Genomic DNA, 288,358 nt, shown 5'->3' on the forward strand with positions numbered 1-288,358 from the left:
AATGAGTATTTAAATTTTAACATGGGTATTACTTGTTTGCAAGCCTGTAACTAGTTTTGGGTTGGCGCAGGTAGATGATGGAGATGGTCAGAAGGGAAGAATGTATTTCTAGTGTTGTATAAACTTTTAATTTTTAACTTTTAACTGATATTTAAAACATTTTTATCTGCAGGTAATAAACTACTAAAAATGGGGTTGTTAACAGTATCGGCAGAATCATTGCGATCTATGCCGAACAGCCAGACTTGCTTGCTAAAACAAAGAACACCAGTTAACAAATTATTTTACAGAGCAAAAATTAATATTTCAGTCTTAGCAGGCACATTATAGAAGTCATGTTGAGAATACTCCTGCCCTATTTCCTGGTTTTATATTTGTAAGGTACAGTACCGTAGCAGTTAAGAGTAATGTTATTTACAGCATGTGCAGTCTGGGTTCAATCCCGCCACTGTCTGTAAGAAATTTGTACAGTCTCCCTGTGACCACGTGGTTTTGACCAGCTGCTCGCTTCTTGTATTCCAAAGACATCCAGGTTAGTGGTTAATTGGTCACATGGGTGTAAATGTGCTTTGGGCCAAAAGGACCTGCTACTGTGCTGTATCTAAATAAAAAAAAAACAAAGACATGAACTTTAGAGAGTTGAGTGTGGGGGCAGCGACAAAGTAGGGGCAAGACCTCATTAGAAATCAGCATAAGCCTTATTGGGCAAGAAACTACAGACTGCTGATTGATTATCTGTTTTATCTTAGCTTTCTACTGTTACTTCATATTGCTTTTAATTTAGGGGATATGGGTGTAACCTAGGCTAGCATTTATTGCCCATTTTTAACAGTAATTTCAGTTTTGCTTGGACCACTGCTTCCATGTTTTGCACACCATAGCACAGGGAAGATGGGGACAGTGCAAAATGCTGTTATAGGTGAGCGCAGCTGCAATTGCAAATGTTCCTTCATGCAATATTGTATTGGTCCAGTGTCATCCAGAAAGGCTGGGACTGTTTTCTCCGAAGCAAAGGAGGCTGAAGGGTTACCTTAGGGAGGTGTAAGAAATCATAGGGGATCGAGATAAGGTAGAAGATCACAGCCGGAGGGCAGAGGTTTCAGGTGGGATCCTGAGGGTCAACATTTTCACACAGGTTGGAGGGGTTTATATGGAACAAGCTGGCAGAGGTGGATACAATTACAGTGTATAAAAGATATTTGGACATGTACATGAATAGGAAATGGTTAGAGTAATCTAAGCAAATTCAGACAAATGGGACTTGGGTATCTTGGTTGGCATGGATGTGCTAAGCCAAAGGGCCTGTTTCCGTGCTTGATAACTGTATGGGAATAGTTTCATGAGGTCTGATGTCTGGTTGTTCTGCAATACCCACATTTGTACCATGGAGCCAGTTCTAAAAATAACTTCAGGGTCAATTTAGAAGCAAGCTCTGGGTTTTATAGATACTTAAGTTACTAAGTACCACTCAATAGCTCTGAAAGCATTTTACATACTACAGATGAGAATAATCTTGTTAAATGCTAATTAGCTGGATTTGATAACAAGCTCTTTATTACACCAATTAACCTTGTGTATCAAGGCAAGGAGGTTTCCTTAGTCCTGACCAAACTTAAATGCAAAGTTTTAAAGCAGATATATTTTATCCAATATTTGATGAGACTGAGTCATGTGAACTTAAGATTCTAACAGAAAGAAGAATCATATGGCTGAGAACAGCAGAATGCATAACAAACTTTTAAGTTGACCATGGCCAAGTTAAGGCTGATTTATACTTGTGCATATGGGCTACGCCATAGCCCTGATTTTTCACTTCTTCGTAGGCTCTCGCATGCGTTGGTGTGTGCCAAAACACTAGTTGGCGGTGGGGTTTCTATGCTACTGTGCTGAGTTTCTTCGTGAGAGACATGGACGAGGAAATGCATTTCAAACATTTTCGCATATCGGCTGGTAGATTTGACGATTTGGTACAGACATGGCAGAGAAGAAGCAACGGGAAATGCATAGGAGGAAATGCAATGCTATAAAGCGGACCAATCACAGTTGTTGCATTCTGCGTCGCCGCAACGCGCGAGTTACTTTTTTGGGCAGGTGCATGTCACCCTATGGCGTAGGGTACACGATACCTACAGCGTAGATGCGATGCACAAGTATAAATCAGCCGTTAGAAGGTGATAGATGAAGGGGGGAATGAAGTAAGCTGGGAAGTGATAAGTGGGATAGGTAAAGGATTGGAGAAGAAAGAATCTGATAGAAGAGGAGTGTGTATCATGGGAGAAAGTGAAGGAGGAGGGCACTGGTGGGGGCAGGGATAGGCATGAGGAGAAGAAGTAAGAGGCCAGAGTGGGGAAATGTAGAAGAGGGAAGGGGACAAAAAATTAACAAGTTGGAGAAATCTATGTTCATGCCATCAGGTTGAAGGCTACCTAGACAGAATGAGTTGTTGCTTCTCCAACCTGAGAGTGGCCTCATTGTAACATGTCGAAATGGGTTTAGGAATTGAAATGGTTGGCTGCAGGGAAATTCTATTTCTTGTGGATAGAATTGAGACACTCAGCAAAGCAGTCCCCCAGTCTCAAGAGCACGAGATATTGTAGACAACCCCAGCAGATCCTCACCTGGAAGGACTGTTTGGGGAGCTGAATGGAAGTGAGCCAGTGAAGCACTTCTCCCTCTTGCAGGGATAAATGCTAGGAGTGAGATTAGTGGGCTTCCTCTCTGTAATTCCCTTATCCATTCGTTCTTCAAGAGAGTTAAATAACAGCATATTTATGGAGCAGAGCAGGATTAATCACTATTGAGGTATAATGTATGGCAGGTTTACCCTGCTTCAGTCCTCATCTTGGGTAAAACAAAATCAAGATAATGTCTGCTTGGTGTGAATGTAGAATGTGCAGTTGGAATTCACACTGATCGGTTAAACATGGACCCTGTTATACACAATCAGCACAACACACCTATCTACTTGCTATTTCTGTTAGTCCAACAGATCAAGAATCATGATGGATAAACACTGACAATTGTAAAACCATCTTAATGAATGAATTAAATAAAAGGAGAGTAGTTTCAAAAAGTCACATTTGGGTAGCTGGAGATTTTTGCTTTGTTGACAGTTTACAGCTGGGATTTGCCTGTTTGTTCTCATTAATCAGTAATTCAGTACTAACCAGGACCAGACTTGGTAATCTTTTCAATGTATAGATTGAAAAGGTAAAGTCAGTACAAATTTGTTCATGGTAAGTCATATTTAACAAATTTGAAGGTGCTTTCTGATGATGTACCAATGTCAATAAAGGAAATGTGATTGATATGATGAATGAATTTTCAAAATAACTTGTTCCCTAATAAACTTGTCATTGAGCCTAACCCCCAGGATAAAAGTGACAGTAGTAGCATGGATACAAAAATTGGTGAAGTTCTAGGAATCAGTAGTAATGAATGATTGTTTTTCATACTGGAAAAACGTAGTGTTACTCAGGAACTGGTTTTCTTGAATGTAATGACTTGAACCTTGGTAATACAGTTTGGTTTTCAAATTTGTGGACAACAAAATTTTGGAACTATGAAATGTAGAGGGAAATGCTAATGGATTCTGAGGATAGGGACAGTCAGCTGGAATGAACACATGGCAAATTAAATTTAATGTAACATTTAACAAATCTACATTTTAGTTGGAGGCATAAGAAGCAATATAATTGGAGAGCTTACATCGTAAAGATCCACAGAAATTGTTCAAGGTGGCGAAGACAATTTGATAAAGCTATTTTTGGAAAAGGATACTGTGGCCTGGGTTTTATAAATAGACACAAGTAGTACAAGAGCAGTGAAATTGTGATGAACTTTTCCTCAAATTGTAGTTGAAACTAACGTTTTTTTAAATGCTCATTTCTGGGAATTACCTTTAGGGAAAATGTGAAGGTGGCAGTGGGCAAAGATTTAAGTAAATGATTCCAGGCATGAACACTTGATTACATTGGCATGCTGGTGAAGCCCGGTGGATTTTCCTTGGGACAGTGATGAGAAATGGAACAGGTGGGGCTCATGAGAACCTTTGTTTCCTAGATCTTCAAGCACATATTTGGTTGATGTGTTAAAAGCTAGCCTAGTTTGTTTGTTTTTGGGGTGGGGGGGAGGGAAGAAAGAGTGAGAGATATAACTTGCACAGGGAACTGGAGAGACGTTTGAATATGTTTTAGTGTATGGTGAAGAGTTAACAAAGATATTTAAAGATATAATTAAAAATGGAAAAGCAGTACAAGACAAATTCTCACTGCCAAAGCATATTTATTAGTTAATCAAAACAATTATAAATCATCTTCATATCATTGTGAATTACTTTGTTATATTACAAGTGTTGCATAGATACCAAACAAGTGTTACACAATTTAATGGCTAATCAGAGAGTTGCAAAGCTGGAAAGAATGAACAGGTTAGTTAAAGCATTCCATTGGCATAATAGAAGTATTGGGGTTAATCCTTGTGAAATTAGTCAAAGGTTTTAAATGCAAAATTCTTGAGACAAAGAACGTTTACTTGTGCTAAAGTTCTAGAAAACAAACTAAACATTAGTCATAGAAAATATATGGCTGAATATAAGACATTTCAGACTTGGCAAGCTTTCATGATGGTGTGCTGCTAAGATTTTAACAGGTACCATAGATGTTTGAAAAGAAACAATGAAAAATGTTGCACTTTCAAACAATTAAACCTCTAGTCAAGGACACTATTGCATCTTCCATTTCTGTAGCAATTTGTAATGCACTAAATTAAACAAGCTTCAGTTGAACACAGTAGGTCATTCTTATGTTTCTTCTTTTGAAACAATTGAACTTTCTGTAAAGAGTTATTGTCTGGTGCCAATGAATATCTGAACAGTTCAAAGCTTCAGAAATTTTAATATTTATCCACATCTATTTCTTACATAATGCCCCAATAAACAACCAGCACCACTATGTCGGGAGTGTTTACTTCCAATGCAGTTTGAATTTCTTCAGAGGCAGATTGTTTATGATTTTAGGTATTTATTACCCGAGCAGATTTTAAAACATTTACTAGTCTGAAATTAACTGACATGGTTATTACAACCTTCTTGATCAGATGAAAAGAGCAAGTTATATAATCTGATTTCAATATCAGATTTCAATCAACAGCCATCCCCAAAATCAAATCTGAATACTACCTAACAGCACAAGGAAATGCACGTTCCAAAATGCTTATCACAAATTTCAAAATGTGTACCACAGATTCCACTGAAGTTCAAATTTGTAACGTTATAGGTAGATGTTAAACTATCTGTTTCATTATACTACTTTTTATTGCACCATAGCTTCTCTCATTGCATAACTGCTAACCAATTAGAAATTGATAGTTTACATATAAATCTTAAACAATATTAAAGTTGTTATATATCTGTCAATAACCTACATATTTATAGAAACTGGCATGGTTTATATTTACCCTGGTGTCACTTACTATCTGTCATTGCAGAAGGCACCTGATGACTTTGCTATATGCTGATAGAGCAAAGAGTGTTTTATGGAACAATGCATTATAACTAAAAGTTGAAGAACTATTCAAGTTATGCAGACTCCCCCAGCTCTCTCTGGGCCAAGAGAATGGAGAAGTCAGGGTCCATTGCCACACTAAAGAATTATATAATTATGGTGACTAGAGACACTTCTCTAGATCATTAGAAAATGTGCATCAGTGTACATTACTTAAACATGGGGAACTTTGCTGGATTATGGGCACATTTGGACCAGTAGAAGTTGCTTTTTCTTTAATTCCTGTGTATTAATAAATTTTAATGATCTGATCATCTCAATATCTATTATTCATAAAATTAATTTTAGTTTAAAAAAAACCAAACCTACCAAAATAATCACTTTGCATTGTCAGATGATAATCAAAACAACTATACTTTCAGTCTCTGGTAGATACTCAGTTTGATTTTGCATGACTTTAAACTTTTCATTGTATGCATTGAATGAGATGAAATAAAACCTGTCAAATATGTGGCAAAGCAATACCAAAAAAAAATGATACAACAGTTTCTACAGATGCTGGAAGTCTGGAGTAAAGTACACACAAAATGTTGGAGAAATTCATCAGGTCAGGCAGCATCTATGAAAAGGAATAAGGAGTCAACCTTTCAGAAAAGACCCTTCAGCTCTGTGTGTTACTGTAGAAATTAATACTGGAATTATGGTTTACTCATTCAAGTGTTTAGATTTTACGATCATTTCTAAGGCAAAGCAGAAGGCATAAAACTTGATTACTGAATTTGTGTATTTCAAAATATCTTTAAAGTGGCAAGCCATTTCTGATTAAATGTTACTGTAATGTTTAGTTTGCATAATGCTCATGGGTTATAGTTTCCCTTTCATTTCATTCAGTTCATTCATTTACTTTGGCAGAAATTAATAATTTCAGATATTTGCAACTTTCTAAATAAGAAACTTTACGTAGATCATTCTGAAATGGCCAGTCATTTACTGTGGGACAGTGACTTCTAGTTCTAGACCACTTAGCCTGTTCCTTATAAAATTCCATATACTGTATCACTAAAGACTTCTCTCCTGAACAAGGCTGTTTCTACTGTGAGTGCATTATTAAGGCTGCCCTAAGCTTCTGGTGAAGTATCATTCCTTCTTCCCATTTCTAGGGCATATAATACAAGAGTACTCAAGAGCTCAATAACTGTCGCAAGACTTGCTTACCCTTATAATCCAAACTCCTTAAAGTAATGGGCGACATACCATTTGCCTTCTTTGTTGTACCTGCATATATTTGCTGCATATCATGAACCAGCACAGTAAGATCCTACTATATGCCAGCAATTACTAGCTCCTTAACATTTAAAAAATATTGTTCTCTATTCTTACCACTAAAGTAAACACCATCAGAAACTAAAAATCACATGTATTACAAAAGATTTGAATACACAAAAGCACTGACATTTGTATGCAATCCTCAATCAAATCCAAAAATTATTCCTTTCAGAAGATTGCTTTATGATGTTCAGTGACAACTTGTTGCTTTGAATTTGATCTTACACTCTATGCAATCAGTTGGTTTTCCCGAAGATTTATTTTCCTTAACAAAAATGCAGTTATGTTAATTGGTGAGAGAATGCAGAGCTCTGAGGTGCACATCTATGTTCCAGTGCAAATATGGTTCAGAAAAGGATAGCAAGTAATTACAAAGGCTGATCAGATGTTCCTGTTTGGGGGGGGGGGGTGGATTTAATAGAAAAGATAGTGGGGGTGTGCTTCAGTTACTGGTACGATCACTTGGAGTACTGTGTACAGTATAGATCACCATATTTTAGGAAGGATATTGATGTGTTCTAAGTAGTTCAGAGAAGGTTAAATAGACTGATATGTGAAATGAGCAGGTTGTCATGAGGCAAGATTGGCCAGGTTAGGCTTGGATCTGCTAGGGTTAAGTAAAGAGAGAAGTGATCTGAGTAAATCAGACAAGAGCCTGAGGAGTCTTGACAGGATGATATGAAAAGGATATTTCCTTGCAGGGAAGAATCTTGAAGTTTGTGGGGGGGGGGGGGGGGTCACTATAAATAACGGGTTGCTTATGAGCTACACTTATCTCAGGAGGTACGGGAGTTATTGCACTATGAGGGAGAGTTCCGGAGTTTTTAAGATGTTTAAGGCAGAGGCTGCTAGATTCTTGATCATCAAAAGAGTGAAAAGTTATCAGGAGAATACGAATAGGTAGAAAAACAGTTGATTACAATTCAGAATAGGCTAGGTGATCCACTAAATTATATTTGCTCTGAAGCAAATTACATACATTTCTTATCATTATATATTCACCATTTATTATGTGTAGGCACTGTGGATGGCAGATGATATCAATGACATTAGTGACTTGCTGGTGTATAGATCTGTAGAGAGTAAAGTGCGTAATGTAAATAAGTACATGGAAGCAAAAGCAGTGTGAGAGGTCCACTGATGGAATAATTTTGTGATTAGCTACACCTTCAAGCTTAAGATTACAAAATGAAAAATTAACAAAGCTAAATGTTTTGCTTTGCTTTCGCAAAAAGGGCACTTTCTAAAAATCGTTAGTTTATCTTTATGGTAGTTCTAGAATTCTGAATGCAATATGAGATATTGGGATATCATACTTTATAAGTATTTGGTAATGGATTTAATGAATCTGTATTCCACATAAGGACTGAACAGTCCTTTCTGATTAGCCTATAGGAACTATAAAGTTGAGCTTCGTATCCTATCTACAAAGATCAGTGTTTCTCAGCCAATACCTCAGGTTTTGCGAAACACTGTTCATTCTGATGAGTTTTAGAAACTAGGCTTAATAATTAAACTTCTGAAAGTAATGAAATTCATTACAGTAAAAAGTGGTTGGCATGCGCTGTGGGGCTAAATACCATGTGAAATACTGAATAGCATGCCAGTTTACCAAGTCGATGTCACACAGTTCACAACAATATCTTGTGTCTACACTGATGGCACATTTATTTAAGTGCAGAAAAACTTTTGAGTGTGAAAAATATAAAACCTTACAACATTAAAATAAAGTCTCTCCATTATTAACTTTTCAATCATAGGCAGATATCACATGAATACAGGACAACTGAATAATTTTTTTTTGGTGAACCTGGAAGTATTTTTAATTTGGTACACAACATATTTGCTTCTTTTATATGTATTGCATAAGCATACAACATTGTTACTTAAAAACACAAAATGCTGGCAGAACGCAGCAGGCCAGACAGCATCTATGGGAGGAGGCAGTGACGATGTTTCGGGCCGAAGCCCTTCATCAGGAGTCAAACGTTGTCACTACCTCCTCCCATCGATGCTGTCTGGCCTGCTAAGTTCCACCAGCATTTTGTGTTTTTATTTATTTCCAGCATCTGCAGATTCACTCGTGTTAACATTTAAACTTATTAGGTTTTTAAATTTTCAACATCACCTCAGAATTATTATCAGATGACAATTTCAAATTGGAAGAAATCTGAGGTAGGTGGCAGTCAAGTTCAAACTGTCAACAGTGTGCCTTCCAGATGGGACTATAGTACATCCAGCCATCTCCCTGTTAGAATTGAAAAATCAGTTAATTCATTACTACAGCTAATGTTAAAAGATATAAATTAGAGTTATTAAAAAAAACAAAATTAGAAGATATTCATAAGTATTTCTAATGCATGGAAGTATAGACCATCGCAGTGCAGCAAGGCTTCAAATTATTGATATGTTTATCAGTTTATCAGGCTCTAAAAATAATCTGGGAAATTATAGGCTGGTAAGTTTGACGTCAGTAGTAGGCAAATTATTGGAAGGAGTACTAAGAGATAGGATCTACAAGTAGTTAGATAGACAGGGACTTATCAGGGAGAGTCAACACGGCTTTGTGCGTGATAGGTCATGTTTAACAAATCTATTAGAGTTTTTTGAGGAGGTTACAAGAGAGTGGATGTTGTCTACATGGACTTAAGTAAGGCCTTTGACAAGGTCCCGCATGGGAGGTTAGTTAGGAAGATTCAGTTGCTAGGTATACATGGTGAGGTAGTAAATTGGATTAGACATTGGCTCAATGGGAGAAGTCAGAGTGGTAGTAGAGGATTGCTTCTCTGAGTGGAGGCCTGTGACTAGTGGTGTGCCATAGGGATTAGTGCTGGGTCCATTGTTATTTGTCATCTATAATCAAAGATCTGGATGATAATGTGGTAAATTGGATCAGCAAATTTGCTGATGATACCAAGATTGGAGGTGTAGTGGACAGTGAGGAAGGTTTTCAAAGCTCGCAGAGGGATCCGGACCAGCTGGAAAAATGGCAGATGGAGTTTAATACAGACAAGTGTGAGGTATTGCACTTTGGAAGGAAAAACCAAGGTATAACATATAAGGTAAATGGTAGGGCACTGAGGAGTGCAGTAAAATTCCCTAAAAGTGGTGTCACAGGTAGATAGGGTAGTAAAGAGAGATTTTGGTACATTGGCCTTTATAAATCAAAGTATTGAGTATATGAGTTGGAATGTTATGGTGAGGCCAAATTTGGAGTATTGTGTGCAGTTTTGGTCAGCGAATTACAGGAGGGACATTAATAAGGTTGAAAGAGTGCAGAGAAGGTTTACCCATGTTGCCGAGACTTGAGAAACTGCGTTACAGAGAAAGGCTGAATAGGTTAGGACTTTATTCTCTGGAGCGTAGAGGAATGGGGGAGACGATAGAGGTACATAAAATTATGATGGGTATAGATAGAGTGAATGCAAGCAGGCATTTTTTCACTGAGGCTAGGGGAGAAAAAAAACCAGAGGACATAGGTTAAGGGTGAAGGGGGAAAAGTTTAAAGGGAACATTGGGGGGGGCTTCTTCACACAGGGAGTGTGGAATGAGCTGCTGGATGACATTGTAAATGTGGGCTCACTTTTAACATTTAAGAAAAACTTGGACAGGTACATGGATGAGAGGTGTATGGAGGGATATAGGCCAGATGCAGGTCAGTGGGACTAGGCAGAAAAATGGTTCAGCAAAGCCAAGAAGGGCCAAAAGGCCTGTTTCTGTGCTGTGATGTTCTAAGGTTCTATGGAAGCTTGTGTAATGTTTTGCTGATGGCCATTGTAAACCACCATCAAGGAGGAAACAATTCTCAATTTAACTGTTCCCAGAATGGAAATGAGGCTGTCCTCAATGAAATTGTAAATTACGTGTAAGCTGTGTTATATACATCCGGGTACAAGGAGGAACCAATGGTGGCATTATTTGATGAGAAATGCATTCTGAATGAGAGGTTGCAACATCAAGAGAAAGGGCGGGGTGAAGGAATTGATGGTCTTACAGACAGATATGTGCTTTAGATAAGAAAGTTCCTGTCTGTTTAACAAAGCGAAAGTTGTCAAGGTTTAGTTGACAGTGAGTCAAGCACAACCTAACAGCATCTCTGGTGCCCTTTAATATTTTAATTTAGTTCATATCTGAGAACAAATTTGAAAAACACCATACAGCTGCATTAAGTAAACAGCAATATTCCAAATTTTATTCTGGTAACCGAATTCTAATGTGGTCCTTTTAGAGTTTAACATGTATCAAAATGGCTTTTGAAACTCAAAAATCAAAAGAAGAGAAAGATCACGTAGACGTGCTAAAATCTCTTAATGGCTTCATCCTTTAATCTCTTAAAAATAATTGCTCTACTCCAGTTCATTCTATCTGCAGTAAAACTTGAATTTTCTGATCTGAAGGCAACAATTCTATCAACTTCTTGCAACCTACATTCATAGAAGAACTATGCATTACTCTACCCATGTCCTTTTCTATATCCTCTCCTGTATTTACTCCTTTAATAGTGGCTGTGCCTCGAATGATCCAGGCAGTAAGACTAAAATTCTTTCTCAGATCCCCCTAAAATGTGCCTTTTGAAAGCTATTAATATAAAGATCTCAGCAAAATTCTGTAAATAACTAGAAGTACAAAGTTCTAATGCATACTGTTAGAGCTCCCACATTTTCAAGCATTATTTCATCAAAATCAAATATAGAATTTGGAAGATTTTACAAATTACTTCGAATATGACAGGCATGATTTTGATTTTTACTCATAACATTAATTGCAGGGATGGTAATTACCTCTTTAATGAAATACTTTGGTTTCCAGGTAGTGTTTGTTGATGCTCTCAGTTTCTCCTCAGTTCTCTGCCGCTCTTCCAGAAGGTGCTTGTTCTCTGTTGCTGCATCTATATCACCCACTTTCAGTGCATTGGTCACTAGTTCCCAGAGATGCCTTAAAAGTCAAGAAATATCCAAAACATTTTAAAACTAAATCTGTTTTAACTGACATGAAAAATAGAAATATGTTTTAAATAAAGTATTATTAATGTAAGACAGTCTCATTGATCATAATGAGGCACTTTTTCTAATGGACAGAGGTGATTAGAAATATTTATAATAAACCTCCATAAGACATAGGAGCAGAATTAGGCCATTCAGCCTGTTGAGTTTCTCCATCATTCCATCATGATAATTTATTATTCCTTACAACCCCATTCTCCTGCCTCCCCCCCCCCCCCCCCCAACCGAATCTTTTGGCCACACTTGCTAATCAAGAACCCATCAACCTCTTCTTTAAATATACCCAATGACTTGGCCTCCATAGCTGTATGTGGCAATGGATTCCACAGATTTACCACTCTGCTAAAGAAATTCTTCACTTCTATTCTAAAGAGACATTCTTGTATTCTGTGGTATCCCACTATAAGGAGCATCTTCTTTCTCTGTACTATATCTGGCCCTTTCAGTATTTGATAGGTTTCATTATTCTAAACTCCAGAGTACATTAACCCCTTCATTTCTGGGATCATTCTTGTGAATGTCCTCTGGATTCTCCCCAATGCTTGCATATTCTTTCTTAGAAAAAAGGGGACAAAACTGCTCACAGTACTCCATGTGTGGTCTGACACATATGAAGCCTCAGCATTACATCCTTGCTTTTCTAGTATATTCTATGTTCTCTCAAAATGAATGCTTACATTGCTTTTGCTTTCCTTACCACCAACTCAACCTGCAAATTAACCTTTAGGGAATCCTGCATGAGGACTCCCAAGTCCCTTTGCACCTCTAATTTCTGAATTTGTTCCCCATTTAGAAAATACAGCAGTCTGCATTCCTTCTACCAAAGCACACAACCATTCACTTCTTTACACAGTATTCCATCTGCCACTTCTTTATCCATTCCCCTAATCTGTCCAAGTCTTTCTGCCAACTCACTGCTTTCTCAACACTACCTGTCCCTCCACTTATCTTTGTGTCATCCACAAAGCCATCAATTCCGTCCAAATCATTCCCAAAGAAGTGGTCCAACACTGACACCTGTGAAACACCACTAGTCATCAGTTGCCAACCAGAGAAGACCCCCTTTATTCCCACTCTCTGCCTCCTACCAGTCAGCCAATCTTGTATCCATGCTTGTATGTTTCCTGTAAATATCATGGGCTCTTAACTTCTTTAGGAGCCTCATGTGGAGCACCTTGTCAAAGGCCTTCTGAAAATCCAAATAAACAACATCAACGGACTCTTCTTTGTCTATCCTATGTATTATTTCTTCAAATAATTCCAACAGATATCCCCTCAGGGAAACCATGCTGACTTTAGCCTATTTCATCATGTGCCTCCAGGTACCCTGAAACCCATCCTTAATAATGAACTCCAACATCTTCCCAACCAGTGAAGTCACGCTAACTCGCCAATAAGAACATAAGACAAAGGAGCAGAATTAGGCCATTCAGTCCATCAAGTCTGCTCCACCATTCCATCATGGCTGATCCCAGATCCTACTCAACCCATACACCTGCCCTCTCATCATATCTTTTGATGCCCTGACTGATCCGGATATTTCCTGTCTTTTGCCTCCCTCCCTTCTTAAACAGTGCAGTGATATTTGCAACTTTCCAGTCCTCAGGAACCGTTCCAGAATCTCATGTTCCTTGAAAGATCACTACTAATGACTCCACAGTTGCTCAGCTACCTTTTTCAGAACCCTGGATTGTAGGTCATCTGGTCCAGGTAACTTATATACGTTTAAACCTTTCAGCTTTCCAAGCACCACTTCCTTAATAGTGACTACACACACTGCTAGTCCTGACACACTCAAATTTCTGGCATACTACTGGTCTCTTCCACTGTGAAGACTGACACAAAATGCTTAGAGTTTATTTACCATTTCTTCATCTCCCTTTACTACCTCTCCAGCATCATTTTCTAATATCCACTCTTGCCTCTCTTTTTATATATCTGCAAAAACTTCTGGTATTCTTTTATATTATTGGCTAGCTTGCCTTCATATTTCATCTTTTCTCTCCATTTTTTTTAGTTGCCTTCTGTTGGTTTTCTGAAATCTTCCCAATCCTCTACTTACATATTTAAGACCATCCTCCCTACTTGGGCATAGGCTGCCAACAACAGCTTGACAGTACACTCTGTCCTGAGCCAGATTTTCAAGATGTTCCCTGGTGTAACCCATTTTGATCCTTCCTCTCCCAGGGATGAGGCCTTTGCAGCTTCTGTTGGCATTTCTGTAGCTCTGGGTTTTTACATGATGAGGTCCAAGTCCAACCCTCTTCCTTTTGCAGTCTTGAGACTGTTATTGGGAGTTCCCAATCCTCTAGCTTCTCTCTTACTTTTGCTATGTTTTTTGCCCTCTCTTTCGATTTTATGCTGTCTTTGACTTCCCTTATTAGCCACGGTTGCCTCATCCTTCCTTTAGATTACAACTACTTCTTTAGAATGTATCTATCCTAAAGACTGATGAACTGGCCAAACTCGATGGGAAGGAGACACCAGCAAGGATGAAGGCAGTACATTAATTGGCAGAAGTTTCTGAATTGCCTACAGAAACTCCAGCCATTTGCTGTTCTGTCATCCGTGCTAATGTCCCCTTCCAGTCAGCTTTGGCCAGCTCATCTCAAGCATCTGTAATTCCCTTTACTCCACTGCAATACCAAGATATCTGATTTTAGCTCCTCTCTCTCAAACTAAAGGGGGAATTCTATCATATTATGTTCTTTTTCCTTAAGCTCCCCTAATCAAATCTGATTTAATCACAACATTGAATCCAGAATTTCCTTTCCCCCGCGCACCCCACCCCAGGCTCAACCACATTCTACTCTAAAAAGCCATCTTATAGGCATTCTACAAATTCTATCCACTGGGATCCAGCACCCACCTGATTTTCCCAATTTACCTGCATATTGAAATCCCTCATAACATTGCCCTTTGGTCTAGTGCCTTTTCTATCTCCCATTGTAATTTGGCCTCTGTTCAGAGGCTTGAATATAATTCCCATAAGGGTTTTTATACCCTTGCAGTTTTTTTTTAAACTCTACTCATGACGATGCTACATCTTTTCATCTGATATCACCTCTTTTTTACCATCAGAGCTACCCCATCCCCTCTGCCTGTCTTTTCGATCCAATGTGTATCCTTGCATGTTAAGCTCCCGTCTGTGATTTTCCTTCAGTCACGACTCAATGATGCCCACAATGTCGTACCTGCCAATTTCTAACCGCTATACAATCATCTACTGTGTGCATTCAAATGTAACACCTTTAGTCCTGTATTCAGCAGCCTTTTCAATTTTGCTCCTGTGTTTCAGGAATTTAAATTCTTATCTATTTCTAAACCTACTGTCATTTTATTTATTCTGGAGACGCTTGTAAGCTCTCCTGCACTCTTTTTCCCTTTTTCTTTATCCTCACTTTTAAATCTACCCCCTACTATTTAGTTTAAAGATGTACTTTAACCCATCCCACTGACTGCAATTTTGCCCTATTAACAACCTATCCTTCCTCATAAACCACAAGCTGCATGTAATTTATACAACTGCCTCATCCTCTGCCCTATCACTCCAGTTAGTTTAAACTCTCCCTAACAGCTCCAGCAAACCTGCCTGCAGGATATTGGTCCCCCTCAAGTTTAAGTGTAACCCCTTCATTTTGTGCAGGTCATACCTTCACCAGAATGGATCCCTAAGATCCAGAAATCTGGAACACTGCCCATTGCACCAATTCCTCAACCACACAATCATCTACCAAATTATCTTATTCTTACCTTCACTGGTGAGTGGCAAGGCGGATTACTATACTGGAGGTCCTGCTTTTCAGCTTTCTAACTAGTTCTCTATATTTTCTCTTCAGGATGTCATCTGTTTTACCACCTATGTCATTGGTACCAATATGTACCAATACGTACGACAACCTCTGGCTGCTTACCCTCCCTCTTTAGAATGCTGTGGATCTGATCCAAGATGTCTCTGGTGCTGGCATTTGGAAGACAGCATTATCATCCAGGTTCACATCCACATTCACATCACTATTCCTTTAAATACTAAACCCCCTATCACTACTGCACAACCTGTCTTCCCATGTCCCCCCACTCCCACCTCCGTTCTGAGCCACAGAGCCAGAGATATAGTCACACTGTGGCTTTCCCCAAGAGGTCATCTCCACCCCCACTCCTCAACAGTATCCAAAGCAGTATATATTATCAAGGGGAACGGTCATAAAGATGTACTGCAAGCTCTGCACTGCAAGCCAACTCCCCTCTCTAGACAGTCACCCAGCTACCTGCCTGTTTGAAATTCATTCAGAGGTACTGAAATGTAAACAATATGTTGAAGTATCAGTTTTATCATGTATATATTTGAGTGTCATAATGCCCATCGGCAATTTATCTATTTATTCGTAGGATTTTCAAACTTCTCTGCATTTTGTTCTGGAAATAAATTCCCTCCAAAAGACACTAACAGTGGTACAATTCATAGAATTTGTTGGAAGTGAGGTTTTAAATCATTGAGATCCACGAAATAAGTTCTTATTTACTCACAGAACATCCATGTTCCTTTAACCATGTTGCCCAATCACTGCTGTTCAGTAGGCCAACATTCACACTGCATTTTCTATCGTCATTCAGAAGTTATCTCCTGCAAACAACCTCAACTACACCCTCACATATGACTTGCAGCTCAAGATCATTATCAGTTTTCTCATCATATAACAGTACAGCACAGGAGCAAGCACAGGAGCCCATGACATTGCATTGATCTAATTAACCAAGTAATTAAAAGCCTGCTAAATTAAAACCTTCTGCATATACAACTCCATATACTTCCATGCCTCAGTATGTATCAAGCTGTCACATTCTTTATTATATCTGACAGGCCACTATTTACTCCTGCGTAACAGGTTTTAGGACAGATCTTTTGATCATCCAAACTACAGACCAGAAAGAAGATTTTATCTATTTTTCCTTCAGCCTATCAGATCAGGTAAATCAGCCTGCTTTGCAAGTTTTCCCAACAAAATGCAAAAATTCATGATTGCGCATATGTTCTTATGGGATGTCTCTGGCAGTCTCTTGCCTACTGGATATAGCATTATAGGACCTCTGAGCCACCTTACATTATAAGCACACCTTCTGTAGTCACTGTTCTTCACCAGCCTTCCAGGCCCTCCTGCCCTTTAGGAGAAAACTCACAGTCTTCTCACATCAATGCAGTAACCCTCCTGTTTCAAGTCTTTCGCAGCTTCAGGATGCATTGTGGCATTAGACTGTAGCTGCAAAGATCATATCTGCTGTATCAAATATTAATATCTGCAGCATGAACCTGAACTGAAATTTATTAAGTGAATTTCCAAAGTTTTAAGATGATCTACAAAACTCCTGAGATTTTAAAAAAAACTTAAGATTTTATTTTAATATCTGAAAAATTAGATATAATTCAATAACATTTAAAAGTTCTAATTCTACAGACCTTGATTCCAACAATCCTTGCTTTTGGATGGGTCGAATTCTTTTTCTTATTACTGGCAGTTTGGTTGTATCAATCACTTTTGTTTCACCATTACTGTATGTGAATTCAAGGGTTCCATTCCATTCCCCTTGTGCCTTGCATACAATTGTGTTGGTAGGATTATGCTTTACTTCAGCTGTAACTCTACAAGAAGAAAATGGAAATAAAAGGATAAAGTAAAAAAAAGGGAAGTAAACTGTTAATCTACAACTCCAACAAAAATAGTTTCAAATTTAAAACTTTATTCATGTGTTTAAATCCCTCCGTGGTCTTGCTCCCTCTTTTCTATAAACCAAATTGCAATAGATTGCACAACCAGACATAAATGTTCACTGCAGACATGTAGCAGTGCCTATTGCAACATGTTGCCGTTGTTTACTTAAACAAGCAAATGTTTTCACAGTATAGAAATGATGTTAGGTACAAGAGTGCCTGTGCACAAGGTGACTTTGACAGAAGATAAAAACAGTGCTGGAGGGGTGGATTAGTGAGTTGAGGTGTTGATCAGCCTTACTGCTTGGGGAAAAGTAACTGTTTTGAGTCTAGTGAATCTGGCATGGATGCTAGACAACCTCCCTTCTAAAGGAAGTGTGACAAGCAGTCCATGAGCAGGGTGGGTGGAATCCTTCATGATAATACCAGTCTTTTACTGGCACCTTTCCATATAAGGTTTCGATGGCAGATAGGCTGGTGCCGGTGATGTGTTGGGCAGGACCACCTTGTCTGCTGCATGCAGAATGTTAGCATGCTCTCTACTGTGCATTTGTAGAAGCTCATGTGTCTTGATGTGCATAGTGCTACTCTCTTCAGCCTTCTCATAAAGTGAGCTTTCTTGATTGTGTAGGATGTGTTCTGGGATTTTGTGTGAGATGTGCACTCTCAGGAGTGCTCATAGTTACCACTGCTGAGCCATAAGACCATAAGATACAGGAGCAGAAATAGGCCATTCGGCCCATCGAGGCTGCTTCGCCATTCAATCATGGGCTGATCCAATTCTTCCAGTCACCCCCACTCCCCAGCCTTCTTCCCATACCCTTTGATGCCCTGGCTAATCAAGAACCTATCTATCTCTGCCTTAACTGCACCCAATGACTTGGCCACAGCCACTCATGGCAACAAATTCCATGGATTTACCACCCTGACTAAAGTAATTTCTCCATATCTCTGTTCTAAGAGGACGTCTTTCAATCCTGAAGTCGTGCCTTCTTGTTCTAGAATCCCCTACCATGGGAAATAACTTTGTCATGTCTCATATGTTCAGGGCTTTTAACATTCAGAATGTTTTTATGAGACCTCCCCTCATTCTCCTGAACTCCAGGAAATACAGTCTTGGAGCTTCTAGATATTCGTCATACGGCAACCCTTTCATTCCTGGAATCATTCTTGTGAATCTTGTCTGAACCCTCTCCAATGTCACTATATCCTTTCTAAAATAAGGAGTGCAAAACTGCACACAATACTCCAAGTCTCATGAGTGCCTTATCAAGCCTCAACATCACATCCCTGCTCTTATATTCTATACCTCTAGAAATGAATGTCAACATTGCATTTGCCTTCTTCACCACCGACTCAACCTGGAGGTTAACCTTTAGGGTATGCTGCACAAGGACTCCCAAGTCCCTTTGTATCTCTGCATTGAATTCTCTCCCCATCTAAATAATAGTCTGCCTGTTTATTTCTTCCACCGAAGTACATGACCATACACTTTACAACATTGTATTTCATTTGCCACTTCTTTGCCCATTCCCCTAAACTATCTAAGTCTCTCTGTTTCCTCAACACTACCCGCTCCTCCACCTATCTTTGTAACATCAGCAAATTTAGCTACAAATCCATTAATCCTCATAGTCCAAATCATTGACATACATTGTAACAAGCAGCGGTCCCAAAACTGATCCCCTGTGGAACTCCACTGGTAACTGGAAGCCAGCCAGAATAGGATCCCTTTATTCCCACTCTCTGTTTACTGTTGAGCAGCCAATGCTCCACCCATGCTGGTAACACCCCTGTAATTCCACAGGCTCTTATCTTATTTGGCCTCATGTGTGGCACCTTGTCAAAGACCTTCTGAAAATCCAAGTACACCACATCTTCTGCATCTCCTTTGTCTACCCTGCTTGCAATTTCCTCAAAAAATTGCAGTAGGTTAGTCAGGCAGGATTTTCCTTTCAGGAAACCATGAAGAGGGGTATATGACTGATATGAGTTCTTGATAAGTCAATAACCATCTTCTTTGTTTAGTTGACTTTGTGGAAGAGGTTATTTACTGACACCCTCCTCTCGGTAGATTGTTAGTGAAGAAACCCACTCCTGTCATGTTAGAATTAGAACCAGGTTTAATCTCACTGGCATATGTTATAAAATTTGTTGTTATGCAGCAGCAGTATATTGCAATACATAATATTGCAATATAAATTTAATATAAATTATAATATTTCTGTAACTATAAACTACAGGAAGTATATAAAAAGTTAAACAAGTAGTGCAAAAAGAGAAAACAATAGTAAGGTATTGCTCATGGGTTCAATATCCATTCAGAAATCTGATGGCAGAGGGGAAGAAGCTATCAATGAATCATTGAGTGTTTGCATTCAGGTTCATGTATCTCCTTCCTGATGGTAGCAATGAGAAGAGGGCAAGTCCTGAGTAGTGGGGGTCCTTAATAATGGATACTGGCTTTTTGAGGCATCACTGCTTGAAGGTGTCCTGGATGCTGGGGAGGCTAATGTCCACGATGGAGCTGAATGAGTTTACAACTTTTAGTAAGCATCCTGTAGATTGCCTCACCCCAACCTCCCCCCCAACATACCAGATGGTGATGCAGCCAGTTAGAATGCTCTCCACAGTACATCTGTAGAAATTTAAAAGGGTCTTTGGTGACTTGCCAAATCTCCTCAGACTCCTAATGAAATATAGCCATTGTCCTGCTTTCTTTGTAACTGCATCAGTACGTTGGGGCCCAGGAACTTCAAATTGCTCACTCTTTCCACTACAGATCCCTCTATGATGACTGGTGTGTATTCCCTTGTCTTACCCTTTCTGAAGTCTACAATCAACTTTTTGGTCTTACTGATATTGAGTGCAAGGTTGGTGCTGTGACACCACTCAACTAGCTGATATATCTTGTCCCTGTATGCCTTCTTGTCACCATTTGAAATTCTGCCAGCAATAGTTCTGTCATCAACAAATGTATAGATGGCATTTAAGCTATGGCTAGCCGCACAGTCATGGGTGTAGAGAGAGTAGAGCAGTGGGCTAAGCACACATCCTTGAGCTGCACCAGTATTGATTAGCCTCAATATGGAGATATTATTTCCGATCTGCACAGACTGGTTTTCCAGTGAGGAAGTCAAGGATCCAGGTACAGATCCCAGGTTTTTGAGCTTTTTGATCAGACCTGTGGGAATAATTGTGTTAAATGGCAAGCTTGACAATGTGATTACTCAGGTGTTTGGCCATGCAGTCATGTGTGAGCAGAACATACAGCAGTGGTCTCAGAACAGCCTTCTGGGGCAACCTTGTTGAGGATGATGAAGAGAGAGGACTGCTTGTGCACCCTGACTATCTGAGGTCTGTTGGTTAGGAAGTCCAACACCCAGTTGCACAGTGGTGTATTTAGGCCAAGCAGAACAAGTTTGTTCACCAAAGTTTGTAAGACAATAGTGTTGAATGTCAAACTGAAATCCAATAACAGTATTCTGACATAAGTGTCCTTGGAGTGGTGTGATTAATTGCTTGCAGGAAAGAACTGAAAACATTCCATTAGATAGTTAAAATGGACCAAGATATGAATGAACTATTGGGTTTGCATTACAACTAAACCCTTAAAAAACTGGAATTCTTTGTATAGAATATTTGATCTTTCAATCCAAAATATAAATTTTGAATGAGACACAATAAATAAATTTGCCAAATAACTGAAATGGGACCTTGGCCCATGTGGTGTAATAGGATTATAGAAGTCCATTAGGATGAGGCATTACCCTTGCCCACAAAGAAACAGCAACAATATATAGTTGGTCGTTGGGGGGGGGGGGGGTCGTTTACTTTGCATTTTACAGTAATAATGAGAAAGACTTCCTGGCACAGAGCAAAAAGACAGATTTTACAATATGAGTGATTGACACTGGATAATCCATCAAATTTCCTTTGTTGGAGACATTCTCATCAGTGCAGCAAGATGCCTGAATAAAGTTTATAGAAGGTCTCCAAGCAAAAGCACGCATTTGACTTAACCATGAGATCACCAAAGGCTTTTTCACACACTAAAATCATGCAGGGTTGATGTCAGAAATGAATCCTCATAAGTTTATTTGTACTTGAGTGGTCCAATGCCAATAACTATATGTGTCTATATAGGATGATGATGTACCTATCTCTGATATGTTCTATACTCTACAATCAGCGAGAGCTAGTAAACTACATCTGTCGAAATAAGTTTGCTTTTGCTTGACCCGATAAATGGATAGTTTGAGTGGTCCTCTCCACAACAGAATCTGTCACAATGAAGATAAAGCTTTCAAATTTCTTCCCTATTCTTCAGATTCCAATAATATATCATCTAGCCAATGAATTCTGTAGCTTCTAATCATCTAGGACACTATGCACTAGTAATGATCAATAGTCATTTCAAATCTATAAGCAGATCCAAGTTATCTCTTTCTCACTACATACGAGGTGCCATGGTAGAGTAGTGAATAGTGCAAACCTATTACATCTTGAGGCATTCTGGAATTTGGAGTTCAATTCTGTTGCTGTCTGTAAGAAGTCTGTGTGTTCTCCCTGTCACTGTGTGGGTTTCCTCTGGTTCCCACCCACAGTCCAAAGACATACAACTAGTAGGTTAATTGGTCACTGTAAGTTGTCCTGTGATTACAATATTCCAAGCAGTGTTTCTAATTAAATATATCTTCCATGTGCTACTTGCAGTTATAGATTTGTATCATTTTGTTGCTTTGTCCTATGAATTATTTATGTAACTGTGATTCACATCTTTAATATGTTTAGCCAAATTAATACAGTTTCTTTCTTATTACCATTTAATCACCAAATTTTTCCCTCTTGAGATCTGTTCACTTAATATACAATTAATTTTCTGGATTTTTATTTTCTTTCTCAGATCCTTCAACAATACTTACTAATTTTCTAAACCTTTAAACGTACATTGTGAAACAGATGTAAATATGGGTGTTTGGCTACAGAAAAGAAAATATTACAGACTGAATATTATATCTAGTGTTATGGAAAAATGAGGTATGTACTCAAGTACCTCTTCAAACTTCTTTTTGGGAGAAAAAATAAAGAAAATAGTTGCAGCTGAAATCTTACACAATGACAGGAAATACGTATTTAGTCCATGCCAATCATTGCAGGCCTTTAATGAGCATTTTGGATGTAAATAAGTTATCCATTCTGCAAGATTTTCAAAATTATGGAGCCAAATTTGGCTACTAAGAATAATAAAGCTTAATAGTTACAATTGTGTTTATGGCATGCAAATCTGGATGTTGTTTTAATTGGTGTGTCATTCTTCCATCGGCTAGCTTGTTGAAGTCCTCACTGACAGGTTGTCACTGAAATCAATGCAACTGCACAAATGTTTTTATTTTATTTACTTCTGGGATATGGTTTTGCTGGGGATGTTGGCATAAATTACTGGCTCTGATTACTTAGTACGGAGTGGAGAGGCAAGGCTATGTATGGCAGTTAAGAGTGAACCATACTTTGGCAAGTCTGAAGTCAAATCAAGCATCACAAATTATTTTCCTGAAAAGAAACTGAAGATATTTATCCTCCAGATCAACAAAATAATCTATTAAAATAGTGGTGGTGCATTCACCTGTAAGCAAGCTTTAACTGTGTGATATAATGACCATGAAAATTAAATATTGTAAAAATCGGGGGCTTATTTGGAAACCACTTCCTCTTCATACACTGAACCATTGAATATAGTTGTGAAAGACTGTTACAACTTCATTCAAACAGTCTTCCCATTTAAAAAAAATATACTAAACCCTCTTAGCTTTACATTTCTTAAATTTCTTCCAAACTTCCCACTAAAAAAATTATCAACCTTACTTTAACCTGAGATGTTGTACCCTTTCCACCCCTCACCTCTTGCCTTTCCTTCACCTTTTCACCTTAGTCTGGTAGTACAGTTGAGACTGATGAGTCAAACAATGAATACTGTTGCCTAGCATCATAAAGCGCAGAGTTGCGGAGTCTTACAGAATGGAAACAGGTCCTTTAGGACACAAAGCCCATGTAATCCATTAAGTACCAAGTGCACTAGCCCTACATTTAATGACACCATAAACTATCTTTGGGAAAAAAAGGACAGGACTTTGTATGATGGCATTAAATATGAAAACAAATCAGCGTTGCATTTTACAGCACACCCAAATTTTATTTCCGTTGTTTTGAAGTGATTCATTCTCACCTGTCGTAATTTATTACACAGTTACAACCTGTTGCTTCAAGTCTCAAATACCACATTACTGCAAGTAGAAGGTACATTGAGGGAAATCTCAGAACTGCCCATAGGCATATGCTGACATTTACTGTACTTAAATTTTAGCAAGTTACGGAAAGTTAAAAATATATTACATCAATAACGAAGTGAGATTTTTCTGCAACCATCCACTCTATCAATGCATAAAAGTCATCTGTAAGTTACCTGTGGACCTTTCCTCCATAGAAAGGTTTGGTATGGAATGTGACAGTGGCAGAGTATCCAGACTTGGTACAGCTTATATTGACTTTACCCCCCAGTTCTACCCAGGGGACTGTCAGGATGGAACGTGCGTAGGCACAAGGCAGTGTAAAAACATATTCCTCGTCATGTTCTCCAAGGTGAAGGACACCTGTAAAAGATGGGAAAGCAGTGAAAATTGTAATATTATGGAATGCGGCAAAAGTAAACCTAACTGTTTAAATGTGAATGTCAGATACAGTCATTTTGTAGGATATAAAACGGTTGACCAGTATTACAGATTATGTGATCCATATGGCTATTTCTCTCCATATACACTTTTGTTCCTACACATTGAATGAAAAATACATATTGAAAAATGAAGATCTACTGTATTTCCAAAGTTCTGAGGATGCAGAGAGTTCATTAGGGAACATAAAGTGAATGGCAAGTTCATTATAATGCGGAAAAATTCAAGTTCATACACTTTGGTAGAAAACATCGTACAGGACGGAACAGACCATTTGACCCATGGTGTGTGCCAATCTTGATGCTAATTTATACTAACCTTTTGATCTTTAAATGTCCTGCATATGTATCATCCATATCCCTCCAGTTCCCTCATATCTTAAAACCTCTTCAATTGACTGCTTCTACTACTCCCCTTGAAAAGCATAGGATATTCCTTGAATAGTGAGAAAATGAAATAGTGTTTGGCGGGACCTGAGTGAGCCAGTACAACAAGCAATTAGGAAGGCAAACAGTATGTTAGCCTTTATTGCAAAAAGATGTAACAATTGAACTACTTAAAAGGCCTTAATGTGCCAAAATCCATAATGGTGTACTGGTCCCCTGCAAAGAGACCTGCAACACAGAAAACACAATAAACATTCACTAGATTGATTCCAAGAATTGGATGGAGGGAAAGAATAGAGGGGTTTATGTGAGAAAAGATAAAGCAGGGCCTATGTTTTTTGAATTTAGAAGCATGAGATTGTGTAACAGCAGAACTTGTATGATAGTTGACATGGAAGTTACAGGGATGAAACTTCTCCCAAATGGGGTGTGGGGAAGCAGGGGTTACCTTCTCAAAACATGTTGTCAGCCATTCAGGTTTCAGAAATTGGTATATTTTAAATATGAAATACTGAAAGTTCAGGGCAATGTTATTCCTAGAAGGATGAAGGATAAGAACAAATCTAGGCTATATTGAATGTCAAGGAATACTCCAAATTTGATTAAGAAAAAAAGTTAAAGGATAGACACAGAGCACTAAAAATGAGTGAGGCTCTTCAGGAATACAGAAAGTGTATGCATTAAAAAATGGAGATCCGAGACAAGTCACGAAATATCACCAGCTGATAAGATTAAGGAGAATCGCAAGGTATGTTTTAAGTACAGTAAAGGGAAACCGGAAAAAGAACAAGGCACATTGGGAATCAAAGGAAAAGGAAGATGCGATCAAGATCTTAAGTAAGTATCTGTATTCTCTCAGAAGGAGAGCATAGTACAACAAGCATTTTTGAGCAAAATAGAAATGTATGCTTTTTGGTCTGTAAGCATTAATTTGTATTTTGCGTTATGCAAGTGCATAAAACCTTTCAACCTTAAGTGTCACTGTGAGGCAAATCTTTGTATAGTGATCAAACAACAAAATTGTTTACAACAACACATAGCATTTCTCTGGAAAGTTGAGAGATTTCATTTGGGATTATGGAAGCCCATTAAGATTTAAAAAAGGAAAAGGTATTAGTGTTTATTGGGCATAAAGTAGAATAAATCCCCAGGGCCTGATCAGATCTATTCCAGGCTGCAACGGGAGGAAAGAGAGGAGCTGGCTGGAGCTATGACAAAGATATTTAGGGCTTTGCTGACTTAAGTGACTGAGGACTGAAAATCTGGGACTCTTATTCAGGTTGTACAACAGGGTTAAACCAGCTAGTTCTTCTAACATCTGTGGTGGAGAAATTATTGGTAAACAGTTTAAAAGACAGGATCAATCTACACTTGGAAGACAGGAATATATCACAACCAGTCAGCACAGACTTATTGGTGGGAGATCCTGTCCGACTAATTTGATTTTTCTTGAAGAGGTAGAATGTATTGATGTGACAGTGCATTCAATCTGATTTACATAAACTTCAATCATGTCTTTGCTGTGGTCAGCATGAAAATCTGGTCCAATAGGTACATGCCCATGGAATCAAGGACAAACTGGATCCAAAACTGGCTTGGTGATAGCAGCCCAAAGTGATGGTAGAGGGTTGCATTTGTAAATGTAAGCCTGTGACTAATGGTGTAGCAATAAGAATTGGTGCTGGGACAGTTGGTATTTTAATATTAAAAACTTAGATGTGCATGTAGAAGATATGACTAGTAAATTAGCAGATAACATGAAAATTGGCGTTATTGCTGATTGTGAGGAGTGTAGTCTTAGATGGCAGAATGATATTGATCCATTGTTATGTGAGAGCTTGTGCACTTTGGGAAATTAGATCTGGGTAGAGAACGGTAAGTCTCTAAGGAATACTAAAGAACAGAAAGACCTTGGTGTACATTTCCAAGGATTCCTAAACATGGCGGTGAAATGAGGTGGAATGACCGGCCAATCTGGGTAGACCTGGAACTGAGAGCTATGAAACAGTTTTATTTAACTTCGTTATTAGGAGTTGCTCTACCTATTCAATTAGCTAAAGTTGCTAATTTAAATTTTTATCCTGTGGTTAAGCACTCCTTACAAATTTGGCTCCAGTTCCGCAATTTTTTTAATCTTAAAAAATCTAAACTTTGTAGTATAATTTATCGTAATTACTTTTTCAAACCTTCCTGGAGTGATCCAATTTTTTTTACTTTGGAAAAATAAAGGTATTAAGACTTTTTTGGACTTAATTAAAGAAGGCAGATTGATGTCTTTTGAACAATTAGAAAGAGTATAGAAAGAGTAGAACAGTGGGCTAAGCACACACCCCTGAGGTGCACCAGTGTTGATCGTCAGGGAGGAGGAGATATTAGAACCATAGAACATCACAGCACAGAAACAGGCCTTTTGGCCCTTCTTGGCTGTGCCGAACCATTTTTCTGCCTAATCCCACTGCCCTGCACCTGGCCCATATCCCTCCATACACCTCTCAACCATGTACCTGTCCAAGTTTTTCTTAAATGTTAAAAGTGTGCCCGCATTTACCGCTTCAACTGGCAGCTCATTCCACACTCCCACCACTCTCTTTTTATGAAGAAGCCCCCCCAATGTTCCCTTTAAACTTTACCCCTTCACCCTTAACCTATGTCCTCTGGCTTTTTTCTCCCCTAGCCTCAGTGGAAAAAGCCTGCTTGCATTCACTCTAGCTATACCCATCATAATTTTATATAGATCTATTAAGTCTCCCCCCATTCTTCTACGCTCCAGGGATCTGTAACTCAGTTTCTCAAGTCCCAGCAACATCCTTGTAAACCTTCTCTGCACTCTTTCAACCTTATTAATATCCTTCCTGTAATTTGGTGACCAAAACTGCACACAATACTCCAAAATTCAGGCTCACCAATGCCTTATACAAACTCACCATAACATTCCAACTCTTATACTCAATACTTTCATTTATAAAGGCCAATGTACGAAAAGCTCTCTTTACTATCCTATTATCACCAATCCGCAGAGATTGTGGTCTTCCAGTTTGGAAGTTGAGGGTCCAATTGCAGAGGGAGGTACAGAGGCCCAGGTTCTGTAACTTTTCAAGCAGGATTGTGGGAATGATGGTATTAAATGCTGAGCTATGTTCGATGAACAGCACCCTGACATAGGTGTTTGTATTGTCCAGGTGGTATGAGGTCATGTGAAGAGCCATTTAGATTGCATCTGCCATCGACCTATTGTGATGATAGCCAAATTGTGATAGGTTCAGGTCCTTGCTGAGGCAGGAGTTGAGTCTAGTCATGACCAACCTCTCAAAGCATTTCATCACTGTAGATGTGAGTGCTACCGGGCGATAGTCATTAAGGCAGCTCTGCATCATCTCACCATTCCAGTATCTGCAGTATTGTAGTTCTTTAGACATCACCCTTCCAGTATCTTTGGCATTCTTTCCCTGTGTTTTGTCCCTCACAGTTCCTGCATCTGCAGTATTGTATATCATTGGCTTTGTAACTCACTGTTCCTGCATCTGTGGAATTGTGGTTTTCCTCTGGCTGTACCTCACCATTGCTGTATCTGCAGTATTGTATTACTCCTGTGCTTTGTACCTCAGCATTGCTGCATCTGCAGTATTTTCATTCTTCTGTTCCTCGTCCCTCACCATTACAGAATATTATTTATTTTATTTTATTGAGAGATACAGCCCACCAAGCTGTGACACCCAGGAACTCTCTGATTTAGCTCTAACCTATTTGCGGCATGGTTTAATATAACCAATTAACCTCCTAACCAGCACAACTGTGGACTGTGGGAGTAAACAGGGGCACCCAGAAGAAATCCATGTGCACATGGGAAGTACTTACATACATACCTACAGAGGACACCGGAATTGAACTCCTAATTCCAACACCTCGAGCCATAATAGGGATACCCCACTAATACGCTACCATGGTGCCAATAAACGAGTCCCAGATCCAAAACCCAGGATTGAACCAAGGACCTTTTGATGTTCAGTCTAACGATCTCCCAACTGAGCTATGAAACTTCAGCTGACGCATCTTCATTATTGTTATTCTCCACTGTTCTTTATCTCACCATTGCAGCATCTGCAGTATTGTATTTTCCTGTGCTTTGTACCTCACAGTTCCATCATCTGTGGTTTTGTATACTCACCTGTCTTGTACCTCATTATTGAACTACCTGCAGTGTTTTGTTCATCCTCTGCCTTGTACCTCACCATTGCTGTTATCTGCAGCATTGTACACTCCTCTGCCTTGTACCTCACTATTCCAGCATCTGTAGTATAGTTCTCCTCTGCATAAAACCTTATCCTTCCAGTATCTATGACATTGTATGTCCCTGTACCTTGTACCTCAGCATTCCTATATCTGCAGAACTGTGGTTCTCCTCAACATTATGTCTCATTGTTGCTGTATCTGCATTCCACAGATTCACTGATCTGAGGCAACCTGTAGATATACTTTCTGGGAGTTTTGCACGAAGACTCCTAAGTCCCTCTGCACCTCTGACGTTTGAACCTCCTCCCCCCTTACTGAATGGTCCGCACTATTGTCGCTGCTTTATATTATTGGCTAGTTTGCCCTCATTTACAATTGTGACATTACCCTTATTACATGCCTTTTTCAGCTCCCTGTGCAATCTCAACCCCACACCTTGGCTACTATTTGGAGGCCTATATATGACTCCCATAATGGCTTTTTAATTAGTCGATAAATATTCTCTTTCATATTCACATTTTTTACAATATCTTCGTTAGACATTTTTTACAAAAATATTTAAGTAATTTTCCTTATATATTGGAGGCTGACTTGTTAGATACTATTATGAATATGAACCCCTTGATGAAAGGTTCTATTGGAAGAATTTATAATTTATTATTACAATGGGATAAGCATCCTTTACTTAAGATTAAACAGGATTGGGAGCAAGAACTCAATTTGACTTCTATATGGAAGGATTGGACGCGGATTCTGAAGTTGGTTAACTCTTCCTTGGTCTGTGCTAGTCATTCACTGATTCAATTTAAAATTGTACATCGTTATCATTGGACAAAAGAAAGACTTTCTAAAATATTTCCCAATGTTGACAAGTATTGTGATAGATGTAAAACTGAGATAGCTACACTGACACATATGTTCTGGTCATGTTCTATATTAAAACCGTTCTGGAAGTCAGTCTTTTCGACAATTTCTAAAGCACTTAGGATCAATTTACAGCCTAATAAATTGACTGTGGTTTTTGGAATAATTCCTCAAAATAGTCATGGTATTTCTCTGTCTGACCAACATGTTATTGTGTTTGTTACATTGATAGCTAGGAGGGCCATTTTGTTGAAATGGAAGAATATATCTGCTCCTACTTTGTCACAATGGTTCTCTCAAGTGATGCTGTGTCTCAGTTTGGAGAAAATTAGAAGTCGAACCTTTGAACCTTTATTTGATTTTGAGAAAAGATGGGTCTCATTTGTTCGTTACTATCATTTCAGTTAACTGATAGATTTCCTCCACAATCTAAGTGTAAATTTTGTTTTGATATATTTTTTCTTCTTGTTGGCGGTTTGATGTTTATTTTTAGAAGCTTTCTATATGATGCATGGCTCCGGGGTTGTGCCCTCAATGGGGTTTTTTTTCTCACTTTTCTTGCTTAGTAGGGCTTTTTTTTAATTCACAAAAATTTTCAATCTTTAAGATTTTTTTTGAGGCACTGTAAGTGTAGTTACTTCGATGTACCTGTGTATTTTGAATAATAATAAGAAAAAGATTTGAAAGAAATGAGGTGATAAAAAAAGGCACAAGGAGTTTTTGCCTTCATTGGTTACAACATAGAACATAAAAGATGAAGGTCTTGGTAATGTAATAAAACATTATTTAGGCCACAGCTGAAATATTGTATGCAGTTCTGGTCACAACATTTCAGGAAGCATGCTATTACAATGAAGTAAGATACATCAGGATGTTTGAGATAGAATATTTCAGTTATGCAGAGACACGGGATAGACTGGGTTTGTTTTCTTTGGAATAGTGGAGATCAGCAACAACCCGAAAAAGGTGTACAAAATTATAAGAATCATAAATAGAGCATATAGTAAGTAACTGTTCCCCATTTCAGAGTCATCCAAGACCAGGCAGCATAGGTTTAGATGGAATCAGAGGAAGATACCTTCTTAACTGGAGGGATGCTGATAAAAGTGGTGGAGGCAGCTACTCTCAACATCTGTGCTGCATGGGGACAAGCACTTGAATCACCATGGAATAGTGGGCTGATAAACAGAATTAGTGTAGATATGTCCTTGATATTCAGCATTATTATTATAGGCCAAAGAGCCCATTTTTGTGCTGGATTCACTTGGAACATTACAAAATGAAAATTACATTTAGAAACTTGACTGTAAGATAGTAATGATTTACAATTATTGCTACCTGTTATCCACTGTGGCTCATTTAATTTGATGGAATTTGAAAGCTGTTCTTACCTTCTCCTACCATCGTGACTCCTATGGACATCCCCATGAATTTGCTCTTGGTCCACACGTGTGCATTTACACACATTTTCCTCTCCTTGCATTCACAGTAAAAACCTGAAACTGGTGGATGATGGGAAATTTGTTCTGCTGTAAACCTCATTTTGTAGAACTCTGTAAGATCCTTGCCAGAGTCAAAAGCATGTTTGATCTTGGGCTGCTCCTTGGCAATGGTTGAAATACTGTTGTCTTCATTCGATTTTACTGCATCTTTTGGCACATTCCAAGAACAGTGGAATGTTTCTCCTATTATTGGATTATAAGGTTTTTTTGCCACTGCTCCTTTTCGTCCCTCATGGAATGAAGTCAGGTAAAACTCCACAAAGCAGATAATCCGTTCTTCAGCTGTGGTACCTGCTGTGATCGACACAAACATGTCTGCATGGGCCATGAAATTTGCATACATTTCCAGCAATGACCTCTTCTCCAAAATAAATGTAGGAAGCACTACCTGTGTTAAGAAAAAACGAAGAAAATATTATAGGGCATCTTAAAACACTGGCATAGATTAAAAAAAACTATATTAAAGATATCTTGAATATAAGTGTGACAATACACATCTTAGTATTTAAAAAAAAGCTTAAATACAAGAGTTTCTACAGGAGCCGGAAAAAATGCTGGAAATCTTGAGCAATACACACAAAACACTGGAGGAACTAGGCAGGTCTGTGGAAAGAAATTAACAATCGGCATTTTCCAGAACCAGTCAATATGTTACTATGGATCCTTTGACTGGTAAATTCATGACAAACCAGTTCTCAGAACTAGTAACAAGAGGAAATTATGAAAGATGGCAATGGACAGGACAATAACCAAACCAGAGGACTCTAGTAATTTTGAAGTTTTATTAACTGTAGTAGATAATAAGATCATTATTTGTAGTCCTTTTATAGTTGGATCTGCATTCTGGAGACAGCACATATATTCAGGTTGTCATAGGAGATGACCTTGGGTTTCAGAACAATTCTGATCTGCTGGTAGGCAAGGAAAGCAATGGAAGATGGAATTTAATTTAATTTTGAGGTGATATGCTTCAGTGTTCTAATAAGAGTAATGAATAATAAGGCCATTGGGAATATTGATGTACAAATCCTTTGATCCCTGAAGATGACAGAAATAAAGACAGAAGGGATACTGGTCTTCAGTAACCACACTATAGAAGATATGAGCATAGGAAACATGGTATACAGCTTCAGACACATCAGAGCTGATGTCTTTTCTGGTCACAGCATTATAGGAATGATGGGAATGTACTGGAGAGGTTGAAGAGAAGACTAGGCATTACCTGGTATAGAATGTTCTACAGGAAGAATGGCTAGAGATGCAGATTAGCTTCCCTTGGGTCAGAGGAGACTGAAGGGGTTTGGATGGTTGTGTCAAAAATTATGAGGGGGACAGTTAAGGCTAGTGAATGTTTTCTCCCCATTTATGTTGACTTCTGAATCCAGAGGGCATATAACATGTGAAAGGTTTAGAGCAGGGGTTCCCAATCTTTTTTATGCCATGGATCCCTGCCATTAACCATGGGGTCTGTGGGAACCCCTTGTTTAGAAGGGTCTGGGGTTAAGGCTAGGGACCATGTGCTGGTAAATAGGATTAGTACAGATGGGTTCCTGATGATCAGTATGGACACTGTTGAAAGGCTCACTACTGTGATGTTTCATGAATATGCTTTTAATCATTGTCAGATCAAATTATTTTATAAGCACAAGTTTGCCTTTTAAATGATCATTTTGCTTTTCAGAATTAAAAACTGAAAGATTTTGTTTCAGATGGGATTATTTTAATTTAACATTAAACATATGTAAGATGATCAGACTTATCCTCCTCATTCTTACTGTTTTATCCACAGACTTTGAGACATTCCTCTCCAATCTAGCTGACTGGTATTGCATTTATTTTGTTACATTCACAAAATATCTATAATTAGTCTCTTCTTATTTGATTATCTGCTAATTACAGAATCTCCCATAGATCTGTGCTTGGATCTTTTCAAGAGAGTGGTCAGAAAGAACTAGGTTTACTTTGTGTATCAGTGGATACTTAAACTGTATTCGAGATGATGTTACCAAGCAGTGGCAGGTAGATGAGAACTATAAAAGGATCTTTAGAGAAAATTGAGAAAAGTGAGTCACTAAAGGTGATGCATTCATCATGTATCATAGAGTCACAGACAGCTACAGTACAGAAACAGGCCCTGTAGCCTATTTACTGTGTGCCGCACTATTACTTTATTTAGTCCCATCAATTTTCACCTGGAATATAGGCCTCCATACCTCTTCCATCCATGTGCATACCCAAACTTTTCTTCACTGTTGTAATTGAACCCAAATCCACTACTCATTCCACATTCACACCAACCTCAGTGATACTCCCCTCCAGGGTTTTCCTTAAATTTTTAAACTTTCACCTTTAAACTATGACCTCTAGTTGTAGTCTCACCTAACCTAAGTGGAAAAAACCTAATTAGATTGACCATATCTATACCCCTCATAATTTTGTGCTGACCACAATGCTAACTTAAACAAATCCATGTATCTAAACATTGCCCGTTCAAATGCATTTAAATCCTCAAATATTGTTATAGTATCTTCTTCCACTGCCTCTTCTAGTATCACATTACAAGCACATAGAACCCTGTGTAATTTCCCCTGTCTGTCTCCTTTAAACTTCCCCCTCACCTTAAAGCTGGTATTTGACATATTCACCCTTGGAAAAAATGTCTACCCTATTTCTGCTTTATACTGTAGTTACAAAAATTGTAGCCAATTTAAATTTGCAATTTCATTTACTAAATTTTGATACTTATTGTTTACTGGTGTAGAACTTTTCAAAGTACACGTTGCTGCAGGAAGGACATCTAAACTAGGATAGTTAATGGATTAAAAAAAATCTTTCAGGAAAAAATGGCAATTCCAAATAACAGTGTCACCACTGCAGTTACTGACCACAATGGCAGGAAGATTTACAGGCTTATCTTGGGCAGGAGGCCAAGTTGGTCGGGATGACTGTTAAGTACTACAGAGGTAAGGTTAGGAATTGGTAGGTGAAGATGAAAGATTCTGAAATGTATTAGTAATGTGATTTTTGGGGCAATTTTGAATCAAGCAAGAGATAAAAGAGAATTCAGGACAATATAGGATGTGGGTGGTGGAATGTTGTAAAAGTTGAGAACTTGTCAAGAAGAATGCAGGACACCAACGACAAAGGACTTATTTAGTGGGGAAGGAAGAAGGGGGCGAGATAAAAAATGTTATTGAAATAATATTTCATGAGGGAAAATGAAAAAACAGTAGGAAGTTAACGACACAAAGATTGCAAGACTGATTGGGTTTGTGGATGATACAAAGATATTTGGAAGAGTAAGTAGCATTGAGGAAGCAAGGAAACTGCAGGAAGACTTGAACAGATTAGGAGAATGGGCAAAGAAGTAGCAAATGGAATACAGTATAAAGAAGTGAATGGTCATGCAATTCGGTAGAAGTCATAAGGTGTAGGTATGTGGTAAAAAGGGAGAGAATTCAGAAATTAGAAATCCAAAAGGATTTGCGAGTCCTGGTGCAATATTCACTCAAGTTTAACTTGCATGTTGAATTATTAGTAAGTTAGACAAATGCAGTGTTAGCGCTCATTTTGATAGGTCCAGAATATAAAAAGGGTGTAATGCTGAGGCTTATATTAGACATTGGCAAGACCGCATTTGGAGTATTATGAGAATTTTGGGCCCATATTTAAAGAAGTTTTGACTAGCATTGGAGAGGGTCCAGAGGAGGCTTACAAGAATGATTTCAGGAATGGAAGGACTATTTGATACCTCTGGTCCTGTACTTGCTAGAGTTTAGAAGAATGAGGAAGGATCTCATTAAACCCCACCAAATATTAAAAGGCCTAGATAGAGTGGATGTGGAATGTTACCATCAAAGGGGGAAGTTTAGGAGAAGAGGCCACAGCCTGAGAATAGAAGGATGTCCCTTTAAAACAGGGATGAAGAGGAATTTCTTTAGCCAGAGGTTGGCAAGTCAGTGGAATTCATTGCCACAGATGGTTGTGAAGGCCATGTCAGTGGGAATATTTAAAGCAGAGGTTGATAGGTTCTTGAATAGTAAGAGCATCAAAGGTTTTGTGGAGAAGGCAGGAGAATGGGATTAAAATGAAAGCATGTATCAGCCATAATCAGGACAGGACAAACTCAATGGGTTGAATGGTTTAATTCTGCTCCTATATTTTCTGGTCTTATTCAGCTTCAGCAGATTCCAGATCGCTTTGCTCTTCTCAGTCTGGAGGCTGTTAAGTCAATTCATTCTAAGGTAGGTGAAGATATGCCGAGATCTAAACTGATATGCAGTGGTATTTGAATGCAAGAGGTAGATTTTGATCCACATTATTGTAGTGCACAACTCACAGACCACAAAGACTAGCTAATAAGTATTTCTAAGGGGAATTGTTCTGAAGAAAACAATTCAACACCTACAGTTATTTGGATGATTAATATGTGGAAAATAACACCAGAAAGGTTGGGTAGTTTTTGTTTCATAGCAACATTTGTTTACTGCCTTTGCTCTCCAAATGAAACCGATTACAAAGAAAAAGACTTCAGTACAGAGCAATTTCACATCCTCTTCACGATAAGCTAAAGAATGTTACTGCCAAAGAGTTTCTGAGGTGCTGTCTATGTTATACTGCACTGAAAGGTCATGGCAAGTTGTATACAGCTTGCTCCTACAATCAGCCATTCTATTGCTTGTATATGGATGTTGTCTGAGGGATAACTATTGGGCAGAATACTGCCTGAAGGAGCAGACAGAGCCTGTTATGTAAATACATAAACACATTATTTAAAAATCTAATCAGAGTAACTGTGACCATAAAGCTAAAGATTTTTTTAAAGAACCCATATCACTCACTACTGTACTTTAGGGAAGAAAATCTGCTAAGTCTTACACAGGTTCAGTCCAACAAGTATTTGACTTAACTGGCTCTGCATTTCAAAAGCAATTAGGAATGGAAAATGCATGCTGGCTTTGCCAGCAAAGTTTGTATTCCCTGATGAATTATGCTAAAAAAAAGATTTGAGCCACAACTAATACCATTCAAAACCTATCCCACATTGACTATATTCCCTCTCACCCACAAAATTGTTGTGAATTTTTAACATAAAAGATTGTCAATTTACTTCAGAATCATGATTCAACTGTCTACAAAAATAACTATCTTTGCAAAATGATTATTCTCCAAATAAGAGTATAAACAGCATGAAAGTATTTAGTGTTTGTCACCGACAATCAACAAAAAAAACCCATCTTACTGAGACCAAAGTTCATAGGAATCCTAGAGCTTCATTTTAATTATTGTTCTTTTCTAGATGATGCTACACAAACTACCAACCCACAGTAAGAAAGTAATCAAAACCTCAAAGGCTCCAAGGCTAAGTTACCAACTCCAGGTTATAAAGTTTAACAATGATTAAACCTAATATTTTGCTTATCTGCCATCTTAATTACTTCTTTCGTAAGACTAGTGCATTTAGAAAGATAAAAATTATAATAAGGCATATTTCACTTGAATCAAAATTAGGCTTATAAGAAAGTTTGCATTATCTTAGTAATTCAATTTTGTTCAACTATGTATTTAAATAATAACTTTTGTCAAAAGGAATTAAAATGTCTTGAACAGTTATTGAATTGATATAGTAAGATTTGAACAGTATTACTTTGAATGGTAATGTTGATAATTCTTTATAACACACATTTAATAACATTTTAACAGTGAATTGCTTACAGGCTTTATGAACTGAACAAATCTGAAACTTAGTTTAGAGCATTCTGTGGTCTGACAAAAAGACACATTTATCAGTTTTCTTCACCAACTACACCAGTAATATAGTTCTTCAATTTAGGTCTTTATGCAAAATCATATTAAATATGCACATAAATTTGTAGAACTCTTGAAATTACTAAATTTATTTTCATGGGAAGACTGTGTTCAGAAAGTAATAGTGAAACTTGGTGAGTAGATAATGTTTCAGCTGGTTCTCTTACATTCTGGTTTAAATGTGACCCCAGGCTCAAACTAATGTGACTGAATTTCAACTGTCCTCACAAAGACACAAAAAAATAGAATCAGGGATGGGCCATCTGGCCTTTCAAATCTGCCCCATCATTTAATATAATCTATTCTGGCCTCAACTCCACTTCTGTTCTACTTCCTTTTGTAATTCTATTCCTCAATTTATCAACTCTAACCCTGCTTTAAATACTGCTAATAATCACTTCCATCACTTGTAGGAACAGAATTACAGATTCAACAATATCTGCAATAAAATATGTTCATATACATTGGTTTTAAATGACTAACCATATCTTGTAGAGATTCAAGACTATCATCTCACGATCTGTTAAGCCCCCTTTGAATCTTTAATGTTTGAATAAGGTTACCCTCATTTTTCTCGCTCTAAGGATTACAAGCTAAACTATTTTTAAGGGGCAAAAATTTAGAGGTAACACGATGGGGAACTTCCTTACTCAGAGTGGTAGCTGTGTGGAACGAGCTTCCAGTAGAAGTGGTAGAGCCAGGTTCAATTTTGTCATTTAAAAAAAATTGAATAGGTTTATGGACAGGAAAGGAATGGAGGGTTATGGGCTGAGTGCAGGTCAGTGGGACTAGGTGAAAATAAGCGTTCCGCACGGACTAGAAGGGCCGAGAAGGCCTGTTTCCGTGCTGTAATTGCTACATGGTTATATTTGGCTAGGGCAACTCTCTTATCTCTGTAATTAACATGCTGAATCTTCTTTGGACCACCTCCAATGTTACAATGTATTTTCTTAGGTTAAAAGATTAAAACTGCATGCAATATTGCAGGTGAGGCCTCATTAACATTGTACAATTACAGCAACCCCTTCCTGACTTTAAACTCTAACCACTTTGAAATAAAGACCAAAACATCATTTCCTTTAACTAGTCAGTAACTTGCCAGCAAGGTTTTTGTCACTACCCCCCAGCGATCCTTCCTTATAAAATACAACCAAATCTAAAATAACCCATTCTTAATTCAAAGGTTAATTCAGAATGGGACATTTTCAATGAATGAAAATAAGATTACTGCACCAAAGATAATACCAGTAAAGCCTAAGATACAATATCAATGCAAGTTTTATTTTTTTTAAATGCAAAATTCTTGTTTCCAAGACTAGATCTTTTTCTTTAAAATCTATTAAGATAAAACAATATGTAAATGTCATATTCTTATTAATTGTAATAAATAGTTGATTTACATTGATTAGCAATGACAAAAAACCTTTGCACTTATGTAGCTCTGTTTTTCATAACCATGACAAATACATAGCAAGGTTCCATTAACATGTAATAAACAGGTAGACCTTAAAGAATGTTGGTTAGAAATAGGTTTTGGTAAAAAATCTCCTAGTCTCTTTCAAGAGTGCTGTTCATGACTACCTGCAGAGCAGATGAGGCCTCCTCATCCAAAGAACAGTATATCCAGTAGTGTACTTGTTTTTCAATTCTACTCTGGAATGTCAATCAAGGCAATGTGCTCAAGTTTTCGGAGTGGAACATAAAAGCACAGTATCTACTTTCTTAAACTAACACTTTGAGCTCATCACATTCCACCTCTACAACTGGGATTTTCTCTTTTTTTTTAATTCCCCTTTTCTTTCACCTGGTAATAGTCAACCTTAAGCTCAATAGGCATGTTCAATCCTTAACCATTCTACTATGCAACATACATTATAAAGTAAGTATCAGCAGCAGTTCAAGTACTATTTCAAGTATCAAATTTACTAATTAATTTTGCTAAATCATAATGGTCAAGAAGTAATACAAGAAATGCACTATATTTTTCCAAGCACAATTCCCCAAATTTCTAGGGGTATTGCTGTATTAAAAAAGGCTTTATTTTTGCATAATTTACTGCATATTACATACAAAATTGATAATCATTGCCATAGCACATTAATCAGCTGATTTTCAGCCACACTTAAAATAATTTCCACTTTTGAACAAGTCACTTAGAATATATGAAACCTTCAAATTCATACACGATTAAATTTTTCATACAAGAGTCATTACAGTTTTTGCAGCAGAAAGGACAAGAATTATTAAATTCATTTTATTTTGCAATGTTTAGTATAAATATGTGCATCCATATATTTCATTGCTTGGAGGATTCAGAGAGGTTTTTATTCAAAACAAGACACTGAGTGGATTGCTTGTTTGTTATTGATTTTGACAGGATATTTTTAATTCTGGATTTACACTAGTAGAAAATGTCAGCTTCACAGTGATTATAATAGTTTTTTTTATTATTTAACCACAGACAAAGATAGGGAAAAGGAAACAGATTGAGGTGCAAAAGTGACAAGAGACAGAACAACTGATAAATATATGGTAAAGAAAAGCACTTAAATATATAATGAATTGCAATCACTGCTGATTGCCTATAATTTCTGATAGTAATATTCCACAGCAATTCAAAGTGTGTTTACATTGCAGTACTGTTTCTTGATAAAGATGCTGCGCCAACCACCTCACGGTATTGCTTATCATTTTATTCATTAATAGCTACACATCAGAATTGGCACATCTAGTAACACAGAGAAACTGAACAAATTATGTTAATATTCCTGAATTCCTGGTAAAAGAACAGGTCTATGAATTTGTTGAACATCACATCTTGCAGTTTACTATGGACCAAATAAACAACAAGGGATCATTATAAAAATTTGCAAAGCTGGCAGGAAAACATGAACTGGCACCATAAAACGTTCATGATTTTTTAAAATCCAAACTATCAGTTTGCTTTAGTACTGGGTGACTGACACAACTTGATAGCACAATGAAAGCGGAAATTGGAACCAGCATGTACCAAACAGCAACATTTATACTTTCAATCTCCATAAACCTTCTGCCACTGGTCTGTTGAACAGCAGCAGTCTAGTCTACAAGCACTTTTTGGGACTATGATAGTGTCCAGGGCAAGGGTTCCCAACCTTTTGTATGCCATGGAGAAATACTATTAAGCAAGGGGTCCGTAGGCCTCAAATTGGGAACACTTGGTCCAAGACTGTGCTTAAGCAACTAGATACATATCATGCCAATGTCTATAATGGAAACCGTACAAGTAAACTTGTTTACAAGATTCCACTTGGTGTTGCTGCCATACCCAAAGAATGTCAAGTTGTTTTTTATATGTATTTTTTGTAAATACAGAACAGAGTGCTTGGAGCTTAAATTGTTGTCAGGGAATGCACCATGTTGTATAGGAGAAAATAATTACCATTTATAGATAAAATAATTTTATTAATTTTTTCAAATCTGCTTCAAAGTTCCTAAACTTAAGGCCGAGACTGAAGACTGAGTTTAATCGTAGAACAAAAATGTTCAACATGTATAACTTGTAACAAAAGGAATGGTTTAGATTCTAATCAAAGCCAAGGGTGATATAAACTCTCAAACTTCAGATATAATTAAAACTACAGAGGAACCATCATCCATAATTCTATCTAATATGATAAATGATCATGTATACATAACTTTACCAGTGGTAAGGTATCAGTTCTATATTTAGCAGGAGTTCTTTAGTCCAAGAGAAACTTCACTAGCCACAAGACTGGCTAACATTTTAATACCATACACTTATTTCAGTGGAGGATGCTTTAAATATACAGAAAATCCAGGTAAATATACCTCATATATACTTATTCACCAAAAATCTAGCCACTCGGTAACCAAGGAAGCACTCATATTGACCAAAAGGAAATAAGGTCTACAAAATTAATCACATGGCTTTATTTACTTTGGCCTTATGCAAGCAAAGATGGAAGAACATTAAAAAAATGTTCTACTAGTCAATTGAAGAATAATTTAATTACAGAATAGTCACTGAGCAATTTTAAGTTGCTTGAATATCTATTTTTGCTTTTAAGTTCAAGGAACAAGATTTGCTCTCTCTGCCTACTCTTTTGTGAAAGAAAACAATATTTTGCACCACTGCACTTGATAAACACAAATGTAATTTAGCACTGAAAGAATCATAGCAAATTACTTTTAAATGCAACAAGCAATTTAATTTCCCACTTACACTCTAGAAAACAAAAGAGATCAAGTATTATCTACAAAAGTTGCTGCATGACACTATTATTCTTTCACTGCTAAACAGTGGGACCATTAATGAAATTTATTTGTTGGTGCACTGTCCAAGTAAAATAAATATAACATTTATATAAGTTGACAGCAGTACATCATTTTAACTAGCAAACTTATACTGGAGATTTTCCCCATTAGCTATTATGATCAATCCTACTCCAACTATCTGATTGCTCCCTACATCTTTTCGTTCTGAAATAGATTATTTACAGTAAAACTGCAGTAATCCAGCATACTCAGATATTAGTGATATTGGACAAATTTTCAGACATTTATTGATACTTCTATTTAATACCTAAACACACTTTTAATTCACAGTTTTTAAGATTTGACACAGAATTATAATAAATTTTCCAGTGACCAGTTAAGCTCAAAGCAAGCACAGAAACCAGGAAGGACCCTGGGAGTGGGAAGGATGCATGAGATCTTGGGTCCTGGTGATTGGGAAAGGAGTGTGGCACATGTCACCTCAGACAGATGCCGACCAACCAGAAATTTTCAATAGCTAGATATCAGAATATTAGATATTTACTGCAGTTCCATTTCAAAATAATTTATAGAATTTGATTCAGCAATTTGTGACAGATATTTCCTAATATAAAGCATATCATCCCAACATTACTTTCAATGGTTAGAGATGATCACAAGTGCATTATCTCTTTAATCCTGCAGGCCTCCAAAAAAATTATTTATCCTCAGTTCAATTTTACAAAGGCATTGACATTTCTCTCATTAATTATTATCCTTATATGTGTAAACAGTATATATTTTGGGGCTGACTGACAGCATAGAAATAGCCCTAATGGCCCACTACATTCATACTGACTATTTGCACCCATCTATGCCTCCTTCACATCCTTCCTGGAAATGAAGATTTACAGAATCTTCACCCAAAGATAAACAGAATATTCCCAATATTTAGAGAATTCAGCTTGAACATTTTTTAAATGCCTGGAAAAGCTTGTAGGCTAGTGTATCTCCCCACTTGATCCCTATTCCCTAGATCTAATTAAAACTATTTCTTGAAAGATCCATTTCATTTCTTTATAATTGACAAAATAGATTACTTAACATTCTGAAGCTTAAAGCTTCCTGCTTTGCTGTGCAAATAATAATGTACCTTATCTAATATGATATCATCAACATATTTCAGTTATGTTCCCTCAGTTTGAGAATCCAACCTGCAACAAGTCAATACTAGACCCAAAAAAATTCATAGAATATCACTCACTTCATTTCCATTCTTTTAAAAGGTCCCTCATGCTTTCTTCCCTATCACCAAAGAATTCCATTTAGTGGTTTTCCACATAATTTAATAGACTCAAGTTCTTTCACCTCAGCTGCTATTTGTCTCTTGAGCACTTCATATTCTAAGGTAGTTCTTCAATTTCAGAATATTGGATTGACTGACATTTATTTGATGAATTTTATTGTACAGTATGGCATCATACTGTACAACTGTTTGCAAGTTTTTCACTTTCAACTATAGTTCAAGAACAAAGATTCTAATTGCAAGTATCAGCAAATTTTTCATTGTTCAAAAATTAAGAGCGTGTAATCAAATGCAGCACCATCTAGGGAACAATTGCTAAAACACTGTTCGTTTTTTGAATTTTTTTGGATTGAAGTAAGAGGGTAGTCAATGCATAATTATATAGCTTGAAAATCGAAAATAATGGAACAGTACATATTATTGGTTTTGATAGCAATGGAATATCATTTTTCCTGTTGGTTATAGTAACAATTTAAGAAAAGCTACAGCCAAACATGGTTAAAGCTTTTTCTAAAATAATTTTTTTTTATGGCTTTACAGGGAACGGGGGAGGTGTGGTTCAGTGGGTCCAGACCAGTAGTTCCAAATTCAGTGCCCAATCTGTCAAATAAGCTGATCTCAGTACTTTGAGTTGAAGAGAAATGTCAGAAGTCACAAATCAATTGTGAAATATCTGACTATTATCTGCCTATTACTCTTGGAAAGTAAACCTGTAAATGACAGTTTAGCAATGTCACTACAGTTCAGTAAAATAACAATATTGGGGACATAAAGTAAAAACAGTACTTGGAGTTAGATACCAGACAAGTAAGAGTGATCATAAAACCCATGTGCCAACAGCCAGGCAAGAGGAGAAAACTGACACAAAAACAGGTCATCAATTTACTGATAAGGTAATACATTAAAAATCATATAAAATAATTACCAAATATACATACGCAATGCCTCATGACAAAATGTATTTAATGCTCCATATTCACTGGGTTCCAGTGCCTGAAGGCATAATGCAATCACTGTCAAATGATGCAAACTTTTCCAATCTCTGAAATTTTTGGTTTCAACTTATGTTTCAATTATCTACTAAAGTGACATGTAGCCTTATTGTGATTACCTATCGATGACTACTCAGAAGTTCAGATTTAAAGTTAAAGATAGCTTTGGAGATCTTGGATATTCTTCATCCTGCATAATGAATAGCAGGCAGAGCCAATAAAATTCAATATGTAAACTTCACTGTTCATTAGCATTTTAAAGAGTTAACTATGTTTTCCAATCAATACAGTAATTCTACAGATTATCAAATTATATATGTAATCATACATATTGTTTCCCTCATTATTTGAGTATTTCAACCTGTATGCACAAATGTGCACAATTAATAAAAGAGATGAATAGACAGATTTCCCTTTAATAATATGTCTCACTTGCCATCATCTTGTTCACATGTTCTCTCTTTGCTCATTGCTTATGATGGGCTGTTCTCAGCCTTACAGAGCAGTTTTGATCAGAGTGGCTAGTAAGGGCAAGAAGATAGAATATAGCAACACATGAAAATGGATACGTGCTTCAAATTGTATAGGTAACCTGGCGCTCTCTCCTATCTGCCCCAATTCCATAGACACAAGTCACACAACAAGTGACATTGTCACCTGGATGATATAGCTAGTCTGAAACACAGCAACACAAAAATGTTTGAGATTTCAAGATGCTAAATAAAATTACTTATATAACTTTGTATATTACTTATATAATTTTCTCATTGTGGCTAAATTGCAGCGGGGTAAGCTGACAATATTCTTCTACCTATTGCTTATTTACATTTTCCAAGTAGCTTCTATGAACCTGAATACCAAGTGTTTTCCAGGGATGGAAAAAAAAGAATAACCGCAGAAACAGCAACTCTGAAGAAGTCAGAGTCAGGCTATCATTACATCTGGGAGACTGTTACACTCCCACTTGTACCAGTTGGGAGATCAGTTAATGCCAAATTCTTTCTTCTGAATGTAGATGGTGGAAATATTAGTATTAATGTATCAATGGTTTAACAATTTAAAATTGATATTTATTTCAACAACAATAAACACACCATAATTGTAGTTCTAATTTTTTTTTTGATAAATGAGTCTGATTCCAATTCTGAGAAGCAGGATTATTTCATCCCTGTAATTTCATTGAACTTGTTACATCACTGTTCAAATAGGCCAATTAATTATGTATTTGCTTCAGGTTTTTCTTTAATATTCAGTTAACAAATGATGAACTACTTTAGTTCAATTTCTTTTATACTTTCCAATGGTTACTTTATTCCCATCTGCAGAGCCTTTAATAAATAGAGATTCTTGGGAGTGTCTCTTCCATTGGAAGAAAAGAAACCTCATTTGATTAGTCTGATCCTTAAGAGCCAGTCCATCAACTAGAAGCTTTAAGGGACATTAAGGCATATTTGTCTTTTCATCCGCAGCCTTAAATCATGAGAGTTCAGTGACGCTCCTGTTAAGATGTCCAGTACCCAAGTTTTCCATGGCAAATATGGAGTCATTAAGATGCTTGTAGTTTTCTCCAAATATTTTGATCCTGGATATAAAAGGAAAACAGAAAAAGTATAAAGGAAATACCTATTGCACAAGACAGATAAGGCTATTGAGAGCTCCTACAATAAAATCTTGGTAATTATTTTAAATTGCCAAGAGTTCATTTCCATCTAACCCACCTGTCAAAGAGCATCTGAGTCATTCTGTAGTTGAGTCCATTTCAGTTACACCTCTGCATGTCATTAAAGTGATTGTGTGATTTTCCTGAAATTAATGATATGTCTCCAAGGCATTAATATTATAACAGTAATTTCTATTTCTTTCATAAATCTATAGTAGAAAATTACATCCACGAAGACCTACAATGGTCTGACTCTTTATGTTAGGAAGAGTATGATTAGGTACATGCTTGCACTCTCTTCCCTTCCACATTTCTATTTCTTTGCAATGGAGACCTGAAGGGAACAGTAAATCATTACTTTTTCTTTCGTTAATACCATTCTAATGATTCCATCATTGTTATATTGATATGTTAAAAAAAAGGATTTCAGGAATACCCATGTAAAAAACGTTCAACTGGCTCTTAAGACACTGAAAATGTCAGTGGGAAACATTATAAAACAAGTCCTTCCATCAACATTGGATTAAGAAGCAACACACGGTTTGAATCCAACTTTGTTATTATATGAGAATTTCATAGTCTGTAGTATGGCATATTCTGTTGATAAGATCCTGCCAAAATTTGTATAAAGACCTGGAAGGTTGCGCAACTATTTTTTTTCTTAAATTGCAACAAAATATCCCTTGAAAATTTTCTTAGTAACCTTTGTCACTTTCTTAATTATCTGTGTAAAATAGCTGCCATATTATAACAGTAACTAAACTTTTCAAGTATTTAATTCATTTTAATCTAATTAAAATGTCTAAAGATTATTAAAGTCATTAAATAAATTCAAATCCTTTCATATCAGCTGAAAGCCAACCCCTTAAGATGATTACCTCCAAATAAAAATCTTGAATAGGTTGATTTCTAATTGTGAAATATTTTCCATTTCACAGCAGTTTTCTTTCAACTAAATGACATCCCTACACAACTGGGCATTTTTATGCTGTCTATAGATACCCTATAGCACAAACAAAACTCATTCCACCTTTATACAGAAGTACTGAGAGGTAAGCGGAATGTTCCAACTCCTGGCAGAATAGTCAAATCAGTCAAGTTTCTGACGCCACACTAAAGCTAAAATTTATAATAAGCAGGATGATTATCTAGATTCCTGTAGTCTTAAGCAACCCATAACCTCTTCCAAGATGTCTGGATAGTTCAAGGAAAATGAAAAGTCCAGCTGTTAAATTTAGTACCAGTGAGAATTGCTTGATAACTGCCACATACCTGACAATGTTACTTTGCTACCTTGTTTCTATCCGCTGATTACAGGGGCTGTTTATATCAAAGTAAATTAGACTCATTTCTGAATGCTTTCTGGTGATCTTGTTCAAAAGCCTCTTTACTCATTGAAAAGGAACTGTATCCAACATATGTATGAAAAAGGCTGATTCAATGCCTAAATGAATCATAAAAACCAAACCAGAATCTGAATTGATTGGATGCAAATCTTTGAAGGTTATCTTGCTCTGTTGAGAAACCAGGTAGGACTGAAGAGACTACAGACAGAGGTGAAATAATTTTGTAAGTGTATCTGACATGTTTGAAAAGCAGAAACTTACTATGTATTACTTTCAACATTCTAAATGCAACCTTTATCCAGACTTGATTCAGATTTTGACCAGACAAAATATGTGAATTCAAGAGGGATTCTTATGAAGACTCAATGACTCAATGATGCACAATTTTTAGGAATATTACTAAAATGAAATTATGATATTCTTGCATGTCTTAATAGCAGGTAATAGTATCAACCAGAAAGCTACATATGTGTCTTGATCAACCTGTAAACTTACAACGTAAAGTCACTTGAACAACTTGATTAGATAAGAATTTCTTAATTTTACAGTATTTTAACAAAAATATTAAATTCAAATTAATGTATGGGAAAATAATTTGAGTGAGTAATTTAATACGATTGATTTCATCTTCTGTTTTAAAAATAGTAATCTTTGTTGATTTTCACTACTTTTCCTATTTAAGCTACATGCATATGGCTATGGATATCTGGTGAAATATTCATAGTAAAACACTAGTAACTATTGGATTTAAAGACATTAAAGGGAAAATCATTTATATACAATAAGCAGAGTCAGAATTCTGTAGCCATTGAAACACACAACATCCATGCCTTACATTTTGCCTATGTACACAAATCCCATCTCCCTGCATTAGATCCATACCCTATTCAAGCACCTGTCCAAATGTCTCATAAACTTGTACACGTTTGTAATTCTGAAACCACATCCTCTATATGATTAACTTGCCCTCAGAACCCTTTCACCTTAAATTTATGCCATCTTGTTTTTGATGCACCTATCACAAGAAAAAGATTCTAATCATCCAATCTGTCTATGCCTGTAATAATTTATACGTACGCCCACCAGATCACTCCTTAAGCTGCTGTGCTCAATGGAAAACAAGCTCAATCTGTTCAATCCCTTCCCATATCTGAAAACCTCTAATCCAAGGTAAACACCTGGTCAAAAACATAAAGCTGCTAGAGGAGTCAAGCAGGTTCTCATCCAGAAATGCTGACTATTCCTTTACTTTCACAGCTGCTGCCTGACCCAATGAGTTCCTCAAGCAGCTTGTTTTATTAGCTCCAGATTACAGCATATACAGCCTCCTGTCAACAGTCAATATCATGGTAAATCTCTTCTATACCTCTTCAGCACAACCACATCTTAATATAATGTGGCAGCCAGAATTGCATAAAATACTCCAAGTGAAGTCTAACCAGTGTTTGGCTAAGTTATAACATACTTCCCAATTTTTAATATATGTAATGCTCCGGTAAAGGTTTTACTGATAACATTGTAGGGTGTTTCATGTAATGGTCTTTATTTAGAAGCAATGGTTGTGTTTCTGTTAAGAGATAAGGGATGCTTAGGAACAGAGAGAAGGTTCTAGAGAAGGCTGGGGGAGCAGCTTTGTGACTGACACCAGTGTGGGTTTTTGTCTTTGTTCGGCAGGAGATGAAGAGAGAACCCGTCATAGGATTCAATCCAGTAGGAAAACATGATTTGATGGAGCGAAGGCGTGGAGGTCTACAAAGGATCAGTGAATATGGCTTTTGGAAGATCTGAGCTCCAGCCTGTGCACATTTGATTGTTTAATTATAATGGGCCCTTTTTTGTTTTTTTCTTTCCTTTCTTTACTGACTCTTTGATTAAGTTAACATTCACAAATATACTTCTTTATAATTGCATGCAGTGTGCAACCTGTTATTTAATGCCGACAGGTGATTGCCAGGGGCAGTAAATCACACAGCATTCACACAAAACTGGGTTTGGGTGGGCGAGATTTCCAACCCCACGGATTTGGCAGGTCCAAACTCATATACACCTTAGATGTACAAAGCCTGAGAAAGGTGGGTTCTCGCTGCGGAATCCAATGGCTGTTATAGAGAGCGGCTAACGAGCTGCATTTCCAGAGGAGCATAATAAAAGGGGCTTCATATACTTAATCCTATCTTTCAAGAAAATTATGCCATATATTTTCTTCACTAAGCTATCTAACCATATACCCACTTTCAAGAAACAATAGATTTGAACTCTGTCCATCAAAATTCCTTAGTATCTTGCCATTAACCATAAATGTCCTACCCCAATGGGACTTCTCAAAACAGATCACATCAAACATTGGATTTAAATTCTATCTGCCAGCACCATGTAATTTTCCATTGGATCTATATCATACAGTTGTCTTTGACAACCCCATTTGCTATTATAACACCAATTTTCATATCTTTTGCAAACTTACTAATATTCCCTACCTTCCCATCCTTCATTAATATTTATTACAAAGATCACAGCACTAGATCCTACAGTACACTAGTCAAAGATTTTCCATTAGAAAGACATCCTTTCATTCTGTCTGACGGAGGATCTCGTCCTGAAACACTGACAGTACATTTTCCTCCATAGATGATGCGTGACCCATTCAGTTCTTCGAACATTTTGTGAGCTGATCACCCTCTGCCTCCTCTCATCAAGCCAGTTTTGAACTAACAAAACAGGATGCTGAAGGAACTCACTGGATCAAACCATGGATGCAAAGGGGCAGCGATGTTTCCGATTAAGCCTCTGCCTCAGGACATTAATTTCAAGGCCCCAAACATGAGCCATTCCTTTGAATCTTGCACTTGTGAAATTGGCCTTCTCCCAGCTTAGGACCTTAAACCTTTCCAAAACTACATAGATTTTGCAAGTCAGACTTCCAGTAAGATGACGATTGCTTAGCTGCTCCGAACTTTTGTTCCGTTACCGTCAGTATCTTTGCACTAAATGTCTCCATTTTTTAAACCTTAGTCGGGAACTTTTTCGGTACCTCTTACTTGCCTGTGAACACATCTAACTTACAATGTCTAGCAAGAGCTCTAAATCCGGGAGAAAGGAAGCTCCGGCTCTCTCAGACGAGACCCTGGCTGCGCTCGGTCAGCTCCGAGACGAAATTTTAAAGGAATTCAAAACCGCTTTCAAACAGTTGGAGGTCAAGATTGATCAAATCAACGAGAAGGTGGGCAAATATGCCCAACACTTATCTCGCCTCGATTCGACTTCTGAAGATTTAGAAAGTCGTGTTCAATACTTGGAGACTCTCTGTTCCAGCTTGGAGGAAAAGTGTAACAAACTCCTTTTCAAAACGGTGGATCTCGAAAATCGCAGGAGACGCTGCAATCTTAGAATTCTTGGATTGCCAGAGGCCACCGAACAGGGATCAACAGTGAAGTTCTTCGCCGAGTTTCTCTGTGAGATATTCGGGAAAGATTTGCTCCCGAACCCGCCTGAGCTCGAACGGGCACACCGGGTCCATGTTCCCGCCGGAATTCTGGGCAACCGCCCGCGACCAGTGATCTTGTGCTTCCATCAATACCAGGTAAAACACCGTCTGATCGTAGAGGCACGTCGCAGAGGTTCTTTTATTTTCCAGGATACAACCATTCGCTTTGTGGAAGATTTTGCACCCCAGACCTTAAAGATGCGCGCTGAGTTTAAAGGCGCAATGAAAGTGCTTTTTGATCGTGGTTTTAAACCCTCTTTTCGTTCCCCTGCTGATCTACGAATCAAACTTAACACTGGGAAATACAAATGGTTTAAGTCAGCCAAGGAAGCTGAAGCATTTGTGGCAAGTCTTCCAGCTATCCAGTCATCTTCGGAACCCGATCAGACCTCCTAAAATTGTGGATAAGTACCTCTCGTAGTAAAATTACTTTTTCTGGGCTCAGACTTTACTTGAATCATTCAGACATTATTCATCGAAACTCTAAGGGCTGTTGACAATTTCTCCCTGGATTTGGTGTGTGTGTAATCTATCTTTTATTGTTGTACAACTTTATCTACAGAGTTCTACAACTGACTTTAACTTGTTTTGGAGGTTTGAAGTCTTCAGTGAAGGCCTTCCTGTTTGTTGGTTCACAGTTTCATTGCCGATCTATTTTTCCTTCTTTTTATATTTATTTATTTTATTATACTTTTTTCTTTTCTTCACCCCCTTTTTTTCTAATTTCTGAATTTTTTTCTCTTCTCTGTAAATGGTTGATAAATACTCGTCTTGAATTTATAATTTTCCCCTTCCTCTCCTTTTTTTTAATCCCTTTTTTTTCCCTTTCTCTTACTTTATTCTTCTATAATTTTTTTGCTGGCAGGTTAGTTTTGGTCCTCTTCCGATTTTCTCTGTATTAAGTTTTATATTCCTGCAGAAGGTGTTCTAATCTGTAGTTATGTTTTTTAGTGCATAAACTAGTTACTATTTATTATAGTATTTACACGGAACTGCTGTTAATGACACAGATCTGGAAGTTGTATTTGGGTTAATTTTTTTGGTAAAGCTAGCTACTTGTTTTGGTAGCCGTCTAGTTTTGGGTTGTGTGGGTGGGGTGGATTTTCTAGTTCCAACATCACTCACTGTATATATTATATATCTTTATTGCTCAGGACATGTATATGTTTTGATTTTACGAATCTATGTTTACATCTCTGCTCCCAGACTGCTATTGTACTGCTTGACTTTTTATATGCCTTCTGCCTTTTATGCATTAGTAATCGATAATGGCTAGTGCACTTAAATTCGTGAGCTGGAATGTAAAGGGATTGAATCACCCTGTTAAAAGGAGGAAGGCCTTCTCACATATTAAACAACTCAAAGCTGACATTGCTTTCCTTCAAGAAACTCATATTCGTTGTTCTGATAACTCCCGGCTTTTGTCAAAGTGGACGGGTCAGCATTTTCATTCATCCTTTACCGCTAAAGCTAGGGGAGTCTCCATTATTATTAACTCAAATATTCCTTTTGAACTCCATAATAAAATATCTGATATAAATGGCTGTTTTATTATTGTTTCTGGCAAACTATATAACACTAAAGTTGCACTAGCAAACCTGTATGCCCCCAACTTTGATGATGTTAATTTTATTGAACGGTTTTTTCCCTCACTACCAGACTTAAATTCATACTCTCTTATACTGGGTGGTGACTTTAATTGCTGGTTAGATCCCAATTTGGATCTATCGTCCTCTGTTACTAGACCACCCACTAAATCTGCCTTAGCTATCCAATCGTCTCTCTCTAATTATGGTATCTCTGATATATGGCGTTTCCTCCATCCTACGGAGAGAGATTATTCTTTTTTCTCATATGTTCACCATACCTTCACTAGAATTGATTATTTCTTACTCGATAACCAACTTATTCCATTTGCCCACTCTTGTGACTATCAGAGTATACTGATCTCTGACCATGCCCCAATTACTCTCTCTCTGAATTTGCCTGGTCTCCCTCAGAGGAATAAACACTGGCGGTTTGATTCAACTTTACTATCGGATGATGATTTTTAAAAATTTATTAAGGATCAGATAACCTTTTATTTTAACACTAATACATCACCTGAAGTGCCATCCCAGATTGTCTGGGATGCCATGAAAGCATATCTGAGGGGGCAAATAATCTCTTACACAGCAAATCTCAAAAGAAGATCCCGTGCAGATTGATTAGACCTCATTAACCAGATTAAAGAATTGGATCAAATATATGCCCAAACTAAGAACCCTGAATTATACAAGAAGCGTGTTGAACTCCAAACTAAACTTAACCTTCTGTCCACTCAACCTGTTGAACGCCAACTTCTCGAAAGCAAGAGTCATTTTTACATTCATGGGGATAAGTCTGGTAAATTCTTAGCCAATCAGCTGAGGCGTTCCAAAGCCAAACAACATATTACAAAGATCCGGAAGGAGAACAGAGACTTTACATCGGATCATTTAGAAATTAATGACGCATTTAAAAATTTTTATTCTCGGTTTTATTCCTCTGAATCTCTGAATGACAATATCTCTGTTGATCAATTTTTACAGAATCTGAATATCCCCTCACTTTCATCTGATTTCAAAGCCAAACTCAATGCGCCTATGTCATTAGAAGAAATATCTACTGCAATTTCTGAACTGTCCTCAGGGAAATCTCCTGGACCTGATGGGTTCCCTGTAGAATTTTATAAATCATTCTCTTCTCTTCTTTTTCCTCAGTTACTTTCAGTATTATCTGACTCGTTTAATTACGGCAAATTGCCACCCTCTTTCAGTGAGGCATCTATTATTCTTCTTTTAAAAAAGGGCAAAGACCCAACAGAGTGTTCCTCGTATAGGCCGATCTCTCTGCTCAATGTTGATGTAAAGATCTTAGCTAAAGTTTTGGCTCATAGATTAGAAACCATCATTCCCTCCATTATCTCTGATGACCAAACAGGCTTTATTAAAAACCGTTTCCTTTTTTTAACATTCGGCGTTTATTTAATATCTTATACTCACCTCCAACTGGGATTCCTGAATGTGTTATTTCCCTCGATGCGGAGAAAGCATTTGATCGTATAGAGTGGAACTACCTTTTTGCAGTTTTGGAAAAAATTGACCTTGGCCAAAGTTTCATCTCTTGGATCCAATTGCTGTACCTGTGTCCTACTGCCTCTGTTTTAACCAATTTTCAGAAATCCCAAGTATTTAATCTCAAACGTGGCACCCGCCAGGGATGCCCCTTAAGTCCCTTTCTCTTTGATTTGGCTATGGAACCTCTGGCGATAGCATTTTGGAACTGCCCTGAATTGACTGGGATTTGGAGAGGGGGTGTTGAGCATAAAGTTTCTCTCTATGCTGATGACTTATTACTCTTTCTCTCAAATCCATCTACATCCTTACCTCTAATGTTTTCACTTCTTGACCAGTTTAGCCAGATCTCTGGCTATAAACTTAATTTACATAAGAGTGAACTTCTCCCAATTAATAAAGAAGCACAAGAACTAACATTTCATGATCTCCCTTTTAAAGTAGTCCATAATCAATTTACATATCTTGGAATTACAGTCACAAGGAAGTTTAAAGATCTCTTTCGTGAAAACTTTGCCAATCTTTCATATGCTATAAAACAGAGTCTGGTACAATGGTCACCTCTATCTATGTCTTTGGTAGGTCGTATTAATGTTGTTAAAATGTATGTTCTCCCCAAATTTTTACACCTATTTCAATCTATCCCAATTTTTATTCCTAAATCTTTTTTTGATTCCTTAGACTCTATTATTTTGTCATATCTGTGGCAGAATAAGCGCTTTAGAATTAATAAAATCCATCTCCAAAAATCTAAAAAAGAGGGTGGCATGGCTTTACCTAACTTTCGTTTATATTACTGGGCAGCTAATATACGTTGTGCTAACTTCTGGTCTTTCTTCCATGGCCAACCCGAGTGCCCTAACTGGGTGGCGATGGAGCTGAGCTCCACTAAAGAATTATCTATCTCTGCACTTCTTGGCTCTGCACTCCCTAGTAGTCTGTCCAGATCAATAGCTAATCCTCTTGTTAGACACACTTTGCGTATATGGGCTCAGATCAGGAAATGCTATGGTTTCCAGGGGTTTTCCGTTTCCAGCCCTATTGCTCATAATCACCTTTTTTAACCTACTACATACGATTCAGCATTCCAGGTTTGGTATAGGAAGGGCATTAGACATTTTGAAGATCTTTTCATTGATAATCGCTTCGCTTCTTTTCAGCAGCTCTCTGTTAAGTTCAATCTGTCCAATGCTCATTTTTTCAGATATCTCCAAATCCGACACTTTATTGCTCCTTTAATTCCTAACTTTCCTGAAATGCCTGCGAAAAATGCTATGGACCTATTTCTTTCCATGAATCCACTAGGTAAAGGCTTAATATCAATCATCCGAGATAAACTAGCAGCCTTACGACGGGCCCCCATGGATAAAATCAAAATGGCCTGGGAGCAGGATTTAAATATCTCCTTATCTGAGGAGAGCTGGGATTCAGTTCTCAAATCGGTTAACTCAACCTCTCTTTGTGCTCGCCACTGCCTTTTACAGTTTAAGATTGTTCATAGAGCCCATTTGTCTAAATCTAAACTATCTCGATTCTACCCTAGCGTTAGTCCGCTCTGTGATAAATGCAAGAGGGGCGTGGCCTCTCTCATCCATATGTACTGGTTTTGTCCTAGCTTGGAGAAATTCTGGAAAGATGCCTTCACTACGTTAACGTGTATTCTGAATCAGCACCTAGAACCAAACCCCTTAATTGCTCTGTTCGGTTTTTGGGGCGAGACAGATTTATGTCTGGGTCCGATCAAATGCCGAATATTATCCTTTGCCTCTCTCCTGGCTAGACGTTTGATCCTCCTCAGATGGAGAGATGTTGCCCCGCCCACTCATGCTCAATGGCTTAACGACATCATGGCCTGTTTGGACCTCGAAAAAATTCATTATTCAGTTCTCAATTCGGATCTAAAGTTCCATAAGGTCTGGGGACCTTTTATCGAGTACTTTCATAACCTTCCTCTTGACTAGGGTTTGTTTTTTTTTCTTTTTGGTCCCTTGCTTTCAGCTCCTTTTTTTTTCTGGTAGAAGGCATTATTATCCTCTGTTGCTGAGTGTATTCACAGTCTGGGAGTTTGGCTGTCCTGACTTATACTCTCTATATTGTGTTGTGGTTGGTCTGGAGTTGCTGTTGTTTTTTCTTGTGTTGTGGGGTCTGGGGAGGACACTAAGCTTACTTGTCTTTAATTTAGGTGCTTTTTTTTTTGCTAAATTCTCTTCCTTTGTAGCATATTGTTATTGTATGCTTAATTTTGCACTGTTTTAATGTTCCTCATTGGGATTTGGGGTTTTTAATTTGTAAAATGTTTTGAAAAACTAATAAAAAAAAATAGATTTTGCAAGTTCCCTAAAACATTCTTTTAAGTTACTTTGGAACTACACAGACAAACTACTTGTACTTTTAAACACACGTGTATTGATCTTCCTAATGGATTCCCCATTTCATTTTTCCATACCTTCATTAAACTGTAGTCAATTTAAAAGAACTCAACCATTTATGAAAACTAAGCATCCAGATTGCGGACTTCTTACATTGTTTTTCACCATTTCAAAATCTAAATGAAAAACAAAAGCATTAAGCCAAGTCCTTTAAAGTATTTATTAAACTGTTGTCTCAGATTCTATAGATTTCATTAAAATAATAACTACAACTTAAAAGAAATAGGTCAAGTCACAATTATAGGTTCAACAATATTTTCCAACGGACCAATTGTAGATAAACTGGTAGCAAACAGAATTAAACAACTACATCAGACATAATAATTGCATTATAGCACATATTTTAATTACGTTATCAGTATGCTACTAAAATTAGTATCAGAATGCTAGTGAATCAAGAAATATTCTGCTGAAGTGGGTCTTCTTAATATTACAAACACAGGTCACCAGAAAGTGCTGTAAGTGCCAGTCATCAAATCAATTCAAGGCACTTCAATGTAAAAAAAAAATTGCTGCTAATGATTTTTCAGTTCATGGTCTTAAGTGAAGGAAATAGAAAGAATTAAAATAGAATAACAATAGTTAATGTTGTCAAAGAAAACATTGAATAAGGTATTTCTTGCATCCATTGATCAATAGTTATTTTCCCGCATAATTGTTGACTAATGAAGTAACACTTTACCAGACAGCAAACAAAACCCTTCATTTAGTATTAAACATATCTGATTTCACAAGTTGAACGGACAAATTCATTACATACCCTAGTGAGGTCCATGCCAAGTTTCAGTTGTGAAAGAAGGTGTAATATAACACTCCGTTGCTCATCCATAACTCCTAAATCTTCTTCCACATTGTCTTCATTATCTGTTATCTCATCTTCATGATTTATAACTTCAGGACATTGATGCTAATAAAAAGAATATTAATTACTTAGAAAATCAGGATAAAAAACATTTTCAAAGATTGTATAGTTGTGTGTCAAATACAGCTTTTCTTTTCCTGCCCCCTTTTTGTACTGTATTTCCCTTTCAACAGGAGAAATAAACATTACAGGAAGAAAGTGTTAAGAGAGATTTCACAGCACAGCATTGTTTTTCCTCCATCATCGACATCAACCATTGCCTTAGATCAGAAAAATAATGAACTCACTCTGTATGACTGCTAACTATCTGATGTCCAAATATGCCATTACACTCAATGCAAGTATTGTTACTGCAAGCCTATTGGCAGAAGGTAGATGGAGCAGGCAAGTTTCACAGAACTTACTGTTAGCTTTCTTCAACTCTCTCCAATTTACTGGATTAGATATTAACTAGATATGAAACCATCCTCTTGTGTCATGTGACATCAGTACTCACAGCATTAATTGAAGCAGCATGCTTTTCTTTGTGGGCACCATCATATTCAAGATGTAATTAGCTTCTTCTGAAAGGCTCTGCTTATATTCAATGATATAAGGTTTCCTAGTAATCTTTTATTCAGCATTTAAGTGAAACCAAATCACTATAATTTTTAATCTATTTGCTACCATAACTCTAAGCATTAATAAAGCTCTTGATAGAATGAGCAGTTGAAAAGGTGTTTTTCATCTGAGATCCTTTGCACATATGTTCTTGAAAAGCTTCAGCTACCACTTATTTAAGCCCTTTCCATGGAGAAAAGTGAAATAAATAAGATGAACTGCTCTCTCAAATCTATCATAGATTTAAGAACATAGACCAGGACAACACAAAAAAACAGGTCTTTCGGCCCACAATGTTGAGTCAAACCAATCAAATTAGTAATCAAATGACCACCACTTCTGCCTACACAAAATCCAGATCCTTCCATTTACCTCACAATCTACCTAAATATCTCTTAAAAATCGTAATGTAACTGCTTCTACTGCCACTCCAATCAGTGATTTCCAGGCACCCAGCACTCTGTAGAAAAACTTGCTCTCACAGCTCCTTTGAAATGACCCTTTCACCTGAAATGCATGCCCTTTGGTACAAGACATTTCTCTCCTGAGAAAAAGATACTGTCTACTCTATCTATGCCTCTCATAATCTTATAAATCTCCCCTCAGCCTTTGCCTCTCCAGAAAAAAACAACCCAAGTTTGTCCAACCTTTTTTTATAGCACATACTCTCTAAACCACGCAGAATCCTGGTAAACTTCTTCTGCACCCTCTCCAATGTCTCAACATCCTTCCTATAAGAGGGTGACCAGAACTAAATGCAATACTCCAGATGTGGCCTAACTAGAGTTAGAGTCTTGCCTTAACAGTATCTCTTTATATTTAGCCTACCAAGATGCAACACTTCACATAAGTTCTAAATGTTCTAAAATATCCCCACATTACTGAGAAAAGAGAACAGTTCCTGTGGAAATTTGCCAGTACAACTTTCTGAAGGCAACCTTTGGAACAAAGTTCAGAACACGTTGGATCAAATTCACAATTTGGTCTAAACAAACCACATGTAGGCCTCCATTGCAAGCATGCATTTTTACAAATGGTAATCAATTCCCCTTGATTAGCAAAGTTTAAGACAGTTCAGTTTTTCAGGGTGAAATCCCATGAAATGAGAACATATTGATATAAACTCTGATTAAGTTTTACCAAATTATAAGAGTTGCAAAGAAATTGTGGCCATTTCCCTCATGGGGAGTAATATATTTAGAAGACATTGCCCTTGTATGGCCTGTTTTGCAATTACTTGAAGCAAAATGAGATACTTAGCTGCTTTCTGCTATGAGAGTTGGAAAAGATTTGAAAATCAAGGGAATATATGTAATTGAGTATCAAGGAGTTACAGGACAAAAACAAAAGGCTGCAGGACCTCAATAATGCATTAAGTTCTCACCATGAGTACAAAACTAAATACAAATAGTTTAGGAGTAGAAGCAACTATTGACCAAAATAATTTCCTCATATCAAAAAGGTTTTGTTAAGAAGTTTTATTTCTTTAGGCTCTTTGAGGAGATTTGATATGTTACCAAAGACTCTTGCAAATTTCTATAATGTATAGTGGAGAACACTCTAACTGATTGCATCACAGCCTGGTAAGGAGGTTCCAATGCACAGCATCACAAAATGGTGCAGAGGGTTGTAGCCTCAATCAACTCCATCATGGGCACACCCTCACACCACTGAGGACATCTTCAAGAGGCATCCTCAAGAAAGCAGCACCATCAGTGAGGACCTTCACCATTCAGGATATGCCCTCTTTTCATAATTACCAATCAGGGACGAGGTACAGGAGCCTGAAAGCCCACACTTAATGAATCAGAAACAACTTCTTTCCCTCCATTTTCATATTTCTGAACAGTCAATAAATCCATGAACTCTACCTCGTTATTCCTTGAAATGTTGCACTATCATTTTGTAACTTAGTAATTTTTCTTTGCACTGTACTGTTGCTGCTAAATGACAAATTTCACATCATACAAATTAGAGATAATAAACCAGATTCTGAATTATTACACTGTGAAATTATTGTGCTGTTAACTGTATGGCTTATAAAAACATGGTAAATTGATGGTTGGCCTATTTGCCCTACTACCATTGATACTGTTCTGTTCCCCATTACCAAATGAAGTGTGCTCTGAAGTCCGGAGGTCAGTACACTGAATACTATTTAATTGACACTAACTGACATTTGGGCCTTAGCTCTTAAGAGGAACTAACCACTCGATCACATTCTTGCTGAAGTTTCCTGAATGAATACTTTTCATTAGCATACATATTGAAGCTGGAAAATTCAATGAAGGAGTGGTTGGAGCTCTAGTGCAGGTCTTCATAAGTAAAGAGGGTACACTTAAATGTCCTGGCAGGATTAAAGGTGAATAAACATCCAGGATTGGATGAAATTTATTCCGGGCTGCTGCAAGGGGCCAGGGACAAATGCTGACCTTCACTAGACACATCAAGATACCAGATGACCAGAGGTCAGCAAATGTGTTCCCCTTTTAAAGAAAGAAAGGAAAACAAAACTCCGCTAACTGTAGACCCACAAATTTAATATCAGTGGTAGGAACAATACTGGAAAAATATTCTGAAAGCGATAACTGAAGATCACTTGGAAAAGCAGGGATTAATGAGAGGGAACACATACTTTTTTCCATACATGCTGCCTGTTCTGCTGAGTTAGAAAACACAGAAAACATACAGCACAATACAGGCTTTTCAGCCCACAAAGCTATGTTGAACATGTCCCTACCTTTACCCATAGCCCTCTACTTTTCTAAGCTCCATGTAGCTATCCAGGAGTCTCTTAAAAGACCCTATCGCTTCCGCCTCCACCACCGCCACCCCATTTCACGCACTCACCACTCTCTGCATAAAGAACTTACCCCTGACATCTCTGTACCTACTTCCAAGCACCTTAAAACTATACCCTCTTGTGCTAGCCATTTTAGCCATGGGGAAAAGCTTCTGACTATCCACACGATTGATGTCTCTCATTATCTTATACACCTCAATCAGGTCACCTCTCATCCTCTGTCGTTCCAAGGAGAAAAGGCAGAGTTCACTCAATCTATTCTCATAAGGCATGCTCCCCAATCCAGGCAACATCCTTGTAAATCTCCTCTGCACCCGTTCTATGGTTTCCACATCCTTCCTGTAGTGAGGCAACCAGAATTGAGCACAGTACTCCAAGTGGGGTCTGACCAGGGTCCTATATAGCTGCAAAATTACTTCTCGGCTCTTAACCTCAATCCCACGATTGATGAAGGCCAATGCACCGTATGCCTTCTTAACCAGAGAATCAACCTGCATAGCAACTTTGAGTGTCCTATGGCCTCGGACTCCAAAATCCTTCTGATCCCCCACACTCCCAAAAGTCCTACCATTAATACTATATTCTGCCATCATATTTGACCTACTAAAATGAACCAACTCACACTTATCTGGGTTGAACGCCATCTGCCACTTTTGCCAGTTTTGCATCCTATCAATGTCCCGTTGTAACCTCTGACAGCCTTCCACACTATCCACAACACCTCCAACATTTGATTCATCAGCAAATTTACTAACCCATCCCTCCAGTTCCTCATCCAGGTCATTTATAAAAATCAGCAAGAGTAGGGGGTCCCAGAGCAGATTCGAGGCACACCACTGGTCACCGGCCTCCATGCAGAATATGACCCGTCTACAACCACTGTTTGCCTTCTGTAGGCAAGCCAGTTGTAGATCCACAAAGGAAGGTCCCCTTGGATCCCATGCCTCCTTTCTCAATAAGCCTTGCATGGGGTATCTTATCAAATACCTTGCTAATATCCATATATGCTATATCTATGGCTCTACCTTCATCAATGTGTTTAGTCACATCCTCAAAAAACTCAATCAGGCTCGTAAGGCACGACCTGCCTTAGACAAAGCCATGCTTATTATTCCTAATCATATTATGCCTCTCCAAATGTTCATAAATCCTGCCTCTCAGGATCTTCTCCATCAACTTACCAACCACTGAAGTAAGACGCACTGGCCTATAATTTCCTGGGCTATCTCTACTCCCTTACTTGAATAAGGGAACAACATCCACAACCCTCCAATCCTCTGGAACCTCTCCTGTCCTCATTGCTGATGCAAAGATCATTGCCAGAGGCTCAGCAATCAACTCTCTCGTTTCCTACAGTAGCCTGGGGTACATCCCATCCGGTCCCGGTGACTTATCCAACTTGATGCTTTCCAAAATCTCTAACACATCCTCTTCCTTAATATCTACATTCTCAAGCTTTTCAGTCTACTGCAAGTCATCCCTACAATCACCAAGATCATTTTCTGTGATGAATACTGAAGCAAAGTATTCATTAAGTACCTCTGCTATTTCCTCCGGTTCCATACACACTTTTCCACTGTCACACTTGATTGGTCCAATATCTCACGTCTTATCCTCTTGCTCTTCACATACTTGTTGAATGCCTTGGGGTTTTCCTTAATCCTGTCTACCAATGCCTTCTCATGGCTCCTTCCGGCTCTCCTAATTTGATTCTTAAATTCCTTCCTACTAGCCTTATAATCTTCTAGATTCCTAATTTTTATCTAGTTTTTTTAAACCTCTCATAAGCTCTTCTTTTCTTCTTGACTAGATTTACAACAGCCTTTGTACACCACGGATCTTGTACCCTACCATACTTTCCATGACTCATTGAAACTTATCTACTCGAATCCCATGCAAATATCCCCTAAACATTTGCCACATTTCTTCCGTACATTTCCTTGCGAACATCTGTTTCCAATTTATGCTTCCAAGTTCCCGTCTGATAGCCTCACATTTCCCTTTACTCGAATTAAGCATTTCCCTAACTTGTCTGTTCCTATCCCTCTCCAATGCTATGGTAAAGGAGATAAAATTGTGATCACTATCTCCAAAATGCTCTCCCACTAAGAGACCTGACACCTGACCAATACCAGATCAATTACAGCATCTCCTCTTAGGTGTATCTACATATTGTGTCAAGAAACCTTCCTGAACACACCGAACAAACTCTACCCTATCTAAACTCCTCACTCTAGGGAGATGCCAATCAATATTTGGGAAATTAAAATCTCCCACCACAACAACCCTGTTATTTTTACTCCTTTCCAGAATCTGTCTCCCTATTGGCTCCTCGATGTCCCTGTTACTGTTGGGTGGTCTATATAAACACCCAGTCGAGTTTTTGACCCCTTCCTATTCCTAAGTTCCACCCCTAGAGAGTCTGTAGACATACCCTCCATGACTTCCTCCTTTTCCGCAGCCGTGACACTATCTCTGATCAACAGTGCCACACCCCCACCTTGTAAGCTTCCCTCCCTATCCTTTCTGAAACATCTGAAGCCTGGCACTTGAAGTAGCCATTCCTGCCCCTGCACCATCAAAGTCTCTGTAATGGCCACAACATCATAGCTCCAAGTGCTGATCCATGCTCTCAGCTCATCCACTTTATTCATGATACTCCTCGCATTAAAATAGACAAATCTCAAACCACTGGATTGAGCACTTCCTTCTCTATCACCTGCCTATCCTCCCTTTCGCACTGTCTCCAAGCTTTCTCTATTTGTGAGCCAACCTCCCTTTCCTCTGTCACTTCAGTTCGGTTCCCACCCAGCAATTCTACACGTTTGTAGTTTAAACTCTCCCCAATAGCCTTAGCAAACCTTTCCGCTAGGATATTGGTCCCCCTCAGATTCAAGTGCAACCTGTCCTTTTTGTACAGGTCACACCTGCCCCATAAGAGGTCCCAATGATCCAGAAAACTCAATCCCTGACCCCTGCTCCAATCCCTCAGCCACGAATTTATCCTCCACCTCATTCTATTCCTATACTCACTGTCATGTGGCACAGGCAGTAATCCCAAGATTACCACCTTTGAGGCCCTGCTTCTTTCCTAACTCCCTGTAGTCTGTTTTCAGGCCCTCTTCCCTTTTCCTACCTACGTCGTTGGTACCAATATGTACCACAACCTCTGGCTGTTTTCCTTCCAACTTTAAGATATCGTGGACTCAATCAGAAACATCTCAGACCCTGGCACCTGGGAGGCAAACTACCATCCACACTTCTTTCCTGTGTCCACAGAATCGCCTGTCTGACCCCCTGAGTCCCCTATCACTGGTGCCATCCTCTTCCTTTCCCTACCCTTCTGAGCCACAGGGCCAGACTCTGTGCCAGAGGCACGACCACTGTTGCTTCCCCCGTGTAGGCAGTTCCCCCCCCCCCAACAGTACTCAAGCAGGAATACTTATTATTAAGGGGGACAGCCACAGGGGTACTCTCTAGTACCTGCTTCTTGCCCTTCCTTTTCCTGACTGTTACCCACTTCTCTGTCTCCTGTGGTCCTGGGGTGACTACCTGCCTTTTGCTCCTCTCTATCACCTCCTCATTCGCCCTAACCAGATGAAGGTCATCGAGCTGCAGCTCCAGTTCCCTAATTAAGACCCTAAGGAGCTGCAGCTCGACTCACCTGGTGTAGATGTGGTCGTCTGGGAGACTGGGAGTTTCCAGGACCTCCCACATCTGACACTGAGCACAGAAAACCGGCCTCACACACATACCCTCTGTGTTTATTTTAAACAGGTAACCTACCTGACCTCAACCTTTTATTGCCGAAGCCCCGTTGAACCAAAGCCTTCCAACTGTCTCCCACTACTCCGTTGCCCGCTCCTCCGATGCCCACTCTATAAATGTGCATTCCCTTTAAACTCTTCCCGCTATTCTCACTGGCCAACCTCCATGTTCTTGTGCAGTCATGCCCTCTACAAGTTCCAATTAAGCCTTCTCAGATTTCAGTTCTCTATACCCGCCCCATGTGCCCCTGCTTCCCTTCATCCATCTATTCATGATTCCTTGAGCTTCAGTTCAATACTTCCAGCTTTACAGGAACATGTCATTGCTGATCTCATGATTTCACTTCTATATGATTTCCACCTGTCAAATGTTCACCTACCCACAAGTTACTATTCCCAGTCTATCTTTGTAAGGTGTTCTCCTGTGTTACAATCAGTTAATCAGCACATAAACAGTCTCTTCGCCCCATCCCTTCCATGCTGACCATCAAGTACCCACCTACAGTATATTAATCCCAATTATCAGCAGCTGGTCCATAAACTTCAATGCCTTGATGATTCAGGTGCTTGTCTAGATACATCTTGAACAATGGTCTCCACAATTCTCTCAAACAGTGCAGTACAAATTGCAACCACCAAAAAATTCTTCCTTATGTCTCTTCTAAATCGCTGACTCCTCATCTTCTGGTTGTACACATGTGTGTATTGGGGAAAAGTTTACTACTGCCTACCCCATCCATACCCCTCATAATTTTGTAAATCTCAAAGAAAAATTGGAGCGTAGAAGGTTGAGGGGGGATTTGATCGAGGTATTTAAAATTTTGAGAGGGATAGATAGAGTTGACGTGAATAGGCTGTTTCCATTGAGAGTAGGGGAGATTCAAACGAGAGGACATGATTTGAGAGTTGGGGGCAGAAGTTTAAGGGAAACACGAGGGGGTATTTCTTAACTCAGAGAGTGATAGCTGTGTGGAATTAGCTTCCTGTAGAAGTAGTAGAGGCCAGTTCAGTTGTGTCATTTAAGGTAAAATTGGATAGGTATATGGACAGGAAAGGAGTGGAGGGTTATGCGCTGAGTGCAGGTAGGTGGGACTAAGTGAGATTAAGAGTTCGGTACGGACTAGGAGGGCCGAGATGGCCTGTTTCCATGCTGTGATTGTTATATGGTTATAAAGATCTTTCTCAGCCTTCTCCACAGCAAGAAAGAAAACCAGCCTAATCTCATAACCAAAAACTTCATCTCAGGCAGCATCCTGGTAAATTTCCTCTGCACCTTCTAGAGATGTCAAAATTCCCTAATTTTCAGACCATCTTTGCTGTTTTCATAGCTATCTCTGATCATGTTGAATTAAGCCTTCATTTCCAAAATGCTCCCTGAACAGTCAACCATGTGCCCAGCTACATTTGCCAAGTACATGTTCAGCACTGCCTCTTCTCTTGTAGTACTACATCTTGACGCATTACATCTTGAGAAACGCACAGAAATGTTGGAGGAACACAGAAAGTCAGGCAGCATCTATGGAAAAGAGTACAGTCAATGATTCGGGCCGAGACCCTTCAGCAGGACTAGAGGGAAAAAAAGATGAGGGGTCAGAGTAAGAAGGTTGGGGGAGGGGGGAGGGAAGGGAGAAACACAAGGTGATATGTGAAACCAGAAAGGGCAGGGGTGAAGAAAAGTGTTGGGAAGTTGATTGGTAAAAGAGATACAGGGCTGGAGAAGAGAGAATCTAATAGAAGAGGACAGGCGCCCATGGAAGACAGAAAAGTGGGGAGGAACACCAGAGGGAGGTGAAGGGCAGGCAATGAGATAAGGCAAGAGAGGGAAAAGGGGATGGGGAATGGTGAAGGGAAGGGGGGTGGAGGGGGGCAAAACTGGAAGTTCAAGAAATCGACGTCCATGCAACCAGGTTGGAGGCTCTCCAGACAGAATACAAGGTGCTGTTCTTCCAACCTCAGTAACAGTAGGGGAGACCATGGATGGACATATTGGAATGGGAATGGAAAGTGCAACTAAAATGGGTGCCCACTGGGAGACCCTGCTTTTTCTTGAAGACACAGCATAGGTGCTCAGCAAAGCCGCCTCCCAATCTACGTGGGGTCTCACCGATATACAGAGTCAGAGTGACATTAATTGCTAGGTCGAAGGGCCTGCTCCTCTCTTGCAAGCATAACTCTAAGCATTCCACAATGTAATTAATGTTAAATTGAAAAATAAAGAACCCAATTTAAACTCAAATTATAGAGTATCAAAACCCTTTCTTTAAATTCTTACATTAAAAAAGAATCCTCATTCTGCTTACCTCAGAGGACTGCTGGAGTGCTTGGTTGACCTGATTAGGTGTTCCAGACCACACAATGTTTACGTTCGTTGAAGGCAAAGAAGGTGAAGAACACACATTTCCATTCTTCAGTTGCTCAGCCGAACGTGACCTTGGTCCTTGCCATCCTGATGTACTATCTGGAGTAAACCAGCAGTAGAATATTACTAACTCCACATTCTGCATCATCTATAGTAAAAGGACCACCTCAATAATCAAAATTCCTGCATTCTAATTAATGGGTTACTTATGTAGGAATCTTTAAGGCACGACAACTAATAAGCCACATGTATTATTTTGAATGCTATTCTACAGCATTACCAGAAACATTTTCAGCTCTAGCTTTATCAGTCATTGTCTTACATAAATATTAACATGACTTTGTAATGCAAGAATTAAAATAAGGCTTTGAAACTCCTGTCAAGAGCACAGAAAAAGTAATTCATGTGACATGTCAAGTATCTTGATGGGGAAAACAAATACTTGCTGACAGCATCTACGTTTCAAATTTAGACAAGGTAGAATAGTATGTCATGTATAGTCATGATAACCATTTCCCACAAAATTACCTTAACACAATTGGTAAAGCTTTAATCTTGTATTGGACCTACAGCTGCTGATAAGGGACAATAAAATAGTCAGCATTTGTGTATGATCAGTAGGTACATTTAGGTAGTTTATATAAATCAATAAAGATTTATTTAGACAATAGTCATTCTAGATCACTGAACTCACTGAAAGGGCAACTGAGCTATATTCCATAGGAACTTTCATACTGGAACAAAATTTGTATTTAAAACATTTACAAGGTAAAGGGAACAATATAAATACCATAAGACATGCAGTAGGAGCAGAATTAATCCACTTGGCCCATCAAGTCCACTCTGCCATTCCATCCTGGCCTATTTATTACCCCTCTCAGCCCCATTCTCCTGCCTTCTCTCTATAACCTTTAACGCCCTGACTAATCAATAAGTATCAACCTCTACTTTAAATATACCCAATTACGGGCCTCCACAACGGTTCATTGCAATGAATTCCACAGATTCAGCCTCTGGCTAAAGAAAGTCCTCCTTATCTCTGTTCTAAATGGACGTCTTCCATTTTGTGTTCTATGATCCTAGACACACCCACTATAGGAAACATCCACCCCTCATCCCCTTCATCTAGGCCTTTCAATATTTGATAGGTTTCAATGAGATACCCCCCCCCCCCCCCCATTCTTCTAAACTCCAGCATGTACAGGCCCAGAGCCATCAAATGGTCCTCATACATTAACCTTTCATTCCCGGAACCATCCGCATGGACCTCCTCTGGACCCTTTCCAAGGCCAGCACTTACTTTCTTATATGAAGGGCCCAAAACTGCTCATGATACTCCAAGTGTGATCTGACCAATGCCATATCAAGCCTTAGCATTACATCCTTGCTCTTATATTCTCATCCTCTTGAAATAAATACTAGCATTGCAATTGCCTTCCTTACCAGCCATTCAACTTGTAAGTTAACCTGTACAGAATCCTGCACAAGGACTCCCAAGTCCCTTTGTACCTCAGATCACTGAAATTTCTCCCCGTTTAGAAAATAGTCCACTCCTTTTTTCCTTCTACCAAAGTGCATGACCATACATTTCTCTACACTATGTTCCATCTGCCACTTCTTGCCCATTCCCCCAATCTAAGTTCCTCTGCAGACTCCCTGCTCCTGCAGCACTACCTGCCCCTCCACCTATCTTCACATTGTCCACAAACCAACCCACAAAGCCTTCAATTCCATCATCCAAATCTGTAACAAACCAGATAGATTTTTTCCAAGAGTTGTCCAGACATAATAGATCGAATGACTCTAAGATTCTGTGAATTCCTACATTAAACAATTTTTTTAAAAATTTGAATTTACGTAACTTTGCTATATGGGTCACAATCAATTGGGAAATTATAAAAGATACTTAGGAACCACTTAAAACTGGCCCTTCATCTGAAGATAGACCTCGGAAAAGGCAAACTATTAATAATTTGATCCAGTTTTTAAGATTAAAATAGGTTTACTGAATTGATACTAGATCTCATTTGTGCTTTTTATCCCTCCAGATTACAAACTCTTCCCACATTCTGTGACCTTAATCATATTTCACAGATATGCTATATTGTTCACTCTATAAAAAGGTATCCTTCTTACATCTCTCCCAAATTAGTCCTTCACACCCCTAAACTCTTAAGCTTGTTTGCCCATGTGAAATCTTTACTTTCATTGTCCACATAAGCATATTGTACCACAAGGTCCACTATGTATCACTAAAATCTTAGTTGACCTTTTTATGCTTCTTAATAGTAAAAAAATAAACAATTAACAAAGAACTAACATAATTAAAATAATAAGATAGTTGAGGTGATCAGAGATAAAAACAAATTTCCACTGAGGCACAAGTCTAGAGAAGAATACTGAATGTGTAAGTGAGAGAAATGTGTAGTGCAGGGCTCTGGCACTGAGTGAGGAACTTGACCGGGATTGTCAACCTTCTCTTTGTATCCATAGATGCTGCCTGTCCCACTGAGTTCTTATTCTTACAGCAGTCTGTTTTCTGTTATTGACTGAATAATATGCAGGTACTTGTACAGAAAATAAAATTAATTTAGGAGTGGAATAAAAGCTACTAGAAAAATTCATAATAGATTGAAAGGAAGAGCTAGCATCAAGTTAATAATTTATCCAATCGACCAGGTTAGAATCAGATTGCTAAGGGAAGCTAAAGAGTAAATATGAAAGCAGCTCTGTGTCATCATCAAACAAAGTGGCAAAAAACTTGAAGGGAGCAAAGAAAAAAGGAATAAACTTTAAACCCATAAACCAGCCAGTGTAAACTCAATAAAACTAAAACTATCTAGAGACCACTGTCAAGGATAAAATTACATGGACAGAACAAGCAGCCAGCTAGTTTTAGGTAAATAATATTTTTCTTAACCAGTTTAGTTAAATTCACCGATATGGGCAATGGAGGACTTTGAAAAGACATTTGCTAAGAATCTCATAACAAATTTGGATACAGAATCAAATGGTATTCAGGAGAAATGACAAATATTGAGATCCAAAATTAACTGAATATAGTGACTGAATAATGATGAATGTTTTTCTGACAAGAGGGAAAATCTCTCAGTGTTTCAGGTCATGGCATTTCTTGTTTGATATACATGATACAGGTTTGGATAAGAGAATGAAAGCATAAAATTGTGTATGGTATAGAACTGTCGAAACTGTCAGTGGATAGAAGCTAAGTTCAAGAGGATACAAAACCTGAAGAAACAGGCAGACAGAACAAATACAATTTAATGTTCACAAAATGCTGGTGGTACCCAGCAGGCCAGGCAGCATCTATAGGGAGAAGTGCTGCCGACGTTTCAGGCTGAGACCCTTCGTCAGGACTAACTGAAAGGAGAGATACTGAGAGATTTGAAAGTAAGAGGGGGAGGGGGAAATGCGGAATGATAGGAGAAAACCGGAGGGGGTGGGATGAAGCTAAGAGCTGGAAAGGTGATTGGCAAAAGTGATACAGAGCTGGAGAAGGGAAAGGATCATGGGATGGGAGGCCTCGGGAGAAAGAAAGGGGAAGGGAAGCACCAGAGGGAGATGGAGAACAGGCAGAGTGATGGGCAGAGAGAGAGAAAAAAAACTAAATATATCAGGGATGGGGTAAGAAGGGGAGGAGGGGCATTAACGGAAGTTAGATATGTTAATGTTCATGCCATCAGGTTGGAGGCTACTCAGCTGGTATATAAGGTGTTGTTCCTCCAACCTGAGTGTGGCTTCATCTTAACAGTAGAGGAGATCATGGATAGACATATCAGAATGGGAGTGGGATGTGGAATTGAAATGTGTAGCCACTGGGAGATCCTGCTTTCTCTGGCGGACAGAGCGTAGGTGTTCAGCGAAACGGTCTCCCAGTCTGCGTCGGGTCTCACCAATATATAAAAGGCCACACCGGGAGCACCGGATACGGTATACCACACCAGCCGACTCACAGGTGAAGTGTCGCCTCACCTGGAAGGACTGTCTGAGGCCTTGAATGGTGGTAAGGGAGGAAGTGTAAGGGCAGGTGTAGCACTTGTTCCGTTTACAAGGATAAGTGCCAGGAGGGAGATCGGTTAGAAGGGATGGGGGGAACGAGTGGTCAAGGGAGTCGCGTAGGGAGTGATCCCTGCGGAAAGCAGAAGGGGGGGGATGGGAAAGATGTGCCTGGCAGTGGGATCCCATTGGAGGTGGCGGAAGTTACGGAGAATTATACGTTGGACCTGGAGGCTGGTGGGGTGGTAGGTGAGGACAAAGGGGAACTCTATCCTGAGTGGGGTGGCAGGAGGATGGGGTGAGGGCAGATGTGAGGGAAATGGGAGAGATGCGTTTGAGAGCAGAGTTGATGGTGGAAGAAGGGAAGCCCCTTTGTTTAAAAAAGGAAGACATCTCCTTCTTCCTGGAAGGAAAAGACTCATCCTGAGAGCAGATGCGGCAGAGACGGAGGAATTGTGAGAAGGGGATAGCATTTTTGCAAGAGACAGAGTGGGAAGAGGAATAGTTCAGGTAGCTGTGAGAGTCTGTAGGCTTATAGTAGATATCAGTAGATAAGCCGTCTCCAGAGATGGAGACAGAAAGATCAAGGAAGGGGAGGTGTCAGAAATGGACCAGGTAAATTTGAGGGCAGGGTGAAAGTTGGAGGCAAAGTTAATAGGTCAACGAGCTCAGCATGTGTGCAGGAGGCAGCGCCAATGCAGTCGTCGATTGTCATCGATGATTCCTCTTCCCACCCTGTCTCTTGCAAAAATGCTATCCCCTTCTCACAATTCCTCCGTCTCCGCCGCATCTGCTCTCAGGATGAGGCTTTTCCTTCCAGGACGAAGACGATGTCTTCCTTTCTTAAACAAAGGGGCTTGCCTTCTTCCACCATCAACCCTGCTCTCAAACGCATCTCTCCCAATTCCCTCACATCTGCCCTCACCCCATCCTCCCGCCACCTCACTCAGGATAAGGTTCCTCTTTGTCCTCACCTACCACCCCACCAGCCTCCAGGTCCAACGTATAATACTCCGTAACTTCCGCCACCTCCAACTGGATCCCACTGCCAGGCACATCTTTCCCTCCCCCCCCCCCCCCTCTGCTTTCCGCAGGGATCACTCCCTACACAACTCCCTTGTCCACTCGTCCCCCCCATCCCTTCCAACCGATCTCCCTCCTGGCACTTAACCTTGTAAACGGAACAAGTGCTACACCTTCCCTTACACTTCCTCCCTCACCACCATTCAAGGTCCCAGACAGTCTTTCCAGATGAGGCGACACTTCACCTGTGAGTCGGCTAGTGTAGTATTTCCTCGAGCAGATTTCCTCATGTTTACAATTTAATGTTGATTAGATAGTAATTTTGAAGTTAGTAACTGGGAGAAATCTCAGAGAAACAATCTTTAGTATAGATTTCTGAGTCAAAGGGATAAAAGAGACACCCAAGGTGTATGAATGCAAATCTTTTAAGGAAGCAGGCCATATTAATAAGGCAGTTAAGATCTTAGCTTTGGAAATAACAGGTACAAAAACATCCTGTTAAATCTTAAGTTACAGCTAAGATGAGGTGCTATGTCCAATTCCGGTGTCTGTACTTAGGAAAATGGCAGAGAGAGTATATTGAAGATTGACTAAAATTGGTCAGGATAAAAGAACTTGGTTGTGTTAAAACTGCAGAAGCAGAGATTATTCTTGGAGCAGAGAAAGTTAAAAGCTCAAAGCAGCATACAAATTATTTTCCTGCATTAACACAGTTGGTGCTTAGAGATTAAAGATTAACTATAAAGCAGCAAAAGAATGGAAGGAAAGGGGGATAAATTTTACACTTTTGAGTTAATTTCCAGAAACACTGTAAAAACTGGTGAATCGTATTTCATAGTACAAGTCCAAAGGTAACTGAGGAAGATGGCTGTGGTGGTTGGAGATCAATCATCTCATCTTCAGAACATTACTACGGAACTTCCGGTAAGATGGCGATTGTTTAGTTGCTCCGAACTTTTGCTCCGTCATTCTTCCTATCTTTGCACCATATGTCTCCCTTCTTAAACCTTAGTTAAGTATTTTATTAGTTCTCTTTTAGCTGCCTGCGAACAGATCTATCTTATAATGGCTACCAAAAGTACTAAAACCGGGAAAAAGGAAACTTCTACGGCTTTGCCGGCTTACATTCGCGCTGTTTTGGAACAACATCAACAAGATATTTTAATGGATTTTAGAAATGAATTTAGAACTTCTTTCAACCAGCTGGATTTCAAATTGGATCAGATCAATGCTAGAGTGGATGAACATGCTGAACATTTATCTCGCATTGACTCAACTTCTGAAGATTTAAAACGCCGTGTTCAATATTTTGAAACTCTCTGATCCAACCTAGAGGAAAAGAATAGTAAACTTTTTTCCAAAATGGTGGATCTTGAAAACCGGAGCAGACGTTGCAATCTACGAATTCTTGGTTTGCCAGAGGCCAGCAAACAGGGCTCTCTCCCGTGAAATTTTTTTCCGATTTTCTCTGTGAGATTTTTGGGAAAGAATTTCTTCCGACTCCACCTGAGCTTGAAAGGGCTCACAGGATGTATGTTCCCCGTGCAACTCTGGGTTCCCGTCCACGGCCGGTAATTTTGTGCTTTCATCAATACCAGGTGAAAAACCGTTTGATTATGGAGGCACGCCGCAGAGGTACTTTTGCTTTTCAAAATATGGTCATTCGTTTTGTGGAGGATTTTACCCCCCAGGTTCTGAAGATACGTGCTGAGCTTAAAGGTGTAATGAAAGTGCTTTTCGATCGCGGATTCAGACCCTCTCTCCGAAATCCAGCCGATCTTCGAATTACGCTTACTACTGGAGATTATAAGTGGTTTAAATCAGTGAAGGAGGCTGAGGCATTTGTTGGAAGTCTTCCGGTCTGACCTTCTAAAATGGTTGATAAGTACTTCTCGAAGTAAAACTATTTTTTCCGAACTCAGACTTTACTTGAATAATTCAGACATTATCTATTGAAACTCTAAGGGCTGTATTCAATCTCTCCCTGGACTTGGTGCGTTTTTTCTAAATAGATCATCTAAGTTTAATGTTTCCCTGCAGACTTTTAGATTGTACTTGTGTAATCTATTTTATTTTTGTATAACTTTATCTATAGAGATCTACAATTGACTTTAACTTGTTTTGGAGGTTTGGAGTTGTTATTGAAGGCCTCCCTGTTGGTTGATTCATAGTTTAAGTTTTACTTTTTTTTTTCTGTAAATGGTTGATAAGTACTTTCTTCGGATCTATAATTTCCCCCTTTTCTCCCTCCCTTGTTTTTTTCTTTTAATCTTTTATAATTTTTCGCGGGTAGGTTAGTTTTGGTTTTCTTCTGATTTTCTTTGTATTAAGTTTTATACTTCTGTTGAAGTTGTTCCTATTTGTAATTCTGTTTTCTAGTGCATTAATTATTATTTCCTATAGTATTTATACAGAACTTTTGTTAACGACACGGAACTGGAAGTCATACTTGGGTTAATTTTTTTGGTAGAGCTAGCTGCTTTTTTAGGTAGCTGTCTAGTTTTGGGTTGCGAGGGAGGGGTGGATTCTCCAGTTCCAACACTATTCACTGTTTCTTTTGCTTTCCTTTGTTATTCAGGACATGTCTCTGTTTTGATTCTACAGATTTATGTTTACATTTTTGCTCCCAGACTGTTATTGTACTGCTTGATTTTTTATATGGCTGCTGCCTTCTATGCACTAACACTAAACTTGTGAGCTGGAATGTAAAGGGATTGAATCACCCTGTTAAAAGAAGGAAGGTCTCACATGTTATTAAACAACTCAAAGCTGACATTGCTTTCCTTCAAGAAACTCATATTCGTAGTTTTGATAATACTCGGCTTTTGTCAAAGTTGGCGGGTCAGCATTTTCATTCATCCTTTGCCGCCAAAGCTAGGGGGGTCTCCATCCTTATTAACTCAAATATTCCTTCTGAACTCCATAATAAGATATCTGATACAAATGGCCGTTTTATTATTGTTTCTGGCAAACTATATAACACTAAAGTTGCACTAGCAAACCTGTATGCCCCCAACTTTGATGATGTAAATTTTTTTGAACGTTTTTTCTTCTCACTACCAGACTTAAACTCATACTCTCTTATACTGGGTGGCGATTTCAATTGTTGGTTAGATCCTAATTTGGATCGATCGTCCTCTGTTACTACACTACCTACTAAATCTGCCTTAGCTATTCAATCTTTTCTCTCTAATTATGGTATCTCTGATATATGGCGTTTCCTTCATCCTACTGAGAGAGATTATTCTTTTTTTTCACACGTTCACCATACCTTTACTAGAATTGACTACTTTTTACTCGATAATCAACTTATTCCATTTGTTTATTCTTGTGATTATCAGAGTATACTGACTTCTGACCATGCCCCAATTACTCTGTCTTTAAATTTTCCTGGTCTCCCTCGAGGAATAAACACTGGCGGTTTGATTCAACTTTACTATCGGATGATGATTTTTTAAAATTTATTAAGGATCAGATAACCTTTTATTTTAACACCAATACATCATCTGAAATGTCATCCCAGATTGTCTGGGATCCCATGAAAGCATATTTGAGGGGTCAAATAATCTCCTATACAGCAAATCTTAATAGAAAGTCCTGTGCAGATTAATTGGACCTCATTAATCAGATTAAAGAATTCGATCAACTGTATGCTCAAACTAAGAATCCTGAATTATACAAGAAGCATGTAGAACTTCAAACTAAATTTAATCTTCTGTCTACTCAACCTGTCGAACGCCAACTTCTCGAAAGCAAGAGTCGCTTTTATATTCATGGTGACAAATCTGGTAAATTTCTAGCCAATCAGCTGAGGCGTTCCAAAGCCAAACAACATATTACAAAGATCTGGAAGGAGAATGGAGACTTTACATCGGATCACTTAGAAATCAATGACGCATTTAAAAAATTTTATTCTCGACTTTATTCCTCTGAATCTCTGAATGAGAATATCTCTGTTGATCATTTTTTAAATAATCTGAATATTCCTTCGCTTTCATCTGATTTTAAAGCTAAACTTAATGCGCCTATATCATCAGAAGAAATATCTTTTGCAATTTCTGCATTGTCTTCAGCGAAATCTCCTGGACCTGATGGGTTCCACGTAGAATTTTATAAATCATTCTCTTCACTTCTTTCTCCTCAGTTATTCTCAGTATTATCTGATTCGTTTAATTACGGTAAATTGCCACCCTCTTTTAATGAGGCATCTATTATTAAAAAAGGGTAAAGACCCAACAGAATTTTCCTCGTATAGGCCAATTTCTTTGCTTAATGTTGATGTTAAAATCTTGGCCAAAGTTTTGGCTTATAGATTATTCCCTCTATTATTTCTGAGCATCAAACTGGTTTTATTAAAAACCGTCTTCCTTTTTTTAACATTCGGCGTTTATTTAACATTTTATATTCACCTCCAACTGGGATTGCTGAATGTGTTATTTCCTTCGATGCGGAGAAAGCATTTGATCGTATAGAGTGGAACTACCTTTTTCCAGTTTTAGAAAAATTTGACCTCAGTCAAAGTTTTATCTCTTGGATCAAATTGCTGTATCTGTGTCCTACTGCCTCTGTTTTGACTAATTTTCAGAAATCCCAGTTATTTAACCTCAAACGTGGCACCCATCAGGGATGCCCTTTAAGCCCCTTTCTCTTTGATTTGGCTATAGAACCTTTGGCGATCGCATTTCGAAATTGTCCTGAATTGACCGGGATTTGGAGAGGGGGTGTTGAGCATAAAGTTTCTCTTTATGCTGATGACTTATTACTTTTTCTTTCAAATCTGTCTACATCCTTACCTCCAATGTTTTCACATCTTGATCAGTTTAGCCAGATCTCTGGCTATAAACTTAATTTACATAAGAGTGAACTTTTCCCAATTAATAAAGAAGCACAAGAATTAACATTCCGTGATCTCCCTTTTAAAGTAGTTCATAATCAATTTACTTATCTTGGGATTACAGTCACAAGGAAGTTTAAAGATCTTTTTCGTGAAAACTTTGCCAATCTTTCATATACTATAAAATAGAGTCTGTTACAATGGTCACCTCTATGTCTTTGGTAGGTCATATTAATGTTGTTAAAATGTATGTTCTCCCTAAACTTTTATATTTATTTCAATCAATCCCAATTTTTATTCCTAAATCTTTTTTTGATTCCTTAGACTCTATTATTTTGTCATATCTGTGGAAGAATAAGCGCTCTAGAATTAATAAAGTTTATCTCCAAAAATCTAAAAAAGAGGGTGGCATGACTTTACCTAACTTTCGTTTATATTATTGGGCAGCCAATATACGTTGTGCTACCTTTTGGTCTTTTTTCCATGGCCAACCCGAGCGCCCTAATTGGGTGGCAATGGAGTTGAGTTCCACTAAAGATTTATCTGTCTCTGCACTTCTTGGCTCTGTCCAGATTAATAGTTAATCCTCTTGTTAGACACACTTTGCATATATGGGCTCAGTTTAGGAAATTTTATGGTTTCCATGGTTTTTCCTTTTCTAGCCCAATCTTACACAATCACCTTTTTTTACCTACTACGTATGATTCAGCATTCCATGATTGGTATAGGAAGGGCATTAGACATTTTGAAGATCTTTTTATTGATAATCGCTTCACATCCTTTCAACAGCTCTCTGCTAAGTTCAATCTGCCCAATGCTCATTTTTTTAGAAATCTCCAAATTAGACACTTTATTAATCCTTTATTTCCTAACTTCCCTGAAATGCCTGAGAAAAATGTTATGGATTTATTTCTTTCTATTGATCCACTAGGTAAAGGTTTAGTATCATTTATTCATGATAAATTAGCAGCCTTACGACGTGCCCCTGTGGATAAAATTAAAATGGCATGGGAGCATGATTTAAATACCTCCTTATCTGATGAGACTTGGGACTCGATTCTCAAATCGGTTAATTCAACCTCTCTTTGTGCTTGCCATTGCCTTTTACAGTTTAAGGTTGTTCATAGAGCCCATATGTCTAAATCCATTATCTCGATTTTACCCTAAAATGCAAAAGGGGTGAGGCCTCTCTCATTCATATGTACTGGTTTTGTCCTAGCTTGGAGAAATTTTGGAAAGATGCCTTCATAACGTTATCATATATTCTGAATCACCACCTAGAACCTAACCCTTTAATTGCTTTGTTCGGTTTTTTTGGGTGAGACAGATTTACATCTGAGTTCGACTAAGTGTCGAATATTATCTTTTTTTCGTTCTTTTTCAATCTTTTTATTGAATTTCATATATAAAAGAAACATAATATAATAATAAATAGGTTATAAATGCATAAGACTTGAAATTGAATTAGTAGTAGGATAACAATATCCTATTAAAATATCAACATAGAAACATAGTACATTATCAATCAAGTCTATAATAATTATGTGAAAAAAAATAAAAATAATCATCAAAAGAAAAAGAAAAAATTATAAAAATACAGGCAAAAAATATAAAAAAATACTAAACTAAACTAACATGGGCAATAATAACAGTTTATTTGTATATGATAGTGCCAAAAACTCCGGAACTCCATACCTGAACAAGGATAAGTAAAGAGAAGGTCTGGAAGAGGCCAAATTAATTCATATCAAAATGTCGAATGAACGGTCCCCAAGTTTCTTCAAATTTAATTGATGAGTCAAAAATAGTGCTTCTAATTTTTTCCAAGCTCAGAAAAGAAATAGTTTGAGAGAACCACTGGAACATGGTAGGAGGATTTACTTCTTTCCAATTTTGTAATATAGACCTTCTGGCCATTAATGTTACAAAAGCAATCATTCGTCTAAATTACCTTTTGCTCTCTCCTGGCTAGACGTTTAATCCTCCTTAGATGGAGAGATGTTGCCCCGCCCCCACATGCTCAATGGCTTAATGATATTATGTCCTGCCAAGACCTTGAAAAAATTCATTATTCAGTTCTTAATTCAGATATAAAGTTCCATAAGGTCTGGGGACCTTTTATTGAGTACTTTCATAACCTTCCTCTTAACTAAAGTTTTTTTTTCCGGTCCCTTGCTTTCAGCTCCTTTTTTTTTTGGTAGTAGGCATTAATATCTTCTGTTGCTAAGTGTATTTACAGTTTTGGGCTTTGATTGTCCTGATTTATATTCTCTATATTGTGTTGTGGTTGGTCTGGAGTTTTTTTTTTGTTGCGGGGCTTGGGGACGATACTAACTTTACATGTCTTCAATTTGGGTGCTTTCTCAATTTTCTTTTTTTGTACCATATTATTATTGTATGTTTATTTTTGCACTGTATTAATGTTCTTCATTTTGATCTGGGGTATTTTTATCTGTAGCGATGTAGAAAATGTATAAAAAAACTAATTAAAAAATTTTTTTTTAAATAAAAAAAAAGAACATTACTGCAAGAGTCTCAGGGAAATGTCCAAGGACCAACCATCTTTAGCTACTTCATCAATGATCTTCCTTTCGTCATAAAGTCAGAACTGGGGATGTTCACAGATGACTGCACATTGTTCTGCACCATTCATGACACCTCAGATAGTGAAGCAGTTCATACCCAAATGCAGCAGGACAATATCTAAGCTTGGGCTCACAAGTGGTAAGTAACACACAAGCCATGCAAGTGCCAGGCAATGACCAGCTCCAACAAGAGAGGCTGTAACCATCGAACCTTGACATTCAGTGGTATCACCATCACTGAATCCCCTACTACCAACATCCTGGGGGTTACTAGTGACAGGAAACTGACCTGGTCCAGCCATATAAACATTGTCACCACCAGAGCAGGTCAAAGGCTAGGAATCCTGCAGCGTATAACTAATCTCCTGGCTCCCCGAAGCCTGTTCACCATCTACAAGACTCACTTTAAGAACGTAATGGAATACTCAACACTCGCCTGGATGAGTACGGCTCCTGACTCCCCAAAGCCTGTTCACCATCAACAAGGCTCAGGTCAGGAGTGTAATGGAATACTCACCTGCAGCTCCATCCACACTCAAGAAGCTTGACACCATCCAGTAGAAGGCAGCCAACTTGATTGGTACCCCTTCCACAACAACTAATCCCTCCACCATCGATGAACTGTTGCAGCAGTGTGTACTATCTATAAGATACACTGCAACAACACACCCAAGTTCTTAAGGTTGCACCTTGCAGACCCACAACCACTACCATCTAGAAAGACAAGAACAGCAGATACCTGAGAACACCACCACTCGGAAATGCCCCTCCAAGTCACTCACCATCCTGACTTGGAAACATATCGCTGTTTCTTCATTGTCACTGGGTCAAGATCATGCAATTCTCTCCCTTACAGCACTATTGGTGTACCTGCAGCTCAGGGACTGCAGCGGTTCAAGCTCACCACCACCTTCTTAAGGGTGTTACGAATGTGCCACAACTCTGAGGGGCCGAAGGGTACAAAGTAGCCCCCTCCTTTTTGAGAATCGCAAGTTTGCTATTAATTCGGGTCTGGGACCCAGGAAATGAGAGAGAGACATCCAGAATACACAGGGTTTGGAATGTGTCCTGGCCTCAGCAAGGCAGAACCATTGATAACGGCTATTGTCTCTTGGAGACGGAATTGTGTATTGAGTACTGCACTATTCATTGAAACCCCTCAGGGGACAACCAGAGTGGGCTGGTTGAGGGATTGCATCATCCCAACCTGACTGACATCTGAGACCTGTGAGTAAGGATAAAAGAGGGTCTGGGAAACAACCCCTTCAGACGCACCAGGAGAAACGTATGAGACCGGTGGGGACTTGTGTGTGTGTCCATCCTTGCCCAGATGACAAGTCTTCCATGGAACGGCCTCGCTAAAGGACGAATACGGATCAAGATCGGATAAAGGAAAGCCGGCAAGTTTCTAAAGTCTGTCTCTCTCCAACCAAAGGCTGCAGCCTGAATGAACTGAGTGACTTTTATATTTCCATTGGACAATACATTATCCCCTAGACAACGATAGAGCTTATTTCTTATTGATTATGATTATACCCGCACTTTTAGATTTAGTATTGACGACGTATATTGTCTGTATGTTTCCATTGATATTATTTTTGTGTATTTTTACTAATGAATACTGTTAAAAATTGTACCATCAGACTTCAACGGACCTCTCTATCTTTGCTGGTAAGTGACCCAGTTACGGGGTTCGTAAACAAGGGTAACTAGGGAAGGGCAGTAAATGCTGGCTTAGCTGGCGAAGCCCATATCCCTTAAATAAATAAATTTTTTAAAATATGTGAAAAATATTTAGAAAGTTTCTGCAGGTGAATGAGATGAAGGCACTAAATGAGTCAACTCTTTTAAAGACCTGACACAAAAACAAAGTGCCAAAATAGTCACATTTAACACTGAAGCTCAATAAATTATTTTCAGTCACTTTTACCAGGCCTACATATTTGCCTTTTGCACAGACTGAAGCTTCAGCAATTCAGTTATAGATTTTGTCTATCCAGGGACACAGTAAATAGTCTTCACTATACACCATTTCCAAGAAAAATGCAGGTATCATCATCAGCCACTATATAATGTCTTTCACAACCTCAATAATACCTTTGACTCCACTGGGAATTACCCACCTACAATTTAGCTGCCCAAAGCAAATTGTCTCCATTTTATATTTGTACTTTGACAAGCCATTTTATATCATAAAATAGGTCGATAATAAAGCCCATCTCTGTGAAGACCACTGCCTAAAAAGGGTACATTTCTGTGGTGCTTCATCATATTTCAAAGAAACTTCATCCAAGTTATACTTATCCTGCAGCAATGACAAAGTCACTCCAACATCAGTTGGTGAGCAGCACCATGCACATGACACATGCATTTGTACACAGAGGCCAAGCTGAATTCTTCAGGTGAGAGAATGGGCCCCATGCTCAACATCTGCAAGATCAAGCTGCACTGTTGCAGCATTCTGCTTTCCAACCAGAAAGACTTAATGTCTAGATCCTGGAAAGATGGTCCATTTCTCACATTTCTGTTGGTATCTCTTAACAGAAGCAAACACTGATGTGAAATTCATCATGACTTACATTATGCCACCCATGCCAACATCACCAACATTGAGACCTAGTTAAAGTTAACTGGCCACACTAAGCAGACCACAGTATTGACACAGTCAGCGCTGAACTTGTGAAATAATGCTCTTTTCTAGAGAAGAGATTGCCAGGGGAGAGGAAACAAACTGTTTTACTTACTTCAAGGAACTGCTATCCAAAAAGCACCATTCAGGATGCTATTGAAATAAAGATCATGAATCAAGAGCAGATAAACCTTTATTACTCAATCCAGAAGGACAAAGAAAAACATGATAATGCATAAGGTACACAGATCAGATCACACAGTGAAATTATTATCCTGTGTGAGACTTCTCTAAATTCTCAAAACTGAAGAAAAATCATTTTCCTAAATAAGACTTTATCAGTATGATAGGGCTACCAGCTATTTATTTATTTGAATTTACATTCTCCAGATTCCATCTTGAGAACAAAAACATCAAAATGTTGATTAGCTACTAATGAAGCCAAATGGAACCATCATTCAAAATCACAAGTTGTAGGATGAGACAGGGAGCTCTATATTCTACTTAGCTACCATCAATTCACAGCACCATAAAACTCACCTGTTGATAATCTTTTGTTGTGCTGGGCTGTTTGCTGTGCGCTATGCTGTAGAATGCTCAAGCAATCACCAAGGCAGCTCATGGTAGCAGCTGAGGTAGCTTTCAGAAGAAGCAAATCTTGATCCAATGCAGACAGAGGTCCAGAAGGTGGGAGAGATTCTATTGAATGCACAAGATTCTTCATTTGTCCTTCTGCCTGGCTCATCATCTATTAAAACAGTGAATTGTGAATTTATCGGTGAACTCAAGAGGAGAAAGACAAAAATAAATCTAGAACAAAATTACTCTGACAGATTTCCAAGAATGACTCTGCAGAAAATTAGTTTCATCAATAAGGGTCACACTGAAGAGTTTCAATGGAATTTAACACAAAAATGAAAATGTAATCCAAGAAAAATTATTATAAGTTAAGATTATGGCCTATGATATTTTTTTAACCATCTATATTTATTTTACCACATTCACAATAAAAAATAAATAAGGCTTCAAAGTCAAATAATATTTTAAGTACAAATAAATATTCAGTGTGTTGACGATACTATACCAAAAAAAAATGCAGTTTCAGCCATTATGTTGAAAGTAAAGCCATATCAAAAGTCTATATGATAGATACTACACAAATTCCGATAGTTCTGCACAATAAATACAATTATACTGGCAACAATTAACTGTTCTGTCACCACTCTGTAAGTTTCTCCAGTAACAATAACAGAGAAAATGATTCAAATTTCTACACATAAAAAAAGATTCTTCTTCCACTTGGAAATGCAAGTGTTTATGTTCAGAACTATGAGGAAGCTCAGAATATCCATGCAAGCAAGGCAAAACAAAGAAGTGACAAGCTTCCTAACAACTGATTGCCACTGTCAACCTAATTGCACTCCCAATACTGGACTCCTCATGAAGTCCAGTACTATAATACAAATGTCCTGGCAGTTTCCTGAGTGTTAAACTGAAGACTAGTTTAATTTCAAAGAGACAGATTTCAAATAATTAACATTCTGATGAGTTAACTGGGTTAATTTACTGAATTTAGTGTTTTGAATTTTTATACAAAGAACTTCAGGTTTTGAAATGTACTTTGCAAGACAAATAATATTTAATTTCTTATTACAGGTATCCCTTATCCAAAATGCTTGGGAAGTGCTTTGGATTTCAGATTTTGTAATATACAATGAGATAGCTTGGGATTACCATCATTCCAAACTCTGAATTTATATGCTTCTGTAAAGTAGCACTTGTCTTACATTTGTTCATCATGCATATATACTGATTTAGCCATTCATCAGTGTTAATTTTCATCAGTAATGATCTTGGTAAACTCAATACATTTCTCTGCTACTTCATCATCAGCAGTCACTTTATCACAAATCCTTAAAAATTTAATTTGTCACCTTTCTTAAATTTCCACAACCAGCCTACTGAATATTCACAAATATCTTCAATTTTCAGTTTGGTGTGACAAACCTTTGTTTGTTTCATGACTAGCATACCATTAAACATCATTCACTCCAACGTTGAACAATCCACACCTTCAATACACGATTGAGATCTTTATTTTGTTTTATGCAGTGATTTTTTTCTATCTTCATTATCTTCTGTTCATTACATATGTGAGGTCACTTCTCAGACCTGTCTTTGGTGCATATATATACCTGCGCATTTCCTGGGTATCCTCCCAGTGCCTTATAGAAATTTCTCTTTGTGATGCCATGTCACTGCTCAAAATAATTTCAGATTTTGATATTTTGGATAAGAGGTACTCAACCTGTACTTCTGAATGTCAGAAGCATTTGCAAAGATTCAAGGTTTTTGCTAGCCACAATGGGTTGATATTGTAATTTAACTGGTTATCAAAACACTTTTCTGAGACTTATGAGTGAAATACCCTATTCTGGGAATACCTCATCAATCAGATGAGAAATGGCTTCATTCAAAAAATTCCCATCAGGGTTCTACTCAAGGTGAAATCTTATTAAGTAGATAGATAATTATAGGTGGCTAACTACTCAAAGGAAACAGCAAGCCATTATTAAAATTCCTTAAAAGAATGACAAGGTAATAATAATTTAAAGAAAAATATATAGTGCTGTTTATGACGTTACTAAATGTTTTGAAGATAAATATTAATAAGCAACAGAAAAATTCAATCTTTTCTAACCCCTCCACCCAAATTGAATGCATTACCAGGGTAATCAGTTATACAAGCAAAAACATCCTTTTCACAACAAAGAGACACGCGTTTTTGAAAATACTAAAAATGTCACCTTCATTACTGTGCAGATACCTTCAAATTTCCTCATGGCTCTATTTTCCATAACATTTCTATATTCAAAGAGACTATCTCAAAGCCTGAAACATTTATTGAAACTATATCTTCACAATTACTACTATCTAGAAATATAACAGGTGCAAATCATTATCGCTGATTTGCTGATGGGGAACCTAAATTGCAACTGTTGGAATTTATAACTCCTACCAAATAGCACATGTATGAAAAAGGAAGATTGGCTTTTACATGGATTTTACCATATGATCACAGACATTTCCCACACTCTCCCCAAGTTCTGGAGTAAACTTTATGAAGAATTTACCTAACATATCTTTCATTGCTCTCAGTTTTATTTTAATTTTCATTAAGTAAAACTAAATGTTTCACTATTTCAGCTTAATTTCTTTATTTTCAGTACAAAGATTTATTTGTAGGTTTCTTCAAGTGTCTGTTAGTGGTGGAGACGTGCTCTCAAATAATTCTGTAGTTTATTAATTAAGACAGTCTACAATTTAAACTTTTAATCATCTGGGAATTCACCATTCTAAATTAAAGCTATTTGAACAATGATATTTCTTTGATTTTTTTCTTTCATGATGAAAAAGAAATAAACATAGCATCAAGCTGAATATTTCTGGATCCAGTGCATTAACTGGAACTGCCATCAATGATCCTGGCCCAATCACACTCAACCAAGCCAAATATGAAAAATTCATGTTTCCCCATCCTGCCTCAGATAGGCATTGATGACCAGAAGATCAGGGGACCATAGCTATCAAAATCCAGATACAGTATCACTGGAATACCCAAATAGGTGGAGAGGAACTTTGGATTTAGTCAAAGTTGAGGATCTTTCAGTTTACAAAGTGACAAGTGAGGTTTACAGTCATTTAACCAGATACATACATATAACATATATAATATATATTGAAGCAAGACAACTTTTCTTAAAGTCAGGATGTAAGATACATAACACACGGTAACTTAATGAATGATAACACATACAGATGAATCCTTACTGTCCTCTGTTCTCCATCTCATTATCAGTGTGATAAGGCCAACCATTGTTATGTCATCCGTAAACCTAATAACACAGTTTGAGCTGGATCCTGCAATACTGTCATGCGTTGGCAATGTGAACAGCAGCAGACTGAACACACAGCCTTGGGGAGCGCCAATGCTCAGTGTGCTGGGACTACAGACATTGCTGCCCACATGGACTGTCTGTGGCCTTACCTGTAAGAAGTCCAGTATCCAACCACAGAGGCAGGTGTTGAGACCCAGTGAGGACAGTTTTCTCACCAGTTTCCAGGGTATGATGGTGTTGAATGCTGAACTGAATCTTTAAACAGCAGTCTGGCATACAAGACCCCATTTTCCAGGTGAGACAGGACAGGAGGGCTGAGGCTATTGTATCATCAGTGGATCAATTTGAATGATAAGTGAGCTGGAAAGGGTCCAGTGTAGCCAGGAGAAAGGCCTTAATATGCTCCATGACCAGTTGATCAAAGCATTTCATAATGGTTGATGTTAACGCCACCAGATGATAGTCATTTAAGCAGGATACTGTCACCTTCTTTGGCAATGGAATGATGGTTGCGACCTTGAAACCAAGAGGACAATGGATTGTTCCTGATGATGATTTGTTACTATACATATCCGACCCTGAGAGATCTATTCCTACTATTTAGTTCTTGCTTGCTCAGTTTAGTAACTTTTCTGGTTATAAATTGAATTTTAATAAAAGTGAATTATTTCCATAAAATATGCAAGTTCCAATTTATAAACATTTACCATTTAAAGTCACAGATTATTTTACTTATTTGGGTATTAAAATTACCAAAAAAACATAAAGATTTATTTAAAGTTAATTTCTTACCTTTAATTGACCAAATTAAGCAACTTGTTACCAGGTGGTCTCCATTATCTTTGTCATTGGTTGGTCGAATTAATGCTATTAAGATGATGGTATTACCCAAATTCTTATATTTATTTCAAGCATTACCAATTTTTATTCCTAAATCTTTTTTTTGATATTATTGACTCCAAAATATCTTTCTATCTGTGGCAGAATAAAAATCCTAAACTAAGCAAAAAATATTTACAGAAGCCTAAGAAGGAGGGCGGTTTGGCTTTGCCAAATTTGAGATTTTACTATTAGGCAGTTAATATATGATATTTAATATTTTGGACACAAGAATCGACTATAGCATCTTGCCCACAATGGGTAAATTTGGAATGTAAATCTGCACAAGACTTTTCATTGTTTTCAATTTTAGGATTTTCACTTCCTTTTTCTTTATCTAAATTGAATAAACAAATAACTAATCCTATAGTTAAACATACATTGCGAATTTAGTTTCAATTTCGTAAATTTTTTGGCTTGAATAAGTTCATCTTATCAAGCCCTATAATATCTAACTTTCTTTTTCGGCCCTCTTTTATGGATCAAGCCTTTGTTTTATGGAAAACAAAAGGTATAAACATGTTTTCGTGATCTATTTTTGGATGATAGCTTTATGTCATTTGAACAGCTATGTAATAAATATAATTTACCTAAAACTCATTTTTTTAGATATTTGCAAGTTAGAAATTTTTTGAATAATGAGTTACAGTCTTTTCCGAAACTATGTCCATCAGACATTACGGAAAATTTTTTAGCTCTGAATCCTTGTCAGAAGGGTTTAGTAGCTGTCATTTATAATATGATCATGAAAATACAGCCAGAAGTATCAGAAAAAATCAAGAAGGAATGGGAAAAAGAACATTGTCTTACACCCACTGAGCAATGGGAGAAAATTTTCCAATTAGTCAATTCTTCTTCTATTTGTGCTAAACATGCCCTAATACAATTTTAGGTTGTACATAGAGCTCATATGTCTAAGGATAAACTTGCTCGATTTTATTCTTATGTTAATCCAACCTGTGACAGATGTCATTCTGATGTTGTTTCATTGACCCATATGTTTTGGTCTTGCCCTTGTTTGCAAAATTACTGGAAAGATATTTTCGGTATTATTTCAACAGTTCTGAACATCAACCACATCCTATTACTGCAATTTTTGGTTTACCAATGGCGGATAATAGTCGTTTATCCCCCTCATCTCGACGGATGATTGCATTTGTTACATTAATGGCTAAAAGATCTATTTTATTGAACTGGAAAGAAATTAATCCTCCAACTATATTTCAGTGGTTTTCTCAAACTTTCTCTTGTCTGAGCTTAGAAAAAATTAGAAATGTTGTCTTTGATCCTTCAGTTAAATTTGAAGAAACTTGGAGAACATTTATTCAACATTTTCATGAGTTAAATTGTCTTTTCCTAAACCTCACTTTTATTATCCTTAATTATTTGGATGGAGGTTCGGAGTTATTGGCACTACTGTATATATTTGACATTATGCAATAGCCCATGTTGGTTAGTGTTTTGTTTCTCCTTTTTTTGGGGTGGGTTTTTTTTTACTTCTTTTGTTCATAAATACCATGAGTTTGGGAGGTTATTACATATTGATTATCATCTATTTGAATGTCTATTTAAACTATTAACTATGTACTCTGAAACTCTCTGTATTCATGTTTCATTTATGTTTGCTTAAAAATTAATAAAAAGATTTAAAAAGAAAGAAAGGATTGTTCCACAGAGATTTTAAATATATCCGTCAGCACCTCTGTCAGCTGGGCTATACAGTCTTTCAGCACCCAGTACATTATCAGGTCCCACGGCTTTGCATGGATTGACTCCGGCAGGATCTTCCTCATCTCAGCTTCAGGCAGACTGCTTCAGTCTACTCCCCTTGGACAAGAAGAGGTGCCTTCCTCACTAGATGGAGGTGAGATAATTAGAAGGAATATGAGGCATTGCTCCTTCAACCTGAGAGTGGCTGTATCAGTTAGAGGAGGCGATGGAATGACATGTTGGATTCAAAATAGCTGGCCATGGGAAATAGTGCCTTTTGCAGATGGAGCAAAGATGCTCCACAAAGCAGTCTTCCAATTAATATCAGTTCTCACCAATGAAAAAGAGTCTGCGCTAGGAACACTGGATATAGTAAATGACCTCTCAATACAGTGCAGTCCTGCTTTAACCTGTACCAAATGGGTTTAAAAGATGTTAGACACACACCTTACTGGCCACCTGCTAAGAAAAGTGAACAAAAACAGGCTGCAAACTAGAATAGCCATAAGTACAAAATCAGTACGCTGCCAGCATTGGAACCAATAAGACCAGGTTAACCACATAAAACAAATACCAGCCAATTATGTTTGCAGAGCAAATCTCCCTTTATTCATGTTATTACCCAGAATATATGGGTTGCTGAGTTCAAAGCAGTTGTAATACTAAAATTCAAGTTTTATATCAGTCTATTGCAGTTAGGAGCAATTTAAAGAGTCATTTAAAGACACAGTGGCTTCAGCATAGAAAGTTCAAACAAAACAACTTTAAAAAGAAACACTAAATCAGTTTAATGATAGCCAATATCCCAAAAATACCCCTCAGCCATCTCAATAGGCTAAACGCCAAATTCTGCTCCTATATCTTATGGAAAAATCAAGATGATTGATAGGCTAAATTTTGCTTAAATCATAAGGAAATTCCTGATCAATTTTTATTGAATCCATTTAATATAAGACAAATGAAGTACGACCAAGCTTAAAAATATACCCAAAAAATGTAAAGTATCCACACCCTCAAAAAGGAAAACGGCCCACTGTGAAAGCACAATGTGTGGAATGATCAGTTTGCTAATCATTCTTGTGTTGGACTTAAGCAAGAACATAAAAATTTACCTTACAAAATTCTCAAAAGTTCTACCAAAATGAATTCTTCACAATATCAAATATCCTTATCCTATGTTAGTTTCAAAGCTTACCTCTTTAACATCTAGAAGGTGTCCTGGACATTGATTCTTGGCACGCCGTGCAATTGCGGGAGACTTATGGTGCGTAATGGTGACAATCCCTGGTCCACTATGCGTGAGGTGCTTCTGACTCCCAGGAGTTGCCGAGTTTGATGCTCCAGAGGGAAGTAAAGATAAACTTCTAGCCCTTACTGAAGGAGTAATCTACAACAAAGAAAAGTAGCTTAAGTATAACTTCTGAACTAAATTTCATTATAAAAACAAATTATTACTAGCAAAAAAGCTACTTTTATACATCCAAACGTTTTCAGTGCAGTATAAAGATTAGCTCAGCTCCCTTCATAAACTCCCCTTAAAAATATGCAGAGCAGGTTAGATACAGAATAAAGCTCCCTCTAAACTGTTCCATCAAACACCTTCATAGCAAGTACTGCATACGGCAGTACTCCCTCCAAAGTCAATTAAGCATTCCAAATCTGGGTTCTCCTGTAGATTTTTAGTTGTTGTATTTCACTGCTGTAAATCTCATTTGTTATTTTTTCTCCAGTATAAGTATTTAGTCGGCTATCTGCAGGCTTCAGATCAGTATCTTTGAAATGACATTCAAACTCATTTGTTTAGTGACTGAAACAGACGAGCCAGTGTCCAATTCCATTTTAGTTAATTCGCCATTCACTTCTGATGTGAACCATGATGCTCGTCTATTGCTAGATTTGTTACATACTCGTGACACATGACAGTGGTGCCTTTGTCATGTGACTAGGGTTGAAGCTGTACTGGACTTGAGGTGATGGTCTTGTGATGGTGGAATGATGTCATTTTCCCGCCAGTAGAGATCATGTGATGGGTTTTTTTTTTACAGGTTATAAAAGGTAGACCCCACCCTGTGAGGAGGGGCAGTTCGTGGCTGGATTTGCCAAGTTGACTTCATGCCACTGCGTGTTTTAAGAGATGACGCAGTTTAGTTGAAGGATGAAGTTTTTATTTAATGCCTAAAGTTTAAAAGGTTAATGCCAACAGGTTCTTTATGATTCTGTTAGTTTGGGAATTAGAGGAGAGTGAAGATTCAAGGTTGGAAGTAAAGATCGAGGAGAATCGCTTTCTACGGTGAAACGGGGCGACCTTTGTTTGATCCTTATTTGGAAGGATTTCGTTGACTATCTTCGTGTTAATCCCTGGGTTTACCAGAAAGGATTGAGGATAGTGGAGAAGGAAAGGTCAGTGCCTTTAAGCCGTTCTGGTTTCGTGAATTCTTCGTGGGAAGTTCGACGTCGGGGATCGAAGCAAGCGACGTGAAAGAGAATTTAAATCGTCCTGTAAAGTCTCTCCTTTTAAATGGACTGTGAGCATATCGAACTTTTGGCAATATCACTTTAAGAACTGTTTTGGAATATCACTTTAAGAACTGTTTTGGAATATCACTTTACGAACTGTTTGAACAGCCGCTCAGCAGCTGTTTCCGGTTACGGTAGTGTTTGTTTACTTTTGGGGGTTTGTTTTCTGTGTTTAATAAACGTGTTGTTTGTTATAAGAAACCCTTGCCGAACTCATATATTTATTGTTGCCTGAATACGTAACAGATTTCACATTGTAACTCTCAAGACTACTCAGTCCTGTGACATTCTCATCATTATCAAACTTTTTTTAAATCAATAGCAAGCAGATTAGTGTTCTCTTTGAAAGTTCAACTTGACATTTTATCTTTTTCTCTTCCCTGTGCAGTCCATTTATTTTTGTCCACCCGACATACTCTTCGTATGTGTCCTACTTCATAATATTTTCTGCAAGTTTCATCTTTAAACCTGCATCGGTCTGGTGTATGTGAACCCCTGCCACAACAGTAACACAATTTGTTCGGCCAAGCAGGCCTCTGTTCACACTCACTTTCATTCCTGACTACAACTCAATTGCCCCTGTGCTTTCCACTGATACAGCGATTTCAATTGCTGTTTAAAATGTGAGTTGTGCTTCAGCTACGAGTCACTTTTGAATGCTTTCTTGTAAGGTTCTACAAACTAAACAATACATCAAGTCCATCACTGAACTGACAATGCTCAATCTCTTTAATTCAGACACGTATGCTGAAATGGACCCCACTTACATTTGATCTCACTTCTGAAACCTAAAGCATTCTGCAATCAAAAATGGTTTCAGTTCTAAATGTTCCTGCATTACTTTCATGATAGCAGCAAAGCTCATTTCAGCTTTGGATGGAGCAGGAAGACATCTAAGCAAACTGTATGCTTGACACCAAACGTTTTCAACAAAATTGCTACTCACTTTTCATTAGCTGTTAACTTGCTTCAAAATACTGCTCAATTCAGTCAGTTTACATCAACTAGTTAACTTTTGTGCAATTGAAAGTGTATCTTTCCAATGTAACCAGCCATTTCTGCTTTTTTTAAAAAATATTGTCATATGGTACTCACTGTTTATGAACCCATCTGCTTTCTCCCTTCTTTTAAAAAAAAAGCTCAATCTTTCCATTTCCGAAGAAACCATGCTCTGTTCTTTTCTCTTAAACTCTAACATCTCACTGCATTTCAACAAGCAAGTAGTCAACTTGGGTTCATTTTAACATTTACTTGTCACCACTGTTACGTTTTGTAACTCCAAAACATAAAACTAATTGAAAGGAAAAAAAACAGAACCTGCAATAAAGTGTCTACTCTTAGTTTTGTTTTTTTTTACTTCAGTAAGGCAAGCACTTACGGCACAGTGGCATAATGACATACACCATTCATGTACTTTTACATATAACCCATGATGAATTATGTAAACAAAGAATGTGTAATCAAACTATGTTTACAATATTATTCAAAAATCGCTGAAACATTGAATACACAAGAACCTACAGTATATATACTTTACATCATTTACATCTGGAATTCAAAAAACAAAATTTCATCTGCTGAACTTCCATAGCTTTTCCCATGATGCATTTTTAATCATTTTATATAAATTAGAATTCAACTTCATACTGGAAATCAAAGACAGGACCCTAATGTTTTCAAACAGAAAGGTTCAAAATCATGCAAAAACATTAGTTTTTTAAAATCTGAACTGCCTGTTACAATTCCTTCATGGACACTATAAATTTCCTCAAATTTATTACATTGTCCTAACAATATCAACCCCATCTTGAAATCAATTCATGGGGAACTATTCACTGAACGAGTTCTGGACCTTAATGACTATTCCTCTCCAAACGTTGCTTGCCCCCCAACAGTTCCAAATATTGAACACCAGTTGAAGGATTGTTTACTCCTATGTTGTTACTTCACCAAGTTGAAATATATCTGTGCTCTGACCATTTGATGGTATTAGTATCAGGAGGGATATACCAAGGCATGTGCTTGCAGTGACTTACATCAGTTTTGATCTGCTAAATGTGTTCTGAATCTCTATTCAGCCTAATGACTTTCATGTCAATGAGAAAACAGATTTCTACAAATTGATCTAAATTTATTAAACACAGAATAATTGATTGTATAATTACTCACACCTTCAAGTCAGTATTTAGTAGATGTACCTTTGACAGCATTTACAACCTTGATTCTGTGTGAATAGCTCTCTATCAACATTGCACATATGGACACTGCAATTTTTCCCCATTCTTCTTTGCTGCAGTAATTTTACCCTCCACCTTCACAAGCCTTTCAGGGCCTGCTGCAGTGAAGCATCCACAAAGCATGATGCAGGCACCACCACGCTTCACAGTAGGGATAGTGTGTTTTCAATGATATGTGGTGTTTACCAAACACAGCGTTTAGCCTGATGGCCAAAAAGATCAATTTTGCTGTCATCAGACCATAGAACGTTCTTCCAGCTGACTTCAGTGTCTCCCACATGCCTTCTGGCAAACCCTAGTGGAGACTTCATGAGAATTTTTTCAACAGTGGCTTTCTCTTTGCACTCTCCCATAAAGCTGCGACTGGTGAAACAACCAGGCAATAGTTGTTGCTTGCGCAGTCTCTGCCATCTCAGCCACTGAAGCTTGTAGCTCCTCCAGAATTGTTATAGCTCTCCTGATGGCCTTCCTAATTAGTCCTCTTCTTGCAGTCACTCCATTTTCTGCCTGCTCCAGGCAGATTTACAGCTGTGCTTATTTTTTCCATTTCTTGATTATTAACAACTGTACTCCAAGGGACAGTCAGTGACTTGGAAATTTTCCTATATCCATCTCCTGACTTGTGCTTTTCAACAACCTTTCCATGGAGTTGCTTGGACACGAAAAGAGTTCTTTTGTCTTCATTGGTGTAGTTTTTGCCAGGATACTGACTCACCAGCAGTTGGACCTTTCAGATACAGGTGTACGCTTACTACAATCAATTGGCCGTACCAGTGATGTTTTGGTGTGTCATATTAAAGGGGTCAATACTTATGCAATCAATTACTATCCGCTTATTTTCGTAGTTAATTTATATCACTTTGTATTGATCAGTTTTCACTTTGACACAGAAGTTCGTTTTCCATTGATCAGTGTCAAAAGAAGCCAAATTAAATCCATTGTGATTCAATGTTGTAAAACAATAAAACATGAAAATTTCCAAAGTAGGGTGAATCCTTTTTATAGCACTGTAATCTACAGTGGCATTTTCTTGGGCCTAATATAAGCTGGGCACATTGAGTCTTTCCGACTAAATATCAAATTGTCCAACTTTAGGAAAATAATTTTCTTACTCTATCAACCTGGCTCAGTCTTCCTCTCTTCATTAGTACAGCTTGGCATTTTCCACAGCCTGCTATGAGCAATTTATAGCACAAAGCAGCATGATGTGCTTCTAATTGCTATGTTAATACATTTGGCCTCTCCTTATCAGACATATTCCTTTTGTTCTACCATTGCCTCCTCCAATTTCTCTGCAACTGAAAACTAATTTAGATTAGGTTCAGATTCCAGAACTGAAACATTAACTTTGTTTCTCTTTTCCGGGTGCTAAGTATTTTTATATCACCTTGCTAATACTGATAGTGGGTTTGACTATTTGCAAGAATCATGGAGGATTCTGGGACATTTGCTCAAGGGAAAATGTTCAGCTGGTATGTTGAACCAACTTTTCACAAATCATGATATTTTTTTTCCCCATTAACTACCCATGTCCAAATCTGGTTTCTGTAGTGCCAGTGTCGTATACCTCATTTCATACTTTATTTTGATATTTGTGTATGATAAATTTGAAGCTTTCTAGATCATTTCAGTGTCAGTCACTTATAACCCTTATTTGGTGAAAAAGACAATTTCCTTTCTTAAGGGATATTAAATAGAGTTTTTGTTTAAAATGGTAATCAAGTACTTTAAAAATCACCATTACTGATTCCACCTTATAGTTCCAAACAACTTTATTAGCAAAATTTATGTGACACAGCTGGTGTGATACAGTTTAAGATGTCTCCTGATCATTAGTTCATGTCTCTCGATTACTAGTTCAGTAACAAACAATATGCTATCAATCCACGACTACCAGCAAAATTTTCCAACATAGATGATCACCAGTCTTGTTTTTGTTACACTCTACTTGTATAATTATGGTCTAGGGCACATCACAGAATCATTCCTCATTGCCTTACAAATACCACGCACTACCAAGCAGTCTATAGCCATTACATTTCACAGTACTCAGAATAGCTCATACACTACTTTGTTTCCCTTCAGTTGCTGTGCTTGGGTTCTGCCATCTATCTGATTCATCACTGCCTCCTGTTCATTCTTTTGGCAGTAACATTATTCTGCCTATGAAGGTTTGCAGATTTGAAGTCCCCACCTCCCACTGCACCTTCTCAAGGGCTTAACATACTGAAGGCTATGCTAATCCAAGAACAGCAAATTAAACCAGCCTGATTGTGATAAATTGCATCAAGGCATCAGTTAAATCCTCACAGCTCTGGTTCTATTTCAAAGCTCACCACACAACAAAATGAATCCATTTGTCAATATGATCCAATGACTCTATAATCTATTCATTTAATTCTACACCAACATCTCAAAATTGATGGGGACAAAGCTTTCAAAAACTTAAACCAGCTTTGTCTTAAATGAAATACTGTTTAATTGGAAAAAGGCATATTGTGTGTTGGTACTAAATCACTAAATTGAAACATCAATACAATTAACTAGTTATGTACACAGTACCTGAAATTGTGTTAGAAGGTTATTAAACATGTAGGAAATAGGCATGACATTTTTCAAACTGCAAATACTTAAGACTATCAGATATAGGAGCAGAATTAGGGCCTTTGTTTTAGCAGCCTAGATTATTGCTGAATACAAAAAGTTCTTATATTTTCCTATTAGACCACAAGGCAAAGGAGTAGAATTAGGCCATTTGGCCCACCATTTTACCATGGCTGATCCATTTCCTTCTCAACCCCATTTTCCTGCCTTCTCCCCATAAATGTTTACACCCTGACTAATCAAGAGCCTATCAATCTCCATCTTAAATGTACCCACCGGGGCCTCCACAACCACTTGTGGTACAAATTCCACATATTCAACACCTTCTGGTTAAAGAAATTCCTCCTCTTCTCTGTTCTACATGGACATACCTCTATTTTGACACAGTGCCCTTTGGTTCTAAATTTTCCCACCAAAGGAAACATCCTCTTCACATCCACTCTATCTAAACCTTTCAACATTCAATAGGTTTCAATGAGATCCCCCCCCCCCCATCTTCTAAATACCAGTGAGCACATGCCTCAGCATTACACTCCTGCTTTTATATTCTAGTCCTCTCAAAATGAATGCTAACATTGCATTTGCTTTCCTCACCACCAATTCAACCTGCCAATTCACCTTTAAGGAATCCTGCACAAGGACTTCCATATCCCCTTGAACCTCAGATTTTTTAATTTTCTCCCCATTTAGAAAATAGTCTATGCTTTTATTTCTTCTACAAAAGTGCATGACCATATACTTCCTGACACTGTCATTTCTTTGTCCATTCTCCTAATCTATGTCCTTCTGACAGACACCATATAAAAAGCAGTCCCAACATCGACCCCTGTGGAACACCACTAGCACTGGTAGCCGATCCAAAAAGAATCCCTTTATTCCCACTCTTTGGCTCCTGCCAATCAGCAAATGTTCTATCCATGCTAGTATCTTTCCTGTAATAACCTGGGCTTTTATCTTGTTTAGCAGTCTCATGTGCAAGCACTTTGACAAAGGCCATCTTTAAATCCAATTACAAGCATCTACCAATACTCTTGCTTGCTATTTCTTCAAAGAATTCCAACAGATTTGTCAGACAAGATTTTCTCTTAAGGAAACCATGTTGACTTTGGCCAATTTTGTCATGTGCCTCCAAGTAACCTGAAACCACATTCTTAACAAGCAACTTCAACACCTCTGAGATCAAGCGAACTTGCCTATAATCTCCTTTCTTCTGCCTCCCTCCCTTCTTTAATGATGGAGTAACACTTGCAATTTTGCAATCGTTCGGAACCATGCCAGGATCTATTGATTCTTGAAAGATCATTACTAATGACTCCACAATTTCTTCAGTTTCCTATTTTAGAACCCTAGGGCGTATTCCCAAATGTCTCTAAAAGTTCTGGCATACTACTTGAGTCTTTCACAGTGAAGACTGATACAAAATAATTATTCAGTTCATCTCCCATGTTCTTGACCCCATTACTATCTCTCCAGTGTCATTTTCCAGCAGTCCAATATCTATGTCTATCTTGTACTACAGTTCACAATCACTGTGCACAGATCATCTTCTACAGCCGGACAAAGAAAGGTTTGTCCTGGAACGAGGAAAGCCAGCTCTTTACAGATTTGTAACTGGAACCAATGCATTTTCATACCAAAACAAAATAAGTGCATTCATTTGATGTGCTTGATTAATTATTCTCCTATACAGGTCAAATATTTCAATATGGCACTGAATGGATGATGGCCTCAATCAAGAACCACTGAAAATATAAACATAAACAGATGTATGAATTAAAATATTTCATTGCTCAGAATTCACACAATAATGAAAATCTACCTTTAAATAGAAAACCATGCACAATTTCAAAAGTATGTCAATCATAATTAAAGGAGGATCTTAACAGCAAATGCTTTAAACAAATTCGCAGTAATACATAACTTTGATCCTATCCAGTTGGGAGAAAAACATCGCAAAACTAGTATATTATGTAGCAGAGTCAAAGACCAAATATTAAGATTCTCACATTATGCAATCTGTTTCATTAACTCTCCACTGCACCCTTGCAATCACATCTTTACAAGAAAGTGGTGGGCAGAGTACTCAAACGCTGATTTACCTGATTTATATTATGTACAGAACATTTCTGGCATTACCTTCCTCGTGTTATTCTTTAAGTCTCAGCTAATAAAATAAAGAATTCTGTACACTGTTTTAATCATGTTATTAAGTAGTTTGACTACCTTAAAAAGCTGCAAGCATATCCTCCAAGGTTTGAACATCGACCATTCAATTCTTTTTTTAAACTCATTACGTTCCCTATGAACATTCCATTACATTTCTCTGATTTAATTATATTTGTCATTTTCCTGTCCAATAACATGATCTGGACTTTCTTACACTGTTAAATTTTCCTCTTTCCTGTAAAACATACTAAAAATTTTACAACAAGGAAACTTTATAATCCTGTCACCTATATTTATGTCTAAATCTTTATTAAATCTTGTAAAATAAAAAGGGACTAGATATTGAGTCAATTTGCCAACCTCCTTCAGATTTGCCAATTCTCCTTCAGAAGAAAAGCTTACAAAAGGTTCAGAGAAATGTTAGAGATCTATAAGGTTGAAAGGCTACTACGAAGGAGCTTAAGGAGGAAATTAGGAGAGCCAGAAAGGGCCATGAAAAGGCCTTGGCGGGCAGGATTAAGGAAAACCCCAAGGCATTCTAGAAGTATGTGCAGAGCAAGAGGATAAGACGTGAAAGAATAGGACCTATCAAGTGTGACAGTGGGAAAGTGGGTATGGAACCAGAGGAAATAGCAGAGGTACTTAATGAATACTTTACTTCAATATTCACTATGGAAAAGGATCTTGGTGATTGTAGTGATGACTCGCAGCAGACAGAAAAGCTTGAGCATGTAGATATTAAGAAACAGGATATGCTGCAGCTTTTGGAAAGCATCAAGTTGGATAAGTCACCGGGACCGGATGAGATGTACCCCAGGCTACTGTGGGAGGCGAGGGAGGAAATTGCTGAGCCTCTGGCAATGATCTTCACATTATCAATGGGGACGGGAGAGGTTCCAGAGGATTGGAGGGTTGCGGATGTTGTTCCTTTATTCAAGAAAGAGATTAGAGATAGCCCAGGAAATTATAGACCAGTGAGTCTTACTTCAGTGGTTGGTAAGTTGATGGAGAAGATCCTGACAGGCAGGATTTATTAACATTTGGAGAGGTATAATAAGATTAGTAGTAGTCAGCATGGCTTTGTCAAGGCTGGGTTGTGAATTACGAGCCTGATTGAATTTTTTGAGAACGTGACTAAACACATTGATGAAGGAAGCGCAGTAGATATAGTGTATATGGATTTCAGCAAGGCATTTGATAAGGTATCCCATGCAAGGTTCACCGAGAAAGTAAGGAGGCATGGGATCCAAGGGGACATTGCTTTGTGGATCCAGAACTGGCTTGCCCACAGAAGCCAAAGAGTAGTTGTAAACAGGTCATATTCAGCATGGAGGTCAGTCACAGTGGAGTGCCTTAGGGATCTATTCTGGAATCCCTACTCTTTGCGATTTTTATAAATGACCTGGATGAGGAAGTGGAGGGATGGGTTAGTAAGTTTGCTGATGACACACAGGTTGAAGGTGTTGTGGATAGTGTGGAGGGCTGCCAGTGGGACATTGATAAAATGCAAAACTGGGCTGAGAAGTGGCAGATGTTGTTCAACCCAGATAAGTGTGAGTTGGTTCATTTTGGTAGGTCAAATATGATGGCAGAATACAATATTAATGGTAAGACTCGTGGCAGTGTGGAGGATCAGAGAGATCTTGGGGTCCGAGTCTATAGGACACTCAAAAGCAACTGCACAGATTGAATTTATGGTTAAGAAGGCGTATGGTGTATTGGCCTTCATCAATCATGGAACTGAATTTAGGATCCGTGAGGTAATGTTGCACCTATATAGGACCCTGGTCAGACCCCACTTGGAGTACTGTGCTCAGTTCTGGTTGCCTCACTACAGGAAGGATGTGGAAGCCATAGGAAGGATTCAGAGGAGACTTACAAGGATGTTGCCTGAATTGGGGAGCATGCCTTATGAGCATAGGTTGAGTGAACTCAGCCGCTTCTCCTTGGAGTAAAGGAGGATGAGAGGCACTGATCATGTGGCTAGTCAGAGTCTTTCTCCCAGGCCTGAAATGGTTGCCACAAGAGGACACAGGTTTAAGGTGCAGGGGAGTAGGTACAGAGGAGATGTCGGGTAAGTTTTTTTTACTAGAGTGGAATGGGCCGCCAGCAACGGTGGTGGAGGTGGATATGATAGGGTCTTTTAAGAGGCTATTAGATAGGTACATGGAGCTTAGTAAAATAGAGGGCTATAGGCAAGCTCAGTAATTTCTGAGGTAGGGACACGTTCGGCACAACTTTGTGGGCCAAAGGGCCTGTATCGTGCTGTAGGTTTTCTATGTTTCTATTCCGTTTACTTATATTTTTTTTCCTGACCAGCCTGCCACGAGGAATTTGTTTTGTAAAGTCAACATAACTTACCTTATAGCCAGGTCAGCATGGAAGTAGGGTGACATGGTAACATAGCGGTTAGCACAACTCTGTACAGTGCCAACAATCTCAAATGGAGTTCAATTTTGCTGCTGTCCATGAGGAATATGTACATTCTTCCTGTGACAGCGTGTGTTTCCTCCAGGTGCTCCAGTTTCCTCCCACATTCCAAATAAGTATGGGTTGGGGTTCATAAGTTATGGGCATACTATGTTGGTGCTGAAAGCATGACAACACTTGAAGGTTGCCCTCCAACACACCACTGGACTATATTGGTCTTTGACACAAATGACACATTTCACTGTATTTCGATATACAGGTGTCTCCCGCTTTCTGAATGTTCACTTTACGCACTTCACTTTTATGAAAGACTTGCATCAGTACCTGTTTTTACTAACCGAAAGAGGATTTTCGCTTTTACGAAAAAAGACGCCCACTTTAAACTTGTGTTTACCCCGAGAAAGACTACCATGACCGTAAAGCCTTGCGTGGGCAAGTGTGTGCGCATGCATGTAATTGCCAATTTTTTTCTACAAATCGGTTTTGACTCAATCTTCCCGATTTTGGTAAGTGAAACTACACTGTACATACATTATTTCTACTTTATATAGTGGTGTATTTATCATATTGTTCCTGATTTTACTATATGCTAGTGTTATTTTAGGCTTTATGTGTTATTTGGTATGATTTGAAGGTTATTTTTTGGGTCTGGGAATGCTCAAAAATTTTTCCAATATAAATTAATGGTAATTGCTTCTTTGCTTTATGCCATTTCGGCTTATGAATGGTTTCATAGGAACGCTCTGCCTTCGGATAGCGGGGGAAACCTGTACATGCACCAAATAAAGCTAATCTTTTCTCTTTATTTCAATGCATTTTCCTCATCAATCCTCTGAGAATTCTATCCAATCAGATACCTCTTTCCTGTAACAAATACATGCATCATTCATTAATCTATGGCCTTCTAAATGAAGATTAGAAGAGCAGCATCTAATAGTTCTGTAGTAGCAAATGTTACCTACCACTTACTGAAAAATCAACTGTCTAATACTGTTTTTCTACTGAAAATCAATTATCTCCCGCCAAATAAATCATCTGGATTATTTTGCACCACCCTAGAAATTTAAACCAAGTATTTCAGGACACCAATCTACTTTGCATATCGGTATGATTTTGGAGTCAGTCACGTACTGAGTGATACAATTCCCTTTGAAATGCCCCTTATGTCATAATGGCACAGAAGGCTACCATGTACCTTAATGAGTACCGGTGAGCATTCTATAAGGCAATCAGTTCAGTTCCATTACTCTGTTCTATCTATATGCACTTCTGTTTACTTTCAAGTTCCTTTCCAATTCCCTTTTGAAATTACTTCCATCGCACTGATCGGCAACAATTTCCAGATCACTAGTGATTGCATTAAAAAAAATCTTTCTTTCAATATTGCCCCTGCACCTTTTTACCAAAACCAAAAATTAATTTCTATCTCTCTACTTTTGTCTTGCTCCCATCCCTTCATACCACTTAATAGAAACAGATTTTATATATCTAAAAATTTCAAAACAAATTTCTAATACACATTTATCAATTCTCATCACAACCTCTTTTGCTTCATAGGGAAATGACCCATATTCTCCAATTTAATCTTTTATCAGAAATCCTTTATCGTTGGAATCTTCACAGCACCCTCTAAAGATCCTTCACATCCTTTTAAATGTGTGTTGATCAGAACTACACATAACACACTTACCTTGGTCTAACTGATTCTCTGCTTTTGTATTCAACATTTCTATTTTTGAAGCCTATATGTTTTGCTAACTAGTCTTTAAAATTTTATACTTATACATACCGAGTCCCTCTCTTCCTTCACACACTTCAAATTTAATTTGCTTCTCCTCACTATTTCTACCAAAATGGATGCTGTTCCAATGTGGTTGAGATGGGATTCATTTGCTCAGTTTTCATCTATGCAGATAAAACTGCAAATTTCAATTATCAACCATCAAAAAACAAGCTAGCATGAATAAGGAATTAAATGTTAATCTCTTGGCCGAAATGTAGACAAATATGATTGCTTCTCTATTATTTCAAGGTAAAAAAAAGAGTGAGATCAAGTAAATTCCATTGATGCCGAGATAGCCCCAAGGATGCACTGGGACAAAGCATCAGAAATGTAACCTGGAGTCATTGAGTGATTCTGGCCTTCGAACATCAGGCACTCTTGCCCAGGTGACCCAGCCAAGGTTGATCAGGCTGGTGTCTCAGCAGCACTAGTCAATGAGTTACACCCCTTTGAATAAATAGCAAAAGCCTGCTGTTGGCCTTCAATGCTGGTGCAAATACAAATGAACACTGTATATATTTGAGACATTTTATTGTATTATATTATCTCAATGGATAATGAGGAAATCTAGGTGACTTATCCAATACAAAATCACTTCCTATAATCTCACACAATATTTTTGGGGAAAAAGTGAATCATCAATAACTTATGATTAGCAATAGTCTGTAGTTTAATTTAGAAAAATTGTTTTTACAAAGAATAACAGAAATAAATGGATGCCAAACCATAAGGAAATATCAGGAATCTATACTCAGTCTTGCTCTCTTGCTCTTTTTCCCATTTCTGTGCATGATTTCATCTGCAAATAATTCTTAACAAAAAGCTTTAGTAAATAGAACTTGAGATACTATTCATTGTATTGTGGGGGGGGGGGGGAGGTCGCAAATCCCTCAATATGGGACAAGTCTTTTAAGAACTGAAATAAGAAATTTCTTCAGTTACTGCTTTGGCCAGTAGTTAGTTCATAAATAAGAAATACACATTTTTACTCTTATAAATCAAACTAATGGAACAAGTGCACATACAAACCAGTCTCCTCTATAGATTTGCCTCTAAGGTTAATTAGCCAGGTCAAGGGCACAAGCCGAGCAAGTAAATTCCAAACTGGTACATAACAGTGTAAATGTTGACAAGTGGTCAGAATGATAGACAATATTCATAACAAAAATAGATAGGAGTCTCCCGTTGGCAGTCCATGGAGTAGGATGTGTCTGCACTGCTCCTAACTTTGATAACCTACTTCACACTGCTAGATATGTTTAAAGTTTGAAGATTTATTACTTTTACTGAAGGTTTTACGATTTAATGATGATGGCAGGGATTTTAAAAAGCTGGAAAAACCATTACTGAAACCAATCCAACAGGGCAACCCACGGAAGTCCTTACTTCAGAAAGGATGCTCTCTTTAATGCAAGATGTGAATACTAAGATTGATAGCTTGGTGAAGGTTAAGGAAAAGTTTGAAAAAATTATCTCCGTTGTCCAGGAATCTTGTGGCAATCTGGAAAACCAATTCGAGGTGCTCAAGAAAACTGCTAACTGAAGCCAAAGAGAACAGGAGGCAATGGATCAAATTATTAAAGAAGAAGAATTAAAGATATCAGCTATGGAAAAGAAAATTAATGAGGCCATGTCCGAAATATTGAGAATTGAGAAGAAAACAGTTGATCTGGAAAGCAGAAGCCATAGGATGAATTTATACATACTGGATTTGCCTGAAAATACAGAATCCGGTGAGCCATTAAAATATTTTACAGATATGTTACATTCACTTTTTAGTGAGATACTTGAAGCCCCCCGATGATAGATAGAGCCCTTCGCTCTCTCCACCCAAACCCTTCACCTGAGATGAAACCTCGCCATGTGATACTAACCTTGCATTATTTTACAACTAAAGAAGCGATTCTCCGGGATACAAGGAAGTGAGGGAAGCTAATCTTTAATGTGGCAGCCATTCACATAACTAAAGATTTTGTTCCAGATGTTTATGCTGAAAGAATACCGGGAAGTGATGGCTGAACTTTATAAGAATAATTATCATCCTTCTTTGTGCTTCCCGGTTCGTTTGAGAATCTCTCCACCTAATGATAGCTCCAAGTGGATTGACTTTCCAGAAGAAGGATGGAGGTTCATAAAGGAGTTCAAAGCCATCTCGCAAGCAATTTGAACAATTAATCCTTAGCTGGGGGTCACTGACAAGGGAAACCTTTAATACTTAATATAGTTTGGGATTTAATATACACATATTTACTTACTTTTTTATTGACTTGTAAGTGGCTAGCACTAGTCATAACACATTAATTGGTTGGATTTATTCCTTTTTGAATATATGTCTAACTTATTTTAAATGAAGTTAAGATGGCCGATATTAGTTTGGTTCTAACCTTTGTTAGAAATATCAAAATATCTGAAATTATTTACTTCTCCATTTTTCTTTTGTTTTGTCTTTAGCTAGTGGTGTCAATACATAACTGTCTGAGAAGAGCCTGCCAATCGGAGACAGGGGATAGGGGATAGTAGTTTAGCATGCTGTCCGCCTATTGGATGGTTTTCAGGCTTTGGGGGGAGGGGTGGGGTTATTAGATTAGGTTTTTTCCAACTGGTCAATCCTGAGAGGTTTTTCAGTCAATCATGTTGCATTTTTTTTTTAAATCTTTGATTGAGTTCATGCTTTGTTGCTCCTGGTAGATTTAATTTGTGCTTATGCAATAACTTACTTTACAAAATCTCATATTAATGTTTAAATATGGATGTCAATAAAATTAATATATCTTGGAATTTGAATGGTATAAACCAACCTATTAAGTGGAAAAAAATTTTTAAGAAATTAAAAACACTTCAGTCATATTATTTTTGCACAGGAGACCCATATTCATAGGGAAGATGAAAATCGTTTTTTTAAGTTTTGGAGAGGTTACCATTTCATTCTTTATCAGTAACTAAAATTAGAGGGGTGTCTATTTTTATTTAATCTAAAATCTCTTTCATACATTTTAATACTGTAACTGATTCAATTGGAAGATACTTAATTGTTACTGGTCTGTTACGTGGTCAAAAGGTGGCTTTAGTGTGTGTTTATGCACCTAATATAGATAGTCCTGAACTTTTTAAGAAACTATTTTCTGCGTTACCAAATTTAAATGAATACAAGTCGATTATGGGTGGTGACTTCAATTATCATTTAAATCCTTCGACTGATAGGTCAGCAACCAATCCATTGCTTCCTAATAAGGCAGCGACGTGTATTAACTCTTTTTTATTGGAATACGGTTTGGTTGATATCTGGAGATTTATACATCCTAAAGATAGGGATTTTTCATTCTTTTCACATGTATATCATAAATACTCAAGAACTGATTATTCTTTGCTGGACACACAATTACGCAATTGGTGCCTTTTGTTGCCAATTGCACACGATGTCATCACGTTGTCGGACCATGCACCCATGAAATTAACATTTAGGTTTCCTCATAACATTTTAAATTCTCAGTGGAGATTTATTACTACGTTACTACAGGACTTAGCTTTAGTAAGTTTTATTAAAGAACAAATTTCTGTATTTTTTAAATTAAATACAACTGAGGGAATGTCAAATTTGGTTATTTGGGATACGATTAAATCTTTTCTCAGGGGACAGATAATTTCATATTCAGTAGGTTTAAGAAGGAAAGCCAAAGCAGAACTTTTAGTAATTACTAAAAAAATTAAAGAAATAGATTAAGTTTATTCAGCAACACGTAAAGAAGATCTTTATAAGGGTGGAACTTCAAACGCAGCATGATTTGCTTTTGACCTATCCCATTGAGCAGCAACTTCTCAAATCTAAAAGTCAATTTTACATACATGGGGATAAGTCAGGCAAATGGTTGGCTGGTCAGATATGGCTAGAAGACAGATTTTGAAAATACGAAGAGCTGATAGAATTGAAATGTCAGATGTTCAGGGAATTACTAAGGTATTTCTGGATTTCTACTCTAACCTTTAGAAATCTGACTTTTCAGACAATACTACTTCTATGAATAGATTTTTTGCAAAAGCTGAATACACCTAAAATTTCTACTCAAGATAGGAATACATTAGATGCACCTACTAAAGAGGAAATAACAAGGGCTATGTCCTCTCTTCAATCAGGTAAGGCTCTGGGACCAAATGTATACACAGTGGAATTTTTTAAGACTTTTACTGAGATACTTACATCTCATTTATGTCAAGTTTTCAAAGATTCTATAGCCTCTGGGACTCTTCTGAAAACTTTTTATGAGGTATTAATTTCACTAATTCCTAAAAAAGGAAAAGATTCATCTGAATGTGCCTCTTACAGACCAATTTCTTTACTAAATGTGGATTCTAAAATTCTGTCTAAAATTTTGGCTAATAGGATCGAAAATTTTTAACCTGAAGTTATCTCTAACAATCACACTGGATTTATTAAGAATAGATATTCATACTTTAATATTTGGAGATTATTGAACATTATTTATTCCTCTCCATCCAAAGAACCTGAATGTGTTGTTTCCCTTGACATAGAGAAAGCCTTTGATAGGGTGGAGTGGCTTTATTTATTTGAAATTTTAGAAAGATTTAATTTTGGCCCAGGTTTCATTTCCTGGATCAAATTAATCTATCAAGCTCCTATGGCTGCGGTTATAACTAACAGTTAAAAATCTCCCTATTTTAGACTATACAGAGATACCCGACAGAGCTGTCCTCTTAGTCCTCTGTTATTTAACTTGGCTCTAGAACCTCTTGCTATTGCTCTTCAAAATGCCAATAGTATTTAGGGTATTAAGAGAGGGGATAAAATGCATAAGGTTTCGTTGTATGCAGACGATGTTAGTCTACATGTCGGATCCTAAGAAATCCATTCCTTCTATGTTTTCCAAATTCTTTGTATTTAGTAGTTTTTCTGGATATGTTAAATTTATACAAAAGTGGGTTATTTCCTATTAATAATCATTTGGATCAGTATGGCCAATTACATTTTAGTATTGCTAAAAATCAATTTACTTATCTTGGCATTAAAGTTACTAAGAATTTTAAAGATCTGTAGAAATATAATTTTCTCCCATTAATAGATTATACCAAACAAACACTTTCTAAATGGTCTCCTATGACACTATCATTAATTGGTCGAATTAATGCTATTAAAATGATAGTTCTATCGAACTTCTTATATATATATATATTTCAAGTAGTTCCTTCATTTGTTCCTAAACGGTTTTTTGACAGACTAGACTCTAAAATTATATCCTATCTTTGGAACAATTAAAATCCTAGATTGAGTAAACCTTTATTGCAGAAATTAAAAAAGGACTAAGCCAAATCTTACACTGTACTACAGGGCAATTAATATTTGATATGTTATCTGTTGGATTCATTATTGACATATATGACTGTCCTTTATGGGTAGAATTGGAGGTAAACCTCAGTGAAGGGGTATTCCTTGGCCTCTTTACTGGGAGCTCCTCTTCCTTTTCTGCAGTCTAAGTTTGGTAGACAAGACCTTAATCATATTATTAAACATACATTAAGAATTTGGTTTCAGTTTCGCAGATTCATTGAATTAAATAATTTTGTCCTTTCTAGTAAAATATATCATAACTATTATTTTAAACCATCAATTTTAGATCAGGCTTTTTTAAAATTTGGAAAACCAAGGATATATTAACTTCTTCGATTTGTTTATAGGGGATTGTTTAATGTCTTTTATTCAGCTAGATGATAAATTTGACTTACCCAATGTACATTTTTTTTTAGATATTTACAAATCAGGAATTTTTTTTCTTTTAAACATACTTTGCTTCCAAATTATCCCTCCGCCTATCCATCTAATATAATAGATATCCTCTTCCAGATTAAATCACTCCAAAAAGGATCAATAGCTACAATTTATAAATGGTTATTGAATTTACAAATGATATCCAACAATAAAATTAAAGCTGCCTGGGAATCGGAATTTCAAGAGTTACTTTCAGATAATCAATGGAGTAAAATTTTTCATCTGGTAAATACTTCATCTATTTGTGCCCATCATTCCTTGATACAGGTCAGGGTAGTACATCCGGCACACACATCAAAGGATAAATTAGCCCATATTTTTCCCAATATTAATCCTATTTGTGATACATTTAATACTCAGGTGGCCACTTTAACTCATGTTTTGGTCTTGCATAAAGATGGAGAATTTCTGGAAAAATGTTTTTAAAACCTTATCTATAGTGCTAGATTTGGATTTACAACCAAACTTATTTACAGCTATTTTTGGGATTATTCCATTGGATATATTCCTGCTTCTGCTCAGCGGATGATAGCTTTTTCAACCTTATTGGCTAGGAAAGCCATTTTACTTAAATGGAAGGACCCTACCCCTCCTACCGCCTTTTATTGGCTTTCCTCTATCGTGTCCTGTTTAAGTCTAGAGAAAATAAGAAGTCAGACATCGGATACATCCTCTAAATCTGGTGACCTTTTATTCAATATTTTCATATGATCTGATTTTTGTACTGATTCTCTTCCAGCTATTTTTTCAGAACCTTGGATTTGATCAGACTCTTTTCTCTTGGTTTTCCTCTCAGGATGGACTGCCCAGTCCTTTTTTTTTTCAGTTTAGAATAGTGGTTTTTTTCCTCTTTTCTTCTATATATAAAAATTTCTAATACTCCTTCCTTTCTTCATTAATTAGGAGAATTATACATTCTATATCAAATTTACACTTTGTACATTAGCACTATGTGTGATTCTGATATTGCTTATTTTGTTTTCTGTATGTATTGTAACTGACATATATACCAGCGATATTCTCCTCTTGTTTGCATACACACTTTTTTTTAAATCAATAAAAAGACTGAAACAAAATAGATATAGGAATATCACGCATTTACAAAAGAAAGTAATTTTTAAAATTATTACACACATGAATAAAGCTCCATTTCCACAAAAACAATACAAGTCAAACCTTCTAAAATAATATCTAAAATAACTTACTCCAGTACTAAAATAAAGCCAAGGTTAAGGCTCATGAAGTTTACAAATCAGAAGGCAGCAATTCAGTGCATGGTATCTGTGTTAGTTAAAAATACTAAGTAGAGGACAGTGAGAAACTGGAGTAGGATATAAGCAAACTGTGGGGGGGGGGGGGGACATGTAGCAGATGTTCAAATAAGGGCTACAGGAGCACAGCAATACGGCTACATGGATAAGTCACTGTAAATGGTAAGAAAGATGTTTGCAAAGCTTTATAAAATACTGGCTCAGCTTCAACTGCAGTATATTGTTCAATTCTGGATGAACACTACAAGAAGCATTAGAGAGTCCAGTAAAGGTTTATGAGAATGGTTCCTCTGATGAGAAACTAGCCACTTTTTCCTGCATTGATACGGCCAATTAGGCTGTGGCTGTATTTTCTGAAGAGACGATGGGAGAGATTTAATAAAATTATATAAAATGATAGTGGGAGGCAGTTATTTTTAGTGGAGGGGGTCAAGAATTACATACAAGTTACTGGTATAAAATAAAGGGAAAGAAAATTAAGAGTGATACTAGGGATTTTTTTGATATGCACCATGTGGATGGAAGTAGCAATGCACTGCCTGTAGATCTGGTGGAGCCAATTGTGGCCTTCATGAAAATATATACACAGAAAACCTACAGCACAATAGAGGCCCTTCGGCCCACAATGCTGTGCCTTAGATAGGCGGCGTGGCACACGGCAGCAGTGGCCTTTTGGATCCGGTACTATTTTAATTTAGCTTTTTTTTAAATTTAAGGCACAATTAGGGTTTAGGGCAATGGATAACAGAGCGACTATCTACTGTCGCCAGATACTGCTACAATACAGAGATCGCCCAAAAACCCTCATGAAAATCTGCTGGGTAGATTGCGCGACCTCGGCTTGCTGAGGGAATCGGGCCTGCAGTCCTCAGAGTCGCCTGATGCCACTGCGGAGGTGGGGACATCGTAAGCAATGTACGAGGAAGCGGAAGCAAGCCGAGCGGGCAGGAGTCCGTGCCAGGATAAAAGTAAGCCCTAGCCGGCCAGCTCTCCCATCCATTCTGCTCTCCAATGGACAATAAATTGGACTACATCTGTGGCAACAAAATACTCAGTGGGAGTACAGAAACGGACGGTATCCCCGACTGTTCAGCTGTTACCATTCAGCTGTTTACTTATGTAACAGATTTTCCCCCAAGCCATCGGACTACCAACCTACTGCCCTCTGCTGTGCCTATTGTCTTGTTTATTATTTATTGTAAGGCCTGCACTGTTCTGTGTACTCTATGCAGTCCTGGGTAGGTCTGTAGTTCAGTGTAGTTTTTGTGCTGCTCATGTAGCACCATGGTCCTGAAAAACATTGTCTCATTTTTACTGTGTACTGTACCAGCAGCTATGGTTAAAAGGACAATAGAAAGTGACTTCACTTGACAAATGTGTACTTACTTTAGAAATTACCTATAGGGTCACCCATAGCCCTCTATTTTACTAAGCTCCACGTACCTATCCAAGAGTCTCTTAAAAGACCTTATTGTATCCGCATCCACTTCCATCACCGGCAGCCCATTCCAAGCACTCACCACTCCCTGCATTAACAAAACTTATCCTTGATGTCTCCTTTGTACCTACTTCCAAGCACCTTAAAATTGTGCACTTTTGTGTTAGTCATTTCAAGCATTGGGAAAAAACCTAACTATTCACACAATTTATGCCTCTCGTCATATATGAAGTACCCACTGGTATTGACATGCCCCACATTTGAAAGTAATGGCTCAAGAAATTGCATGATTTTCCAAGATATGTCAAGCTAAGTGCTATAACACTTTGAACTGTGCCACATTTATATTGGCTTCAAACACAATATGGCTACATCATTTCTTGAATGTTACAAGACAGATGGACAGAGGATGAAGGTTTGCTTTCACCGGTCAGAATACTGAGTACAGGTTACAGCTGTACAATATATTGGTAAGGCCACATCTGAAGAATTATCTATAGTTGTGGTCATCCTGTTATAGGGAGAATGTCTTTAAACAGGAGATGGTGTAAACAGGATATTTCTTGGACTGGAGGGCTTGGGTTTATAAGAAGAGGCTGTTGTACGCAGGCTGCTTCCTGTGGAGTGTAGGGAAGCTGTGGAATGATTAAAAAGAGGTCCATAAAATCAAAACAGTGTTGGTAATGGCAAGGCTTCTCCGTTGGGATTGTCACCTCATTGTGGTGGAGAAGCTTGTGTGGTTCTGAGATCCCGAAATGCCATCTGGAGCTACGCTCCTGGTAGGGCCACCCATGGCAGTAAAGACGAGGATGAGGTCCTGACAAAGAACAATCCAACCAAGACCTCAACAGTGGAACAGGTGGACGAAGTTACTTCTAACTCTATAGCTGTGAAGGCGGACGAAGGCTGCAACAAATCCATCAGCTCCCATCGCCGTGGTTTTCATGCCATTGGAATCAGTTGGTTGATTTGTGAAGTATCGTGTACTTCTTGGAGTCCAACATCAAGTACACGTTAAACAAATACACGCACAGGCATCTTTGCTCTGTGATAGATCAACAGAACGAAGACCATCATCCTCGACCTTGAGGGATAGCCATGACGATTGGCAAGGTAAAATTTGCAAGGCCAGAGAAGGAGCCATACAGTGTTAACGAGTAAGTTTCTTCATTGGCAAGGAGCATGGATAAAAATGGCCAAATAACTTTCTTTTGAGTTGTACGCATTCTGTATGCATTCTATGAAAACTAACAAAATCCCACCTTCTAGCACTAGGCCCATAGCCCAACATTTCACAGACCTTTAAGTGCATATGGAAGTACATACATAATTAGATGTGCATTCCTGCTATTCTAGCTATACCTTCTTTGTACATTCTTTCTACATTTTCTGACTTTCCATTTTGTCTGGTGTATCTGCACTTACTGACTTGTTTAACTACTCTTTTACTTCATTTTTGAAATTCTTGTCCTCAAGAAAACCTTTAATCTCTCCAACTTTTCTAAATCAGCTCGATGCTTAAATAGATAAACCTTGGGTTTTTTCTCACTCTCAGTGCAACAAATGCAGACATGACTTTATCTTAAACCACTAATGAGAGCGTAAATAGGTCAAAGTACATTATCAAAGTACATTATCAAAGTATGTATACTTCATACAACCTTGAGATTTGTCTCCTTACAAAACAAAGAAAACCAACAGAACCCATTAAAACAATTGTATCCCCAATACAATTCCTCCTATTTTGACTTGTTGCCAACATTAACTCTGGCTAATCAGCTCTTTTATATACCCTTACAGAAGTCTCGAGCCTCTTTTTATATTGCTTGTTATATTATGCTGATATTCTAGTTTTCCTTTTTGCTCTTTCCCAAATTCAGAAATGTTCCCAATCATCAGGTTTGATGTTCTTTTTGTGAATATTATAAACCTTCTGATTTGATCTAATACTACTTTAGCTTCTCTTGTTCACCACTGCTAGACTGTTTTTTGGTTTGAGTTTTGGTGCCTTAAAGGGAAATACATTTTCTGTAACTAATATATTAACTATTTTAATGTTGCCTCCTGTTTTAGACAGACATATTTTATTGATCCTGAGGGAAATTGGGTTTTGTTATAGTCGCACCAACCAAGAATAGTGTAGAAATATAGCAATATAAAACCATAAATAATTAAATAATAAGAAGCAAACTATTCCAAGTGGAAATAAGTCCAGGATCAGCCTATTGGCTCAGGGTGTCTGATGCTCCAAGGGAGGAGTTGAAAAGTTTGATGACCACAGGCAGAAATGACTTCCTATGACGCTCAGTGTTACATCTCAGCGGAATGAGTCTCTGGCTGAACGTACTCCTGTGCCTAACCAGTCCATTATGGAGTGGATGGCAGACATTGTCCAAGATGGCATGCAACACTGGACAGTTTTATTTATTATCTTGTTTTTCCAGTGTTGTGCTCCAGTCTAACATATTCAACCGATACTTTTTGTATTTGTAGCTTGTTTAGATTTAAGAACTTATTTTTTTAGACTGAATAAAACATTTTCAGAGTAAGGCAGCACTCAATAAACTCAAATGTCACCAAATTTTTAGTTTAGGTAGGGTCTTAAGCATGTAATATTTTATATGAAATTAATGAGTTAAAGATAAAACATGTAATAAGACTGAGAAGGAAGTAACATTAAAATAATTTCAGCAAGGAAAATTGAAATAAAAACAAAAATATGGGTCAGAGCATGAAATTTCCAATACCTGTTGAGATTTTAAGAATTTACTCTCAAAGAAATGTGGCAATCAATGATCATGGCACTCTTTCAAATATTTCAGTTTTTTTTTCAATATCAAGGCAAACTTCTACAGATGCACAGTGGAAAGTATCCTGACTGGTTGCATCATGATCTGGTGTGGAAACACCAATGCCCAAGAATGAAAAAGCCGACAAAAAGTGGTGGATATAACCCAGCCCATTAGCTCTCCCACCACTAAGGACATCCACAAGAAATCAGTATCCATCAACAAGGATTCTCACCATCCAAGTAATTTTCTCTTCTTGCTGCTGCCGTCAGAAAGAAGGTACAGGAACCTTAGGTCCAACACAACAGGTTCAGGAATAGTTATTACCCTTCAACCGTCAGGCTTCTGAAACTGAGTGGATAACTTCACTTAACTCAATTCAGAATTGATCTACAACCTACAGATTAATTTTCAGGGACTCTATTACTTAGGTATTCAAATAGATCTTTTGCACATTGGTTGTTTGTCAGTTTTTGTGAGTTGATCCTATTGTATTTCTTTCTTCCACTGTGAACGCCTGCAAGAAACTAAGTCTCAAGGTAGCATATGGTGAGATATATATATACACTTAGATAATGAATTTACTTTGAACTTTAGAAATAGATAAAACCAAAACTGAGAAGGACAACTCTCCAATCACATGTTAACAAACCTGGGAGAAAGGATTATGACCTGGAGAAGATTTTCATGTTTTTCTCCACTTAGCACATTACACAAGAGTAATCTACTGGCACAATACATAGATTATAAAAAAGGTTCAATGGGTTCCCTTTAGAAATCCAGGATAAGTTCACTAAATCAATTTTAAACTCCTGGAATCTCTGAAGAATGGTAACTAGGTAAAGATACTGAAGGCATACAGTGCCTATAAAAGTATTCACTCCCTTGGAAGTTTTTATGCTTTGTTGTTTTACAACATTGAATCACAGTGGATTTAATTTGGCTTTTTTGACACCGATCAACAGAAAAAGACTTTTTCGTGTCAATATGAAAGCAGATCTCTACAAGCTAATCTAAATTAATTAGAAATATTTAACATAAAAGAATTGATTGTATAAGTATTCACCCCCTTTAATATGATGCACCAAATTATCATTGGTGCTACCAACTGGTTTAAGAAGTCATATAATTAGTTAAAGTGTCCCAGCTAAATGTAAACCTGTTTGCAATCAAAGATGTTTCAATTGATTGTAGTAAAAATACATCTGTATCTGGAAGGTCCAACTGCGGGCGAGTCAGTATCCTGGCAAAAACTACACTATGAAGACAAAAGAACTCTTTCGTGTCCAATTAACTTAGTGAAAAGATTATTGAAAAGCACAAGTCAGGAGATGGATACAAAAAACATTCCAAGTCACTGAATATCCCTTGGAGTATAGAAATGGGAGAGAAAATGGCACGGCTCTAAATATGCCTTCAGCAGATCGTCCTTAAAATATGAGTGACCGTGCAAGAAGGGGACTAGTTAGGGATACCATGTCAACTCTGGAGGAGTTACAAGCTTCAGTGGCTGAGAAGGGAGAGACTGTGCAAATGTTGCCAGGTGCTTCACCAGTCACAGCTTTATGGGAAAGTGGCAAAGATAAAAACTAAGTTGAAAAAACTCGCATGAAACCTCTGCTAGAGTTTACCAGAAGGCATGAGGGAGACTCTTGAAGTCAGCTGGAAAAACATTCTATGGTCTGACAAGACCAAACTTGAGTTTTTCTGCCATCAGACTATATGCTATGTTTGGCATAAGCCAAACATTGCACATCATCAAAAATACTCCCTACTGTGAAGCATGGTGGTGGCTGCATCATGTTGTGGGGATGCTTCACTGCAACAGAACAGGCTTGTAAGGCTGGAGGGTAAAATGAATGCAGCAAAATACAGGGAAATCTTCAAGGAAAACCTGATGCAGTCTGCAAGAGAACTATGACTTAGGAGAAGATTTGTTTTTCAGCAAGACAATGACTCCAAGCATAAAACCAAAGCTACACCAGAATGGCTTAAAAAAAACCAACAAAGTTGGAGTGGACAAGTCAGAGTCCAGACCTCAATCCAATTGAGAATTTGTGGCTACACCTGTAAAGGGCTGTTCAATCATGATCTTCATGCAATCTGAAGTGTAAAATTGCAGTGTACCGATGTATAAGACTGTTCAATCATGATCTTCATGCAATCTGAAGTGTAAAATTACAGTGTACCGATGTGTAAAACTGGTAGAAACCTATCCACACAGACTCAAGGCTGTAATTGCTGCCAAAGGTGCATCTACTAAATACTGACGAAAGGGGTGAGTAATTATGCAATCAATTATTTTGTGTTTAATAACTGTAATAAATGTAGACCAATTTGTAGAAATTTCACTTATACACAAGTCTTTTCTGTTGATCAGTGTCAAAAAAGCCAAAATAAATTCACTGTGATTCAATGCCATAAAGCAATAAAATACGAAAACTTCGAAGGGGCGGAGGGGGAAGGGTGAAAACTTGTCATAAACACTGCATCCAAAGTGCTTCTTTAAGATTGGAATAGGAAGTTCGGGAGGGAGGGTGAGGGGAGGTTTGTTTAGGGATAAGATATAAAAGCAAAATGGAGGAAAATTGTAATCCATTATGTATTCTGTATTGTGTCATTCCTTCAATAAAGATATATTTAAAAAAAAGATTGGAAGATGACATTCAATCTTTGATGTGTAAACAGATCAAGACGACACAATGGACTGTCATTAGTTATGATAAAATTGTCCCTTGAGCTTTCTCCGTTCTGTGATTCAAGTTAACTTTCCTGCCATATTTCTGTATCAATTTCCTTACTGTTCAGAATAATGTCACAGCCTTGAATATGCTCAATATTCAAGCAGCCACAGCTTCACAAGATATAGAATTCCAGAGATTTATAATCTCTCAATTCTAAAAGGACAACTCCTTATCCTGAAACTGCATTGCTGCATTCTAGATATTCCAATTTAAGACAATCCCAGTCAGCCCACCTCAGAATAACAATGAGATTTATTTTCATTCATCTCAGCTCAAGTCGGAGAACAATCTTACTCAGACTTCTTCTTAAAGGACAATGTAGGAGCCATGTATCTTTCTTTTATTAATTTTTTATGAGTTTCTACAATACAACAACAAAAAAACTATCAACAAAAATGGAGATTTATACAGTGCAAAACAAACGTGTCTAATACATAATTCATAACAATAAGGAAAAAGCACCCAAAATAAAATCATATAAAGTTAGGGTCCTCCCCACCCTCCCACTACAAAACTCCAGGCCAACCATATCAATGTGTAAAAAAAAATTAATTGGAGCCACTGTAAATATATATTAAAAAAAGAAAATATAACGCCTACTACCAAAACTATAATGCAATTCACATTAAAAAAAAACATAAAACTTACGGGAAAAAAAGCTGAAAGTAAGGCGTTATAGTACAAAAAAAGGATAAACTTAACCTAAAGAGGAGTTATGAAAGTATTCAAGAAAAGGTCCCCACACCTTATGAAACTCTATGTCCAAATTGAGAAGTGAATAATGAATCTTTTCAAGGCCTAAGCAGGACATAATGTCTCTAAGCCATTGAGTATGAGTGGGTGAGACAACATCTCTCCACCTAAGAACTAACCGTCTAGCTAAAAGAGAGGCAAAAAATAATGTTTGACGCTTAGTCGGACTCAAATGCATGTCTACTTCGCCCAAGGTACCAAAAAGGGCGATCAAAGGGTTAGATTCTAAGTGGCAATTAAGAATATGGGATAAAGTTTAAAAAAACTTCTCTCCAGAATTTCTCTAGACTAAGACAAGCCCAGTACATATGAATAAGAAAAGCCTCGCCCCCTTTACACTTGTCACAAACGGGACTAATGTCGGGATAAAACTGCGATAATTTAGTTTTAGACATATGAGCCCTATGTGCAACCTTGAACTACAAAAGGCAGTGGTGAGCACACAAAGAGGTTGAGTTAACTGACTTAAGAATTGAATCCCAAACCGCATCAGATAAAGCAATATTTAAATCATGCTCCAAGGCAGTTCTAATTTTATCAAAGGGAGCACGCCTCAAGATGAATAACTTACCATGAATAGTAAACCTTTACCCAATGGATTAATACAAAGAAACAGGTCCACAATATTTTTCTCGGGTATCTCAGGAAAGTTTGATATTAAAGGGTTAATGAAATGTCTAATTTGAAGATATCTAAAGAAATGAGTATTAGGTAGGTTAAACTTTACAGACAGTTGCTGAAAAGTTGCAAAGTGATTATCTATGAAAAGATCTTCAAAGCACCTAACGCTCTTTCTGTACCAATCATGAAATGCTGAGTCTTGCATAGCAGTAGTCTCTCAAAGTCCGAGGAAGATGAATGTGTTGCACAGTCAACGTCTGTGGGCACACATATGACTTCTGAGGCCGAAGTCCGAAGCACAGATACGCTTGCAGATGGGGCAAGGAGCACCGCCTGTTGGGGCAGGAGCGGATGCCTTCCTGTGACTTTCTTGACTCACCTTGAGGCACTACATGCGCCAGTTGGCTTGGAAGTTGTTTACTGCCTTGGAGCATAGATTTTGCCACTTGGACCGATCAGCAGCAGTGTGCTCGAGATTGCGGGGCTGGAGTTTGGCCCACTGAAGGCTTGACTTGAGGTTGTACCTCTTCCTTGGGCGACCTTGAGCATGGCTGCCCTGCTCCAGTTCTCCATAGAGCAACTGACGCGGCATTCTGGACTCATCCATGCGGATCACATAGCCGGTCCATCTCAGCTCAGCCTTCGAAACCTTGGATTCAATGCTTGTGGAATTGGCTCGGTCCAGGACTGTCAGGTTGGAGATACGGTCTTGCCAGCGGATTTGTATGATCGATTGCAGAGCGCGATTGTGGAATTGTTCAAACTGTTTGACATGTCTGCGATACAGTGTCCAGGTTTCATAGCCATATAGGAGTGATGAGATCACAACAGCATTGTAAAGTGGAGCAGTTTAGTGGAGAGACAAATGTCTTTGTGCTGCAGAACTTGCATAGTCTTGCATAGAAGGTAGAAAAAGGTAATTGTGTAAAATAGGACTAGAGAGAGAGAAACCATGAAGGCCATTATATTTTCTGAACTAAGCCCATATTCTCAAAGTATGTCTAATAAGAGGGTTAACAACTAGTCTAGGCAAGTGACAAGGAAGTGCCCAATAATATAAATGAAAATTAGGCAAGGCTATACCACCTTCCTTTTTAGATTTTTGAAGGTGAGCTTTATTAAGTCTGGAACATTTGCCCTTCCATAGATAGGACAAAATAAAAGAATCTAGCAAATCAAAAAAAAGCCTTAGAAATAAAAATTGGTAAAGATTGAAATAAGTATAAAAATTTAGGAAGGATATGCATTTTAATAACATTAATTCAACCTACCAGAGACATGGACAAGGGTGACCACCATGTCAAACTCTGTTTTGTAGAATTTAAGAGATTAGCAAAATTTTCTCGAAAAAGATTCTTGAAGTTCCTTGTTACTGTAATACCAAGGTAAGTGAATTGATTATTAACTACTTTAAAAGGGAGGTCATGGAATACTAATGCTTGTGCTTCTCTATTGATTGGGAAGAGTTCACAATTGTGTAAATTAAGTTTGTAACTGGAAAGCTGACTAAGTTTATTAAGTAGGAAAAACATTGGGGGTAAGGAAGTCGTCAAATTTGAAATAAAAAGTAAAAGATCATCAGCATAAAGAGAAATTTTATGTTTAACACCTCCCCTCCAAATCCCCATCAATTCAGCACAGCTATGAAACACAACTGCCAGTGGCTCTATGGCCAAATCAAAAAGGGACTTAAAGGGCATCCTTGTTGGGTGCCACGTTTAAGGCTAAAAGTATGGGATTGTTGGTCAAAAGAGAAGCGGTGGGACATGAATATAACAATTTAATCCATGTAATAAAACTTTGTCCAAAATCAAATTTTTCTAAAACTACAAAAAGATAATTCTACTCCACGCCATCGAACGCTTTCTCTGCATCAAGGGAAATGAGACATTCAGGAGTCCCAGTTGAGGGTGAATATAAGATATTAAATAAATGCCGTATATTAAAAATGGGAAGGCAATTTTTAATAAAATTAGTTTGATCATCAGAAATAATAGAAGGCACAATGTTCTCCAATCTACGAGCCAAAACTTCAGCCAAAATTTTAACATCGATATTTAACAGAGAAATTGGCCCATACGAAGAACACTCTGTTGGATCTTTACCTTTTTTGGCTAAAAGAATTATATAGGCAGTCCCCAGGTTACGAACGAGTTCCATTCCTGAGTCCGTCTTTAAGTCGGATATGTACGCAAGTCAGAACAAATACATCCGGTATTATTTAGCATCAGTCAAACTTTTTCTTAGTATATAATATATACTTTACCTTTCTATGCATATAAAACACTTAAGAAATGTATGTATTCCAATAAATAAACCACTGCGTTGCTTAGTAATAATTGCAGCTTTCATTGGGGCAGGGCCTTTCACATACTCCATTATCATCACTTTATCCTTTAAAATTGTTTCTATCATTGACCAACTGTAGCCTAACACTTTTCCAATGACTGATGACGTTTCACCTCTTTCCCAATGTTTTATTCTTTCCACTTTATTTTCAATTGCGATCACTTCCCGTCAATAGAACAGAAACACTGCAGGCAGCGGATCCCAGCTGCGCCAGCTCCCGAGGTCCGCTGGGTCCCAAGGACCACTGCACTGAATTCCCCGGGTCCAAAACTCCACCGCACTGACAGGTTAAATGGGACAAGTGGGGGCTGTGCTGGGTTTGGCTATTTGATCATCCACAATATTCCACGTGGAAATTTAAACTGGAGATGGCAGTGATTTTTTTTTATGAGGTCGAGTTGCTAGCTCGACATCAACCCGGCACAGATGGTACAGGAGTCACTGGATCGACATCAACCCGGCATGGGAGCAGTCTGTCACTGGATCGAACTCGAGAACCTCCGTTCTCCAGCCCAGTGCTGATTAAGCCAAATACAAAGTTACACACTCACAGTGTCAACAGCAACAACTTAAGATGGCTGATGGCGTCGCAATCCAATTTAAAAAGGCGGATGGTGTTCTCCTTCCTCAGATCGTAAGTACAAGTTGTCCGTAAGTCAAACATTCGTAATTCGGGGACTACCTGTACATGCCTCGTTAAACAATGCTGGCAATTTACCATGCTTAAACGAATCAGAAAGAACTAAGAATAATTGAGACGAAAGCAGTGAGGAAAATGATTTATAAAATTCTGCAGAAAACCCATCAGGTCCAGCAGTGCAGAAATGGCAGAGGATATTTCCTCCTCTGATAATGGCTTATTGAGTCTTGCTTTAAGATCAGAAGAAAGCGAAGGAATATTTAAACTTTTTAAAAAATGCTCAACAGAGATACTATCATTTAAAGATTCAGAGATATAAAGTCGAGCATAATAATTCTTAAATGTGTCATTAATTTCAGAATGATTCGAAGTAATGTTTCCATTTCCCATTCGAATTTTTGCAATCTGTTGTTTAGCTTTAGAGCTTTTTACTTGGTTGACTAAAAACTTGCCGGATTTATCACCATGAATATAAAATCAGCTCTTACTTTCAAGAAGTTGACTTTCAACTGGTTGAGTGGAAATAAGGTCAAATTTAGCTTGAAGTTCTACTCGCTTCTTGTACAGTTTGGGATTTTTCGTCTGGGTATATAGTTGGTTTGTTGCTTTAATTTGACTAATCAAATCTAATCCTCTGCACAGCACCATCCAGAGACAGAGAAGCAGCTTCAGCGACAGGTTGCAGTCAATGCAATGCTCCTCAGACAGGATGAAGAGATCATTACTCCCCAACGCCATTCGGCTCTACAATTCAACCACCAGGGGCAAGACATGTTAAAGTGCCGGGGTTAGGACTGAGCTTAAGTTACCACTCAATGCACTTTAGTAAACTATTAAAGAACTTTTTAAAAGCTATTTATTAATGCTTTTTGGGATGGTGATTTTAGATGCATATCATATTTATACTGTTAAATATTGTATGTAATTAGTTTTTGCTACAATAAGTGTATGGGACACTGGAAAAATGTTTAAGTGCCAATGTTTATTCAACTGAGGGAAACCAGGAAAATTTATAGGCAGGGTAACTGGGGCATGATCCGAAATCAATATACTCTGATAATCACAAGAGCAAACAGATGGAATCAACTGGTTATCTATTAAAAAATAATCAATTCTAGTAAAAGTATGATGGACATGTGAAAAAAAGAATAATCTCTTTCCGTAGGATAGAAAAAAACACACAGAGATACCATAATTAGAAAGAAAAGAGTGAATAGATTAAGCGGATTTACTAGGTAGTCTAGGAACAGACAACAATGGATCCAAAACTGGATCTAACCAACAATTAAAATCACCACCCAATATAATATAAACTCAAGTCAGGCAATAAAGAGAAAATATAATCAAACAAGTCCACATCATCCGAATTGGGAGCATACAGGTCAGCCAAGACTACCCTAGTATTACATAGTTTCCCAGAGACAATAATAAAACAACCGTTTCTATCAGATACTTTGTTGTAAAGCTCAAAGGGAACATTTTGATTAATAAGGATTGAGAAGGCAGAATGGAAGTGCTGTCCTACCCACCTTGACATAAGATGAGAGTTATCAAAACTACAAGAAACACATTGTTTCTTGCAAAAAAGCAAAGTTAACTTTGAGCTGCTTCAGATGTGACAACACCATCGTTCTTTTAACAGGTTGGTTCAATCTCTTAACATTCCAGCTTATAAGATTCAATGGGCTAACCATTATCATTTTAAAAAAACAAAGGGTAGAAGGCATAAACAAGATCAAACATTCAAATAACAGCAAAAGTATAAAACAAGACGATCAGGAAAAAAATGTCCTGAGTAACAAAGAATAACTAAAGGTTATATAAATGTTGTTGACACTAGAGAGCCCTCCCCCCCCCCCCCAAATCCCAAAACAAGAAAACTACCAAAAAAAAAGCAAGCTCTACAGAAAAATAACCACCACAAAAACCAACTTCCAGTTTCTTAACATCATCATAAACTCTGTTTAACAATTCAAAAACCAGAGAACTTATGCACTACTAATTAAAATTATAAACAGAAACAGCTCATCAAAAAGTATTAAACTTAACTCAAAGTATTAATCCAGAGTAGCCTACCTGTGAGAAACTACGAAAAAAAATTCAGTAATTTAAAAAGAAAATGGGAAAAAAAAAGAGAAAGAAAGTACTTATTGGACATTTTAAATAATCAGACCAAGTCTGAAGGAGTCGAAATGTCAGGGAGAGCTTCTGTAACCGAGTTAAGCCATTTTTTGCCCCCAGTACTATTCAGAGATGAGCTGGATAAGACAGAGAAGGCCTGAATCCATGATTGTAAAACTCCTTCATAACTTCTTTACACTCGGCACGCTGCCTCAGAACTTAAGGAACATAATCCTCAACAATATGGATAGAATGACCCTTGTAATCCAATTTATCTCTCTGACATGCTTCCGTGATCAAAAGGTTTTTCACCTGATATTGATGAAAACAGAGCATAACTGGACGTGGCCTAAAGCCCAACCTGGGCTTGGCCAGAAAAGTACAGTGAGCTCTGTCTAACTCGGGTGGGGTCAGAAGAATATCCTTCCTAAAAATCTCACAGAGTGAAGACGACAAAAATTCAACAGGACACTTTCGATAGCCTCTGGCAGACCGAGGATTGGTAGATAATGACATCTGCTCTGACCTTCGAGATCAGTTATTTTGGATATTAACTTGCTCTCTCAAATTGGAACAAACGGCTTCCAGCTGCTGAACATGACATGTTAAATCTTCGGTCACTGACTCAAGATGAGAGACACGTTCAGCGTGGTCCTCCACTTTGGAAATAATTTCATCCAATTTTGACTCCAATGAACTGAAAGAAGACTTATATTCAGACTTAAATTCAGATATAATCTCTTGTCAATGCTGTTCCAAAATGGAGACAATCTCGGCAGAGGAACCAGAGACAGTCGCAGAGACTTCTTTTTCCCTCAGATTTAGGGAGCTTTGAGACCATTGTAGGACAGGTGTTTTCGCAGGCAGGTAGGAGAACAAAAAAGTTAACAGTCTAGAGTAGAAAAAAAGGAGATGAGGAGTACGGAGAAACAGAGCAGCAGTTTTAAGCGACTAAACTATCACCATCTTACCGGAAGTCCGCCATGTATCTATATTGTGTATTGTATTTTGTGACGTGTGTATTGTGGTAATCTGTCACATGGGTTGGGCAAGGTAGAAGCAAATGAGTCTAGTTACGTATTCTTCCTTTGTCTTAGTTGTTTAGTTAGTCTAGTGGGTAGGTATTGAGACACACCTATTTTCCTGCTGACCTCTAATTGGAATGCTATTAGAACGTTATTTAATTGCTAAATGGGACACTATTGGAACATCAACTGGATTGCTAACTTTGCTTAAATATTTATAGAATGCCAATTCTATAGTGTTAATTAGAACATTGTGTTACACTGATTGGAACCCTAAAGTCGCTGCATCACTGATTTTGTTTTGATAGGCCATAAGGTCGCTTGTCTTTGCTGATTTTTGTAATAAAGGGTCAAATGCACCATTTTTGATTTTGAAACTTCTTTATTTGGAAACATGTCATACAGTGTCAATTTCCTAGCTTAAGACTCTCAGTGATTTTGGATTGTTTTAAAGTAACCACTACATTTTGTCAACAAAAAAAAACTTACATCAAACGAACACCAGTCTATCGCAAAGGAATGTCTTGGACCTGTTGGCAAAATTGGACTCACAACACTGAGAACACCACATTGGAAACTCGAGCAGTTTACAGTAAGATTATCTGCGACATCTTGTTGATTTATGCTGTGTGTTGTGGTTTGAATACAGATTTGATTGGTCAGTGCTGCCTGTTCATTGGGGACCATTGCAGGTCATGTGGTCTCTGCCTGAGGGATTGTCACTTTGTTTTAATAAAATGCTGAAACATTCCAGTTGTCGACATTTAAACTGAGGGCTGTTTGCTTGGTCTGGTTTAGGTTCTGTGGATGCAGAGAGTTTATTTGTTGACTATGTTTATTGAATCGAATATCGATAGTGCCGTAGGCGAACAAAGAGTCACACAACTAGAGAAAGTAACATGATTGTATTGAAGCATAGAGATGGCACCAACAACCCTGCAAATGGGGCTTACAAAAGAGAAATTAAAGCTGAAGCTAAGGCTATTCTAATCGCCAGTCTTCAAAAGGAATACAAAGCAAATGTGAACAAAATTTAAGGTTTAATACCATCAATTAAAGAAAATGCCTTACAAATGCAATCTCATTTTGAGGTTTGACTAACCTCTTTGAAGTAGTTGCTAAGCAACATCACACGCTAACCTCATTACTTTCCAAGCTCAAGCAGGAAAGACAAAATAAGATGTTTTTTCAAGCATTGATCATTATTATAGAGCATTTATAGGGGATGTGAAACAATAGCTGAACCAAATATGTTATATTGAAGGTCATGTTGCTGGAACAGTGAATATATGTCTCACCATCCACCAGACAATGTCTCTCAAATTCCAAGGCATGCTCTGATTAAGCATATAGCAGATGACCCACAAGATGACGCGAAACAGAGTGACAGTGTGCCTAATGTCAATGCTCAAAGTTCTGTTGCAGGAGGAAAATCTTCTGCACATACAACCTCCTCCGCATGCATTAAAAAAGACAGATTTCATTGCATGAGTTGCACATCAATAATTATTGAAGGACAAGCATGCACTGGAAGAGCAAGAGGAACAGCTAAGGAAAAGGAAGAAACAATGCAAGTTGGAGGAAGAAATTGACGCACATATGGCTAAAGTTAATATGCTATGGGATTCAAGTGTGGCGAGTGCTCCAAGTGCTCTAGCAGGACAGTCCTATGGTGTAAGTGTGAGGCACAAAGAGAAACAAAAATACTCAATGTCAATGCTGATTTATTTGTTCCTCAAGTGTCTGTGAAACATGAACAAGTGGTAGTTCGGGGTGTTTACTAACAGCCTGTACTAATGAGGCATGCTCACAGGGACATTAACTTGCAGCATGGAAACATGCTCATTTTAGATGATAAACGTCAAAATAGTACTATTGATATTATGAAGCAAAATGAAATAACCACCTTATTGGCATAACAATAACACAATCCATCTTTGACTAAAAGAGAGATTTAGATTTTTGATGGCAATCCAATGCTGTATCATGCAATTGTTAAGGGATTTTGAAAGCAAGACTGATAGCTATAGTGACTGCTTCCATTTCCTTAAACACCAGATATCACCCTAGAGAACCTGTCAAAGGTTGCCAGCATGTTGAGTCTAAGAAAGGATACCTAAGGGCTTTACTACAGATACATTTTGGTAATGAACAGAAAATTGCTTCCACCAACACGTAAAAGATTCTTTCGTAGGTACCTATGAAATCTGAAGATGTGAAGGCTCTTCAAGACTAGTCTTATATTTAGAGGCTATTGCAATGCCATGGAAGAAGAGCAGTACATGTGGTGTGTACCACCACATTGCCCTATATGCTTAGGAATAAATGGAGAACAGTGATTGTAAGGCATGACAATAAGATTTCTTTCCCTGACATTGTTTATTTTATAGAAGGGCAAGTAAAGATTGCTACACACTCAGTGTTTGGGAGTATACAAGATGCTCAGTCATCAGCAATAAGCAAAAATGTAAAACTAAGTCACAATTTCATCCCAATGCAAAAGGAAGCAGCTTTGACACTACTGTAGCCACTGTGAGAAGTAATGCTAAACCTGAACCTGGAACTGCAGAACTTTCATCATCCAAAAGGGTTTGTTTATCCTGCAAGGGTCAACACACTCTGGATCCATGCCCTCAGTTGGAGAAAAGGGCTTACTGTGAGAAGATTGCCTTTCTAAAAGAAAACTGTGTTGGCTTTGGCTGTTTGTGCACTGGACACATCAGCAAAGATTGCCGGAAGCATCTTTCATGCAAGGTATGCAATGGCAAGCATCCTAGCATACTTCATATTCACTCTAACAAAAAGGATCCAGAACCAAAAAACAAGCCATGAAAGAGCCGACCACAGCAGAACTTCAGCTGGATGATCTGAAAGGCAGGAGGAGTGTTACAATGAATGCCGTGCAAATTGACAAGGAGGTGGATGCAGTAACACATATTATCGATCACTTCTCATCTTGGACCAATTTGAGGAAGACAGTGGCCTGGATTTTTAGATTTTTAGCTCTCGTTTCTTAGTCAGAAGAGGCAACAAGTGAACACCGTTCTTGCTCAGTCTGACTTGCAAAAAGAACAAGGATATTCTATGGAGAGAGAGGCTGAGAAGGCCAAAGGTCAGACTGGCCAAGACTGTCTCTCAATGGAAGAGCACAAAAAGGCTGAAATGGAGATAACTGGGTTTTGCCAAATAAAAAGATTTCCAGATGAATTATCAAGTGGGTGACGAGAGGGCGTACAGGACTGAGATATGCCAACTGGTGGAGTGGTGGCACAGCAACAACCTGGCACTCAACAAGAGCTGATTGTGGACTTCGGGAAGAGTAAGACAAAGGAACACGTACCAATCCCCATAGAGGGATGAGAAGTGGCGAGAGTGAGCAGTTTCAAGATTCTGGGTGTCAAGATCGCCAAGGATCTAAACTGGTCCCAACATATTAATGCAGTTATAAATAAGACAAGACTTCATTAAGAGTTTAAAGACATTTGGCATATCAACAAATACGCTCAAAAAACTTCTATAGATGTAGCATGGAGAGCATTCTGACAGGCTGTAACACTGTCTGTTTTTTTTGGGGGTGGGGGGGGCTACAGCACAGGACCAAAAGAAGCTGCAGAGTGTTGCAAGTCTATTCAGCTCCATCTTGGGTACTACCCTACAAAGAACCCAAGACATTATCAGGGAGCAGTGTCTCAGAAGGGCAGCATCCATTATTAAGGACCTCTGGCACCCAGAGCATGCCCTTTTCTCATTGTTACCATCAGGTAGGAGGTACAGAAGCCTGAAGGCACACACTCAGCGATTCAGGAACAGCTTCTTTCCCTTTGCCATCCGATTCCTAAATGGCCACCTTGGAGACTACTTCACTTTTTTAATATGCAGTATTTGTTTTTTTTTGCATGTTTTTAATCTATTCAATATACGTATTCAGTAATTCATTTACTTATTTATTATTATTTTATCTCTTCTATATTATGTATTGCATTGAACTGCTGCCGCTGTTTACAAATTTCACATCACATGCCGGTGATAATAAACCTGATTCTGATATTCATTTATTTTTCTCACTGTTTTGTACATAACTAATCCTTTATCTGTGTTTACATTTACCTCAAATTCATAAGCTATATTGTATACTGTACTTTATATAATACCTTATCAAATATCTTTTAAAAATCCAAACATACTAAACCTTCTGACTTTCCATTTATGCCTATACTGGTAATATCCTCAGAAAGCTATTAACTTTGTTAAACATAGTTAAAGGAAACAGTGAGATTATAAACAACAAATTACAAAAAACTAGGGTAATAATCAAAACATGATCCTGAAAGAGAGTACTGGATAAGTTGAATTGTTAAGGCTGTAAGAGTAAGCAAACAGGGAAATGGTGTGGAGATGGAAAAGATTCGGCTAAGCCATAAATGAGTTAACTTAAGGAGAGCTGCTGCTGTTATAGTAAGCCATAAGGCATGTTATATGTCTTTGATCTATCTTACTGGACCTAAAGGAAACAAAGTTAGCTTCTCAATTCTAAAAAACCTTATTCGTCCATTATCCAATGCAACATGGCTATGTAGCCATGAATAAACCATCACACACATTGTCATGACGTATCAAATATTCATATTTGAAAACAAAATGCTAGATCCAAAGTCTCCATCTATTTGTCTATATCAAACAGAAAAACTCCAAAAATAAAAAGTAACAATCATTTTAGGCATTTAGCAAACATAGTCACGGACAAATAGTCCTTAAATTTAAATAACGGATAACTTAAAATATTACTTTTAAGAGTTATGAACCAGCCACATTGGTAAGTACATTGAAGCAAGTTTCACACAAGTTTCTGGCTATAATCATGGTTTATATTTAATTTTGTTTTACACAAAATACCTCCAAAGCATTCAAATTATTTATAATTGCTTTGGAATTTTAATAATTCTCAAATAATGGGCATTACTCGGCAGGCATTCATTACCCATTCTAAATTACATAAAAGGTGGAAGTGGGCTGCTATCTGCTTGGACCTGAGCAGTTTGTAACAACCAAGTTGTTTGGTAGGGCATTTCAGTGGGCAGCCACAACCTTTGCTGGTTGAAAAGAAAAAAAGGGAGAAGGATTCACAAAACACACAGATTAGTGAACTTGATGATTTTTAATCATGTTGTGATTTCATTATGAATACCAGCTTTTCCAGATTAATTTAATCCACTGAATTTAAATTTTTTTTTTTATCCACTGTGGTACTCCTTACTGCAAATCAGTAATTTAGGCCTTTGGATTACTAGTGCAGTAATGTTACCACTTTACCAATGGTCTTTCAATATTTGATCAAAACAGAAGTAGTGTAAGCTTTAAATGTTAATATTGTGCATTTTAGATCACAATGTCAGGGTGGGGTATAGCATTTTGGTTCTTCAATACAGTAACCCTTTACCTTGGCATTATTGTCTGTGTGGTGCTTGGCAGTAGCCTGAAGCTGGTTCACCCAGTAGAATCTCTCTTTGGCATCTCCCGCTGTAGTGCAGAAAGTAGACATACAAGAAAAAAAAATGCCAAGTTTTCTTTTAAAAAGAAACAGTTATAAAGAATGGCAGATGAAAACAAAGTAGTTCAATCTATACTAAACATTTTCATTAAGTATTTGTAAATAGCTTAAACGAGTAAACCAGCTGTGATTACACAAAATAGGCAAATGTAAAATCAGACCTGATGAATACAAAACAATACCAAGGCCTTTCTAAAATTAGGCAGATCCAGAGTTGAAACATCAAAATATGCAAAATATAATGGATGGACAATCACTAATTGGGTCTAAAACATTTGTAATTATAATACTTTATAAACCTGAAATATGTTAAGTTTCTAAATTAGTACTACTTCTGCATTAAATCTCACTCTCTTAATAATTTCACATATGGTCCATTTTAAATCTTTTTCTATGTTAATAAAATCTATGTATCAGGTATTATTATTCTTTATATACTTTTTTTTAATGTAAATATATCTTGTTAACCGATGGCCAAAGCCAACACCCTGCTTCTGTGATATAATCAGTTTTGTTGAAAAGCCTTAGCATACCTACTGAAGACTTGTAAAACTAGAAACAATATGAACCATAAAAATACTTAAGGCATTTATAGGTAACTATTTTCTATGATTGCAATAGGGGCATGGACTCAATTGCTTGAAATGGGTCAACACCGTCAAAACAATCAATTCTTAACTTAAAAATTTATGTAGGCACGTGTTCATTATTGGTATCAAGCATGATTTCTCTCATTTATATCCTATGCCTACCTATCTTTGCATCTGGTTATGTTTAGTAAGGGATCGGCCATTCTTACCAAGTCCATTTTTAGATCACTTTTTATACTAATAAATTATACCTTTATTTATGTTTAATGCTTTCTAATTTATTATGCATTAATTAGAAACAGATTTAACTTGTCATTGCAATATACTGCAATCCTTACCCACAGTACCCAGTTTTTAAATCTGCAGACCAATCTTGAGAAAATACTCAACAATCTACTATATTTGTACCATAACATACAAGATAAACAAATCTTAGCTCATGATACATCATGAGACACTGAGTTGCAGCTCTGCCTCAAGCTAACCATGTTAATGAGTGACTGAAGATGGATCACAGAATGCCAAATTTGGATAGAGCCTATAAATCAAAAGTCGAGCAAAATCTCTGAGATCATTTTGAGAAGATTAAATATGATTAACAATGTGGAACATTCTACACAATTATATCTTCAACTTTCACAGAATTATAGTAAAGCACACAAGAGAAAAAAAAGGCAACTTAGCTCATCTAGACCATGCTGGAAGAAAAAGAGCTAGACAGTCAAATGAGACATACATAGTAAATGGCAGAGCCCCAAAGATTGTGGATGAAACAGAGACCTAGGATGGTTCCCTGAAAGCAGCAAGATGACAGTGTGGAGTTATTGGGGTGAAGGGTCTATTTCCATGTTGTCTCTCTTTATGATCCTATAATTCCACTATGATGTTAAAGTCATACGTCATGCACGCCTTCATCAGAGGAGGCATCAAATACGAAAGTTTGGACATCATGTTACAACCATTCAGAACATTGCTTAGGCCATATATGGACTGTTGTGTGCAATTCTGGTCACTACACTAGAAAAAGAATGTGACTACACTGGAGAAGCTGTGGTAGAGATTCAGCAGGGGGCTGCTTAGATTGGAAGGTTTATTAATATTAAGGATAGGCTGAGTTTGTTTTCACTGGAGTAAAAGAGGCTGATAGATAACCTCAAACAATCCTCATGAAGGGTCTCAGCCCAAAGTGTCAAATGTTTTTTCTCATTTCCATAGATTCTTCCTGACTTGCTGAGTTCCTTGAACATTTTGTGTGTGTTGCTGAGGGGGAACACAATAAAAGTATATAAATTTTTGAGAGACCTAGGTAAGGTAAATAGAAAGAATGTCTTTATCATAATGAGGTGTATAAAACAAAAGGGAACTGCTTTGAGGCAAGAGAGAACTGGAGGGAATCAGAAGATAGGATTCTTCACTGAAAGAATGGTTATAACGGAATAACTGTGCCAGAGGAGGTGTTGGAAACAGATATAATCTAAGCATTGCTTAGGCACTTAAATAGCTATGGCAAAGAAGACTACAAACTTCATGTGGGTAAGTTGATGTAGTAGAATGAGATACAATAGTAAGCATGGATGTGATGGACCAAGGGGGCCTGTTGCTATGCTTTCCAACTCTTATGGCTTTCATCCATCATCTGGGTGAAATAAATAATTCTTCATCTTCCACCTATTCCTTCTAAATCTTTTCCTCAGGTTTTTGATGCCTCCATTAAGAGAAAACGGTTCTTCCTCATTTAATGGTTTTAGATTTCTCTTACAACTTTAAACCTCTCTGCAGCTTTCTCCATTCCAAATGAAAACCTTCCTGATGTTATCAATATTTCTTCAATGCTAAAATGTTTTTGTTCTCACAATATCTCTTAAATCTCTTACATACTCTCCGGTGCAATTACATCATACCAGTAATGCAGTGACTAGAGCTGAACACTCTACTCAAGCTGTGCTTTTACTAATTAACAGCTTGTCCTGACACAGAATACTCATCAACTATTACCTTTCATTTTCTGCCATTAGCCAGTTTGAGTCTTATTTGCCCCTTTTATCTCAGATTCTGTAGGTTTCTACTTATATCTAAAAACTAGTCAGTCATATAGAATCTTGACAACAGTCTTGCAGAAATTTATGTGGACTACAATACTCTTACTGTCCTCATCAATCCTACCACCACAGAAGATTCCATGAAGTTCATCTATATTGGCCCTTCCATTATAAATCCAGGTTGCCCATGATGTAACTTTTTTCTTTCCAAATGAGGGTTACTGCCAAGCTTCAGAATTGACTCTAATAATTTGGCTACTATTAAAGTTTAATTGTTCATTACCTTCTCTCCCTTTTAAAACAATGATACAATGTATTGGAAGAACATAACCAGAAAGGATTGGAAAATAAAAGTATAGCTTATAGTTTTTCGTCAATTATTTTAATTAACAGCCTAGAGATTTTTTTAATCTGTTTGGAATTTTTTGTTTTAAGATACTTCCTCATAATGTTTGTCCAACCTGAAGTTTTACACTCTTCCTTGACTACAATGTTGGCATCTTACTTTTTTTTTAAAAAAAAACACAATATAGCCACAACACAAAGATCCTTACTCACATCCACTGAGTCATTATTTAGATCATATTTTACTCCCCAGCAAGCCTAACTCTCTGCATATGTATCTTTATGCTCGTTATGCAATAATAAAACAGCTTTGAACCTACAGTATTTAAATCTGTAATAGTCACTCAGTGGATTTCCTAAAATTCTACCTGCAGTGAAGAAACTTCTTGCATCAGGAGTCAAATGGCACTATACAAAGTAAAATGACACACACATCATCTAAACTCATTCATTCTCCATGCATATAAGACCAAGGCAACATCTTTTAAATTATGATATTTATCTTATTAGGTATCCAGAAGTCAGCTACGAGGAAGCTGACATTGCTGTGGTGAACATTTTGCCAGTCAGCAATCCATAATCGTTTCAGTAATTAGATGTTATTTGGCAACATAAATAAAGCCATAAAACTAAAGAAGATCTTGATTGAAGCAACTTAATACTAGATGCCCTGTCCACAAGTTTTTATCACAACGTATCCATGTTTACATCAAATAATTACCTTGCTAACCTTCAATAACTGTCTCTGTATGAGGAAACATTCTATATTCCAATAATTCCCCAAATAAGCAAAAATCTCCTTCCTCTTTATTCTCTCTGATAACTTCATTTTCTTGATTTATCGTCCTCACCCAAACAGCTTAACCCTCACTCTTCAGAGGTTTACAACGTACAAGGCTCCCAATACAGTTATTCATTAGAGCAAAATAATTTCAGTCACTCCATACAACTTTTAATTCTAATTTCTGATGAACCTATCATGCACTTATGACTTCTATCAGTTTAAAAATCTAAGATTTGCTGTCCATAAATTTACCCAACTTTCAACAAACAGATTGGACAAATGTATCCTTGGCTCTTCCCTATTGTAGTGCATGCTTTCGTGGTTTTAATTATTTCCATCCAATCTTCAAGAATTGCATTTACTTGCAAATATCCCTCTATTTCTTCACACTTTAAGTTCATTACATTCTCCTATTTTAGTGGAAAAGAAAATCTTTTTCATTAGATTATATATGCCATCTGTGTAGTTATCTTCTGGGTTGCATTCATCATGGGTCACAATGTTTGCTGACCATCTACTTTGTATCAAAACTGCAATATCATTCTTGAGTCTGACCAAAGCATCCAGATAGGGAGAGCAAAATCTTCTTCTGTGTAGGTTTCTACTGTACATTTACAATTCATTTCTACCCAAGTTAAATCCATAAGCCTTAATCTGCTTTCCAGTCCATCAATTTTCTATCAATACAAGTGGATTACTTATCAATCATCTGATATTCCTTGTAAGAGGACACATAAAACATGTTATGAAATACATTCAAAAAGTCTAAGTACATAAACCTAAACCATACCCCTTTCTACTACTTGGCTAAAACACCTTGCCTTTATCACTGACTGTAAACATCAGCTCTAAATTCTATGTTTACAGATGTCAATCAGCTGTGTATCTACAACTGCTTGCTTTAGTGTTTTTAACATAATGATGTTCATGAGATAATAACACTTCTACATATCATAAATTTTAAATCACTATTTATTGATTTCAAGTGTTTGCCCAAAGGTAATATTCAATTAAAAGTCTTGATAGGATGGTTATGATTATGGCAATGTTTTCATTAAACCTTCAAACAATTTGCATCCATAAGACTGAAACTTGATGCTCATGGCTGTTCACTTTCTAGGCAAGAGGATGGTACATAATCATTAATAATCATACTGTTAAGGGTTTATGTTGTTAATTACCATTTAAATGCCCTTAATAGTCAACTAAAATGTAAATATTACAACATGATGTGCTGGAAGACAAGCACAAAATGCTAATTCAAAAAAGAGATCAGCTAGAAATGACACACTCTTGGTCACATTTACTTTTGATTTGTATTTTAACAACAGTGCCTACCATTAAGTCATCATTATTGTTGTTCCTAAATCTGTACATTATATACAGCTAATGACAGTTTATGAGAATTTTTATTTTGGAAAAAGGAGAAAATCTCCTTTAATTTAAAGAATGGCAAAAGAAAAATACATTTGAAATAAGTCTACAAAAGAAAACCTTCCAAGTTGACCAACTACAATAGAGGAGTTAGAACTGATTGTATGGGGGAGGAAGTGCTAGTATTCTTTTGATGCAGTACATCTTAAATCCATTTCATCTTTTGCTTAAGGATTGCTGTATGTAGGAATCTGAAAACTATTCTTCAATTATATGTGCATATACATACATTGTACATTTTCCCAAACTTACTCAGTGGTTTTATTTAGATACTATTTTAAATAATTTCCACATCAGTTCAAAAGCTTTTTCGCCGTCAAATATAACTAACTGGATACTGAAACACAAGAAGACTGCAAGCTTCTTAAAAGTTCAAAGTATGAGATCTTCTAATTTTAAAAATATTTGTATCTTTCTCCCTCAAACATTTCTTTGCGTCAGGATGGAAATGTTTCCAATTATAAAGTGTTTTTTCTCCTTTCTGAGAATCAACATTTCAAGTCTCTAGCTGATTAAGAGACTCCTCCAATTATGGATCGCTGTTTTTATTTCATTAATTTGAACTTTCTGAAAACAAAAATCAAATTATCAAATTTAAGTGCATGCTTCTTTACAATTTCATAAATTGAAATAAGATTAATAACCATAAAAGTGAAATTCATATAGAATCATATCTCATATATATACACTTCTATAACATGCTTATAATCACTGAAGTTCTTGGGATTTTCAGGAATAAAACTGATGCAGTATTTTCTTATTTAAAATATAATAGTGTTCAGTACCTCTGAGTTTATACAGTTCACCACTGGCAGCTTGAACTATAAACATGTGAGAAACTTCATCACTGAACGAGATCACTGCACCAGACAAATATAGAACTCCTCGCGGCTTCTGACCTTTGCACTGCTCATTTACAAAGTACTGCAGTACGCCCAACTCGCAGTTCAGAACAAAATACCTGCATCACAAAAATATTCTGCATTAATATTTACATCAGCAACTCATTTGTCAGATTATGCAATACATTGTACACCACAAAAATATATTTCTACTTTTCTTTTATATTCAAGTGTTGTGGGTTTTGCAGGCTGCACCAGCACTTAATTTCCCATCCCTCATTGTCCTTGAAAAGTTGGGGCTCAGCTGCCTTCTTGAACTACTGCAGTCCTTGTGTTGTGAATACACCCACAATGCTGGTAGAGTGTGTTCCAGGATTTTGACCCAATAACTTTGAAGGAACAACAATATATTTCCAAGTCAGGACTGCGTGTGCTTTGGAAGAAACCTTCCAGCTGATAATGCACCGATGTTTTTAATGTCCTTTTCCTTCTAAATAGAAGAGGATATGGGTTTAGAAGTGCTTTCTAAGGAGCCTTTTTTTAAGTTGCTGCAGTGCATCATGCAGTACACACTGCTGCTACTGTGCATCATGCAGTACACACTGCTGCTACTGTGCATCAGTGGTGAAATGAGTGAATGGTTGTGAATGAGGTGCCTATCAAGCAGCTACTATGTCCTGTATGGTGTTAGGCATCTTGAGTGGAGACGAAGCTGCTCTCATCCAGGTAAGTAGAGGGTATTCTATCATGGTCCTGACTTGAACCTTGTAGACAGTGGGCAGACTTTAGGGAATTGAATGGCAAGTTAGCCACCGCAGGATTCCTAGCCTCTGGCCTGCTCTTGTAGCCCCCACTGTGTACATGGCTACTCCAGTTCCATTTGAGGTGATTGGTAATACCTAGGATATTGATAGTGGGGTATTAGGTTGAGTATACATTCTGTAGAGGCATGGAAAATGCTTATTTTTTTGAAGTAATGAATGCACTTAAATTAGTAAAGAGGACAATTATTTAAACTTTTAGAGATAGCATAATCTCCCAAATCATGATGTTTATATGTGGGTTAGCAAGGCACTGAGGCTCTCCACCTCAGTGAGGTATAAGAGTTCATAAGCCCTTATATTGTACTTCTCTATTTAATGGTGCAAAAATATAAGATATGGTCCAAAAGAAAAAGTGACACTTCAAATTTAGTAATTGCTTCCCAAATTTTAGACCTTCAGTTTCTGGTAGCTCCAAATTGAATTTTGAACTGAAAGCAACATCTTCCTCACTACACTAACTACTTTTTCAAGATGCCATCTTCACTAAATGGGACATTTAGACTTCTGCAATGTTCAATTCCAATGCAAAATCTTACATTGTATAAAGTATATCAACAAGGCTGGTTTAGCAGATGCCTGTGAGAATTCAGCGCACATTTATTTTGGTTACTTGTTTTGAGTTAAGAACTCATTTGAACCATGCAATAAAGTCCATATAAATGTGTTAAAAATCTAACAAATAACTGTTTTTTTCCGCTTGTTCCCGTGTAGCTCTTGATTTGATTTTGTCCCCATTTACTAAAAATTTTTTGTCCCCTCCCATCTTAATAGGACAGCATCTTATGCTTATATTTTCATAACTGTATGCAAATCTCAATATGAGTAACAACAGAACAAACCTACTATAGTTTTAAAGAATTAATTCTTCCACAACAGAGCTGATGGTATGTAAAAGAGAAACTCAGAATACTAGAATGTTCCATTTATTTATTTCATTTTAGAATTGTTAGGAACTAAACTGGAGCCAGTAAACTTCGAAAACCTCTATTAAATATGAGGAGCATACGTAACAGCACAAACAGAATAAATATACAGTATGAATGTCTGAAAAGAAAATGTACAATTAGAGTGAAGAATGCAAAAGAACTATGCCACAGCACTGCAAGATCACTGCAGTATTGTGGAACACCAGATATTTTTCAAAGCAGCAAAATGTTTTGTCAATAGAAATACTAAAGAACAATGACACAAGGTAAATTTGTAGCACAACGTGGTATAACCAAAGACATGGGTCACCTCCTTTTCTTCACTATTACTCTTTCTAAATAGCACAGTGCAATTTCATTATCACTTAGCATATTGCTTTACATGGAATGTCTGCAGTTAAATTGAAAAAATAAATTTTTAAAACATCTTGGACAGCATTTAGCCACAAGAAAACATCTTCTCAGATTTATTTTGTTTTATCCAAAGACATTATACAAGCTATAGTGATATTTTGAGATCTACAAAATCTTGGGTTGAAATAATAAATCATAACATTATTTTACCTTGTAAATAGAGAAATGTGGTATATCTACAATGGTAAAAAAAAATTTAAAGTCACAAATCATACACAATTAAAAACTGGGAATAAACTGTTGGAAATAAATGAGTTTGAAAGGAAGATGTTTGAAGTTTAAAACAAATTCTTTAATATCAGAATAACTAGGATGACTTGTCAATTTTGCAAGTTAAACTCAGCTCTGATTCAAAGCTACCTTTCAAAAAGTTATCTTCCTTCCCGAACTTCATTTCAAAAGCCCCAATTCCTGCTACTTTAACAGTTGTAGAAGCCATGTTTCTGAAAATAAATGCAACGATGCAAAAGCAAACATGTTAGAGCACAGCAAATAAGTTTTTTTCTCAAACAAGAGAAAATCTGCAGATGCTAGAAATCCAAGCAACACACACAAAATGCTAGAGGAACCTGAGCATTCTGTGCGTGTTGCAAAGCTTTTTTCTTCTATTTTTCCCACTTTTAGCTCTCTAAGAAAGAGTATTTTAGCCCTTTGACAAGTAATGGCAAAGGAAAAAATGTAATTATAGTAAATAAATGCTATTTACATTAAAATTCTTTTGAGAAATGAAGTGAACAGGAGCACTTTACCTATTTGATATTCATTAATATTGGCTCCTAATATGAAAATTAAGTTTATAGGTGGGTCACTGGAACATCTGTTTGTAAAGTATGAACCGCTGGAAAAGTAGTTTCAGAAAGGATGTGGCTTATTTAAAAACATATATGGAATTATATGGAGGAGGGAAAGGAAAATGAATATATAAGGTCAGAGTACAAATATATTAATGGATATAGTTAAACTGAGTAGAACTGCAGCTTAAAGCTATCTAGACAGGGAGCTTCTCTGATGTCTGGATCAAAGTTCAATTGATAAATGTAACAAAATCTATTTACTGGTTGGGGGTGGAGGAGGAGGAGGGAATGTAGCCATTTGTATGAAGTCACGTAAGCATATAAAAGAGTGGTTCCCAAGGTGGGTGATATTGCCCCCCCCCCCAGGGGTGATGGGACTTTCCAAGGGGGAGGTGGGAGGCACTCAGTAGATAGGGAGGCAGCTGAGGGATTAAAGGCTTCATTTAGGGAATAGAATATTTACTATAAACATTTGATCTTCAGCCCCTCAATTTACAATGATCATTTAATCACCTCATCTCTTGCTACCCGAACATTTTCTTAGGCTTTGCTCAAAGTGTGTTTAGTTGTTGAAGAGCAATATGGTACTTCTGTATTTTGCATATCATGAGAAATCTGAACTGAAGAGACAGTGTTATTTCCTGGCCCAGCCCGCACATTATTGCCATTCAATACTGTAGCACAGTGTTAGCTAGTATGATACCCATAGATTAATCACACATTGATGCAATTCCTGTGAATTAAAGTATGACGATCAATGGGGTATAGAATCTGCCTTTTCAAATGGTCTTGACCACATTTCTTTAATCCATGGCCCAATGAAGATATCGCTGCCCCAATTTATGTACTTCAGGCAGACAGTTAGGTTTTGTCTAAGCTGTTATGATGGCATAACTTTCCCCTTTATTGACTGCAGTGCTTCAGGTTGGACTTAAACAATAGGTGTGGTTGTTAATCCATAATGAAATTGATACAAGCAGATCAAACGAGATGAAAAGCGTAGACACTATTGTATGAAGTATCTGAAATATGGATTTACACCAGCACCAAGCAACCAACAGCCGCCAGTGTGTTTGTTGTTTGGAAAAGGTATTTTTAAAATTAAATGAGGCAGTCTCCTGCCTTCTCCCCATATCCCTCCATGCCCTGACCAATCAAGAATCTATTAACCTCTGTATTAAATATACATAAAGACTCAGTCTCCGCAGATGCTTGTAGCAAAGAATACCATAGATTCACCACACTCTGGCTAAAGAAATTCCCCCACATTTCTGTTCTAAAGGGATGACTCTCTATTATGAGGCTGTGCTCTCTGATTTTAGACTCTCCCACCACAGGAAACATCCTCTTCACATCCACCCTATCAAGGCCTTTCACCATTCAATACATGTCAATGAAGTCACTCCTCATTCTTCTGAATTCCAGTAATACAGGCCCAGAGCCATCAGACGCTCTTAATGTGACAAGCTATTCAATCCTGGAATTGTTTTCGTGAACCTGCTTTGAATCCTCTCCCAATTCAGCACATCCTTTCTAAGATAAGGAACCCAAACCTGCTCACAATATTCCAAGTGAGGCCTCACCAGTACGTTATAAAGTTTTAACATTACATCCTTGCTTTTATATCCTAGTCCTCTTGAAATGAATGCTAACATTGCATTTGGCTCAACCTGCAAATTAACTTTTAGGGGATCCTACACAAGGATTCCCAAGTCCCTTTGCATCTCAGATTTTTGAAACTTAACCCCATTTAGAAAATAATCTACCCTTTCATTTCTTCTACCAAAGTGCATGACCATACACTTCCTGACACTATATTTCATCTGCCATTTCTTTGCCCATTCACCTAATCCAAGTCCTTCTGTAGCCTCTCCACTTCCTCAAAAGTACCTGCCCCTACACCTATCTTCATATTATCTGCAAATTTTTCAACAAAGCCATCGATACCATCTGCCAAATCATTGACATATAATGCAAAAAGAACCATTCCCAATACAAACCCCTGTGAAACACTACTAGTCATGGACAACCAGTCAGAAAAGGCTCCCTTCATTCCTACACTCTGCCTTCTGCCAATCTGCCATTGCTTTACCCACACTAGAGTCTTTCCAGTAATACCATGGGCTCATAGGACATTTCACTCACCAACATTCTTGATGGTTGAACAGATGGGATGCCATCAATGACAAGATGCCACCATGGGGTTACTAGTTACTTGAAAAAAAATTGTATCTAACATATTTATCATTCACTGTGTAATTCACAGACATCTTATTGCAAAATCCCTATGTGATTGGAAACACAAATCATTAAACAATCAAATAATAAAATCAAGTCCCATGCTCCCAATTCTCAACTATTTTGAGAATTGAGATTGAGAATAGTTTGAGCACTTGCTGTTGCATACAGAAGTCAGGTGGCTCTCAAAAGGAAACTGCCAAAATTTTTGAAGAAAGCCCCGAATGCTTCATTCAATAATCAACTCAAGAATATTAGGCATGACATTGCTTATTTGTAAGAATTATTCACAAAGCTTAATGAAATCAATCATTTGCAAGGGAATAATGTGAAAGCCAAATCGGTCATCTCCAGATTTCTGTCCAAGTTAACCCTATTTATGTGCAACCTTTTCCAATGTTTGAGCCTCTCTGTAGACTTCCAGATGATGACCTACAACTATACTACACCCACCTAGGTGAGTTGCATAACGACATGTCAGTGTTTTCAAGATTTTTTCTCAATCTAAATTCCAGATTGGGTAACAACCCATTCTTGAACACTTGTAATGAGGAACTTACAGGAATAATGGAGGAATAACTGATCTTGCTACAAAATGATTCTGAGTTGAAACAAGGGTTAAAAAATATATTAAGATTGGTCATTGGAGAAATAAATCCTGCACTGTCGAAAAAGGTCAAGATGTTCTTTAATCGCCTTTCCAACATAATTTAGTGAAACACAGTTTCAGTGTAGTAGCCCACTTCTTTCCAAGCAACAAATTAGACTACAAAGTATTTTGCAGTGAACTTGCAAATCTGACACTCCTTCTGAGTGACATTCAGCCTAACGTTGTGAAGCTGATATTACTGCACTAAGCCCATCCATCTCATGGAAAGGTGAAAAAGCAATGAAATAGCTGGACTAATGTACATTCTAAAATTGTTGATGAAAATTGTTTTTACTGCAATTAAATAAAGAAATAATTTTATAGCTTTAGATGGATTGAAATAATTTTGCAATTATTTGTCACTGGCTTGAATTTGCAGTTTTTAATTTCCTTTCACTGTGCATTGTTAACAAATTCTTTTATATTTTTACGTAATGGCTGGAAAGGAAGAGGAGAGTGCTGGGGATATAGTCTGAGGGTCAAGGGCGCATTAACCCAAAAATGTTTGGGAACCACTGATAAAGGAAGCACTTGATAAAATTGAATGAAAATTTTAAAACAAATCAAGCAGAGTTCTTTACTTGAACGTGAGATTGAGTATTTCACTTTCAGAGCTGGTAGTCGAAGAATAAACCGTATAAATTCAATATTCAAATCAACATATTGCATTAGTGGTTGAGGAGATATTGGGATGGACCAAATATAAGCTCAAAGCTGTTTTTTTTTGTATGAAAGATTAATTCTGATATGGTATATTCATTGTATGTAAATGAGTTTTGCAATAGAGAAAAGCAAAGAAGTGAGGTAAAACAAATAAAGCTGGGATCTTGCCAAAATGTTACAGCCAGTTAGAAATAAAGTAAGATGGCAGAAAATTGAATTTTTATTATGAAAATGTAGTCAGATAAGTGTTAAATTGTAGCTTTTACTCCACTTTCTCAATATGCAAATTAAATGTTCTTGGAATAGTCACAAGAGAGAGCCTAACCACCTGCCATCACCACCTTTTATTCAACATTAACCAGAAACTCAAATGACTTGCCACATAAACATGCTTGCTACAAGAACAGATCAGCAGCCAAGTACCCTAGAGTAGTGATTTAACTCCTAACATGCCAAAATGTTTCACCATCTATAAAGGCATGAATCAGAAATGTATTAAAATACTCTTCATTTGTTTGGCCACTATCAGCTTCAACACTCAAGTCAATACAGATTAAGCACCCCTTACTGAAATGCTTGGGGGCAGAAAAGTTTTAGATTTTGGAATATATGCATCTATATAATGAGATAACTTGGGGATGGGACCAGAGTCTAAACATGAAATCCACTTATATTACATATACAGCTTATACATATACAGTACCCTGAAGGTAATTTTACATATTTAATACCTTTACGCATGAACCAATAATGCATACATTGAATAAGTAGAAAGGTAAGCTATCACTACCTCAACCACCCAGGTGGACAGTCAATAGTAGTTTGGCATCATCAATATTCCTGACTCTGAACTTACGTGCTAGCTGCAAACAGACTTTGCCCTACACTTGCTCATCACACATACGTACTGATGCAACCAATCTGTGTGTTTGACTTTCAATCAGCAACAATCTTGACAAACACATCAATGAATTTCTCTGCTGCTTTGCGATCAAGCAGATGTTTTATCACACAAATCTTTAAAAATCTTAAATTTCTGTAACCAGCCTACTGAATATTCGCAATTACCTTCAACTTTCAGTTTGTTGTGATAGTTCTTTGCTTGTTTAATGATCAGCATACCATTAGGTGGCAAAGGTTCACTCCAACACTGACAAATCCACTCTTTCAATACAAAATTGAGATCTTCAAATGGCTTTATGCCATTTTCCTATTTTTCATTAACATTTGCTCATTACATACATGAGTTCACTTCTCAGAACTGTTGGTGCACAGAGACCTGCACTTTGCCTGTGATCCTTCCCAGTGCTCATATCAGCGCTCAAAAAAATTTCAGAGGTTTTCAGATTTTGGAATTTCAGATAAGAATAAGTACAAATAAATCAACCAATATATTTTAAAAAATCAAGATTAAGCTTAAGAGGGAAATCAGGCAAAAAATAGATATGAGGTGAATTTGGTAGGCAGGGTTAAGGGCTCTTCAGTTTATATTAACAATAAAAGAGTGAGTAGGGAAAGACTAGGTCCTCTTAAAGAGCATCAGGGATGCCTATGTGTGGAGCCACAAGAAATGGCTATTTCTCCTGTGTTTACTAATGAGATTGTCATGGATGCCAAAGAAATTAGTGTAATAAGTCGTCAGGTCCTGGATCATATGCATAATATGAGGAAGGAGGTATCTGCAGACTAAAAGTGGGGTGGGGGGGGAAGTGTGCACACGCGCCCTTAACTCTTGGTGGAGTTGTCAGGGCGCCGTCATGACAAGCTTTTTGCACAGATCTTTTTGCTGATTGCTCATCATCAATCATGTGATTGGGCACCTTGGGCATCTGAAACCTGGCAGAGCACATCCCTCTCCAGGTTTTTGGAGCCAGCTGGATTCAAACTCGGGAGCCTTCACTCTGAAGTCCGGCACTGATGCCATTACACCATCAGCTGGCTAAAGTGCATTATGAAGGGCAAATCCCCAAGTGCACCCCTAATTCTTATGGGAGACAATGGAAGAAATTATGGAGGCCCTTGTTAGCCACGGGCAAAGTTCAAGAATACTGGAGGGTGGCTTATGTTGTTCCATTGTTCAAGAAGGGGCAAAGGAACTACAGGCCAACAAACAACTTCAGTTGAAGAGAAATTACTGGAGGGGATTCTGAGGAACAATCTACTAAAATCTGCTTGGATAGCTGAGGCCTGATCAGAAAGAGTTATGTTTTGTAACTCCAAAACATAAAAACTAATTGAAAGGAAAGCCTGGGAACCAGGAATGTGAATCTAAACTTGTTTTACAAGGCATGCCCTTATGACGTAATGGCATGATGATAGATGCCACTGACGTACTTCTAAATGTAATCTGTAATGAAATCAGTTAAATGAACAAGAATGGTTAATCAAGTATTACTGAAATATTAATTAAACTATAGTCAGCATGGTTTTGTGCATGAGGTAACGTATGAACAAATGCAACAATCAAGTCTGAACAAAGTCTCATTTTAATATGCAGTACTGTGCAAAAGTCTTTGGCATCTAGCTACATACATGTGCCGAAGACATTTGCACAGTACTGTAAAACCGTATCCTAAAGGCAGAGTCTTTGCCATCTTGCTCTGTCCTTCTTAAATATGCATTGAAAAATGATCAATCTGAAATACTTTTTGAAAATAATATGGTGGCAATTTGTTTAATACGCGGCAACTTCAAACCAAAACTAAGATTATTTAACTTCAATTGCTATCGCAGATGATTCCATGTTTGTGTTTGAATAATTCCCAATTCTTGAACAATCCTCAGCTGCTACACCAAATTCAATATGGTTATCAACACCAATACATTGTTCAATCACGAAGTCCTGACATTTCTCCAAATATCTGTGTGGGAAATAAAATACTTGATAAAAAGGAAACAGGATCAAACAGTATCAGTTCAATAAACTCAACCGGGAAATGGGATGTACATTTTGGAAAAACCTTGGTCATTTTTTGCCAATATTCTGTACGGCTGGAGTTGCAAGCTACTCATCAAAAGTAACATGCTCAAACACTGAGCATTTTGTAGCTGTTCAACAAAAAGTAATTGACACATACTTGCTACCTTAAGGTTCTTGGGATAACTTTGGAACAGGCAAATTCTTGAATCAGCCAACCATCCACATGAATAATCTTTGCAGACATTGCTGTTGGTGCATTGCCACAAAAAAATGAACGTAATTCAATCTAAAGAGATTGTTCAATTAATCCCGCCCAACCTATGGACTTACAATACGTTCACTACACTTCTCAGCATCCTCCCATTTATTGTGGGGTTTTTTTGCCTTTTTCCACCTCCTTACATGTAGTGCATTGACTTTCCCTATATTAAGTTCTATTTATCATATTTCTGTCCACCTATAGTTTAAACTGAGAAATAAAACATTAAGGGGCATAGATTCAAAGCAAATTGGTAGGAACATTAGAAGAAGTGGAAATGAGGGAACATCTTCCCATCCAGAGAGTGATAGATTTTGAGAATAAACTGCTTTATGCTGTGGATGCAGTTGTAATGACCTATAACCAGTATGACCAGTATCAGAAGATTAGAACAGATTGAGCAGTTTTTTAAAAATTGACCAGCAGGGACAAAAGGTGAATGAATTTTCACATCCTAAAATTTTCTATGATTCTAAGTACGCTATTAGTTAAACACTGATCCCTTTGAGAATAGAATGGAGAAATAAGTAAAAGGGAAATAAGGAAATAGCAGAGAATTTGAAATATTTTGCATCCACTGCACCGTCACATTAAAAGGAAATAAAAGCATCCTAGTAATAGTAGAAACTCTCAGAGAATATGAGAATGAATTGAAAACAATCACTAGAGGAGAGAAGTACAAGGCCAACAAATACAACATTCAGCAAGTTGGATCTAACAGCCTTAAAACTAATGAATATGTTGGCTGTTGTTTTCTAAATTCCACAGATATCAAATGAAATGTCCAGAAAAAGAATATTCAAGGAAAAGAAGAAGATGTAATCTAAATGTCGAGAACATGTTATTGGGAGGAGGCTGATATCCATTACTGGGTAAGTAGTAACAAGACATGCACAAATTCATAAAACATAGTGTTGACTGCATAATTGTATGAAAGGGAAATACTGTCTGACAAATCCTTCAGAATGCAATAAGTGGAACAAGTAACGGGGATCAGATGTGTTGAATTTAGATTTCCAAAAGATACTTAATGAGCTGTCACAAAAGATTACTGTAGAAGACCTCTTGTATTAGAGATAATATACCAGCAAGGGCAGAATATTTTGCTCACCAACAGATAATAGAGCAGAGGAAAGTCAAGAATTTATGCGGGTCAGAGAGGCAACTGAATTGAACATAGTAAGATCCGCTTCTGCAGATTCTCTCTTGCTTGTGGTTAGATCCGCCATGCTCTTGTTGAATGATGGAGTAGGCTGAAGGAATATTGTAATATTCCCGATAATATTAAAATATATCATCAAGATGTTGTTATTGTTCCTTTTCGTACCATGTAGTGCATTGGACAGTATTTTTTTTTGCCGTTTCCGGAACATTTGTCTGCTTTTTTCACAAGGCCAAGTTGCTAGCTCGATGCTCAAACCAGCACGGCTAGAAAACTTGCAAGAGGCCGCCAATTCGAACCCGGGACCATTCGCCTTGAAGTCCAATGCTGACGCCACGACACCACCGGCCAGCATCATCAAGATGATGGATGTTCCTTTTATCCTTGCTGTACCATAAGACTCTCGGTTACAATGCATCTTAACACTACATTAAAAATGTAATTAAAGATATGTCAAGAGGGAACATTGTGTTGTCAATGAAAAATATGAAGAGAAAAAACTAAATTTTTCTTTTCCACCTCTTAACGTTCTGCTTTGCAGTCATTTAATTCTCTTCATTTTGTTTAAATTCAAATTGCAAAGAATTCAATGAATTCAAATATTCAGCTACAATAAAGGAGAAAAATCAAACTTTATAACAGAAGTTACACCAACACTAAAACTTGAACGACATATTACAGATAGTCATTATTTAAATACTATATCTGTGATGGCTCAGAATACAGCTTATATTTAGTAAAGGTGACATTTCTATTTAGCAAATATCCAAGATTTGTCTCCTTGACAAAACTACTTACTTATTTGAGTAATATTTGATATTAATATTTGAATATTAATATTTTAGTCAATATTTGAGTCAATTCCCTTTCTCCAAATACAGGCTGGTGCTATGTGATTCCCTGTGGTCCTTGAAATATTTGCTGCTTCTATCATACATTAAATACTTTTGTTCCAATCCTATTCAGGTCCATTTTCACCCAGGTATATCTGAAGGTACTGGGAAGAGAGAAATTAAAGGGCAGGTTATGAAAGAGGCATTGCCTCTCATATGTTGCACAGGGATCCACAGAAGACAAGTAGTTGTTGGGATGATTATGTCACCTTCAAAGAGGAAATTATCTTTTTGGAAGGTTTAGTGCTGCTTCCTGTTCTTGCTCCAATCTAGGAAATGATCATGGAATGGTTCCCTAATTTTTATTTTCAGCTTTTCTATTGAAACTTCTGGGACAGTTAAATATCACCCATTGTAAGCCAATTAATAGCCACAAATGCTTTGTCCACCCTGTTTCCATCTTTAGATTTGGAGATACAAGAGACAGCAAACACTGGAAATCTGAAGCAACCCATAAAAATTGGAGAAACTTAACAGATGAGGCATCATCTCTGGAGGGAAATGAACAGTAGGCACTTGGGGTCAAGACCCTTCATCACGTTTCCAGACAGCAGCATAGATCAAAAAGGGGAAAACTGAGAGGGAATCTCACAGAACTCCAGACCCTTCACCAGCAGCACAAGCAGCTGTTGGGTGTGATATGAATTTATATAATTTGCCATAATGATATCACAATATGGCACAATGGAGTTTGCTCTTGTCTGCTGAAGACACAGCTTTATTAAGGATTGTCCAACTTAACTGATACATCTAGAAAACGCTGACTGAGATATGATGCTCCTCCAATGTTGTTTCACACTTGATTGCAAAGTCCTTTACTGCTCAATCTGCACAGTTACTGGGCTAATCACGAAAAGCCCTGAATACATTCATCTAGAATATCTGTCATTCCTTTGCAACCCTTTGTATTTATACTAAATAGTTTTCAACATGGACATATGACAGCTGGGAAAGAGCAGAACATTTCCATGTTTGTGTTTAATCTGATGCAATGAAATCTCAGGAGTCCAGAATCAAAGATCAACTACCCTATATTCTGTTTCTCTGGTGCCATCCAAAGGGACCACTTTTTTCGAGTGTAATTTTACTGAAAAGGTAGAGCTTTCAGGACTACTGCAAGGTAGGCGTAGCTTGTCCTCAGGACATCTTTCTCATTTTCAGATAAATTTCTAGAATTTCCACGAGAATTAATATGCCTTTGCACTATTCAAATTCCACACCAAGCTGGCAGATGTTTTGGGAGCAATTAAAAGTCAAATCACAATGTTCCAAATGTTGAATCATATGTCTGACAGATTCCCTTCTCTTGTAGGTACAGTGGTATATATTGGTTTTGATGAAAACCAAACTTAATGATTGCCATTATTTCTATGCTGAGATTCAAACTAACCTTGAGATTACTAGTTTACTAGACTACAGTTCTGCAACTATTGCCTGAGGAGTGACCTGGATCCACTCTAATTTGCCTACCATAACAATAGGTCAACAGCAAAACTCATTTAATAGTCTCTTCACTTAGCTATGGAACACCTAGACAATGAGGGTGCATATGTTAAGATGCTCTTCATTGATAACAGCCCAACAATTAATACTATCATCAACTTAAAACACACCACCAAACTCCAAGACCTAGACCTCAGTAACCTCCCTATATAACTGGCTCCTCAATTTCCTCACTGGCAGACCCCAATCAGTACAGACTAGCAACAACATCTCCTCCGCACACCATCAGCACTAGTGCATCACAGAACTGTGTGGTGAGCCCTCTGCTCTGCTTACTTTATACTTATCTTTGTGTGGCTAAGATCAGCTCCAATGTCAAATTTAAGTTTGCTGACACCACCACCATGGTGACAAATCAGCATTTTCAAGGGGGACTGAAAATCTGATTAAATGGTGTCACAGCAACTTCTCACTCAACATCAGCAAAACCAAACAGCTGATTATACTGAACAACAACTTTTTTTGAAAGTATTGTTTCCTCACATTTTTTTGTTTATGAAGCTAAACACAATTTAATTACAGACTACTTGTATCACAGGAATCTGGAGAAACAAGAAATTAATATTCAATATGATGTGTTTAATTGCATAATGCTGCTGATGCTTTGCAATAGTTCAACTCAGCTAAAAATGATGATTTTTGTTTGTACTCAATGTCTGAGGCTTCTTGCTTAAGTGTCTAACAATAATCAGAAAGTATTGATGGATTCCAGTTGCCCTGATGCTGTTGCTCCGCGAATTCCATGTCCTGGTAAAATCTTTTACCACTGTCGTCACTGAGTGCACCAAGGTCTTTAGTGAGGTGTTGTACTTCATGGTTTTGTATGTTTGAAGCATGTTGTCAACAAGCTGCACATAGCTTGTAGCCCTGTAGTTGCCAAGAGAAGTTTCAACATCCTTGAATACTTCCGTGTGATTTTCTCTGGTCCCACTAGAAATTCTTTGAATTGCCTGTTTTATCTGTGGACCAACAAAAATGCTTTCCTTAATCTTGGTATCAGTTATTCGGACTTGAATTATTAATACAAATAGAGGCAATTTCAAAACCAGAGTGTGATAAGGAAATTTCACAGTGATTTTCATGATCAGCAGCCTAAAATCCATAAGATACACCCAGAAGTATTTAGGAAGCAAAATCTTTGTTGACCAATGCTATCAAGGAGGAAGATGCCAGAGGTCCATGAGTCAATTGTCATCAGGGGAATGGAGATGGAGAGGGTCAGTAGCTTTAAATTTCCTGCCGTTACGATATCAAAGGATCTGTTCTAAAACCAAAACATAAATGTCATCGCAAACAAGGCAAGACAGCACTTTAGCTTCTTAGGAGTTTGCATAGATTTGGTATGTCACCATAAACTTTGACAAAATTCTATCGATAGTGGAAAGTATCCTAAATGATTGGTGTTTCCCTATCAGGCTGTGATTCAATGACTAGAAACAGAAAGAAAAACTACAGAAATTGGTAGTTATAGTCCAGTTTATCACAGGAAAAGCTCTCCTCACCACTGAATACATTTGCATGGAGCGTTGACACAAGAAAACAGCAACCATCAAAGACCTCCAACATCAATACCATACTTCCTTCTAGCTTCTATCATCAAGCAGGTGGTATAGAAGCCTTAGGTTCCACTTCACTAAGTTCATGAGCAGTTATTACCCTGTAAAGATCAGGCTCCTTAACAGGCATAGAGAACTTCAATACAACTTGAAGTTGTAGGTTGTAGAATCAGTTCAGATGTATTTTCAAGAACTCTGCAAAACTTATGATCTCACCATTACTTTTATTTGCACATTGTCTTCTTTTACATTGTTTCTATTTCAGTCTTTCTTCATGTATAGTTTTTCATAAAATTCTAATCAATTTCCTTTTTCCTGTAAATGCCTGCAAGAAAATAAACCTCAAGGTAGTGAATGATAACATACAATATACCTACTTTGAAAATAAAATAGCTTGAACTTTGAACTCTAGTATTTTGTTTATACCATACCCATCTTCTTGTCTTGCATCAGAACTCCCATTATTTAAAGAAACTTATCTTGATCCTATCATAGTTACATTTGTTCCTCCCTGCCCTAGAGGATTTGCTCTAAAAGAAAATTATGTCAGTATCTTGCATTAAAAATAATCTAAAATTATACTTGTTTGATAACACAGTAATGAAGCTTGATCAATTGTTAACATGTAATAATTCTTTGGGATATCAGAGTAAAGTATCAAGCTATTCAATGGAAATAACAGGCTGTTGCAAAATGGTCCTGTCCTGTTCCCATGCTCCATTTCTTCCTCCATACACACTGCCGGCACTCAGGTTAGATACTACTTTTGATTTAATGATGAATTTGGCCATTGAAATTAACTCTAATGTTTACAGTCCGCTTATTTTCAAATTCTAAATAATAAGATGTTATCACTGGAATAGAACACCTGTTTTTGGAGATTCTAATCTTTCAATGGTATCTTTCCTTAAAATGCATAGATCATTGATTTCAATAAGTTGCTCGCTATACAGTTTAAAAAAGGAAATAAAACCTTTTGACAATGTCTTTTTCGAAATGACTATTATTATGAACATACAGACGCTATTTTTACCTTTCTCATTAGCAAGGACATCAAATTTCACTTTTTGTAAAATAGAAAGTGTTGTGGCGACCCATTTCCTGGCACATCCGAACCGGTTCACAATTAGCCAGCTTTCCGGCTAAGGGAGATAGCCTACGGGGGTTTGCGAGCACAGAGCTTTGGAGCCTCTGCGCCACGGGGGGCAGGTTGAGGGAGGCTTAAAAGTGAGGCTGAGGATTTTCGAATAAAGTTTTTCCTTCGACTGCAGTTACCGACTCCGTGTCGTAATTTTAGCGCTGCATGTAGCACACTGCTACAATTGGTGACCCCCGACGGTCCAAACGATTTTTGGACCAGAAATGACCGACGCCGCCTCTGTTCATGCGATTTTGTTGAAACTGCCGGGTTCCTGGACACAGCGACCGAACCTATGGTTCCAGCAAGCAGAAGCCCAATTCCACGTTCGCCAGATCACCTCAGAAGACACCCGCTACTACTACGTGGTGAGCTCCCTCGACCAGGACACAGCAGCCCAGGTCGCGGAGTTCGTACAGTCGCCCCCCGGCAGACGGCAAGTACACGGAATTCAAAGCCCTGCTCCTCAGGACTTTCGGACTCTCACGGCGCAAGCGGGCTGCCCGTTTACTGCACCTGGATGGCTTGGGTGACAGACCTCCTTCGGCTTTAATGAATGAGATCTTGTCTCTAGCCGACGGACACACACCCTACCTCATGTTTGAGCAGGCATTCCTGGAGCAGCTGCCCGAGGACATACGCCTGATGCTGTCCGACGCGGATTTCAGTGACCCCCGGAAGGTGGCAGCTCGGGCGGACTTGCTGTGGAATGCCAAAAAGGTGAGTGGGGCGTCCATCGCACAGATCTCCCAGCCACGCTCCCAGCAGCAAACCAGTCCAGGCACGGCCGCAGAGCCCGCCAACCTCCGGCCCAATGAACACTGGTGCTTCTACCACCAGCGGTGGGGCGCAGAAGCCCGCCGTTGTCGCCCGCCCTGCAAGCTCCCGGGAAACGCCAGGGCCAGCCGCCGCTGATGGCTATGGCGGCTGGCCATCAGGATAGCCTCCTGTATGTGTGGGACAGAAGGTCAGGACGCAGGTTTCTGGTCGACACTGGTGCCGAGATCAGCGCTTTACCTCCGACGAGTTACGACACCCGCAGCAGGGCACCGTGGCCCCCCCTGAGGGCCGTGAACGGCAGCACAGTAAGGACCTATGGCAGCTACAGTTCGGCTCCAGCCAGTTCACGTGGGACTTTACACTGGCCGCCGTAGCCCAACCACTTCTGGATGTGGATTTTTTGCGGGCTCACAGCCTACTGGTCGACCTGCCCAGGAAGAGACTGGTACACGCCGAGACCTTTCAGACGTTCTCCCTGGGTGCAGCCCAGTTGCCAGCCCCTCACCTCGGCTCCATCACGCTGTCCGACAATGACTTCACCAGGGTCCTGGCGGATTTCCCATCGGTTCTGGCACCGCAGTTCACAGCGGCCATGCCCCGACACGGCGTATAGCACCACATCCCGACCCAGGTGCCACCCCTTCAGGCCTGCGCTCGGCGGCTTCCCCCGGACAAGCTCCGACTGGCGAAGGAGGAGTTCCAGAGGATGGAGGAATTGGGGATCATCCGGCGGTCCGACAGCCCATGGGCCTCCCCCCTGCACATGGTGCCCAAAGCGACGGGAGGCTGGAGACCATGCGGCGACTACCGCAGGCTGAACGAGGCTACCACACCGGACCGCTACCCTGTGCTGCACATTCAGGACTTTGCAGCAAACCTGCACGGCGCACGGATCTTCTCCAAGGTAGACCTCGTCCGAGGGTACCATCAAATCCCGATGCATCCTGACGACGTCCCCAAAACGGCTCTCATCACCCCGTTTGGCCTTTTCGAGTTCCTCCGCATGCCATTCGGCCTGAAGAATGCCGCACAGACGTTCCAGCGGTTAATGGACACGGTGGGACGGGACCTGGACTTCGCGTTCATCTATTTGGACGACATCCTCATAGCCAGCAGCAGTCGTCAGGAGCATCTGTCCCACCTCCATCAACTCTGCACCCGACTGAGTGAGTACGGTCTTACAATCAACCCCGCCAAATGCCAGTTCGGACTCGATACCATTGACTTCCTGGGCCACAGGATTACTAAAGACGGGGCAACCCCTCTGCCCGCTAAGGTAGATGCGGTCCGCCACTTCCCCTGACCCACCACGATCAAAGCCTTCAGGAATTCGTAGGTATGGTCAATTTCTACCACCGCTTCCTCCCTTCAGCTGCCCAGATCATGCGCCCCCTGTTTGCCCTGATGTCGGGTCCGAGCAAGGACACTACCTGGGACAAGGAGTCTGCCGCCGCTTTCGTTCAAACGAAGGAAGCTTTGGCGAACGCCGCAATGCTAATACATCCCAGAATGGACGCCCCTACCGCCCTCACAGTGGACGCATCAAACACGGCAGTCGGTGGGGTGCTGGAGCAACTCATCGCAGGTCGCTGGCAACCCCTGGCGTTTTTCAGCAAACACCTGCGGCCACCCGAGCTCAAGTACAGTGCTTTCGACCGGAAACTGTTGGTGCTCTACCTGGCAATCCGGCATTTCAGGTACTTCCTAGAAGGTCGGCCCTTCACCGCGTTCACGGACCACAAACCGCTTACCTTTGCGTTTACGAAAGCATCCGACCCCTGGTCGTCCCGCCAGCAACGCCACCTGTCCTACATCTCTGAATACACGACGGATGTCCGGCACGTCTCGGGTAAGGACAATGTCGTGGCGGATGCGCTCTCTCGCTCTACCGTTCATGCCCTTTCCCAAGGGGTAGACTTTGAGGCACTGGCAGAGGCACAGCAGGCAGATGAGGAGATTCCGAGTTACAGAACCGCAGTCTCCGGTTTGCAGCTCCAGGACCTCCCCGTAGGCCCGGGTGAGAGGACCCTACTCTGTGACGTCGCCACCGGCCAGCCCCGTCCCGTCGTCCCGACAGCCTGGTGGCGCCGTGTTTTCGACTCCATTCATAACTTGGCGCATCCCTCCATCCGGACGACTGTCCGGATGGTTTCCAGCAGGTTCGTTTGGCACGGACTCCGTAAACAGGTCAGTGAATGGGCCAAAACGTGCATGCACTGCCAGACGGCCAAGGTGCAGCGGCACACCAAAGCCCCACCGCAGCAGTTCCATCCCGCCCACCATTCACAAGATGGCCAGAGGCGGTCCCGCTCACCGACACCACCTCTGAATCTTGCGCCCGAGCACTGATCGCCACCTGGATATCTCGCTTTGGTGTACCGGCCCACATTACCTCCGACAGAGGCGCCCAGTTCACCTCCAGCCTGTGGTCAGCTATGGCCAGCCTTTTGGGGACTCAGCTGCACCACACAACTGCCTACCACCCACAGTCGAACGGGCTAGTGGAGCGTTTCCACTGTCACCTGAAGTCGGCCCTCATGGCCCGCCTGCGAGGAGCCAACTGGGCTGACGAGCTACCCTGGGTCCTACTCGGCATCCGCACAGCACCCAAAGACGACCTGCACACCTCATCGGCCGAGTTGGTATACGGCCTACCAGCCCCACGGGGGCAAGAGGAAGATCCTGCAGCAGTCCTGGGCAGACTACGCGAGAAGCTCGGTAACCTGGCCCCCATACCCACTTCACAGTACGGGCGGAACCCGACCTGCGTACCCAAAGACCTGCAGAACTGTAAGTTTGTGTTTGTACGAAGGGGCGGGCATCGGCCACCGCTGCAGCGGCCATACGAGGGGCCGTTCATGGTGCTCCGGAACAACGGGTCCACGTTCGTGCTGGATGTTGGGGGGAAAGAGGAGGTTTTCACGGTGGACCGACTCAAACCGGCCCATGTGGACCTGGCGCAACCGGTCGAGTTTCCGGCACCTCGGCGCAGAGGCCGACCTCCCAAGCAGGTTCCGGCCCAGACTGTGGACATTGGGGGGTGTATCGCCGGTTCTGGGGGGGGGGTTATGTGGCGACCCATTTCCTGGCACATCCGAACCGGCTCACAATTAGCCAGCTTTCCGGCTAAGGGAGATAGCCTACAAGGGTTTGCGAGCACAGAGATTTGGAGCCTCTGCGCCACGGGGGGCAGATTAAGGGAGGCTTAAATGTGAGGCTGAGGATTTTCGAATAAAGTTTTTCTTTCGACTGCAGTTACCGACTCCATGTCGTAATTTTAGCGCTGCATGAAGCACACTGCTATAGTGTCATCAATTAAAGTAAAATAAAATCAGCCAGAATGAACTTTATATTCCCCATATACATTTTCTTTAGGACTCCAGAGATTCTCAAGCATAGATTATCTAGGTATCAAATTAGCATGAGTTATTTTTGCATACAAGTAATGATAATGCAAAACAATTGCACAAAGTTCACACTTTGGCTTCAAATTTATCATTCTAGTGGGGTGTGAACTATATCATGGAAGTATAAACAATTATCAACTTGACTACAAAAACTGCATAAAACATACTCAAGGCCAAGTAATAGTCAGTTGTTTTTAATCTTTACTCCAAAAGGCATCCATAGGAAACTATTCAAATGTTAAGCAACAGCTATACAAAGGAAGACAATCCTTAATCTACAACCAAATAAGCTTGTTATTTTTATTATTTGTTATTACTATTTTTATTTTAACTGATCAGAAAGCTCTCCACAACCAAATGATGTACCAAAACTCAGAACTATAGTCATTGCTGTTAGTGATAGAGGAATTGCATAAGCATACCGAAGAAAACATTTGTCACATTGGCTAAGAGGCCACTGTTGCCACAACAGGCAAATGTAAGAACACCATGGGATCCTTTAACTTAACTAAGAGCAGACATGTCATTCACAGTTCATCAGAAAGGTAGCAGTCTCTCGGTATTTATGAAGGGATCTTATACTCAGGTACTAAAAGAGGGCTTGAACACATCTCATACTAATCAAGACTAGTATGCTAGCACTAGTACCTAAATACATATTCCAAAACATGAAGAAATTTTGTGTACATTTTATCAAGTATATTGGAAGGTAGCTTAGAAACTAAGGCCTTTTCTCCAAGAAACAACCAATGAAAATCTTCTACACCGGTGGACATTAATTTTTTAGTTCTTCTATATCAATTTAAAGAATTAACAGGTATCAATGCCACTTAACTAATGATGACCACCTACAGCTAATCAGGAATTCATATGTCCAATTCCTAAATTTCTAAATCCATTAATCAATTATTGGAAATGTATTTGTATTTTAGTAATGTTAGCAACACCAAGTTGATTGACAAACCTGTAAAATGCATATCAAATGCCTAAAAATAGATTTTTCTAGCATCTATATTCTTGGTGACTGAATAATCACTGGTTTTTCTATGTTGCACAAGTGTAGCTTCCTTAATAAAATTGGTTCATGTCTAAACTGCCAATAGCAGGGAATTTCCAATGGACATCAACAAAATGCAATGAAGGAACATAAAAAATTCACTCAGAGGGGTTGCACAAACAACTCAACTCTTCAAAAATGTTATCTTTTTCATTTCAGCACAGATAATAAAAAATTAAAATGTTGGTTTCATTAAATATTTTATGCAAGTGATTTCAATATTCTCGAACAGCTGTCAAACCTTTGTCAATTTTATGTGTTGTTTCCAATTGAAACCATTTTGAAAATACTTGAAAATATGCTATGCTCAGTGGTGTGAAGAAAGACTTAAGAAAACAAAACAGCAAATCCCCCTTCACCAATCTGATTTAATCCCAACTGCCTGTATATGGCCTACATCCCTCCAGCCCCTGCTTTGTTCAAGTTACTATCTTTTCTGCTTCCATCATCTCCTCTGGCAATGAATAACAGCACCACCATTTCCTGTACAAAAATAATCTATAGCCTCTGGTGATTGACAATTGCACCATAGACAGAAAGACTCTGTATCCTATCTATACCACTCTGAATTTTACATGTTCCATCAAGTTATCCCTCAGCCTCTAATGCTCCAGAAAAAAACAGCCAAATTTGTTCAACCTCTTCTTACAGCTATTCAGGCATCTTCCCAGCAGACCTCTTCTGCATCATCTTCAAAGTTATGGATAGCATTAAAATTTAGTTGGATCAAAATATTAGGCAACAATCTTTTCCACAATTAAAACAAAATTTACAGGCATTCTCAGTCTGAAGGTGAAGTGAACTGAATTCTCAGCTTGTATTCTTACATCTTTTCTAAACTAAAACTAGAAAACAGGAACAATACAAGATCTGCAAATAGGACGGGTAATGTTTGACAGAGTAGATAACCGGGAAGTAATGGAGCTGATGCATCTCTGCTGCTCTTCTCAAGATTTCAAGGCTCTCAGTGCTATCCCAGATGCTACATCTTCATTTTGATCATTCATAAATTTTAGGTATAATTTTTATTAACTAGTACTGTATACTAATACATACTAGTACTTCAAAATGAAAGAAAGAGCCAATCTTGACTTGATGCATCTGTTAACTGTTATCAACATTCCCAAGCTCAAATAAAAATTTAAGATAAACTTCTTAAAGAGTGCCAAACCTTTAGCATTTGGTGCCTAATAAAAGAAATATGTGTAGGGTGACATGCTAGTGTAAAAGCTAGTATAACCTTTACAGCGACTGAGGTTCAATTTTTGCTAATGTCTGTAATGAGTCTGTATGTTCTCCCCATGACTGCAGGAGTTTCCTCTGGGTGCCCCACATCCCAAAGACATAAGGTTAATAAGTTGTGGATATGCTATGTTGGTGCTGGAAGCATGGTGACACATGTGGGCTGATCCCAGCAGATCCTCAGACTGTGTTGGTCATTGATACATACAATGCATTTCACTGTATGTTTCAATGTGCATATGACAAATATACAGCTTATCTTTAGAGATTACAGATGTCTGACGTTGAAGCATAAAGGAAAGCAGAAAAACACATTGTGAAAATTGAACTGGCAGAATAAATAGCAATACTTGTATCCAGTAGTATGCTTCAACTACATAGTGAATGCCACTATCATCTTCATTCAGCAAAATGGATCCTGGTTACTGCTGAAATTAATAAATAATGCAGCAGGCCTAATGTTACCAAGATAGAAGTGTGAAAATCAAAGTCAATTAAATAATAAAAACAATTAGATCAGTAAATATAACAACTTTCACCCCTCTCTTATTTAGTCTTGATTCTAGATTAAATAAACAAATTATTTACCCCTACCCTATCCCCATTACTACAAAAGATAAAAAAGGAATAATTTTCTTTAATAAAACATGCTAACCTGCGAGAACATAACTAATACCTTCAATAAGCAAAACCATGAAATCATCAGGTACTTTCTCTTCTGATGTTTTCATCCATGGCAAGCTTATTTCATTCAATTTCTAATTTTGGGAAAGCAAGCTAACAATTTCCTATTTCCTTAATCAGCCTTGGTTATTTACCTTGAATCTCCTTTCAGAAATTCAGCATTGACTTTGTTTACCACTCCCATAGTTCTATCTAATAGAAGTTGTTGAAAGCAGTTGCTATCAAATAAATGTTTTTCAAGGTCATCTTGTTCTAAAACTAATGTTTAAATATGAATAATTCTTAGTAATCCCAATGCACCAAGTTCTACATTTAAAAATAGTCCAAACAAATGCTGTTACAAATACATGCTCACTTGAGCTTAATAGGAATAGTTAGAACTGAAGCAGGCAAAGTCAAATTCAGACGAGAAAATGGAGAAATCAGTTACACATCAATATTTTAATAAAGTTTTGCTAAAGAATATTGAATAGTACAAAGCAATCACATTACGCATTCTTAGTGATAACACTACATAGAATATCACAGCAGCAGCCATTACTGTGATGCATATGAATCAGCAAATGCCTGCACGTTAATCGGTGCTCAGAAAGCTCACGCAGTTTTCCAGGACACAAAACCCAATTGCAGTATTACTTATTCTGATATTATTTGACTCTACTGGTGTCAAGGAAAACCAAGCTTAAAATCTATTTTTTTAAGTTGGATGAAAAGGATGTCAATATGACAACAGCTGACTGTTGTTGATGCTTAAATTTCAGTTACAAATACTAAATTCCCTTTATTCTTAACCAGTATTTCAAACTCTGAATACCATGTTAAATTAACTTCGTGTCATTGAATATGCACACAGAATATAAAAACCAGGTTTGTACACCAAAATTATAATATTAACCTCAAAATTTCTGAAGGTTCCTGTATAGTAAAAGAAATTAATAGTAAATATAAATAAATGGAAAGGTTAATGAACCTGAAAATTATATATAAAACTTCTGATGATCTACACACCAGAGTCTGAAAACTGTGACTATGCTTACCACCTTCCAAAATTCAGTTGACTCTGGAATTGAGATCCTGCAGGCTGGAAGCTAGCAAGTGTGACCATACCATTTCAAAAAAAAGAACAGAGGGAAAAAATGTAAACTGCCATCAAGCAAGTACATGATTAATTGTTGGAAAATGCTGGAGCCTATACTGAAGGATGTGATATCAAAAACACTTGGGGGGGGGGGAACTGACTGCAAAATAGAAAAAAGGGTAACAAATGGATTTATTGTATCTGGATTTTCAAAAGGCAATTGATGAGATCCCACATGATTTGGTGTACAAGGTGACATGGGAATAATATACAAGACAGCCCGGTGCATCTTTAGTTGTGAACTTCCCACTATTCAGGACATTCAAGAGATAAGTGCATTAAAAGGGCCCCAAAGGATCATTGGGGACCCAAGTCACCCAACCACAATCTATTCCAGCTACTACCATATGGAAAACAGTAACACAGCATAAAAGCCAGGACCAACAGGCTCCAGGACAGCTTCTTTCACCAGGCCATCAGACTGATTAACTCACGCTGATTTGAGTGTATTTCTATGTTACATTGACTGTTATATTCATTATAAATTACTGTGATTACACATTGCACACTTAGATGGAGGCGTAACATGAAGATTTTTACTCCTCGTGTGTGAAGAATGTAAGAAATAAAGTCAATTCAATTCGAGTGGATTGAGTGCTGATTAACAAATGGAACATAGGAGAGAAAAAGTGTACTTCTCAAACTGGCAAGCTATATTGAAAAGAGAAATGCAGGGATCAGCACTTGGGCCTAACTATTTAGATTTAGATGAAGATACTAAATGTGGTATTTGTCAATGACATGAAAGTAAGTAGAAATGTGAGTAATGACAAGTTTGCAAAGAGACTTCAAAGATTAGCTTCTAAGTGAAAAGCAACACTTGTAGAAAAAGGTAGAGAAATAGAAGTCATTCATTTTGGCAAAAAGACCAAAATATTGAGTGTTTTGCTAGAATGGGAAGCATAAACATTGAAAAGGACCTTCATGTCCTTCTAGTAAAAGCTAAAGGCAAGTGCGGTATGCAGCAAGATAAGGTAAATAATAAGCTGTCCCTTACTATCAGAGGACATGTACATGATTAATACCTATATACATACATAAGATCTAGACATGGACATGAACAAGCTCATAATAAGCCCATATATACAGTACTTGCTAGAGGATATAAAGCAAAGATTTGCCAGACTGGTTCATTGGATTATCAAACAAGGAAAGAACAAGTTAAACCTCTTGTTAACAGTTAAGAATGAGACTAACTATATTGAAACAAAAAAATCTTTTGAGGGCTCGACAGCGATTACACCCAGGTACAAAGTTTCTCCTTGCTGAGGAGTCTAAAACTATGTATCATGGTCTTTCTTCACTCAAGTCAAATTCTTTTACTTAAGGAAAAATTGTTTATTCAAAGGTTGATAATTCTTTAGAAAATCTTTACTCAAAAGGGTGGTAGAGTCTCAGACAGTAGCTGCACTTAAATCAATAGATTTTTCTGATACTAGTAGGGGAAAAAAATCACTAAATAGAGAAGCAGGCTTAAAGGACTGAATGGCTCACCCTTGCTCCTTTATCTTAAGTTACTGTGTTAAGTTTGAAGGTACACAAAGTACGAAAATAAAATACATGAACTTTGTGCTTTTGACTCATTAGTACATTTGCTGATGTCACAAAGATTGGCGGAGCTGTAGTGAGCATGGTTGCCTAAGGGGATAGACACAGTTCAGCTGGAAAGTTGGGTGGAGAAGTGGCAGATGGAATTTAATCCAGATAAGTGTGCGGTATTGCATTTTGAGTCATCTATTACTGGCAAGACATATTAGCAAGAACACTAGAAGCAGAGGGACCTTAGGATGCAAGTTCACAGCTCTCTGAAATTGGCAATATAAATGGATTCTGAAGGTGCTGTTTAAACCTGTTTATCTTCATAGGCAGGGTTACTGAGTATAAGAGTTGAGACACCAAGTTGCAACTAGCTGTATTGGTTTGGCCTCACATGGATTATTGTGTGCACTTCTAGTCACCACACTACCAAAAGAAAATGGTAGCACTAGAGAGTGTAGAAGAGATTCACCAGGACACTGACTAGAATGGAGGTCTTTACTAGGAGGGATTGAATTATTCTCACCCGAGTGCAGGGGACCTTACAGAGATTTATAGAATAATGAGGAATGTAGATAGTTTTTTCCAGGAGCAGGGGAGCCTAAAACTACAGGATTATTCCTTTAAGGAAAAGGGAGGATATTCAAAGGAGATCCTAGGGAAAGGTCTTTCCACACAGAGGCATCAAATGTATGGAAGAAGTTGCTATAACAGATAGAAAGATACAATCGCATCATTTAAAAAGCATTCGGACAAGTATGTAGATATGAAAGGAATAGTGGAATGGAGGCCACATGCAGAAACACTGGATTTGGGTAGATGGACAACTCATTTTGCATAAAAAGAGTCAGGTCGTAGAACCTGCTTTGTGCTGTACAACTGAAATTACAAATAAACTACTGAGTATAATCCATCGTAACCGAGGAACTCAGCAGGCCAGGCACCATCTAATAGAAACCCTTCAACAGGACTGGGAAAAAAAGATAAGGAATCAGAGTAAGAAAGTAAGGGGTGGGAAGAAAGGCCAAGGTCATAGGTGAAACGGTGGGGTGGGGGTGAAGTTTGCACTTCCAGCATCTGCAAATTTTCTCTTGCCGATAATGCATTATTTGGCTTTGCTCAGATTGTCACTTTAGTACAATAACAAATGTAATATTTTACTGTTACTTTCCCACACCACTTCTGTGTTTTTATGTCAACCGCGCAGTGCAAGCTATGAAAGATAAGCTCCCAACATCAAGACATTGTGTTGTGATAGTACACTCTGCTACTTAAGCAATCCTATATGAAGCACAAAATCAATTAATACGATCCTATGAATGTGGATTCATTTAGTTTCTGTTTCACCAAGACATGACTGTAATAGTAAATAAAAGTTTTTTTTTAATTATCGATACCGGGAAACCTGAAATATAAACAAAAAGGCCAGATCAAGACAACAAATGTGAAAAATGCATCCTTATAAACAGTAGCGTCAAACTACTGAAATACAGTACGATGCCGTGGCTATACCTAAGAAAGCCTGATAATGCTGAATTCACTCTGGCTGAAATCACACATAATGTCGGCAACATGCCTCCCAAACAAGGTAGACGCACAGCTACTCCCCAGTCTCCTACCTGTTCTGCCAGCCCTGAATCAAATTGGTATATTTGCTCAGCAAACCCTCCACAACCTTGCCAGCTTCTGGGTGAGGTTGCCGCTGCTCTTCGCGGACGATCCGCACCGATTCCGCGGGTGGCGTTGAGCTGGGGCTGCTGCAGTTGTTCTTCGCCGCCGCCGAGCCCCTTTCGCTCGGGGAGGCCGAGCTCCTTCTGGAACCACCACCGCCGCCGCCGCCGCCGCCAGCCCCCAGGGCCGCCTTCTCTGTACTAAACATCTACCGAGATAGGCGCCACGTCTCTCCGCTTCGGTAAAACACGACGTGGCGAGAATCTGACAATGTCACCGAAGGCGAGCGGGAGCCGCGGGGCAGCGCGCGCCCCCGCCCGCGCACGCGGTTGGCTGGCCGAACGCGGCCGGTAACGGACTCTCCGTGCCAGGTACTCGCGGGGGGGGGATCCGTTGAACTCTCCTGACTTCGTTACGGATGCCCCCTTTGCCTCGCCTCCGCCCTGCCACCTGGTCCCGGTCGCTGGCTCCGTTGTCTTGCCAGGACACCCGACACGCCTCTCGTTCCGTCACATAGGCCCAGGGGAGGGAGGGCCTCTTTGCTCGTGACAACCCCCTGTCGCAGGTTTGTGAATGACCGTGTTTCACGGCAGGCAGTCGCAGCTTGTCATTGCCCTTCTGCCCCCCCCCCCCCCGGTCCTCTCCACTCTGCCCTCCCTGTCTCTCCGCTGCCCCTCATGCGCCGATTGCGTAAGAGAGCGTGCGTGAGCAGGATCAGGCGGTTGCCACTGAAACTGGCGAGATGGGAGTCTGAGCTGCAAGTTCAGCCACCGCAGCGGGCTTGCAACCCCTCTCGGGCTGAGAATCGCTATCATTCTAAATACACGTTTTAAAATAGCCACGTGGGAGCGGGTCTTGGGAGAAGATTATTCTTCTAACCAACTGCTGGCGGAACTCAGCGGGATCTGTATTAGGTTATCACTATAACATGTAGCGAAATGCAGTGGAAAAAAACTTTGCGTGCCATCCACACAGATCATTCGACATGCAAGCACATCAAGGTAATACAAAGTAAAACAGGATGCAGAATAAAATATCACAGCGAGAAAGTTAATTGGATGTCGATTAATAAAGTATTGGGACACAATACAGTAAACACATGCCGCTGATGTTGGAAATCCAGAGCAACATGCACAAAATGCTGGAGGAACAGTAGGTCAGGATGCTTCCATATAGAAGTAAATAATCAACGTTCGGGCCGAGACCCTTCATCGCGACTGGGGTACAACAATGTACGTTGACGTATCGAGAGTTCATCTTTTAAGCATGTAAGGAGTTCGTTCAAGAGTCTGATGACAGCGGGATAGAATTTGTCAACGGAGCATCTGTTGGGGGGAGGAATTGTCAATGTATTGGGAGGTTACTCGACACCCTGAATTCCTCCAGCAGATTGTTTGCTGCTTCAAATTCCAGCATCCGAAGTTCCGTGGTATAGACTATTCATCCGTTCAAAGTATGCTTTCCTCCATTAAGTTCAGTTCACCTCACAAACTGGTCAATTTTCATTCAGTGCTGTAACAAGCACTTCGGGAATGCCAAGAACAGGCATTGTCTTTTTTGACAAGAACAGGCCATTCGGCCCAACAAAGCTTGCCAAATCCCTATTCACATAGTGTGTTGAAATAACTATCGGGCTTTAGATTCGAAAGTCTGTAAGGTACACACGCTCAACTACACAACTAAGTAGTTTGTTCCATGTATCCATGACTCACTGTGTAAAGAAAAGCTTTTTGATGTTAGTCTATGATGTTAACCTATGGCTGGTGTCCTCGTTGATGGATAACTTTGAAGTAGCAGCTGGCATCCACCTTACTTATACCCTTAATGATTTTGAACACTTCTATCATGTCTCCTCTCATTCTATGTCTATTTAGGCTAATAAGATTTAAGTCTTTCAATCTTTCTTCATAGCTCATATCGTGAAAACCTGGAATGAGTTTCGTCACCCTTCTCTGAACACTCCAGCGCCTTCGTATCCCTCACAAAATATGGAGACCAAAACTGTACACAGTACTCAAGGTGTAGCCTCACAAGCACATTATACAACTTAAAGAGAACGTCTCTGGATGTGAACTCCACAAATGCAGTGGTTTAAAGAGTAACCAAATTGTGTTTGAAAGTTACGTAAATGTCAAAGTGATGCCTCTCCAAGACTAGAATGATCTTTAAAAAATGAATTGATGGAGGAACTCAGCATTTCAGACAGTATCCATTATTCACAATGATAATGAGAAAATAAAGCAGGTAATCATATAAACGGTGAAAAGTCTGGAAAGTGTTAGTATGCATGAGTGTTTGGGGGCCCTTGCACATAAATTGCCTTTTGTTGGAGATGATCATAAGGAAGACAGCTTAGTAAGACAAAATATTGTAACTGCAAAGCATTTATTTCCAAGTACATCCCTCTTTGAGTAACAGAGGAGAGAAGGAAGGGTGTTGATGAAAATGTTGATAGAAAAAAAGGATTAATACAGTAATACCTGCTGTAAATGGTGTCAAAATGGTTGTTGTGATGAGTATAGTCTGGTAGTGTAGTGGGTAGTGTTCGTCACTCTCACTTTCAGCTTCCACTACTGGCTAGCAGTCTTGCAAAAAGGAGGGCTGAATGTGTAAGTCTCACCTTGTCAATACACAGCCTCTCCAACAGCAAGCTTCATGTAGTGCCTCCTCACTGGCGACACATGAAACTGAACTACTTTTGGACTCAGGCTGACCCGAAGAGGAGGTCTGGCCCCTGCACACGTAGCTTGCAGGCCCGCTGCTGTGTGGACACTCGCTGGTGCCCATGAACCAGATCCCCAGCTATGGGTAAATAGCCCCACTGCCCCAAGGCTACAGAAGTAAACCCAGACAGAAAATCCAGAGTGGAGCCCCTAAGGCAGCTGGACATTATTAAACATCCTTCCGGCAGCTCCTGCAACCAAGTTGGTGCCAAATGTATTGCTTCATAAGCTTTCCTTTGCACTACGCTGGTGAGACAGAGGGGAACCTTGATAACTGGGCATCTCAGGATCTTCATACCTTCTGCCCAGGCTTCTGATGATCATTATCATCACCCTTTGTCCTTTGAGAGAGACAGATGCCAACCAACCATTGTAAATGGATGGTTGATTTGTTGGCACAGTTTTGATGGGCAGAGTGGCCTGTTTTTATGCTGTGACACTGAGGAACAAGCCCTTTGGCTCTCTGTCCCTTTGCAGACCTTAAGTTACCCATCTGTACAAATCACATTTACATGTATTTGGTCCATTGTCTTTGATGCTTTGGCAGTTTGTCTAGATATTTAAATGTAGTGAGAGTACCTGCCTTCATCATGCCATCTCTATTGGAGATGCAGGTTCACTGGATTGGCTTGTGGGCATGGAAACCTCAGAGCAGAGAATGAGTCACATGGATCTATATTAAAGGCACGAGAGATGCTGCAATATGAAGCAAAATAGGGGCTGCTGAAAGAACTGAATCCTTGAAAGGACTACTACTGCATTACCTCAAGTTGTATGGGAAGATGTCATGAGAAAGGAATTAACTTTTAGTGAAAATGGAATAGTGAACCAGAATGAGGAGGAAATGATCTGTTCTGAATTCGGGAAGGAGAGAGGAGAGGGGCATAGATCTAGTTCTAGTGGCAAGGTGTCAAATTTAATGGAGGATTATTTTTTGAGTATGTAAGGTAGTGGGATAGAATGTGTGGTTGAGGGAGACTCTTATTCTGGGTGCAAGAAGTGCAGAAAATAAAGCTGGCATGGAAGAGAACCTAGTCATTTATGGTGGAAGGGAAACAATATAGTTGAGGGAAAATGAAGATATCTCAGAAGCACAGGTGTAAAAGAACAGATATAACAGGTTATTTACAGATTATTTGGTCATTTCTCTTTTTTATTCTTGAAATATGGGATGTAATCAGATCTTTTAACAACATATTTATTTTGCTTCTCAGATGCAAAATATACTAAATAAAAATATTTTTTCTTTAACATTACACGTTATCTTCCTTCCTTGGCAAGCATACTAGCTTTATTTACTTTCACTGAATTAAAAATGTATATATCCAATTTTTTAAAATTGAATATAACCAATAATCTCCATCCACATTCAGCTATGCTATGTTCAACTTGGGAATTCTAGCAAAACAAAAATTATTTGCCAAATATATTCCTCTCCTTAGCTCATTGTCCAAGTACTTTTATGAGCTTGAAAACAATTGACCTTTTTCTGTTAATGCTTATGGATTTCCTACTAAGAGGTAGCTACAACATCTTTTGCTGATCATAGTCTTTATGGAACAATTAAATATATTTAGGACATAGGTTATTGATGTTGTTTTATTTATTATTTAGTAGTATAAAGCAATATGTAGTCCTGTTCCTGTACTTATCAAGGTGATTATCCAATTTCAATTATAATAGGTCAGCCGTGTATCTACCTGTGCAGTTCAAATCATGGTGTAAATTTATTTTCTCCATCCTGCCTGATTCTGATTTCTCCATCACCTGATACTTTACATTATCACTCTATTATTCCTACTTATCCACCTTGACTTTCTTTTTTCCCTATATAGATTCATTGATCTCTTGGTCATTTTTTTTCTTGATTTTGAATATGTTGATTTCTGTTCAAGATGACCAATGTTTTCATGTTCTACTTAATGTTGTTTCATCAGTTCTAGTTTGGAGTAATTGAATTTCTAGGCAATGTTGCATAAGTAGTATAGAGTTATTATAACATAAGATAGAAATTATAATGGATCTCAATGTTCTTTATTCACTGGAACTGGAAACATTGTTACTGAAGAAGAATATTCATGTGTTGAAATCCCCAAGGATGTTCTTCTTAGATGCCTCAAGGATAAAATTTCTTGTGAATTGCAATCTTTTTTTAAAGTTAACAAACCTCATAGTTAGCATTACTAAAATCTACAACAGTACGCTATGTAATTTTTATTCATGTATTATTTGAAATTAAATTTTGGTCAGGTAATCTCTCACATTTTGCTTCAAATACTTATCCATATTTTTTCTTTGTCTATTTCATTCCCAATTTAATAGGCAGCACTTCCTTGAACACAGTATTGATCCAGTGACATTTTAACCTAAATCTTCTGACTTGATGACAATTCTTAATTTTGAATTAATGTAATATTTCAATAAGTTCAAATGTTCAAAAAGGTTAATCAGTAAACTTATTATCATGTACATGTCACCATATCAAGCCAGAAGGTTTAGGTAAAATGCCACTGGATCAATATTGTGTTAAATGAAGTGCTGTCTCTTAAATGAAATTGGGACTGGAATAGCAGCGATAGGGACAAGAGCTGTGAAGCAGTATTTAATAGTGTTGGTGACAAACCAAGGATCCATCATTTCAGTTCATAGTGTTAAGTCAAAATTTGTAAATTTTCAACCAAAAATTGGCAAAAATAAACAAACTCAGTGCGCATATAAGAATTAAGTTCATTCATGTTTTAGGTAATAGAAAAATAAGTGGACAAACTGAATTTCGTTCATACAAATCTCCAGCTTAATACTGAATTGAGGTAAGAATTCAGTGGCAATGAAAGAATTCCAAATTGACTTGCACTGTGCTGCATTTTTTATAAAACAAAAGTTTGATTAACGTTTATGTACAATGTCCTGTGTATGTTACTCAAAATGGGTTTTTTTGGTTTGTTAAGAGTAGGAATGCTTCTTTGATAAGTGTTTCTCTCGCAGTTGTTTTGCTTTATACTTGTTGATATGGTAATTGTATTCATTTGTTAACCAATGGGGAATGTTATTTTTTCTCGTGAGGCTGGGAACTTGGGGGAGGGGTTTTTCACGGGCTTTTGGGAGAGAGCGGGAGGAAGACGTCGAGGAAGATGGACGTGCGCTGCACTGCTCGGAAGACCACCGGGCGTGGTCCTAGGTGCGAAGACGTAGAGAGCGGGAGGAAGACGTCGAGGAAGGTGGACGTGCGCTGCACTGCTCGGAAGACCACCGGGCGTGGTCCTAGGTGCGAAGACATGGAGGTCGGAGGCAAGCGACGAGGGGTCGAATGGTTCGATGTTTGAGCTCCAACGATGTGCACTGAACTTTGATAAGTTGGCGCCTTTTTGGTTTTTCTCCCTTGCATATATATTGTATTGCCTAATACTCTTTTAATTTTAGTAAACTCTTTAAAGTGTATTTCATAACGGTATTTGTTGTGGGTTTGATACTGTGGGCGGGCGCGAGGCATAAACTCGGTTCTCACAGCCCCTGCGTGTACGGGCGGTGGGATTGGTGTGTGGCTGGATCTCCTTTTCCCCTAGACATATACCAGCCTGTTGGGTAAGTGTTACATTTGGTTCTCTATCAAGCACCTACGCTCATTTAAGAACATTTGTTTAGATTTATAACGAATAGTGCAAATCCTATTCTAATAGGAGAAATGGGAGAAACAGTGCAATAAAAAATTAAGAACAACTTGATCCATTGCCTTAAGGATCAATTATGGCAGTTATTCCTGTTGGTATCTAGGTGTAGTGGAAAAACACCTTGATTGAATTTTAAATTTGATTCCTAGTTTTCAGTCTTAATTCCTTGCACTTATTTAATGCTTCTGATTATTTTGGATAAGTGCTCTTTATTTGTTTTTTTAACTTCTTTTATTTCTCTGTATGTTTTCTGTTACTAATCTGTGGATGGAAAAAGACCTGTATTTTTAACATGGGTCACTCAAATGTGTCACACAACCAAATGAAATACTTCCAAAATACAGCTGCCACTTTTGAAAACAGCAACTAATTTCTATGAACAAGCTTTCACAAACATCAAAGAGGTAATGACTAAGTTTGTTTTAGTTGGTTGAAGAAAGAAATATTACTCATGATATGTTGAATTCAAACTGTTGTTCTTCAGAATAGTGCTGTGGGATCTTGTGTGCATCTGTGTGGGTGGATAGTTCCTTGTTGCAACATCTTTTCACCTCTTCAAGCACAAGAATGAAAAAAAAAACGGAAAGCTATGTGGAAAGCAAGGTTGAACTTGGAGTGGGTTAATGGGTTGGCACAACATTGTGGGCTCAAGGGCCTTTAGGGCATTGTACTGTTCTATGTCAGGCAGGAGAATGGGGTTGAGAGGGAAAGTAAATCAGCCCTGACTGAATAGTGGAACAGACTCGATGGGCAAAATGGCTTAATTCTGCTCCTATGTCTTGTGGTCTTATGGTCTCAAATACTGGATTCTTTATGTGCAAATTTGTCTTTTTTCTGATTATTTTAGGTGAATGTTCATATAAATGAGGACAATGAGACACTCATGGCTGGGAAGGGTAATCATATTATATGTTACACTGGGAGATTTTTAAAAACTATTCAGCATAGGCCAATTAAATACAAAATAAAGCTTGAAAAGACTACTGAATTTTACAAACATGATGTGGAAAAAAGTATGCAGAAGCTATAACATGATGAAAGAAGAACTATCCAGCAGATTATAACAGGGGATTTATCAACAAGATTCAAAAAAATACATAGTAATGGCTTTGAAAGTGGACTGATGTGCCTTTAATGATATTTTAGAAAGAAAATTGTCTTTTGGATATTTTCAAAAACAAACACAATGAGGTTGCTATAATTTGAACATAGTTTCAACCACGTTGCCACAGTGATTCTACTTAGTTAAGTTAAATCAGTCAGGAGTCGGGTTTATACAAGCTTATATAAATTTATATTGAAGAAGGAGCTTCCTGATGTGGAAAGTTTGAAATAAGTATTTAAAACTTGGATTTTCTGTTTTTATGGTGGTTACATAACAGCTTTCCTATGTGTGCTTTAATCTTAATGAATTAGTAATGTCTTGTGCAGTTGTCTATCTTTCCAATAATATTTCACTGGATTTTTGAAATTGAGCAGGAGAAGGAAATGTGACCAAGACCTGCATCTCATGTCATACTGTTACTTTGGTAAACTCCCTTCTAACTTTGTTTTACATTTAAAGCTGTCATTCACTTGGAAACTTGTCTTTTACCACTTGCTCTTAAATAGAATGGAAAAGCCTAAGGACGCCAATCTGATAAGATTACATCACAGAAGAATGATACTCACACACCAATTACAAATAGAGTCAATCCTGTCTATGATGAGCAGCAGTTCCTTTAAAAATTTAATTTTAAAAGAAGCTATTAAAGATCAGTGAGTTGCAGCCTAAAGTCTGATTACTTCCTTCAATGACCCACAACTTAACTTCTGTGCTTCTATTCATGCATTTTCATGTTTGCAACAATGTGGCATTTTTTGCTCCTACCCCCAATTCAAGAATCATGATTTAATGTCATGTGATGTTTTTACAGGAGTTATGTAAATTATCTTGAGACTAGAATGTTAAAGACTTAGTCCTTTAGGTGAGCAGAGAACACATCCGTCAATGATCACATTGACACCAAAGTCTTATGTACTATGTATTATTGATATTACTTACCATTGATGGCTGTGGGCTCTTACTGAATGATTAACGCATAATTTCAAACAAAGGAATTTTCTTAGCTGGCCTGATAATGCTGACAAATTTCAAAGTAAACTTTATTATGAAAGTAGATGTACGTCACTATATACAACCCTGAGGTTCATTTCCTTCTGGGCAACCTCAACAGCTGCTGCAAAACGATATTGATTCATTATGTCAATGGGAGTCTCAATGGCAAATGTCCTTCAACTCTTCTAAATATTATGCTATGCATGTTAGTCACAAAGTTAAAACAATCAACGTGACATATAACATGAAAGGAAAGTTCTTGAACCAGTCACCCACCACCCATATCTTGGTATTGAAATTATCAAGGATCTTAACTGGGCTTGCCATATCAATCAGATTACAGCCAACGCAAACAAAATGCTGGGTATCCTGCGAAGAAACCTCCACTCATGTAGTAAATCCATCAAGGTCATGCATACAAGATACTCGTCTGTCCAAAGCTGGAGTATTACGCAGTCATATGGGATCCCCATCAAGCTAACAATAAGAAGTCCATCGAAAAAATCCAACGCCGTGCTGATGGCTTTGTGCTAAATGATTACAGCAGGAAATCTAGTGTCACTAACATGCTCTCTAACCTTCAATGGGAACCACTTGAAAACCGATGTACTAAACTACGGTTAATCTCCATTTTCAAAGAAGTCCATCAAACATCCAAATTCTTCATAGGGTCAGTTCAACTCGACAGCAAATTGCACCTTACATACTGGAAACCCCTTCAGTCAACAAGATTTGCTACCAGCACTCCCTCTACCCAAGATCAACAAGAGAGTGGAATCTTATGCCGCCAGTCTTGCGTAATATTTCTGACATTAATATTTTTAAAGATACTCAATCAAGTCAATTTAGGGGATCTAGTCAAAAAAGTTCACTTTACAATTTAACTCTCACACCGACTGCACGTTGTAACAGCTGTTCGACAGTGCTTGCGCAGTACCCAGCAGAAGCAGAAGTAACAAATCTATAGAATAGTAACTACAACAGGATCAATGAAAGATCAACCAGACTGCAGAAGACAACAACCTATGCAAAAGCAAATATAAATGAATAGCAACACATAATGAGAACATGAGGTAAAGAGTCCTTAAAGTGAGGTTATTGGTTGCAGAAACATTTCAATGATGGGGCATGTGAAGCTGAGTGTAATTATCTTCTTTTATTCAAGAACCTGATGGTTGAGGGGTAGTAATTGTTCTTGAACTTGGTTGTGTAAGTCCTGAGGATCTTGTACCTTCAACCTGATGGCAACAACAAGAAGAGAGCATGACCAGTGTGGTGGGGATACCTGATGATGGATGCTGCTTTCCTACAACTGTGTTTCATGTAAATGTGCTGAATAGTTGGGATGGCTTTATCCATGATGTACTGAGCTGTATCCACTACATTTTGTTGGATTTTCCGTTCAAAGGCATTAGTGTTTCCATATTAGGCTGTGATGCAGCCAGTCAATAGACTCTCCACTACTCATCTATAGAAGTCTGTCAAAGTTTTAGGTGTGATGCCAAATCTTGGCAAACTCCAAAGGAAGTAGAAACACTGCCATGCTTTCTTTGCAATTGCACTTAAATGCTGTGCCCAGGACAAGTCCTCTGAAATAGTAACACTCAGGAATTCAAAGTTGCTATTCCCCTCTACCTCTGATCCTCCAATGAAGACTGGCTCAGAGACCTCTGGTTTCCATAAGACATAGGAGCAGAATTAGGCCATCTGGCCCATCGACTCTACTCCGTCATTCAGTCATGGCTGATCCTTTTTTTTTCTCCTCCTCAGCCGCAGTTCACAGCCTTCTCCCCATAACCTTTGAAGCCATGTCCCATCAAGAACCTATCAAAATCTGCCTTAAATAAACCCAACAACTTGGCCTCCGCAGCTGCATGAGGCAACAAATTCCACTAATTCACCATCCTTTGGCTAAAGAAATATTTCTGCATCTCCGCTTTAAAAGGGCACCCCTCTATCCTGAGGCTGCAACCTCTTGACCTAGAATCTCCCACCATGGGAAACATCCTTTCCACATCTACTGTGTCTAGGTCTTTCAACATTTGAAAGGATTCAATGAGATTTCCCCTCATCCTTCTGAATTCCAGCGAGTACAGACCAAGAGCCTTGAAACGTTCCTCATATGATAACCCCTTCATTCCTGGAATCAAACTTTTGAACTTCTTCTAGACCCTCTCCAATGCCAGCACATCTTTTTCAGATGAGGGACCCAAAACTGTTCACAATACTCAAGGTGAAGCCTTTTCCATGTATTTCCTAACATTGTATTTCACTTGCCACTTTCTTGCCCATTCTCCTAATCTGTCTAAGTCCTGCATCCTACCTGTTTCCTCAACACTACCTGCCCCTCCACCAATCTTTGTATCATCTGCAAATTTGGCAACAAAGCCATCTATTCCATCATCTAAATCATTTATATACAGCATAAAAAGAAGTGGTGTGCAAAACCGACCTCTGTGGAACACCACTAATCATTGCCAGCCAACCAGAAAAGGGTCCTTTCATTCCCACTCGCTGCCTCCTGCCAATCAGCCAATGCTCTAACCATGTTAATAACTTTCCTGTAATACCATGGGCTCTTAACTTGGTAAGCAACCTCGTGTGTGTCACCTTGTCAAAGGCCTTCTGCAAGTCCAAATACGCAACATCCACTGCATCTCCTTTACCTATCCTACTTGTAATCTCCTCAAAGAATTCCAACATGTTCATCAGGCAGGATTTTTCCTGATGGAAACCACGCTGACTTTGTACTATCTTGACCTGTTCCCCTCTCATGAAATCTATAATCAGTTCCTTGGTCTTGCTGACTTTGATTGAGATGTAGTTGTTAGGACACCACTCAGCCAGATTTTCATTCTCCCTCCTATATGCTGATTCACCTTTGATTCAGCCCATGACAGTGATGTCATCAGCAAAATTGAATATGGCATTGGAACTGTGCCTAGCCATACAGTCATAGGTAAAAAGCATAGAGCAGGGGATTAAACACAAGCCTTGTGGTGCAGCTGTGCTGATGGAGTCACGGAGATGTTGTTGCCAATCCAAACTGACTGGGGTCTGCCAGTAAGGAAATCTAGGATCCAATTGTAAGAGGAGGTATTGAGGCCATGGTCTTTTAGTTTATTGATTAGTTTTCAGGGAATGATGGTGTTAAACAGAGTTGTAGTGATAAAGAGCGTCCTGATGTATGCACCTTTACCGTCCAGATGTTCCAGGATTGAGTAAAGTACCAACGAGAAGGCATCAACTGTGGACTTACTGTTCCTGTAGGCAAACTGGAATGGATCCAAGCCACCTCTCAGACAGGAACTGATAAGTTTCATCACCAACATTTCAAAATACTTTACCTCGTTAAAAAAATTTCTGGTCATTTTCATATTTCGGGTCATGTGCTCTTGCTGTGTAGAGGTACAAGTTGAATGTCAGACTTGAGTCCTGCATCACAGTGGCACCTACAATTGAAAAGTACTTAATTACTGGTAAAATGTTTCAAATTGTGTGGAGGTTGCAAAATATACTGTGTAAAAGAAAGGTAATTTTGAAAATCTTCATAGTGAAATGTATATGATACCAAAGAATCCTGTTTCATAAGCTAATCAACACTTCTAATTAAGTTAGGACAAAATACAATTCCCTTTGAATTATCTGGAGAAGGACAGAAAGGTCATTGCTCATTGAAACTGGGTGAGATCATTAGCACTCAATTAGGCATATCAATTGCTACAAGAATTATTTTCATTTTGATGGGAGTGATTACAGGGTCCAAATTAGAACAGGTTAATAGCTTAACACTGGCTCCATCTGATAAAATAACTGCATAACCTGGTGCTTGAAAGAATATTTGTTCAATTTGATATAAGAATATTTGATCTTTATGTCCTCGTTGTCCACAGGAATGGTACCAAAGGATTTGAGGGAGGCAAATGTTGTCTCCTTGTTCAAAAAAGGTAGTAGTGATAGTCCAGGTAATTATAGACCAGAGAGCCTTACATCTGTGGTGGGAAAGCTGTTGGAAAAGATTCTTAGAGATAGGATCTATGGGCAATTAGAGAATCATGGTCTGATCAGGGACAGTCAGCATGGCTTTGTGAAGGGCAGATCATGCCTAACAAGCCTCATAGAGTTCTTTGAGGAGGTGACCAGGCATATAGATGAGGGTAGTGCAGTGGATGTGATCTACATGGATCTCAGTAAGGCATTTGACAAGGTTCCACATGGTAGGCTTATTCAGAAAGTCAGAAGGCATGGGATCCAGGGAAGTTTGGCTAGGTGGATTCAGAATTGGCTTGCCTGCAGAAGGCAGAGAGTTGTGGTGGAGGGAGTACATTCAGATTGGAGGGTTGTGACTAGCGGTGTCCCACAAGGATCTGTTCTGGGACCTCTACTTTTCGTGATTTTTATTAATGACCTGGATGTGGGGGTCGAAGGGTGGGTTGGCAAGTTTGCAGATGACACAAAGGTTGGTGGTGTTGTAGATTGTGTAGAGGATTGTCGAAGATAGCAGAGAAACATTGATTGGATGCAGAAGGAGCAGTGGCAGATGGAATTCAACCCAGGGAAGTGTGAGGTGGTACACTTTGGAAGGACAAATTCCAAGGCAGAGTACAAAATAAATGGCAGGATACTTAGTAGTGTGGAGGAGCAGAGGGATCTGGGGGTACATGTCTACAGATCCCTGAAAGTTGCCTCACAGGTAGATAGGGTAGTTAAGAAAGCTTATGGGGTGTTAGCTTTCATAAGTCGAGGGATAGAGTTTAAGAGACGCAATGTAATGATGCAGCTCTATAAAACTCTAGTTAGGCCACACTTGGAGTACTGCATCCAGTTCTGGTTGCCTCACTATAGGAAGGATGTGGAAGCACTGGAAAGGTTACAGAGGAGATTTACCAGAATGCTGCCTGGTTTAGAGAGTATGGATTATGATCAGAGATTAAGGGAGCTAGGGCTTTACTCTTTGGAGAGAAGGAGGATGAGAGGAGATATGATAGAGGTGTACAAGATATTAAGAGGAATAGACAGAGTGGACAGCCAGTACCTCTTCCCCAGGGCACCACTGCTCAGTACAAGAGGACGTGGCTTTTAAGTTAAGGGGAGGGAAGGTCAAGGGGGATATTAGAGGAAGGTTTTTCACTCAGAGAGTGGTTGGTGTGTGGAATGCACTGCCTGAGTCAGTGGTGGAGGCAGACACACTAGTGAAGTTTAAGAGACTACTAGACAGGTATGTGGAGGAATTTAAGGTGGGGTGGTTATATGTGAGGCGGGGTTTGAGGGTCAGCACAACATTGTGGGCTGAAGGGCCTGTAATGTACTGTACTATTCTATGTACTATTATCTTGTGTTAATCAGAATGATTATCATTGAATAATTTATTGAGCTTTTCCTTTACAATGGACATTTAGCTGAGCAAACCAACTTCAATGTTACAACTAATTTAGCAGATTAATAAGTTTAATATTAAAAGGACAGGAAGCAGGTTAGTGCAGTGGGTAGTGGTGCTCCCATACATCTTCAGCAATCCAGGTTTCATTAAGACCTTGGATGCAGTTGTTACATCTTCTTTCTGTAACTGACTGGGTGGGTTTCCCTTGGGTGTTCTGGTTTACTCCTGAAATCATAGTAGTTTCATCAGATGTTGTTAATGGCCCCCTATGACAGTAGTTGACAAAGTGAATTAGGGGATTGATAGGCCTGTGAGAAAACAGAGAGAAATAAGAGGGGAAATAGACAGATGAGCATCCTCAACAAGAGAAAATCTGCAGATGCTGGAAATCCAAGCAATACACACAAAATGCTGGAGTAACTCAGCAGGCCAGACAGCATGAGAGTAAACAGTCAACATTTCAGGCTGAGACCCTTCATCAGGACCAAGTCAGTGTTCTTCCATTTATTGTGTATGATATATCCTAGTTCTTCCTCTCAAGTTGCAACCAAATTGTTGATATAGATGACAAACAACAAAGCACTGATCCCTGCAGCATATCATTAGTCACAGGCCTCCAGTCAGAGAGATCTACTGCCACTCTCTGGCTTCTTACACAAAACCATGTCATATCCATTTTAATATCTCAACCCAAATGCCAAGCAACTGAACCTTTTGACCAGCCTCCCATGCTGGACTTTGTCAAAGGCTTTGTTAAAGTCCATGTAGACAACATCCTCTATCTGGTGTGAACCTCCTTCTTCTTAACTAGGTCTTCAATATCCCTCAAAAACCAAGATTCCCTATATCTGTTAGCCTTGTCTTTTATTTTAACAGGAAAATCCAAACTCTATACTTACAAAATATCACCTTTGAAATCCTACCCACTTACATCCTTTTGCCAGAAAACAAGCTATCCCAAACCACACTTGCCAGATCCTTTCTGATACCATCAATATTGTTCTTTCTCCAATTTAGAATCTCATCCCAAGGACCAGTCCTATCCTTCAACATAATTATCTTGAAACTAATGATAATATAATTGCTAAAACCAAAGTGTTCCCCTGCACACACTTCTGTCATCTGCTCTGTCTTGCTCCCTTATAGAAGATCCAGCCTCACTCTCGTTTTAGTAGGGACCTCTATATATTGATTAAAGAAACTTTCCTGAACGCATTTGAAAAACTCTACCCCATCAAGTCTTTTTACAGTATGGGAGTCCCAGTCAATTTGTGGAAAGTTCAAATCACTTCCTATCACAACCTTAATTTTTTTTCAACTGTCTGTCATCTCTCTGCAAATGTACTCTGATGTCGCTGACTATTTGCTGATCTATAATATAATTCCATTAATGTGCTCATCCCTTTCTTGTTCCTCAGTTTCACTCATATTGCTTCGGTAGACAATCCCTATGGTCTATCCTGTCTGAGCACTGCTGTGATATTTTCTCTGACTAGTAATGCCACCCTTTAATACCTCTATTTCTAAAATAACGGAGCTGTGGAACATTAAGCTGTCAGTTCCATCCTTCCCACAACCAAATCTCACTAATAGCCGCAATGTCATAATTCCATGTGTGAGATGTGCTCTGATCTCATATGTCTTACCTACAATATACTTGCATCAAAATAGAGGCAACTCAGAACATTACTCCCACCATACTCAGCCTTTCGATTCCTGTCCTTGGATGTAGGCTTAACACCATCTTTCCTCAGAACCACTGAACTATTCAGATTCCCATTTCCCTGCAGCTAAACCCCTGGTTAAGAGCAGTACTAGCAAACCTTCCTGCAAGGATATTGGTCTCCTAAGGCAGTTGCATTAGAAGCCATATAACCGCAAAAATAAAAACCAGTGTAGCCACTGGGCTAGCATGGGGAGCAAGTTCAACGGTAGGCCCAGACCACTGCAATAAAGAAGTTCTTCTTTGTCTTCCTTACTAAAGACTAAGTATCAAAGATCTGTGCTAATCAACTGGCTAGTGTGTTCACTGAGATCTTTAACCTCTCACTTACATCCACAGTGATGAAGTTTTTTCAAAGGTTGGTGATGAAAAATATCAACTCCTGCCCGAGAAGCAACTTAGATCTGCTCCAATTTGCCTACTGGAGCAACAGGTCCACAATTGATGTAATCTTATTGGCTCTTCACTCAACCCTGGACAGGACAGGAAAGATGCGTATATCAAGATGTTCTTTATCGACAACAGCTCTGCATTCAACACCATCATCCCTTCAAAACTAATTAATAATCTCCAAGATTTTGACCTTGGTACCTCCTCGTGCAATTGGATTCTGGATTTCCTCACTTGCAGACCCCAGTCAGTTTGGATTGCCAACAACATCCCCTCTGCTTCCTCCATCAACACAACTGTACCACAAGGTTGTGTGCTTAGTCCCCTGCTCAACTCGCTTTACACTTATGACTGTATGGCTAAGCATAGTTCCAGAGTCATATTCAAGTTTGCTGATGACACCTCTGTCATGGGCCGAATCAAAGGTGGAGATGAATCAGCATATAGGAGGGAGATTTAAGATCTGGCTGAGTGGTGCCACGTGACATCTCACTGAATGTTAGCAAGACCAAGGAACTTATTGTAGACTTTAGGAGAAGGAAACTAGAGGTCCATGAGCCAATCCTCATCGGAGGATCAGAGCTGGAGAGGCTTAGCAACTTTAAATTCCCAGTTGTTGTTATTTCACACCTGGGCTCAGCACATAAATGCAATTATGAAGAAAGCATGCCAGTGCCTGTACTTCCTTAGGAGTTTGTGGAGATTCAGCATGACATCTAAAACTTTGACAAACTTTTACAGATGTGTAGTGGAGAATATGTTGCTTGGCTGCGTCACAGCCTGGTGTGGAAACACCAATGTCCTTGAACAGAAAATCCTTCAAATCTTATTGGATATGACCCAGCCCATCATAAGTAAAGCCATCCTAACCATTGAGCACATCTACATGAAACACAGTTGTAGGAAATCAGCATCCATAATCAGGGAAGCCACTACCCAAGACATGCTCTCTCCTCGTTACTGTGATCAGGAAGAAGGTTCAAGAGCCTCAGAATGTGCACTACCAGGTTCAGGAATAGTTACTACCCCTCAACCATCAAGCTCCTGAATCAAAGGAGATAACTTCACTTGCCCTATCTTTGAAATTTTCCCACAACCAATGCACTCATTTTCAAGGACTCTTCATCTCAAGTTCTCAATATTTATTTATTATTATTATTTCTTCCCTTTGGATTTGCAGTTTGTCGTCTTGTACACTCTGATTGGACAGTTTTTCATAGATTCTATTATAGTTATTATGCTACAGATTTGTTGAGTATGCCCAGGAGAAAATGAATCTCAGGGCTGTGTATGGTGACATATATCTACTTAGATAATAAAATTTACTTTGAACTTTATTTCTCTTGCTCAATACCCAAGTATACATATTACAGTTCTAAAATTGTAAGCTAATGGGACCAGCTTGTCCTTCCCTGTCTAAGATAAACAAATACAGAATCTGCAAGCATTTCTGCTTCTTCAAGGTTCAGATCATCACAGGGAGTGCATTCATGTGGTGTTTCAGATGACCTTTCAGAACCTGGAGTTCTTAATGAGTTGCAAACATTTCTAAGCGCTCAGTGTTCAGATGATGACCAACCATGATAGAAACTTCTTAACACAAGATATCTTGTAATTCTGCTTGAGACTTAAGGAAACAATTCCCCACTGGAAATCCATCTTGTAGGGAAGTTAAGGAAAATGGCTATATGGGATTGTACGGGAGAAACGGGTTAAGGACAACATAAGATTGGAGGAAAAAGAATTAAAAGGGCATAAGTAAGGAACTATCACGAAACACGTGTGTATACTGCTTTTGATAGTTAGTGGAAGAAAACCACAGTGATCAGCTCTCTGGCACCAAGTCTGACTCTGGCTCAGAGGGAAGGTGGGGGGAGGAGTGCAGTAATGATAAGGGATTCCATAGTTAGAGGAGCAGACAGGAGATTCTGTGTATGTGAGACACCCAGCTGGTATGTTGTCTTCCAGGTGTTAGGGTCAGGGATGTTTTTGTTCAGGTTCACAGCATTCTAAAGGGGGAGAGTGGTACATATTGGACTAATAAAATGGGTAGAAAATAAGAGGAGAATATAGGGAGTTGGGTCAAAAGCTGAAAAGCAGGATCTCCAGAGTAGTAATCTCTGGATTGCTGTCTGACACACACCAGTGAGGGTAAGAGTAAGATGATTTGGGATATGAATGCATGGCTGAAGAATTAGTGCAGAAGGCAGGGTTTCAGATTTCTGGATCATTGGGATCTCTTCTGGGGAGCGTATGACATATACAAACAAGGACAGATTACAGCTGAACCCAAAGGGGAATAATATCCTTACAGGCAGGTTTGCTAGCGCTGTTGAGAGGGTTTAAACTAATTTGGCAGGGTGATGGGAACTAGAACAATTGAGCTGAGGATGGGGCAGTTGGTATACAAGTAGATGCAGTGCATAGTGAGACTGTGAGGAAGGACAGGCAGATGATAGGGCAAGATTGCAGTCAGTGGGATGAGTTAAAAGTGTAACATGGGAGCAAAATATAAAAAGGTGATGAATACAGGGCTGAAGGTGCTATATTTGAATGCATGTACTATACAGAATAAGATAGGTGATCTAGTAGTGCAAATAGATGTGGGCAGGTATGAAGTAAGTATCACTGAGTCATGGCTGAAAGAGATCATAGTTGGGAGCTTGAATCCAAGGATACACATTGTATCAAAAGACCAGGCAGGTAGGAAAAGGGGTTGGGGTGGCTCTGTTGGTAAAAAATGATAACAATTCCTTAGAAAGAGGTCATATAGGATCAGAAGCTGTAGAATTCTTGTGGGTAGTTAAGAAATTGCAAGGGTGAAAAGATGATGATGGGAGTTATATACAGGCCTCCAAACAGTAGCCAGGATGTAGGATACAAATTTAATAAGTATTTTGCATCAGTATTCACTGTGTAAGACACCAGCAATATGCCAGAAATTCAGGAGTGTTTGGGTGGGGGGGGGAGAGGGGCAGATGTAAGTGTAGTTGCCAGTAGTAAGGGAAGTTGCTAGGAAGCTGAAAGTACATAAGTCACCTGGGCCAAATGGACTACACCCCAGAGTGCTGAAAGAGGATAGCTGAAGCAATTGTGGAGACATGAACAGAAGATTCGCTAACTGGCAGGAGGCAAAGAGTGGGAATAAAGGGATCTCTTCTGGTTGGCTGCTGATAACTAGTGGCATTCAGAAGAGGTCAGTGTTAAGAACACTTCTTCTCACAGTATATGTCAACAATCTGGATGATGGAATTGATGGCTTTGTGGCCAAGTTTGCAGATAATATAAAGATAGGTGGAGGGGCAGGTAGTGTTGAGGAAGCAGGGTGTCTTCAGAAGGATACAGACAGATTGGGAGAATGGGAAGGTAAGTGGCAGATGGAATGTAGTGTAAGGGAAGTGCGCAGTACTGTTACATAGTTCGGTAGAAGGAATAAAGGTGTAGACTATTTACTGAACAGAAAAAAAATGAAAAATCCAAGGTGCAAAGTGATTTGGGAGCTCATGTGCAGGGCACTGTCTTTGCTTGATGTTTCATGACCGTAACAACAATAATAAGTACTCTATTGATCCAGAGTGGGAAATTATTTTGTTACAGCTGCAACATGTAAAAACCCACTTAACAATAATAATAGTAACAAATATATTAACTAAAGTACAGAATAACAATACGGTATACACAATGTGCAATAATGTATGAAATAATGAAAGAGACTACTGTACTATGATGTGTGTCCTCCTGTCACAAAGAGAACTGTTGATGTACATGCTTATTGCATTTTGTAGGAAAGATCTTCTGTAATAATCCTTGTGACAGCAGAGCTGAATGAGCCTGTTGAAAGGATGCTCCACTGCTTATTCAGTAGGTCATGGAGAGAAGGTGCCTGATTACCCATAACAGTTTGTTCAGTGACCTCCTCTCTATCACTAACTCAAAAGAGTCCGAGTTGTAGCCAAAGACAGATCCAGCATTTTTGATGTGTTGATTTAGTCTTACTGCATCACCAGCAACAATGCAGATCCCCCAAAATAAAAACCACAAAGAAGACTGCACTTGCTACAACAGACTGGTAAAAGATCTCCAATATCCTGCTGCACACATTGAAGGATCTCCTCAGCTTCCTTAGAAAATACAGTCTGCTCATCCCCTTCTTGTAAACAGGCTTGGTATTGGTTTTCCAGTCAAGCCTGTTGTCAAGGTGAACATCCAAGTATTTGTACTCCACCACCACCACCTTCTCCCCGAATGTATAGAGGACTTGTCACAGTCCTCTTCCTTCTAAAATCAATCACCACCTCCCTGGTTTTGGCAACATTCAGGAGCAGGTGATTCCTTCTGCACCACTTCTCAAACTTGTCCACAAGTCCTCTGTACACCGACTCTTGCCCATCTCTGATACAGCCAACCACCGCAGTCATCAGAGAACTTCTGCAAGTGGCAAGACTCAGAAAGTCTGAGGTGTATAGTGTGAACAGAAACAGAGACAGGACTGTCCCTTGTGGTGCTCCAATGCCACTCACCACCATCTCAGACTGAGAACTACCCAGCCATTCAAACTGGGGTCTATCTGTCAGGTAGTCAGTAATCCAGGAGATAGTGGATTTGTCTACACCCATCCTTTGCAGCTTCTCACTCAGTAGTGGCTGGATTGTACTGAATGCACTAGAGAAATCAAAATGATTCTCACAATGCCACCAGCATCATCCAGGTGGGAGTAAGCTTTCTGCAATAGGTAGACAATGGCATCATCCACTCCCACATGGGGTTGGTATGCAAACTGTAGAAGGTCCAATGAAGATCTCACCTGTGGTCCAAGGCAAGTCAGGACCAGCCTTTCCAGCACCTTCATCACGAGGTGTGAGGGCAATTGGTCTGCAGTCATTAAGTTCAGATGGAGTCACCTTCTTGGGTACAGGAACCAAGCAGGAAGACTTCCATAGCACTAGTATGCTATGATTCAGTTTCAGATTACAGAGGTGTTGCAAAATACAAGGCAGCTGGCTCGCACAGTCGTTCTGTACCCTGGGGCTGATACTGTCCAGTCCAGCAGGCCTGCCTTGATGTAGACTCTCCAGCTGTCTCTTAACCTGACCTGCAGTCACAGTCAGGCGAGGGAGGGTGGTCATCCCCATGAAGGCAGGATACTCCAAAGTTGGGTTTGGAGCACAAGCACTCACCACACACATTGCTGTTTTGCCAAATACCTTATAAATAAAGCAGGTTATGATGTGCTAGTTAGCTATTGCCTAAGATGTGGTGACATTCAAGTGCAGTTGCTGTCACCGATATGGATCAGTATCAAATCATTTGAGCTAGCTACTTAAATTATTTTCCCCATAAAAACCAACATTATCATTTTCCAAACAGAAAATATTGTTACAAGGTGTGTGTTACACAAATCCCTTTAAGGGCTAGAATCACAACCTCAAACTCATAGATAAAAGGTGGCAGCAGCAAGAAATTACTCAGGATGTTTCTCAGGCAACTATTTGCCAAATAAAAGGGGAGGAGAATGGGAATGCCTGCATGATTCTATTGCAGTAAGATCGTCATCCAATGGCGGCATTCAAAAACAGCATTGAGCTCCCCAACTTCTGAGCAAATTGACTTCTCAGTCAGTATTATTTAAAATAACAGAATGACTTGGATAAAAGATTGACTAGCACCCCTAGAAAATTTCAGAACTTTCTATCAATTACTCAGCCAACTGAATTTTGCAACAGTAACCTTTTTCCCAAGTAGATAAAGATCACTGACACATTTTTTTTAATAGGGTACTTGTAAATAGCAATCTGTGTGACGTGTCTTCACCATTATAAATACCTCCTGTACTCAGTCAAGTCAATCAGTGTGCTTAGTTCCTTCCTCTGACAGTTTGTTCCTTGAAAGCTGCTTGGAGTCCCATCCTGTATAGCAATCAACATCTGACTAGACTCTTTTCTTTCTTTTTCAATATTTTTATTGACTACTTGCATAAATGAATACAAATACATTATATTATGAAAACAGAAGTTGAAATGCCCCGTATCTATGTATAGTAAATTAAATGTAATATTGAAAAGCTACATTTTATTCTAATCTAAAACAAAATCAAAACCCCATAACAAAAAGGAGAAAAAAAACAGCTGTTTGTGGTTTTAAAAGGAAAAAATCCTGAACAAAATCATAAATTCAAACTTACAATAGCCATCATCATTGCTGAACAAGTCAAAGATTGTGAAGTAGTTCCAAAAAGGCCACCATAATGTGAAAAAAAATCGTTTTTTTCTTAAAATTATTTTTATTAAATTTTAGAAAATTACAAGAATAAATGTGATGATAAAATAGTAAGAAAAATAATATTAACCCTCCCCCCCTTAACCCTTATCTAAAAAAAAGAAAGGAGAGAAAGATTGCCTGGATATCGGAGGATCCCTCATGCTCCATGGAGTTCAAAATAATTTTAATATTTATTTTTTCTTTCCCCAATTACTTTATAATTTTATCTTCAAAGGACCTATGTATTTAATCCTATCTTTTGTAAGTATGGGAACCAAATTTTCAAAAATATATCATATTCATTTCTTAGATTGTATGTAATTTTTTCAAGTGGAATACAACTATGTATTTCATTATTCCAACGATCCATAGTTAAATATAAGTCAGATTTCCAAGTAACTGCAATAACTTTATTGGCTACTGCCAATGCAATTTTTATAAATTTTTTCTGATACTTATTCAATTTAAGTTTCGGTATTATCCCTTCAATGTCTCCTAATAAAAATAATACTGGACTATGTGGAAGTTGTACTCCAGTAATTTGTTCCAATAAAAGTCTTAGATTTATCCAAAATGGTTGAATTTTAAAACAAGACCAAGTAGAATGTAAAAAAGTACCAATTTCTTGATTACATCGAAAACATTGGTCAGACGTATTTGAATTTAATCTATTTATTTTCTGTGGTTATATATAGTTGATGTAAAAAATTATATTGTATTAATCCAAGTCGAACATTTATTGTATTTCTCATACTATCAGAACATAATCTTGACCAATTTTTTCCATCAATTTTAACATTCAAATCAGATTCCCATTTTTGTCTTGATTTATGAATTCCTAATTTAATTGTCTGTTTTTGAATCAAATTATACATACAAGATATAATTTTTTAAATTTTTCCTTTCTGAATTAATATTTCAATTTCACTAGATTTTGGCATCAACATTGTTTGACCCAGCTTTTCTTGTAAATAAGCTTTTAATTGAAAATAACAAAAAAGAGTATTACTTGATATTTCATATTTATTTTTTAATTGATCAAACGACATCAATATACCTCCTTCAAAACAATCACCTATATATTTAATCCCCTTTTGGAACCAGTTATGTAAATGTTTATTATCCATTGTAAAATGAATAAGCCTATTTTGAATTAAAGTTCTTTTTGCTAGTAGATTTCTTTATCTTATCATCCATATTTACCTTATTCCATAAATCAATCAAGTGTTTTAATATAGGAGATTCGTCTTTTTCCCATATCCATTTGGATTCCCATTTATATATAAAATCTTCTGGTATGTTTTCTCCTATCTTATCTAATTCTATTCTAATCCATGCCAGTTTTTCTTCATCAAAAAAAGACGCAATAAATCTAAGTTGATTTGCTTTTTAATAATTCTTAAAATTTGGAAGTTGTAACCCTCTTAAATCAAATTTACATGTCAATTTTTCCAATGATATTCTTGACATCTTTCCTTTCCAAAGAAATTTCCTTACATATTTATTCAATTCTTGAAAAAACTTCTGAGGTAATTGTATTGGTAAAGTTTGAAATAAATATTGCAATCTAGGAAATATATTCATTTTTACAGCATTAACTCTACCTATTAATGTTATTGGTAACATCATCCATTTATCAAGATCCTCTTTTATTTTTTTTAATAATGGCAAATAATTTAGTTTATATAAATTTTTTACATCATTATCAACTCTAATACCTAAATATTTTATCCCATTTATTGACCATCAAAATTGAGTTACTAATCGACATTGGTTATAATTTCCTTTAGTAAGGGGTAAAATTTCACTTTTATCCCAATTTACTTTATACCCTGATACATTCCCATATTCTTCCAATCTAAAAGATAATCTTTGCAAAGATTGCAATGGATTTGTTAAATAAATCAAAACATCATCAGCAAATAAATTAATCTTATATTCTTCTTGATTAACTCGAAAGCCCCCTATGTCTGAATCTGTTCTAATTAATTCAGCTAATGGTTCTATTGCCAATACAAATAAAGCAGGTGATAATGGGCAGCCTTGTCAAGTTGACTTCGTTAAGCAAAATGGTGTTGAAATCTGACCATTTGTAACTACTTTAGCTTGAGGATTAGTATTTAAAGTTTTAATCCATTGTATAAAAGATTTCCCTCATATTTTTCCAATACCTTAAATAAAAAATCCCATTCCAATCTATCAAATGCTTTTTCTGCATCCAAAGCAACTGCCACACTCATTTCCTCTCTTTTTTGTGCCAAATGAATTATATTAAGTAACCGGGTTATATTACCCATTGATTGTCTGTTTTTAATAAAACCTGTTTGATCCATATGTATTAATTTTGGTAAATATTTAGATATTCTATTAGATAACATTTTTGCTAGTATTTTATAATCTGTATTCAACAAAGAAATAGGCCTATATGATGGTTTTAAAGGATCTCTATCTTTTTTTGGCAATACAGTTATGATCACTGTTAAAAAAGATTGTGGAAGTTTATGCATTCTTTCCACTTGGTATATTAATTCCATAAAAGGAGGAATTAATAAATCTTTAACTTTTTTATAAAATTCAGGAGGAAAACCATCTTCTCCTGGGGATTTATTACTCTGAAGTGATCCTAAAGCTTCTTCAACCTCTTTTAATGTAGAGGGCATATCTAATCCTTTCTGTTCTTCCAAATTTAATTTTGGAAGGGTTATTTGTGATAGAAATTTATCTATCTCAGCAATCTTATTTTGTGATTCTGATTGATATAGTTCAGTATAAAAAATTTTTAAAGTTTCATTAATTTCTAAAGGTTTATAAGTAACCTTATTTACACTTGTTCTAATTGCATTTATTGTTTTAGAAGCCTGTTCTGTTTTCAACTAACAAGCAAGAATTTTATGTGATCTTTCACCTAATTCGTAATATTTCTGTTTAGTTCTCATAATTACTTTTTCTGTACGATATGTCTGGAGTGTATTATATTGTAGTTTTTTATTAACAATTTGTCTTCGTTTTTCTTCTGTCGTATATCTTTGAGATTCTTTTTCTAACTTTATGATATCTTTTTCCAATTGATCTATTTCTGCTGCGTATTCCTTCTTAATTTTAGATGTATAACTTATAATCTGACCCCTTAAATATGCTTTCATCGCTTCCCATGATACAATTTTATCCTCAACTGAATGTAAATTTGTATCCAAAAAAAATTGAATTTGTTTTTTCATAAAATCACAAAAATGTTGACGTTTTAATAAAATTGAATTAAATCTCCATCTATAGATCGATTCCTCCTTATCTGTCATTATCATTGTCATTATCAATATCAAGGGGGAATGATCTGACAATATTCTTGCTTTATATTCCACACCTTTCACTCTATCTTGAATATTTTTTGATAATAAAAAAAAATCAATCCTTGAGTAAGTTTTATGTCTATTTGAATAAAATGAATAATCTTTCTCTTGGATTAATTTTTCTCCATATATCAATCAAATTTAAATCTTTCATTAATGATGAAGTTAGTTTTATTACTTTCGCAAGATCACTTGTTGGGTTGGGAAGAGACGTGCAGGCTGGCTCGTTTCCCCGGCGGTGTAAAGCTACCGGACATGGCCATTGTCTCTTGGAGACCAATTTGTGGATTGAGCTACTATACTATGTGAACACCCTCAGGCAAAGTGGGCTGGTTGAGGGAGAGAGTGCGCACCCCCAACCTGATTGACATCTGAGACCCTGTGAGGAAGTATAAAAGAGGGTCTGGGGAACAACCCCTTCAGACGCACCAGAAGAAACGTTAAGCGACCACGTAACAGCAGGAAGTCATCTAAAGGAAGCCACGTGCGTTCGATTCCGTGGCTGGAATTGGTGGCTGGAACCATGGGAAAACAGCTTTTAGCTAACAACGGGGAAGCCCGCTCCCCTGACTCAACGGATCGGCATCTTAAAAGACCTGGGGCAAGTTTAAACCACATCACTTTTAAACCCAACAGCGCTGCAGCTTGAACGACCTGATAGTGACTGTTATCTTTCCGTCGGACAATACATTAACCCCTAGACAACGATAGAGCTATTTCTTATTGGTTATTATTATACCCACACTTAGATTTAGTATTGACGACGTATATTATCTGTATGTTTGCATTAATCTTATTTTTGTGCCCGTTATCAATAAATACTTTAAAAAATTGTACCATCAGACTTCAACAAACCTCTCTATCTTTGCTGGTAAGTGATCCAGTTACGGGAATTTGTAACACTTGTGAAAAAGCTATATCTCCTTTCATTTTCTTAATATATGTTAAAACTCTTTTTTCTTTTCACAGGTCCATTAATTCCATTAACATTAAAACTTTAAAAATTGAGTAAATTAATCATTCATAATACTTTGGGAACTCTTTAAATTTCTCCATGTTGCTATGAGTCTCTCCCCAACCATCCAGGCAAAAAAGAAGAAAAATAGAAGAAAGATGACTAATATATAAGGAACCCCCCCCCCCCACTAATGTTGCGAATAAAAAGAACACAACATTACCCCCCCCATTTTACGGGTCATGGCAATCGCCATGATTGTACACGCGAAACTCGCAGCCATCGATCAGGAGCTCCTCCAGCTCCCCTGTAAAAGCAAAAAAAAAAAAATACATTAGTGAAGAAAAAAAAAGAAAATAATTAATGTCTCTACTCCCAATTAATACTCCTCGACTATTTTTTTCTTATAAATTTCCGTCAAGTCCAACCTTGTTTCAGTCTTCATCATTAGTCCATTTCATTTCTATAATTCTTTACTCCTCTTCGTGGACATCAGGTAATTCTTGTACAAATTTCTCCGCTTTCCGGTAGTCAACGAAAAATCTTCTTTCTTCGTTATCCAGGAAAATTATCAATTTTGCTGGGTAGCTCAATAAAAATTTATAGCCCTTTTCCCATAAAGGTTTTTTCACTGGATTAAATTCCTTCCGCCTCTTCAGAAGATCGTAACTTATGTCTGGATAAAAAAAAACTCTTTCCCCTTCTATTATCAATGGCCCATTTCTCTTTTTAGCACCTTGAGTAGCTGCCTTCAAGATCATTTCTTTATCTTGGTAACTTAAGCATTTTATCAAAATTGATCTTGGATTTTGATCTTGTTGAGGTCTTGGTCTTAAAGCTCTGTGTGCTCTTTCAATTTCAATTACTTGGCTTCCTTCTTTCATTTCCAAAATTTTTGGAATCCATTCTTGAAAGAATTTTATTGCATTTTCTCCCTCTGTACCTTCCATAAGACCAACAATTTTGTTATTATTTCGTCTACTAGAGTTTTCAAGCACATCTATTTTTTTCAACATCCGTTTTCTTTCTGTTGTCCAGGCAAGATTATCTTCTATCTTAACTATTCTTTCAGTGTTTTCTTCAACTTTTACTTCCATCTCTTTAACTTTATTATCCATCTTCTTTTGTTTTTCCACCACATTATCGAGTGTATTCTGCATCCTTCTTGTATCTGTTCTTTTAGCTTTTAATTCATTCTTCATATATATCAGGGATATCTTTTATGTCTCCTTTAATCTCCTCTTTCTTTTCCTCTTCTTCTTCCTCTGAATTTTCCAAAGAGTCTGATTCCACTTCCGATTCACTGCCAGTCGTCGTTGGGATTTGTAGTTTTGTTAATATCTGTTCATGCATATTTTCGCGCATGCGTTGTTCTTGCCGTTTCTTCTTAGAGACTGCCGACATTGCTGCAACTTCCTGTCCCGCATCTTCAGAAGTGCCATGCACTTCACCGGGAGTTGATCCAACTTGAGTCCGAGGCTTCGCCGAGATGGTTAGGCCTTTCTCCCCGCCGATTTGCGCAGTCTTCGAAGTAGTAGCTTTCTTCTGTTTCAGTTTAGGAGCCATATCAAAAGATAATCCTGAGTTGCTTATAAATAGTTTCTAGTAGGTATTTGTTAACACTTCTTCATTTAAACCTTATTTCATTACTTTTTACGAGGGAGCTGGATTCCCAACGTCTCGACCCTATGTCATCATGTGACGCCCCATGTGAAAAAAATCTTGTCTAGGTACAGAAATAGAACACCTAATCTTCCCTAAATTTAAACATGACATAACATCAACCAATAGGCATGAGTAAGTGGAGCAGCATCTTTCCATTTAAGCAACAAAATTCTTCTAGCTAAAAGAGAAATAAAAGCCAAAATATGCAAATCATTCAGCGTAAAAGTAAAATCATTTCCTCCAACAATGCCAAACAAGGCAGTCAGAGGGTTGGGTTTAAAGTTTACTTTAAACAGCTCCGAGAAAGTTTGAAATACTTCTTTCCAAAATTTATCAAGCCGCAGGCAGGACCAAAGCATATGAATTAGAGAGGCCTCTTCAACATTACACCTATTACAGTATGGAGAAAAATCTGAGTAAAAACGAGAGAGCTGATCTTTGGTCATATAGACTCCATGAACCACTTTAAATTGTAAGAGAGTGATGTGCACATAATGAAAAGGTGTGAACAAGTTAAAAAATTTCATTCCAAGTATCCTCATCAATTGAAATCTGTAGGTCTTGTTCCCAGAGTTTTTAATTTTGTCTAACAGAATGTTTCTCATTGCGAACATACTATAAATATTAGAAATAGATCCATTATGAAAAGGTTTCAGAGTAAAAATTGTATCAATTAGATTCTTATCTGGACATTTAGGAAATGTATGAAGTTGAGAACACAAGAAGTCTCTAATTTGTAAATATCTAAAAAAGTGAGCTTTACGAAGATTATATTTAACAGATAGTTGATCAAATGAGGGAAGAATATCTCCAACAAACAGATCCAGAAAACATTTAATACCTCATCTATTCCACTCTTTAAAAACTACATCAGTCAAAGAAGGTTTAAAAAAAATTAGAAAAAATGGGAGTAGAGTGAAAAACCAAATAACCCAAAGAATTTTGTAAATTGTAATCAAATCTCAAAGAATGTTTAACTACATAATTATCAGTTAAATTACTTAAGAATAGAGGAATTGAAGAACCAAGAAGAGAAATAATAGAAAATTTATTAACAGAATGAACTTCTGCAGAAACTCAGGCCTGACAGTCTTCACGAATAATATAACCAAAACGTAAGGTAGCGTATATTGACTGCCCAGTAGTAAAACCTAAAATTAGGTAGTTTTCTGAAGATGAACTGTTTAATTGGGAGGTTTTATTCTTCCTTAAATAAGGAGATATAATCGAGTCTAAAAGAGTCAAAAAAGGATTTAGGAATAAAAGCAGGCTCGAAGGGCCAAATGGCCTACTCGTGCACCTATTTTCTATGTTTAAGCAGGTAGGACTTGAAATAAATATAAAAGTTCAGGCAAAATATTCATTTTAATATAATCGCTGAATAGTCCAATCAGTGATACAGAAGGGGAGACCAGTTTGACAGTACCTTCTTAACATACTCCAGAAGAGGGATAAAAGTTTTCTTTAAAAAGAGATTTACAATTCCTGGTAATTGTTATACCCAAATAAGTAAATTAATTTCTTGCAATTTTAAAAGGAAGGTCAGAGTTGACTGATACCAAATTATTCAAAGGACGAAGTTCACTCTTATGAAGATTATATTTATATCCTTAGAACTGACTAAATTCAGAAAGTAAAGAAAGTACTGAGGATAGAGAGAACTCCACATTAGAGATGTACAGCAAAAGGTCAACAGCCTAAATTGACAACTTATGAGCATTACCCCTCCTTAAAATACCCGAGATATCAACGAATTCATGAAACGCTAAAGCTAAAGGCTCTAAAGCCAAATCAAAAAGCAAAGGACTCAAAGGACATCCTTGTCTGGCTCCACATTGGAGACTAAACGGTTTGGAACTCTGAGAGTTAGTAAGAACCTGTGCAGTGGGAGATAAATAATTTAATCCATTGAATAAAATTGGACCCAATGTTAAATTTTGCTAATATTTTAATTAAATAATTCCATTCAACCCGATCAAAGGCTTTCTGAGCATCTAAAGAAATCACACACTCCGAAGTTTCTTTAGAAGGAGAATAAATAACATTTAGTAAATGACAAATGTTAAAATGAGAATAACGATTTTTGATAAATCTGGTCCGATTGTCAGAGATAATAGAAGGCAGAATGTTTTCCATCCTATGGGCCAAAAGTTTTGATAAAATTTTAGCATCAACTTTAAGTAAAGAAATAGGTCTGTAGGAAGAGCAGTCAATTGGATCTTTATTCTTTTTGAGAATAAGCAAAATAGAGGTGTCATAAAAGTATTGTGGCAACCTGCCTAATTTAAAAGAGTCAGAAAGAACATAAAGTAAGTGAGGAATAAGCAAAGGAGCAAAAGCCTTACAGAACACTCCAGAAAATCCGTTAGGACCGGGAGCCTTCCCCGAACTCAGAGAATGGACAACCCACACAATTTCCTCAGAAGAAAAAGGTTTATTTAACCATTTTCAATTAACCTCAAAAAGTGAGGGAATATTTAAATGATCTAGAAAGTTATTCATAGCAAAACTGATTTCAGGGAAATTGGAGCTATACAGTTTAGAGTAAAATTATCTCCAAGTATCATTTATTTCCAATTGATCAGAAGTTACATCACCATTCGCTTTAGAGATTTCCTTAATTTGATGTTTAACTATTAAAGTTTTAAGTTGATTAGCCACAAGTTTGCCTGTTTTATCACCATAAAAAATAAAATTGACTTTTATTTTTTTTAAAGTTGAGTTTCAACAGGGTAAGTTAAGAGCAGATCATATTTCATTTTAACTTCAACATGTCTTTTATATAAGATAGGATCCAGATCGGAAGCATATATTTGATCTAAATGTTTCAGCTGATTGGATAAATCAGTTCTCTCCTTATTAGCTTTTTTCTTAATACTTACTGTATAGGAAATAATTTGGCCTCTAATATAAGCCTTGAAAGCATCCCAAATGATAAGGCTAGAAGTGCCATCTAGCATATTCTCTTCAAAGAAATAAGTAATTTGATTCTCTATATATTTTTTTAAAACTTTATCCGATGGTAATATTGGATTAAAACACCAAAATCTGTTTGAGAAACATCCGGAAGATTTAAAGATAAAAAGACGGGGATATGATCTGAAACAGCAATTTCTTTATATTCACAGGATCGAACATATGGTATCAAATGAATATGGCCAAAAAAATAATCAATCCTGGAATAGGTATGATGAACAAGAGAAAAAAAGGAATATTCTCTACTTGTTGGATGTAAAAAACGCCAAACATCAATAATGTCACATTTCATTAGAAAAGATTGAATACAGGAGGCAGATCTACTAATCATCAAACGTTTTCAAAGATGAATGGTCTAAAACAGGGTTAAGACAGCAATTAAAGTCACCTCCACTAGACTCTTGAGTGTTTTGTGCATTGACTTGCTTCATGATAAGTTGTCCAGAAATTCAATAAATTCAATTCAATTAAACTTACAAAAAAAAATCCAATCCATTGATGATGCACAAATTCACAGAGCATAATGATGACTACTGCTATTAGTTTCTCAGATAATGGGACCACTGATTTGCTATATGGCATAATGGAAGTAAAATAAAATAATTTTTTTTAGGAGTATGTTCTCATCAGAAGCTTATGCAGTTTATCAAGATTTGCCTATAGGGAAGATTCAATATCTCTCACCTCTGCACTCTTGATCATTGAATTATATATTGACCTGTTATGGATATTTTATCAGAAGATGTATGGACAAATGCAATAAGTGTTTTACAATAAGAGTCTAGGATATCATTTTCTATGCTTTATAACTTATTAAAATTTACTAAACATAAAAATTATTAAATAGTAATTAAAACTAGTAACGGAAAAAGTGATTTAAAAAGCTCTACAACGTCAATAAAAATCAAAATGTGCAAAATCAAATAGCAAAATCATGAAGTAAATCTCCACCAGTCTAATTTCTTAATGTATAAAATTTTGTTCTTCAGTTTCAATGCAGCATAATCATTTGAACTAACCAAATTTAAGATATACCTCTGTAACAATTATTTTCTCAAGAATATGTTTTATATTTATGTATTATTTGTATCCTGATGCAAAATCTCAATAATTTGTGTTGTAAATGGGGTAGTTTCATTATAATTATTAGTGAATATAGTATCCAGCTTCTTCAAATATTCAGTAGGTAACCCATTTTCTCTTGCACCTTTGTTGATAACCTGCAAATGCAATTCACATGATTACAATAGTGAATCAATAAAAATGAAATACAGTATTTGCAAAATAATAATTTTAAAGAAAGAAGCTATCAAGTTAAACACTTAAATTCTTGAGTTATGGTTTTAAGTTTGTAGGCAGCAGGACTTTTGCTCCACAGGCATATAAGGGAATGGGGTACAATGGGTTCCTGGATGTCAACGTCTCAGAGAACCTATCCTGAACCCAACACATAGATGTAATCATGAATTCAACTTCATTAGGAGTTTGAGAAAATTTGGAATGTCAACAAAGATTTACAAATTTCAACACACATAGAGCATTCTGACTAGCTGCATTGCTGCCTGGTATTGAGTCTCCAATGTGCAGGATTGCAAGAGGGTACAGAGGAAAGTAGACTTAGCAGTCCCATAATGGGCATAATCCTCCTGCCCACTGTGGACACCTGCATAAGATGTTGCCTCAAGAAGGTGGCGTTCATTACTAAAGACACTCACAATTCGGGACATACAATCTTCTTGTTTCTACCATTGGGGAGGATGTACAGGAGACTGAAGACACACACTTAACGATTTAGAAATGGATCCTTCTCTCTGCTATCAGATTTCTGAATGGTCCATGAATTCATGAACACTACCTTATTATTTATCTTTTGTGGTATTTATTTATTTTGCAACTTAGGGTAATTTTTATGTCTTGTACTGTACTGTTGCCACAAAACATCAAATGCCAAGAAATATGTCAGTAATAATAAATCTGATTCTGAATTTGGGGTTGGGTAGGTATAGTCAAATTTAGAATGAAGGAAAGCTTTTCCTTCAACAGGCAGATCAAACATGGGAATGAAAAGACACATGGGAGTAATGCAAGACTACTCTGCTCTTATTTTAAATCAAGGATTTTGAAAAACTGGGCAAATGAAATGTTTTCTTTAGTGCATGGAAAAAATGATATTGTGACGATCACAAAGGCATGATAAAAAAAAAAGCATGTTTAGCAAATTGATATTCCAGGGTGTAGAATCTACTGCTATGATGGGAAGGGGAGGGGGAGGATGTAAATAAAAATGGCATTATAATATTGATTAATCTAATTATGCCACTATCGCAGTAATGTCAGATCAGGCTCTTCAAAGCTATGTGGGTAGAGTATAAAAATAAAAGGAGGAAATCATTTTGCTCTGGATGTACCAAGAGCTGGAGATGCAGACATGTAAGCAAATCACACCAATGTAGTAAAATAATTATAGTAGTAGGGGATATCAACTTTGCAAATATGATTGTCTTGCTGTGAAAAGCTTCAAGGGGTTCAAATTTTTAAAGAGCATCAACGAGAGCAAGTACACAGCATCTAGTATGTAGAAGGGACAATATTGGACCTAATTTTAGGGAATGCAAGTAGGTATATTGCTGAATTGTCAGCGAGAAATCATTTGTGAGGTAATGATCATACATCAGCAAGATTCGGAGGATGTATTGGAAAGGATAAAAAGATTCCAGAAATAAAGGGCCTGAGTTAGGAGAAAGCCAATTTCAATACCACAGAAGAGTACTTAAAGAAATTACGGTATCTGACAAGGAGGAGAATTGAAATGTCAGGTGGTAGACAGGATTACGAAAATCCCAAAGCATTTTATGTGTATTTAGTGTACAAGGGTAACCAAGGAAAGAGGAGGGCCCATTAAAAAACAAAGGGACATTCTACATGGAGCCAGAGGACGTTAAGGTAGGGACAAAATGTATAGTTTTCATCTGCATTCACTGAGGAGAAGAACATTGTCATTCAAGAATTTGGAAAAGTTTGTGAAATTCTATGGTAAATTACTATTAAGGGAGGTATTAAGATCTTGAAGTTGGCTTAAAAGTGGATAAATTCACAGAGTCTTACGAGATATATCCAGTCTACATTTAAATTCTCACTGCTCACCAGATGATTAGAGGATAGCAAATATGATAACTTTATTCAAGAAGGGCAGCAGTGATAAGATGGGTAATTACAAGCTTGTGAAGCCAATGTCCGTGGAAGTGAAGTTAGTGGAAAATATTCTAAATGTTGACAGGCAGAGTTTAATCAAAGGGGGTAAGGGAGAGGGAGAAGAGAGGGAGAGAGGAAGGAGAGAGAGAAGTGGTGGCACTGTAGTATAATGCTTCTACAGTGCCAACAACACAGGGCTGGAAGGGAGCGGAAGAGAGGAGAGAGAGGGTGGTGGGGAGAGGGGAAGAGAGAGGTATGAAGAGAGGTGGGTAGAAAGGAGGTGGGGAAAGAGGGTGGAGAGTGTCAGTATGGTTTTATTAGGAGAAGATCTTGCCTAACCAATTGAAAGAATTTTTCAGTGTTGACACACTGTATCTCTAAAGGCAATGCAGTTAATTTATTCTAGGTGGTCCTCAGAAGCGTCTTTGAGACTAGACAAAAGGTTAGAGAAGATGCAATCCAGGGCAAAGTGGATCCAAAACTGCCTTAGTACTAGATGATAGAGAATGATGGTGGAGGATTGGTTTTGTGACTTGAAGCCTGCACCAGAGGAGTGCTACAGGAATTGGTGCTAGAACATCTCTTGTTTATTATGTGCATTAACAATTTTGATACACATATACAAAGTATATTTAGTTAAGTTTACATAGGACTCAAAAGTTAGTGTTGTTGACAAGGAGGAAAGTAATCATTGGCTGCAGGATGACATTGATCAGATATTGATATTGGTCTGATGGGCAGGAAATTGGCAAATGAAATGTAATGTTGATAATTTAAGGTGGTAAATTTTAGAATTAATGAATCTCAAACGTACACATTGAAATACAGAGCACTTGGGAATAGTGAGTGGTGAAGAGATCTTAACGTACCTATCCAGGGAAACTTGTAGACAACACAGGTAGATAAGCTGGTTATGAAGGCATAGGATGAATTTAGAAAGATGTTGCAATTCAGTTATGAGAAGTGTCAGAATGGACTAATTTTGTTTTTTTTTTGGAACAGAGTTAGCTGACAGGAAACCTGACTAAAATATATAAAATTCTGAGGGGCGCAGATAGATAGATAATAGAAAAGTCTCCAGAGCAGAGATGTATGAAACAAGGGTACAAGGGTGTAAGTTAAGTGATAGGATGTTTTTCCAACCAGATGATAGTTGAAATCTAGAACAAACTGCATGAGGTGGTGGTGCTGCCAGAGAGCTCCACAACATTTAAGAAGTATCGAGACTAGCACTTGAACCGGCAAGGCATAAAGGACTACCAGCCAAGAATGGGAAATGGGATTAGTATTTTAAAAATAACTGTAGCCATGTGGCTTGTAGCTAAATCTCTACAAGTGCGATGGGCAGAGAAGCCTACTTCATGAGTAGTAGAAGAGTACAAAGGCCACAAGCAAAGGGTTAAAAGCAACCATCCCAGTATAGTAGAATGGATGTGTTTCTAGTTTGATCAACATTTAGAGTTTGTCTCAAACAAAGATTGTTAATGGTTCATTAAGTTTGCTGAGAATACCAAAAAATATCAGCAATGATACTTACAACAACTTCACCAAAGCATGAATCCCTGGCATTGATTAATCACAGTATACACTAGTCTGACATGAGATAAAGAATAATCAAGGTGGCCCTATACTTGTAATGATACAAGGAATATGCTCCCAGTGTTCGACTGGCTCAGTTTGAATATGAAGAGGCTAACATCCTAAAATATTGTGTTAACAAGTATTAAGAAAAACACATTCTTGGCAGCAACAGCTCCAGAGATCAATTGGTGACAAGCACTCCGATCCAGGACATGAGAAATATTTGGAATCCCAGCAGTACAGAACCTGGCCAGCTTGGAAACATAATCTTCAATGCACCTGGGATAAATTAGTGATTTGTTTAAAGATGATATTTAGAGTAGATCAAGTGTACAAAGTGTTTTATTTTCTCTGGTTGACCAAGAGACTAGGTTTTACTGTCAGTATTGCTGGATATTGGATAGTCACCAACGACATGATGGGCCTGATTCTGTGTTTTGTACCTCTAACATCATGAAAGCTATGCATTATTTTATGTTAATTTTAGATGTACGTAACCCCTAAGTGCGTTATAAAAGAGAAAATTATGCAAAGAGAATATCATTCTTAAACTTGGTGGGGAATGTAGCAGATCAGTTTCATATAATTCATTCAATTTTTAGGAAGAGCAAAATCTTTGGTATTGTGTTGCTGGTATATCTTACATATCATTTCAGGTGAGGCTGATAGGTCATGCACTAAAAGGGGATCCCAAGCATCAACAAGTAAACAAAGAAATCTAATACCTTCATTATGGAACTTACTTGTATTAATACAAATTTAAACTTCCAAATAGTAAAAAATACAGTATTAGTACTAAAAAAAAGCAGGGAAAAGTAAAAAAATAAACACTTTACTTTTCTGTAATCTTGAAGAGTCAAAGATGACCTTTTAAGTGTACAATGTCTTGTGTATGTGACTCAAAATGGCTTCTTCGGTTTGTTAAGAGTAGGAATGCTTCTTTGTCTGATAAGTGTTTCTCTTGCAGTTGTTTAGCTTTAGACTTGCTGATATGGGGATTGTATTCATTTGTTAACCAATGGGGAATGTTATTTTGTCTTGTGAGGCTGGGAACTTGGGGGGGTGGTTTTCGAGAGAGTCAGGAGGAAGACGCCGAGGGAGGTGGACGTGCGCTGCACTGCTTGGTTGACCACCAGGGGTGGTCCTGAGTGCGAAGACGTGGAGGTCGGAGGCAAGCGACGAGGGGTCGAATGGTTCAGTGGTTGAGCTCCAACAATGTGCACTAAACTGACTGAACTTTGATAAGTTGGCACCTTTTGCTTTTTCTTTTCTTTCATATATATTGTATTGCCTAGTACTCTTTTAGTTTTAGTAAACTCATTAAAGTGTATTTCATTAACGGGAGCTGGTGTGAATTTGATACTGTGTGCGGGCGCAAGGCATAAACGATTCTCACAGCACCTGCGTGTACGGGAGGTGGGATTGGTGTGTGGCTGGATTTCTTTTTCCCCTAGACATATACCAGCCTGTTGGTTAAGTGTTACATAAGTTTCTCCTTTTTAAAAGTATTTTAAACAAAATCAAATATTTTATTGTATGGAAGAGATAACTGGTTTCAACTAGAAATATTCCATACTACAATTAATAAGCAGGATGGAATTACAAAACAGTTCAGCATTGTCCAAGGGGACAACAGATCAAGGGGGTCACTATTTTTATTTTAACTTACATAGGAAGAGATCAATTTTATTTTATTTGCATACCTTTTTGTAAAGTGGTGATGTAAGGCTGGAATTAAAATTATTCATCTGATAGGACAAACAAGTAAGTTCTTCTTCAGTATCTTTCTGTTGAACTTTGACTTCTATTGGACTGTAGATTCCCCTCTGGACACCTTCTTGGCTGTTGGAGAAATAAAATAGCCTTGCGGTCAGAAACACATTTAAAACAATTTAAAACCAAATCTGTTTAAACTGTTTTTGAACTATATGTAGATTTATTAAATAGTTTTGAATGGAAACCTGGTGTGGGTGATTATTGACTCTGAAAAGTAAGTGTCTGTTTTACTCCTTCTAGTTTTCATATTTTAATTAATTTCTGTTTTAATTAAAAAAGAATTATCTTCATCATTTTTAAATGAGGCGCCTCTGACAAAACCCAAGAAGGACAGCAAGTAAGTGCTCTTTGATAGCACTATCAACTAAACCCTGCATCACTTTGCTAACAATTGAAATAAGACGGGTTGAGGAGAAAAATTATCAAACTGCGTATTCGAGAATGGAAAATAGCAAGGCAATTTTTTCACCCATCATGCAGCTGCCAGCCCTGCAATCAAATTGGAGCACCTTGATTAGTTCAAGGTGTAAGCTTCAGTACTACATAATCTCATCTCAGTCTTTGATCAAGTGTTCATAGCCATTTCCTGGGTGAGTGAATCAAACTGGCTAAAGACTGGCTTCCGTAGTCATGTAGATGTTAGGAGTGAGCCAAAATAGATTAGGCACTTAACATGTCTCAATACCCGTGAGAGCAAATTTATTATTATTAGTTTTAGCTGGGTCCCAACTGAGCACAGGGATATTCTTGGAATCTTCTCCTTCAGTTAGCCATTTAATTCTCCACCAGAACTTTTGAATAGATGGTGGCAGAATTGTGTAGCTCTGATGTTATTACTTAGCTCAATCTATAGCATGCCATTTTGCAAACCCCGCATACATGTAACTTTTCCATGCTGACATTTCATTTTTGGCATACCTGATGTTGCTCTAAGCAAGTCCTCCACTCTGAGTAAACCAGAGTTAAATTTAATAGTAGAGAGAGAGGGGAGGATATTTGTCATGAAATTCATCAACAAGTCTGTTGAGGACTGTACATCAAAGAGGTCAACCTGGGTAATCCCAAACTAAAAACCATGAATAAACCAGGAGATCCACTCCCTACTGAAGTCCATGACTCGGGCATTCAATCAAGTGACCCTGACCTATACAAAAAAAAATAGAGATACAACCTTGGTAAAGCCATCATGGATGCCAAGAGACAACAGTGTCCAAAACTGAATCCCAGACAAGCGTAAACATGGCAGGAACTACCTGCTATAACAGACTACAAAACGAAGGTGCGCAGCATCACTGACATTACTTGCAGACATTTTCGATGTCTCTCAGCTTCAATCTGAGGTATTTTCCTGCCTTAAATAGACTACTATCATTCCAGTATCTAAAAAAAAAGTAACATGCCTTAATGACTAATGCCTGGTGGCTCTTAAAACAACCATCATGAAGTGCTTTATGAAGCTAGAATGTGTTAACTCCAGCTTCCCAGACAACTTCGACCCACTGCAGCACCCCTACTGCTGACACAGGTCCACAGTAGATGCCATTTCCCTGACTCTACACTCATCTCTTAAGCATCTGGACAGTAAAGATATCTATGTTTGACTATTGTTTATTGATGGTGGCTCCACCTTTAATATTATAAATCCAAGCAAACTGATCTCCAAACTCCCAAACCAATGATTCACTCTTCCCTTTGCAAATACATCTTTGACTTCCTCACCAACAGACTAAAAACAATAGATAGGCAGCAACACCTCCACAATAACTTTCAACATAGGTACGCCACAAGGATGCACCTTCAGCTCCTTATTCCATATACACTCCTGACTGCATGACCAGATTCTGCTCCATGTTCAAGTTCAAGTTTATTTTCATTCAAACTTTCATTCACATATATGCAAGTAAATGAAACATCATTCTTCTGGGACTAAGGTACAAAGAAGTACATATATCACATACAGCACATAAAATATCAACACAATAATATTAAGTTGACATAAAATGCATATAAAACATATAGTTAATCCATCTACGTTTGCCGATGATACCTCCATAGTGGACCTCATCTCAAATGATGATCAGCTAGAGTACAGGAAGGAGATAGAGAGCCTAGTAACATGTTGTCATGACAACAGCCTTTCACTCAGTTTCAGCAGAACAAAAGAGCCAGTATTTGACCAAGAAAGGTGGCCTTGAACTTCAAGTTCCTAAGAGTGAACATCACCAATATCACCAACAGCTTATTCTGGTCCAACTATGTGAATACCACAGCCAAGAAAGCTCACCAAATCCTCAACTGCCTTGGAAAGCTAAAGAAATTTAGTATGTCCTCTGACCTTCACCGATTTTTATTGAGGTACCACTCTCCCACGGGGCAAAATATACAAAAGTCTGAAAGGGGTCTTCCTTGATTGCATATGTAAAGGGGGTTTCTTCTTTTTTCTTTGTTACTGTGTATGTAATCAAAATGGCTTCTTTGTTTTGTTAAAAGTAGGAATGCTTCTTTGTTGCGAGAGAGTGCTGGAAGCTTGTTTGGGTTAAAATTTACTGATAACGAGAATTGTATTCCTTTGTAAACCAATTGGGATTAATGTTGTTCTTTCTTCTGAGTCTGTAAGCTATTGTTGGCCAGCTTTTGGGCAGATCGGCACGAGGGGGTGAGAGAGAGAGGACGCGATGCTGTAAACTGGGCGAGGAACGGACCCCAAGCGGGGGTCCAAGGCCAGGAGGTACTCCGAAGAGAGGAGATGAAGTTAGATGTGCTTGGTTGACCACTTCGGATGGTCCTAAGCTGTGAGTCGAGCAGTTCGGAGGGGATCGAATGGTGGCCAGAAGACTTCAGTAATTGAGCTCCAACGGTTGTGCACGAAGTGGTTTGGACTTTGATAAGTTTGGCGCCTTTTCTTTATTTTTTTTCTTCATATATACTGTATCATTATTAATCACTTAGTTATAGTAACCTTTATAAATTGTACTCATTTAATCGCATATGGTGTACTGTCTGTTTTTGGGCGAGGCGGGGACATCACACAGCATCCACACCAGCTGATTACCCAGTTTGGCAGGGCTGAAGGCTGCTCCCCCTAGACGGAACGAGCTGAGCGAGCCTGAGGCGACCCAGGGAGTTACACATAGATGATCATGCTCTTCGCTCTCCACAGAGAGCCTCATCATGCTCTTTGTTCTCCACGGAATATTGCAGAACCACAATGATCATTGGAAGCTGGATCTCACTGTAGATCTTATCCACCCAGTTTGCTGGAGCCGACACTGCATGCTTGGACAGGCATGTCCCTACCTCACAAGACCATTGAAATCTGCTGGTTACTCCCATCTAGTTTAGCCGCCTGTTGAAGCGGTATACCAGGGTGTGGCTACTGTCACATGCAAACAGCTACTTGGAGCCACAGGTGAGCACTAAGTATCTGGTGGGGACCAAAGATAACATTCAAGATGATTGTTGATACCTTTGAATTCTTTGTAGTTCCTAAATTGTTGAAGTAGTGAAGTTGATTCATTTTCAGCTGCTTCTGACATTTCCAAGCATAAATTCTTGAAACAGTGAGCAAAATAGTTCTGAATAGTCTTAATGCTTATTTTTTGCCAACCATCAGTGACAAAAATCATTGCTTTCTGAACACGAATACATGCAAACTGTTTGCTCTACGCACAGAGTTGTGTTTAACAGCCACACAAGCAGATACGATAGATACTAGTTCCAAATTGTCCAGCAACAGTTTCCCATTCCAACTAAATGGCAGGTGTCCCAAATAAACAAAGGGAATACTGGCTATTTTCTCGATTAGTTTCTATTCTTTAAGAGCTGACCCAAATAAACAATTGCCTGATTAACTGGTGGCCTAATTAACTGGAATCCATTGTATACATCTTTGTAGCCTCAGTACATCCTCCTCATACACAGGAAGAAAAATTTTGGCCCTATATACCCTTGTGGCTTCCAGGGAATAATCCCAATAGCCCAGTCTCCCTTTCTGCATGCTTGGAAATTTTTATAACTGTCCTTTATTAATTCCTCAGGACCAACCTGCACTTTATTCAAACATTCCATTTTAGAAGTATCGACGGAAACTCTGTTCTTTCTAGATTTTTTTGTCATTCTTTGCTTTTTTTCACTATTCTATTCAATCCTCTGAACTACTACCCAATTTTTTCTTCAGGTTTTTAAAATCTTTTTCCTTTAACCATGCTTGTTAAAATGTATCTGTTTATTCTGAAAAATACTTCTAAATATTTGACACAATATCTCCACTGACTGATCCCTTAACCTCATTTCCCTGCTTATTTTGACTAGCTTTGTTTTCAATCCTCTTAACTACCCTTATTCAAATTTAAATTATCAGTCTGCTAGATCAGTGGGAATGATATCCAATGGAAGCTAATCTCATGTTGGTTCACTCACTTCTTGCAGTAATTCCTCAGGGAAGTGTCTTGGGCTGAATCATCTAAAGTGCCTATCTAGTGATCTCCTTTCTGTCATTAGGTTAGAAGCAAGGATGTTAACTAATGATATCACAATATTCATTCCCCCTTGCTCACATTTACATACATCAGGATTAAAAATAAATAAACCATACTTGACAGCCATCATCTTCACAGTTTAAGTATTTGGAGAAACAAAGAAATGTTAACATTGCGATTTGCATAAAAATATCCAAAATACTTACTCATCCAAAGACTGCCGATCACTGCTTTTCAAACACCAAACAACTCCCCATACTTCATCATCAGGACTTGGAACAATAGTGGCAACACCTCCTCCCCATTGGTTCTCACTTTTATTCCAATTGCCAAATGCAAGCTTATAGCCCTGAGAAAGATAACAAATGTAATACACATAAGAAAAATTGTAAGACCCATTTCTGAATGTCAAGTTGGAAAGTTCAATCACTAAACATGCTGAAAATCAGTTTATAAATCAGTAAGTTTTATCAGGGTTGGAGGCATAAAAAAAAGTTAAATATGTAATCAAGTGAAATTTCATGTAGGTGTTCCTTCAAGGTCAAGGATTACGTTTCCACTATAATTCATTGTGTTCCAAGGTGACTGAAGCAACCTACACAGGATCCACAAACTCTACCATTAGTAACACAGGAGAATCTTGAAGGAGCTGATGGTTCAGTTCCTTACTCATGGTTTCAGTATGCTTTCAGAAGGTCTTAATGTGCTTGTGCCTTTCCCTATGCTCCTCTACCTGTCTCAGCAGTTTTGGATAAAGGATACCAAAGAGTTGGTGAAGATAATATATTTTTTTCTCCAAAGAGCCTTCAAAGACATTTTCTTTGAGAGAGCTACATATTGATGGAGCCTGTTAGACCTGGTAACAATATGGCCTGCCCTTCAGAAAAGGTTGAGCATGATTAAAGCCTTGGATGTTAAGGATATTGACTGAAGTGAAGATACTGACATTTGTTTACCTGTCCTACCAAGAGATTTGGAGGATTTTGTGATGGGATCATCAATGATATGTCTTCGATACCTAAGGGTCAGGACCTCGGCAAGCAAGAAGGGTGGGTATCAGAGTTGCTCAGCAAACTTTGAGCTTGTTCCTTAGTTTGAGTCCTTAAGTGTTTGGTCTTGATGCACTGACAGATTTTGTCCAATGTCTCCTAAGAAGTGAGCAAAGATCTGCCATGAAACTTGCTCATTCTTATTATTAATCTTCCCTATCCAATGAACGATGAAGGAACTTTGCTTTTCATTTTAGGTGCAAGATCCTCTACTTTTCAGAGAAGGAATTAATGATGGTTTGAAGCTCAGTCTATACAGGCATTGTCTGCATACTGAAATTGAAAAAAATGTTGATTCTAGAATAGAGGCAATGAAGTTTGAACAATTTCTTGCTCATTCTGCAGATTAACTCAATTTGTGTTTGTTGGAGCAATTATTGCAGTGATAAACTGTATTGCTACATCCCACTTTGTACTGGAAATGGATCTATGATGGAGACAATGGTGAGAGAATCATGGCTTGAATCTGAAGAGAATCACAAAGAGAATGACAGATAGTAACAAAATTCTGAGCACAGCCAAATTTGAGAAGGACCCTCCAAGATTCTCTTGGTTTATGAGCCAAAGGTTTCTGAGAGGTCAAAACTACAGTACAGTGGTTGATGCTGCTTTCCACAATTAACTTAGAATTCTTCAAATCTGAAAATTGTCTTTGTGGTGCTCTTTATTGCATCTCTGCTTGCAGACCTACAGCCACTGGGAGGTAAATGAAGGAAATGCTTGCAATGGTTTTGGTCAGGGATACAACAAGGTGACTTCTCCATAATTATAACTGGATGTCTTTTTTTCATTAGAATAGTTGATTATAACATCTATGAGGTCTCCAGTATGATCTCTTTGTCCCTGGGGGAGATTTCATCGTAAGCTTGCTCCAAAAACAGATTCCTAAAAGTCCATGCCCTCAAGATTATACTACAGAAAAGTATTTTGTCTGTTTCAGAGGACTTTTACTTAAGTTGTTGAATAGCCTTTACTTTCATGTCCTGATGAAGCATCTCAGTCTGAAATATCAACTGTTTGTTCCTATTAATAGATGCTGCCTGACCTGCCAAGTTTCTTCAGTATTTTTGTACATGTTACTTTAGATTTCCAGCATCTGCAGAATCTTCTGTGTTTATGAGATGAGTTGAAAAGAAGCTCATAGTCATTTCACAAATGTAATTTTGGTAAACTTCAGGGCAGACCAGCTGCTATTGGTATTCTGTAGCTCCTATTGGATACAGGTTGTCAAGTTGAAAGTAGGTATTTCTTTGTGATGCCTTTGAATAAAGTATATATCCTTAATTTTTCCTGTACTTTTGTTTTTGTTGCTGGACATTTGCAATTCCCTTTCAACACAGTAAAGAATACTGAATTGCATATCAAAACTAATGTATGTACACTATTACAAGTACAATTATGTAATCAGAATATATTCACATATTTTTGATTTAATCTATTCGAGATCTAGACTAAAGTTGATATGGAAAAGATGTTAAGTCCATTACCTGAAAGGATACACTTCTTTCCACATTGAAGTTGAAAAGATCTCTTCATCAGAACTTCAAAATTAAAATTGCTCACTCCATACAAACACTAACACAAGTGATCGTTATCCAATGCTTTCTTTAAACATTGATCAGCATTAGAAGGCACAAAACTGCACCTGCTGGGTAATGACCTATATTCCTCAGGGTTATAGATGTAAACATTATTTATTCAAGTGAAATAACTCAAAATGGCAATCTAGGATTTGAAGTCCAAACAAAATGAAATCTCAACAACGATTCTAGAAACCAAACTGAGAAGGGACATCACTGATGCAGTCTGTCTCATTGATATTGGGGGAGACCTATCCATGAGATTCTTTCATCTCAGGTGCTACAACAGGCTGATTCCAACTAGAAAAGCAGCATGTGCCAGTTAGTTTCCAGCAACACCCACAGCAACTTTAGAATAATCAGAGCACTATAGCACAGAAACAGGCCCTTCAGCCCATCTAGTTTGTGACAGCTGTCTACTGCCAAGTCCCATCTACCTGCATCCAGAAAATAGCCCTTAATACCTTTCTCATCCAAGTACCTATTCAAACTTTTTTCAAATGTTACAATTGATCTCGCATCTAACACTAACCGCCTTCTCAGTGAAAACATTCCCTCTCAGATTTCCCCCTTAACCTCTGACTTCTATTTCTTTTAACCTAAACCTATGACTCTATTTCTAGTCTCACCCAGGGGAATAAACCTGCAAGCATTCATCCAATCAATACTCCTCATAATTTTGTATCTCTTCTCATTCTCCTGCACTCCAGTAAAGTTCTAACCTATTCAACGTTTTACTATAACTCAGTCCCAACAACATCCTTGTAAATTTTCTTTGCACTCTTTCGAGATATTTTTTGTAGGTAGACGACCAGAAACTGCACACAATACTTCAAATTCAGCCTCAGCAATGTCTTATGCAACTTCAACATAACATCCCATCTCCTCTACTCAATTCCCTGATTTACAGAGGCCAATGTTCCAGAAGTTTTCTTTATGTGACACTTTTTTTATGGATCTGTATTGTCATATTCCTTTGTTCTACCACACTACTCAATGCCCTACCATTTACCGTGTATGCCTTACCCTGGTTTGTTCTCCCAAAATGCAACAGCTCACACTTGTCTGCATTAAATACCATCTGAAATTTTCGACCCATTTCCCAGCTAGTTTATATCACTTTGCAAGCTTTGAAAGCCTTCCTCACTGTTCATTACGCTCCCAGTCTTGGAGTCATCTGAAAACTTGCAGATCGAATCTAAATCAATAATATTATGATAAACAACAGTAGACTCAGCATCAATCCCTGGGCACACCACCAGTCGGAGAGACCACCATCTAGCTTCTCTGGTTTCTCCTGCTTAGCCAATGCTGACTCCGATTGACTACAAGCAACTGCATTTTCTAGATCAACCTCCCACGCAGAACTTCATCAAAGGCTTACTTCGGTCCATGTAGACAACATCCACTACCTTTCCTTCATCAACTTACTTGATAACCTCAAAAAATTCTGCAAGATTTGGTAGGCATGACCTGCCATGCACAAAACCATGTTGACTATCCTTAATCAGCCCATCTAGTCAAATACTTATACAGTATATCCAATCCCTGAGAATACCTATCAATAATTTAAACCTATTGGCATAAGGCTCACTGGCCAACAATTTCCCAGCTTATTCTTAGAGCCTTCCTTAAACAACGGAACAACATTAGCTATCCTCCAGTCCTCTAGCACCTAAACTGTGGCCAAAGACATTTTAAATATCTTTGCCAGGGCCGCTGCAATTTCTACACTAGCCTCCCACAAAGTCTGAGTCAACATCACGTCCAGTCTGCAGATTTATCCAGCTTAAGTTGCCTCAAGACAGCAAGCACCTACTCTTCCGTAGTCCAGATACACTCCATTACCTCATTACTCACTACATTTGAGAGCTTTATGCATTAGTTCTGTCCATAGTAAATTTGATCCAAAACTAATTAAATTAAATAACTGTCTTCAGTCCTGGTAGGTTGACTGATTCAGTGCCTCTTGGCCTAGCTTACACAAAATTTGAATTCTCATTCCACACTGGAAAGGGATTAAAGGAGGTTCATGAAAATGATTCCAGGATTGAATGGCTTGTCACATGAAGAGCATTTGATGATTCTGGGCCTATATTCACTGAGGGGTGAGCGGCGACCTAATTGAAACCAATCAAATGGTGAAAGGCCCTGATAGAATGGATGTGCAGATGATTTTTCCTATAGTGGAGAGTCTAAGATCGGAGGACACAGCCTCAGAATAGAGGGGCGTCCCTTTAGAACAGAGATGAGGAAGAGTTTCTTTAGCCAGAGAGTGCGGGGTCTATAGAATTCTATTCTACAGGCAGCTGTGGAGGCCAAGTCTTTATGTATATTTAAGGCAGAGGTTGATAGATTCTTGATTGTTCAGGGCATGAAAGGATACGGGGAGAAGGCAGGAGATTGGAGCTGAGAGGAAAATTGGATCAGCTAAGGTGAAATGGTGGAGCAGAGTCAATGGGCCAATGGCATAATTCTGCTCTTATATCTTATGGTCTTATTACGTACTAATTTTCAGCATTTGATTTACTGAGTCATGTGCATAACCACATTTATGAACACAAGACCTTCAGCAATATTTCCCAAAAGATAATTTGGCTCACTTCTGTCACATTTTTACCAGTCTGACATGTAACTCTGGAATCAGAATTAGAGGTTTGGTGGCTAACTGCAGTTGAACGTTATTGTGCACCAGTGATCTAGGTTCAATTCTGCCAGTCTGTAAGGAATTTATATGTTCTCCTCGTGACTACATGCATTTCCTCCAGATGCTCTGGTTCCCTCCCACATTCCAAGTACGTGCAGGTTAGTAGGTTAATTGGTCACAATGGTGTAATTGGCTGGAGCAGGCGCATTGATGTAGTAGTCCTGATGAAGGGCCTCAGCCCAAAACATCTACTGTTTATTCCTCTCCATATGCTGTGCCTGAGTTCCTCCAGCATTTTATGTGCTGAGTTGTGCTGGAAAGGTGGGCCTGTTACCATGTGTTATATATCTAATTTTTTTTTTAAATTCTGTATTTTCTAATACTGAATGGAACAAAGTCAAATGCTAGTACTGAATGGAATAGGGAGAAATCTGGAGTTTACTGATTTATTTACTGCAAAACCATTAGCATTAACTCTGAAACTGACAGCCTCTTACGGAATTCTGCACAGATTCTGCCAAAACATCCAAATTATTTTCAGTGACTCAGCATCTTCTTGCAGATTTGTCCTTCGTAGTAAGAAGTCTCTCAAGTTGATGGAAAGAGTAGTCGTCATTTCAGTCCGAGACCCTTCATCGAGAGTGGAGGAAAAAAAGCTGAGGAGAGTAAGAAAGTTGGGGAAGGGGAAGAAGAAACTCAGGGTGATAGGCGAAACCAGGAAGGAGGGGAGGGATGAAGTAAAGAGCCGGGAAGTTGATTGGTGAAAGAGATACAGGGCTGGCAAAGTGAGAATCTAATAGGAGATGACAGAAGACCATGGAAGAAAGAAAAGGGGAGGAGCAGCAGAGGGAGGTGATGAGCAGGTAAGGAGATAAAAAAGGTGAAAGGGGGAAATGGGAATGGGAGGGTGGGATGCATTACCAGAAGCTGGAGAAATCGAAGTTCATGCCATCAGGTTGGAGCTACCCAGACAGAATACAAGGCGTTGCTCCTCCAACCTGCCTCAGTGGCCTTATCACAACAGTACAGGAGGTCACTGACTGACATGTCGGAATGGAAATGGGAAGTGGAATTAAAATGGGTAGCCACTAGGAAAGCCCACTTTTTCTGGCAGCTAGAGCACAGATGCTCAGCAAAACGGTCTCCCAATCTTAATCAGGTCTCACCAATATATAGAAGACCACACCAGGAGCACTGAACATAGTATATAACCCCAACAGACTCACAGCTGAAGTGTTGCCTCACCTGGAAGGACTATTTGGGTCCTGAATGGTAATGAAGGAGGATGTGTAGGGGCAGGTGTAGCGCTTGTTCTACTTGCAAGGGTGAGTGCCAAGAGGGAGAAGAATGGGGAGGAACAAATGGATAAGGGAGTTGCAGCGGAAGCAATCCCTGTGAAAAACAAAATGGAGGGGAGAGAGGGAAAGATGCATTTGGTGGCGGATCTCATTGGAGATGGTAAAAGTTACGGAAGATTATGTGGTGGATGCTGAGACTGTTGGGGTGGTAGGTGAGGACATGAGGAATCCTATCCCTGGAGGGATGGTGGGAGGATAGGTTGAGGACAGACTTGTGCAAAATGGAAAAGTTGCAGATGATTTAACTTTTACTTTACAATGGCAGTAGCCTATTTGTCTGAAATAGCCTCTGACAATCAAGTCCAGACCCTGCCCGTTACATGTGACTTAGCTTCTAAGCCCAGCGGAACCATTTCTACTGACAGGAGGAGGGGCAAAGATGGGTTACTGGTGACCTTAGAACCAGTCGCTTCGAGCAGATGGGCCTTGCCAGCCATGGTTGGCAGCTCATCTAGAAGGAAAACTCTGATCTCAAACCTCCGCCACCTTGTGGCTATACCCACACATGGGGCAGGTTTTGGGAGTAAATCACGAAGGAAAATCCAGAGCTGTAGTTTGTAAGGCAGTCCAATGTTGAGTTCAACACTGAATGACAACTCCTACAACACTGCTGGTGCCAAACTGTATCTGCCTCTGCTGTTCCTATAGGTTCATCAGTTCCATGGAGAGGGAGAGTATGCTGCACAGGCAACAGCTTGCTCAAATATCGTACTGCACTGGCTTAAGTACAAATTTCAGCTTGCTGTGTCAACAATATTCAGGAGAAGACGCTACTGCTTCATCTAATGGCGTTGACAAAACACAGAAAGCAGCAATTACTGTTTACAAGCCACTATGCTCGATTGACATAAGACTGTGGTGCCAGGGTTGCTTTCGACATTAGGTATTATCCAAACTGCAGACTGAAAACACTGCAGCAGGCAAGACAACACGATGAAAGAAACCAGTTCTAAAACTGGGATGTTAGAATGTTCAGACAAAGATGATTGGCCATCCTGATAACCTCCAAGACATCAGTAACGACAGCTGTAATAAAAAGGGATCTCAAAAGACTTCATGTAGAATAGCTACCCTCCAGGATACGCATGTGGCTGACTTGGACACAATAAATTAGTAAGACCACACCATTTTCTGACAAGGGAAGGGATCTGATGAGCCCAGAGAGTACAGAATAGGCCTTGCACTGTTGAAGATGGTGGAACCAGGCAGCAATGGATCTGAGCAACTTCTTACTCTTTGTCTGAATACCACCAAAGGACCAGTTACTCTTGTCAGTCTGTATGCTCCAGTACTGTGCTTCATGTATGAGGCAAAGGACAAGTTTAATGAGAACCTCGCAGCCACTATCAAAAATAATCCCAGCAAGGAACATCTTGTTTTCTTAGGTGACTTCAATGCTAGAGTGGGTGCAGATCATGAATCTTGACCCTCCATGGGCAAAACAAATGACAGCAGACAGCGTTGGCTGGAGTTCTGCACCTATCATGATCTACGTATTGCCAACTGATACTTCCAGATCAAGTTTCAACACAAGTTTCCTGAGGACACTTTGCTCCAGACACTAGTACCAGCTGGACTTCTCTTGTTCTTTGCACTTCTCCTGGAGATGGCAGAGAGAAAAACGTCATGTCCACAGTTGACCTTCCAGCACAGAAGCCACTCTGTGACTCGGGGTAGACATGTTTCGCCAACTTCTTTAGGCAAATTAAGAAGCCTCTGGCAAAGATTTTGCCAACGACATTCAAGAGGGAGATGCCCTTGTAGTAAACTTTGACCACCAGAAGGCCACAAGCCTAACAATGTGGATTTCCTGAAACTTTCATTCTATTAATCTTGTATAGAATCAAGATATTTATTTCAGGATTGAACTATTTAACTTTAATAAAAACAAAAAAAGCACACATTAAAAGTCTGCTTAGATTTTTGTTTAAAAGGCAAGGGTTCATGGCAGTAAATGTCAGAACTTGGGCATATTTAAGGCAGAGATTGATAGGTTCTTGATTGGACGTGGCATCAAAGGTTATGGGGAGAAGGCCAAGAACTGGGGTTGAGGAGAGATAGAAATAAAAGGATCAGCCATGACTGAAGTGTAGAGAAGACTCAATGGGCCAGATGGCCTAATTCTGCTCCTATGTCTTATGGTCTAACTTACATTGGAATTTATCTTACTTTAAGCATGTTGTACTTAGCTTTCAAATGCTCAGAGACAAATGACAATTCCACATGCTTGAGAGGAACAAATGCATGCAAAGAATTTTCTATGCAAATCATTCCAATTTGGCTAAAGCAGCACACACCTATAGCTGATGAATGCTTTTTATTAGGAAGGCTTGAACTGCAATTTCCCTGACTAACAAATAATTTCATGACAACTTTTCCAACAATGAGAAAGCAAATAGGTTTAACATTTCATGTGAGAAAATGTGTCATAAACAATGAAGCACATCCTTAAATCTTAGGAAATATTTGCAAATGCCTAAGAAGGAATACATTCCAAATAACTTTACATACATTGAAATACATCTCAGCATAATGGAAAGCAGCAGTGCAGGGAGACACAGTGGCCAAGTATAAAGGATGAAGCCAGAGACTGCAGATGCTGAAATCTGATACAAAAACAGAATGCTGGAAGAACTCAGTGGGTCAAGCAGTGTCTTTGGGGATAAATGGGGTTTTTGGTGTTTTGGGTCAAGATCCTGCATCAGGTATAAATGAATGCTCACCTTCATCAAGCAGGAATTCCTAAAATGTTAAATAGGTAGTGCGAAAATAGTAGTGAGGTAGTATTCATGGGTTCAATGTCCATTCAGAAATCGGACGGCAGAGAGAAAGAACCCGTTCCTGAATCATTGAGTGTGAGCCTTCAAGCTCCTGTACATCCTTCCTGATGGTAGCAATGAGGACAGGGTATGTCCTGGTTAATGGGGGTCCTTAGTGATAGGTGTTGCCTTTTTGAGGCATCACTTCTTGAAAATGTTCTGGATATAATGGAGGTCCATGCCCCCATGGAGCTCACTAAGTTTACAAATCTTATTTCAATCCTGTGTAGTAGCCCCCCACACCCCCCAAACACCAGTCCCATACCAGGATGTAGCCAGTTAGAATGCTCTCCATGGTAAAATAGAAATCTGTGAGTGTCTTCGGTGATATACCAAATCTGCTTAAACTCCGAATGAAATACAGCCACTGTTGAACTTTAATTGCAGCTACACCGATATGCTGGGCCCAGGATAGATCCTCAGAGATGTTAACACCCAGAAATTTGAAATTGTTCACTCTTTCCATGTCTGATTCCACTATGAGGATGTCACCCGGATTTGAGAATTTCAGTTATAAGGAAAGATGGTCCAGACTGCATTTTCTGCTCCAGCATTTGTTTTCACTGGAACAGAAGACCCTGAGGAGTGACCTGATTGACAGATAAAACTATGTGGGGGGGGGGGGGGGAAGAGACGTAGATCAGGTAGATGGTAAAAATTCTAAAAACAAGTGCCGTTGATACATGGTAAAAGATAACCTTAAAGGGGATCCCAGGGTGATTTTTCTTTCCACTTGTAATGGCTGGAATCCAGAGTGCACTGCCTATGAGGTGGCAGAAGTTACAGCATCCAGACTAGTGGCTCCAAAACCTTTTTGGTTTATCGACCATATGGCTCCCAAACTACATCCTCAGTGGCCCCTCTCTCTTCCCAGCCATTACATAAAAACTGTAAAGAATTCTTATTATTGGTGCATAGTGAAAGAAAATAAGAACTGCAAATTCAAGCAGTGAAAATCATTGCAAAAATTATTAAAATCTATTTAAAGGTACTGTTGGAAACCACTGTTGTATCTTAATCATTTGCACTTTTTAAACGAAGTCATGTATTTTTCACAGTATGTACTGGGTCATCCCCACTCACTGGCAGAAAACTGTATAGCAGTTAAACTAACGGCTTATCACCTTTCTCTTTTCCATATGGTAGTAAGTATTAGCACATTACCCACGTGATGTAATTGTGCAATCATTGATTGGTTTAGTTTGAGCAGTTTCCCTTATCTCGGTTATAAAAGTGATGGATTTTCAGAGGCACATCTTTTATCTTTGCCTTCTCAGCTTTTCATTCCCCTAAGCTTCGTTTGTTAGCTCCTTATTTCGTTTGCTTAGCACTTAAATGTTCATTTGTACTTTAAAATAAACTGAAATCATGGAATTAAGACTGCTTGCCATTTTTAACTCCTGGAAGAACCCCAAGGATCAGAAAATAAACAAAGATCCAACAATTTGACAACCGAATGTGGGATGATCACATGAAGAAAAACATGTCAAAGAAAACAAGTTTCAAGCATGCAGCAGGGAGGCAAGACAATTCCTCCATTCTTTAATTGACCGAGAATAAATATCTTCAGTACATTGCTGAAAGGGTATTTAAGAATTAAGAGTCTATATTTTACTTGTGGCAAATTCTATTAAAATTTTTGTAGTTGTACAAGCTGTGGGGATGATATAAATCGTCAGAGGAATCCAGAGTCTGATATAAATTGTTGGACAAAAGGCCGACAACCAAGAGAAAATCTGCAGATGCTGGAAATCTGAGCAACACACACAAAATGCTGGGGGAACTCAGCAGGCCAGGCAGCATCTATGGAAAAGAGTCCAGCTGACATTTCAGGCCAAGACCCTTCATCAGGACTGGAGAAAAAAGATTAGATTTAAAAGATGGGGAGAGAGGGAAGAGAAACACAAGGTGATAGATGAAACCGGAAGGGGGAGGAGTGAAGTAAAGAGCTGGGAAGTTGATTGGTGAATGAGATACAGGGCTGGAGGAGCACTAGGGAAATGATGGGCAGGCAGGGCAATAAGGTGAGAGAGGAAAAGGGGGATGGGGAATAGTGAAGGTGTTGGGGGATGGGGGCCATTACCGAAAGTTTGAGAAATTGATGTTCATGCCATCAGGTTGGAGGTTACCTAGACAGAATATAAAGTGTTGCTCCTCCAACCTGACCGTGGCATCAATGTGACAGTAGAGGAGACCAAGGCTTGACGTATCGGAATGGGAATGGGAAGTGCAATTAAAATGGGTGGCTACTGGGAGACCCTGCTTCTATTTAAAGGTACAGATGCTTGACGAAGCAGTCTCCCAACCTATCTTGGCTCTCACCGACATACAGGAGGCCATACTGGGATCACCGAACACAGCACATGACCCCAACAGACTTACAGGTGAAGTTTCGCCTCACCTGGAAGGACTGCTGTAGACCCTGAATGGTAGTAAGGGAGGAGGTGTAGGGGCAGGTGTAGCACTTATTCCGCTTGCAAGGATATTGCCAGGAGGGACGGATAGATAAGGGAGTCACATATGGAGCGATCCCTGCAGAAAGCAGAAAGCAGTGAGGGGGGGGGGTGAGATGTACTTGGTGGGGGATCCCATTGGAATTGGCAAAAATTATGGAGAATTATGTGCTGGACACGGAGACTGGTAGAGTGATAGGTGAGGACAAGAGGGCCCCTAACCCTGGTAGGGTGGCGGGAGGATGGGGTGAGAGCAGACATGTATGAAATGGAAGAGATACGGTTGAGAGCAGCATTGATGGCGGAGGAAGGGAAGCCCCTTTCTTTGAAAAAGAAGAACATCTCCTTCATTCTGGAATGAAAGCCCTTATCTTGAGAGTATGTCAAATGAATAAGTTTTGTGGTTATAACCTGACATTATATTATGAAACTATTGATAACCTTGATGCCTAAAAGTGAAAAGTACTCCTTAAAATTGAATCTAGTATAATGACCAAAGTTTTGAAACAGGTTGTTGAGTCCACAAAATCCCCAGGCAAGAGGGAATAGTTAACTGAAATCTTATGCGCTTACTTAACTGATGCGTATAAACTTGATGCCATTGGTAAAGAACTACAGAAGAAATCTGCTAACAATGCTTATAGTAAGGACGGGTTTATAAGTGATGATGAAACAATATATAATAAGATCTGAAAGATATGGTCGATAACTAAAAAATAAGAGGTTAAGAGCGACCATAAGAGCTGCGAAAGCACGAGGGAAGTGAGATACAACAAATAGATGCTTTAAAACACTAACATGCTGATTTAGAGAATCATACCTGTGGACTGCATCAGCAAGTAAATGATTTAACTAACCAATTGGGAGAAAAGGAAAAAAAACATAGCATGCTAAAGGAGCACTATGAAAAAGACAATAAAAAATCTGAAAAGCAAATCTCTGCGTTAACAGAGCGGGTGAAAGAATAGCATGCAAAGTATGTCCATAGTCAGGAGTTCTATTCAGAGTTGCAAAATGAAATGAAGCATCTTCCCTCTGCACCGTCAGCCAATCCAGAGGGTGCTTTGGTCAACCCAGTGGGCGGTGTTGACAGTAATGTTAATTATGCTGAAAGGCAGCCAACACTGGACCAGTCCCCAAAAACTATGACATCTTTGGAACCCCAAGAAACTGAAAAAGGATACTGACTCGACAGAGACCTCTAGTGGCTCAGGTACTGATGACAGTAATGAAGTAATTAGTCTGGCAGCCATGGCAAAAACTTGCCCCAATAAAAACTAAGAGAATGAAAACACACAAGACTAATGCTGGAGACTGTGAAAGGATACAGGAAGTTTATCATCAATTACCAGGACCAAGAAAAATTGACAAATTGGAAAATTTGTCCAGGGAAGTTCCACATCCTAAAAAAGAGGAAACTTAAAGACTTGGGCTGAACTTCAATGAATGAAGTATACAAATTGCATCCATATGATGATATTCAAATTTTAGCTATTATACTAACAACTTGGCAAATAATTCAGTTGACACAGCAAGTTGAGGATGGCATAGGACATGACAAACAGAATTTACTAACTGCTTAGGAAGCAATTACGAAATGGTTGGAAAAACAATCCCCAACACAGATTAATTGGGAGAAGATAACTGATTGCAAACAAAAGGCTTCAGATGATGTTTCAAAATATGAAGACAACTAAAAGACAGTTTGGATCACCTACTCAAAAGTTCAAGGAATAACTGAAGATAATATGGGAGAATCCCCATATGGCTCTCATACGTCAACCTTCATCAATGGTTTGAAACCAGATGCTGACAAATTGGTGAAGCTGTAGTGGTGTGCTACACGCAGCGCTAAAATAACGACACGGAGTCGGTAAACTGCAGTTAAAGAAGATTTTATTTGAACTTCACAGCCTTGCTTTAAAGCCTCCCTGATCCCGCCCTCCCCGGGCGCGGATGCTGTAGGGGACACGTACTCACAATCCCGCGCAGGCTTTTCCCTTTGTTGGTGAAGCAGACCTGGTGCCCTTTTGGGACTGGCCTTTGTGCCGGCGCACTGGCTATTCGTGAGCCGGTTCGAGTGTGCTAGGAAGTGGGTTGCCACATAACACCCCCCCCCCCACCAGAACCGGTGATACACCCCCCAATGTCCACAGTCTGGACTGGACCCTGTTTGGGAGGTCGGCCTCTGCGCCGCGGTGCCGGAAACTCGACCGGTTGCGCCAGGTCCACATGGGCCGGTTTGAGTCTGTCCACCGTGAAAACCTCCTCTCTCCCCTCAACGTCCAGCACGAACATGGACCCGTTGTTCCTCAGCACCGTAAATGGCCCTTCGTAGGGCCGTTGCAGTGGTGGCCGATGCCCGTCCCTTTGTACAAACACAAACTTACAGTTCTGCAGGTCTTGGGGTACGCAGGTCGGGTTCTGCCCATGCTGCGAAGTGGGTATGGGGGCCAGGTCACCGAGCCTCTAACATAGTCTGCCCAGGACTGCTGCAGTTCTTCCTCTTGCCCCCTTGGGGCTGGTATGAACTCCCCGGGGACGACCAGGGGTGCGCCGTACACCAACTCGGCCGACGAGGCATGCAGATCGTCTTTGGGCGCCGTGCGGATGCCGAGTAGAACCCAGGGAAGCTCGTCCACCCAGTTAGCTCCTCTCAGGCGGGCCATGAGAACTGACTTTAGGTGATGGTGGAAACGCTCCACCAGGCCGTTCGACTGTGGGTGGTAGGCAGTGGTGTGGTGCAGCTGTCTCCCCAAAAAGCTGGCCATAGCTGACCATAGGCTGGAGATGAACTGGGCGCCTCTGTTGGAGGTAATGTGGGCCGGTACACCAAAGCGGAACACCCAGGTGGCGATCAGTGCCCGGGAGCAAGATTCGGAGGTGGTGTCGGTGAGCGGGATCGCCTCTGGCCATCTTGTGAACCGGTCCACGATAGTGAGGAGGTGCCGCGCTCCGCGTGACACTGGCAGGGGGCCTACAATATCCACATGAATGTGGTCGAAACGCCGGTGGGTGGGGTGGAACTGCTGTGGCAGAGCTTTGGTGTGCCGCTGCACCTTGGCCGTCTGGCAGTGCATGCACGTTCTGGCCAATTCACTGACCTGCTTGCCGAGTCCGTGCCAAACGAACCTGCTGGAGACCATCCGGACAGTTGTCCTGATGGAGGGGTGTACTAAGTTATGAATGGAGTCGAAAACACGTCGCCGCCAAGGTGCCGGGACGACGGGACGGGGCTGGCCAGTGGCGACGTCACAGAGTAGGGTCCTCTCACCTGGGCCTACGGGGAGGTCCTGGAGCTGCAAACCGGAGACTGCGGTTCTGTAACTCGGGATCTCCTCGTCTGCCTGCTGCGCCTCTCCCAGCGCCTCAGTCTACCCCTTGGGAAAGGGCATGAATGTTAGGGCGAGAGAGCGCATCCGCCACGACATTGTCCTTACCCGAGACGTGCCGGACATCCGTCGAGTATTCAGAGATGTAGGACAGATGGCGCAGCTGGCGGGACGACCAGGGATCGGACACCTTCGTGAACCTAAAGCTAAGCAGCTTGTGGTCCGTGAACGTGGTGAAGGGCCTACCTTCTAAGAAGTACCTGAAATGCCGGATCACCAGGTATAGTGCCAACAGTTCCCAGTCGAAAACACTGTATTTGAGCTCGGGTGGCCACAGGTGTTTGCTGAAAAACGCCAGGGGTTGCCAGCGACCCGCAATGAGTTGCTCCAGTACCCCACCAACTGCCGTGTTAGATGTGTCCACTGTGAGGGCAGTAGGGACATCCATTCTGGGGTGCACTAGCATCGCGGCGTTTGCCAAGGCTTCTTTCATTTTAATGAAAGCAGTGGCGGACTCCTCATCCCAGGTAACGTCCTTGCCCGGACCCGACATCAGGGCGAACAGGGGGCGCATGATTCGGGCAGCTGAAGGGAGGAAGCGGTGGTAGAAATTGACCATACCTACGAATTCCTGAAGGCCTTTGATTGTTGTGGGTTGGGGGAAATGGCGGACCGCATCTACCTTAGCGGGCAGAGGGGTCGCCCCGTCTTTAGTAATCCTGTGGCCCAGGAAGTCGATGGTGTCGAGCCTGAACTGGCATTTGGCCGGGTTGATTGTTAGACCGTACTCACTCAGTCGGGTGTAGAGTTGACGGAGGTGGGACAGATGCTCCTGACGACTGCTGCTGGCTATGAGGATGTCATCCAAATAGATGAATGCGAAGTCCAGGTCGCGTCCCACTGCGTCCATTAACCGCTGGAACGTCTGTGCGGCATTCTTCAGGCCGAACGGCATGCAGAGGAACTCAAAAAGGCCAAACGGGGTGATGAGAGCCGTTTTGGGGACGTCCGGATGCATCAGGATTTGATGGTATCCCCGGATGAGGTCTATCTTGGAGAAGATCCGTGCGCCGTGCAGGTTTGCTGCAAAGTCCTGAATGTGTGGCACAGGGTAGCGGTCCGGTGTGGTAGCCTCGTTCAGCCTGCGGTAGTCGCCGCATGGTCTCCAGACCCGTCGCTTTGGGCACCATGTGCAGGGGGAAGGCCCATGGGCTGTCAGACCGCCGGATGAACCCCAATTCCTCCATCCTCTTGAACTCCTCCTTCACCAGTCGGAGCTTGTCTGGGGGAAGCCGCCGAGCACAGACGTGGAGGGGTGGTCCCTGGGTCAGGATGTGGTGCTGTACGCCATGTCGGGGCAAGGCTGCCGTGAACTGCAGTGCCAGAACTGATGGGAAATCAGCCAGGACTTTGGTGAAGTCGTTGTCGGACAGCATGATGGAGTCGAGGTGTGGGGCTGGCAACTGGGCTTCTCCCAGGGAGAACATCTGAAAGGTCTCGGTGTGGACCAGTCTCTGCCTCGGCAGGTCAACCAGCAGGCTGTGAGCCCGCAAAAAATCCACACCCAGAAGCAGTTGGGCTACGACGGGCAGTGTGTAGTCCCACGTGAACTGGCTAGGGCCGAACTGTAGCTGCACCGTATGGATGCCGTAGGTCCTTACCGTGCTGCCGTTCATGGCCCTCGGGGGGGGACCCGGTGCCCTGTTGCGGGTGTCGTAACTCGTCGGAGGTAAGGCGCTGATCTTGGCACCGGTGTCGACCAAAAAACGGCGTCCCGACCTCTTGTCCCACACATACAGGAGGCTATCCCGATGGCCAGCCGCCATAGCCATCAGCGGCGGCTGGCCCTGGCGTTTCCCAGGAACTTGCAGGGCTTCTGCGCCCCACGCTGGTGGTAGAAACACCACTGTTCATTTGGCTCCTCATCCCTGCCTCTGGGGTTAGCAGGCTCTGTGGCCGGGCCTGGTCTGGTTTGCTGCTGGGAGCGTGGCCTGGTGATCTGTGCAACGTACGCCCCACTCAACTTCTTGGCGTTCCACAGCAAGTCCGCCCAGGCTGCCACCTTCCGGGGGTCACTGAAATCCGCGTCGGACAGCAGCAGGCGTATGTCCTCGGGCAGCTGCTCCAGGAATGTCTGCTCAAACACGAGGCAGGGTTTGTGTCTGCCGGCCAGAGACAACATCTCATTCATTAAAGCCGATGGAGGTCTGTCTCCCAAGCCATCCAGGTGCAGTAAACGGGCAGCCCACTTGCGCCGTGAGAGTGTGAAAGTCCTTAGGAGCAGGGCTTTGAATTCCGTGTACTTGTCGTCTGCTGGGGGAGACTGTACGAACTCCTCAATCTGGGCTGCTGTGTCCTGGTCGAGGGAGCTCACCACGTAGTAGTAATGTGTGTCCTCTGAGGTTATCTGCCGAACGTGGAATTGGGCTTCTGCTTGCTGGAACCATAGGTGAGATCGCAGCGTCCAGAAGCTTGGCAGTTTCAACGAAGCCGCATGCAACGAAAATGCGGCATCAGTCATCTCCGGTCCAAAAATCGTTTGGACCTTCGGGGTCACCAATTGTAGCGGTGTGCTACACGCAGCGCTAAAATATCGACAAAGTCGGTAAACTGCAGCTAAAGAAGATTTTATTCAAACACAGCCTTGCTTTAAAGCCTCCCTGATCCCGCCCTCCCCGGGCACGGATGCTGTAGGGGGCACGTACTCACAATCCCGCGCAGGCTTTTCCCTTTGTTGGTGAAGCCGACCTGGCGCCCTTTTGGGACTGACCTTTGTGAGCTGGTTCGAGTGCGCTAGGAAGTGGGTCGCCACAAAGCTAACAAAAGCAAATTGGAGAGAAATTGCTGTTTACTCCAGTGATCTGGTGCAAACTACCAAACAAGTAGAGCAAGATATCGAAGTCTGAATAAAATCAGTAAAGATAAACCATTTGTCTATACCTGCTAACCAACAGTACAAATGGAACTGGAATTCACAGCAATATGTTAATTTACTAGTTGGAAATAATGTGATATACTTTATTTGCTCAATTATTTAGCCGTCAAATGACAGAAAGCAAATTTAGACAAAACACAATTTCAACAAGAGAAAGTGATTTACTGGGACAGAAAATTTCCTAAAGCAAACAGAAAATCACTGAAGATTGTTGAATTAGCAAAGCTGCCTACACCAGTCCAGCAAATAGGATCATTTCTGGGTTTGCGCAACTACAACAGAGCATGGGTCATATGCTGAAATTGCTCAACCTCCCATTCATCTACTGAAAGGCAGCAGGCACTCTGATAACCCTGTGACTCTTAATGAAACTTTGCAGATGGAGAGTTTTCCAACTTTAAAGTTGATACTAAATATTGCACTTGCATTGGGAATCCATGATACGGGGAGACCGTTTACCCTGCGGCTATACAATGGCAGTTTTAACTCAAGAACATGGAGAACAGCATGTTGGCTATTACTCTGCCAAATTGGACAATGTAGCCTTAGGATGGGGTTCACATCTACAAGAAGTGCAAGCAACTTACTTAGCGGTCGTTACTGTTTCTAACATCGTGTTGGGTGTTAAATGTTCAATGTATACACATGACTGTGTGGCTAGGCATAGCTCAAGTACCATCTACTAATTTGCTGATGATACAACCATTGTTGGTAGAATCTCAGATGGTGACAAGAGGGTGTACAGGAGTGAGATATGCCAACTAGTGGAATGGTGCCACAGCAACAACTTGGCACTCAACATCAGTAAGATGAAACAGCTGATTGTGGACTTCAGGAAAGGTAAGACGAAGGAACACATACCAATCTTCACAGAGGGATCAGAAATGGAGAAAGTGAGCAGCTTCAAGTTCTTGGGTGTCTCGCGAGATCTCTGAGGATCTAACCTGGTCACAACATATTGATGTAGTCATAAAGAAGGCAAGACAGTGGCTATACTTTATTAGAAGTTTGAAGAGATTTGGCATGTCAACAAATACAGTCAAAAACTTCTATAGTTGTACCATGGAGAGCATTCTGACAGACTGTATCACTGATTGAAAGAAGCTGCAGAAAGTTGTAAATCTAGTCAGCTCCATCTTGGGCAATAGCCTACAAAGTACCCAGGACATCTTTAGAGAGCAGTGTCTCAGAAAGGCAGCATCCATTGTTAAGGACCTCCAGCACCCCTTTACTATCAGGTAGAAGATACAGAAGCCTGAAGGCACACACTCAGCGATTCAGGAACAGCTTCTTCCCCTCTGCCATCCAATTCCTAAATGGACATTGAAGCTTTGGACACTACCTCACTTTTTTTAATATACAGTATTTCTGTTTTTGCACATTTTTAAAAAAATCTATTCAAAATAATCAATTTACTTGTTTATTTATTATTTCTCGCTCTCTCTCTGCTAGATTATGTATTTTTAATATATATTATTTCTGTTTTTGTATGATTTTTAATCTATTCAATATATGTATACTGTAATTGATTTACTTATTTATTATTTTTTTAATTCTATATTATGTATTGCATTGAACTGCCGCTGCTAAGTTAACAAATTTCACGTCACATGCTGGTGATAATAAACCTGATTCTGATTCTGAATGTCCACACTCAATACATACTTTACTGACTATGAACAGGGCCTCTCTAGTGACAGCTGCTCGGTGGTCCCAGTGGTCCACTGTTCTTAAGACATCTAATGTTAATCACCCAACAAGCAAGTCCAGCTATTCTGTTGTCAGTGGACATGGAAGATTATGATCATGATTGTGCAAGAACTATAACATGCCAAGAAGTTCTTTTGTTGAACCCAGATCTGTTTCTCCATACTGATGGCTCCTCAATCATTGCAGGAGGAATTTGAATGGCTGGTTGGGCTGTTGTCACAGAAAATGAAGTGATGGCCTCAGGAAGCATGGCTCCTGGTACCTCTGTGCATCAGGCAGAACTGAAAAATTACCACAATGGAAAACCATGGAAATGCATTTGCAGACAAAACTGCAAAAAAGGCAGCAAAAGAAGGATTAAAGAAAATCTAATGGAAGAAAATCCAATAACTGAAACCAAGTTAAACACCATGTCACAGACGATTATGCAAGATATTTAAGAAATGAAAGATCAGTGCTCAAATGAAGAAAAGTGGTATTAGATAGAAAACGGTAGTTATTAAACAATGATGTTATATGGATATATGGCACTAGTCAGAGCTAAGATGCTTCCTATCTGTCACAGCAGATACATTGGAGCGTAAAAGATGGAAGACAGATTTTCCCATTGGTGGTGGAATCCAAAGTTCAAGATGCAATCTCAACAAACAGCTGAGAGATGAAAGAAAATAAACCCCAAATCAACAGAGAATCTGCCTCAACTAAGTACTCCTGCTCCACCTGGTCCATTTTTACATCTACAAGTGGCCTATGTTACTCTACCAGACTGCCAAGGATATTCAGATGTGTTAGTAATAGTGGACAAATTTTCAAAATGGGTGGTAGCTATCCCAGCAAAACCTACTTCCATACACACAGCCAAAATTCTGATTCAGGACTATATTCATAAAGTGGATTGTCATGCCACACTGACTCTGACCAAGGAACACAGACGAGAGATAAGTTCAGTGATTGGTACGGACACAGTGGGCACAGTGTCCATTTCTGTGTTGTACAACCCTATGAAGAAATGCAGCAGTGCTATATGCATTGTAAGTGGATAGTAGCCCAAATGTGTTTTTGTTTAAGAGATAATGTAAAGATCAATATGGCCATGACACAACATTCATTTTGGAGCAAGCAGGTAGGGCATTATCTTTAACTCACACAGCATCTCCAAAAATGCAGCACTCCCTTGATAATACACCAGAACATCAGTCTGGATTGAAAACACAAGAAACTGCAGACATGAGAATCTGGAGTAAATAAAAGAAACTGCTGAAGGAGCTCAGCTGGTCGAGATGCATAAATGGAGGCAAAAGGATGATCAACATTTCAGGTCCAGTCCCTGCACAGCGACCATCCCTCCACCAGTGAGTCTGTACAACAGCTCACTGATGTCTTCACGGACATCTTCAGCACTTCACTCATTCATCCTGCAGCCACCGTCATCCCTGTTCCAAAGAACTCCAAGCCTCCAGAACTAAATGACTAGCACCTGGTAGCAGTGATGCCAAGCATCATGAAGCACTTTGAGCTGCTGGTAAAAACATAAATCAAAAACTCCATTCCTGCCACACAGGTCACTCACCAATATGCTTACTGACAGAACCGTTCAACGATAGATGCCATAGCATCTGTCACATACCTGGCCATGACATATCTAGAAAACAAGGACCTTTATGTCTGAATGCAGTTTCTGGATTACAGTTCAGCATTCAACAGTATTGTCCCATAGCCCTTAGTGAACTAATTCCTTAAACCTTGATCTACATACACCACCGTGTTGGACTTACTAACCAATAGGCAGGCCTCAGATAGTCAGAATGCACAACTGTTCCTCTCTCCCCATGATCTCCAACACATGCTCTAGGATGATTCCAGAGTCATTCAACATGTTGGCCAACACAATTGCTTTGAAACTGCCAGAGTTTTGGGAGCAAAATGCTACTGCTTGGTTTGTATAAGCCAAGGCTCAATTCGCGCTGCAAGAAACCACTGCAGACATCACCAAGTTCAACTGTGTGGTAGAACTTCACCGCTGTGAGAATGATGAGTCCACTAGAACACCTGCCTGATCACGATAAAAACCGATCACTAAAAACTCACCTTGTACAGACTTTTGGACTATTGGAGTCTGAACCCTCTAAACAGTTGCTCTGTTTGCTTAGCCTCAACCATGCCAAGTCTTCCAGGCTAATAGACCACATGCTTTCTCTCCTGGGAAATCACCACCCTTGCTTTATTCTTAAAGAACTCTTCATGCAGCAAATGCCCGATCAAGTTTGCACAGTCCTCACTAATGCACCTGTGAAGGCCTATAGGGAGCTTTGCTAAAATAGCTGATAGTCTGCACTCAACCGGACAGAGATGCTAAGTATCTCTTCCTAACTCAACAAGCCCAGTAAGCAAGGTCTCCAACATAAGCACACGAAAATGACTACCAACTGAGGCTGCAAAATTGACTACGTCGGATCTGTGTTTTTACTTTGGTAGGGACGGTAGGAAGTGCCGTCCACCTTGCAGCTTTGACAATGCCAGCGCTCCTGGTTACTTTGTAGGCTAATACACCAGATGGAGCCGGCTTAATTTACAACCCTCCGCAGTTTCTTTCGGTCCCGTGCAGTAACACCCCCATACCAGGCAGTGATGCAGCTGGTCAGATTGCTCTCCGCGGTACCTCCGATGGCGCCGCCTCGTAAGAGGCATCGCCTCCGGCACAATCAGTGCACCCCAAGCTCACACTCACCTTCAGGCAGCCCACCGACACTCGCGTCGCCGAAGGGTTGAAGAGTTGCAGCCGCTCCCGCAGCATGTTACTCCCGTAGGCGAAATACAGAAATTCTTCATCACCGACAATGCCTCGTGACTGCTCTACGCAAGTCATCAGAAAGCCGAGGAAAACCAAACCTGCCCAACGCTCTGTTAACATGCCTACCGATACCTTAGGGCAGACGTAGTGCGCTTGCGCACTCCCCCGGCCGTGCTCGAGCGTCGGCGGCTCGAGCCCGCGCCGCGGTCACGGTCCATCAGACCGCGCGGCAATGGCGGAGGACGGCCGTGGTCGCTCGAGCCCGCGCCGCGGTCACGGTCCATCAGACCGCGCGGCAATGGCGGAGGACGGCCGAGCGAGCGGCAGTGACCGTCGGCACCACCGGCGCAAGCGGCGCTCGACCGAGGACAGGGAGCCGGAGAGGAAGAAGAAGCGGCTGCACCAAGAAGTGAAGAAAATCAAACATGTCGAAACCTTGTAAGCGTAGTCAGGGGAAAATAGGGTGAGGAGTGACGAGGGAAGGCTGGAAGTGGCAGAAGGGAAATGAGTATTGGCAGAGAATACGGATTGTGCACCAATGTAAATGTAGGAGGGGTTTGTGTAGATACTGTAAGGTGTAAGATGATTATTGGGGGGCAGGCTAAAAGGTTTGGGGCAGAGCAGGAGGAGCTGGATTGGTATTAAAGGTTTGTGTATGTTGAGGGTGCTTATCTTCCTGCCACCTACCTCATGTCAGACATCCCACCCTGCAAAACCTCATTTCAGGGCCCCCCCCCCCCCCCCCCCCGTCGACCTCCAAGGATGTATGTAATACCTTTGTTTAGTGATTTTTGTCTAATCTGTAAACCAAGTTGGGTATATGCAGAAAAAGTGACATTAAAATATATACTTATTATGGAGTCATTTTTAAAACTCTATTACAACTTTAAGCAAGTCTACAGAGAGTTTGGCCTCATCATGTAGGACATCAGTAGAGTAGCTCCTTAGCGAAAGACACCTGTTAAACTCACCTCAACATGTCTTTTACAGTCATTTAACCCACCATGAGCAATAGAAAACTCACTGTTGCAAACAGTGCGGCGAACAACACTGTCAATATTTTTGACCCCTGTTAGGCTTTAGTGTAGTCTGGGGTGAAGTACGTTTTATTTTTTTTTGAAACACTGCCATGGCGCTGCAGGACACTAAACTGAACTGATGGACAATGAAAGAGAGAGAGGTCGACTGTAAAGCCCGCCCACAGAGAAAACTGATAGGTCTTCTCAGCATGAAGGGAGACCAATCAAGATTCCCCCTCCCCCTCTCCCCCTCTCCCCCTCTAAAAAATCGATTTCCAGGATATTGTATATAATTTGCGGGCATCAGGGAACCGCTATCAATATGCAGGAGACTCCCGGAACTTACGGGAGAGGTGGGATGCCTGTCATGTTTCCAAAAACAAACTGCTGGAGAGGTACTTGACGGGTCAAGCATAATAGGTGGAGGCAAAAAGGATGGTTTACCTTTGACCCAAAGCCTTAGCCAGATCTCTAACACTGAATTTTCCAATTTCAGGTAATCTGCACCGCCTCTATCTGTTAATTTCTCCTTGTTTACCCAAGTACTTTGACAACACAACCCCTTTCCCTCCCTCCACTTTAGCACCCCACTTACAGTTTCTATCCCCTCCCCCACTAATAATCAAGAAACCTATCCATTTCCCCTTCACCAGCACCCTCTTCCTTCTGGTTCTCAAACTCAATTTCTCTTGGCTTCTCTCACTTTCTCCAAACCCAAGGCTATGGGCCCCAACTATGCCTGCCTTTTCATTGGCAACGTGGAACAGTCCATGTTCCAAGCCTTCACTGGTAACGCTTCACAACTCTTTCTGCACCACATTATCAGCTGCATTGGTGCTGCCTATAATGAGCTTGTCAATTTCATTAACTTTACTTTTAACTTCCACCCTGTCCTATGCTCATTTAGTCTAGTCTGACACCTCTCTTCCCTTTCTTCATCTCTCTGTCTCCATCTCTGGAGATTGTCCACTGATATCTTTTATAAATTTATGACAATCAGTTATTTCGATTATACCTCCTCTCACCCTGTCACTTGTAAAAATTATATTCTCTATTCTCAGTCATCTATGTCACTCACATCTGTACTCGGAATGAGACATCCAAAATATCTGAGATGTCCTTTTTCAAAGTAGAGGGTTCCCCTTCTTCTACCATAGATGCTATCCTCGCCTGCATCTCTATCATTTCCTGGACATTCACCCTCACCAAACCTTTCTGCCATCGTAAGAGGGATAGAGTTCCCCTTAGCCTTACCTACCACCCCAGGAGACTCTGCTTCCAGCACATTCTCCACAACTTCTGCAGAAACCCACCACTAACTGCATCTTCATCTCCTCCCACACTCCACTTTCTACAGAGATTGCCCTCTCCCCCACTGATCTCCCTCCTGGCACTTTACCCTGCAAAGTGATACAGTGTTATGTCTGCCCATTTACCTCATCACTCACCACCGTTTAGGGCCCCAAGCAGTCCTTCCAGGTGAGGCAACACTTCACCTGCAAGTATGTCGGGGTCATCCATTGTATCTGGTGATTCTGGTATGGCAGCCTCAATATCAGTGAGGTCTGACATAGGAACTCATTTTTTGAGCATCTTTGCTCCGTCTGTAACAGTTGGCCTCCATTTTAATACTACTCCCCATTCCCATTCCAACATCGCCTCTTCTACTGCCATGATGAGGCCACTCTCAGGTTGAGGTCACCACATACTCAGTCCAGTTAGCCTCCAACTTGATGACATGAATATCGATTTTGCTAACTTCCAGAAATTTCTCCCACCTTTTCCCCTTTCTCACTTTTTCCACTTCCCACTCTGGCTGCCCTCTTATCCCTTCTCACTGCCTATCAACTCCTTTCAGTGCCTCTCCTCCATCCTTTACTATCATGATTGATTCTCCTCTCCGATCAGATTCCTTCTTCTTCGCCCCACTTATCACCTCCCAGATTTGCACCATACCCCACGCACCTACCTTCCCCCTTACTTGGCTTCACCTATCACCTACCAGTTTGCACTCTTTCCCCTACGTACCTTCCCCCAGCCTCATTCTGGCTTCCTCCACCTTCCTTCCAAGTCCTGGTGAAGGGTCATGGCCAAGAACATTGAATGTTTATTCTTCTTCATTGATGCTGCCAGACCTGACTTCCTCTAGCATTTTGTGTGTGTAATTCTGGTTTATCAGCATCTGCAGAATCTCGTGTTCCCACTTAATCATCGGCCTGTTTTAACTTTCTCCATGCTCCATCTTCCTTTCTCATCAGATCCCATCATTTGCGGCTCTCTGGTACCTCCAATTATGAACTCCTAACCTTTTTGCTATTTTCACTGTTCTATTCCCCCACCTGACTTCATCTGTCAACCAATCCTTCTCACCTTGATCCACCTGAGGTTTGCCAGCTCGTGCTCACCTCTTCCCCTCACTTCTTAATCATAGCTGTTTTCCCTCTACACATGCTGCCTGGCCTACTGAGTTTTTAAAAAAGTATAAACTGGGAATTGAAGATGGAAAATAAGCAATCAATGGCTGAGAGGAAAGGCACTATTTAAATGTTTGTGGCCAGAAAGATTTATTTGGTAATTATTACTGGTATTACTCAACACACAATAAAAATAAAGGCAGAAGAAGTTTACTGAACCTTTCAAATCTTTTGTTTTTCCTTATTTAGTGTTTTAAAAAACTCAGGCATCTCAACCACTGAAAGAAATTGGTCCTTGTCTCAGTTCTAAATGGCCATTTCCTTATCCGGAGCCATAGGAAACAGCCCTCCACCATTTACCATTTTCTGCACTCTGAACTTTATGAATATCAATGGTTCAAAGGCCAAGTCTGGTCTATCAAATTCATCTCTTTGGCAGGGGCTTCTGAAGGATTCTGTAGATTCATAATTAATGAAACACTAAATATTTTGCCACATTCTTGAATTGTCTTTTCATGTGAATAATAGTTGTTGAAAAATTGACAGGTAAGCCAGTCTTTTGAAGTATAATTAAGGAATGAAAAAAAACTTTATAGTTAATGGTTTATTGTGAATGTAGCTATTATGGGCTAGGTGATACTTGGGGCAGCTGATGGTTATTTGACATTTTTGTGGTGCAAATAGTAGTTTCTATTAATTGGTGCAAGTCTGAACAATGTCCATTTTGTTACATAGTGACAGGATGTGAAATTAAATGCTGAACAAGCCTTGGTTTGTTATCAGAAATTTTCATTCAGTCATGCAGAGTTGAGTACTCGACTGAATGGGGTAAGGATCTTGAAAGTGTGACTACTAGCAAACAGTGTGGCCGTCGGATTTATTACAAAGATTAATAACAAATGTTTCATGGAAGTGTATTGCCAACATTGGATGATTGTAGTGTCATTGAACCCCTACTTGAAGAAATATGCTGTTGAAATTACTAACATTACTCAACATAAGTTGAAGTTCAGCATGTATTGATTTTGGGGAATAATGGTTCCGTCTTCCTAGAGAAAGTCATCTCACTGCACTTCATTTATGAGAGACTTCAGACCAGGGAAATTGGTTGTAGTCCAGGATTACACTGGTTTTAATTTTGGTCAGTGTTAAGTTTACACAATTTGGGTGTACAATTATTAATTAGTATGAATTTAATGCTACTGTAGAGTATTCTATGTTTGTGAAATCATTAAGCAAATGTTTTTTTTAATAGTTACGAGAAACCACCACCAGGAATGATAAAGGTTAGTTCTTATTTAAAATATCATACATGTTCTTTCCATTTTCTATTAATTTTGTGAAGCTGCTTTTTTTTAAGCAACTGGTAATTCTTCATGAAATGCCATCACTAACTTGGCTACTACCGGTAATTCATATGTCCTCAGAGGTAACATTTGCATTAAATTGCTTGCTTCCAGAAATGTCAGGCCCCCTGATGCCTTTAGATTAGTCTGAATTAAGGAACTGTGACGGCCGACTCCTTTTGTCAGTCTGCTTCAGATATAAATCTTATTTTTAGTGTAGTATAACGATGAATAAAAGTGTTGCATCACCTCACAATGTTTTTATTTTAGATTGAGCTTCTGCCTGCTGTTAGGATGATGAGATGAACTCTTGGCCTCACACTCTAACTCATTATGTTCTTGCACCTTATTGCCTACCTGCACTTCATATTCTCTGTAGCTGTTGCACTTAATTCTGCATTCTGTTGTTGTTTTCCCTTGTTCTACTTCAGTGCACTGTGTGATGAATTGAACAGTATGCAACACAAGCTTTTCACTGTACCTTGTACATGTAACATTAATAAACTAATTCTAATTCCAATGCCTCAGGGTTAAGGATAATTTCAAGAATAGAAAAATAGGTTGGTGTGCAGTATTTAACAAGTTTGACAGTGTAATTGTGGTATCCAGCTATGTATCTATTTCTTTCTCACTATACAAGCCACTACATTGTAAACTTAATCTTCATTTTGAAGAATGAAAATAATTGCACATTGCTGTCCCTTGATATCTCTAAAGCAACCAATGTGCCTTACCATTTCTTTTAATAAAGGGATAGGGGCATAAATTAACATGCAAAAGGAAGTTAATCAAGAATCTTCACCTTTTTGTTAAATTTCATTGTGGTTTGGGGCCTATTATACCTAGAATAATTTTCTTCTTAGGGATTCACAGTCTCTACTGAAGCATGGTGTCTCACTTCACTTGGTCTACCCTGGGAATTGAAATTATTTGGAACGCGTTTATTATTGTCACGCTTCAAGGTACAGTGAAAAACTGAGTTGAGCAAGCTATCCATACAGATAACTTCAAAACTGAAGTATGTCGAGACAACATAAGGCAAAAGCAAGAACAATGTGCAGAATATATTGTGCAGTAGGGAGGTCTAGTTTTCCCGACGGACTAGTATATGTCCATAGTTCTTTGCAATTTCTTATGGTCTGGGGCAGAGCATTTGCCATACCAAACTATGATGAATCTGGATAGGATGCATGCCACGGTGCTTGTATAAAACTTAAGGTCAATGGGGACGTGAATTTCTGTAGCTTCTAAGAAGCAGAGGCTATGCCTTCTTTACAATAGGATCTTTATTGTTGGACCAGGGTAAGCAATTAGTGATACTTAGACCTAGGAACTTGAAAATTCTCAACTGTCTCCTCCTCGGCACTATTGATACATAGAGGGGCATCTGCTCCATGTCGCTTCCTGAAGTCAATGACCTTATGAGTTATATTTTTGAATGCCTATCACATGAGTCCAGATGTAGAAGATTTTCATTCAGCCTCGTAGACACACCAAGCCTTATAGCAGTGATTCCCAATGTGGCGGTTATGTATCCTAAGGGGGCTTTAAGGGAAATGGAAGTCATGGCAGGGGTCAAAATTATTGGGGAGGGACAGTAAGCAGCACCCTAACTTGAGGCACGAGACCTGAGTGACTGTTAGTAAAGCAGGCACTTACAAAACAAAAGGATGAGGCACTGGAACACAGGAAGGACCACAGCTCAGCAGGCAGTGAGCACTCATCATCACAACGCATCTGAAATTGACAATCTCATCCGACCTTACCAACCAAACAGACGTAATTGGGGAAGCATAAATTAGCAAACAGGAAGTTCCACATTTCCCCTTGACTTGTGGCACGGACCAAGTTCATGCAGTTTAACAGTTGTTATGTCAAGAACACCAGCTCTATTCTGACTAACATTTGGATTCCAATCTGAATCCTTGTCAGTGTAATTTTTGCTGTTGTGATTGTCTTCATCTTCGCCTCGCTGTTCCTTTGCGTACTGTTACCGTCGTTATATCCATGTCAACTCGCTGTTGTCATCATCATCTGATAAGTATTCCCAGTCTGTGTTACTTTTTTATTATAATTTAGCCCAGTTAATGATGAATAAATATATACTGCATGATCTCTGAGTCTGAAAGAGGTGAAGCTTTGAATTCTAAGCCTGCTAAGAAACAGAAACTACAGAAGATAAAAGAAGCATTTGAAAAGCATTGTACGCTTGAGTAATTTGCCTAGAGAGCTAAAAATGACCTTGATAGTGGTCTCATTGCTTCTTATAACATTTCCAAAATGATAGCGGTATAGAAAATCACATATAATTGGTGAAGGACTAATAATGCCTGCTGTATAAGAAGTGCTCATCACTGTTCTCAAAATGGATACCAGTATTTTGAAATTGATTCCTCTGAATAATAACTCTAGCTCATGGTATTGAAGAAATGAGTGAAGACATTGAGTATCAACTATGCACAGAGTTACAGAAAGCTGAATTTGTGAATTTGGGATACACCTGGATGAGTCAGCTGTGCAAGACAATGAGGCATTGCTAATGGTTTATCAAAAATGGAAAATGTCATGAAGAGATTCTCTTTTGTAAAAAGTTAAAAATATCAACGAAGAATCAAAATATACTTTGAGAATAAAGGTATTCCAATTAGGAACATGATTTCATATGCAGTGGAAGGAGCACGCTATATGACAGGTCCTTATGCTGGTTTAGTGGCATTTAAGGAAAAAGAAATTCCAAGTCTGTTTGTAATCTATTGTGTCATTCATCGTCAATGTCTCGCTGCCAGCGACTTTTTTCAGTATTGACTTATAATATCTGCTATCACCAAAATTAAAGGTAATCCATTAAATAGCAAAATATTTCGCCAGTTATGCCAGGATAATGATGAAAGAGTTTGAATGCTTGCTTCTTCACACTGATGTGTTTTGGCTGTCAAAAAACTGCTGCTTAAAACATTTCTTTGATCTTTTTGACACTGATTGAATTTTTGTACAAAGTCGACAAAAGCTTTGGAAACAAGATTGAACTTCTCCGTGGAGATGAGGCATACCTAGCTGATCTGTATGAAAAAATGAACATTCTAAATATGATACTGCAGGGTGATAATTTTGATTTAATCCAGACAAAGAGTGCAGTATTGGAAAATTGGAAATACATAAACAAAACATTGGGAGAAGAATGTTCTCACAGTTTCCCTGCATGGAAAGTTTGGCACTCTGTTTCACAGATGGTGATTTAGAAGAGTACTGCTTACAGCTGTAGTCACTGAAGGATTTTCAGAACTCAAGGATTTGAACAATCTGCAAATTCTGGACTGGGTAATTAACCCATTTCTTCTCAAGGTGGAAGTACAGGAAGAGAGCTTGCAAGAAGAAATGATCGAAATTCAGAATGATGAAGAAGCAAAAATGCTTTTCAAAAATGTCGGCTTTTGTGGTATGTGGCTACATTGTTATACGAAGTTTCCTGGTCTTTGGAGAAGAGCAAAACTACTCTTCATTGCATTCTCATTCTTCTGCCCTGTTGAAAGAAGCTTCAGTGCAGTGAACCACATACTCACAAAAATCAGAGACATTATTATGTGTGGGAACAAGGTTTTTGCTGTCACAACTTGAACCAGATATTTCAACTCTTGCTGAAAACCATCAAGCTCAAGGATCACATTGATATCAAAGCTGCTGTACAGTGCACCGGTACTGTGTAAGGTATGTTTGAAGGCAAATGAAAGTTTAAAGTAGAATCATTTTTCTCATATTAGCATATGGTAGACATGTTGTTGCGCTATGGGGGCTCCAGAAAGTATGCTGTGGCTAAGAGAGGCGTTGGCAAGTTTGAAAGTGCTTTAGGGGGCGTTAGGCTAAAAAAAGGTTGGGAAACACTCTCACAGGTTTTGATGTGCTCACTCCTTATTTTTAGTCTGCTAGTATCTTCTCAAGACAAACCTAGGTTACATGCAGGTGCACACAACAAGGATGTATACAGATATTTTTTCATCTTGAAGTTCATCAGTCTGTGCTCCAAAACTTCTTCCTCTTTCTGTCTCTGTAATTTGCATCTATATGGATCATAACCTTGGATAATTCGTCTTTCTACGGTGGAGCGTGCTGTAGTTACTCAGTGATATGCTTGACCTCTGTTCAAGAAGCCAGTGTACCATCCAAAAAATATTTTCAGCTGTGGAAACATTTTCATGCCCCTCTTCTCCATTGTGTAACCATTATGGTTAATTTCCTGACCACTTTGCTCCTTCCCTGCGTTACTGAATCATACATGGACGTGACCTTGCTTTGGCTGATGTTGTGTGTCTCAAAAGGTTTGTCCTTGCATTATTTGTAACTGAATATTGGTTAGCAATTTAGAAGCATTCAGGGCAATTCCAATATTATTTGCCAGATCCTCTCATGATGTTTAATCACTCCTTTATTGGTGGCTGTGCCTTCAGTTTCTGAAACTGTAAATTATGGAATTCTTCCATTCATTAGCACTTTACCAATCTTGCCATATTTAAAGTTTTCTTAACCCTACCTTTTTCACCAGTTTGGAGTTATACATTATGTAAAGCAGATCATTGTGGCTGTTGGAAGTACATAATTCAAGGCTCAGTGCATCACTGCAGCAAATCTGCAGAGTAGTGTCCTAGGCTTAACCTACTTCATCATTGACATTCCTTGTATCATACACTCAGCAGGCATGTTCACTGATTATTGTGTACTTGTTTTTATTCATAACTCCTCAGTAAGTTAAGTAGTCCTCTCCTGCATGCAAGAAGAACAAGACATCATTCTGGTGGCCTGATAAATGATAAAATATTGATACCACTAAAGTGCCAAGCAATACCATCTCCAGTTTAAAAAAGGGAAGCATAAAAAAGACATGAGTCACTGACATTCAGTGGGGCTATTGCTGAGTTCTGCAACATCGATGCACAAGTGAGCCAGCTATAAAAATAGTGCAGCCGCTAGAATAAGTTAGAAGCTGAGTATGTGCAGCATGTGACTCATTTCCTGACTCTAACAATTTTTCACCTTCTATGAGATACAAGTCAGGGGTGTGATACAGAGTATGCTTGCTTGAACGAATGTATTTCCAACAACATTGAAAAAGGTGGATACCATCTAGAACAAACCAGTCTCTTTCATTGGCACCACCTTAATTACTCATTCCTTCTACCATGGGTTCAATGTGTACTATCTATAAAGTATGCTGTAGTTTATTTTTACCTAAGCTACTGCAAAAACTGCTGATTTGTAGCACCAGGAAGGGCAAAGGCTTCAGGCACATTCAGCCTTCATCAACTGCATGCTTGTGTAAAGTCATGCATCGTTGATCTTCATAGATTTGAGACTCCTTCTCAATAGCTCCAAGGAACTATCTTGCCCAAAAAAATTGAATTGATTCAAGCAAGTGGCCTAACTGCATCAAAGCAGCTATTATGGATTGGCAATAAATGGTCACCTTGCTAGTAATGCCTAGAAAGAATAAATAAAACACTATCTATCATAAGTATATGGATATATATTTTTTTCTCCACTGATAAAGCAAATTTTATCAGTTTTCATTAATGACAAGCCTTCTGTAAAATAAATTCAATCAATACAGTGCATTTTGAACCTTGTTAATTCTTCAGATTAATGGCAAGTACTGAATCCACTTAGAATAGTTCCTCTGTACATAGGAACATGATGACAAGCCAGAAGATTGTATTCCAGATCTGCCAGGCAATGAAGAAGCTCGAGATTTCTTGGCACATGCTCCAACCAAAGGACTTTGGATGCCATTGGGAAAAGAAGTAAAAGTCATGCAGTGTAAGGAGAATCTTGTTAAACTTACTGATTTACATGACTTGAATGAAACAAAGAGGTTAAGGCACGTTGGGGGGATAATGTAAATTATGGGAATGGAATCATTAGGAAATTCTGTGTATATTCTAACTGGAGATGTTAATTAATGGCAATTAATGTGCATAATTAAAACATTTTGGTCTTGCACATTACCAGCAAAAAAATTAAAACAATCTTTTGGAAGAAGCTTATATATATATCTTCACTTGGATGAAGAAATCTGTTCTGCTGCAATGAATGCCTAAGGTCACCCTATGGTCCAACAGAGTAAGTTGTTTGCAAAAGAAAACCTATTACATACTGTATTTTGTTTGGTACTAAAAAAATGTTAATCAGTTAATTTCTTTAATCCGTCTAATTAAAAATTAATCTGATCTTTTACTGTCATATGACATGACATGACAGAGAAAGTAATTAGATTTCAGAGAAATATATCAACCTGTTTATATACCTAAACTAGAATTTATTGAAGGCTTCTATATTCATTTTTTGGTTGATGCCTTCAAGGTGTAGGCATTTGGTTTTGTCCTCTAAGTTAGGGAATTGGAAGAAAGTGCTTCTGACTGAGCTGTGCTCATGTACATACTCCATGGTTATCATTGTTTGGAACCAAGCTCTATGTTTGTATATATATATATATATATAAAGTTTTATTATTATTATGGATGACATTACTTAGGCCAAGGAAAATAGATTAGAGGTTCCATCAGTTAATAAACTTTTATGAAAATAGACTGTGCATGTGCCAGTGGTGCTGAAAGCAAATTCAGTCAATTCGGAGTTTTGGAAAAACTATGGTTCTTCAGCCTAGTGGCAATTACTGCATTTATTTATGACCAGCTTGTTTCTTGTTCACTGACTGAAGTCACTCCTCAAATTTTGCCTATCATACACCTGGTTATCTTCAGTGGTTGGCCGAAGAAACTTAAAATGAATTCTAATTTATATTATGTTGAACTTGTTTCAGGTTGGAGATGCAAAAATTTTGGACACAGAACTGGGGATAGAGAATGCCCTTACTTCATTAGTGGAAATCAGAAATTGGAACAGTTCAGAGTAGTAAGTCAGAATAAGTTTCATTAAAACTTTGTTTCTGAAACCTTATAAAGTTCAATTTCCACTTTTTCAGCACTCAGCCTTCCTGATTGTGAAATTAAGCCAATCTTGAAGATCATAAAATTTACAAATTGGAAATAGACTATTTGGCACACTGTCTCACAATCAAAAAACAGCTACCCAGTCTAAGACTTTTCAGTACACGTTACAGCTCTGAAAATTTCAATCCAATCATATTTCTGTTACCACTCTTTAAGACGCCATGTCTTGGATACCAACAGTACCTTGTTCCAAATTTTTAAAAAATTTTCATCTTCCCTAATCCAACAAATTACTTCAAATGTTTGCCACCTGATTTGAGCATGCTCAAATGCTAAGACATTTAATGATTTGGAAAGGGGTAGTGTTCAGTCACTTGAAAAATATTAAGGTACATGTCCCCATGGCCTGATGGGTTGTACCACAGGTTATCAAGTGAGGCAAGAGATGAGGTTGCTGGGTCTTTGACAAGATCTTAGACTTTAGGTCAGTAGACCTAGTCAGAAACAAATATGGTTCCTTTGTTCAAATGAGAAATGGGGATAATGCTTGAAATTATGGACTGGTGAGTCTCATGTCAGTACTGGGGAAATTAATGGAGAGGATTCTTAGGGATAGGATTTATGAGCATTTAGAGAAGGGACAGTCAGCATGGCAGGCCATGTCTGGTCAAAGAATTTTCGAGAGGTGGCAACGGTGGTTGAGAGTTAGAGCAATAGGTGTTGTATACTGGTTTGAAGTAAGACAAGGTCCTGCATTGTTGACTCATCCAGAAAATTAGGGTGCATAGAATCCACCGTGATGTAGCTGATTGGATTCAAAATTAACGCCCATGGAGGCTAAGGGTCGTGGCAGATAATTCTTATTCTTGATGGAGATTTAATTCTACTGATGTTCTACCGGATCTGTACTGGGATCTTTGATGTTGTAGAAAAATGATTTGCTTGAAAACATCATAAGGTGGGTGAGTGACTTTATATACAACACAAATATTGGTGGCATTCTGGATTGCATAGATTGCCAAAGGATACAGAACAATACATATCAGTTGAAGATATGGTTGGAGAAGTTGCAAACGATGTTTAATCTGGAGAAATGTGAGGTTCTGTTCTTTGGGAGGTCAACATAAAGGGAGAGTATGCAGTTAATGGCAGGATACTGAACAGCGTTGATGAACAGAGGGATTTTGGTGTCCAGGTGCACAGCTCCCTGAAAGTAGCAGCACAATCTGAAAGGAAGGTAAACAAGGCATGTGGCATGTTTGCCTTCATTAGTCAAGGCAGTAAGTTCAAGAGCCAGGAAATTATGTCACATGCCACATTAAGAGAATTGAGTTCAATTCTGGTCACCTCTATATGGGAAGGATGCGGAGGGTTTGGAGAGGGTGCAGAGGATGTTTACCAGGACACTGTCTGCTTTGGAGGATATGTACTATGAGGATAGTTTGAAAAATGTTCCTACCCTTTATCTATATTCTTAAGAAAATACTTTTTTTGAGTCTTTTAATTTGCGGATAATCAACTTTTCTGGCTAACATCCACAAAATAATGCTGTTACTGGTTTTCACTTCAGAAAATGTGTGTGTTATATCTGACATCATGTATCCAGTGCCAGGAGTGAAATTTGTACAGTAAAATTTCTAAATACTGTGGCAGCTCCAGTGATCTCCTATCTGACCAGTCTGTTTGACCAGCTCTACCAAAGTTATGCCAGGAGTATCACTTTAACATTAAGTGTGCACAACACTATTATAGCTCGGGGCATCGGAGTTTAATTCTGACATCCTTTAAGGAGTTTGTACATCCTCCCTGTGGAATGTGTGAGTTTTCTCTGGGTATCCATTAGTAGGTTTATTGGTCATTGTAAATTGTCCTGTGAATAGCTGTGGTTAAAATGGGGTTGCTGGGTGTGTGGCTCAAAGGGGTGGAAGGGCATATTCCGCGCCGTATCTCTAAATTTTAAAAATTTCTGAATATCTTATTCTGAAAATTCTAAGAATCACAATTAAAATGACCATCTTAAAATTTCATTAAACACTGTTTGTTCTTTCATTTGGCTGCAAACTGTAAATAATAATGTTTTTTACAGTGGTTTAAATGTATAAAGCTAATATAGTATAAAGGTGAAATAACTAATTCCTGCAGAATCAGAATCAGGTTTATTATCATGTGACATGAAATTTGTCAACTTAGCAGCAACAGTTCAATGCAATACATAATATAGAAGGAAAAAAACACAAAATAATGATAAATAAGTAAATCAATTACTGTATACATATATTAATGATTAGAAATCGTGCAAAGAAAACAGAAATACTATATATTAAAAAAAAGTGAGGTAGTGTCCAAGGTTCAATGTCCATTTATAAATCGGATGGCAGAGGGGAAGAAGCTGTTCCTGAAATGCTGAGTATGTGCCTTCTGTACCTCCTACCTGATGGTAACAGTGTGAAAAGGGCATGTCCTGGGTGCTGGAGATCCTTAATAATGAACGCTGCCTTTCTGAGACACTATTCCTTGAAGATGTCCTGTGTACTTTGTAGGCTAGTGCCCAAGATGGAGCTGACTAGATTTACAACCCTCTGCAGCTTTTTTTGGTCCTATGCACCCCCCATACCAGACCGTGATGCAGCCTGTCAGAAAGCACCTTCAAAGAAAGACTCTTGTGTAATCTGTTCTGTAACTCATGAATATGTCAGCAAAACTAAATATAGTGACCTGTAACATAAAAGCCATTAGTTCTGCTTGTAAGTGTTGGTGTTTACTGATGTCACTGGGTGAAACTGCTGGATTGTAAGTGGAAGTTGAAATCTGCAATTTCAGCTAAACTGATTGCTGCTGATGGAAGAACCATGCACCACAGTGATTTGGAGTCCAGCAGGAGAATACAAAGATCCACAGAACTTTCAATTGTGAAATCTACCTGCTGAATGCAGATCCAACAAGCACAGCTGCTCCTCCAGCTTTTAACGTCTGCCCATCATCCCTCACTCCACCTAGATCCACTAATCAGCTACCAGCCGTGCTTTGCGCCTATTCCTCTCCCCTTTAGAATCAGAATCAGGTTTATTTTCACTGGTATGTGTCATGAAATTTGTTAACTTAGCAGCAGCAATTCAATGCAATACATGATATAGAAGGAAAAAAAATGTAAATCAATTACAATATATGTATACTGAATAGAGTAAAAATCATGCAAAAACAGAAATAATGTATTTTTAAAAAGTGTGGTAGTGTTCACTGATTCAATGTCCACTTAGGAATTGGGTGGCAGAGGGGAAAAATCGTTGAGTGTTTGCCTTCAGGCTTCTGTACCTCCTACCTGGTGGTAACAATGAGAAAAGGGCATGCCCTGGGAGCTGGAGTCCTTGATAATGGACGCTGCCTTTCTGAGACACCATTCCTTGAAGATGTCTTGGGGACTTTGTAGGCTAGTACCCAAGATGGAGCCGACTAAATTTATAACCCTCTGCAGATCCTTTTGTCCTGTGCAGTAGTGTGCCCCCCCCCCCGTACCAAACATGCCACCTATCAGAATTCTCTCTGCAGAATATCTATAGAAGTTTTTGAATGTTTTTGTTGACATACCAAATCTCTTCAAATTCCTAATGAAGTATAGTCACTGTCTTGCCTGCATTGATATGTTGGGACCTGGTTAGGTCCTCAGAGATCTTGACACCCAGGAACTTGAAACTGCTCACTCTCTCCATTTCTGAAGATTGGTATGTGTTCCTTAGTCTTACCCTTCCTGAAGTCCACAGTCAGTTCTTTTGTCTTACTGAAGTTGAGTGCAAGGTTGTTGCTATGACACCATTCCACTATTTGGTATATCTCACTCCTGTACGCCCTTTCATCTCCATCTGAGATTCTACCAACAATGGTTGTATCATCTGCAAATTTATAGATGGTATTTCTGCAATGCCTAGCCACACAGTCATGGGTATAGTGAGAGTAGAGCAGTGAACGAAACACGCAACCCTGAGGTGCATGAGTGTTGATCGTCAGCGAGGAGGAGATATTATCACTAATCTGTACAGATTATGGTCTTCCGGTTAGGAAGTCAAGGATCCAATTGCAGAGGAAGGTACAGAGGCCCAGATTCTGTACTTATCAATCATGATTGTGGGAATGATGATGTTAAATGCTGAGCTATAGTCGATGAACAGCATCCTGACATAGATGTTTGTGTTGTCCAGGTGGTCTAAGGCCGTGTGAAGAGCCATTGAGGTTGTGTCTGTTGTTGACCTATTGTGGCGATAGGCAAATTGTAGTGGGTCCAGGTCCTTGCTGAGGCAGGAGTAAAATCTAGTCATGACCAACCTCTCAAAGCATTTCATCACTGTCAATGTGAGTGCTACTGAGCAGTAGTCATTAAGGCAGCTCACATTATTCTTAAGCACTGGTATAATTGTTGCCTTTTTGAAGCAAGTAGGAGCTTTCGCCCATAGCAGTAAACCACCTTGTCTTCCCCCGAGCAAATAGTGGAGGGCATAATTGATGGAAGGGGCCAGCACCCAACCCAGCATGGACACCGCACCACACTGCCTTCAGCATCTCCCCTCCTTCACTGCTGCAACAGGCAAGCCTTCAGTCCTCGCTACAACCAAGGCCACACAGCTCCCCCGCCATCAGTCTCCCCAATAAACCAGTGAACCATTCTTGCAGTATTTTACAATACTGATGTTCAATGAAATCTTGTGATCACAAGAAAAATGTTCAAGGCAATCACTAGCTGTTAGACCGCACACCACCTTCACTCATAATGCCTCTCATAGCAGGCAGCATTAAGGTCCTCACCAAGTCTAACTCCTGCATCTTCTCTGCTATCGAGCAACTCGCTAATGGGGTAGACCTGCAGTACTTAAACTTCTCAATATTCAGCAGTGTGTTGTCATCTTAACAATTCATTTAACAAAGGCCACCCTTGGTTGGCCCTAGTATAAACTGCATCCGAACATATCCCCATCTTAACAGAATCCATAATCCAGAGCTATTTAATTGTTTCCCAGTATTCTTAAGTTACTTAATCTTTTAATGTTAATATTCTTATTAATTCATCAGTGTCCTTAAATATTTGTGAATGCTTCTGATATTCGATGGCATTCAGTAATCTTGGGCAGCACATTATTGCCTTAAATAGGGGAGCTGTGTTTGATTGTGGCATTGAGTACTATCATGTGGAGTTTGCACAATGTGCCTGTAACCATGGGTCATTGGAAGAAAGCAACTTTTTTCATTTACATCTTGCAGCACCACTGGAAAGGCCATTATTTATACCTGTAAAAAGATAATTTGTCTCACAGTATAATTGGATAGATACTGATTGTAAGTGTCTGTTTTGAAGTAAAATTTCTAATTTGTCTTAACATAACAAAGACTATGCTTTTGATAATTTTTCACTTAATGTCAGTTAAAATAATGATTAGGAATTTGTTCTTACTATAAATGGTCTTCTAACATGTTTCTGTCTTTTGCTAGGCACATGAGGATCCCATGTACGATGTAATCAGAGCAAACAAACGTCATGAAAAGGAATCAAGGTGAGCACGCAATAATATGTAATTGTTGGATCCAAATTAACTTGCAGTGGATTAATTGACCAATCACCTGTTAAGATGGAAATTAGAAGGTATTTTGGAGAGACAGTACTCAGATAGAGGTCAAAATAGGCTGAATATTTTGAAGAGGGATGAGAAATGATATGCAGATCATCAGTAATGTTAATAATGATCTAAGGTTCTTTTTAAAAGTAAAGAAATATAAAGGATAAAGGAAGAACCTTCATTGCTGCCCTAAATACCAGAGGTGTACAGGCAGTAAGTGTAATGTAAGTATAAGAGGGGTGGGGAAAGTGAAAATATGTTCAGCTTTAACTGTATGACACATCCACTGCAACCTAACTACATGTTGTGCATGACTGGGACGTCAGTAATACACATTATGCCCCAAGGAGTGTCTGCGAAATTGCATATGGACTAAATGTAGCAATACTGGCAATGCAATGCTGCATTGTTTTCAAGAAAGAATAAGAGTAAGGGTAATAAGACAAGAGAGATAATGAGTTGAATTGAGGAACTTTGCAGGATGTTTTTAGTGTAACCCTATCGGAGGTAATACCTTTGTTCTGTCTGTCTCTTCCCCACCTTCACCGCTATTGAAAACTTGTTTGTTTTCTCTTTCCCTTTTCTAACAAAGGAACATGAAATTTGTTTTTCATTTAACAGTGTTTCCAGCAATTTCTCATTTTATTTCACAGTTCCAATATTTGCAGTTTATTTTGTTTTCTTTATAAATGAGATAGTGAAGATACAATAGGGTGCACAAAATATTAACATTAAAGAAGGTTCTATGGCGACCCACTTTCTGCGCAGGCGAACCGGCTCACAAATAGCCAGCGCGCGGGGGGAGACTTTGGTAATGCACCTCTGATGTCATTTCCACCCAGAGAGGGCGGGTGCAAGGGATTAAATACCAGCGCTGCGAAGTTTGAATAAACTAGTCTCGGAACAGCATGTTATTATTTCAGCGCTGTAGCACATCGCTACATTGGTGACCCCGACAGTCCAAACAGGATTTGGACCAACTCTTCATCTGTTCACGCAGTTTCGCTAAAACTTCCGGCTTTCTGGACGCTGCAACCACACGTGTGGTTTAGCCAAGCAGAAGCCCAGTTCCAGATTCGGGAGATATCTTCTGAATCCACACGTTACTACCACGTGGTGAGCGACCTTGACCAGGAGACGGCTGCCCAGGTTGCGGATTTCATACAGTCACCCCTGGAAGAAGGCAAATAGGAAGCTATTGGGACCTTTGGCCTCTCACGGTGTGAGCGGGGTGCCCACCTGCTTCACCTGGACGGTTTGGGAGGCAGACTGCTGTCAGCATTGATGAACGAGATGCTGGCCCTGGCTGACGGACACCTTCATGTTCGAGCAATTGTTACTAGAGCAACCGAGAACATACACCTGCTGCTGGCCGACGCAGATTTCAGTGACCCCCCCGGAAAGTGGCAGCCCGGGCAGACGTGCTGTGGAGAGCAAGAGGGTAATCGGTCAGATTACCAGGCCATGCTCCCAACAGCGGACCAAACCAGGCCCTGCAGGGGGGCACACACAACACAGAGGCAGGAGTGAGGAGGGCAGTGAACAGTGGTGTTTCTACAAAAACCCACTGTTGTCGCCCGCCCTGCAAGGGCCAGCTGCCACTAATGACTATGGCGGCTGGCCACCAGGACAGCCTCTTGGACGTCTGGGACAAACGGGACGCCGCTTCTTGGTTGACACCAGAGCGGAAATCAGCGTCTTGCCCCCGACGGGGTATGACACCTGCAACAGGAAGCCAGCACCCACCCTGAGGGCCGCAAACGGCAGCACGATACAGACCTACGGCACCCGCACAGTGCAGCTGCAGTTCGGCACCAACCGATTCACATGGGACTTCACACTGGCCCCGGTGGCCCAACCAATCCTGGGGGCGGACTTCTTGCGAGCTCACAGCCTGCTGGTCGACTTGCAAGGGAAAAGGCTGGTACATGCCGAGACTTTCCGGACGTTCTCCCTGGGTGAAGCCATGTTGCCGGCCCCACACCTGGACTCCATCACGCTGTGAGACAACGAGTTCACCAGAACTCTGGCGGACTTTCCATCGATTCTGGCACCACAGTTCACGGCAGCCATGTCCAGACACGGGGTTCTGCACCACATCCTGACCAAGGGATCACCCCTCCACGCCTGCACACGAAGGCTCCCCCCGGAAAAGCTCCACCTGGCGAAGGAGGAGTTCAAGAGGATGGAGGAATTGGTGATCATACGGAGGTCCGACAGCCCATGGGCCTCCCCCTGCACATGGTGCCCAAAGCAGCTGGGGGTTGGAGACCATGCGGCGACTACCACAGACTGAACGAGGCTACAACTCCAGACCACTACCCCGTGCTGCACATACAGGACTTTGCAGCAAACCTGTACGGGGCAAGAATCTTTTCCAAAGTAGACCTTGTCCGGGGATACCATCAAATCCCGGTGCACCCTGAAGACATCCCCAAAACAGCACTTATCACCCCATTCGGCCTGTTCGAGTTCCTCCAAATGCTGTTCGGCCTGAAGAATGCCACACAGATGTTCCTGCGGCTAATGGATGTGGTGGGAAGCAACCTGGACTTTGCGTTCATCTATTTGGATGACATCGTTATAGCCAGCAGTAGTCGCCAGGAGCATCTGTCCCACCTCCGCCAGCTCTACTCCCGCCTGAGTGATTTCGGCCTTACGGTCAACCCGGCCAAATGCCAGTTCGGTCTCGATACCATCGACTTCCTGGGCCACAGGATTACCAAAGACGGGGCAACACCTCTGCCCGCCAAGGTAGACGCGATCCGCCACTTTGCCTGATCCAACACGGTCAAAGGCCTACAGGAATTCGTTGGTATGGTGAACTTCTACCACCGTTTCCTCCCCTCAGCAGGCCATATCATGCGCCCTTTGTACACCCTGATGTCGGGTAAAGGCAAGGACATTACTTGGGACAAGGAGGCCGCGGCCGCAGCAGTTCGAACCCACCCACTGGAGGTTCGACCACATTCATGTGGATATCATGGGCCCCCCTACCAGTGTCCCGAGGAGCGCGGTACCTACTAACTATGGTAGACCGGTTCACGAGGTGGCCAGAGGCGGTCCCGCTCACCGACACATCTGCAGATTCCTGCGCCCGAGCACCGATTGCAACCTGGGTAGCACGCTTCGAGGTACCGGCCCACATTACCTCCGACAGAGGTGACCAGTTCACCTCCAGCCAATGGTAGGCTGTGGCCAGCCTATTGGGAACGCAGCTACACCACACTACTGCCTACCAACCACAGTCGAACGGACTAGTGGAACGCTTCCACCATCACTTGAAGTCGGCTCTCATGGCCTGCCTGAGAGGACCTAACTGGGTGGACGAGCTTCCCTGGGTCCTGCTTGGAATTCGCACAGTGCCCAAAGAGGATCTACATGCCTCGTTGACCGAGTTGGTGTACGGCGCACCCCTGGCCGTCCCAGGAGAGTTCATACCAGCCCCAAGGTGGCAAGAGGAAGAACCCGCAGCAGTCCTGGACAGACTACGTGAAAGGCTCGGCAACCTGGCCCATGTACCCAAAGACCTGCAGGACTGTAAGTTTGTGTATGTACAAAGGGGCGGACACTGGGCACCGCTACAGCGGCTGTACGGTGATCAACAACAACGGGTCCATGTACATTGGGGGGAGAGAGGAGGTTTTCACGGTGGACCGACTCAAACCAGCCCATGTGGACTTGGCGCAGCCGATCGAGGTTCAGGCACCATGGCGCAGAGGCTGATCCAGACTGGGGGGTGTATCGCCAGTTCTGGGGGTCGTTGTGTGGCGACCCACTTTCTGCGCAGGCAAACCGGTTCACAAATAGCCAGCGCATGGGGGGAGACTTTTGTAATGCACCTCTGACGTCATTTCCGCCTGGAGAGGGTGGGCGCTAGGGATTAAATGCCAGCACCACGAAGTTTGAATAAATTAGTCCAGAAATGACTTAACGACTGCGTGTCATTATTTCAGCACTGTGTGTAGCACATCGCTACAGTTCTTAAAGGAAGAATACAGATTAAGTATTCTACTGAAATCTGTTGAAGCATCATAGTTCTTTGGGGAATAGTGTGTGTTCAGAACTGTGTTCTAGTACACCATGTCCCTTGACCATAAAATAAAACTTAGTAGCTTATAGAATCCCAGAAATTTTTACAAGTCATTCAGACATAACAAGACTCTGCAATTTCCTGATAGATCAACATCAACCCACCTTTTCCCTCACTCCTTCCACATAAACTTTTAATTTTTGCGTCTTTTGAAGATCCTGATTGATTCTATTTTGAATTTGTGATAACTCTTGTTTGTTTATTTTTAAATCCCCTTACATTTCCCTTGTCTAGTTTGCCTATAATTTTAAGTCTGTATCATTATCTTAGTTCTTCACCACTCATCCCCCAACCTCCACTATAGACCTTTTTAAAAATGTTTGATTTCTATCTTTTCCTAGTTCTGAGGAAAGATCATTGATCAGCAATGTTAACTCATATTTTCTTCCATAAAACTGCTGAACTTTTCCAGCATTTTAGATTTTAGATTTCCAACTTCTGCAGTACTTTCCTTAAGTATATTGTCTTGATCTTACAAGTTCTTGGGTTCAGGGTCTGCCCTTTAGATTAGAGTACTGCCAATGCCACTCCATTATTAAACAGTAAAAAATAAACTAGGAAGCTTTAGAGAAACATACAGAATCCTGGAGGTACTCAGCAGGTCAGACGGCATCTGTGGAGGGAAACAGTCAATGTTTAAAGCTGAGACCCTTCATCTGGAAAGAAAGAGTAGAAACCAGAATAAAAGGATAGAGGGAGAGGGAGTAGCAGGAGCTGGCAGGTGATGGGTGGATCCAAGAGAGGGGAGATGATGTAAGAAGCTGGGAGGAGATCGGTAAAAATAAGATGGAATCCAATAGCAGATGACTAGACCATGGAATAAAGAGTAAGAAGGTGGGAACCAGAGGGAGGAAGGAATGTGTGGATAGGCAGGTTGGGAGGGTGAGGATGGAGAAAGAGAAGAGGTAAAAGAGCCAGAAGGACATAGGAAAATAAAAAGGGAGGGGATAAACAGAGCAGAGTGGTTACCGGAAATTAGAGAAATTGATGTTGATGCTCTTGTTGGAGATTAATGTGTTTCCATTGAACTAGTATGGTTTTTATTTGTCCAGAATAAGTTGAAGAAGTTGGTAAGTTCAGTGTCTTGAACAATGTGACTGCCATTGGAATGATATGCGAGCATTGTGAGGGAGTTATCTTAAAATATTTAGATTTAGTGGGGCTTACGGAATTTCAAAGATTTCGTATGAGCAATTAGATATTCGCTGCAGGGATGGAACAATGGTGTGGGACTGTTTAAAGACCTGCATAAATATAATACCAGCTTGTGTCATAATGAGATACAAAAATAAAAGTACACATATTTGGTAGCAACCTACAGTACTGTGCAAAAGTCTTAGGCATTTGTATAAATCTAGGGTGCCTAAGACTTTTGCACAGTACTGTAGTGATCTTATGTATTGCACTGTACTGCTGAAAAACAAAAACATGTTTTATGATATACGTGAGTGATGATAAACCTGGTTCTGATCTGGGTCTCTTTTGTGGACTGAGTGTGGGAAGGGAGCAGGGAGAGAAGAATTACGGTTGGGAAAAGAGGAGGGGAAGTGGAGAGGGAAAGAGGAGGGAGCAGAAAGTAAAGTTCTAAATCTTTTAAAGTAAATTTATTAAAGTGCATGTATGTCACAATATACAACCCTGAGATTCATTTTCCTGCATGCATACTTAATAAATCTATAATAGACTAGTAACCATAACAGAATCAATGAAAGACTGTACCAACTTGGGTGTTCAACAAGTGTGCAAAAGATATTAAACTGCCCAAGTACAAAAAGAAAGTAATAATAAATAAAAAAGCAATAAATATCAAGAACATGAGATGAAGAGTCCTTGAAAGTGAGTCCATAGGTTGTGGGAACATTTCATTGATGGGGCAAGTTAAGTTATCCCTTTTGGTTCAAGAGCCTGATCATTGACAGACCAGAGAGATATTCTGTGATGATCAGTAAACCAATTATTTGGAATCAAATGACCTCGTCTGGTGTCTCTGACACCTTTTGATGTGACTTACTTCCACCTTTGATCTATAGTTCTGAGCTAACCTAAGAGTCTTGCAGATTGTACCAAAGTTGACCAGGAAGTACCTAATTAAACAGCTGTTCAGAGATTATGAGGTTGCGTATTCCTTCTGGCATTTACACTAGGCCCACACATGCTCCCGATGTAGAGGCCCAGTGTTTTCAGTGTCGTCCTAGTGGTCCTCTGTTTAGAATAGTCAATTTGTATTTCTTCATGGAGGCTTTGAGGTCATTGAATCTTTTGCTCTATTCATTGATACCTCTTTCCATGGCAGAGCTTGCAATAGAGTGTTAATTTCAGGAGATTAATAGCACCAGTATGAGTGATATGGCCACAGAGCTGACTGAGTGGAATTAGAGCTTTGGTACTGGGGATGTTGGCCTGGGAGGACATTAACATCAAATTTCAATGGTTGTGGACTATTTGCAGAGAAGACATTGGTGGCATCTCTGCAATGCCCAGAGATGCCTGCTGAAGACAGCTCAAGTTTCAGTAAGGTATAAAATTACTACTGCTTGATAGACCATGAGTTTTGTCCTAGGTTTCTGATCTTGATCTTCACCCTTTTCCTCAGTTGACTAAATGTATTGGTTTGCTGAAGATGATGGTGAATTTCATCATTGATGTTTGCCATCACCAAACATTGACTCTCAAGATATAGGAGTTTATTAAGATCTCTTGTTATATAGCATTGTGGTGTATAGCAAGTAGAACACCTTGGTCTTGTCAGTGATGAGTGTAAGTTCAATGCTGTCATCCTGCAGTGAACAAATTGATGATAACTTGGAGGTTCACCTCCAAATATGCATAAATGTTGGAGTGTTATCTTTCTGTCACTGAACTACATAGATGGGGAGATGAGGATAACTTTATTTTTGAAGTGGAGGCTACATAAATTGAATACTAGTTTTAGATTAGTTCCATTTGTACTTTAGAGTGACACACCTGACACGCAAAAGGTACAAGTCAGAAGTATGGTGGTGCAACAGCACCTACTCTACTAGATGAATGCAGCTCTGGAATTCCTCCGGTTCAGTGTCATCAAGGAGAAGGCAGTCTGCTTGACTGGCATCCCATCCACTCTGAACATTCATTCCTTCCGGCGTCATTGTGCAGTTGCAAAGTATGCTGTATAAAAGTAATTCCTGTTACTTGTCTGGGCAACTCCAACAGCATCTGTGACTTCTACCACCAAGACAACAACACAGCAGCTATATGGGAATACTTGCAGATTCCCTCTGGATTGCATATTATTCTTGGGTCGAAGTATATTTTTCCCTTCATCTTTGTAGAATCTAATTCTTTAAAATGCATACCACCTGCATTGCAGGAGTACGGCATGGACCAGTTGGGCCAATGAGCTGTATGACTTGCCTATTTCCACCTGTCTTTGTGTGTAGTTCTTCATTGATTCTATTGTATTTCTTTGTTTTACTGTGAATGCCTGCAAGAAATTGAATCTCAGGGTTGTGTTTTGCTAACATACGTACTTTAATAATAAATTTACTTTGAACTTTGAGGACTGTAGCAGTTCAAGTCAACAATTTAACCCCACACTTCTTAAGTGCTATAAGGGCTAGGCAATAAATGCTTCCTTGTCAATGACACTCAGTTGTCAAAGAAAGAAGAATTTAAATAAAAGCAGCCTAATTTTCTTCTGATGAAGTTGGAAGTTGTGATAGAAAGTATATTTACATCATTTAACTAGATCCCTCAATTAGATGTCATTAATGTGAACACAAAGTATCATTCAATATTTTTATAATTAATGTGAAAAAAATGACAATGGAAATGAAAAGTAAAATGCTTCCAATTTATTTGAGAGCAACCTTTGCTAATGTTCTCCATTTTATGTGAACTTCAGTCAATTTACTTTCCAGCTTTGTTACTGGCTTGTAAATCGATTACTACTGTTCTCTTTCCTTTTCCCCACTCTCAGCTCCAATCCCTACAGCCCTGTTTGTGCTCTTTAGTAACATTTTCTGAATTCAGCCTTACAATAGAACCATGTTGGAGATCACTAATTTTTTTTATTCACCCCATAGTCAGTGAAGTTTTGGTCTCGCATTACCACCATGTGTGAAATATTTGCCGTAACAGTTTTACTGAATAACTGAGCATACTAGCTTTAATCACTGCGAAGGCTAGGACAGGTATTATAAATATCTGAAATTTTCTAGGTGCGCACTCTAGACCAGAAATTTGTACTCAGGTCATTTGAATGAAACCGAGATGATGATATGATTCACTGCCTACTTTGCAGATGCATCTAGGTACAAACTCCTTTGTAATGAAGTTGGTAGTGATTGTTTACACTTGGTTGCCTAGAGTTCTGTCTGAGCTCAATCTAGACTAACATTGAAGCGGTCTACAATCTACGACTTTGCCTGTGAATCTGACAGAGTCGCCTGTTGTGTCTGGTGCTCCTGATGTGGCCTCCTCTACTTTGGTGAGACTAGTCGTAGGTTGGTAGACCGTTTTGAGCACCTCCGCACCATTAGCCACTAACAGAACTTCCTCAGGGTGGAGGAGTAACACCTTATATTTGGTCAGGGTACCCTCCAACCTGATGGCCTGATCTTGGATTTCTCCTTCCAATAAACCATTCACAACCTCCCCCCCCCCCCCCCCCCCATTCATCACTGACCTTTTACTTCTTCTAACCTGCCTATTGTTTCCCTCTGGGTCCCCTCCTCCTTCCCTTTCTCCTATGGTCCACTCTTCTCTCCTATCAGATTCCTCCTTCTTCGCTAGCCTTTAACCTTTCCTACCTATCTTGCTTCATCTATCATCTTCCAGCTACCCTCCTTTTCCCTCCCCCCAACTTTTTATTCTGGCATCTTCCCCCTTCATTCTCAGTCCTGAAGAAGGATATCGGCCTGAAACATCGAATATATTCATTTCCATAGATGCTGCCTGAGCTGCTGAGTTCCTGCAGCAATTTGTGTGTGTTGCTTAAGAAATATTCTTTCTTTGTAATTTTAGTAGGTTGTTGTGTTATTTGATAATGGGGCATACAACTAACATTTTAGAGGAAGGAAATTGGGAATGAGCAGAAGACCAGATTTGACATAATACACAGATCTGATGACAATGCTGGAGAAGGTTATGAAAATAAAGATATGCTAACCCACAGTGATCTGAAGATTATGAGGATATCTCTATTATGTAATTTTAAAGTTAAGAGATTTTAAATGCAAAGGATTTTTATTGAACTGTTGATGAATCTTGGCATTTGGTTTAACAACCACATGGGTTTCCTCTGGGTGCTCCAGTTTCTCCACACATTGTACGGTATGGTTAATGAGTTGTGGGCATGCTGTGTTGGCACTGGAAGCTTGCCAACACTTATGGGCAAACCCCAGCACAATCTTCAGACTGTGCAGGACATTGATGCAAAATGATGCATTGCATTTCATTCCATATTTTACTGTTTTCATATACGTATGACAAAGCTGAACTTCAGTCAGTGCAATCATGCCCTAATTTTTACATTTTATCGATAACTGTAAAAGCATAAAGTCTGTGACATGGGAGACTAATGCATAACTGGAAACACTTACTAAGGATTGTTTACCAGCCTGCCACATTGTTTTCAATTGAAACATTAAGATTAACTAAATGTGATTCTTGCTGTTTTATATGAATACTGTTTACTTGAATAGAATTGGTGCTGAAGGTTTCAGGAATTTATTGATCTTAATATGAAAAAGCACAATTAGAGTAATTGTAGAATAAAATCATAGAAACATAGAAAACCTACAGCACAATACAGGCCCTTCAGCCCACAAAGCTGTGCTGAACATGTCCTCACCTTAGAAATTACCTAGGGTTACCCCATAGCCCTCTATTTTTCTGAGCTTCATGTACCTGTCCAGGAGTCTCTTAAAAGACCCCATTGTATCTGCCTCCACCACCGTCGCGGGCAGCCCATTCCACGCATTCACCACTCCCTGCGTAAAAAAAAAAACTTACCCCTAACACCTTTGTACCTACTTCCAAGCACCTTAAAACTCTCATGCTAGCCATTTCAGCCCTGGGAAAAAGCTTCTGACTATCCACATGGTCAATCTCTATCAAGTCACCTGTCATCCTCTGTCTCTCCAAGGAGAAAAGGCCGAGTTCACTCAACCTATTCTCATAAGGCATGCTCCCCAATCCAGGCAACATTCTTGTAAATCTACTCTGCACTCTTTCTATGGTTTCCACATCATTTCTATAGTGGTATCTTGTTCATGAAGAACTTGTACTTACATGTGGCATATTTAATTGTGTAAAGAGAGATAAGTGTTAACAAGCAAAGTTTTAACTAAGCAAATGTGAAAAGACACCAAAAGATTATTCAGAGTTGGAACGTAATAAGAAAAATCTTAAAGGAGGAAAATAAAATGGAAAGGGAAAGGTTTTAGGAGCAAAATCAGATCTTAAAGCCTTAAGAAATAAAGGTTTGACTAGTTTTTTTTAGTTAATTCGCAACATATCAGGATTAAGTTTGATAATTTGATTGGAAAATTTAAATTACAAAGAAAAGGAGCAAATCATTGGAGGGGATTGCAAATATAAAGCTGAGACACTGCTTAAATGTGAGTCACTAGTATAGAGATGATAATGAGTGGGACTTGGTACACCTTATGATAATAAAAGGTTTAGAACATCAGAAAGGAAAAAACATAGTTTGGAATGTGTCAGAATAATGGAGTCTAGAGCTGGCAGAGGACAGATATAGGTCTTTGCAGTAAATGATCTGATACTAAGATCCATCTTTCTCAAGGATGAAACTTAGTGAGACACCAGAGGTAACAATGCATGAATAATGAAAATAAGCACTGTAGATGAATTTCTGACTTAACAAATTTAAAATAAAAGCAGCTGAGAGATTGACATTCCTCATCAACTGAATACTTAAGGGGAAAGTGGAGGAGAACAATGTGGCCAACTAGTTTGCAGACAAATTATGAAAGATGAAGGTAATTGAGTCAGGAAGAATGTTCCTTGTCACTGTGGCTGAACTTTCATTTTAGCAGATATTACTGGATGGATTTAACACACGTCAATGAAAGATGAGCCTTAATACAGGACAGTAGCAATTTTAAGAACTTTGGAAAGGAAAGCAAATAGAAGAGTACATTAGCTTGCAAGAACTGGTAGATTATGTCAAATTGAGTTTATTATGTGCATGGTAAGGTACAGTGCACTGAAAAACTTGAAGCAGCATCAGAGGCACACAAGTAATAACTAAGAAAGAACTATTAATATTTAATAGCATGGGAGTCACAAAAAGGAGGTAGAGTTGGCAATTTAGTGGAATTGGTTCAAGGGAGGAGGAAGTTTTGGTTTGGAGTGTGGCATGTATAGAAGGAAGAGAGAAGCTGGTAAAATATTTGTTCAGAGTTTTTACGGGCAATAAACTTAGAGGATATCTACTTATTAAACTCCTCTTCCGATTTGTATATTCTTTATTTGGAGAAAAAAAATTTTTTTAAACTTAGAGGAACTTTGAGATGGTCAGCTTGACAGGAAGGAAGTTGCAGAGGAAACTCGTGAACTGGTTCTTATGCTCCCTTTGGCTTCTTGCATGAGGGAGTGATGACAAATAAGAAAGCAAGAGTAGCTTATGACTGCAAGAGGCTAAAGAAGCTGGGATTTATCTTAGCACTCCAGGAGTAGTAAATGACTTTGCAGATAAGAGCATAGGTTTAATTGTGCTTGATTGGTGCTGACATGATAATGAGTGATTAATTGCCATTTTGTTAATGTCTACTTCCTCAGGATAGAAGGGAATTGAGATGGGGACAGTACTGAGAGGCAGGCAGGTTAAAAGTGAAAATAGTTTTAATAAGTTCCCTAACCTGATGGTTCTCATCATTGTGCATTAATTCAGAATCCCTGATCATTGAAGAAAAGACAATTAAAGTTGGTAAGGATATTAATTGAATTACATTGATGTGGCATTTTCTTTCTAGGATACAGCAGCTGAAACAGATGTTAGAAGATACTACTTCAGACAGTCAGAGTTGCAGTTCCTCAGATTCCAGTGAAAGGCACAAGAAGAAGAAAAAGAGAAAAGAGAAGAAAAGAAGGAAAAAGAAGAAAAAAAAGAAACACAAAGCTAAAAAATCAAGTGACAGTTCAGAATAAGGCAAAAAGACTTGAATGTTACGTATGTGATTTGTTCCCCCCCCCCCAGTGAGAAAAGGACTTCTATCTTACTTACAATATTTTGAGCAATATTATAAATATCACATTTTCAACAAGACTTGGAAGAAATTGCAAATCAACAAACTATGGCTTGTTATTTACAGGCCATATTTTACCTTCTGATCCTTAACCTGGTGTAGACAGATTAAGTACCAGACTGTGAGAATATTTCTATTTTCATAGATTAGGTGGAGAAGGACAGTACTTGATTCATGTACTAAAGAAATGCAAATGTATGTTGTTTCAGTGGAAATAAAAACAACTTCCCCACAGGCATGGTGAAAGCTTTTTTATTTTGTTTACTTATAGAAGATATTTCTAAAACTACAAGAACATTTGAGGGGAATAGGGACAATATTGGTATTGTGAGATTGACTAAGTTATTTGCAACTTAGAAACATATTTTACATAGCATTGATCAGTGTCTTACTATATGATGAAGGTTTACATTTTTTTAAGAATGTTTGGATTCCCATGTTCTGTTGGATGCACTCCACAAACATCATTAATGCTAAAATAATTTCCAAATTATTATCTTAGTTCTTCTGGGTTTTAGTAAAAAAGAAAAGTAAGAAACTGATGATGTTGATGTTTGCAGAATACTTAGACTTAAGCTGAAAGTATATCTGGGAGCTAATTACTGTAACAAGGCCAGTCCCACGTGCTAGTGTTTTTTTATTGTCGGGTACAGATTGCAGGGTATTATTTGAGCCTGTCTTCCTCAGTAACAGTGATTTCTCATGTTTTAAGCAAATTATCCACCTAATCTTATTCCAGTTATAAAGTTAGAAAAGTTTAATATATTGTTAAATATTTCATAAATTGAAATAGTAAAATTCTATAGTACTGTTAACAAAATCAGGATAATTTGACCAACATTTATCCTTTGATCAATGTCATTGAACAATATTGTCCTATCAATTATCTTTGTGTTCATCTTTAATCTTATCATGTACAAATTGCATACGGCATTTCTGCATGTTATTATAATGATCACATCCCAAATATTTTTACAGTATTTGGCTTTGAAGCAGATATATAAGTTGCTATGTAAATTTACCCATTCCTTGGCCTGCAAGGAGCAATGTTGTGGAAGGTGCATTTGTTACTTTTTAATCTGTCAAGCAATTTTGTAATTATTGCCAATTTTTTATACAATTTAAGGTAAGCATTCAAGGACTGAATAGGTAGTTTAGAAAGAATGGTGGCAAGGTGAGTGTGGTGTGGAGGAGGAAAGCTAGAATGAAAGCAGGTAGGGGGCAAGGCAAAAGAGACTAAGCAGAGATTTGCTGGCTGGATACATTTGCTCTCGATCCATACCGTAAGTGTAATGGCAGATCCTGAAGGCAATCCTCCACTGCCTTCTGTCAGAAAACAAATGAAATAAGTTTTAGGAATAAGTAAAAGAAAAGCCAGAAGTGGCAGCACAGTGCATGGTTTTCTTTTGTATGATGCTTTTGCTGGAATGGTTTGGATTTATCGCCTATTTCTACTCGCCTTAGACAGATGGTACTAAACTGCCATCTTGAACTTTTGCAGTCTTTCTGAAGATACCAACTCAGAACCCTGAGTAGAGTTTCCTTCCTTGAATTGAATTCCATAAACAAAGTCAATGTATTTGAAATTCCCACCATCAGTGAGTTTTGAACAACTATTTTCGTAATTAGGAAACTATTCTGAGTTGTCTTTGATCACTGGATGTCCATAGTAGCAACCTAAATGCTGTATATCAATGATTTAAATGACAGAATAATTGGCTTTGTTGCCAAGTTTGCAGGTGATACAAAGATTGGTGGTGGGGCAGTTAGTGTTGAGGAAACAGGTAGGCTGCAGAAGGATTTAGATTAGGAGAATGAGCAAGAGAGTTGCAAATGAAATACAATGTTAGAAAATGCATGGTCATGCACTTTAGTAGAGGAAATAAATATGCAGCCTATTTTCTAAATGGAGAAATTGCAAAAGGACTTGGGAATCCTTGTGCGGAACACCCGAAAGGTTAACTTGCAGGTAGAGTCAGTGGTGAGGAAGGCAAATGCAATGTTAGCATTTATTTCAAGAGGTCTCGATTACAAGAGCAGGGATGCGATGCTGAGGCTATATAAGGTGCTGGTGAGGCCTCATCTTGAGTATTGTGAACAGTTTTGGGCTCCTCATCTAAGAAAAGATGTGCTGGCGTTGGAGAGGGTTCAGAGGAGGTTCACAAGGATGATTCTGGGAATGGAAGGGTTATCATACGAGGAATATTTAACAGCCCTGGGTCTGTACTCGAATTTAGAACGATGAGGGTGGATCTCATTGAAACCTTTCACATGTTGAAAGGCCTAGACCAGGGGTGGGCAAACTTTTTGACTTGTGGGCCACAAAGGGTTCTAAAATTTGACAGGGGGACCGGACCAGGAGCAGATGGACGGAGTGTTTTGGTAATACACCTCATAAGAGAAAATAAAATATCATGGGATATGTAGAAAACATGTGCTTTAATTTCAATTGAAAATGAACAAATGCATTACAACAAAATATCTGTCTTTGAAGTCCCATGGTATTTATTGAAATGACTTAAAACACTGAAAATTAAATGAATAAAATACAGCTTTTTTTAATAGTAACAGTTATTATTTTAAAGGACTGAAAATTCTGTTATCCTTCAAGATATTATAATCATCACTCTCCTCCTGACTGTCTTTATTTCAAAAACGGTAGGAGATGCAGGTCTACTTGTCCTGCTCCTTCTTATTTAATTGTCCCCTGTGCCAAAACTCAACAACGACCAGCACAAAGACAGAATAGTGTCAGCGCGCCAGTATGCGGAGTGCGTTATTTGATCTGGAGCGCATTTTTTATTTTGAGAACGTACGTGCACCTGTACACTACTCATGTCCATCACTTAACAGAAATGACATGTAACATGTAAGGCTTATTGAAAAAATATTTTCAAATGCATTTTTTACATAACACAACGAAGAAACTTATTTTTAATTTCAGTGGGAACAGTGTTGTTGGTCTCCCTTTTCAGCCAGCGCATCAAAGTCTGGATTTAGTTTTGTTGTGGCAATTCTCAGGATGGATCTGAGGTGTTGGTGAGTTAACTTGGATCTGTGGCTGGCTTTGTTGATGTTCATGACGCTGAACGCCTGTTCACACAAATAGGTCGAGCCGAACAAAGAGTAAAGCGCAAATGTGGAGTAATACGCTGCACCTCAACAAAGGTCAATGTGTAGTGGTGTGAACATGCAGCGCTAAAATTACGACACGGAGTCGGTAACTGCAGTCGAAGAGAAAAACTTTATTCGAAATCCCCAGCCTCACTTTCAAGCCTCCCTGAACCTGCCCCCCCCCCCCCCCCCCCCGTGGCGCAGAGGCTCCAAAGCTCTGTGCTCGCAAATCCCCGCAGGCTATCTCCCTTAGCCGGAATGCTGGCTAATTGTGAGCCGGTTTGGATGTGCCAGGAAATAGGTCGCCACAAATGTATATAGAGTGCGTCATCTATTGGGAAAACGCCAGAATTGCGGGGAAAAAACATTAACAAGGTTTATTAATATAATTTCATCAAGTTCTGCGGGCCGGATTAAAAAGCTTAACGGGCCGCATATGGCCCGCGGGCTGTAGTTTGCCCATGCCTGGCCTAGACAGTAGATATGGAAAGGATGTTTCCCATGGTGGGCAAGAAGGCATAGCCTCAGAATAGAGGGGCATCATTGTAAAACTGAAATGCGGAGAAATTTCTTCAGCCAGAGGGTGGTGAATATTTGGAATTGATGACCACAGGCAGCTGTGGAGGTCAGGTCGTTAGGTGTATCCAAGTTTGAGCTTGCTATGTTCTTGATTGGACATGGCATCAAAGGTTACGGGGAGAAGGTTGGGGAGTGGGTCCGAGGAGGGGAGAAAGGATCAGCCATGATTGAATGGCAGTGTGACTTGATGGGCCAAATGGCCTGATTCTACTCCTATGTCTTATGGTCTAACATAAGCTGTTTAACATAATGCATCCACTGCAGCAGTAAAATAAGTCTCTATTTTGTTGTTCAACGGTGTGCAATGTCATGTGAAATCAAGGTAGGTAAGAAGTTATACATTTATAATGTGGCAATAAAATTAATGTTTTATCTTCACAGACGATGCAAAGTGCTTTAGAATCAATTATATAATTTGAAATCGTACTGTAAATCAGGTAAGCATTAGCCAAATTATACATTACAAAGTTTTTCAGAACAGCACTGTCAAAAATGATCAAACAATTTGGTTTTTGGCGATTGTTCAAGACAACTCTGTTATACTTTCAAATTGTGTGTATGACAATGTACGGTACATGAAAACTAAGAGGGTGGTCATGGTTATAGTCTAACCTGCATCCAGGATATCCTAAATATCAATTCACTGCACAACGTGTGTGTCGATTAAACTTCGATAGGCTGTACTTGCACATTAATCATCATAGAGGATCCTGCACACATGATGTGCTGTCTAAATGTGTGCAAAAGGTGCTGAGAAATTGCAATATTTCCATTATTCCAGTCTATACCTTGCAAAAATCATCGGTCACCCATTGACATGTGTCTTAATAATGTGCCCTGCCTGCCAGAACCAAGCCTAGGCTGAGGACCTCTCATGCAGCTCTCTGACCTAGTCTTTCCAGATAAAGCTTCAAGGCCTACAAATAAGAATGCAGTACTTCATTGGTACTGTACTGGAGGATCAGCATGGTCAATGAACTAAGAAATATCTGATGCTTGTAGGAATGAAAAGTAAGTTGTCATGGGGGACTTTAACTTGCATGTAGATTGAGTGAATTAAGTTGGTCATGGCAGTCTTGAAGAGGGCTTCACAGAACGCATCCATGCTAGGTTTCTTGAACAACAAGTTAATGAATTTCAAAGGAAACTGCTATTTCAGATCTAGTTCTGTGCGAAGCAAAAGGTAAAATTGATTCTCTTGGAAAGGGTGACTCAGAATGACAGAATTTCTCATACAAATGAAGGGTGCTTTAGTTTGAGCTAAAGTGAGTGTTTATGCATAAACAAGGGAGGCTGCAATGGGATAGGTGAGAAACAGTGGAAGACTTCAAAGAGATTTTTCACAGTGCTCAACAAATGTATATTCCCGTTTAGAAACAAGGGTGGGGAGAGCCAGCCTTGAATGAATAAGGAACCATAGTACTAAACTAAAAGCTCATGTATACAAAGTTGCCAAAAGTAGTGGAAAACAGGAAGATTGGGAAGTAACAAAGAACCACTTAACAAGCAATCATAAAGGAAAGAGAGGATAGATTATCAAAGTAAACTCACCCAAAATTTAAAGATAGACTGTGAAAGTTTTCATAATTAAGTGGAAAAGAGTGGTTAAAGTTCAAATAGATCATTTGGGAGATGAGAAGAGGACTTAATATTGGGTAATGTGGAAATGGTTGAGGCCTTGAATGATTATTTTGTTTCATTCTTGGTGGACACGTCTGACAAGCCACAGAAAGATGTTATGCATGTGATGGGAGGTGAGAGCCTCGATTATAATCGTTACTAAAGAGGTAGTGATGAGCAAACTAGTGGGTCTAAAAATAGACAAGTCCCCTGTATCTGTAAGGATGCATAACAGGGTACTGAAAGAAATGGTGAAGGTTATAGTAGTGGTAGATATGTTTGTGATAATTTACCAAACTTCCCTGGACTCTAAGCAGGTTCCAGGGGATTGGAAATCAGCAAATGTTAAGTCACTGTATATATAGATTCATGAAGGGCAGGCCCTGGAGTTCTTTGAGGATATAATGAGTGTATGGATGGAATGGAATAAGTGGATGTTGTACTGTATACTTGGATTTCCAGATGGTGTTTGACAAGGTGTTATATAAAAGATCTATCCATAAGGGAAGGATGCATGGAGTTTGGAGTACTGTAATGTATTAGCATGGATGGAGGATTGGTAAGCAATAAAAGACATAGAATAGGAATAAATGGGTGTTTCCCTGGTTGGCAGTCAAGTGCTGCAGAGGCCGTTGCTGGACCCACAACTTGTTCATGATATACATTAACAATTTGGAAGAAGGGACCAAGAGTAGCATATCTAACTTTGTTGATGATACTAAATTGAGCGGAAAAGTAAATAGTGTGGAGCATAAGGAGAGTCTGCAGAGATTATAGATAAGTGAGTGGGCAAAGGTCTGGCATTTGAAGTACAATATTGGTAAATGCAAGGTCAATCATTCTGAAAGGAAAAATAGAAGTTTGAGTTATTATTTAAATAGTGAAATTGCAACACACTATTGTGTAGAGGAACTTGAGAGTACTTAGGCATGAATCAGAAAAGGTTGGTGTGCAGGTGCAACAGGTTATCAAGGTTAATGGAATGTTGAACTTCATTGCTAAAGGGATAGAGCTTAAGAGCAGAGAGATTATGCTGCAGCTGTACGGGGTACTGCTGAGGCCTTATCTGGAGTATATGCAGTTCTGGGTTCCTTACTTGAGGAAAGGTATGGAGGAGGTTCACTAGGTTGATACTGGAAGTGAGGGGTTTAACCTATGAAGAAAAATTGAGTTGCCTGGGACAATTTAGGATGGAGATGAGCAGAAGCTCATCATCAGAGTGTGGTGAATCTGTGGAATCTGCCCAGGAAAACAGTAGAGGCTACCTCATTAAAATGTGTTTAATTTGCAGTTGGATAGAATTTGGCATCGTAAGGAAAATGAGTGCTATGGGGAAAAGGCATCTGCATTTCCTTGGGAGATGGGCACAGCCTATAGAACTGAGGCAAAACAATAGTGCAGTCATGGACTTTATCTGTATTGCAGAAGAGGAGGTAATTGCTATCTTGAGGCATATTAGGGTGGATAAGTCCCCAGGGCCTGACAGGATGTTCCCCCCCCCCTTCCCCCCCCCCCCCCCCCGGACCTCATGGGGTGCCAATGCAGTCATTACAGGGACTTGGGCAGAGGTATTTAAAAATGACCTTAGCCACAGATAAGATGCTAGAGAATAGCCAATGTTCAAGAAAGGCTGCAAAATAATACAGGAAATTATCGGCCGGTGAGCTTGATGGCACTAATGGGTAAATTATTGCAAAGTATTCTAAAGGATAGGAAGTAAATTTTATTCAAAGTTCAAAGCAACTTTCAAATTAAATTTTATTATGAAAGTACATTTACATTACCATATACAAACCTAAGATCTATTTTCTTGTGGGCAGATTCAAATATCAAATTCTAACAAATAGTAACTAACAGGATAAATGAAAGATCAACATAAGCACAGATGCCAACAAACAGCAAATTCAAATATAAATAAAAAGAACATAAGATACTGAGTCCGTAAAGAGAAATTATTGGTTGTAGGGACATTTCAATGATGGGACAAGTGAAGTTGAGTGTAGTTATCCTGTTTTATTCAAGAGCCTGCTGGATACAGTATTTAAGTATTTGGACAAACAGGGCCTAATTAGAGATTGTCAACTTTATGTCATGTCTAGCCAATCTTATTGAATTTTTTGAGGAGGTTACCAGGAAAGCTGATGAAGGAAAGGCAGTGGACATTGTCTGTATTTTCTAAGTCTCACGTGGGAGATCTAAGAAAGTTCAGTTGCTTGGCACTCAGGATGAAGCAGTAAATTGGATTCAAAATTGACTTGGTAGAAGAATCCAGAAAGTAGTAGATGGCTGCTTCTCCGTTTGGAAACCTGTGATGAGTGGTGTGTCGCAGGGATCATGCAGGGTTTGTTGTGGTTTGTCATCTACGTTAAAGATTTAGATGATAATCTGGTAAACTGGACCAGCAAATTTGTGGATGGCTCCAATATGAGTAATAACTTATTTAGGGATCAATTTTCATTTGATGTAGCTCAAAGTGCTTTACAATGGGATAAAGATGTTAGCTAAAAGCAAGATTAAATAAGTAGGTTTTGAGCTGGTGTTTAAAAGTGTCAACTGAGTCTGTATCCCTTATCGTTTTAGGTATTGAATTCCACAGTTTAGGAGCTTAGTTCAAGAAAGCTGATGTGTCCATTAACTTTTGAGGGAGATTGTTTAAATTTAAGAAACAGACAGAATAAAAGCTTGAAAAACAAGAGAACTTTAAAACCAATTCTGAAAGAGACAGGAAGCCAATGCAGAGTAGCTAGGATATGAGTGATATGCTCCCTCATCCTGGCGTTAGTTGAAAGTCCAGCAGCAGCATTCTGAATGAGTGAAATCTATCACTAGATTGCTTTAAAAGGCCATAAAAAAAAGTGTGTTGCACTAATCTAGTCTATTTGATATAAAGGCATGAGTTAGTTGTTCAGCATCATATGTGACAGAAATAGATGGACCTTTGCAATATTTCATAAGGGTAGAAGTGTTGCTCTGCTCACTTTCCTTGTGTGGGATTTAAAATTCAAATCTGAATTAAGGATAACACACAGAATTGTTACTTCAGATGTTACAAGGGGAGCTAAGTTCCAGACTTGCTGCAAGTTTAGCAAGAGTTATATCTTTTTTGGCTTTGGGACTAACCGATGATGTAACCACTAACCGTACCAGATGTCTGAGAAGATTGGGTGTAATCACCACCAGGCTCATCTGATATATGTCATCTGCATAACTGTGGAAATCAAATGTAAGCTGTCTAATAATTTATCCAAAGGGGAGTATGTATAAGGAGAAGAGTAGGAGACCACGCTAGTTTTCCTGGGCAACTCCTAAAGGTACATCATATTGCTTGGAAAAATAGGTCTCCAAGACTAGGCAAAAAAAAATTCTCTAAGACATGTAAGTGAAACCAATTAAGGACACTACCAGAGAGACCACCCCAGTTCTCAAGGTGGCCTAGGAGAATGTTGTGGTCAATTGTGTCCAAAGCAGATCTCGGGGAATTAGAACTGAGACCCTGTCAGCGCCAGTGCAGAGCCTAAGTTTGCTGACAATTTTGGTAAGGATGATCTTTGTGCTGTGGTTTGCTCTAAAGCCTGACTGAAACTTTCCCAGAATATTTTTCTCATTCAGAAAGTTGGTGAAAGTGACTTTCTCAAGATTGTTGCCTAAGAAGGGAAGATTTGATATAGGCTTGCAGTTACCCATACCTTATTATAAGATTTGGCTTTTTAATTAGGGGCTGCAATTTTGAAGGCATCTGGAAAACTCCAATTTCAGGGAATGTGTTAAGAATTTTAGATAGAGCTCTTATAGATAGCAGGGTCAAGGGATATGGGGAGAGGGCAGGAACGGGGTACTGATTGTGTATGATCAGCCATGATCACAGTGAATGGCGGTGCTGGCTAGAAGGGCTGAATGGCCTGCTGCTGCACCTACTGTCTATTGTCTATTGAAAACACTTAAAAGAACGCTTAAAAAGTGTAGTAGGCAGGGATAGCAAGAAGAAGAAAATCTACATATGCTGGAAATCCAAGCAACACACACAAAATGCTGGAGGAACTCAGCAGGCCAGGCAGCATCTATGGAAAAAAGTACAGTGGATGTTTTAGGCTGAAACCCTTCATCAGGACTGGAGGAAAAAAGCTGAGGAGTAGATTTGAAAGGTGGGGAAGGGGAGAGAGAAACAGCAGGTGATAGGTGAAACTTGGAGGGGGAGGAATGAAGCAAAGAGCTTGGAAGTTGATTGGTGAAAGAGACAGAAGGCTGTAGAAGAAAGAAAGGATGGGGGAGGGAGGAGCACCAGAGGGAGATGATAGGCAGACAAGGAAAAAACATGAGAGAAGGACAAGGGGATGGGAAATGGTGAAGGGGGGATAGCAAGTAGACGGTTTATTCGTCGTTACAGTCTTATAGAGTTCTGAATCAGAAATACTTACACACTTTGATATGACTGCTGTCTTTTTACAACATTGACTTTCAAGGTCACCTGCATTTGTAGCTAAACTCTCCCTAATGGAAGTAATTTTATTGATTTAAAAAAATTGCAAATTCCTCACATTAGTGGTAAATGCTAGAATGAGGACGTTTTAAGTTGGGGCAGGTTTCAACAGTTGGTTAATAATTGAGAAAGATATTCTTGAATTGTTGCTATTCTCTGTAATAGTCTTTGGAAAATGGGCTCTTCTCGCAGAGCGTATAGCAGCATTAAAGGAATTTAGCTTTTCCTTGAAAATATTTCAATGGACTTCTAGCCCAGTTTTCTTCCTTTTTCTTTGTGCATGATCTCTTGAGTTTGTGGACAGAACTTTTTAATCATGGTGATGTTTTACTAAGTGATTTCTTTTTAACCTGAAGTGGCTAAGAATAATGTGTTTATTCCACCTGTCAAGATATTGTTGAAAGAATCAGCCATTTCATTTACTGGGCAGTTTAGATTACATGGGTCAGATAAACTAGCCAGCTCAGAAAATTCACATCGCATTGCAGCCTTAAGAAACCATTTTTAACTGTAATTTTTTTGTGGTCCTGGTTTACAGGAAGGAGGGTATCGAAAAGAACACAAAAATGATCAGAGTTAGTGGTTTCAGACAGACACATTAACAATATTTAATCTTTTGTCATTACAAAGTCATGTGTTGTTTCTAAGTCAGTGGGTGAGCTCAGTTACATGTTGGAAAGATCTTGGCTGTCCAGTAATTCATGAACTCAGCTGCATGGAATTCAAGTTTGAGCAATCATTAATGAGATTATTGAAATCCTTCTCTTCTCTTACCCCTGCCATGGTTTAATATAACACAGGATAAGAATTCTGAAAATTCCAAGAGAAGGCAGGTATTGGATTTAGAAGGTGATAAATGATGACGCAGAGGACAGGAATCATACCAACAAATTTTAAACGTGTACCTCAAAACTTGAAAAATTTTTGACGGACAATAGATTGCACCTAAAAACCTTTTTGAACATGGTGGCAAGCCCACCGCCTTGGCCACTGGGCCTTGAAACTGTCACAGTCAGGGGGACACAGTTCAGATAACTGGTTGTATTTTATATTATTTAGGATACAGCGCAAAACAGGCCCTCCTGCCACGGAGCCGTGCTGCCCAGCAACCCACTTAATGACCTACCAACTGGTACGTCTTTGGATTGTGGAAGGAAACCAGAGCACCCAGAAGAAACACTCAAGCACACAGGAAGAACGTACAAGTTTTCTGGAACTGAACTCTGATGCCTTGAGCTGTAATAGCATAACTCTTAACTGCTACGCTACCATGGCGCCCCATCAAGCTTTAACCAGGTCTCAGTCCAGAACATAAAATCAAGGTTTGTAGACATAAGGAAATCATTTAAGATAAAGGTCTTAATTGAAGGGATCTCACATTTAGAAGAGCCAGCTTAAACAGAGAAGCCTGGAGTGGTGTGACAGGGGAGGTACTGTAGATATTGAGTGCAGAAGGTTATTTCTGTGAACACCTTTTTTAGGTCAATCTGTGGGTCCCTCCAGTGACAATGGCCTGAATAGAATGGGTAACATTTACAGAACTAGTCGACGGTGCAGAAATAGTTCACAGCATCTCCTCATGTAAATTGTCAATCACCTGGGTTTGACAGAATGCAGTGGAATATGTTTGCAGATGTGGGGGAATAGAGGCAACAAGAAAGGCTCTCAAAGCTTGCAACAGACTCTGGACTAACCAGAAAAGTGGGCTGAAAAATGGCAGATGTGATTTAATGCAGACATGTGTAAAATATTGCACTTAAAGAAAACAAGCCAAGGTTAGACTTACCCAGTGAACAGTCATGCATTGAGGAGTGCAGTAGAACAAGGGGATCTGGGAATACAGATCTATAATTAATTGAAAGTGGTGTCATGAGTAGATAGGGTCATAGAGAAAGCTTTTGGCACATCGGCCATAAATCCAAGTATTGAGTACAGAAGCTGGGATATTATATTGAAGTTGTATAGGATATTGGTGAGGCCAAATTTGGAGTAATGTATGCAGTTCTAGTCACCTATCTACAGGAAAGATATTACTAAAATTCAATGAGTATAGAGAAAATTTACAAGGATGTTGCTGGGACTTGAAGACCTGAGTTATGGGGAACGGTTGAATAGGTGAGGACTTTATTTCCTGGAGTGTAGGAGAATGAGGGGAGGTTTGATAGAGGTGTACAATAATGATGACGAGGTAAATGTAAGCAGGCTTTTTCCATTGAGGTTGGTACATCTAGAGGTGGTAGTGTTATGAATGTACCACAGCTCTGAGGGGCCAAAGGGGCGGGAGCAGCCCCCTCCTTCCGGAGAATCGCAAGATCACTATTAATTCGGGTCTCGGACCCAGGAAATGAGAGACAATGCAACGGTTTTGGCCATTGTTCTTAGAGACACCTGTGTGAAGTGCATGTCCGTGCTACATGACAGCTACCATGGATATGGACACCCTCGGGCAATGTGGGGGTGGGGATTGCATCACCCTACTTTGATGGACATCTACAACTCTGCAAGTCAAGATAAAAGGGGACTGCAGGAGGCGGTACCCCAGCGACGCACCAGAAGGACACCATCGCTCAGCGCTCCCGTGCTAGCGGGAAGCCATACAAAGCCACGTGCGTTCCGCCTCTCCTTTGCCTGGGGAGCGGGTGGCTGATAACACCGAAAAGGACTTCGAACTAACAACGGGGAACCAACGGTCCACTGATTCAACGGAGTTGCTTCATAAAGACCCGGGCAAGTTTTTTTCTTTCCTCACCAATCTCTCTAAAACACGTGAAACCCAGCGATTCCCCAAAAGGCTGAAGCCTGTAGACTTCTGAGTGACTTTTATATCTCCAATGGACAGTATATTATCCCCAAGACAACAGTCGAGATTATTTTCTTAAGGATGCTTATTACTATACCTGCGCTTTAGATTGTGTATTGACGACGTGCATTATCTGAATGTTTGTATTAACCTTACTTTTGTGCCCCTTTATAAATAAAAACGTTTGAAAATAGTGCCATCAGACTCCAACGGACCTCTCTATCTTTGCTGGTAAGTTATCCAGTTACGGGATACGTAACAGTAGGTTAAAGATGAAAGGCAAAATATTTAAGGGGATCCTGAGGAGGAGCCTCTTCAATAAGAGGGTGGTATGAGTGTGGAACAAGCTGCCAATGGAAGTTTGATTACAATATTTAAAAGAAGTTTGGATAAGTACATGGATGGGGGGGATATGGATGGCTATGGTCCAGGTGAGGTTCGATGGGACTCGGCAGAATAACAGTATGGCATGGACTAAATGGGCTGAAGGGCCTGTGTCTGTGCTGTAGCATTGTATGACTAGGTGAGCTGAGTCCATGATCAGATCAACCATGATGGTGGAGCAGGCTCGAAGGCCCAGATGGCCTACTCCAGTTCCGAAAATGCGTATTGCGTCAAGACTCAAAACATTCAGCACTTTACCCATAGTATCACTGAGATTGTTACCAGTGAACAATTGATATTTGCATAAATTTATATTGCCTGAGAATAGCTTGAATTCTAACAGATGTTTAGTCATATTCTAATAGACGAGATCACTTATGTGTTTCAAATTATTACAAATGAGATGGCACAGATGTGCCAGTGATGAATCATACTGAGTGCTGACAGTTGGATTTGCTTTTCCTCATTCTTCACCAATTAATTTTGTGCTGGAAATTACTGTGCATGGAAGCATTGGGACAATATGGACCTTAGTCACTCAATTAACAAGACAAGCGTAGGCATAAAGAAGTAAAACAAAAAAGGGTGAATCAAAATCAGCTTGAATACATGAGAGGAATGGAAAGACTAAGTGGGGGCTGGGGAAAAAGACAAAAGAAAAATGTGTTTCTAAAGAGAACAATCAAAATAATTTAGTAATGGTAACTGTGCAATTATTTCAATTGCATTTTCACAGGACTACTGAATTCTGAAATATCAGACCTATTACTGAAAGTTTAATTTACAATTATTATACACATCCGTGAATCAGTTAAATTTGTGGAGAAGTCGATAGTAGCACCCCATTTTTTGAGCCGACTGATGAAGGAAATGGGCCAGTTATTTATGGCACTGTGGAACCCATGTCTTAATTTTTCTTACCATACTGTTTGAGTGTAACTTTGTTATTTTTGGCAGCAAGTTCTGGTCCATAATCCCTGATCAATACTAATTGGCAACAGAAAGGCCTAATGCAAGTATCAGTCCCTCAAAGTCCAAGAAAGCCCAGCAGCGCCAAGGACCAGTATTGATGCACTGACAGGCTACTATTTAAGTATTGGACGAAGGAAAACAGGATCATACAGAGCAACACACATAAAATGCTGGAGGAACTCAGCAGGTCAGACAGCATCTATGGAGAGCAACAACGGTCAACGTTTCAGGCTGAGACTCTTAATCAGGACTGAAAGGAAGGACTGGAAAAGAACCCCGAAGAAGGGGGTTGGGTAAGAGGGAAGAGTATAAGCTGGAAGGTGATGGGTGAAGTCAAGTGAGGGAGGAGTTGGGGGAAGGGGATTGAAGTAAAAAGCTGGGAGTGGTGGGCGGAAAATGCAAAGGGCTGAGGAAGGAAAAATCTGATCAGAGTGGTGAGTGGATGAGGGGAGAAAGGGAAGGAGGAGAGATACCAAAGGGAGGTAATAGGTGGGTGAGGAGAAAAGAAGGGGTAAGAGGATGGGAAAAGAGATAAGGGGAGGGTATAAAAATTATCAGAGGTTAGAGAAATCAACGTTCATGCAATTAGGTTGGGGGTCAAGCCAGACAGAATATGAGGTGTTGCTCCTCCAACACCTCGATGAGTAGCCTCCTTTTGGCAGTAGAGGAGACATTTCACAATGGGAATGGGGAGTGGAATTAAAATGGTGGGGTCTCCCAGTGGCCAGACTATCGCAGACAGAGCAGTCCCCCAATCTACAAACGCATATCGGGTCTCACTGGGAGCACCAGATTCAGCAGATGGCCCTGACCCGATGCCTCACCCGGAGGAAATGTTTGGAGCTCCGAATGGTGGTGAGGAAGGAGATAAATAAGCAGGTGTACCATGTACAGAGACCTTTAGAACAGTTGATATCAAAGTCATTGAGTCAGCTAGCAGTACTGATCCCAAAGGCGTAATGGGACATTTGCAGGAGAAGTGTAAATTTACTAGCAAAACAGATATCTAGAGCATTTTAACTCATAATATAATAAACATTTTTACAGACAGTAATAGCAACCTGCTTTTGACTGTCATCTACTGCCTAGATCATGTAACTGCATAGCATTTAAAAGTAAACGTAGCAGCTATTTTGTGACAACAGCCTTGATAAATTTTGTGGTATGCACTTGTGATAATTAACGTTTTCAGTGAGTACCTCATGCCTGATATTCCCTAATGGACATTTATAAGCATAACAAATATAGTGAACAGTTAAATATAAAAAATGTTTAAAAATGCAGATGTCCTGAAATTAGAACAGAAAATACAGAATGTAATATTGATTTGTGAGTTCTGCAACATGCCTAGATGGAAGATAGTGTGTTTAGTCAGCAGAACTGATGCCACTTTTAATGTAAGATCATCCCCTTAATTCAGTTTTTTTTCCAGTATACAGTTGGCAACTAGACTGGACTATCTACTTCTAGCATTCTCTTCTTCTATTCCCTACTCTGACCTCTTGACTCTTCTGCATATCTACCCTTGGTGCCCCTCCTTCCTCTTCTCCCATGGTCCACTGTCCTCTCCTATCAGATTCCTCCTTCTCCAGCCTTTTACCTTTCATCTTCGCCAATCAACTTCTGGCTAGTCCTCCATCCCCTCCCTTCCACCTTCTTATTCTGGTGACTTCCCCCTTCCTTTCCAATCTTGTGAAGGGCCTTAGCCCAAAATGTCGACTGTTTATTCATTTTCATAAATGCTGTCTGACCCGCAGAGTTCCTCCAGCATTTTGTGTGTGTTACTTCTAGCATTCTTGTTATAAACCAGATTTCCATCAACTATTGAGTTTTGCATCTCACACTCTCTTCTGTGCCTTTCATCTCCTATTTACACTTTATCCAGACAGATTAGCTGTAATTAATAAATATTCTTTCTCCTCACAAATGGTACCAACAGCATTAATATCACCTGGCTTGATCCCCACCGTATCACAAACATTTCCTTTCATCTTTTCTATCTTTATACTGTTCTGCAATTTAAAATATGCCAAGTTCCTTTTCCTGTTTGAATGAAAGGTCATTAACCTGAAATATTTATTTTTCTCTCTCCAGCATTTTATGTTTGTGTTACCGGAAATACAGTCCTAAAATATTGAAACACTGTTTTGATACTTTTATACAATGGATGTGATTTTTCATGCTCAACATTAATGGCTTTTGCATAGCTAAACAATTGAAACTATATGTAAATACAGTTTTATAATAATGTATAAAGCATGTTGATAATCTCAGTCCTTTTTCAAAGATTGTAAACAAGATGGCAAGTGGTTTGCTGGCCTTTATGAGGGAACTTACATACGGTATATAGGTAAAGATACCTTTCTGCAATTATATTGAGCCTTGGTGTCTCAGCACCATGTGTGTTAAGTACAATTTTGATATACATATCTAGAAAATGATATACATGGCATAGGAGGACAGCAAAGGTGCAGTTGACTAGTTCCAGGGACGTGGGTGAATGAATAGGATGGCACTGTTTAGACCAGAGTTCAGAATAGAAAGCTCTTCATACAGAAGGCAGTGAATTGTAAGCAGATTGATAGGTGTCTGCTTATTAGGAGATATGGAAGTGCAGCAAAAATATTGTCAAATCACTTAGAATTCCAATCTTTTTGCCATTTACTTTGTTTTTATGTTCTTATCACTCTCCTGAGAAGATTTTAAAAAATCTTTTCATGAAACTTTACAACACACATGACCATGTCGTCCAGAAATTAGATTTATTAAAATTAGTGAAGTTCAGTTCTTCAGAAACTCACTGAATTACTATTCAAAGTACCCATTCCATCTTAATTATTTTCAGAACTTCCAGGTGAATGACAAGATTCACAGTGTTATAAATGTGTATGAACAATATTAAGAAGCATAGAAACATAGAAAACCTACAGCAGAATACAGGCCCTTCGGACCATAAAGCTGGGCCGAATATGTCCTTACCTAAGAAATTGTCCTAGGGTTACCCATAGCCCTCTGTTCCTCTGAGCTCCATGTACCTGTCCAGGAGTATCTTAAAAGACCCTATCGTATCTGCCTCCACCACTGTCACTGGCAGCCCATTCTGCACCCTCACCACTCTGCATTAAAAAAAACTTACCCCTGACATCTCCTCTGTACCGTCTTCCAAGCACCTTAAAACTGTGCCCTCTTGTGCTAGCCATTTCAGACCTGGGAAAAAACCTCTGACTATCCACATGATCAATGTCTCTCATCACCTTAAACACATAAGAGAATGAGGGATCAATCTGGATCTAAAGGGTTGTCACAGTATCTGCCAGGAATCTCTGGAGAGGCCTCCAGCTCAACACAAGCTACATTTCACGTCACTGCACTCCACTGCCGAACTGCAGTTAATTATCAGTGGATCCAATTCCCATCCAATGACCAGAGCTGGAAAGTGTGGTGAATTATTTAGAACACAAGTGTTTTGTTTGAACTCAGTGTTTGACATCAGTCTTGTAGCTTGGTGTAACTTTCCTGTAGCTCTGCATTTAATAATGATCAAGTGTGAACTTCAGATGAAGCATAGTTAAAGGCTGGTGGTTCATTGGCCTGGGTGCATACACAGTTTCAGCCCTACATATCATCTTTACTTCTCCATTTTTGTTATAACTTAATTTTGATTCATAGAGCAATACAGCACAGATATATGACCTTAGGCCCAACAAGTCCATGTTGAGCACGCTTGTCAAGCATGGTGCCCATGCATCTAGTCCTAAATTGCTGCTTTGGCTCATTTCCCTCTAATCTCTACAATTGTCTATTTCAAATGCTTCTTAAATGGTACCTGCCTCAACCATTTCCTCTGGCAGATCATTCCATATACTCACCACCCTCTGCATGAAAAGTTGCCCATCAAGTCCCATCTCTCACCCTAACTCGATTCTCTCTAGATTTGGACTCCCCTGCCATGAGGGAAAAAAAATTTCTGTCATGCACCTTATCTATGCCCCCTTAAGTTTATTCTCCTACGCTCGAAGAAATAAAAGCCTAGTCTAGCTGACATCTCCCTATAACTCAAGCCCTCTAGACCTGGCAATATCCTTTCAAACGTTTCTGCACTCTTTACATTTTAGCCACATCCTTCCGATAACAGGGTGACTAAAGCCATGCATAGTACTCCAAGTGTGGTCTCTCCAACATCTTAAACATGTCCATACTTAGAATATAAACTGCTTGAATAAATTTGAAATATTTTCGGAAGCACTGTATTTCTACTGAGGATGCTTTGGATGGCGGAGGTGTGAAGTGGAGTATTTTTTGTGCTCAGAACATGAAGGGATATAGGGAGGAGATTGGGGCTGAGAGGGAAATTGGATCAGCCGCGATGAAATAGTGCAGAAGGATCGATGGGTCAAGTGGCCTAGTTCTACTCCTATAAATTATAGTCTTCAAATGGAAAATGTTGACAAAAAGTGAAAACTAATTTTAAAAATTTTTTATTGAGGAACTGCACAGAATAGGCTTTTCCAGCTCAACAAGCCGTGCTATCAGCAATCCCCCAATTTAAACCTAGTCTAATCACGGGATGACTTGCTACAACTATTTAACCTACAGAATGGTACATCTTCGGACCGTGGGAGGAAACCCAGGTGATCCCGGGGACAATGTACAAACTCCTTACAGACAGGGGTGAGTGTAATTTTTAAAGAAATGGATCCCACAGGGACTGGCCTGCATTACAGACTTTCAACATTCCTTTCAAATGTTACATTAATTGCAACATGCAATATTAATTTCATTTTCAAACAGTGATGGAAAGACTCTGCATCCTAGAAAGTGATGCTAGCAGTCAAAGATAATTTGAAGCTTGTATACACCATCTGCTGAATTATGCCTTATAATTAGCACCTGAAAGTGAGTTCAAAGCAGCAACACAGCTTTTAGTTTATGTAATGATAAATGGGAAGAGCTGATGCACACAAGAGTTTTTTATCCCAACAGTTAAAATTTAAATGTTCCTGCAGGGTGAGTGGGTGTGTACACATTTTTCATGATTTCCATTCCCCTAAGATTTTCTACATCCAATTTGACACCACAGGAATCACTATTTGCTCAGTGGCCACTTTATTTGGTACATCTGTACACCTCATTAATGCAAATTACTAATCAGCCAATCATAAGGCAGTAACTCAATGCCTAAAAGCACGCAGACACAGTCAAGAGGTTCAGTTGTTGTCCAGGCCAAACATCAGAATGCTGAAGAAAAGAGATCTAATTGACTTTGACTGAGGTATAATTGTTGGCGCCAGACAGGGTGGATTGAGTATCTCAGAAACGGCTGAACTTCTGGGATTTTCAGGCACAGCAGTTTCTAGAGTTTTCAGAGAATGATGTGAAAACAATCAAAAAAAAAATCCAATGAATGGCAGTCCTGTGGATGAAAGTGCCTTGTTAATGACAGGGGTCAGAGAAAAAGAGTCAGACTGGTTCAAGCTGACAGGAAGGCGACAGTAACTCAGATACCATGTGTGACAACAATGGTTTGCAGAAGAGCATGTCTGAAGGCACATCACGTTAAACCTTGAAGTGGATGGGCTACAGCATCACAGGACCACAATGGCCATTTATCAGGTACACAACGTACCTGACAAAGTCCTATGGAGTGTATCCCTTGCCTCAAGGAGCATCACTTCTTTCCAAAACTAACTTGGCTACAGATATGAAATTGATCATTCTTAGAAAGTGAGGAGAATTTATTACAGTGGCCACCATACATTGTCCAATTTCAACTGATGGGAATTTATTGTCCTACAACTGGCTGAACTGGTTATTCTGTACTTCCCACTGCAGATCGGGTTTCAGGAGGTCTATGCGAGATCTCAGATTTGTTTTTTTGAACAGCTAATAGCACTGTGGGTGTACCTACACTTCAGGGATGGCAGCAATTCGAGAAGGCAGCTCATCACCACCTTCTCAAGGGCAACTAGGGTTGGGCAATAAATACTGGCTTGGCTGGTGACGCCCATTTCCTGTAAATAAATAAAGGAAAGTGTGTCCCAAAGGCAAACTGAAAATACATGTGATGTATGGAGGCAAAACAGAGCTTTATGTATTGAAAAGTGGAGGGCCCGCACTTTTCAGATGCGAATGATTGAGAAAAATCCAACTAGACTGGCACTCAATCAAAGGTCTCAGTGTGGCATCATCAGGCAACTGCAGCCCAAATGGTTGCACTAACCAGAGACTGACACGGCTGCTTAATGCTAATGAGAAGGTGTTTGAGAAGGGGATTGGTAAACTCAAAGGCATGAAGGCCAGAATTGAACTGGATGAAACAACAACACCAAGATTCAATAAAGTGCATCCAGTGCCTTACACATTATGTCCTAAAGTGGATGCTGAACCGCAGAGCTTGGAGGTGTCTGGAATTCTCTCCGGGGTTGAGTGGAGTGATTGGGCCATGCCCATTGTCCCAGTGATCAAGAAAGGGAAGGCCAGAATGAAGTAGTGCTATAGGCATCCAAATGTGTCACAACTCGGGTCACGCTTGGGCCTTGTAAACTACTACCACCGGTTTCTCCCAAACATTGCTACAGTGCTGTTTTCCATTGAATGCTGGTGCACCATCAATAACTCATTCTGAGACGTAAAGGCGAGATATCAGCTTTTATTGACTGGAAGAAGGAACAAGCAGTGAGTGACCACCATACTACATCCTGGAGACTGAGAGGCCGGGCTCAGGCCTTGATCGCCTTTATACAGGGGTCTGTGGGAGGAGCTACAGGAGCAGTCAGCAGGGGCGTGTCCAGACAGGTATATGTAGTTCACCACAAATGCATTGTTGCAAACAGGAGCAAAGTGGGAATGGTCAGAAAGACGTGAAAAAGCACTCAAGGAAACAAGGAGACTAATAACATCCAATGAGCTACTCAACTGTTATGACCCATCCTTGCCCATCAGACTGGCATCCAACGCATCCCCTTGTGGCATTGGAGCTGTTTTGTCACACATAACGAAAGACTGATCTGAACGTCTGATTGTGCTTGCTTCAAGATCACTGACTAGCACAGAATGCAACTATGCACGGATAAACCCTTAGACTATTATGGGGAATAAAGAAGTTCCACCACTACCTCTATGGACAAAAGTTTACTCTACTGATAGATCACCAGCCCCTTGTATCCATTTTCAATCCCAGGAAGGGAATTCCGCTGATGATTGGTACCCAGTTACAATATTGGACACTGCTCCTAGGAGCCCACTCTTATGACATAGAGTTCAAGGGTGTCAAACAACACTGCAACACTGAAGGCTTGTCACATTTTCCACTGTTGGCAACTGAAGAAGAAAAGTCTTCATACTGTGACCCAGCAGAAGTGGTCCACATCGCATGGGTGGACCAGTTGCTGATACCAAATTCCAAAATACAAAGGGAAACGAGGAATGACCCGACATTGTCAAAAGTCCATGAAATCACCGTGCCAGGATGGCCAGCTCATGGTAACCCTACGTTTCCAGAGTTCGCAGCGAGACGAGACTAACTGTTGGTATGTCAAAGAACACTGATGTATGGATCTCTTGTTGTGATTCCCTCTGAACTGCACACCAGAGTGTTAGAAAATCCGCTTGAAGGACACCTGGGTACAGTCAAGATGAAGAGTCTCACCCAGAGCTACGTGTGGTGGCCGGGAATAAATAAGCAGATTGAAGACTTGGCCAAAAGCTATTTGGGATGACAAACAGTTCAAAATGCACCCCCACAGACACCATTACACCATGGGAGTGGCCCTCATCACCATGGCAAAGAGTACGTATTGACTTTGCTGGGCCACTCATGGTCTCCATGTGGATGCTCATTTGAAGTGACCGGAGGTTATACTAATAAAGATAATCACCTCAGCAGGGACTGTCTTTGCTGGAAACAGCTTCCCAGAACATATCGTGAGTGACAAAGGACATGTCAGAAGAATTCCAACTTTTCATGAAGAAAGATGGCATCAGGCATTTCAAGTCAGCTCCTCACCACCCAGCAATGAATGGATTAGCTGAAAGGTTTATCCGAACCTTCAAGAAGTGCTTTAAAGTGATGGACAAGGAGGACATTTCTCTTCAGCACAAGGTGGACAACTTCATTCAGGGCTGTGTGCTTAGCCCACTGCTCTACTCTCTCTATACCCATGACTGTGTGGCTAGGCATAGCTCGAATACCATCTATAAATTTGCTGATGATACAACCATTGTTGGTAGAATCTCAGCTGAACACGAGAGGGCGTACAGGAGTGAGAGTGGTGTCACAGCAACCATCTTGCGCTCAATGTCAGTAAGACAAAAGAGCTGATTGTGAACTTCAGGAAGGATAAGATGAAGGAACACATACCAATCCTCAGAAATGGAGAGAGTGAGCAGTTTCAGGTTCCTGGGTGTCAAGATCTCTGAGGATCTAACCTGGTCCCAACATATCGATGCAGCTATAAAGAAGGTAAGACAGTGACTATACTTCATTAGGACTTTGAAGAGATTTGGTATGTCAACAAAAACACTCAAAAATTTCTATAGATGTACTGTGGAGAGCATTCTGACAGGCTGCATCACTGTCTGGTTTGGGGGGTGCGGTAGTGTGGAGGGGCTCCGGCACAGGACCGAAAGAATCTGCAGAGGGTTGTAAATCTAGTCAGCTCCATCTTGGGTACTAGCCTACAAAGTACCCAGGATATCTTCAGGGAGTGGTGTTTCAGAAAGGAAGTGTCCATTATTAAGGACCTCCAGCATCCAGGTCATGCCCTTTTCTCACTATTACCATGAGGTAGGAGGTACTGAAGCCTGAAAGCTCACACTCAGTGATTCAGGAACAGCTTCTTCCCCTCTGCCATTCAATTTCTAAGTGGACATTGAACCCCTGAACACTACCTCACTTTTTAAATATATGTTATTTTTGCTTTTGCACAATTTTAATCTATTCAATACACTGTAATTTATTTATTTATTTATTTGTTATTTTCTTCTATATTATGTATTGCATTGAACTGCTGCTGCTAAGTTAATAAATTCCATGACACATGACGGTGATTCTGATTCTAATTCATTTTTGTGTATTGAAATTCTGATCATGTGATGACAAATCAAACACCTGCAATACTGTTCATGAACAGGAATCTGAGATCTCGTATAGACCTCCTGAAACCAGACCTACAGAGGGAAGTGCAGGAATAAACAGTTCAGCCAGTAGCCAAGTGAAGCAGCAAGGAGCTTCGAGACTGGACAGGAAGTCCTAGTGCATGATTGCCGAGAAGTCAAGTGGACACCTGGTAGGATAGCTTCAAGAACAGAAACACTGACGTACACAGTGGATGAGACATCATGTGGACCACATAGTGGATGCCTAACTGAAGAACACACCTGAGTCGATTGCATCCAACAAGACGGACACATTACAATCACTGGACTTGCCTCTCAGTGATGTCACTGACAGCAACATGACACCAGAAACCCAGAACGTTGACTTAGACAAGACACCTGCCAAACCTGATGCCACTCCACAGGTCCAGAGGGGCCATCCTGAAAGAAACAGAGCGCCACCCAAAAGCCTTAACCTTTAGAACTGTGAAGTTAGTTATGGACTGTTATCGTGAAGGCATGTTTATTTGGAATATGGGTTTAAGAAGGGGAAATTGAATATTTTGTACATGCAGAGTTTATGTTGCATTAATCTAAAGGGGGAGGAAGTGTAATGTATGGAGGGATTTCTGTTAGAGCAATGACCCGCCCCACCAGCACTATGTATTGATCTGTTGTCTACACATGCGCAATTGTTTTCGCCCGCTCTCACCAGTGACAGCCATTTCCCGTGCACGTGCTTTTATCTAATCAATATGTAGTTGTGCACAGACACAACGCAGGATGTCTTCAAAGTGAAGTTATAATGCTGAGGGATTAATGTCATAAGCTGGCCAAAGAAGGTAAGAACAATGGGTTATCTTAAATGAAAACTGTTAGTGAGCTAGATTTTTTATAGGAGCATCCAACAACGTATAGTCACTTTCACCTGAACTTCTGTTTCAGATGCCCAACTGTTTAAACCCAATCTAAAGTCACCCAACGCAGTTTATTTATTTAGTGATACAGCAAGGAGTCGGCCCATCCAGTGCTTCGAATCACACTACCCAGCAACCCTGACAACCCCCGATAATCCTCGCCTAATGGCAAGACCATTTGCAATGACCGATTAACCTACCCAATACGTCTTAGAGCTGCAGGAGGAAACTGGACCATCCAACGAGAAGGACTCCTTACAGAACAGCGCTGGAATTGAACTCTGAACTCTGGAATGCCCTAGCTGCAATAGTGTCATGCTAAACACTGCACTACTTGTGGGTCTTGGCAGCTGGTGGGATTGAACTGGAAGTTCATGACTTAATCGACCAGACCTTAAGTATTGATCCAATAACATAATCACTGCAACTACCCACTTTTCCACCCTTGCTAAAAGCACACAGCAAACTTGGTGACCAAGATTTTCTGTTGGAGTTAACACTGCACTATTATGAATGGAGAAGGGAAATAAATGCAGGTAGCAGAATCCATTTCTTCCCACCATCTTTTTGGCTCAATTTTCTTTTTCTTTTTTATTTGTATAGTCTGTCTTCTTAGGAGTCCCACAGTTTTACCATTAGCAACATGTTACATAGATGAAGTTCAATCTGATTTGTTAACTAGCATGGTAAGTTAGCTAGTTTCACCCTATCAAAGGATGCATTGGTAATCATTTTCCAATGTTCCTTAGATTCAGGATCAGTTCCTGAAGATTGGAGAGTGGCTAATGCTATCCCACTTTTCAAGAAGGGAGGGAAAGAGAAAACAGAGAACTATCGCCCTGTAAGCCTAACATCAGTCGTGGGGAAGATGCTTGAGTCCATTATTAAGGACGAAATAGTGGCACAACTTGATGGCAGTAATAGAATTAGGCCGAGCCAGCATGGATTTACCAAGGGCAAATCATGCTTGACTAATCTGTTGGAGTTTTTTGAGGGTGTAACAAGGATGTTAGACGATGGTAAGCCAGTGGATGTAGTGTACCTAGATTTTCAGAAGGCATTCGATAAGGTGCCACATAGGAGATTGGTGAGTAAAATCAGTGCTCATGGCATTGGGGGCAGGGTTTCAACATGGATAGAAAACTGGTTGGCAGATAGGAAGCAAAGGGTAGCAGTGAATGGGTGTTTCTCGGACTGGCTGGAGGTGACTAGTGGGGTACCACAGGGCTCTGTATTGGGACCACAGCTCTTTACGATTTATGTCAACGATTTAGATGAGGGCATTGAAAACTATATCAGCAAGTTTGCTGACGATACTAAACTGGGTGGCAGTGTGACATGCGAAGAGGACGTTAGGAGAATACAGGGAGACTTGGATAGGCTGGGTGAGTGGGCAGGTACTTGGCAGATGTCATTCAATGTGAATAAATGTGAAGTTGTCCACTTTGGAAGCAGGAACAAGAGGGCAGAGTATTGTCTGAACGGTGTAGAGTTAGGTAAGGGAGAAATGCAAAGAGACCTAGGAGTCCTAGTTCATCAGTCAATGAAGGTGAATGAGCAAGTGCAACAGGCAGTGAAGAGGGCAAATGGAATGTTGGCCTTTATTACAAGGGGAATTGAGTACAAGAGCAAGGATGTCCTTTTGCATTTGTACAGGGCCCTGGAGAGACCACACTTGGAATATTGCGTACAGTTTTGGTCTCCAGGTTTGAGGAAAGACATTCTGGCAATTGAGGAAGTGCAGCGTAGATTCACTAGGTTGATTCCTGGGATGGCAGGGCTGTCTTACGCAGAGAGATTGGAGAGATTGGGCTTGTACACGCTGGAATTGAGGAGATTGAGAGGGGATCTGATTGAAACGTTTAAGATAATTAAAGGATTTGATAGGATTGAGGCAGGAAATATGTTCCAGATGTTGGGAGAGTCCAGTACCAGAGGGCATGGATTGAAAATAAGAGGTCAGTTATTTAAAACAGAATTGAGGAAGAACTTCTCCCAGAGAGTTGTGGTGTGGAATGCACTGCCTCGGAAGACGGTGGAGGCCAATTCTCTGGATGCTTTCAAGAAGGAGCTAGATAGATATCTGATGGATAGGGGAATCAAGGGATATGGGGACAAGGCAGGGACTGGGTATTGATAGTGAATGATCAGCCATGATCTCAGAATGGCGGTGCAGACTCGAGGGGCCAAATGGTCTACTTCTGCACCTATTGTCTATTGTCTATTGTCAAAGATATCTCCTATGATCCTCCTGTCCCTACCCCAACTTCTCTACTAGTTTTTTTTCGTCCATTTCTGATATAAAAGAAAGTCCTGGACTTGAAACATTAACAGTTTCACTTTTCGTAGATGCTGCCTGATCAGCTGAATATTTCCAGCACTTTCTGATTTGATTCAAGATTTCTAGGAGACCAAAATTTTCATTTTTCAGTCAATAAGTTTCACAGCCATGTGCCTGTCCTCTCCCAGTACTCCTGAGGCTGCATCAGAAGTAACAGAGGGTATATTTATTCTTATGTGCGTTGGCTTTTTGAAGGCTGAAAAAAATTATGGGAAATTGCAGTTTGGTGCATTGTGACAGATTTGCATCTTGAACTGACAAAAGATGTGCCTAGTATCAAATGCGATACTAATATGCGATTTCTGAAAACGAACAAATCCTAACGCTGAAGGAGTTAAGTAGATTCCTTCAGAATGCCTGAACAGGAACAGATACAGCTTGTAAATTCTTCCTTTAAAGTGTCAGACCATGAAGTGTGATTGACAAACTCTCTAATGACAAAAAGCTGTATTTGAATCCTAGGACCATGGAGTAGTGAATATTGGAGTATAAAAGTTGAGATTGTTTGCTGTGTAACCAAAACTATGTAGTCAGCTTTGAAACTTGCTATTTGCTATGCATGTACCCAATTTAGTAGGAGAATGAAATACTAAGAATGTAGAAGACACTGGTGTGTTAAGGAGAGGTAGCTAAGAGATGTAGATTAGAACATGATTAAGTCAATGGGTAGAAACAATAGTGGCAGATGTACTTGTGATACGCAACTATAGACCGATTGGATATGCTAATGCAACTAAACCAGGAGATTGCTATAAAAAATGCTATGTACAAGGATCGGTGGGCAATCAGCGACTAGCTCAATGACTGTCTCAGATTTGATTTGCAAATTAAAGTTTAACTCTTCTTGAAGAATCTTCTGCGTCTCCTGGTCATTTGTGGGGCACGAGAAACCACAACAAAATTGGCGACCACAGCAAGACCGGAAAGAGACCCGCGGAAAGGAACGCTTCCCAGTCCTCTAGGGACCCCCACAAGGCTAACAGAATAAAGGGTGCACCCAAACAAAAGGTAAGCGCTTTTTGCGACAATTTGGACTAAGAATTCTGTTGGTTTTGGGGAGGTCTTGGAGTCTCAAAAGTGAGGAACCACTGCCGAAGGGTCTCTCCGGTCCAAAGAATCTGGCAGAATTGGGGGTTAACGGGAGGCTCAGAGGATTGATCAAGAACACTGCAGTGAGGGTAAGTACAAATTAGTTAATAAAAAGTTAAGTTAAGAAAAATTCCACGTGGTGTTGGTAAGTCCCTGTGGATACCGCTTCGTATGATACGAAGGTCTGAACGGGCAGGGAAAGGGAAATAGAGAAAATCCCTGTGGATACCGCCTTAAGAGATAAGGGTCTGAATAGATGAGGTGCAAAGAGCAAGTTCTGTGGGTACCGCTCTGAATAGAGGTCTGTACAGGCAGAACAGAATGGGAAACAAGGACAGTCCAATATATAGTTTAAAGCGCTGGTAGATAGACGATAGACTAGGCATAGAATTAGAGTAAATAATATTATCCAGTAAACAAACTGAATCTCTGAAATACCTTAAAAAGAGAGAATAACATGACAGGTAAAGGAACGGCAGTAGAGATTCTGAGCAAAAAATTCCCGATAAATAAATATGAGATCACAAAAACTTCAGAAAAGAGGGCAAAAAAGAGAACGAGAAATGGAAGTGCTAAAACTCTTCAGAATGGAGGGAGAAAGGCTGAGGAGGACAGGTAGAATATTGATTACAAGCAAGGAAGACACTAAGGTGCTGGAGAACCAGCCTGTTAGAGAGAGAGGAAGGTACAGTGAGAAGCTGGCTTCAGCTCCATTCCCGGATGTGAAAGAAGCAGAATGGCCCCCTTCCTATAATAAGGAAGGAACCCCTAAGCAGTGCCCCCTGCTGACAGGAACAGTAAACATGCAGGGAGAAGTACAAGTTTGGAATAATGAGGAGGAAAAAAACAATACGAGAAGGAAAAAGCGGCGATATAGAAGGAGGTACAGGCAGAAAGGATAAAGGTGGACCAGGCAAAGAGAGAAATGAAAGAAGAGATTGAACGGATGAAATACTTGAGAGAGGAAAAGGAGTATGAGGAGTATCGGTTATACCATAGAAATGAACAGACTAGAAAAGAAAGTGGCTCGTCAGGGCAGGAAGAGATGAGGCATTCAAGAGGAAGTGGAAAAAGGATAGGAGATGAGGGTCTAGAGAGAAGGGAATCAAGCACAAGTAAGGATCATGAGGAGTCCCTGCCACAGTTGTACAGACACGGACAGGAAGAAAGAGAAGGTGACTCATTGGAGGAGCAAGAGTTAAGTGGAGAGAGAGAGGATGTGAGAATTTGTGGGGAAGGGGTAGGAGGCAGAAGCCTAGAAGAGCAGAAGAAGGCAGTAGGGGAGCGACCTGCGGAAGTAGAGAGAGAGCTAGATAAGTTACTGAGAGGGGATTGCCAGAGGAGATGCGAAAAATACTCCAGGGGCCAACCAAGTATTGAATCAGGACAGAAAGGAAGGACTCCATAGGGAGACGGAGAGAAGAAGAGGACCCCGGAGACATTTGTGTGGGAGGCAGTAAAGACATACCCCGAGACAGATGGGGAGTCAGGCGAGGAGGAGAGCCAGGGCAGGTGGGAAGAAGGAGGAAGAATGATGCCGTTGTTAGTAAAAGGATCAGGACAAGAGCAGTACATCCCTTGGGGATCCCAGGACCTAGAAGGGCTGAAAACCACTCTGCCCAATCTACATGAAGGAGCAGGGAAATGAATTAGAGCCTTTGAAGAAGAAACAGCGGGACGATTATTGGCTATGGGAGATTTGAAGGCACTATTGATAAGGTTGATGGGAACCTCCAAATTTAACGATCTAATGGAAATGGCTAGCATAGTAAACTCAAACGACCCAGGAACTGATGGAGACGGGTTTGACAGAGTGAGGCAGAGGGTATGGCAGGCCCTCAGAAAGCTTTATCCACCCAAAGTGGACCCCAAAGCCTTAAAAGGGGATCCACTGGGAGACACTGAAAACCCAGCAGCCTACGTAGAAAACCAGTTGAAAAGGTGGAGACTGGAGACTGAGCAAGAGGTGGAGAATAGCTTATTTATGACCTCACTGTTCCGACATAGCATTTTGGATGCAGTGCCTCCACAAGTAAAATCCAAACTGGAGGAAGTGGTTGGGCTGACGTCAATGACCCCACAAGAATTTAGAGACCACGTAGTCCATGCGGTTGAGAAATACCGGAAAGACAAATGAAGGTGGGCTGAGCAGCAGGAAGAGGTGCAAAGAAAGTTAATACAAATGCAGCTCGAAGAACTCAAAAAGAAGGAAAAAGAGAAAAACAAAAAGATGCTGTCAGCAACCACCGGTTCGAGTACAGCCATCGAACTGGACAAAGCACTGCTCTATGGAGGGACTGATCATACTGTAAGACAAGGGCTGGAAAACCCCATGCCAATAATCGTCTTTGGAGGAGCATTCCCACAAATGCCCTATCAGGAACAGACTAAATTCAAACAGCCCAGACAGGACCGGAAGTCCCAAGGAGGGATTCAGAGGAGCTATGGGCAGAGGGGACCAGTGAGGAAAAAGGGGGAAAGAGAGGTAGAGAGATTGTGCTGGGGATGTAATCAGCCAGGTCACATGAGAAGAGATTGTCTGTTTACACCTTGGCCTGTCACACACCAGCAGGAACGGATAAGAAGGGAACTAAAGTTTAGCCAAGGACCAGCCCCCACAGGCCCAAGCAGACCTGTGAACCCCTATGCGAGGTATTAGGGGTGCCCCAAGAACTCGAGTGGGAAGGGACATTACCCAATGATAACAAGGGAGACAGACGAGGAACCCATTGTTCAGGTTATGTTAGAAGGGCAACTGACACCAATGATGATAGATACTGGAGCCACGTACACTTGTGTACAGCCACAGTACGCCCTTCACCTTCCCATGTCAGGAAAGTTTATTAAAACGGTAGGGTTCTCGGGGAAAACACAGTTGACACAGTGCACGGCTCCGGTGCAGTTGAGAATGGTAAATAAAGGAATTGTTTTGCTGGTGCTAGTATTTAAAGGAACTGCGATTAATTTGTTAGGCAGAGATGCCTTATTGAAACTGGAATTAAAATTAGAATGCACCAGAAATGGGCTGAGTGTGGAAAGAACAGGGGCTCAATAGATAGTGCGAGAAGCCAAGAAGGCTAATGTCTTTTGGATAGGAGACATCGCAGATCAGATTCAGGAAACCTGGGAAAAATGGAAAAAGGGCGTGCAGGCTATATTACCCAGGGCTGTGATGCACCATCAATAACTCACACTGAGACGTAGGCGAGATATCGGCTTTTATTGACTGGAAGAAGGAACCAGGAGTGAGTGTCTATCATACAAGGTCCTGGAGACTGAGGCCGATCTTCAGGCCGCAGGTCTCCTTTATACAGGGGCCTGTGGGAGGAGCCACAGGAGCAGTCAGCAGGGGCGTGTCCCGACAGGCACATAGTTCACCACATTCACCCCCCCTTCGTTTGAAAAAGTCCTCATGTAGCGAAGGTTCTTACAAGTCAAGCCGATCAGGCGGTCGAATCTGTCGCTGCGATCTACGTAGCACCGGCTGTGACCCCATAGGTGCCGGCAACATTGGCGATTGCACAGGGGACGGGGGTTGCGCGTGTTCTTGCCCACTAGGCGCCAGTGATCCCTCATGCATGTGCGAGGCGCCTGGTATAAATGCGTACGAAACGCCCGGTATACAAGTGTCGTGAGGAGTCTGTGTAGGGCCTGGTGAGTACGGTGTCACCTCTGGTGCAGGGTTCACAGTTACCGGAGAGCCTTCAGGGTAGTGGTCTGCTGCACCTGCGGGTGCCAGGTCGCGGATGGAGACCGTGTCCTCCCGCCCATCAGGTAAGACCACGTAAGCATACTGGGGGTTCGCATGGAGAAGGTGAACCCTCTCCACCAGCGGGGAGTATTTATTGCTCCTCACATGTTTCCGGAGCAGCACTGGCCCCGGGGACGTCAGCCAAACTGGTAGGGTGGTCCCAGTGACAGACTTCCTGGGAAAAGAGAATAGGCGTTCGTGAGGGGTGGCATTGGTGGACGTACATAACAGAGAGCGGATAGAGTGCAGTGCCTCAGGGAGGACCTCCTGCCATCGAGAGACCGGCAACCCTTTGGACTTGAGGGCTAAAAGTGTGGCCTTCCACACTGTGGCATTCTCCCACTCTACCTGGCCATTACCCCGGGGATTATAACTCGTGGTCCGACTGGTAGCAATGCCCCTAGCTAGCAAGTACTGGCGCAGCTCCTCACTCATAAAGGAGGACCCTCTATCACTGTGGATATAGCAGGGATACCCGAACAGAGTGAAGAGCTGGCGCAGGGCTTTTATGACGGACGTGGCAGTGGTGTCGGGGCAGGGGATGGCAAAGGGGAACCGTGAGAACTCGTCAATAACACTGAGAAAATAGACATTGCGGTCAGTGGAGGGAAGGGGGCCCTTAAAGTCAACACTCAGGCGTTCAAAAGGGCGGGTGGCCTTGACAAGTTGTGCCGTATCAGGACAGTAGAAGTGCGGTTTGCACTCGGCACAAATTTGGCAGTCCCTGGTCATCGTCCTGATGTCCTCCAGGGAGTACGGCAGGTTCCGAGCT

At 39.4% G+C, this 288,358-nt stretch overlaps 3 protein-coding genes and 1 long non-coding RNA gene across 5 annotated transcripts; 2 read left to right on the forward strand and 2 right to left on the reverse strand.

Moving 5' to 3' along the window:
• Positions 1 to 4,264: 4,264 nt before the first annotated feature.
• osbpl10b (oxysterol binding protein-like 10b) lies at positions 4,265 to 162,589 on the reverse strand. Of its 2 annotated transcripts, XM_059945416.1 has the most exons (13): positions 161,846 to 161,874; positions 136,968 to 137,050; positions 134,387 to 134,562; positions 128,299 to 128,378; positions 88,790 to 88,981; positions 81,647 to 81,854; positions 65,960 to 66,117; positions 56,388 to 56,534; positions 31,140 to 31,638; positions 24,004 to 24,190; positions 17,289 to 17,471; positions 11,612 to 11,765; positions 4,265 to 9,078 (listed from the first exon to the last, which is right to left on the reverse strand). In XM_059945416.1, the coding sequence occupies exons 3-13, from the start codon at positions 134,430 to 134,432 to the stop codon at positions 9,031 to 9,033; spliced, it is 1,902 nt and encodes a 633-aa protein (XP_059801399.1). In that variant the 5' UTR covers positions 134,433 to 134,562; positions 136,968 to 137,050; positions 161,846 to 161,874; the 3' UTR covers positions 4,265 to 9,030. The 2 variants fall into 2 exon arrangements, with proteins under 2 accessions (XP_059801399.1, XP_059801398.1); XM_059945415.1 differs by lacking the exon at positions 136,968 to 137,050 and having other exon boundaries at positions 161,846 to 162,589.
• A 5,375-nt stretch (positions 162,590 to 167,964) lies between these two features.
• Positions 167,965 to 193,566, forward strand: LOC132378480 (uncharacterized). The gene is made up of 2 exons (XR_009507050.1): positions 167,965 to 168,692; positions 177,829 to 193,566. It is a non-coding gene; the product is annotated as an uncharacterized LOC132378480 (long non-coding RNA).
• Positions 193,200 to 226,966, reverse strand: LOC132378478 (gamma-glutamylcyclotransferase-like). The gene is made up of 4 exons (XM_059945419.1): positions 226,719 to 226,966; positions 204,314 to 204,456; positions 199,557 to 199,695; positions 193,200 to 194,300 (listed from the first exon to the last, which is right to left on the reverse strand). Exons 1-4 carry the CDS (start codon positions 226,899 to 226,901, stop codon positions 194,154 to 194,156), a joined length of 612 nt encoding a protein of 203 aa, XP_059801402.1. The 5' UTR covers positions 226,902 to 226,966; the 3' UTR covers positions 193,200 to 194,153.
• Positions 226,957 to 256,680, forward strand: rp9 (RP9 pre-mRNA splicing factor). Its single transcript, XM_059945418.1, has 6 exons — positions 226,957 to 227,219; positions 231,470 to 231,500; positions 237,236 to 237,365; positions 238,369 to 238,460; positions 243,974 to 244,035; positions 256,174 to 256,680. Exons 1-6 carry the CDS (start codon positions 227,014 to 227,016, stop codon positions 256,346 to 256,348), a joined length of 696 nt encoding a protein of 231 aa, XP_059801401.1. The 5' UTR covers positions 226,957 to 227,013; the 3' UTR covers positions 256,349 to 256,680.
• The last annotated feature ends 31,678 nt before the right edge of the window (positions 256,681 to 288,358 follow it).

This window comes from Hypanus sabinus, chromosome 20 (assembly GCF_030144855.1).
Source record: "Hypanus sabinus isolate sHypSab1 chromosome 20, sHypSab1.hap1, whole genome shotgun sequence".
Taxonomy (NCBI): Eukaryota; Metazoa; Chordata; class Chondrichthyes; order Myliobatiformes; family Dasyatidae; genus Hypanus; species Hypanus sabinus.

Coding starts and splice junctions, on each gene's coding strand:
- LOC132378478 (XM_059945419.1), bottom strand. CDS start 226,901: ATGTTAACAGAGCGTTGGGCAGGTTTGGTTTTCCTCGGCTTTCTGATG. Junction 204,457..226,718: donor TGTCGGTGGGCTGCCTGAAG/GTGAGTGTGAGC, acceptor TATCTTTCTCAG/GGCTATAAGCTTGCATTTGG. Junction 199,696..204,313: donor GATCGGCAGTCTTTGGATGA/GTAAGTATTTTG, acceptor TTTCTCCAACAG/CCAAGAAGGTGTCCAGAGGG.
- osbpl10b (XM_059945415.1), bottom strand. CDS start 162,105: ATGTTTAGTACAGAGAAGGCGGCCCTGGGGGCTGGCGGCGGCGGCGGC. Junction 134,563..161,845: donor ATTCAGGGCTGGCAGAACAG/GTAGGAGACTGG, acceptor TTTGTGATGCAG/GTATTTTGTTCTGAACTGCG. Junction 66,118..81,646: donor CAACAAAAGATTATCAACAG/GTGAGTTTTATG, acceptor GGTTTACTCCAG/ATAGTACATCAGGATGGCAA.
- rp9 (XM_059945418.1), top strand. CDS start 227,014: ATGGCGGAGGACGGCCGTGGTCGCTCGAGCCCGCGCCGCGGTCACGGT. Junction 237,366..238,368: donor AGAAGTAAAAGTCATGCAGT/GTAAGGAGAATC, acceptor AACTTGTTTCAG/GTTGGAGATGCAAAAATTTT. Junction 244,036..256,173: donor CGTCATGAAAAGGAATCAAG/GTGAGCACGCAA, acceptor TTTTCTTTCTAG/GATACAGCAGCTGAAACAGA.